At 52.1% G+C, this 287214-nt stretch overlaps 1 protein-coding gene and 1 pseudogene across 4 annotated transcripts; one reads left to right on the plus strand and one right to left on the minus strand.

The window, feature by feature from the left end:
- The first annotated feature begins 32317 nt into the window (after positions 1 to 32317).
- On the plus strand, positions 32318 to 32645 carry LOC311625188 (small ribosomal subunit protein eS27-like; annotated as a pseudogene). Its single transcript has one exon. The product of its transcript is annotated as a small ribosomal subunit protein eS27-like (transcript).
- Positions 32646 to 50682: 18037 nt separating this feature from the next.
- On the minus strand, positions 50683 to 226928 carry LRFN2 (leucine rich repeat and fibronectin type III domain containing 2). Of its 3 annotated transcripts, XM_084890271.1 has the most exons (4): positions 225799 to 226928; positions 132801 to 133007; positions 91543 to 92970; positions 50683 to 53959 (listed from the first exon to the last, which is right to left on the minus strand). In XM_084890271.1, exons 3-4 carry the CDS (start codon positions 92943 to 92945, stop codon positions 52972 to 52974), a joined length of 2391 nt encoding a protein of 796 aa, XP_084746397.1. In that variant the 5' UTR covers positions 92946 to 92970; positions 132801 to 133007; positions 225799 to 226928; the 3' UTR covers positions 50683 to 52971. The 3 variants fall into 3 exon arrangements, with proteins under 3 accessions (XP_084746397.1, XP_084746396.1, XP_084746398.1); XM_084890270.1 differs by lacking the exon at positions 132801 to 133007; XM_084890272.1 differs by lacking the exons at positions 132801 to 133007; positions 225799 to 226928 and adding an exon at positions 218125 to 218214.
- Positions 226929 to 287214: the final 60286 nt, after the last annotated feature.

A 287214-nucleotide genomic window follows, 5' to 3' on the forward strand; every position in this document is an offset into this window, starting at 1 on the left:
TGTCATGTGACAAGAAAGGGAGGGGACTGGCCAGCGCCTGCCTGCTCTGGTTTCTGGGTGTGAGGCAGGGGCTGGCCCAGATGACTCTGTGGGCTGGGAATTCCTCATGCAGCCTGGGGAAGAGCGGTGTTCTGGGAGGTAGTTTGACTTTTACCCTTTTCCCTCAGTTACTTCCTGTGTGGATATATCCCTAGGAAATGTCTTTTGTCGGTATGGTTGTTGACATCTGCCCTGGAACAGGCTTTGCTGGAGGGACAGGGAGGAGTAAGGGAGCCTTATGATTAGAAGGATGCTGCGAAAAGCAAGAGGCTTTCAAATATGATTTCCCTGCAAGAGAAAACCGGTCTGTCTGCCTAGCTGAGGGGCCTACCCCTGTTTACCCAAAAATAAGACAGTGTCTTATATTAATTTTTCTCCCAAAGTTGCGCTAGGTCTTATTTTCAGGGGATGTCTTATCTTTCCATGCGCTAGGTCTTATTTTCGGAGGATGTCTTATTTTCGGGGAAACACGGTATCTATTCTCAGGCTACATCAGCGACAGAGCAGGAGACATGCCCCCTCCCAGGTCACCCATTTCTAGATCTCCCTGTCCATCCTCTCTAGCCATAAGGTGACCTGAGGCACTTCCACGTGGCTAACTCCTTCTCTCCACAAGGGGGCAGTCTCTGAGCCTCCTCTTGTTTTTCTAATGCTTTTAAGCTAGCCACAGCCCCATGTGGGTCCATGGAGGAGGACTGCTCCCAGCTGCCACGGGGAGATGGAAGCAGTGGCCCTTCACTCATATACTTGCTCCTAGGGTTGTGCATTGGACTTCCTGAGTCCCCCCCTGGCCCCTACCCTCTTTCTTCTGCCTTATTTTCTGCAGTCACCCCGCACCTGGACATTAGAGGGCACCATGCCCTCTCCATCACCCCGACACCCCTCCCCTTCCTGTACCCCTTCCTCATACACCAGATTGCCTTGGCAGAAAGGAATCAACGAGGAAATCCCAGATAATCTAAGGTGCTTAAATCAAAAGGTGTACAGAAGCTTAACAATAGATAAAAATAGGTGCTGGGCACTGGGCCAGGTGCCAGAGATTAGAAGCTAAATAAGACCCATAACTGCCCAGTTCTGTCTTAAATGGGAAATGGACAAGAAAACAGGTCCTTGTGAGGCAGTAGGCTGAGCCCAGGGAAGTAGAGAAATGCAGCCTGCCAAGGGACCCCCAGAGGGGCCCTGATCTCCAGCTGTAACAGGGGCTCAGGGACGAGTCCGGGAGGAGCCAAGTCTTGATGAGTGAGCAAGAAATAGTCAGATGGAGGAGGAAGGCCATCCAAGGGAGCAGGAACAGCATGAACAGATGCTCAGAGGCATGAAGGTTTTCAGACTGGGAAGCAGGTTGATTAGAGCTGGGTCATACTTTCAGCAAGAGGCCCTGCTCCGCTCCTTGCTGATTGGAGGAAACTTCCACTGTTACCCTAAGAAGCCCAGGGGAATCTCAGACACTCCCCCTTTCCCCTCCAGACCATTGCTCTCCTCCTCCTCCTTTCCGGGGGCGAGGCTGCCCCTCAGTCCTCACTGGTGCTCAGGATGCTGACCTCCTGGTTCAGGTACCACTGCCGTTCCCATTTGCTGACGAGGACCCCAGGGCTCAGGGACCTGCTCAAGTTGCACAGCTAGTGAGTGAGGGTGTGGCTCTCCTGCAGGCCCCTGACCCCAGATCCCTAGTCGGTGCTGGCTGGGTGAGGGGCCTTGCCCAGTGCTGTCTCCACATGGCCTATTTGGCTGCCACTAGCCATTTTTAAGCAAAAAAAAATTGATGCATCTTCTTATGACAAAAATAGTGCATGCTCATTATTTTAGAATCAAACTATAAAAACTCACAATATTGACAGTAAAAGTCCCTCATAATCATACCTCTCTCTTCTCAAGATAAGTCCTGTTAGCAGGTTGGTATATATTCCTCTACACTTTCCCATGAATGTGCAAATATATACTATTATACATTTTACAGCACAGACTCAAGCTTTTTTGCTATTTGCTTTCTTAGCGGCCAATCTTGGATAATTTTTCATACCCATATCTATTGCTCTATAAAGTGGGGTCTCTTGTGATTCCCATTTATCTTTGAGGAAGCCGGGCTCAGGGAAGGTATGTCGCCTCAGGCACACAGCCCCCAGGGACAGGCTTGTCAGCCCCACAGGAACTGGGGTGTCCAGCGCAGCTGCCACAGCTACCCCGCCCACTCACCACTTTGCTCCCAGCAGCCTCGGCGCCATCATTAGCTGCTGGCGATTTTTAGGGATGGATTTTTGTGTCGTTTGCAATAGATCAGGAATATCACAGCAGGGCAGCCGATCAAGTCCTGTCAGTTGAAGATCAAGGCTCATCCCTCTCGTGAGTCACTGATGCCTTCCCTGGGGTTGGCAGCTTTGGGCAGCAGCTCCTGTCGGGTGGGGAGTGGGGAGCAGAGTGAGCAGCGCAGACCTCTGACCCACCAGCCTCCTGAAATCGCCAAACATGGGCCGAGGAGGCAGGTGCCCTGGGATTCGATCAGCAGCCTTCATTCGCCGCCTGCTGTGCACCATGTGGTCCCAGCCTCACCTGGGAGCCGGTTAGAAATGCAGACTCTCAGGCCCTGCCCCAGACAGGCCGACTCAAGGTCTGAGTCTAACAAGACCTCCAGGGCATTCCTGTGCAGAGCACCGTGTGAGAGCAAGGCCTTAGCGGTGCTCTGGGGTCCGGGACACCAGCCCACGGCTGCTTTTCCGTGGATGTGCTCAGTGTTAGAAACGGGAGAAGAGCCAGCAATTACAGGGAAGTCTCCATGTGCCAGGCATCACTGCGCGTGTTTTACTTGTGTGAACTCACTTAATGTTCCCAAGGACTCTCTGAGATGCGGTTTCATGACTGCGTTGAACATGTGGAGGAAGAAATGGAGGTGCAGAGAAGTTACCTGACTTGCCTTTGGTCACATGCTCACACACAGGTGAGCTGGGACTCCAAGCCAGGCCCCCAGGACCGCACGGTTCCTGCAGGGGTGTGAGCCCTGGCATGGAGCTGTTCTGGCAGGCACCTCCGGAGTGGAGCGGCATCTCTGAGCACCAATACATCTTGTGCCATTCCAACCCCCTTCTGTTTTCCCGAAGACCGATCGCCTTAGAGCAGCCGCCAGGGCTCAGCATTAGCCTCACTGTGGATTCACAGGGAGGCTGAGGCCACCAAGTAGCAGCAGCACATTATGTTTGCAAAACCCTTCACCATCCATTATCTCCCTTTCTTCTCCCAAGAACCTCGCGAGATGAGGCGGGTGTTCTTATCCCCCAGACGAATGGGCAAAGGAACCAGGGCCGCCCAGTGACTTAGCCAAGGTCACACGGAGCTTAGACTGTGAGCTGGGCCTCCGGCTGCCTGAGCACATTCCATTCATCTCCCCAAGACTGCCCCCCTTTCTAGAAGACCCCTCTCCGGCCTCCCCACCCTGGAGGCAGGCCACATCTCCTCTCCATGCCTCTGCAGCTCTGTGGGGAAACTGGGTCCCTGGTGTAGCCTCTGCCTGGCTCCCAGGCTGCCTCCTGCCTGAAGCAATTATAAATCACAGCATTTTCCTCTCTTCAGACCTGATGTTTAATTCATCGCTGCTCCGGCTGCCTTAACGCAGAACATTTATTCAGTGGAAGAGCTTTGTTTTGTCTCCCAAGCCTTTCCTGTTTAGAATACCATTTCCATTGCAGGGCGGCCTGCTCCCAGCCAGCTTCCAGGACTCTCCGCCCCGGCTGGTCCCCAAGAGTGGCCCAGCTGTGCCTCCGGTGGGACCCACCCCGGGTGTAAATCGGCTTCAGCTCCTGATAAGGAGTCCAGACTTTTCTGTCCTTGGTCCAAGCATCTGACATTTTCTCTCCTCCCTTCCTCCCAGGCCTCGTGCCTGGCTCCCAGGCACCTGGCCCCAACCCCCACAAGCTGGGTAACTTGGTCCTGACAGGTTTGGACCTGCCTCAGACCACACACCCCAGATGGGGTGCTCCTGTCTGGGACACAGGAAGTCCGAGGGTCCTGGGTGGGTGATGCAGCTGTCATGTAAGGACCTTCGAGTTCCTGCCTCATGCCATGGGCCACATCTCCAACTTCGCAGAGTCTGAACAATTCTAGAGCCTTAGTCTCTGAAGGTTTATGCAAGCCCACCCTCTGTGATAAACCCCTGGATAACAATTTCTCTCATCCTGGATATCAGCCCCTTTAAAGTCTAGAAAAGATGACAAAGATTGCTAAGGATCTGCAAATCGTCCACTCTACCTAACCCTCATTTGTAGCAGCAAAATCTTTAACTGAGCACTGGGCTAAAAACACAGCTTACATACTAGTGTCCTATACAATAAAGAAGTAATATGCAAATTTACTATCACTCCAACACACAAGATGGCCGTCCCCATGTGGACACAAGATGGCTGCCACAGGATGGCCAGCAGGGAGGGCAATTGGGAGGGACCAGGCCTGCAAGGGAGAAAAGTTAGGGGCAACCAGGCTGGCAGGGGGGGTGCAGTTAGGAGTGACCAGGCTGGCAGGGGAGCAGTTAGGCATTGATCATGCTGGCAGGAGAGTGTTTAAGAGGTGATCAGGCTGGCAGGCCAAAGTGGTTAGAGGCAAGCAGGCAGGCTAGCAGTTGGAAGCCAGCAGTCCTAGATTGTGAGAGGGATGTCTGACTGCCCATTTAGGCCCAATCCCACCAGGATCCAGATTGGATTGGAGAAGATGCAGGCTGGGTTGAGGGACACACACATACCCGCCCCTTCTGTGCACAAATTTTGTGCACCAGGCCTCTAGTAAAATAATATTTCCCAGGCTCCCTTGTAGCTACGTGTGTCCGTATAACTAGGTTCTGGCCAATGAGAGCTAAGTGAAGGTGTGGTATGGGACATCCAAAAAGCCTTTCTAAACAGTTTTCCTGATCTCTCTTCTCTTACTGCTAGTTGGAATGTGGATGCAAAGGCTGGAGCTCAGCAGGTGTTTTGTACCATGAGGGGCAGCGTCATGCTGAATAGAGGGGAACACAGGACAGAAGGACCCCAGGTCCCTGACACTGAAGATCCGCCCTGTTGTGTGCTGGGCTCATCGCTGAATTTCTTTTGCACTAGCAGCAAGCTTCCTTCTTGTGTTAGCTGCTCCTAGTTTGTGTCTTTCAGGCACAAGTAGGCAAATTGATGCCTAATTGACAAAGACACAGCCATTTACCTGTTCCTTACTCTGCCTGATGGGAACTGCCTGTCTGCCGAGCCCTCTGCCTGAATCAGTTTCTGATGCGACGTTTATGGATGTGACACTGATAGGAATGAAGGACAGGAGGGAAAATGGGGTCTGGGACACAGAAATGGGAGTGTATGGATATCATTCAATCTGCTCACTTACCAGGTGAAAAGGCTGAGCTGCAGAGAGAATTAAACATTAGTCCACAGTCACGACTCAACCCACTCTCCCCTGCCACTGAGAGAGCTTGGACAACATCAGAGAGAGCCTGGGGTGCTTTCCAGCCGTCCATGGCTGGTCCTGGCGGTAAGCCCTGTCTCCCCCCCTCTCCTTGCGAGGTGCATGTGTTTATATAGCACTGGGCTTCCTATTATCACACCAAGCAGAATAGGGGAGAATCAACCCTCTTTGGGGGGGAAGCTGCCTGTTGGAGGGAGCTGCTGCTATCTGCCTGGGGCTGGAGGCAGGCCACTCCCATCTGCCACACCCAGCTTCCTAGTATGTCCAGGGAGCGTGATGGACAGGGAAGCACCGGCTCTAAGACCTCGCTTGCTCTGGTTCGAATCCTGCCCCCACCACTTGCTGACTACATGACCTTGGGAGAATTGCTTGACCTCCCCATGCCTCAGTTTCCCCACCATAAAAGATGATGATTTATTCCAACCTGAGAGGGTTATGGTGACGATTGTAAGTAAGGGTTAGCTATTACTATTTGTCATGGATTTCGGGTTAAGATTCCCTGGCACAGAAACCAGGGCATGGTCAGCATAGTGTCAGTCTGCTCCTTTTTACAGGCCGCGTGGTCATTGGTTCCTTAGTGGCAGGAAGGCCTATCTTAGCGGGTTCTTTGTGTGCTGAGGACACTGCCCTGCGTGGTGCGGCAGGCACTCCAGAGGGAAGGTGTGGGACCGCTGGGCAGATGGCACCGCCGCCTCTTGTAGGTGGGCCTCCTCCTTGCTCCCCTCCCGGCTCCCGGGCGTCGTTCTGTGATCTCTGTCTCAGTCGGGGTGTTTGTCTCTCTCTGTTCCCTCCACCACCTTCCTTTCTATTTCATACATGTGCACTATCTGTCTTTCTTTCTTTCAAACACTTTCCCTCTCCTGCCTTCAAACTGGCCCTCCCCCCCTCCCCCAGTGTCCCACCCGCAGAGCACATGGCCTCCTGCTCTGAACGCCTGCGCACTCAGCCTAAGAGGAGGCCTTCCACGCTGGGTTGGGGACCCGCCACATCAGGGTTGGCTGGGACCCTTGCTGTCCCCCTCTACTCCAACCTCCTCATTCTTAGATAAGGAGGCCAAAGTCCGAAAACAGTGAAGACTGCCTCCCAGGCTGAGCCAGCTTGTCCCAGCGGGTTAGGACCCGCACTTCCTGACTCTCACCAGGCATTCCTTCCGCGGCGGCATTCCGGAGGCAGACTTGTGGAAGCTGGGAGCCCACGGACTGCACTGGAATGAATGAATGAATGAATGAATGAATGAATGACGTGTTGGGAGGGAGGGGTTGCTGGAACAGCACCCATTCTCTGTTTTTGAGCCCCTCCTGAACTGCCCATCAACATGAGGGCCCAGGGCAGTGAGGAGCAGGGCCATGGTCTCCGGAGGAGGCCTCGTTCCACTGCTCACCTTGGCACAGTCTTGTTGCCATCTCATCCCTCTCTCTAATCGCTCTGGTGCGTGTGAAGGCCATTGTCACTGTTCTTCAAGGAGTGAGAGGTCAGGGGTCATTCTCTGGGATTAAGCCTCCTCCTAGGGCCCTGGTGGCCTGGGCTCCTGACCCTCCTCAGAGCCATATGTTCCGGCCTCGGCTCGGCCACAGGAGTGAGCGGACTCCTGTTGGAACCTATGGCTTGTTGCCGGCTCTGCCTGTTTTCACTGCAAAGGTGGTGCTCACCCCAGCCTCCTCTCCTCTCCAAGAAAGGGGGGCTATCTTGACCCTACACCCCTCCCCCAAGCCCAGCCTAGGGCTCTCCTTGCCAGCTCAGCCCCACTCCCCTGTGTTTCTTGCCCCCCTCCCCTCGCTCCCTACACTCACCCTGCATTTCCCAAATGCTACCTGCGGCTACAGTTTCTCCTTAACTGTTCCTGTCTTAATTCCATCCTCTGCAATTGGAGGCTGAATAATGAGTTATTTCACAGGAAGATTGATCTGGGTATTAGGGCATCGTTTAGTTGCCATTACAACAGCCAATTTTGGTTATATGCTCAGCTGTGGAGGGAAATGGGCCAGGCTGCCAGAGCTTTCTGAAGCCTGGAGCCGTGGGTGGGAGGAGGGGTTGCTGGGCCAGAGACAGAGGTGTGGGAGGCAGAGGGAGGGTGAGCGGGCTGGCACTGGCTCCTATGTCTTTGTTCTTAGAATATAATGCTGGGAGAGAAATTATACGGACTGAAAAGAGATGCAACTGTTTTTCGAAAGGTGGGGAGGGCGTTTTGAGGCTGCAGATGCCAGTAGTGAGAAGGCCTTTGTTAAATAACTAGGCGAACAACCTCCAAATTAAAGAACATTTCAGACTTGTTAAGGCCCCTGAGTTGCCACACATTCCTACCTGCTATGTCACGTGCTGGACCCAGTTGGAGGACTTATGGCATCTTCTTTTTCAGATCTCCTAGTCTGATGGGGAGACACAGCCCTGCCCTCAGGGAGCTGCTAGTCTGATGGGGGAGACACAGCCCTGCCCTCAGGGAGCTCCTAGTCTGATGGGGGAGACACAGCTATGCCCCATGGAGCTGCTAGTCTGATGGGGGAGACACAGCCCTGCCTCAGGGAGCTCTTAGTCTGATGGGGAGACACAGCCCTGCCTCAGGGAGCTTCTAGTCTGACAGAGAAGGGAGTCACTTTCCCCACCCCCACCCCAGTCTCTTTAAGTCCCATCATTCTATTTATTTCCCTCAGATCACTTCTCACAATGAAACGTTTTCCTTTGCATTTGTTTTATTTCCACTCACTTGCCTGTCTCCTCCTCCACAAGGACCAATGCCCCATGAAGACAGGCACCTTGTCTGCCCTGCTCATGGCTTCCACCAGGCCCTAAAACAGTGCCCGCGCCTCCTGCTGCTCCATAAACACCGAATTGGAGCGACGTGGACGAGGGAAGCCTGGCTCTGCGGGCTGCCTGTGGGAGACAGCATGGCGCCCCCGGGCTCCCCGGCACCTGCACCCTGTGAGCGCCTCCTGAACGTGCTGGGCCTGCTCCAGGAGGAGCGGTGCATACACCCTCCAGGCTTGTAAGTGACTGCAGGGCATTCGCAGAGGTTGCTGGGGCCGAAGTCCCCTTTGGCGCTGAGCGCCCAGGTGCAGAGGGAGAAGGCCCAGCGAGGAATCAGGGGCCGGCGAAGCCACCTGCATCCCTGCAGCTCGCCTCCTCGCCTGTTTCAGGACCGCCTGTGCAGTGTGTGTGAGAGGCCCTCCCGCACGAGTCATGGGTGATGTTATTAGCAGCAGCACTGCTTGCTATGGTGGCGATTTCAAAACCTATCTGTGATGAAACAAGTCCACGGACACCGAGGGGACTCTAAGGAAAGGCTGCCCTGTCTAAGGCACAGCTTGGCCATCCCTGAGCAAAAGCAACCACTGAGGGGTCATCCACTGACTCTCCAAGACCTCAAAGGTCCCAGTGACCACGTGGGGCCAGACCGACCTGCTGGGGAGAGAACCAGGAAACCCCGCAGTGATTTGCCCAAAGCATTTGGGCACCAGCAACACCGAAGCTGAGTAGGCTTTAGCTCCATTAGCAAAGCTGTTCAAGTTCAAAACCACTGAACAACCACCACTTGCTTCCCATAGCCCACCCGCAGGCATGCAGAGCAAACCTAGAGGGCATGAGGATAACGTGGACGCTGAGGTTTATCAACACCTGTGTTTGCCCAGAGCTTTGAGGTCAGCCCTGGGCATTGAGACCACCCCCCACTCCCCAGCACCAATGAGCAGCAGGGATCCCCTCAGAACACCCTCACTGCAGAAACTTGAGGTCTGAAGCTAATTTTCAAGACCCTTTATTAGAGAGTATTTTCGAGCACACCCAGGACACAGGGAGACACAGAGGGACAGTGGGTGGGCATACTGTTGACATGGGTGGTCAGAGCTGGAGACCCTGGAGCAGGCAGAGCAGCCAGAGGGAGGGGCCCAGGGGGAACTGGGTTTGGGGATGAGGAAGGCCTGCCCTGTGGGAGCGAAGGCCTTGACTGTGAACCCAGGCGGAGGTTCACCAGCCTCAGACTGCAAAAAGCCCTCCTGGGGCAGGTCCAGCAGGCTGTGCAAACAGAGGGAGGCTCTGCAAACAGCACAGTGTGTTAGGCAGCTTCAGACTAAACAGCGGCTTGCTCTGTACACAGAGGACGTGCCGCCATCAGGGACCCTGGGAGCAGACGGCCGGCCACAGGATTCAGACCCAGATCAAAGCCACAAACAAAAGATCAGAGACAGCGCTCCTGTGAGAGAGAGCGGGTCTGTTCCATGTTTCAGTGACATCGTTGTCGTCGGCAGGGGTTAGCCCAGACCCCAGCCACTGACACCTCTGCCCTCACCGAAAAGGACCGGAGGGTGGGCCAGCCCCCAATTCCTCCCACAGTCCTCCTGGCTGGGACCTCTGTCTGTGGCGGCGGCCTGGACCACCCATTAGTAAGCAGGAGGCCAGCTCCTGGCAGAAGAGAGGCTGGTGGCGAGTGCATCACAGCACCGCTCGGGCCTCAGGTTTACAGTCCATCTGGACATCCATTATTTATGGCGGCTGAGTGGCGGTGAACAAGTGACTCAATTAAGATAACGTTCCTGCACAGAAGTGGTGAGAAGTCGTTAATGCTGAGAAGTTATTCCAAATCGCTCTTTCCCATGCACTGAGCTAGACAGACAGAGATCAAGAGGAACTCCCAGACAGAGAGACAGAGAGAAGAGAGATGGAGAGAGAAAGAGCGAGGCAGACACACATGGGCCAGGAGGGCAGGTTCCCCTACAGGCCACCTCTGCCTCCCCCACATCAGCCTCCGCACTGAGGTCCCTGCTCACTGTCTGTTAGAAGAGAAGCCCTCTGTGTCTCGGTGATTGAATCCCCACCATTCCCCACCCTCATTCCTGGTGCTGTCCCCCTGCACCGTCCAGTCCCCAGCACACGGAGCGCTCAGGCATGGCCCTGCAGGGCTGAGGGAGGGGCCTGCGAGGGAGAGATGCCCATTAATAAATCTTCCCTTTTCCAACTGATGGACAGAGTATGAGGTAACCTGCATCTGCAGCATGGACATTCCTGAGCACCTAACCAGGCACCTTATATGGACTGTGCTATGAATCACCCATTACACCTGCCAAATACTCGAAGCCCCGATTCCTAAGTAGCTAAGTGCCTAATCATGTGCCTTATATGAAACCATCAAGAGTACCCTAAGCCCCATTCCCTTCCCATTCCTCTCCTCAAAAGGTGTGTTCACTCCTGCACATGTGCTCTCTCCTCTGTCTCATCTTTCACCCATAGCTGGCTGTGCTGCCCAGTGTTGCCCAGTGCTGGAGTTCCTGCAGCTGCTGGTGGACACGGGGTGAGAAGTGTGGCCAGGTAGGGGCTCCTGGGAGAAAATGGCTGGGTGGGAAGATGAGGAGAGGTTGTGGGCCAAGTGGGAAGGAAAGTAGGTGGCAGAGAAGTGGCCAAGAGAGGTGGGGGGAAAGGGAAGGGGTGGAGAGAAGAAAGGAGGGAGGAAAATGGGGTGATGTGGGATAAATGCAGAGAGAGGGAGAGGGGAAGAGAAGAGAGAACAGGAAGATGGTCCAGGTGGAGTGGGGGTGGGGAGGAGGCAGAGAGAAGCTTCTTCATGGATGTGTTTCGGTGCTGGTAGAGCCTGCGGCAGTGACTATGGAAGTGGAGGTGCCGCTCATTGGCGGCTGCCCTGGCAGGCACAGGAGGCCCAGCAGGGGAGCGGGCACCTGTGATCTGGTAGAGCAGGGCGGCCAACAATGGGGAGGCGAGCAGAGCCTCTGGGAAAGCAGGCAAGAACACCAGGTGTCTTTCCACCCGCAGCTTGCCTTGTGCCTGGGAGCCACCCGGTCCTGCTGGGAAAGGGCTCGTGAGCGGAAGTGGCAGGGGGCCCTTCGCAGTTGTGTGCGCAGCTGACAGGGAACCTCAGGGAGGACTTGGCGTCCAAACCTGAAGGCAGGATGCGCAGGCTGGCCGTGCCACCTGCTCTCTGGGGATGCCTCTGAGCATGGCTGCAGCTGTGCCCCCCACAGAGCAGGTGGTAAAGGACAAGAACGCCCTCTGCAGCCCGAAGGTGGATGGCATTTGTGCTGGGACTTTTAGCGCCTGGGAGGGTCTGGGGTTGGGGGGTGGGGACCCCTTCTGCTTGTACAGATGGCCGGTCATTCATTCCACCCCGCGTCACAGGGGTGGTGGGTGGTGTCCTCTCCGCATGCCTCCACTCTCCCTCCCCCATGTCACAGCATGTGACCAGGCCACTCCGGGTGTGAGTTGTTCCTGGTTTCCATTTATCTTTGCAGCTTTCAGAAAAAGGGATCCAGGAGCAGCAGGCAGGTTCCCGGGCCTATCAGGCCTGAGGCATCCCTGAGCAGACAAGGAGCACTTGGGGACCGGTTGCCCAACAGATACAGATGTCAACATGCCGGAGGCTCTCATCCCTGAGATGATGCTCTCTGGATGGAGAGGCTCAGGCCATCAGTCAGCGGAGGCTGCCAGCGAAGCCCTCCAACAGCCCTGGGACTTCATACACTAAATAACAGACACCTTCCCCTCAAATCTGAGGATTCCTGAGCTGCCTCCTTTCTGTGGTAGCATTTCTCATCACCTCCTCCCTGCCACTAACAAGTTCTTCCGGCCAGGGCAGGTAAAGGATGAACAAGTCCCAGAGACAAAACCCAGCTCCACGGTCTACCAGCAGAGGGCAGCTCACCTACCTCCCTGGTCTCAGTTGACCTGTCTGGCGTGCGGGCCTGTTGCCAGCAGGGCGTGGGGTTCTTCATGGGGCTGTGTAAATTCGGTGCTTCCAGGCACATTGTTGCTACCTGCTGGGTAATGCCGTGGTAAGAACCCTGGCCCTGCTCCTGCTAACTGTGGCATTGGGCAAACGACTGGGTCTCTGAGACCCAGGTGCCTCTTGACTAAAATGGAGATGGTGACAGTTCTTACCTGTGGGGCTTTGAGAGGGTTAACCCCTGCGGAGCCTTAGGACAGCCCGGTGCACAGTGAGCCCCCAGGAGATGTTGGGTGTGGTGGGGAGCATTCCAGGGTCTACCCGCATGAGTTATGAGGTTCCTGGCTGCCTGTCCTGCCTCTCCCATCAGCTGGGAACTGGTCAGTCAGGGGCCCGGATTGCATCTGGCTTGGATCCTTAAGGGAGGGAACGTCCAGGAATCCACCTCTGAAGAGTCTGTGAGAGACCCTGCCCTGGGAAGATAATGTGTCCTTGCGCTGACATGAAGGGGCATGAGCTATGGAAATCAGCAAGACCCCAGGGTCTCTCGTCCATTGTGAGGACCGGGGCACGTGGCTCTTCCCTGCTCTAGTCCAAATGGTTCAGCCCAGCCCCAGCCCAGGGCCCTGGGCAGCCAGAGTGTGATTCGTGGGAATTCACAGGCCCCTTCACTGACTGCCTCTGGGACCATTGGCCACTTCTTCCCAGGGCCACCAGCATTGACCGGACAGAAGTTTGGAGATGGCACAAGGACAGGAAGCGAGCAGGTAAAGTGAGCGTTTATGGTAGCAAGAGGGGCAATAGGGATTGATCGGGCCAAAGGAACTGAGGAAAAAGCATTCAAATTCAAGAGTGTGAGCTATGTTGTCTACGTTCCTCAACTCGCCACCCCGGCATGGTGGAATTCAGGCTGAGGGTGGAGCGAGAATGGGTGGCGTGGGTCACTTCTCAGCCTTCCTGTCACTTCATGTCTCCAAGTCTACATTAGGGAAGAACTCGGGCTCCCCCTGATCCTCTCCGAGGGAGCCCAACAGCTGGCCCAGGGGTTGGTGCCCCTCCTGAAAATGCTGCTGTGGGTAGGCCTGCCACCTAGTGGCCACCTGCCCCAGCACAAGCCCAGGCCCATCTGCCCTTTCCTCATACAGAAAGAGTTGGGACTTGCCTGTCAGTGGATGGTAGTGGAGTCAGATAAAGAGAGAGAGGAAGGGGGAAAAGCAAAAACACCCAGAATGATCGAGCCACGCTAGGTGGGGAGCAAAACCCTGGGCATCCACATTAACTCCGCCTCTGCCTTGCCCTGGGGTGGGAGCTGGGCGGGGAGGTGTGGGGAGAGGTGGGAGGTGGGGCTGACCCAAGGAGGGCCCAAGAGGCACCTGCTCCATTTGGAAGTGCATTCAGCGGTGGCACCCATGGCTCTGACCTAGACAGACTAGGTTCAAATCCCAGCTGCTTCACTAGCTGCCTCTTCAGCCTCCCTGAGCCTCAGTTTCCCCGTCGGTAACATTGGAGTGATGATGACCCCACTTAGGTCTGAGTGGGGCGGTGCTGTAGGTCACTCCACAGGCAGCCATGTTCATCAAATAGACTCTCTGATTTCCACAGACAGCAAGACTGTCCCCACCAATTCCGGGCAGGGTCCTCTGTGCTGTGATGGCCACCCAGTGCTGGGTGAGAACACCGAGCTTTAATCATTGACCTCAGATGTGGGCTTTGGAGTCTTAGGAACAAAAAGTAACAACGTGTTTAAATGCTATGACGTTACTGGTTGTGGGCACTGGAGAGGTAGGCAGTCATCTGATTCATGGGCTTAATTAATATCAATAGCGCCAACAGCAGCTCACATTTACCAGGCATGTACATGCTGGTTCTGCTGAAGCCCTGAACCTTTAACCCTGAGGTTTAATCCAGTGCATGGGGTTGGCTGTTACCCTTCTTTCCAGAAGGGGGGGTATGCACACAGTGGGGGGCTGTGTGGGGAGCTCCCATGTCCAGTGCGGTGGGAGGGCTCTATGACAAGGGCATCTAGAACAGCGATCACCAACCAATGGTCCGTGAGGCCCAAAAGGCTGTCAACTGCTGGTTCTAGGCCAGTCAGCTTGTCAGGAACCAGGGCAGGACAATGCCATAGGCCAGGCGGCACTCCCGGTTACCTGGCCTCTCACAGTCCTTATCTGTCTTCTTCCGTTGGAGTGTGTGTGCTCAGATGTGGTCTGGTAGGCAAGTGGGCCCTTTCTGGGTCATCTAGCCTTTCCTTCCCCATGGATACAGGCCTCAGGAGGCAGGCAGGCCAGGACCAGGGCCTGAGCCTCACCTCTGAGCCACCTGTTGCGGCACCTCCTCTTTCCTGGTGACCTGCACCTGGGCTTCCTGGAGGCAGAGAGATGGTGAGGGTGAGTCCCGTTTGCCAGGATAACCTGGGCGAGTCCCCCAGGGAATGTTCTCCACACCTGGTGCATTTCTCCAGCCGCCTTCCTGAGGGGTTGCTCATAGGCATTGCGTCCTCTCCCGGGTGTGGGAGAATTGTCTGCAGCCTGGCCCCGCTGGGTCCCTGTCAGCGCTGCCTGGATGTGCTCCCCATTCCCTTCCACTCCGCCGGAGGGACCAGGCTTGGTCCTGAGCCAGGGAAGGGGTAGGTTGATTTTGAGAAGGTTATGCTGGGACTTTCTCTGTGGAGGAAGAGACATACTTTTCCTTCTTCCCTCCTAAATCCCTGTGCTTCCCTAGTAATCAAATTGATGTGAGGCCGATTAACAGGAGGAAATGACCATATTCATTCCATATGTACACACAGGGATTCCATCAGTATATGGGACCCCAGATACACTAGGTGGTTGACACTTTATGCCATTCTGGTCTCAGGGGAGGGAGATGGAGGGACTAGGACATCGAAGGAAAAACAGGCAGTTCCCAGGTAGATGAGAGAGCAAACAGGTGGGGAACATGTTTGCTGGGCCACCCAGAAACAATGGGGTGCAGAGGTGTGTCCAACACACAGACTTCACAGCTTCCTCTCCGTCTGCCACACTGAGATTGCATTATGCCTCGGTGACAGCTCTCTTCCTTTTATAGGTATTTCTATCTGAATTCTCATAGGCAGGCAAGAAGAGAGGGCCAAAGCTTCTTTCTGAGACTTTTGTTCTTAAAAATACCCAGTTTAAAATACTCAGTGTCCTGCAAGCCATATTCTAGGGTGGCAAACCCTGCCTCCCCTTGTCACCATCTCTCCTCCAGCAGCCACAGCAACTGTGCCATGGAGGACCAGGTGGCAGTCCCGCCGTGGCCACCCAGACAGCCTCTGACCCTGGCTCTCCAAATGCCTGTGGTTTGCTGTTCTTCCTCACATGACATCCTCATCACAGACACCAGGCTCAGCGTCCACCTTGGCCTCTGAATCAGACCCAAGTTCAGCTTTCCTCCATTCAGCCCGCACCCACCTGTCCCAGGTGCATCCCACGTGTCAATCGCCATTCCACTTAGAAAATACCTGAGGATGCCGAAACCGGTTTGGCTCAGTGGACAGAGCATCGGCCTGCGGACTGAAGGGTTCTGGGTTCCATTCCGGTCAAGGGCATGTACCTTAGTTGCGGGTGCATCCCCAGTAGGGGGTGTGCAGGAGGCAACTGATCGATGTTTCTCTCTCATTGATGTTTCTAACTCTCTATTCCTCTCCCTTCCTCTCTGTAAAAAATCAATGAATATATATATATATATATATATTTTAAAAGGAAAATACCTAAGGTTCCGAGGAAGGTAGAAAGGAAAGATGGGTTAATGTAAAAACATTCAAACCTGTAGAATTTTTGTGAGTTTATTTGAACCAAACTGACGATAATTGCCAGGAAGCAAATTTCAACAAGATTGGGATAATGCTCCAGAGAATGTGGGTGGTTTTTTTTTTTTTTTTTTTTCCCCTTCATCTATTTTTATACATTGCAATCAAAGGAGGGGGCATAGGTGGGTTACATGAAATCCATTGGTGATGGATTAGAGAGATAGGAGAAAGTAAAGCGGTGAAACCTCTTGGATTGGAAAAAAAGTAAAATGATAGACACATACTTAGGTGGGTGCAGGATAGCCAGCAGTCAACAATTAACATGACAGAATGAAGGAATTTGTGGAGTCTGTCCTGGCGCCCAGGCACATTAAGTTGTGCCCTGAGGGGTCCGGACAAAGGGAAATTACAAGTTACTCAGACATTCCAAGGGTGTGTTATCATAGATGCAAAAAGACTGAGAGGCTCAGTTAAGGTAAAGGTTGACCTTGTCTGAGAAGATACTGGCCTAGGAGGTAACTGCCCACCATAGCTGCGTTTAGTTAAAGTTTCATTTCAGACCATCCTTTGTGGTTCCTTTAGGTCTCTGAGTTTGCAAGACCAGCATGTATGTCAGGTTAGCATGTGGCCCCTTTCGTCCACGGAAGGAAGGAAGGAAGGAAGAAAGGAAGGAAGGAAGGAAGGAAGGAAGGAAGGAAGGAAGGAAGGAAGGAAGGAAGGGAGAGAAGGAGGGAGGGAGGAAGGGAGGAAGGGAGGGAGGGAAGGCGGAAGGGAAGGAGAGAGGGAGAGAAGGAGGGAGAAGAGAGATAAATTACTTAATTAATCAGTTAATTAATTAAGTAAGGAAGGAAGGAAAATGGGAACGTACAAAATCATCATGGGGGCTAGACAATGGAAGTCACTGCTAGACTTTGGCTGAAGGTCACACCTGCACACCTGACACCAGCTGCTGTCATTGCTAGGACCCCCAACGTTGCTGGAGCTGCTCTGCACCCAGGGAGCCGGGGACAACATGGGTACAACAGTTGCTGCAAATCCTCACGTTGGTTGACCGGAGCCCACTCAGTCCAATACCCTGCAGAGGAAATGGCCTCTGGCTCCAGGGCACTGCCCAGAGCACATGGTGATGCCTCTTGTGGGCAAAACTGACATTGCAGCCAGAATGCCAGCAGCATGGGACTCTGGGAAATGTCACTCTTACACTCTCTGGTTCCTAGGATACAGAAGGAACAGAGAGAGGGTGTGCACGGTGCCAAGTGCCTGCAGACACGGTCCAGCCACCTGCCCAACCCCCTGGAACTCCTTCGAACTTCAGCCGGGCTATGGTCCCATCCAAGCCTGTGGTCTCTGCCCCAAGCTCGCCTCTGCTGGGATATCCTCACAGTCCTCAGGGCAGGGGACTGCCACAGCCCCACCCCACCCCTCACCCACCTCCTTAAACCAAGGTCTTCCTATCCCCAGCCTGGTCCCTGGGCCCCCAGCTCCTTTGGCACCAAAATCCAGAGCCGCTGCCAGAGGAGGGCACTGCCTGGAGCCAGGAAGCTCCGAGAGCCGGGCCGCAGCCTGGCAACCTTTCCTGCCCTTCCCAACAGCATCCTAGAGGGCATCTATCTATCTCCCCCTGAGACTCTGAAGTTTCCAGCTGGCCTTTCCTCCTGTTAAAACAGCAGAATGCACATGGTTTCACATGAGCAGGTGCACAGGCAAGGGCCCCAGGGAGCTGGGCGCACCTTTGCCGGGTCAACTCACTCAAAAAGGGGTGGAAGGATGGGGCTGGGAGGGGGTGCGGCAGGAGCAGAAGGTAGACAGGCCAGAAACTGCCCCACCTGGCCACCCATCACCCCACCTGACAGCCCATCTCTACCTGACAACCACCCCCTACCTGATAACCCACCCCCCACCTGATAACCACCCCCCTACCTGACAACCCATCCCCTACCTGATAACCACCCCCCTACCTGACAACCCATCCCCTACCTGACAACCACCCCCTACCTGATAACCCACCCCCTTCCTGATAACCACCCCCTACCTGATAACCACCCCCTACCTGATAACCCACCCCCTACCTGATAACCCACCCCCTTCCTGACAACCCATTCCCTACCTGACAACCCATCCCCTACCTGATAACCACCCCCTACCTGATAACCCACCCCCTTCCTGATAACCACCCCCTACCTGATAACCACCCCCTACCTGATAACCCACCCCCTTCCTGATAACCACCCCCTACCTGATAACCACCCCCTACCTGATAACCACCCCCTACCTGATAACCCACCCCCTACCTGATAACCCACCCCCTTCCTGACAACCCACCCCCTACCTGACAACCCACCCCCTACCTGATAACCACCCCCTACCTGATAACCCACCCCCTTCCTGACAACCCACCCCCTACCTGATAACCACCCCCTACCTGATAACCCACCCCCTTCCTGACAACCCACCCCCCACCTGATAACCCACCCTCCCACCGAGGTGGTGGCTGAGGTCCTCCAGGCCCAGACCAGACTGAAGAAACCGCAGAGGGCCGGCGTTGGGGAGGGCAGATGAGGGCTGGGGAGGTTTGCAGGGAGACAGGGCAGGGAAGAGTAAAGAACTTGGACCACCTGGGAGGAAAAGTCGGAGCCGGGCAGGACCCGGGGCTTGGGCCCCTGCCCCCTCCTCCTGCTGTGGCTTCCTTGGCAATCCTTCAGCTAAACCCTCCAAGAGCAGTTGAAGCTACAGCCTGGCCAATGACCTTGCGGCTGCACATCCAGCTTAATCCTCCTCGTGTCACCGGGAAGGCCTGGCTGTCACTGGGGGATATTTATAGCCTGCCTGCCTGGCCTGCTACCTGGAGGCCACTGGAAACTAGGCCACAGGAGCCAGGGAGGGAGCTGGCCCTGCCCCCTGCCCTCGCCTCCCAGCCTGGGAAAGGCCCCGGGGAGTGGCACCCAAGGTAGGGACAGAGGGGAGAGAGCCCTTCACCCACCTAGAAAACTGCCCAGCCCCTGGCTGAGGGGGCTTTCCAGGAGGGGCTTTGGGTGCCCATAATAAGCTTGTCTCTGGCTGTGTCTCCTGCCCTCACATAATGCATGGTCCCTGGCACATATCCCAGCCGAGTGCCTCTTCCGAAGACTCTCTCCTTCTCAGTGATCAATTGCACAGCAGCTCCCAGGGCCTGGGGTCAAGTACAACGGCCATGGCCTTCACCCACCCCATCACCCCACCGCTTCCCGTGGATGTGTGGTCTGGTCCCCGAGGACTCAGACCCCCTGGGGGCCAGTGCGGGCTCCCCTGCTCTCTGCACTACCTTGAGAAACTTTAGTCTGTGCTCTCTGCGTGACCTTGAGAAATCTCTCTTTGTCCGTGCTCTCTGCGTGACCTTTAGTAATCTTCTGGAAAACTGTCTGTCTCAGTTTTCTCATCTGTATAATGACATTTACAATGAGAACCGCATGAATAAAAGGCTCGGAATGGTGCCTGGCACATAGCGCTCAATGTGCTAACCTGGAGAGAAAGGTTTATCGGCGAGGGGGAGAGGTCCAGAGCCAGGCTGCATGGGTTCAAACCCCGAGTCTGCCTCTCGCTGGCTGAGTGACCTGGTGCCCGTTATTGATGTTTCTGGGCCTCTGTCTCTTCCTCCCTAAAGTGGGAGTGACAGCACCTGCCCCACCAGGCCGTGGCGAGGATTAATGAGTTAGTGTGTAAAGCTCTAAGAATGGTGCCTGGCACACAGTAGGTTTTCAGTTAGTTTTAGCTCTGATGATGGTCATGATTATTTGGGCAAGATTTTCCTCCAGCCAGAAATCCCTCTCTGCTTCCTGCCTCCACACTTAGCTGGCACCAATGTTCTCCCACCCCCTCTCTCTTTCCTCTTCCCCCCCAGTTCACATGCCTCAGAATCACTTTCAGACTCCACCTCCTCCAGGCAGCCTTCCATGATTATTCTCTGTGCTTTCCACGGCCTCCCTTCTCTAATCCCTGAGGCCTGACCCCACAGTGTGACTCCTCTGAGTAAATGGAGAGTGTGAACCCTGAAACATGCTCCGCCTAGTGCACCTCTCCAGCCTCAGAGCACAGAGTCCTGCTCTGAGCTGGGCGGACAGCAGAGGAGCGGTCAGACCTGTCTTGGCTGAGCCTGGTCCTCCGCTCCAGGCAGGCTCCCTGTTCCTGGGATGAGGGAGGACGCCCTGGCGGCCAGCAGACAGACAGACACACACACACACACACACACACACACACACTCACTCACACTCACACCCACTCCCACTCACTCACTCTCACACTCACTACCACTCTCTCTCACTCTCACTCCCTCTCACTCCCACTCACTCTCATTCCCACTCCCTCACAGTCACACCCACTCCCACTCACTCCCACCCACAATCAAACCCACTCCCACTCCCACTCACTCCCACTCACTCACACTCACACCCACTCCCACTCACTCCCACTCACTTTCACTCCCACTCCCACTCACACTCACACTCACACTCACACTCCCATTTCCACTCACTCCCACACACACTCCCACTGCCACCCCCACTCCCACTCTCACTCCCTCCCACTCCCACTCCCACGCGCACTCCGCTTGTGCTCTGTAAGGTGAACTCTAGTTGTTTCCCCAGGAATAGTCCCACGTTCCCACTGATGACAACCAAAGTGCACTTTCCCCAAGCCCAGCATTTTCTGGATTTTTCCGCCCAACAGAGGAACAGGCCCTTATGCCTCCCACCCTGAGGGAGGTGGGGCACACCCAGGAAGCCAGTGGGGCTGGGCAGGCTGTTTTAGGGGTGCAACCAGAGCACCAAGTCCTCCCCCTGGAGCAAGGGCCCACCGTGAGGGTGGGGGCAGGGAGAGTGACTCGTTGCCGCCTTGACTGCAGGCAAAAAGCAGCACCCGAATCATGCTTTTCCCTCCTCTGAAAGCCCGAAGACAGCAGCACAACATCTGACCCGGGGCTGTTAACACTCTGTCCCCAGGCCATACTCGGCCCAGCCCATCCGAGGGCCCTGCTGACACCCCCCCTTCCCCCCCACCCCCCCACCCCCGCCCCGCTGCCTCCCCCAGCACACATTCCAGGCTGGGCTGGCCCAGCTTCCCAGGAGCTGTCACAAGCAGGGTCCTCCCCCCACTGCTCTGCCTCCCCCAGGGTCACCTCACTTTCTGGGGTGCACCCTGGACAGAGACAACATCACTCATGCCTCAGGGGACACCTTGATGGGTGTCCGTCTTTCTTTCTTTCTTTTTTCTTTCTTTTTTTTTTTTAATATATTTTATTGAGTTTTACAGAGAGGAAGAGAGAAGGATAGAGAGTTAGAAACGTCAATGGGAGAGAAACATCTATCAGCTTCCTCTTGCACACCCCTACTGGCAACCAAGGCACATGCCTTTGACTGGAATCGAACCTGGGACCATTCAGTCCACAGGCCAATGACTATCCAATGAGTCAAACCAGTTTTGGCAGGGGGCCCCCCTTTCTCCTATGAGCTGGGCAGGAAGGGGGACAGCGGAGCGGGGGTGGGGGTTGGGGAGGGCACTTTGCACTCATTGGCCTCTCTGGGTGTCAGAGGGCCACAGTCACCAGCCCTGGCTCAGCCCTTTCTCGCCCCCCAGTCGGCCTGCCCCCGTGGATGAGGAGGGCAGGAGGCCCCTCTGGCCGGCCCTCTGTCGCCCTACCTCTGCCCTCGCCCCGCATTCCTCTCCCCTGCTCCATCTAACAGGGCTGGGACAGAACCTCCACCCTAGCATTCTGACCCAGAACTGAGCATGAACCCCTCCCTGCTTTCTCTGTCAATCACCCCGAGGATAATACCTCCCCCAAAAGTGTCTGTCCGCTGGAGGGAGCCCAGGCCGGAGAGCGGGCGAGAGGAGCCTCCTAAGTGCAGCCTCCCGCAGTTAGACGGGTGCTTCCTCGCTGAGCAGCAGGGTAATGCGGTGGCACCGGCGGGTAGGCACACAGCACATCCCAGCAAACAGCCCTTCCTCACCCATGGGCTCGCTACCCTCTGCGCTGCAGGAAGGCCCTGAGGCTGCCCCCCCTCCCACAGGGGAGGGGAGCGGCCTCCCCTCTGAGCAAGGAGATGCCTGGCTTCTCTCAGCCCGGAGGGAGGGCCAGATGTCACTGGTGCCCCCAGACCTCCTCGCCAGCCTGCACCCCTTACCTTCCCCCCAGAGGCTGCAGAGTTGGCTGCCAGTGGCTTGTACCCACCTTCTCCAATGGGGTGTCCCGGGCTGACAGGACAGGAGCCGATCCCCAAGGAGCTGCCCTGCAGGCCCATCACACCCCTCCCCGGACTGGCCCGGGGCTAATGACAAAGACAGAGAACCAGCCGCTTGGTCTTAAGATGGAACAACGTGCTGGGTCATCCTTGCTCCAGAATCCCCTGGGATCAGGTGGTGAGACCTCACCTGACATGGCATCTTGGCCTAGATTCCTCCTCTCCTGCTCTCTCACCCCTCCCAGTTTCTCAGGAGTCCCGCACAACAAGTCTCACACGTGCGCACACACATGCACATGCAAACACACACACACACACACACACACACACACACACACACACGAGTCCTTCACTCCTAGGACACAAAAGGACTAGAGCAGGGGCTTCTGATCCCAAATCCGTGTGCTCCTGGGCCCTCCCTGGGGCATCCGGGGGTGTCTGTGGTGGTGAGAACCTGGCTTTCTTGGCCCCTTCGCTGTAAACCGGACCCCTGCACCACCCACCTCCCACTGCGGGCCCCTCCCCACCTCCCACCCCGGCTGTGGCAGCCCTCACAGTGACTCATGCCTGTCCACCACCCCTGATGGGCTCCAGATTGCTGTCCAGAGCCCTGACTTGTTACGCTCTGCAGATGGCAATTAACTGCATGATATGAAAATATCCGACCCTAATTATTTCAGGGAAGAGGCCAGGGAGCATTAATAAATGATGAGGGAGTCTGTCCTGAGTGCCTGGCTGGTCCCGCACCAGGCTGCTGCAGGCTGGGGAGCTCAGAGGCGTGGGCAGGAGGCACCAGGAGGTGCCAGGCAGGTGCCAGGATCTGCCAGGGGATGTCAAGCCACTGTCCTCACCGGCAGACAGCGGGAGCAGACCACGGCGGTCCCCGGATGCTCTGATGAACAGTTGATGGGGGAATGCGATCCGTGAATGGATTCCAGGAGAGCCCCAGCCACTCCATGCCATTTCCAAGTCTGCCTCCCCTTCCCCACCCCCCTCCGGGCAGCAGGCAGACTTCCCATGTCCCCAGATGATTACAGCTCCTCTCGGCCTCGCCCTGGGGTGGCCCACGTCGCGTTCACCCGCGGGGAGCAGCCAGATGCCAGGAAGACAGAGTTCTGAGCCGCTCAGAGCCTCCCCTTTGCTGGATCGGTGTTTTGTTTTTGCTTTTTCTCCCCAGTAACAGCACAACAAAGCCTGGGAGAGAAGGTGAGCATGTTATTTACGGATCCTTTTTTTGTGCCAGCACGAATGCGGGTGCTTATGTGCGCGTACACACAGGAAGGGACAGGGACTCGCGTCCTCTGAAAACCTAATGTGAGTGGTGCTAAGTATCGGAGGGGAGATGTTTGCTTCACGGAAGGATTTGCGGCAGGGCGTCTTCCTGCAGTGTGCAGCCACAGTGCCCTGCGCGTGGTTTGGTTTACGGAATGGGACTTACCTCAAAGTTTCAGATGCGGTAGAGGTGTCCGTGTGTTCATTAATATGCTGGGGACAGGAGCGGGTATTCCTGGTGGCAGTCCCCCCAGAGCGGGGTGACCACTGCCTAAGAAATCTGGCCTCAGGGAGACCCCTCGCCAGGACCACAAACACCAGCTCCCCCTCCGCCTCCAACTGGTAAAGAGGGGACTGTCACTTTACCCCAGGACCACCTTAGACCTGCTCTTGTCCTCCAAGTGCCCCATCTCTGAGGCTCCCCTTGTTTACTCCAGCCCTGCAATGGGCCAGCATCCCGCTTTGAGGGGAGTAGCTAGAAAAGAGGGAATTAGTCAGGTCAAGCAATTCCCTCACCAGACAGAGGAAAATATAGGCAGTGGCCCTGAGTTAAGTCGTTTGTGCTACTATCCCAGCCACCCCCACAGTGCATGGCAGGGCCAAAACCCAAGAATACCTGCCGAGGCCAGCCTTGCTGTCCAGGCTCCTCCCGCCTCTCTGCCTTCCCCCTTCCCTTCTCCAGAGCACAGATGTGTCCTCTGCACTTCAGCTGGCTTATGATACCCTCTCAGATGAGATTTGAACTCACTCCCTGGGTAACAATCACATCTTATATTAACACCTCAGCCTTCAGAGCCAACTGCTGTTCCAGGGTCTAGGTGGGGTCCCACCGGACAGCCCCTAACGGGGACTGAACACCAAGGGCTTGAAGACAGAATAAGGAGTAAGACTCTTGTTCCAGGCACCAATTTCAATGCCACTCCTACCCATGTGTGTGTGTGTGTATACACGTGTGTGTACATGTGTGTGTGTGTGTGTGTGTGTGTGTGTGTGTGTTTAGAGATGGTAGTAATAGTGATTCATGAAGTAGGAGCAGAATACCTAGCTCCCTGCAGGGTTAGGCCAAGACAGTAAATACACTGTCCTCACAGGTCGGTGTAGGTGGGGGCTGACACCGTGAGTGGCTTGGGCAGGATCAGTCCTCCTGGGCCTGGGAAATGGGGGTGCCCCTTCACCCACTCCTTCCCTCACCAAAGTGCTAGGGGGAAAGGACAGCCAACACCACGGAGTTTCCCAGCAGCACCCTCACCCAGAGCTGGTTTCCCTATTCAACTGGTGAGCACAGACCACCGGATGCAGAGCCTGCCTGTGCTCCCGGCCTAGGGGGCCATGGGTCTGGTTCACCCAGGCCCTGGGAGCGGGGCCACGAGAGCACCCCTCTTCCAGTCCGGGGTGAACACATGCCATCAGGGCTCAGGAGAGGGTCAGCTCGGGGTGCATACTGAGCAGGGAATTCCCGCAGCAGGTAAGGCAAGGAGCCTGGGCTGGAGGGCCTCTGAGGACTGACTGCTGGTCCCCGGATGTAACTGGACTGGAACTGCACGGGCCACTTATGTGGGAATTTTTCCCGTAAATATATAGTCATCCCTCTTATTCCTGGGCTTTGCATCTGCGGATTCAACCACATATTAAACCCAGAGTTTCCGTCTACAGGTGGGAGTCCGTGCATGCGAAGGGCAGATGGTGAGCATTGTTCTGGGCCTTTTTCTAGAGGGTGTTGGGCATCTATGATCGGTGTTCGGGGGGTCCTGGACCAATCCCCCACAATCCCGAGGGGCAATTGCAGTTAGGTTTTCTGGGGGTCAAATGTTCTCCGGATTTTTGACTGTGTGGGGAACAGGGGGAAGGGGGGAGAGAGGTGTGGCACCCATAACGCCCACATTGTTCAAGGGTTAACTCTATATTATTATTATTTTTATTTTTATTATGTAATTGATTACAATGTGCTCAGTGGTGCATATAATTAGTGTAACGGAGACTCTTAGCACTTCCACTTCTTTAGTTATACATGTTATGTATTTAATTACCGAGTGCTTTTCAGTTTATAAATACACAGCCTCTGAGCCAAATCTTTCTCCACTGCTGTTTTACAAATTAAGGAACTGAGGTCACCAAGTAAAGCAACCTCCCCTCACTCTTTGCTCACTCTGTTGACTGACCCCCACCTTCCCCAGAACTGCATCCCCCAAACTCCAGAGCTGGAGCCTGCCCCTCAGCCCATTCTCAGACAAAACAGCCAGTCTTGACGGATCCCGGTTGGACCCAAAGCAAATCTCTCCCCCTTTGAAGGCCTTGGTTGCCTTCTCTGATAAGTGAGGCATGCAGCCGGAACTCTGAGACCCCATGAATTCTCTGCGGTGACAGCCACTTGCAGTCCTCTGCCTATCCATCCTCCCCCAGCAGGGCGTGCCCCAGCACAAAGGGGCCAGGCAGATGCATGAAAAACACACCTGTCTCTGTCAGGTCCTCGGGGAGACTGTGAAGACCTCAAGGGCACGAGCCAAGTTCGTTCATTTCTCATGACCTGGACAGAGCGTCTTCTCCTCAGCAAGTCCCTGGATGTGAATTGTTCCGACTTCTACGTTTCCTTCCACAGCCAAAGGCTCTGCCGCCTACAGTTCTTGGCCCACATGTTAGACTCAGGACTTTAGGAATCCAGGCATTCCAGGCATATTCAATGCCAATTAGAATGGGTTCACAGAAGGCTTACTGGGCCCTGTCGCTTACCAGGACAGGGACCTCTGACACAGAGGTTTGTTAAGCTCTTTTTGCCTCAGCTTACTCATCTGAAAAGTGGGTGCCTACACATCCACAGGCTTAGTGGGGACTAATAGGCATAGCACTCATAAGGTGCTTGGCAGGGGGGAGAGGGGGGTAAAGGCACCCAGCTTCCTGTCTACAGTGCTAAGCATCTTCCTCTTCATGGATCAGCCAGGAAAGGTTATCACGGCTGCGATCTTTCAGCACGGGTGCCATGGAGGTGCCATCCAGCACCCCCTCCCCTCTCCTGCTCCCTGCCCTGAGCTCCACCTTATCCCCACCTTCAACATCCAGGGCCATCATGACTGACCCGGGACCAGGATAGCTTTTAGAAGGCCTGTGACTCAATGCCTCTTCCTTCTGCATTAAGTCAGATAATGTCCCTCTTTGACCTGGGGGCCTCAGCTCCTCATTTGAGGAGGCCAGGACCTGGGTGGGGTGCTAAGCAGGGCCTGCCCAGCTGTTCCTGGGGGGCCGAAGCCAGGCTCCTGGACTGGTCCCAGATGTGACAACCGCGGTCTCATGGAGAGCAGGTGCACTGACCTCAGATTAAAGAGGGAGAGATGGCAGGAGACTCTGAGGCCCGAACACAGCTCTCCTTCTCCACCCCCAGCCCAGACTCTCCTGCCCAGACTCCCTGGGGGACACAGAATGGAGAAAAGGGGAAAGAAGAGGCTGGGGACACACCAGGCCCTGAGTGTTAGAGTCCCGATTCCTCTGCTCTCAGCAGAACCAGAGGGCTCCTCCAGGGTCTCTGTCTAACTGGGTCTCTGTCTACTTCCGGTGCAGGCTGTGCTGGGCTCTGCTGGAGGGGGGAGACCCAGGGAAAATGATGTTCCACTCACCACCAGTTGGGTGGCACTGGGGACCCTGGCTCCCCTGCCCCCACTTCACTAGCTGGTACTTACTGTTCAGAGACAGCCAAGAGCCACATCGAGCAGCCTGTGCAGGGTGAGGGGCTGCCATGTGTACCTGGTGGTGTGGGGATCGGGACACAATAAGATGTGAAACCCTTCGCGTTAGAAACCCGAGGTCCTCTCTTCCCTCTGAGAGGAAGGAGACAAGCTCATTGTCCTGATCCCACTCATTATCCTCGGTAAACTGATATGCTTGAGCACAGACGCCGCCCAGGCTCTCCAAGACACTGGGAGAGCCACGGTGGGAAAGCACACAAAGCCGTCGCCAGACAAAGGAGTCCGAATATTCACAAATAATTAAATATACACCAGGTAGCTGACAAGCACTATTATGAGAAATAAAGGAAGGTGGAAGGCCGGGAGTGCTTCTTTAAAAATAAAATAAAGGGTGGATAGGCTGAGCCTCTCTCAGGGGGTAATGAAGTCTGAGGAGGAGGTAGAAAAAGTACGCTCTCTCAGTCTCTGAGACAGAAGAAAGAAATTGTTCCAGGAAGAAGAAATTGCCAAGAGCCATAGAGGGCCTGGGGGAAGGGGGAGAAAAAGAGAAGGTGAGAAAGAGAGAGAGAGAGAGAGAGAGAGAGAGAGAGAGAGAGAGAGAGAGAGAGAGAGAGAGAGAGACTGAGGAGGAGCCAGGGTGTAAAGGCACACAGTTTCCTGTCTACAGTGCTAAGAGCCTTCCTCTTCATGGATCAGTCAGGAAAGGTTATCAGGGCTGCGATCTCTCAACACGGGTGCCATGGAGGTGCCATGTCTGAGGAGGAGCCAGGATGCCTCTCAGCCAGAACATCAGGCATGGGGGATGAAGTCAGAGATTGGGGGGTGGGGGGGCGGGGAGGAAGGCAGGTCCCACTCCATGATGACCAGCGCTGTCAGGACTTTGGGGCATGTGAAGTGTGACACAGGAGAGGGAAATTATCTGACTTAATTTAATAGGATCAACTCGACTGCTGTTTTGAGAATGGACTGGGGGAGGGGAATGGGGACGAAGAAGGACGCAGAGAAGCCATCCGAAGGCTATGGAATAGTTCAGAAGCAAGGAAACCATGTGTTGGTTCAGAGCCATTCAGATGAAGGAAGCTAGAAATGGTTGGGTTCTGAATGTATGTTTAAGGTAGAGTGGACAAGAGTTGTTGACAGAGAGAGTTTGCATACAGAGAGAAGGTGAATGGTCCATTTGGAGTTGCTATGGAGACCTTCTAGCAATCACTCTGCTGACCCAGGAATCTGCAATCCGATTTCCCTGACATCATTATATTAGTGACTTAATGGATACTGCCTGGGTGAGAGGACTCACCACCTCACACACAGCTTTATCCAGTCCTTTAAAGCTTTTCCTGATGCTCACTCAAACCCCATGTCCCTTTATGCTTCGCTCATGGCTCCTGTGGTAGTACAAGCCAGGCCTCCACCAGCTCTACAGACAGCCCTCCAGCCTCCTGACCATGATGAGCCTGGCCCTCCCTCCATTCATATCCCATCAGTGCAGTTTCCAGCCCCTTTGCACACGAGGGAGCACCTACAGGTCTTCTACCAGGTAACTGGAGACTTATTGTCTTACCACAGATTTTGATAAATGATTCATATTCAGACCACAGATCTAAGTTTGCTTCTCAATGCCATTCTCTGTCTAGGTGAAGGGGATGAGGGGAATTGGAGAGCTAGCTTAGATCTTGCTTCCTTACTATTGAGAGATTCAAAGCAACTAGAAGAGTGTTTCCTTAGCACCCTCCACATCGTCCCACCAGTGTCCATGTCAACACTCTCTGCTTTCCTGCCCATCGTAGTCAATCTGTGCCCCTATCAAAAGCCAATCCCTCCACTTTCCCGCTGTATCTCATCCCTTCCCACATATTCAAGAACATTGAAAATTTGAGAAAACAATGGAGCAGAACTAATATTGTTAAGAGATTCAAGGACTCTTTATAAAAGAAAGAGAAAAACCTACATTTATGTAAAGGCCAACCATGTTCCTGGAAAAACTGACTGAGAATGATCAACTTGGAGATGTAGGCAATAAAATTATTAGACTTTAGAGACAGAGAAATAATACTCAAGACCTTTAGTTATAGCACCCATGATACATATGAGAGTATGGAAATTATATGGGCATTAGGGTATTCAAGAGCAATCTGAAAGCAAGAGTGGAGCATTATTTTCAAGTAATCTATAAAAAGGAAATAAATTGTGAACCAAGGACTTTCTATGCAGCAAAGCAATCACTCAATTGTCAAGCCTATGGAAAAGCAAATCACATATGCAGAGAGTGAGAGTGCCATACACATGATCCCTTCTTGGATAACCGGCTGGAGCATAGATTCTATCCAATTAAGAGGAGGTGTTAGTGGGGTGGGGGGGCGGGTGGGAACGGACATTTTGGCAAAAGAATGATGGTGAGCATGCAGTGTATTTAAGTGGAGATCTAAAATTGCAACAAGGAGCCAGGACAAGAGCAAAAAATAACTTGTAAATATCATATGTTCTGACAAAGTAGAAAGATTGCAACTTAAAATTGGAGCCAAAAAGGAAGACAAGAAGAGGAAAGAAGATTTAGGTCTTTATTGCATAGGAAACAGGTAGAAATCAAATGATACCATTTGATTTGGCAATCCAGATAGCAAAAAGAAAATAGGAATATTTTAAAAGATATCAGTAACTATGAGAGCAAGAATATGTACTAATGTAAACATCAAAAAAATATTTTAAAAGAGCAAGAAAGACAATTTATATAGAGAACACAGCAAAAATAACACAACACATAGACTAATTATAATATAACATGGTATGAGTTGACATCCAATATATTATTCATATTGATAAATATAAATGAGATTAACTTTTCTATCAAAAGAAATATATTTTCAAAACTTTAATCTCTTCCACATTTAGGAGAAAAGTTTAAAACAAAGTGATTCAAGAGCTAAAAATAAGAGTTTGGGAGAAGTTGTAGTTTAAAAAGTTATTTACTTACTTATTTGTTTACTTATTTTTAGAGAGAGAAAGAAAGTGAGAAAGAGAGAGAGATAAACATTGAGTTGTTGTTCCACTTATTTATGCACTCATTCATTGGTTCTTGTAAGTGCCCTGACTAGACATTAAACACATAACCTTAGCATATTGGGTTGATTCTCTAAATAACTGAGCTAACAGCCTGTAGTTGAAATGTTTTAAAAAGTTTTTATTGGTATTTATAGAGAGAGGACGTGAGAAGGAGAGAGAGAAACATTAATGTGAAAGCGAAACATCAATGTGAAAGCAAAACATCAATTGGCCACCGCATACTGAGGATCAAGCTCAAAACCTGGACAAGTGCCCTGACTAGGAATCAAACTGGCAACCTTCTGGTGCATAGGACAATGTCAAACCAGCTGGGTCACAGTAGCCATGGCTGTAGTTGGCAATTTTAATACCCTTTTCTCAATAATTGATACAGCAAATAGAAAATCAATAAAGATGTGAGATTTTAACACAATCAACCAATTTGAATTAATGAATATTTATAAAACAGTTCAACAACAGAAGAATATGTATTCTTCTCAAGTGCATCTTAAATATTTACCAATATATTTTGGGCCACAAATAAAGTCAACATACATTTAAAAGGATCCACATTATACAAAATATATTTCCTGGACACAAATTAAAAGAAAATCAGAAACAGAAAAGTCATTGAAGACCTTCATATATCTGGAAATTAAATAACATATTTCTAAGTAAGCTGCAAATCAAAGAAGAAATAAAAGAAAATATTTTGAACTGATCCACTAATATTAAAAGATAATAGGGAAATATTTTGAACAGGTTTATGCCAAATAAATGTGACAACTTAGATAAGATGGGCAAATTCACCGAAAGACACAAACTCTATGCAAGAAGAAATAAATCACAAGAATTGTCCTATGTTTATTTTTAAAATTTACTTTAAAATTAAAAAATAAATTCCTTCAAACAGGAAAATAAAAACAAAACAACTTTATGCCATGCCAGCACAGACAAGGGTTCAGTGAGCCTGAGGAGGGGTGGTGAAGGATTAAAGAAAAGACAAAGAGAATATAGCTAGGGCTCATTGGATCTCCTGTGCCTGGATGAGGCCACAGAGAAGGATCCAGCAGGCAACGAATTTATTGCCTTTATTTTATAGTCAGAGAAAATGCAGGTAGTGGTCAACATAGTTACAATGTTCCTGTGAGTTTCACTTGTTTTGGCAGCACTTGCTGCACCTCCCACAGCCCATTAGCTACCTAAGAAGGAACTAGGGGTTGGCCATAAGGTCAACCTTAATTATGCTAAGAGGGCTGTGCCCTCTAAACTGGGACTTGTTTGTGGCTCTGCCACAGGTCAATCTGAGGCTTAACTCTAAAGCTGCTCCCTACAAAACTTTACACCCAGGTACACTCAATCATACATTCCGGGAGGAGATAATACCAATTTAACATAAACTTTTCCAGAAAATTGAAAGAAAAGAATACTCCCCAAGATATTTTATGATGCCAGTATAACCTTGGTAACAAACTCAGGGAAGGAGAGTATAAGAAAAGAAAACTAAAGGCCAGTATCTGTCATGAACATAGATGCAAAAATACTTAATATAATTTTAGCAAGTGAAATTAAATACAACAAAATATTAAAATAATAATATTTCATGACCAGGTGGGATTTATTTCAAGGGTTCATGGTTGGTTTAACAATTAAAATAATTGATTAACATAATTCAATACAATAAGAAACCACAAATAAAAGCTATGTGATCATCTCTATGGATTCAGAAAAATCATCTAGAGAAACAACAACAACAACACAATATCCATTACTGAATAAATCTATCAGCAAAGTGGGAATGGAAAGAAACTTTCTCAACCTGATAAAGGTATGTTTGGAAAACCTACAAATATCATTACATTTAATAGGGAAAGACTAAATACTTTCTCCAAAAGAGAAGCAACAAGATAAGGAAGTTTGCACTTACTATTTCTATTCAATATTTATTGAAGATTCTAATCAGAGCAATAAGACAAGGTTGGAAGAAATAAAAAGTATCCAGATTACAAAAAAGAACTATCTTTGTTTTCAGATGACATAATTTTCTATGCAGAAATTTTTATGATATCCACAAAAATATTACTAGAACCAATAAGTGAATTTAGCAAGTTTGCATGATAAAATACAATAGACAAAAATAATTTTTTTCTATATTGGCAATGAACAATAGGTATTAAAATTACATAAATAGCCTTTCTGGCGATGATGACCTCCCCACGACAATATGCCTCTCGCTAAGGATTGCCTCCATCTCTCTCCGGAAGAGGAGAAGAGGAAACACAAGAAGAAGCGCCTGGTGCACAGCCCCAATTCCTACTTCATGGATGTCAAATGCCCAGGATGCTATAAAATCACCACTGTCTTTAGCCACGCACAAACGGTTTTGTGTGTTGGTTGCTCCACTGTTCTCTGTCAGCCAACAGGAGGAAAAGCAAGCTTACAGAAAGATGCTCCTTCAGAAGGAAGCAGCACTAAAAGCACCTCAAATCAAGATGAGTGGGAAACCATCCCAATAAACACAGTTTGGATAAAAAAATAAAAATTAAAAATAAATAAAATAAAATTACATAAATAGTATTTATAAGAGCATAAAATATAAAATATATAGGAATAGAGAAATTAAAATAGATATAAATAGAGAGATATGCCATGTTCATAATCTAGAAGGCTCAATATTGTTAAGATGTGGCTTCTCAAATTTACAGTTATATTCAATACACTCTGAACCAAAATGTCAGCAGGGCTTTTTGGAAAGCTGACCTTAAAATTCATATGGGAATCAAAGGACCAAAAATAGTCAAAACAACTTTGAAAAAGAAGAACAAAATGTGAAGATTAATGGTATTTGGCTTCAAGCCTGATTATAATGTTACAGTAATCAATACAGTGCTGAACTGACATAAACATTGGCAAATAAATCAATGGAACAGAATAGAGTCTAGAAGTAGGCCTACATATACATGGACAATTTTCAAAGGTGCAATAACAATTAAGTGGAGAAAGGATAATCTTTTCAACAAATAGTCCTGAAACTACCAGATATCCATATGCAAAGCAATAATAATTTTCCATCTATAACTTGCACCATATATAAAAATTGAGTTAAAATAGATTGCACAACTAAATGTAAAATCTTTAAGCATAAATTTCTAATGAAAGCATTTGCAACCTTGAGTCAGGCAAAAAATTTTTAGGTGTAATACCCAAATAATGCCCCATAAAAGAATAAATTGATAAATTAGACTTCATCAAAATTAAAATCTTCTGTTCTTCATACTCTTGAGGGAATAAAATGATAAGCTATGGGATAAAATATTTATAAATTACATTTCTGACAAAGGATTTATTTCCAGAATATATAAAAACTCTAAAAATTTGATAAAATAAACCTTATAAATTTGTAGAAAAAACAACAGATTTACCAGACACTTCATCAAAGAAGGTATATGGGTGGCAAATCTATATATATAAAAGCCAAGCGACTGGAACACCTGAACTATGACTTGCACTGCAGCCAGCCAACCAGCCCGATGGGGGTGGGCCGGCTGGTCAACCTCCAGCGGTCACTCCCCACTGCTGGCCCTGATCAGCCCCAATCAGCCTCAATCGGGGTGGGCCGGCCAGACCCCACTCATGCCTGAATTCATGCACCAGGCCTCTAAAATATATATATATATATGCCTAAACAACCATTACAACCTGATGGTGGGATGACTTGATGACCAGCAGGTAGCTATGATATGCATTGACCACCAGGGGGTAGGTGCTCAATGCAGGAGCTGCCTTCTAGTAGTCTGTGCACTCCCACAGTCAACCTCCTGCGGTCTCTCCCCTGAGCAGGCTGGCACCTGTTGGAACTGGGTGAGATGCCCTGATCAGCCCTGATTGCTGGCAAAACCGAGGGCCCCCACCTGTGCATGAATTTGTGCACCGTGCCTCTAGTGAGCACATAAAAAGATGCTAACTATCAAAAGTTATTATGGAAAACAAGTTAAAACCGGTTTGGCTCAGTGGTAGAGTGTCGGTCTGCAGACTGAAAGGTCCCGGGTTTGATTCCGGTCAGGGGCATGTATGTTGGTTGTGGGTACATGTGCAAGAGGGTGTGCAAGAGGCAGCTGGTCGATGTTTCTCTCTCATCGACGTTTCTAGCTATCTCTCTCCCTTCCTCTCTGTAAAAAAATCAATAAAATATATATTTTAAAAAATCACAATAAGATTTTAATTGCAGTTTACTGACTAAAATGTAAAATAATGATCATGTCAAATTTTGGTGAGAAAGTGGAGAAAATGAAATTTATATTCTGCTTTTGGGAATGTAAAAGCCCAGTCAGTCTGGAAAGTTCTTAAGATAGTCACATGCAATATGACTGAGTCATTCTACTCCTAGGTATTTATCAAAGGGAATGAAAGCCTATGCCCATGAAAGTGTTCGCTGATGTTCCTAGCAGCTTTATTTGTATTTGCCAGAAGCTGGAAATACCACAAATGCTCATACTCAGCTGATAGATTAATTGTTGTATATATATACAATGAAATTCTATTCTATCATACAAAGAAATTAACTCTAAAACATTGACGAATCCCAAAATAAATATGCTGATGAAGGAAGCCAGACAATGAGAATATATACTATATTATTTCATTTATATAAAATTCCGTGAAATGCAAATTAACCTGCAGTGATAGCAGGGCAATGGTTGTGTAAGGAGAATACAGGGTGAGAGAGAAAGATTATAAGAACACAAACTTGGGTTTACCTGCTATTCAATAACTTGATTGTGGTAATGGTGACAAATTCACTGGTGTTTATAAATGTCAGAATTCATCAAACTGTACACTTTAAATATGTGCAGTTTCTTATGTGTCAAGTATTTCTCACTAAAGCTAATAAGAAAAGATTTTCACATGAAAAAATATTTTTAAAGATGCCCTTTTAACTAGAATCTAAAAATAATCTTTTAATAAACAACCTTGGGTAATAATAAAATATAAACAAAAAATAGAGGATACTGAAAAAAAGGATAACCAAAAGACCCAGTAGCCCACATACTATATCTAAGGCAGTGATCTGAGGAAATTTCATGGCCCTAAACACCTGTATCTCTAAAAATAGAAGAATAAAAATAATGTAATCAAATGTTTATCCCAAAAACAACGATAACCAAAAGAGGAATTTCCTCAAAAGTAAAACAGCACAAGGAAAGAAATAATAAATCTAAGTATATAAATAGTTGAGAGAGAGAACAGGAAAGTAGTAAATCTAAACAATAAATTTAAATCTTTGGTTTTGGGAAATTAACAATATAGATAAGATACTAGCTAATCTAATTCAGATTAAAAACAAGAAAACATAAATGTATGTGATAATTTACTAGGAGGAAATAATTATTAGCATTTATGAAAATTTTTTTAAAAATATAGCTACTTTCCACACATATATGTAAATAAACTGGCTGGGAAGACTAGGAGACTGAAAAAAGTTCACTGATTATGCATTTTATATGTTTTTCAATTAGAATCATGTTACTATTTTACATATTTAAAGAATAAAACAGAATCAACATGAGGGAAATATACTTATCCATCTCTTCAGTATCTCCCAACATTTCTTATTAAGTATAAAAGAAAAAAAATACATACCTAATAAAACAGTAACATGCTAATTGACCATACCTTTGCAACACCTACCAGCCAATCAGGGGTGAGTATGCAAATGAAACCGACAAGGATGGCAGGTGTTCTGCACCACCCCAGCCACTCAGGGCCTCTGGGCAGCATGGGAAGGCAGAAAGGTGGCTCTGGGCTGGAGGGGAAAGGTGGCTCTGGCCAAAGCGAAGGCGGTGCCAGCAGCCAGGGGAAGGAAGGCCCATTCTTGCATGGATCTTCATGCATTGGACCTCTAGTAACATTATAATAGACAAATCTGGCTTAAAACATCTTAATTAAATAATCAACGTCAGGATGATCAATAATGAGACAAAGTAACATCATGGCCCCCTTACATATTTCACTGACAAGGATAAAAATCACTGAAGTGGTGTTTCTGCCAAAACTGCATTAACTGGATCTAATCCACAGGAAGCACCAGGCCAACCCAAATAATGGACATCCTTAACTATGCTGCAGTCTTTAAGGATGTCAGTGTTAGCCCAACCAATGTGGCTCCATGGTTGAGGTCAAACTATGAACCAGGAGGTCATGGTTAAATTTTCAGTCAGAACATATGCCTGTATTGTGGGCCAGATCCCATTATGGGGCATGCAGGAGGCAGTCAATCAATGATTCTCTCTCATCATTGATATGTTTATCTCTCTCTCTCCCTCTCCCTTCCTCTCTGATATCAATAAAAACATATATTTTTTAAAAAGATGATGCAAGATTGAATCCTAGGCTAGAAAACATTATTTGAACAATAGGGGGAATTAGAATATAAACTGTTGGTTAGATAATAATATTGTACAGACATTAATTTTCCTGATTGGTAACTCCATGCTTCTATAAAAAATTTTCCTTATTATGAAGGCATAAATAGGCACAAGTTATTGCAACTTTGTGGAGAGAGGCGGGGAGGGAGAGAAGGAGGGAGAGGAGGAGGGAGTGAGTGAGAATGAAAATGAGGACAATGTAGCAAATTGCTAACAACCATGACTAGATCTGAATAAACATATATAGGAATTCATGTACTCTTCTTGGAACTTTTCTACAAATTGGCTTCTAAGACAGAATAAAAATTTGTATTTATACCCTGTAAGTATCTCATTTCTTTATTCCACAGCACTTTTAAGTTCTAATATCAATATCAAACTTTTACACTAAGCAGGTAAATGATTAATCAAGGAAAACCAGGTGAGCCTCAGTAAGCAAGCTTTGTGACAATTTAACTTACCCTGGCACCATCTTCTATGCCCCAGTTGTCATGGACAATACAGCAAATCGGTGGCATTCCCAGCGGAAGCAAAACAGAGCTTGTTCTCAAACAACTGCGCTTTTGTTTTGACCTGTTTTGATCCTTGAAGAACTGTCTCAAAGGGCTTGCTTACTTCACTAGAAAATTCCCAGGATTGAGGCAGCTGCCTAGGGAGAGTTTGTCAGAAACGTTTAGAGGCCAATGTATTCTAGGGAAGGAAGAATAGTTGCGGAAAACAATAGACCAGCCCAAAAGTCTGGGAGGAAGGGCTGGAGTATGAGATGCTTTGGGGTAGGGGTGTCGAACTCAATCAGAGAAGGGGCCAAAATCTAAAATCCAGCCTAAATCGTGGGCCGAATGGTTTACTGAACAGTCATAAACTGACAATGTCATAAACTGACAGCGGAGTGCAGTGATGACAGCGCGGTGCGGGCCACATTGCAAGGCCTGGCGGGCTGGATTTGGCCCGCGGGCCTTGTGTTTGACACATGTGCTTTGGGGAATAAGGAGTTTGCCAAGTTGCCACGTGTTTCTGGGAATGTAAAAGGCCACGCACATACGCAGGCTGGGCACATGCCCAGAAAAGACCGGAGGATGTGCTTCCCTCTGGCTTACCATCAGGCTCTGCACAAGCAGGAAGTGAAGGCTAAGGCAGAGTTGTCAGCTGTCTGGACATGTCATGTCCCAACACACACACACATACACACAGTCCATCTGCAAAGATTGGGATATTTTTTCTTTTAGTTCTGGGAGTTCAAGGAAATTTCTGTTGAATTATTAGCTGACCATTAATGTAACAGAATAAACTTTGGTGACGACACACAACAAAGGATACAAACTTTACAAAACTAGTTCAGAAAAGTCACAAATAACATGAGAAATGCAAATCAAAACCACTATGAGGTGTCACTCCACACCCACTACCATGGCTTTAATTTTTTTAAAAAAGTGAAAATAACAAGTATTGATGATAATGTGGAGAAACTAGAACCCTCATACATTTCTGGTAAAAATGTACAATAAAATGGTCCGTCAACTGTGTGGGAAGTATTTTGGCATTTTCTTAAAAAGTTAAACATAGAGTTGCCATATGACCCAGCAATTCCACTCCTAAGTATTGAGAATTAAAAATATAGGTTCAAACAAACAAAAAGTGTCTACACATTTTATAGAGAATTATTCATAATAACCCCAAAATGGAAACAACTTAAATGTTTATCAACATGAATGAATAAACAAAATGTAGTCTATCTATACAGTGGACTACTATTTAGCCTTAAAAGAATAAAGTACCAATACATGTTACACCACAGGCAAACCTTGAAAATACTACGCTAAGTGAAAGAAGCCAGACACAAAAGGTCTTATACTGTTTGATTCCATTTACGTGACATGTCCAGAATAGACAAATTCATCAAAACAGAAAGCTGATTAGTGATTGCCAGAGGTGGACAGAAAAGAATGGGGAGTGACAGCTTAAGGTGTATGGGACTTCTTTGAGGGTGATAAAATGTTCTTGAATTAGTGACAATGGTTGTACAACATTGTGCATGTTCTAAAAATTTACTGACTAGTACACTTTACAATGGTTAAAATGAGAAATCTTATGTAACATGAATTCTATGTCTACTTTTCAAAATATAATACCGAATGCTAAAATATGAAGATGCATTTTGAACTTCTCCAGGACAAAGTCTTTCAAAATAAGTGGCCAATAAATATTAACACATGGGACTCCAACAACTATTATATGATAGCCTGTAAGACATCACTCGCTTCTCATTGGTCAGGGGCATTCTCATCTGCTCAGCAACCCTCTTCTATTGGCTGGTTTCTGGTGCCTGGGAAACTGGGGTCTCAGGCCCTGCAACAGGTACCTAATGGCAAACCCTCAAGGGTTCTGGGCTCCCAGAAGCTGGCTGTGCCTGTGCAAGCATTTTTCTCTAGTGAGAGGTCTTTGGTTGGTGGGAAAATGTCAGAAGTTGGCATCAGAAGAGTCTGAATTGCTCTGGGGCCCCCAATGCTTATGAGGCCTTAGGCAGAGTGCCTCCTGGATAGCGCTGTCCTTTAAGGTAAATGGAAGGAGGACTCAGGATTGTAGGTGTCCTGGGATTAAGTGAGAGCCTAGTGATCATGAAGCAGGGGCACTCCCAGCAGGCGGCACCTGGCCTCTGTCCCCCAAGGTCAGGCGTTGGCTGACCTCCCACACCCTCATCACCTTCCCCAAAGGATGCCCACCTTCCTAGGCCCCAGGGGTTTCCCAGAAGCCCTTGTGTTTCAAGAACTCGGCTCCTCCCCCCACAAAGGGGTTGGTCCAGGACCATTAAGAGGCTATGGAACATTCTGGAAGGCCAGGGCACCTCCCCTACCCCCAAGGGCTCTGATTGGACGAGGCCTGGCAGTGGGTGTGGCCAACAGCCAAAGAAGCAGTGGCAGTTAATTTCCAGCAGCAGCAGCAGCAGCAGCAGCAGTGGCGGCGGCGGGTGGGTCGCTCTAGGATGGCTCTGGATGATTAAGTTGGTAATCCAGTTTAGGAGACGCTCCCCAGTGAAATAAGAATTGCCGTAAGGACTCAGGAAATCCCCAGGCCCAGGATGTGGAAACCGGGGCGCTCTATCCCTCACCCCAGGTTGGTTGCACTTGGGGCCCAGGACCACTGCCCACCCCCTCGCAGTGTGCGGTCCTGTCCTGCGGGTGGGCGGTGGGCAGGGCTGCTGAGAGCTCCCCACCCAACCTGGTCCCTTGCCAGGGCCACACCCTCTCAGCTGCCTCCTCCACACTGCACCCAGGGCCACCCCGCTGGCTGGCACCAGCTGCCCAATGGCCATGGGAACTGGGGTGCCCTCTCCCTTCTCCCAGATGGCTCACTCAGGGCGAGGGGGTGGGGGCGGGGGAACCTACAGGAACCTCTGCTACCTAGGGTCCTACCTCGGTTCTCCCCACTCAGATGGGCCATAGACCCTGGTCCATTGCCTTGGTCCTCACCTTTGCATCTCTCCCTTTGCCTCCGTGTTTTCTCTTTCATGAAAGGAGGAGTCCATCCTTTCTCCCATCCCCAGTGGGAGGTCACCTGAGCACCTTGAGAGACTACAGTATAACCAGGACCAGCGCGCCCCCTGCAGGCCTCTCCGAGGACTGACTCGCCCTCTTGATATAGAGGTACTGTCTTCTGAGGCTTCTTTCTCTACCCCATTTCTCACCTTCCTTCCCGCTGTGGCTGGCAGAGGGTGGGTGGGTGGATGGAACACAGACCTGGGGTCGGGAGATCTCATTCTCAGGCCCAAGGTCTCCTGTCTAAGCTCTGGGTAATCGCGGGAGACACACGAGCCCTTTGGAACGTATCCTCTCACCTGAAAAGTGACAAAGTAATCATGCCCAATTCACAGTGCGAGGACGGGCGTGATTATGTGACTGTCTTAGGACACATTCCTTATTGTGGTTTTAACTTTGCTGGCTGCTGCCTTATGGTGTATCAATTTTCTCTTGCTTTCGCAGGTTTGAAGGCTGCGGGTGATCATCGGCCCAGCCCTAACAAAGAATACGGGGTCACTGTCTTTGTCCCCAACGCCATTGTCTGGGAACTAGGAAGCCAGCCTTTATAGCAGCAGCCATCCCGGAGGACATTTCCCTGTCTCTTTCCTTCCTAGGCTCTGCTAGGGCTGCAGCTATCTGGAAAAGGGTCTGCTGGCGGCCTCTGGGGCTTGGTTTGCATTTTTGTCACCCTCTTTTCCTCTCAAGACATCCAGTACTGTATACTCCCTGGCAGGGAGGAGATTTGAGCTCTAGGCAGAGGAGAAAAGCCTAGTCCTTACAGGTCATGGTTCCCCCAAAGTCAAGGTTCACATGACTCCTCAGTAGAAAGGAAGAGGCTGTGAGCTGTGGGTTTCCAGATCAGGCAAGAGGAGGGATCCTGTCCCTTCACCGCTGTAGCTTTAGTTTGTCCCAGCGCCCAGCTCTGACCCAAAGGCTTTCCCAGTTACCATCAACATGGAAACTTGGCTTTTCGTATGGGTGTATTCTCCCCCTTTTATGCACAATCTTGCTCCTCGGAGCTGACCTCCCATGAAGGAGGCGTGTAGGGTTCAGAAGGCCTGGCCAGTCACCCAGGCCTCAAAAAGCCCCTCAGCTCTGAGGTGGAGTGGCAACATTTAATAAAGGCTCCAGGTCACTCTTGCCTCCTGAAACTTGTGTCTGGTGTGCTGACTCAGAAGTAAAGGTTTGCGCCTCCCTTTAATTTTTTTCCCACTGAAACGAGGTGGTGTCTGTGCTGCATGGAAATGGGAATGGAGGGAGTGTGGCAGGAGGGCTGTATAAGGATGTCCCCTGGTCCTCCCACATACCCCTCTGAATAATGCTCATCCCTATCTGGGACCTAAAAACCATTTGGTTTACAAGACACCTGGCATTTACACCATATTAGGGCAAGAATAAATGTATCCACCCAATGGCAGGGTGCTAGGAAGGAGGTGGGAGTGATTTGTACTGAGGTCCTGGAACTTATGAGATACTATTTTCGTAACCTTGTTTTTCTAACCCTTGACTTCCGGTAAAGGGAGACTTAAGGAACAAATTATTGGTGGGTGGGGGTGGTTGTCCCTATCAGACTGAGAAAGTACTGGTATCCCATCATTGGCCTGTGCCATGCACCTGGGAAGTCTGGGCAACTTTTCTGCATCTCACAATTGGTAGTAAAATCCTAGCAGAACACATCCACTTACTGGGACCTCAGAGGTTTCCCAGTCCCCTGCCTCTCTGTCCCCCAGTGTGCCATGAAGACCAGAGTTGATTTGTCAAGGGAACAGGCATCCCTACCCCAGCTGGAGCCCCATTCTGTTTTTCTACCCCAATGATGACCACAGAATATTCTTGGAGTTGTCTTCTGTAGCAGCTCTGGATCTTTAGGAACAGGAATGGCAGAGTCTCTACAACCGTAGAGCCCAAATCATCTAATGCTGAGCTCATTGGAGCACAGGGCATGGATTCCTCGGGTGCTCTTTTCCTTGGAAGACAAAAGTATGGAATCATGAGTACTGGTACCACCTGGCAGGATTCTTAGGCGCAGAGGAGGAATTATTTGGAGACCTTTGATCTTTCTAATCCTGAGACTCTGAACCTAATACATAAAATCCTATAATTTTATAATAGTGTTATCATCGATCCACATTGTTAATCATTATGAATTGGTGATTTCTCAAATCTCATGGGTTACTTGTATAGCTATGCAGAGCTCTAAAATTTGCAAACACAATGATCTTTGGAAGTAGATACCTTGGTCATTTTGCAGATGATACCGAAACCAGAAAAAAACACTCAACTCCCTTTAAGGAGAGGGCATGCAGCTCGCTCGCCTCATTAGGCCTATCTTCTTCCTCTGCTCTCTCCAACCCCACGTTGTAGGAGACAAAAACGAAGTACACAGGGATCTTGGAATAATCCGATGCCCTGTTTGTCAGGACAAGGTTTGAGGGCCTTAGGAGAAGCCTTTTCTTACCATGAGGCACTGGGGCAGGCACTAAGAGGTCACTATTTGCTCAATACATTTCCCCATGTATCCCATTTTAAATTTTATATTTACTCTCAATTCTCACTGCTTACATTTCTTCCAGAAAATTAGCTGAAAGTATGTCCTTGCTGCTCCTTAGGTAACTTAGGAACAACTCCAGTTATTGATTACCCAGCTCTCCCCATATGTGTTATATGAAGTTCTGAAAATTATTTAACCTTGTTGTGCCTGTTTCCTTGGCGAGTGCTCTAACCTCTAGGTCATAAGATGGGTAAGGATTATGAGCACTAACAAAGTCTATGAGATGCTTACCAGACTCTTCATTAAATAGCACCAGTCCCCCTTCCCTGCTTAGATAATTCTTAGGGTTCTGTGAAGACCCTTCCTATTCATGGTGCTTCACAACCAGCAGGGGAGAGTCCTATTGTCCTCTCTTTAGCTGCTTCAAGGCCAATCCAGATTCTATAGAAGTTGCTGAAAGATTCCACCATTCTACGCAATAGCCTCTTCCCAAAGAGACTGGCTATAGCAGATTAGTCTACCCTGGAATAATCTGGAATGCCTGGAGCTCATCACCCTGAATTATTCTCCACTCATTTAGTGTCCAGCCATACCTGGGAGAGACAAATGGATTTGATGGGTGGGGCTATGCACTGAGCCTCAAATATTCATGGAGAAGCCAGCCTTCTTTCACTAGACCTTGAAATGCAGGTGTAGACACAGCCATGATTTCTCACTGCACTGCTCTTCCTACCTGGGGTCAGGAGTATTTACCTTCCCCCAGGAAGGAATAAGAGCCTGAAAGCATATGGGAACAATACTTGAATTCTGAAAAGAACCTCAACCCCTGGGTAGGCCCCACTTGCCTGGAGCTTCACTGGGAAGAGAAAGGGCCTACAGGTGGAGCCCTGTCCTGGCCTCTGTTCCTTTCCTCTCTCCTAGACTTGGGTGGTGGGTGGGCTGGACCCATACCCTGGACCTGCAGTTGTGTCCTATGTTTCTTTGATTCTGCCCTTACCTCTTCTGTATTGTTCTTGCCTTGACCCCACTCACTTTCCCACCCCTTTTCTATGGCTTAGCCCAAAGTAGATGATGGTGTCTGACCCTAGTCCCAACTGGCCTAGCTTCATGTCCATGGAGAATTCCTGGCAAAGCCACCCTTCTCAGCCTCATCCCTCAATTCTCTAGGGTCTGCTATTCTTTATCCACCTGACCCAGTCCTGACTTGCCTCCTGCCTCTGTGGATGTTTTCTTTCCAACTCTGACAGTCTTCTCAACCTCGCCTTCTTCCTTCTGTGGCCACCAGCCCTCACCATCATGGCTAAGAATTGGGTTGGGGAGTGAGGGAAATCCATTTCTGTGGTCAGAAGATTCTGTTTCATAAGAATTTGACAGGGTGTGGGGTGGAGGACCAAAAACCTTTTATCCTCAGTTTGGAAAATTTATAAATTGGGAAAACAGTGATGCATAAATTAGAGATTTTTAGGTACAGAATGGAAGGAGAGGTAAATCCACCTGAAAGGATGTACTTGGACCAGTGAGATGTGTACAGTCGCTCTAGCCCAGCTGCTGACCTTGCCTGTCTCAAGGGTTTCCTGCTAGGGTTCCTCCTCACCATTCTGCAGACAAGGCTGACACAGGGAAGGAGCCTCAGTTGACCACTCTGGAATTTGATATTCTTGCTTAAGCTCCCATCATCTTGTTTTCTACCCAGAACTAAAGATAAAGGGGCTCAGGTGAGAGTATCTTATTTTCATATGCCTGGCACAGGCCCCATTTTTCATAAACCTCAGGAAGAATGGAAAGCCCTATGGCTTAAGGGAACATCCCAAGGAAACCCCAGCTCTACTTCCCCAATAGGCGAAGGCTGAACCAACATAAAGCTGTTTGCAGGATTCCTCCGAAGGTGGAATTGCATAAAATTTCTTAAAAGTGTAAAGATCAAGGGAAACTTGGGCTCCACTTGATTGCTGGTGAGATTTTCCCGACCTCCTCCAAGATCCTGGGGTGACACACGTTTAAAAAGGCTCTATTTACCTTCAACATGGAAGCCAAGCTCTTCATGTGTGTGGGTGTACTGTCCCTGACAACATATCTTACCTCACAGCTCTCTCTGAATCAACTGGGAAGTATTAGCTCTACCCAGCCATTCACCTTCTGACCCCCAGCTAGGGTGAAACACTTCTCTGACATTTCTTCATTCCCTTTGGGATTGATGTGATGATTACGAGGTAAAGACCAGCCTGACTGGTGTGGCTCAGTGGCTGAGCATTGACCCATGAAGCAGAAGGTCACCGTTCAATTCCTAGATAGGGCACAGGCCTGGGTTGCAGGCTCGATCCCCAGTAGGGGGTGTGCAAGAGGCAGGCTATCAATGATTCTCTCTCATCATTGATGTTTCTATCTCTTTCCCCTTCTCCCTTCCTCTCTCTGAAATCAATAAAAAGAGGAAAACAAACAAAGACAGAAGTAAAGACCAAACTGGGACCCAATTTTAGTCACCTCAAGCAGGTGGATGGTGTTTGTGCCAGAGGGAACCTGGATGTTAGGAGAGGTGCATAGGTGTCATTCCAGATTCTTGGTTGCTAGATTTTGGCTGTTTGGCCAGGACCTGGAATAAGGGTGAAGGGTGAGCAGGGACTGGGGACCAGATGAGTAGAGAGCCCAAGGGTGAGGTCTGGACTGTTCTGGGTCCTTTCAGCTGCTGCTGGGACTGTGGGTCTCAGAACATAAAGGAGCATCAGGGGCTTGAGGCTGCCTTGTGCTTTTTGCTTCTTTCCTGCCTTCGCACTAGGGCTGATTTGCCAAGGGAACAGCAACCCCCACACCCTGTACCCTTCCTCCTGCCCCGAGGTTCCCCCAGCCAGGGACCTGGCTCTGCACCTAGAGTCCCACCACTATTTTGGCCACAGGAGTCTGTGGGAGCTGCCTTCTGTCTGGGCTCTGGTTACTTCGGAGGCAGGATTCTGGTTCGCAAGAGCCGACAGGAGTGTGGAGTCGTAGCCATCAGGCCCTTGTCTGACTGGAGCACGGGGAGCCACTCTAGCCTGGGGTAAATGCTGAAATCCATCACGCACGCTTGCTTGTAATAATATTAATCACAGTCCATGGATATTGAACAGGGGATTCTAATACCCATCAGGGGAGGCTGGATCGGATGACCTTTGAGAGCTGTCCCAGCCCTGAGCTGCTCTGAGCCTGAGCTACAGAATATTATCACTAATCCACTATAATTTATAATAATGTTTTCAGTGATGCATAGCATTCATAATAATGGCTGTTATCACTCTGCCTTTTTCAATTCCATGTGTGAGCTATGGAACCACATGGTACCACTCAGGCGTTACTTATAGAAGTCAATACTTACCGAAGTCAATACTTACCATCGATACTTCACTGGAAGGAAACTGAGGCCAAGAGACAGGCTATGAATCCAGGTCTTTGTTAGGAAAGGTGCCTTCCCCAGGAATGGCTGTGACTCAGGACCCTCATTCTCTGCAGCTGCCCCTTCTAGGCCTTCTTTGTGCTCTATCCTATCTCCCACACCTCCCCAGAGCTCCCAACTAGAGCCTCTTCTCACCTCTCATCTAGTGCAGGCCCCAGCTGGGATTTCAGTCCCTGGCTGGGCCTCAATTTGACCAAAAGCCAGACATTTCCTAATACCAGGTCCCTTTGGATCTTAAAATCTAGCAAATTCTGCCGGGACCGGTTTGGCTCAATGGATAGAGCGTCGGCTTGGGGACTGAAGGGTCCCGGGTTCGATTCCGGTCAAGGGCATGTACCTTGGTTGCGGGCATATCCCCAATAGGGGGTGTGCAAGAGGCAGCTGATTGATGACTCTCTCTCGTCGATGTTTCTGACTCTCTATCTCTCTCCCTTCCTCTCTGTACAAAATCAATAAAATATATTTAAAAAAAAATAAAAATAAATAAAAATAAAAAATCTAGCAAATTCTTCCAGCCAGAGGTGCCACCTTGGTCTTGTGGCCCTGGCCAACCCCCCAGCCACCTTCTCTTACATAGTAGGTCCCCCAAAGCTATATATCATCTTGAAATGAGTGAACACAGACCAATCCTTGTAAAACCAGAGATCTAGACACATTGCTGCCCTCCAGGGGAGCATGTGAAGCCCAGGGCATGCACAGTGTCCTTCATTTTATTTGGATTTCTCTCGAAATCAGGCACAGTGTGAGGGCATAGTTTGTCAGCAAATGCATGTTGACCACACACAACACTGACTTCTCTACTCTCTCACTTTCTCTGTGGGACTCAGTCTCCTCAAATTCAAGGTTCACATACCAAGATTAGGCTTTCTACATGAAACCCAGAAAACTACGTTTCTCATCACTCCGCAGCTCTGCAGGCAACTCCAGGCCAATCCAGTTATTAACTGCTGCTCACTTGCGGAGACCTGGGCAACTTAGCTTTGCCAGTGGCAATGGGGTAATGCCTGCCTCATTGTGTTGTTTTGATACTAAATTGAGGTGATCTATATAAAGTTCTTGGAACAGTGTGTGGAACATAAGAAACTCTCAATGAAAGTCAGCTATTATTATCAAATTCATGTTACAATTCAATATCCACTTGAAAAATGCCAATCCTCTGGCAACCTAAGGAAGGGAAAAGAACTTTCCTGCAATTAGTCTGTGTAGGAAGCCAAACAGCCCATCCTTCAGGGAGAGCAGAATTGTATCCTGAGAGATCCCCAAGAAAAGGGTGGAGAGAGTGTGATGGGGGACCCCAGGAAGGGAGCATTGAGGAGTATTTGGTATAACTGAGAACTTAATTCTCTTCTTCTTTGTCACATTCCTTCTCAAATGGTGAGCAAGATACCTGCAGGGACCAGGACATACCCAGGTCAGTAATGAAGGGGACAGAGGTGGGGCTCTGAGATTTTCTTCATGAGAGAGTGGGAACAGTATCGGGAAGGTCACAACAGGTAACAACCACAGCTGGGGGGACAGGGGACATCGTGGATGTGACATAGGGAGTCCAGGGAAAGAAAACTCACCCTTGCAAAGTATATAGATGCTAGAGATGGTGCTGGGTGTGCCAGGAGCATCAATAAGCACATGTTACAGAGGAGGTGGCAAAAGAAGGGGGCAGCCATCACCACCTCACCAGATGGGCAGCTGGACAGAGAGGCCAGGCTGTGGGAGGCTGGACAGTGGGCTGACTGGGTGTGGGCCAGATAGGTTTGTGGTTCCTGTGGAGATGGGTAAAATTCCAGCTTCACCCCCTCATCAGTAGGAGCCAAGCCGGTAACTGCAGGATGCACTGACATCTCAGAGAGGAACTAGAGACGAGGTCTTCCTGGCTCCAGCCCCAGAGAATCTCCTGCACAAGGTGGTGAAGGAGAATACTATCAGGAGCCATTAGGCTGGTGGCTACAGGGACCAGATACTCAGTTATCTCAATAAGGAAAATCAACCCAGAGCTTGCCATCCAGGCCCATTTCCCTGGAGCTGGTGAGCAGAAGAAAGGTGCCACACATTGTCTGAGATGGAGACCTGGCACAGCCACTGTGCCTGTGGGAGAGGCTAAAAGGCTAGGACCACAGGGCATGGGGCAGTCAGGAGGCAGGGCCAGCTCCGCTTTGCTCTATTGGGAAGCTCATCTGTTGCCTCTGCTAGAGGCTGCAGCAAAGGGAAACCAATGAGCCTTGTAAACACGGGCTGGCTGTGATCTGGGTAACCTTAAATGAGGTCATGGAGGCTCAGAAATTAAGATCTCTGGTTTAAAGACTCAAAAGCACAAACAGATATTTTAAAAGGAGAAGGAGGCACTGTTCCTTCTAGACGTCCGGAGAGCAGTCTGGACGGGTTGGATTCTATTGTAACTCTGAGGGAGGAAGCGCAGGCATTTACCTGGGAGAAGCCTTCTTGTCACCCAGATCTTCCTCGCTGCCCGTGCATGTCAGGGAATGGCCGGGAGCCCAGGGTGACATGAGAACTGTGCTCGGTCCTGACTGCTGCCTGTTCTGAATAGTGTGAATTTCCTCCCAGCAGCAGTTCGCAGAGACCCCAGCGGCTGCAAACACAGAGGAGTGCCACCAGCTCGCTAAGCCCCGAGACCTTCATGGCGACACGCTGAGAACAGAGAATGGAGGGCTCCGCAGTGCCGGGCTGCACTCGGTGCCAGCAAACATCAATGCCACAGGCTCCGGGAGAAAGTCACTATGCGTTTTGAAAGGTCTGAATCTAAGGCAGCGACCTTCCCCTTACCTGGCTGGAAATGATGGCCTCAAAAAGGCAGTGCGTGTGTTTAAGTTCTTTGGGAATGTCAACGCTATTATGATAGGAAAGTGAAAAAACATCTCTGAGGAAAGCCTGAAGGACATGTCATTATTAAGAACTTGGAGACGGGGGTGGGGGGTGGGGGAGTTACTTTTTATAAAGTTTAATGATTCAACAGGCTCGGAGTGTACGTGCTACCTGCTCCTGCAATAGACCAGAGGTCAGCAAAGAGGGGCTGGGTGGGCAAACGCCTTTCCGGATGGGGACAGGGTTTTGGAGTCAGAAGAGGTGGGAGATGGGCCTGGTCATGGCAGCAGGCTGGTGTGAAGCTTCCTAACTTTTTGATTTTTTGTTCATCCTCACCCAAAGATACTTTCTCCATTGATTTTTAGAGAGAGTGGAAGGTAGGGAGGGAGAGAGAAAGAGAGAGAGATTGGCTGCCTCCCACACACACCCCGAGCAGGGCCTAGAGATTGAACCTGCAACCCCGGATTATGTCCTTGCTCTGGATTCAAACCCATGACTCTTCAGTGCATGAGCGGATTCTCCACCCACTGAGCAACACCGGCCAGGGCTGAGGCTTTTTATCTTAAAGGGATGAAGTTGCAGGCTATCAGGACAGAGGGAACAGATGAGGCTAGAAGATTAGGAGAAGGGATGACCAACAGAGTAGTCTGGGTAAGGCTGTGTGAAACCTGCAGGGAGCGTCCTGGCCAAGGAGGGAACGTGCTACCAGCCAAGAAGGGCCAGAACAGCCAGTGAGGACACAAGGAGCCACTGAAGCCCTTCAGGAGTCAACACTGAGACTCTGACCAGACCTGGAGGTCAAACCAAGGGCTTCTAGGCCGAGCTATGCATTTGCATACGTCAGCCTGTGTGAACTGCCCTCTGCAACTGGTTGAAGGGAGGAAGAAAGGTTAGCAGAGGCAGCACTGATATTGTGGACAGACCTAAGGCTTTGTAGCCAGACTTACTGTGTGACTTTGGGCAAGTGACTTAACCCCTCTGAGCCTAAATCCTTTCATTTGTAAAATCGGCATAACAATTACGTAGAGAGGCTGCAGTGAGGATTCAGTAAGGAATGCATGTGAAACCCCAACACAGTCCCGGAAAACGCAGGTGCTCCCTAACTGCAGTTCCTTCCCAAAAGCTGGGCTTCCGCTTCCATCATTGTATGTCTAGAGCTGCGCTGTCCAATGGGGCCTCCAAAAGTGGCTAGTCTGAACTGAGACGTGGCATCCGTGTAAAACATACAAAACTCTGTGCTACAAAAGTTAAATGTCCTATTAATAATTTTGTAGTGATTACGTTTAAATTATAATATTTTGGATATATTCAGTTAGATAACATGTATAATGAAAATTAAATTCACCTGTTTCTTAAACTTGCTTTAATGTGTCCACAGAAAATGTCAGATGCCCCTGTGGCTCCCACGTCATGCCTATTGTTCATGCTGATGTAGACGTGAGATGAAAGCAGGCTGGGAAGCTGTGTTCCAGAAGCTCATTCCTGTCTACACTTGGGGTTTGTGCTTTGGGCTGGACTGTGTCCCCAATAAGAGGTCCTTAGTGCAAAAGTGCCCTCCAGGCTCAACCAAAATGGGTGGAAGGCTCGCGTGCGCCCCTAGTGGCTCAGTGTGGTGGCGGCCCGAGCCAGGAAAGAAGAGGCAGGTGATATGTGAGAATCTGTTACCAGGTGGGACAGGCGGGTAGCTAGGGATGGCTAGTCTGTTTTAACCCGGAGCTTCACTCCAGATCCCTCTACTGCTCTGTACTCCGGAGGACGGCCTCACTCTCTTTTTTACAGGTTTCCATCTTATACGTGAACTTGACAGGGAGCAGGTTCCCGCCAGGCAGTGACAAACAGGTGTGAGGGCAAATGCCACTGCAAAGCCCCCTTCGAAGACCACAGCATTGCCAGAGAAATGGACAGCAGACACTCACAGACACGAGAATGCTCTTTGTTCTGTCTCCCAAGAAGTGTGGTTGGTTGGTTGTTTTTAAAACTGTACATTTTACTGTACATTTTTTTTTTTTTTTTTTTTTAGCAAAGGAGAAGATTGGCATTTGTATTCTGACCACAGAATGCTTTCCAAAACTCCAAATCAGAAACATGACAGACACACGCAAGTACATATCATGTCACGACAGAGCTCCGAGCCACTGATGGGAACAGACATCGGGTTCCCCTCCCCGTGTCCACCACGTTCCCTCAAGTGTCTGAACCCAAAGGCAAAAAGAAAGGTGGTGTTTGGGGCCACTTCTTCAATGGCTACATTTTGAAAGGCTGAGTGAGAGAGGTGCAGAGGAGAGGGAGAGGAGGAAAACGGGGCAGGGGAGCGGGAGGCGGGAGACAGTTCAGGTCCCGTCTGTAGGTGCCTCGTGAGTGGGAAATTCCCCTGTGGTCCCAGGAAGAGACTGGCCTGGTCTGTGAACGACCTGACAGGGACGGGGAAGGCAGAGTCACAGGAAGAAGAGAGTGAAAACAAGAGGCAGAGGAAAGGTAAGATGGGAGGGTGGAAAGGAAGGGTGAAGGCATGGGGTTCGGAGGCTCCTGGGCTGGAGCCAGAAGGCAATCCTGCATAGACAGTCCCCACCCTCCTCTGTGCTCTGGGCTGGGGTGGGGCCACAGCTTAGCTCCAGGCCTGAGCCTATCAGGACTTTGCAGCCCCAGATAGATTCACCTGTGTGCTCTGTCTGCTGTGTGGTTGGCAAGTAGAAGGAGGGAGAGGGACAGAGAGGCTAGAATCGTGGCAGAGGCTTGGGAGGGGAAGAATGAGTTGGGGAGACAGTGAGAGGTAGTGCGTTGGCAATGCGGAGAGGCCTGCAACAGAGGCCCGGAGAGACAGATGCGGGCAAGTCCTTCAGAGGCTCCGAGGGCAGTCTCTGTGGGAGGGTGGGGTTGACCCCACCTGGAGGAGCCCACCTGCCCCTCCCATCACCATCGTGTCATTTCCACAGACGGATTCTGCTCAGAGCTGGCATCCATGGAAGGCCCTGTACCGCCCCCCAGAGCTAGCTGGGGGACAGACTCGAGACACAGAAATGCCCTGGACAGGATGCAGGCCTGGGAACAGATGCCCCGCCCCCAAGAGGAAGGTGGCCTTGGCCTCTGTGCTGACGTGGCCACTCGCTCACAGTGTGACCTTGGGCAAGTCCTTCTGTTCTGGGGGCGGGGAGAGAGGGTCATGGAGATGATGCAAGCACCGCTTCCAGCTTCCAAACTACGGCACTGAGAAGGCTCAGCTCTCCCTGTGAAGCCTCCAGGATCCCCATACCCAGCGGGATGGGGAGGGGCTGCTCTTCCAGGTTGTGTGCCCTGGGGCGCCGAACTGGAGCCCTCACATTTAAAGCTCAGGAGTTCATGCATCCTTGAAACTGGAAAAGAACAGGAGGCCTGGTGCAACCCAGTGTTTTGTGATTCAGAGGACTGAAGTCCAAAGAGAGTTTTCAGTTGGTTGACTGGGTGGTGGCTCTGGGCCCCTGACTCAGAGCATTGTACTATGACAACCCGCCATGCCACATGCTCATGGGGACTTCCTGTCCCAGCTCCCCCCTGAAGAGGCACAAATCCCAAAGGAACTCCAAGAGTTTATATCCCTCAGGCCCTGAGCCTCAGACCCCCAGCCCCTCTCCTGGACACGGGGAGTCCAGGGAGCCGCCTGGGGTTTAAGCTGATGTGATGGATGTGGACAGCCATGTTTGAGAACAAAGGAAGCTGCGTCAGTTATGGGGGTCACTCAACCCTCCAACTGGGGGACAGCTGTGAGTAATAAAGGGTCTCCCCCAAACACGTGTGGAACCAGCATCTGCCCCTTCTCTCCACATTGGCAGTGACGGCCATGCAGGGCCCTGGCACTGGCTTTCAGATGGAGAGCGAAGTCCCCGTTATCTGTGTGAGTGAAGAGGGGTGCTTGGGAAGTGGGAGAAAGTAAATTAAGCAATAAAAACAACACTGGAACCGGAAGCAATCAAAGCACTTGCTTAGACGCTGCATTTGTGATTGGAAAGGCTTCAGCCTTTCCAGACCCTCAGGGCTCATCTGACACTTGGTGGTCAAGTCCGTTCCCTGAGCACACCCTGCGGGGCAGGGGTGGGGCAGGCCTGGGAGGTGCTGGGGGAGTCCACTGCGGGACTCAGCTGTCCCTGGATGTAAACATCACCATGGAAACGCCACAAAGACTTGCCGGTAAAGATTCCCCTTCCACCTGCAGGAGGAGGAGGACACCGGAGCCTACACCGTGCTCTCCATCACCCACTCGGAGCTGCCAAACGTGCCCCGGGCCCCCACAAGGTCACTCTCCTCGAAGGGCAAGAGCATGCCATTGACAGAGAGGCTGCGCTTCGTCCAGATGTTCGAGACCCTCCGAGGGGGGCTGTAGCCACCCGGGGCGCCCCCTCCTGCTGCCACCGCTGCAGCTGCGAAGTCCCCCATGTCAAAGGAATGGCTGCGTTTGGCTTTGCATTCCAGGGGCAGGGGGAGCAGGCTCCTGGCCCGGGCCGCAGGGGGTCCCAGCAGCGGCTCTCGGTCCGAGTGGTGGCCCGTGGCCGGTGTCCCAGACCCTCTCCCGCCTGGAGTCCTGGAGTCCAGCAGCTCCTCCCTCCTCTGACTCTTGAGGTCCAGGGAGGCGAAGGCCCCCATGAGGCGGTCAAGGTTGGGCTTGGGGCGCGGGGCAGGGGGCGGGAGTCTCCAGGGGCCCCGCCCCAGCGCCCCGGCCTCCCCACTGCCCAGGGAGCTGGAGGAGGAGGAGTCACTGCCGCGGGCCAGGCTGGGGCTGAAGTCCAGCAGCTCATTGCGCACCACCACCTTGGGTGGCCCCGGGGCTGGGGCGAGGGCCCCGCTGGGCACTCCGCCCACAGAGGGCAGCTGCGCCCCGTTGGTCTGCGAGTGCACATTGCTGACCGCGGTGGCCCCCATCTTGCCGGGGGCGGCGTCGTGGTTGCAGACCTTGTAGCGCACCAGGAGGATGATGATGAAGACCAGCAGCGTGGCCACGATGATGCCGCCGATGACCAGGATCATGGTGCCGCCCAGGATCTGGCTGTGCATGGACTGGCACTGTGGGTAGTCGGCCTTGGTGAAGAACTGGGCGCAGCCCACGATGTTGGTGGCCGTGAGCGTCGTGGCAGTGTCGTCCCACATGGCCAGCACGCACAGGTCATAGCCCGTCCCGGATACCAGGTTGTTGACCACAAAGGCCTTGTTGGAAGCTGGGATCATCCTGGGGGGTGGGGGGACACAGAAGGGAGCGATGGAGGGACAGCATAGTGGTGGGGGTCAGAGACAGAAACAGAGGGGGATTGACACAGGACAGGCAGAGAAGTGGGGGTGAGAGAGACAGATGGACACAGGGACACAGTATGAGGCAGCTCAGGAGGGGGCAGGTGAAGAGTCAGGGAAAGAAGGGGTGGGGTGGAGAGGAGGGGTGGGCAGTGGAGGGGTAGGCAGCGGAGGGGAGCATAGGACATAGTGAAGGAGTCAGATGCGAGGAGAGGACCCAGGTAAGAACCGGGAGAGACAGGCAGAGTGAGGGAAAATCAAGAGCAGGCGTGCCAGAGGGACATGTCCACAGATACCAGCCGTCCACGTGGGAACCACCGGCAGAGGTGGGAGTGGAGGCAGGTGAGTGAAAGCAGAGGCAGGGAAGGAGTTTAGAGATGGAGGCACAGAGAAGAAAGCAGAGCGGGCGGAGATGAGGGCGGAAACACAGGGAGGGCAGAGGGAGACACAGAGGCAGAGGTTAAAGGCCTGAAAAGCAGCAGAAACTAAACAAAGGGACGCCCCTCCTGCCTCCTGCCCCAGCCCCGCTTAGCTTCTGCCGCGTCTGCTGCAAACATCCCCGAGGCTCCTGGGAAGGGGAGGGGGTGAGAGTCAGGTCGGCCTGGCCCTGGGCCAGCCCACCTGAAGGCTCGGTCCCCCCTTGCCTTCGTCAGCATTGACGAAGCCTCCTCTCGGGGATCCTGACAAGGCCCTGACCTCAGGCCTCGGCCATGCTCATCTCCAGATGGCCGTCATGCCTGGGCAGGACGGTGTGCCAGCAAAGTGGGGGCGGGGCAGTGTTGAAGAAGAGAGAGTGATCCTGCTTCCCGGAGGGAGGACTGTCCTCCGTCACAGCCATAGCCTGCGGGGCGCTGGGATCTGCAGAAAGAGGTGCTCTGGCCGGGGAGGCCTCCCAGGGCCCCTCCACCCAGGGGAGGGTCTGATGAGCAGCGGTGTCCCCACAGTGGGGCCCATCCACAGTAGCCTGGGCTGTTCCTATCTGGATGCCAACCCTGAGCTCTGAGCCCTCGTTCAGGTATCACACCTGTGCTGTTTCCAGAGGAAGCCTGCTCTATCCATATACCTTCCTGCGGATACACATTGTCCTCAGCCTGAGGGTGCCGGGGCCCCTCCACAGCCTTCACAGAGCCCCCTGCTCCTGGGGGCCCTCCACTCTCCTGCCTCTGCTCTTCAAGGGCTCCATCAGCAGCCGTCAGCTCCTCACTCCCAGAGCCAGGCAGCTTAATTGAGACCTCAAATATGAAATTCCGGGGCTGAGAACTTCCGCCAGGGAAGCCCGTGTGTGGGAGGGGAGCTGACAGGCAGGTATTGATGTCCTGTCAGCATAGCCAGGAGCTCTGCCTCCCTCACCTGCCCAGCCGCTCTGCTGGGGACGCCACATGGAGGGCCCTTCGTTCCCCCCTCACCCTGAGCCCATAGCTACAGAGCTAGGGGCGGAAGAGGCAGGATCCAGCCTGAGCCTGTGGACACTGCGGAATCCAATGCTCTCATGTCAGGGAAGCTGAACGCAAAGACTCAGAGAGGCTAAGTGTCTAGCCCGAGGTCACACAGCTGAACGGCTGGCGTGGGGCAGTTAGGACTTTAACCCCAGCTTGTCGTTCCATAGCCTGGGATTGCTTCACCCATAGGACAACCAGGAGCATCTTCCTCATCTCCCTGAGAAGCTGCCTGCCTGCGGCCTGCCAGCCACCTCCTTCCCGGATCAGCGCTCAGTGGCCCCTGGGCCTCACACTCCTCCCCCAGCAGGTCCCCGGCCTGCAGGCCATCTCTGGGCAGAGCCACAGGAGCCCTCTGTGGCCAGTGCTATAGGCTCACTTCCCTCCCCTCGGGGTCACGTTGCACGTTAGAGAGGCCGAGGCCACCACACCCAGAACAGTGGCAACTGCCCAGGGCAGCTGGGGGCCAGGCTGTCAGTGCCCTGTGCAGGCATAAGGGGACAGACCCAGGGACAGGAAGCAGACATAAGGGCACAGATCCAGGCACAGGAAGCAGACATAAGGGGACAGACCCAGGGACAGGAAGCAGACATAAGGGCACAGATCCAGGCACAGGAAGCAGACATAAGGGGAAGACCCAGGGACAGGAAGCAGACATAAGGGGACAGACCCAGGGGCAGGAAGCAGACATAAGGGGACAGATCCAGGCACAGGAAGCAGACATAAGGGGACAAACTCCAGGGGCAGAAAGCAGACATAAGGGGACAGACCCTGGGGCAGGAAGCAGACATAAGGGCACAGACCCAGGGGCAGGAAGCAGACATAAGGGCACAGACCCAGGGGCAGGAAGCAGACATAAGGGGACAAACTCCAGGGGCAGAAAGCAGACATAAGGGGACAGACCCTGAGGCAGGAAGCAGACATAAGGGGGCAGACCCAGGGGCAGGAAGCAGACATAAGGGGGCAGACCCAGGGACAGGAAGCAGACATAAGGGGACAGACCCTGAGGCAGGAAGCAGACATAAGGGGGCAGACCCAGGGACAGGAAGCAGACATAAGGGGACAAACTCCAGGGGCAGAAAGCAGACATAAGGGGACAGACCCTGGGGCAGGAAGCAGACATAAGGGCACAGACCCAGGGGCAGGAAGCAGACATAAGGGCACAGACCCAGGGGCAGGAAGCAGACATAAGGGGACAAACTCCAGGGGCAGAAAGCAGACATAAGGGGACAGACCCTGAGGCAGGAAGCAGACATAAGGGGGCAGACCCAGGGGCAGGAAGCAGACATAAGGGGGCAGACCCAGGGACAGGAAGCAGACATAAGGGGACAGACCCTGAGGCAGGAAGCAGACATAAGGGGGCAGACCCAGGGACAGGAAGCAGACATAAGGGGACAGACCCTGAGGCAGGAAGCAGATATAAGGGGGCAGACCCAGGGGCAGGAAGCAGACATAAGGGGACAGACCCAGGGACAGGAAGCAGACATAAGGGACAGACCCAGGGACTTGAAGAAGACATAAGGGCACAGACCCAGGGGCAGGAAGCAGACATAACTTGCAAAGCTGGCACCCAAGCCCAGGCAGCCTGGTCTTGTCCACTGAGTCACCGCACTCTGCCCCTCATGGGGCACCAGCAATGTGAGAGCAGGTCCATTGGGGATGGGGATGGGCCACTTGTTTATTGAACCTGTGTATGTGACACGGTTGCCACATTCTGTTGCATTTATTGTTCACAACAACCTCAGGATCCAGGAGGTGAACCACGGGCCCAGAAATCATCTCACTGTTTAAACCGTCTTCTCTTAGGAAGGAGGGCCTGATCCTAATCCTTATGCTAATACTAATGCTAATATTAATACTAATGCCAATGCCAATGCTAATACTAATACCAATTCTAATACCAATATTAATGCCAATACTAATACTAATAACAATAATACCATACTAATAACAACACCAACACCAATACCAATTCTAATACTAATACTAATACTGATACTGATACTGATATTGATACTGATACTGATACTGATGAAGAGGAGTAGTTAACACTGAGGCCTGACTCTGTGCCAGGCAATTTCCTGAGCTCTGTAAGATCATTAATACTCATTAAATCCTCCCTACAGTTGGGGACGTTGTTCCTGTTGCTATCCTCTCCCTTTTATGGATAAAGAAACTAGTGGCACTCCAGTACGTGGCAGAGCTGGGTCTGGGCAGGCAGCCTGCCCGCAGCACCTCTGCTCCTGACTGCTGTGCCACGCAGCCACTGCCTGATCTCTACCCTCCACAGGCCACTGCGAGGTCTCGGCCTGGCCTCTTTCCCCCTTGACTCCTACTCAGGGAAATCATGCCACAATGGAGCACAGCTGGGCTGTGCTACCAATGATGATGTGATAGGGCTGACCCTTGGCACCAGGGGTGAAGGGTCAGGCTTGGAAAAGCCCCACATAAGAATTAGCCTTTAGAAGAAAGCTGCTCCCGGTCCCTGTGTGTGTATGTGTGTGTATGTGTGTGTGTGTGTGTGTGTGTATGTGTGTGTGGCAACCAGGTGGCTCAATACAGCCTCTGGCAGTCAAGTTTGCCTTTACAAATAACAGCACTAACCAGTGATGACATGCACCATGTGCTAACCTTGTGCTCCGAAGTTTACATGCTTTTCTCTCCCGACAGCCCTGAGGAGGGAACTCGGCAGCTCTCACTCTCTGGGAGCCCTGGTGGAGCTGAGGGCAGCTCTGGATCCCCTGGGACTCAGAGCCCACACACCTAGAAGCAGACAGCTCCCTCCTGCAGGCAGCAGAAAGACCAACTGCACAGAAAGCCATGTGAAATGGGCACTCCGTGTACTCCAGGACAGACCCCAACTCATCTCCTGCCCATGTGGTCTTGTCCACCCCCTCACGGGCCCCCACTGGACCAACCACTGAATCCCAGGCCAGATCTGGATCTTGAATCGACCTCCATGCCCACCCCCCCACCACCCTCTCCCACCCCCCGCTCCAGAGGGACCCTAAGACTTTACTTACAAGACGACTCATTACCAAAGGGGGCGGGGTAGGAGGTGGGGGACCATGAGGGAATGTGCGATAACTCATGGTTGGCAGCACTAGGCTGTGACCCTCTCTGTGTCTGAGCACACCAGGGGAGGTCACCAAACCCTACACCAACCGGATGCTGGCCCCTGAGCTGTCACTTCCCGGTCCATAAACAGGCGGTGCAGAAATGGAGAGTGAGCACTGAGAAAGGGGCACCGCCATTCGGCACTGATGGTGACATCCAAGGGCACGACCCCTTTCCTGGTTTATTTCTATTATATTCTTACAGGAGCACTGGGCTGCCCGGGAAGGGGGGGGGGAGGCAGCTCCAGCCCTTCACCACGTGCAGCTGGAGCAGCGCCAACAGGGCAGCGTTTTTTAGCAGGGGCACCATTGGTACATCAGCTGAGGGGTTCTTGGTGTGGGCGGCTGTCCTGTGCACCGAGAGTGTCTCAGCATCCCGGCCCCGCCCCACAGGATGCCAGTGGCATCTCCAGCTGTGACAACCAGAGGTGTCTCCAGGCCCTGCCCGATGTCCTCTGGGGGAGAATCACCCTGTGGAGACACATTGGTCTGGGGAATGCAGACGCGGGACAGGGCAGCCAGGGGCAATCTTACAGCTTGGGAAGCAGACACAAAGGACCCTGACCCCACTCTTTTCCCTCCACCCAATCCTCTGCTCCTGTTCCCAGGGTTGAGCCCAGCAGGAAGCCAGAGCTCATGGCTGCATACTGGCCACCCTCTCAGGGCACCCAGCAGGGTGGGGGAGGGGAGTGGACGGAGAGGCACGCGATGATCTCTGGCACAACACCCCCACCCCCACCCCCCCGGCCCCCGTCACAGCCTCAAATTATGAGAGGCTCCTTCCTGTCACACAAACTGGTGACATTTCTGTTAGCAGAAACCAGGAATTTTTATTTTGGGTTAAGCGGCTGCAATGTGTTCAATTTAATTAAGCTCACATGCTCTAAAACAAAATTTAAAACGGCAACCCCAAGACTTGCCCAGGGAAAACAACATGAGTGTAAGAGGCTGCTTCTGTGTGTTTTTTACTTGTGTTCCCCCCCTCCCCCCAATTAATGTTCATTTGGCATTTCTTCATTCAGTGTAACACTAGCAAACACATTTACAGATGACATCTACAGCTGATGCCAGAGGTTTAAGAAGACATCACAACCTACTGGCTATTCTACTGCTTGCTCTCAAACCCAGCTTCCTTTCCCTGCCCCATTGGAACTACATTTCCCAGGCCCCCTTGCCTGTTCCCAAGCTCCTTTGCCCTCAGGCTTCTAAGAGTTGGCCAGTGGAAGCCCTGGAGGAAGGCTAGAGGGTAGGAAGAGGGGAGGCTCCCTGCTGGCTCCTGAAAATTCCTCTATGATCCCAGTTTCCGGGGTTCTCCTCCTTCCAAATGGAGTTGGAGCTCAGGCTCTGGTCACACCATCTCTTCCATGTCCCTCCATCCTTGGCAGGAGTGCTGGGTGCTGGTGGCTTTGGGCTGTAGTTATGTCCTCATACTGTCCCCCCTGGCCGACCCCTCAGCAATGCCATCCCCCATACAATCCAACCCCAACACTGAATTCCTCCTTAGACAGAGAGGGTTCTTTTATCCCGACTGTATCCTGGGTGACACAAGGAGATAACAGTTATAGAACAAGAATATTCTACCTATTGCCCTATCCAGGTTGCTCAGTGGTTAGAGCATTGGCCTCGGAGCCAAGGGTCTTGGGTTTGATTCTGGTCAAAGGCATGCACTTGCATTGTGGGTTCAATCCCCACCCTCTGTCGTGGCACGTGAGGGAGGTGGACAATCAATGTGTCTATCACATCAATTTTCCCTCTCTCCCTCCCTCTGCCCCCCTCCTCCCTCCCTTCCACTCTGTGTGAAAATCAGTGGAAACATATCCTTGGGTGTGGAATAAAAGAAAAAAACAAGACTCTGCTGCCTATAATTTATCCTCTTCTCCCCACACTCTGGGAAAAGACTATCCTCACTTCCTGTCGGCAGCAGCGCATCATCCTTTCCTGGGGCCTTAGGAAGCCCTCTCTGAGTCCCTCCTCACTCCCCAACCACCCCTGGAGCCTTTGCACGGGGCAGCCCCCTTTCCTGGAAACCTCTGTCTCTCCTCCACCTGGTGACCTGCCCCTCCTTTGAGGCCTGACCCCACCCAGCCCCGCTCCTGGGCTCTCCTCCCACAGCCTCTGCCTTTGGTGAAGCCCTGGTCCATGCTGTGTCTCTCAGGAGGCCCCGCTCTGCATCCTATTCATCCTTGTATCTCCTTTGCCAATCCTGATGTCTGACTTGGAGTCACCGCTGAGCAAATATTTGCCCTGTGGTTGCGCAGTGAATGAGGGTGCTTTGTTAAACCTGAAGGCCTATCCATACGCAAGTAAGAGGCTCTTATTTCAGTCCGATGGCTGGCTAATGGTGACTCTCAGGCACCGCTGTGTGGAAGTTTTCACAGCACAGGCCTCTCTGTGAAAATTTCCACATGGCGGTGCCTGAGAGTCACCATTAGCCAGCCATCCCCGAGGTTCTATATCCCCGAGGGTCCCTGCAGGGGCTATGGCAGCATTTACGGATGTGATGTGGGTGTGTGGGGTGTGTGAGTGTGGGCGTGTACATGAATGTGTGTGTGTGTCTGTGGCATAGTGTGCGGTGGTATGTCTGTCTAAGTATCATTTGAGAGCTGAGTGTGTGTGTGTGTGTGTGTGTGTGTGTGTGTTTGTGTGTGTGTGTGTGTGTGTGTGTGTGAGAGAGAGAGAGAGAGAGAAAGAGAGAGAGAGAGAGAGAGAGAGAGAGAATGGGTGTTGTGTTCACATATATATGGTCCAGAAGGTTCTGACCCCAGGCAATGCTAGTCCCTGCTCTGCCCCTCTCCTGCCCCATTCCCTCCCGTCCCCCTGGGCCCCTTGTGACCTCTTCCAGAGACACCTGCAGGCCAAACCTGCTCCTTCCTAATTGCTACCATTGAAGGCGGTTGGGGCTCCCGGAATGGGAGCAGGAGAGATTTAGGAGTGGCCACCCAAAGCCTGTGAGCTGACTCCCAGGTCCACTCTCCCCTCTCAGAGGCATTCCCAGACTCCCTTGCAGGTCGGTACCCACGTGCTGACTCCTGGCAGGTGGATGAGGTGGCAGCAGTGTGTGCGACCGCTGGCCAGGCCTTCAGAGAGGGGAGCGCCTGCCTCTCCCCCTCCTTCCCCTCCGCTGGCTGCACCCCGGTGTGTGGCCCTCCTGGCCACGCAGAGGACAAGGTCAGGGAGGTGGATGCCTGGCGCCTGAGTTTGCGGTGAGGAGGGCTTCCTGACTAAGGGGTCCTGCTGGGCTCCTGGGACCGGGACTCAGATCCGGTTGTGCTTCGGCCTTTATGCGCTCGCAGTAATTAGCTCTTCTGACTAACACGGCCCCTGCAGATAAGACAGGGAACCTGAGGAGTCTGATACGCATGGCGGGTGACAGATAGGAGCCGATGAGTGTGTATTTGTGGAAGAATTGATGTCTACACAAGAGAGGCTGGTCTTATTCCCTGGAGTAGTCAGCAAATGCCACCTCTGTCATCTCAGCCTCCACCCCCTTGGCTGCCCCAGCACAGCCACTCCTCAGCTGCCTTCTCTCCCCTTCCCTCCCCCATCAGGAACGCACCAGAGCTGCCCACGGCCCCAGCCCCAATTTGTAGAGGGCCTGTCCAGCTTCCCCACCCCACTTCCCCGGCTCTGCACCCTCATTACTGGCTCTTCAAGACTCTCAGACTTGCCAAGCTCTTCGGCCGGATGAGACCTCAGCGCACGTGAAAAGGCCTCGTTAGATCCCGGCTGCCAGCCTGCCCTTTTCCTGAGAGCCCAGTGGGGCCGGCTGCTTCCCCTTCGGGCTGCGGGAGGGGTGCAGGCACGGCTGGTCTGTCTTGCACACCATTTATTGAGCTCTGACTGTGTGCTGAGCGCTTGACAGAAGGCCTCTTTGCTCCTGCACCCTGACTCTGAGGTAGGAATAATTACCCCACTTTACAGGAGAAACTGAGGCCAAGGCAGGTGGCTCACCGGCTCCAGTTCATGCAGGAACGTGGCTGAGCTAGTGCTGAAAGCCAGGTCTGCCGGGCGCGGAGCTTGGTCTCCCCGAGACAGCACTGCCTTGAACTGAACGGAGAGGAATCGGGTTCTAGCAGGAAGCAGCTCTCAGTGCCAGGCTAACTGCTTGATGGCGACTACAAATATTTATCTTCTTGCGATGACAGCTAACATTTATCGAACTCTTACTATTTGTCAAGCAGCTTTGAGTAGTCTGCATGTATCCACTCACTTAATCCCCACGGCAAATCTACGGGGATGGCCTCGCCCTGCCGGCAAGCAGAGGAGCCGCCCTCCGCACGTGGACACACTGAGGCAGCGCCCAGCACCCTCCCACAGGCCAGGCCAGGCCTGCAGAGGGGCTCACGGGAGGGGTGCTGTGTGAAGGAGAGGGTGCCTCTGAGCCAAAGGAAATGCACCTCTGATCCTGGAGATCCAGGCCTCGGGCCTTGAGGCCGGCAGCACTGAGCCAGCTGGACAGGGGGCGCGGGTGGCACCGGTACTGGCTGGGGCAGGATGGCATCCTGGCTTCACCCCCCCCCCCACCCCCAGCAGGACATGCTCTCTGCCACGGTGGGTCCAGAAGTCTCTCCCAAAAGACACGTGGCGACAGTATTAGTGAGTCCCTGGCTCATATTAGACAGAAAGTCAGTCCTCAGGGTGCCTCGCCCCCAGGCTGCCCTGCTTACCTCTCAGAGTGAGGACTCCCTGGTGACAGGTGAGGAAGTGCCTGGGAGGCACTGCCTGTGCCCCTGCCTCAGGTGTGGCAGATTGAGGGGGCGGGTGGGGGGATGGCCAGCCCCTGTGTGGCTGAGACAGCAGTGTCGTCCTCCACAAGAGGATAACACCAGGGGTCAGAGCTGATAGCAGGGTTCCAGGCCAGAACACTCAGTTACCAGCCCTGTGGCCTCGGCGCCTCTGTAAAGGGGAAGGGATGACAGGCCTCCCTCACAGGGTTGCTGTGAGGATGAAATGAGTCGGTTCCTGGCCCACAGTGAGCGCTACCTGTGCCCGTGACGGTCAGTGTGGACCAGCATGCAGAGATGCGATCTGGCTGTGTGTCTGGGCTCAGGCTGCTGCCCCGGCCTCCCCCAGCCCAGGTGCTGCTCTGCCCGGCTCACCAGAATGTCCGCCGGCTCCTTCCATTCTCTGCCACCTCCATTCACAGAGCACAGGACGTTGGGCTGTGAGGCCCGCCAGTCCCTCCCTTACAGGCTCTTCTGGCTGTCAGCACACCCCACCTCCTATTATCCCCCCTCCCCCCGCTCCCAGGGCCTGCCAGGCAGACCCCTCCTGGCGCAGAATCCCGGCTCACATGGGCTGTGGTGACAGCTGCTGCTTCCTCCAACTCCCCAACCCCACCCCACGGGGACACCCGGAACAAGGTGTTTCTTGCTTTAACACGTGTTGGTGGTTCCCACATTGCGTGCAGCTCTCTCAACCCACTGTGAGCCTTCCATCCTCCCCCGTTACCGCTTGCATTCCTCCCCATAGCTCCTCGGCACAGCTCCCAGCCTGAGTCCCCTCTCATCACACACCAGCGTGTCTTTGGCCCTCCTTGCTGAGGAGGCCTGAGCACAGGGAACCCAGTCAGACCCCACGTTCCCCCAAACAGACATCACACTTCTGGGAGGCCCCCCGGGAAGCTGCATCCCATCCGATTTCCACCAAGCCAGCGGACTGTCAATGGACCCGCCCTGGGATGTCCCTGGGGTGGCTATCCAGCCATCTGCCACCACTCTGTTCCCTCGAGTGGCATTTCCACCATGGCAGCTGAGAGACTCAGGGGAGCTCCCCACCAAGGCAGCGCGCGCTCTCTCTCTCTCTCTCTCTCTCTCTCTCATCATCATCATCATCATCATCATCATCCATGTCTCTATGAACATAGAACTTTTTCTCTGTATTTAACTGTCTGTCTTTAGCTCCCTGTCCCCAAGAACTGGGCCGGCAGGACTCAGGGGAAGGGAGTAGGCTTTGCCATCAAACAGGAATCTCTATGAAGGCAAGTTCTGCCCATGTGACTTGGGTTCATTTTCCCTCTCTCTGAACCTCAGTTTGCTCACCTGTAAAATGGGGATAGCAGTGCCAACCTCCTGGGCTGAGTGTGTGAAATAAGTATAGTGGGGTGGACACGGTGGCCCCTTCTGCTCCCCTCCCAGGCCCATTTGGTGCCCCGACGACTAGGATGATGACAATGACAGTTGTCATGTCTCTCCTTGAGGAGCTGAGAAAAGCCTGCTCAATAACAACTCATCACTTACAGAAAAAATGCAGAAGGTGTCAGACCAATTACACTAATGTCGCTGGAAACTGAGGAGTATGCAGAATAAAGAGTCCCCACCAGCCGTGTCCAGAACACACAGAGCCCAGTCCTTACACCCAGTGAGGAACCTGACCAGACAGCTCTGCCCAGTCTGCAGGTTTATAATGTCGTGAGGGCGCCATCAGGGGCAAACTTACCTGCAGCACCAACCTCCTCCCAATGCTGTCCCAGGCTCGCCCAGCTGCACACACACTAGCACTGGAGCAACACAGAGATTGCGGGGCGCTGTACACGGATCACAAGCAAAGTCCAGAGGTGGTCCGTGTCCCATAATGCCGCGTTCCGATGCATGTTACCGCATTCGGAAAGCTGGGGGATGTTGTGTGAAGTGAAGTAAGACAGACACAAAAGGCACGCCCTGTCTGTCTCCACTTGTGTAAGGCACCAGGGTGGTCACATTCACAGAGACAGAAGGAGGAGGCAGGGAGGGGGAGGGAGATGGGAGCTTCAGTTTGGGAGGATGAGAAAGTCGCGGAGATGGATGGTGCATAACACTGTGAATGAACTTAATGCCACCGGAATACACACTTAAAAATGGTTGAAACAGTAAAATTCATGTTATGCACATTTTAGCAGAACTTTCAAAATGGCACAAAAATTCATCACCAAGCAAATTCTGCCAGGCGGGCAGGAAGAACAGAGGCTGCTGGAAATACATTTGTCGCTCAGTCGCCCTCGGCAGGGGCTTGTTGGTCCTGCTGCCCGTGGGCTTAGTTGGCCTGTGAGATTGGGGCTGCTAGGCAGCACTGGGGAGGGCCAGGGCGGGGGGAGGGAGGGTGGCCCCTGGTCATATGCCTGTCTTCTGGGCTGAAGAACAGGGCAGTTCTGGAGCAAAGTGTGGCACGAGTCAAATGCTCTGGCAAAGAGGTCAAGGAAAATAAAGCGTGGTGGTTCATAGCGTCCGCATGGTGCCAGAGGGGCCTGGGTTCAAATCCTGCCCTGCCAATGACCAGCTGTGTGGCCTGAGACAGATTGCTAAGCCCCCTCTGCCTCAGGTACTAGGGATTCTGGGATCCAAGTGGAGGACTGTTGTCCGGATTCTGAGGGAACATGTGTTAAACACTTGGCACAAAGCCTGGCCATCAGTGAGCGAACACTAGGTTTTGTTTCAGTGACAATGGCCCCTTACACAAGAAACCAACCAAGATGAGATGAATCCTTTGCTCATGGCATGGATGCGTTTTGGGGACCTGCCTTTCCCGCAGTCATAGCCCCCTCCTCTGTCCCATCAGAAGCTCCCTGAAGAAATGAATGGGATCAGCCAACGGGCTGAATTAGTGCTTTGGTGACAAAAGCTTACTGACTGTGGGAAGTAGGTAAGTCACCCTGCATCTCTGGGCCTCACTCAGCTTTCTCGCCTGCAAAATGGGCTAATAATATTGGTCACATGGCATCCTAATGGAATTAAATACCATATTTGTTCAGCAATGAGTTCAGTGCTTGCAATGTGTTTATGCAGAGAAAGCAGCCATGGTGACGTTGGATTTGGTGTCTGAAAGACCAGGTTCAAATCCGGGCCCACCACCCGCCACCTGAGCCATTCTGAACAAGGAGCTGGCCTCCTCGGAATCTCAGCTCTCTCATCTGTCAGATGGGAGTGATAACACTGAGGCCCAGGCCATGGGATGGCTGGGGAGACCTGCACAGAGGTGTCTCCTTGGACACATATAGGAGATAAAGCGCTCACAGATGGGAACTGTCATTTTTCATAACGGGGCATTCAGCACATGCATGAGCGAGTGACCAAGACACCAACAGGCACGTCCCTGAGGGCTGCTCCATGCTTCACGCCTGGAGGCCGGACCCACGGGAGTGGCCTGCTGACACCCAGTGCGCTGAGCTGCGGGGCACTTGCCCATCGCCTTCCTCATGGGCAGACAGAAGCCCTTCCCGCCGGTGGTGAGGAGGCCCCTGCTCAGCAATTCCCTGGGCTATGCTTCTGCAGCTTCTCCCTGACTCCAGGGCCTCTCCGAGCAGCTGGCCAGGAAGGGACTCATCGGGCTGGGGACAGGCATGACCTTGGTGAGAGGCCTCAGGTGGGCAGTGGGGAGGCTGCTCTGTCCCACCAAGTCAGGGCTCTGACCACATCCCGACCCTGGCACCAGAGGGAGGGAGGACGGTGGAGCAGAGCTGTGCCCACCCTCCAAATACCCTCAGGTCCAAGCAGAAGGGATAAGGCTCTGGGCCTGGCTCTGTCACAGACTTGATGTGTGGCTCTGGGCCAAACACTTTCCTTCTCCATGTTTCTGTGCCCAATTCCACCAAAGCATCACCCCAAGGGAGTGGGAGGGGATGACAGGAGCAAGGGGGTACAACAGCAGGGCAGGCGGGGCACAGCCAGCAAAGGGTTGAGGGAGTTGGGACAGCGTAGGATCTGACACCAGAGTGACCTGGGCTCTGGGCTTAACTGCCCACGCACAAGTTCCTGGTCTCACCTGCAAGACTCAATTTCCTGGGGATTCAGTCTCGTTTGTAAAAGCAGTTTGCAAACCCAATTTCCAGACACGTGTGAGGATTAGAAATGATGCCCGCCTAGCCCCGGCACATGACGCAGGCCCAATAAGTCATGGCTGTACGGCAGGCCATTGCAGAACGCCACTTCCTCTAACGTTCATGAGGTGCTGCGGGGACTTAACTCTTTATTTATATCCGTTTGCCTGCGGGGAAATCGGATTGTCATTAGGCATCATTTCATTCATTGCAGAACCCGTGGACAATGTGAAGCGAGGGCTTACTGTACGTGGTGAATGTTTACCTACTTTTTCACCTATCATCTGCCTATCTGCCTGTCTGTCTGTCTATTGGTCATCTGTCCATCATTATCGTCATCTTTTTTGTAGTGAGCTCTAACACCATCCAGCCCCCGTCTCCTGGCAGGATCTCTTGCAGTGGCAGGTGAGCTGCCTGGGGGCACGGGTTGGTTGCCTTGGGGTTCAGGGTCTCTGTGCAGAGCAGCAGGAGGAGCCTCACTATGGGGTTTTCCTGTTAGCCAGGAGCTGCCGGTGAGGCTGGCCTCGCCCAGAGGTGCCTGTCCTGGTTTTGACTGAGAATAACTAAAAATAGCATTTTCACTCTCTCCCCCTTTCCTAGCCCTGTCCAAGCCGAGGACAGCCAGCTCCCATGGGGACAATCAGCACAGAGTGGAGCCGCTGAATGCACTCAGTGTCCCTGCAGGATGGCCACGTGGGTCTGGGATCCCAGTGTGGACATAATCATGTGAGTCAGTCACATGTGAGTAAACCACATGTGAATCAATCATGGACACTCACATCTGTGCTTTTTGGAAGTCTCTCCAGCACTATGCTTGGGGGTGGACCTGAGGACTCAGGACTGGCCTCTCTCCCGCTCCTGGCCTGGCTGGGGAGAGGCCATGCCGGGACCACAGGGAGCAGGGTGAGGAGGACTGCTCCTGTCCCTCCCCACCCAGGCAGGTGAGGATGAAGCCCAGCAGGAGCCATTGGCCAGCGTGTGAGTTCTGTGGGTGTGTATGAGTAAGTGCCCATTGGCCAGTGTGAGTTAGTATAGTGTGTGTAAGTATGAGTGTGTCTATTTGCCATTGAGTGAGTATAGTTTGTGTGAGTATGAGTGTGTCTATTGGCCAGTGTGAGTGAGTATAGTGTGTGTGAGTATGAGTGTGCCTATTGGCCAGTGTGAGTGAGTATAGTGTGAGTATGAGTGTGCCTATTGGCCAGTGTGAGTGAGTATGGTGTGTGTGAGTATGAGTGTGCCTATTGGCCAGTGTGAGTGAGTATAGTGTAAGTATGAGTGTGCCTATTGGCCAGTGTGAGTATGGTGTGTGTGAGTATGAGTGTGCCTATTGGCCAGTGTGAGTGAGTATAGTGTGAGTATGAGTGTGCCTATTGGCCAGTGTGAGTGAGTATGGTGTGTGTGAGTATGAGTGTGCCTATTGGCCAGTGTGAGTGAGTATAGTGTGTGTGAGTATGAGTGTGCCTATTGGCCAGTGTGAGTGAGTATAGTGTATGAGTGTGCCTATTGGCCAGTGTGAGTGAGTATAGTGTGAGTATGAGTGTGCCTATTGGCCAGTGTGAGTGAGTATGGTGTGTGTGAGTATGAGTGTGCCTATTGGCCAGTGTGAGTGAGTATAGTGTGAGTATGAGTGTGCCTATTGGCCAGTGTGAGTGAGTATAGTGTGTGTGAGTATGAGTGTGCCTATTGGCCAGTGTGAGTGAGTATAGTGTGAGTATGAGTGTGCCTATTGGCCAGTGTGAGTGAGTATAGTGTGAGTATGAGTGTGCCTATTGGCCAGTGTGAGTATGGTGTGTGTGAGTATGAGTGTGCCTATTGGCCAGTGTGAGTGAGTATAGTGTGAGTATGAGTGTGCCTATTGGCCAGTGTGAGTGAGTATGGTGTGTGTGAGTATGAGTGTGCCTATTGGCCAGTGTGAGTGAGTACAGTGTGTGTGAGTATGGTGTGCCTATTGGCCAGTGTGAGTGAGTATAGTGTGTGTGAGTATGGTGTGCCTATTGGCCAGTGTGAGTGAGTAGAGTGTGTGTGAGTATGGTGTGCCTATTGGCCAGTGTGAGTGAGTAGAGTGTGAGTATGAGTGTGCCTATTGGCCAGTGTGAGTGAGTAGAGTGTGTGTGAGTATGAGTGTGCTTATTGGCCAGTGTGAGTGAGTAGAGTGTGTGTGAATATGGGTAGAAGCAATCCTGGTGTGTGAGCAAAGCCGAGGGGAGGGTGTTGGCTGGAGGCTGTGTGTGAGCTCTGCAATGAAGTGGGCATCTGAAGGAACCTGTGTTCTGAAGAAAATGTCCTCACAGGACATTGATGGGTCCCTTCCCCGCCCCTGCCCCATCTCCTAGACTCTGCCCCTCTCCATCTCTGCTGCAGCCACCCTGGCCCTGGCTGCTCCTCAGACACACCCCAGCCTTGGGCCCTGGCCTTGGCTGTTCCCTCTGCCTTGAATGCCCTCCCCACAGAGCTCTGCTTGGCTCACCTCCTTCAAGTCTGTGCCAAGTCTCCCCTCAGTGAGGCCCGCCCAGCTCACTCTGTAAAACTGCCATTTGCCCACCACTCCGAGCCTGGCCCCGAGCTGCTGTTTCTTCTTTGCAGGGCAAGTATGGCCTCCCCACACCTCTGTTAACCTCTGTAACTGACTCATTTACTAGGCCCAGTCCTCACAGGACAAGGTTCTCTAAGTTGTTTTGTTCTCGGATGCATCCCAAGCACCCGAGTGGCAGCACTTACTCATTTCGCAGCACATCTGCCTCTGGTCTCACATTTGTAACATGAAGATGAGAATAGAAGCCATCCACTACACGGATTATTGAGCAGATTCAGTGAATGGATACTGTGAGGGCCGAGAACAGCGCCTGGCACCTAGGTCAGTACTGTCAGCTGTTATTACCACCACCACCCCATCATAGCCTGGACCCGAGAGTTAAGTGAGTGACCCATAGGGAGGCTCCAGCACGGGGCAGTCAGACGGGTGGGAATGCCTCATAAACATTTCTCACCTCACGCCTGCCCCAGCCCTTAAGTTCCCAGGAAGGAAAAGCCCTGGCCTTCCCCAGTCCTGGAACCCATCTTTCTGAATGCCCTTGGGGTTAGGAAATTGGTAATCAGAACATTTATTACTTTTCAAAAAACCAGGAGGCCCAGTCAGTGTGGCTCAGTGGTTGAGCATCAACCTATGAACTAGGAGGTCACGGTTTGACTCCCTGTCAGGGCACATGCCCAGGTTGTGGGCTCCATCCCCAGTGTGGGGCATGCAGGAGGTGGCCCATCAGTGATTCTCCTTCATCATTAATGTCTCTATCTCTCTCTCCCTCTTCCTCCCTGAAATTAATAAATATATATATTTTTAAAAATCAGGGAGGAAGCAAGCCCCCAGCCTGGCCCACTCAGGGCTGCACAGCTTCCTGGTCCTCTAGGTCAGCGTTTTTCAACCGCTGTTCCTGGTGTGCCGTAGGTACAGACAAGACAAGAATTTTGTAATTTTTCACTATTTTGTTTACTTAATATTTCATAATAAAGTAATTATAAAATACTTTCTTTGTGTTTATTTGATTCCTATTCAAGAGAATTACTTTATATATAGTCAATATAGGCACAGAGTTAAATTTTTTAACATTTTCTAATGGTGGTGTGCCTCGTGATTTTTTTCATGAAACAAGTGTGCCTTTGCCCAAAAAAGGTTGAAAAACACTGCTCTAGGTAGTTAGCAGAACGTGACTGATAAGCCTATTCTTGGGGGAGGGGGGCGTGACGGCAGCTGGGAAGGTGGCAGCTGGAACTGCGCAGGGCCCAGCGCTGGCCTAGACTCCAGTACCTGATTCTCCCCCCAGCTCTGTGGCTCCCAACACCAACAGGCTGCAGGACCCAGCGCTGGCCCCGTCTGGGTCTCTGCTGGGTGAGGGGCCAGGATTAGTCCATTCGAAGCTTTCTCCAGGCTCATCCATTCATCCACGAAGTTTTTCATGGAGCCCCTAGCAGGTCTCAGCTGCCCTAGGAAGGGATACAGCCGTGACCACGGGGTGCAAGCCCCTGCCCTGCGAGCTGGTCTTGGTGGGGAGAGGGGGGATGGCAAATGAGAACCACAGCTAGTGAGTTATTAATGTGTGAAAAGGTGGAACAGGCTACAGACAAAAGGAAGAGCATCACAGGGTGAGAGACGGTGGATGTGCTAAGGCATAGGGAGGGCAGGCCCAGCTCTAAGTGGGTGGTCGGGGGTAAACTCATTAAAGGATGACATATTTATTTATCTTTATTTATTTATTTATTTATTTTAAAATCCTCACCCAAGGATGTTTTTTATTGACTTTAGAGAGAAGAAAGGGTAGAGGGAGGGAGGGGGAAAGAGAAGAAGGGAGAGAGGGAGAGAGAGAGAGAGAGAGAGAGAGAGAGAGAGAGAGAGAGAGAGAGAAAGGATAAAATATCGATGTGAGAAACATCAATTAGTTGCCTCCTTTATACACCCTGACCAGGGATCAAACCCGCAACCTAGTATGTGCCCTGCCTGGGAATCGAACCTGCAATCTTTTGGTACCAGATGACACTCCAACCAACAGAGCCACTGCCCAGGCCAAAAGGGTGACATGTGAGGTGTGGGCCTACATCTAGGAACCTATGAGTCTCAGTGATCCTTGTCCAGTTCCAGAGAGGGCACTGTTTGGGTCTGGGGAGGCCCCGGGCCTTCCTTCTGAGCTCCCTGCTGCAGCCTGCCCAGAGGTGACAGGCCGGAGACAGATGAGCCACGCTCCGGGGGCGGTGAGTGATGTGCTGCTGTCCGTATTACACTGCCATAGCTCACGGCTCCCGGCTCTGATGGGATAACGATGACCTCTCATTCTTCACTTCACTTAAGACTCAAGGTCAGCGGCCCGCTGCGATCTGTCAGCTGCTCCCTGCGCTGGACATCCATGAGCCGGGGAGCCGGTGGCTGTCAGAGACCCAGGTGCCACCCTCCAGCCCTGCTCACCTGCCTGCCCCTCAGCACTGGGCCTGGCGGTGACCCTGAGGGATGTCCTGAGGGACACACATCTCTGCTCTCTCCCCTGAACACACCCCATCCCTAGGATTGAACCCAGGACCCAGGTTTCATTTCAGTCCTGGGAGCAGGCAGCCATAGGGAGGCTAAGCAGCTAGGTTTCAAACGGCAGTTTGTGAATTAGAACGCCCAGAGCATGGCCATCAGTGTTCTCAGCGCCCAGAAGGGATTCAGCGCGGAGAAGGGATGAAAGACATGCATCTGCCCGCCCGCCCCCATGGATTCCTGCAGGCCCCTGGGCAGCCTAGTCTCCCCTTTCACTGAAGCTGTGGTTTTGCTCCTCAGACTTTGCTTGCACTGCCCGGAGGGTCTCCCACTGCCCACTCCAGCCCCTCCTCAAGCACCCACTGTTTCCTCTTGTCCCTCTTCCTTGTGGGTTGGTTCCTACTCCCCCTGTCCTTACGGGGGTTCTGAGTGGCAGTGGCTGAAGGTGTGGGCTCGCTAATAGATGAGGCAGCTGGGAGGGGCAGGCAGCATCTCTCTGCTCTCCATCCTAACGGGAGGAAGAGGAGAGGCCAGGAGCTCTCTCTGGAGCACAGTGAACCTGGGTTTGAGATCTGGTTCTGCCACTTCCAAGCTGGGAGGCCTCGTGTGTCTGACCCCCTTGCTGAACCCAGAGATTCCTACCCTGTGAAGAGGGCTTAAGAGTGGCAGCTGCCTCCCGAGGGTGTGTGAGTGGGGGTGCACTGGGAAAACGCACAGCAAGCGCTCAGATGCTAAGGTGCACAACCAGTGTGTGAAGGTGCTGACCCTGGAGCCAGCCCACCCGCCTGGGTTCTCATACCAGGCAGGACACCTAGGGCAGGCTACGTAACCAGTTTGTACCTCAGTTTTCTCATCCATAAAATCAAAATAATAACTGCGCCTTCTTGATCAGGATGCGGAAAAAATTAAATGAGTTTATAAGTGGCAACCACTTAGTGTAGCGCTAACTTCTCGGGGTTGGCTCTTATCAGCGTCCTCATTAGGGGAGGAGAAACCACCTGCATTCACTTGGCACTTTGACCTAATTTCCATCATTTGGTTTGTGATTTATAATCCATTTACTTTCAGCCACAGATAGGAGGTGACTTGTAACAATCAAATCTGTGTAAAATGAGATAAGTAAGTTTTTAAAATGTCACATGACAGACCACACACAAAGAATAAAGAAAGAAGGCTGAACTAAAAGCCCGGGCCCCAGGCCGGTGAGTGTGACACCCACGTGCTGCATTCGGCATAACTCCCACCTCCTCACTGAGCTGCTCCGTAGTCTTGTGACCTCATCTCGGAAGCAGTGGAGGAAGAGGATGTGATGGCCTCAGAGCGATGCTAAGGGGCCGCTTTGCTAGAGGTACACTGTCTGTGCAGGACCTGAGCCCTGGAATGGCAGAGCGGGCTGAGGCTGCCTTCAGCTGAAGGGCCCCCTCCTCGGAGGGAGAGCCTCAGTCCACTTTGCTTTGGCCAGGCCACATCCAGCACACTGCCCACTGATGGACCCACATTCGCAGATGGCAAACCTGGTACACATCGGAGGCACCGGGCCAGATGAGGCACCGTAGGACACACCCTCTCCTGCTCCAGAGAGAAACAGCCTGTACATGCAGTGCCTCTCACATCTCTCCTCTGACTGAGCTCCTCTACCTTCTGAATCTCCTCCTCCAGGAAGGCTTTCCTGGTCTTCTGGTCTAGGTTAGGCCCCAGGACCTGCTCGCTCTCTCTCTCTCTCTCTCTCTCTCTCTCTCTCTCTCTCTCTCTCACACACACACACACACACACACACACACACACACACACAACACACACACACACCTTATCACAGCTGTAGGTACTAAATCTTTCACTAGTCAAGTACAAGGTCCTTTAATGTCTGCCCCCTGGGAAATGGGAGTTGCAGGAGGCCATGTCTGTCCTATTCAGGGCCACCTTCCCTGAGTGGCCAAGACCTGACATTATAACCCTAAAATAAATACCTCCTGGATGACTGAAGGTGAAAGGCACAGAATGGAGGAAGGCTGGAAGTGAGGATGTTAAATCTGTAAAAAATATATAGCATTAGATGAGCCATGAGAATCATCTGCTAAAGTCACATGGTAACGCTATGGAAGGAGAACTTGACTTCTTCCTGGTGAGAGGGAAGGCAGAATCGCAGGGAACGGGAGGGATCTGGGCTCTGTGATAAGGAAACCTTCTCAGCTAGAGCACCCACCATGCTGTAGGCGCTGGAAGAACAGGAGGGGGGTGCCTTGTGTTGGAAGTTATCTCCACATTGGGCCAGTCGGCATCCCAGGGAAGGTAAGAGTGGGGGTGATGGCTAAGAGGCGTGTGGGTACATAAGATTCACAAAGAAAGGAGAGGGCTGACCTGGGTCACCTTGGACTGTCTCTTTCTCACTCTTGATCTTTTTTCAATCTAAGAGAGTAGCAAGAAGTGGGCCCATTTTAAAGATAGAAAAACAGAATCCAAGAGAGTTGTGGTGAGTAAAATAGCTGGACTGGTCCCAAGACCTTGGCTCCCTCTCCCTCTCCCTGAGCTCTCTCAAGCCCTTGGCCATGTCAACACAAGGGAATTTGGCTTTGAGACAGACTTATGACCCCTTCCTGAGCCCTTCCCTTACGTCCTCCATCACTTACTGTTGGTCAGTCCCAGAGGAAACCACTCAGCATCTCCCTGGTCCTCTACCCAGGAGAGATGCAAAGAAATGCCCCTCTAATGGCAGGATTCCAGGCCTCTGATCTGGGAAGGAAGTGCTTTTGGCTGGAGTCCTGGCCCTAGGCCCGCTCTAGGCAGAGTGGGTGTGGGTCTGAACCTGGGCATGGGTGCTTTCCCAGCATCAGGGAGGCAGCTGCCACCTACTCACATTTGCCACATGACACGCATCCTTCCACCCCCTGCCTAGCCACCCCAGGAATTTTAAATGCCTCCCCACTTTGTTCCTCTCAGACCTTGTATTGAGTGACAGTCAGAGCCGCCTTGAGAAGCAGCCCTTGGCACTGCCTCACACACAGCGGCATTTTGGGGGGCGGTGAGAATCTCTGGTGTTCAATGCTGGCTGCCGCCACCATCTCAGCTTCCAGATCCTGCCTCCATGCCAGGGCCTTGGCAGGTTTGCCACCTGCCTGCCCACACACACCCCGGGAGAGAGACTGCAGGTCACCAAGCCCTACCCGCCCCCAACCCCGACCACCAGCCACCCTCACACCCACAGCAAACGCACGGAGCGTCACGAGGGAAGAAAACGCCGCAGCACATGTTTAATGAGCTCGTTAAACAAGAGCACAAATAACTGCTTCCTATCAGAGCAAGAGGGCTTGGGGCGGAGGGTGGGTGCTGACTGAGGAGCTGGGGCAGTGAGGGGTGGCGGGTGCTGCTTGAGGGGGAGAGGGGGCTCCTTTCCCTCCTGGCTGGGGGCTGTGAGCTTGTCGAGCCGGACAGAAGCAGGTCCAAACATTCTGCCAGCAAAACCATCGCATGCTGCTTTGATCTTCACCTGAGTACTGCCTGCTCCCCACAGGCCCCCACCCTGACCTCCTTCCACTCTCATAATGGGCCTGAGGGGGAAAGATTAGAGGGGTCCTTTTCCCACTTCATGGATGTGGACGGTAAAGAGCAGAGGGGTCTCAAGACATAGCTAAGACCCCTGCAGCCCCCTTGTATCTGGTCTCCCTGCTTCCACTCCTATGCCCCTGCAGTCTACTCTTCATCCAGCAGCCAGAATCTTCCTCCTAAGCACATCCTGTCACTCTCCAGGGTTCAACCTCCTGTAGTCCCCATCTCCTTCAGGATAAAACCCAAGGCCTCCTCATGGCCTACGGGGCCCTACACGATCCAGCCCTGTCCAGTCCTCTACCCTCATGTACTGTTACTTTTCCTCCAGATGCACTGGATTTCTTGCTGCTTCTCCAACAAGAGCAGCCTGTCTCTACCCCAGGGCCTTTGCACATGCTTCTCCCCCTGCCTGGCTCTTTCTTTCATTCCATCCAGTGTCACTCCTCGGAGGGACCATCTCTGACCACAGATATAATACAGTAGACTCCCCCCGACTCCGTCTCTGTCTCCTTACACTAATTATTTTTTATACGTAGAGTACATTTTGAAATGAGAAACCCTCTCCCTAATAAGAATGTAAGCTCTTTGCCTAGCTTATTCTAACCCTAGGGTCTGGACCAGAGTCTATCCCAAAGCAAACTCTCAGTACAGATTTGTTGCCTGGGTAAAGAAAACCAGTTACCAGAGGTCAAAGTGTGCTCTGTGCCTAAGAGCATCCAGTTCCAAATCCAGAGATTTTCCTCCTCAGATGGCGCCTGCCCTCAGAACTCGACCTGCCTCCCCACGGCCACAGAGGGGAGCCCGGAGTCAGGTCGAGCGCTGGCTTCCAGCTGCAGGCACACCACCTCCAAGCTGTGGGGCCCCCTATGTCACGGCCCTCACCCCCACCCCCATGGCTCCGAGTCCTCAACTGTCGAGTGGCCATCTTGTACCTCACATGGTTGACTTGCCAACTTGAACACACAGGACATTTCTAAAGCAATAACTGAGGTGTAGGAAGGGCTCCATGAGTACAGCTATTTTGTTTGCCATCAAAGCCACCCACAGGCTGCCTTCTCCCACCTCTCTGAACAAGACTCCTTTCCATAGGCCAGAGGTTCCCAAAGTGTGGTTCCCAGGCAGACAGCATCTGCTCAGTGGTCAGAACAGCAGCTTCTCAGAGCCCACTCTGCACAGACCGAGCCAGAAACCCCGGCATCTGTGTGCTAACAAGTCCACCAGCTTGCAGGTCCTGCTCGGGCCTGAACACCATGCCCTGGAGGTAGCCTTTCCACCAGGTAGGCCAGGTGTGGGAGACAGCGGTGGGCCTGCCGCTTCACTCCCTGTAATAAAGTGGTACCAGGTGACATAAGTGGCCTGACGGTGTGAGAGGCACATGCCCTGCCCCCTAACTGCGGGCTTGGCCACGTCACTTACTCATGCTGATGGGAATCAGTGACGTGACGCCTGCAGAGGCCTGGCATTGGCTCACCCTCCCACGTTTCTGCTGTCGCCAAAAGAAGAACATACTTCGTGTAGCCAAGCTCCTCTGCCTGGGCTCGGACTGAGATGCACAGAGAAGATTCTAAACCGACCTGGAGCTCGGAACCCGGCCCAACCCAACCAAGTCCAGTGGAACCCCAACAACCTGCAGACCCACAAATAAGAAAATGAAGTATCAGTGGCTGTGAGCCTCCTGGATTTCGAGTTGCTTGTCATGTAGCATTCTTGTGGCAGGTCCCTGACCAGGCCTGCTCCTTTCGGCCTCTGCCTCTTTCTTTTGCCCAAAGCAGCCACATCTTCCTCTGCCTTCCGAACCCCATCTGCACGGGGACACAGCTGACACTCCACCCCACCTGTGCCAGGAAGCCCCAGAGCACACCCCTCCCGACCCAGGTCTGTGAATTAGCTTCACTCAGCTCATGAAAACGCTCATCCGAACGAAGTTCCCACGCAATTCATTTACATTTTAACCTTTTAGGTGGCTAATTACTCAGCTGAAAAGCCCCTTAACTTACTACCATCACTAGCTCATTAGCTAGTTAGAAGGTTAAGTGTTAAATAGTTCCCTGTGATGTTTAATTTCCGACCACTTATCTTCCTTTCGATGCATTGGAAGTTGCTGCCCACATCTGGATCCGTTCTCCCGCCCACGGCATCAGCCCCGCAGAGCAAGCCGGAGCCCATCCCCGCAGCCCACCCCGGCTCGAAATAGCTCTCCTTCGTAAATAGTTAATGAGCGCGTCCATCCGTATCGCGTGTCTCGGTGGCCCAGCTCTCACCCTGGGCTCACCCATCCCTCTGTGGTTTTGTGTGATTCTGCCTGCCTAGCGCCCACCCTGGAGACTCAGAAGATGATGGGCTTTAATTGACTTCATGTCCTGAACCCTTCTGCCACCCACCGGGTGCCCAGTCCCATCACAGGCTTAATTGGCAATAACTAACACATCCCTCTTGGCTGCTCAGTGTCTCCGGAGGTGAGAACAGAGCCCGCAGTGAGGCAGAGGAGCAGCCTGGACTGGCATCCTTCCCGGCTAGCCTCGGCGCCAGGCTAGCTACTGGGTTCTGGGACTGTGAGGCAGGTGCCAAGGAACGCTATGCCTGACACTTGCCACAGCTCCATGGTGGCTGCACACCCGCACCGCCCATCCTCCTCCCCTGCCTTCCATCAGAGCGCTGATTCTACTTGGAGAGACAACACACCTGAACACAGAACCCCGTCTCAGCCTCCAGTGCAGCTGGAGGAAGTGCAGGGAGAGGGAAGCAGACTCCGGGAGGCTCCTGAAGGGGCTGGCTCACCTAGGAGGCCCGGCCAGGTTCAGTCTGCGTTCCCCGGAGGCAGACCTTGAGATGAGGATTCCAGGACCAGTGATTTATTTGGGGAGGTGGACTCGGGACCCTCAGGTAGGGAAATGGGGAAGGAAATCCACACAGGCTGTTTGGCTAAGCAAGTTGCCATGGTGGGCAAATGGGGTTCAATTCCTCTGGGACCCTCTGGAGACAGCATAGAACATGACTCATGGTCCTCCTTTTTCTTCCCTGCAAGGGGAGGAAGCGGAAGTCTTCCTCTGTCACAGCCTGGGGCTGCTCCTGGGGACATCAAGTCCTCCTGTGGGCTGCACAACACAGAGAAGGTCCCCGAGTGGGAGCAGCGAACCCCAGGTTAGTGACGGTGCAGTTGACCTGCAGAAGGAGCCTTGGCCCTGAAGTCCACGGAGAAATCATAGCAGCCTTGAATTACCTCCCTCTGGGGCTATGTCACATGACAGAAACCTGCCCCCAGACATAGTTAAGGGTTTGTAGTGGATCTCTGCTGCTGGAAACACTTCCCACTTTATAAGCAGGACAGTTACCTTTATCCCCATCCTGCAGACAAGAAAGAAGCCTGAGGCTCGGAGTCCTGACTATAATGATAAGTCCCGACTCAAGTCCTGACTTGCTCTGCGGGGCTGATGCCGTGGGTGAGAGAATGGGGGGATAACAGCAGCTCCTGCCTGGGGCCCCTGATTCCATCCTCCCTGTACAGGTCTGCCTTGGAGATACTGCGGGTTCGGTTCCAGACCAATGCCATAAACCGAGTCACACGAATTTTTTGGTTTCCAGAGACATATAAAAGTTATGTTTGCATCATACTGTGGTCCACTGAGTGTACAATAGCATTATAAACAAAACATGTGCATACCTTAGTTAAACATACTTTATTGCCCCAAAATGCTAACCATCACCTGAGCCTTCAGTGAGTCGTGACGTTTTGGCTGGTAGAGGGTCTTGCCCCTATGTGGATGGCTGCTGACAGATCCCGGTGCTGGTTGATGAAGGCTGGGGTGGCTAGTGGTTTATTAAATGAGACAACAGTGAAGTCTTCCACCTTAATGACTCTCCCTCTCATGAGCAAGCTCTGTAGCATGCGATGCTGTGCGATGGCACTGTATCCATAGCGGGCTTTCACAATTGGAGTGAGTCCTCTCAAACCCTCCTGCTGCTTGACCACCTAAGCTATGTAATAGCCTAAACCCATTGTTGTCTTTTCAGATATTCTTCATAGCATCTCCACCAGAGTAGTTTCTATCTCAAGAATCTTTCTCTCTGCTCATCTGCAAGAAGCAACCCCTCATCTATTAAAATTTTATCATGAGATGCAGCAATTCAGCCACATCAGGCTCCACTTCTAACTCGAGTCCTCTTGCTGCTTCCTCCACATTTGCAGTTGTTCCTCCACTGAAGACTTGAACCCCTCCAATCATCCACGAGGGTTGGACTCAACATCTTGCCAAAGTCTGTTAATGTGAATAATTTCCACCTCTTCCCATGACTCACACATGTGCTCAATGGCATCTGGAATGGTAATTTCTTTCCAGAGGTTTTCAATTTACTTTGCTCAGATCCATCAGAGGAATCACTATCTGTGGCAGCTGTAGCTGTACGAAATGTATTTCTTAAATAAGAAGACTCGAAAATCAAAATTACTCCTTGATCCATAGGCTGCGGAATGGATGTTGTGTTAGCAGGCATGAAAACAACATTCATCTCATTGAACATCTCCATCGGAGCTCTTGGCTGCATTGCCAATGAGCAGTAATATTTTGAAAGAAATCTCTTTTTTTCTGAGTACTAGGTCTCAACAGTGGGCTTAAAATATTCAGGAAACCATGTTGTAAACAGATGTGCTGTCATCTGGGCTTTGTTGTGTCATCTACAGAGCATAGGCAGAGTAGACTTAGCATAATTCTAAGGGCTCTATGGGTTTCAGATGGTGAATGAGTACTGGCTTCAACTTAAAGTCAGCAGGTGCATTAGTCTCTAACAAGAGAGTCAGCCTGTCCTTTGAAGCTTTGAGGCCAAGCATTGACCTCTCCACTCTGACTAGGAAAGTCCCAGATGGGTCATCTACATTGGAAACCTGCGGTTTAGTGTAGCCACTTCATTAATCATCTTAGCCAGATCTTCTGGATGGCTTGCTGCAGCTTTCACATCATCACTTGCTGCTTCTCTTTGCCCTTTTATATTATGGATATGGCTCTTTCCTTAAACCCACCCCTGCCAGCTTTAGACTTTTCTTCTGCAACTGCCTCACCTACCTCCGCGTTCATAGAACTGAAGAGAGTTGGGGCCTTGCTCTCTGAAGTAGGCTTTGGCTTAAGGGAACGTTGTGGATGGTTTGTTTGATCTTCTCTCCAGACCACTAAACCGTTCTCTATATCAGCAGTAAGGCTGTTTCACTTGCTTACTGTTCACTGGAGCCACACATTTAGTTTCCTTCAGGAACTTTCTCTTTGCATTCACAACTTGGCTAATGGGTGCAGAGGCCTAGCTGTTGGCCTGTCTTGGCTTTTGACACATCTTCCCCACTAAGCTTACTTATTTCTAGCTTTTGATTTAAAGTGAGAGACATGTGACTTTTTTCATCCCCAAGTGGAAGCAGTGAGCCCCATGTTAACGACGATGCAGTTGTCAGGTTTTTAATTGGCCTAATTAATAATAATCAATATAACTGACTCTCGGGGATTAGCGAGGCCTGAGGAAAGGGAAGGAGGTGGGTGAACAGCTGGTCGGTGGAATAGGCAGAACACACACATTTATCGATCAAACTTGCCATCTTTTATGGGTGCGGTTTGTGGTGCCCCAAAACAATTGTGATAGTAACATCAAAGATCACTGATCACAGATCACAATAACACATAAAATAATAATAAAAATGCTGAAATGCTTGAGAATTACCAACACGCGACACAGAGATGGGACGTGAGCAGATGCTGGTGGAGAATAGGCTCCTCTGGACTTCCTCGAGGCAAGGTTGCCACAGACTTTCAACTTGTGAAAAGCACAGAATTGCAAAGCACCATGAAACCCAGCCGGCCGCATCCATCACCCAGGCTCAGCTGGGCATAGGGAAATGGCTCCAGCACTTACATGCACGGGATGCTTGGGTTTCCCACACCTTATCTCTTTGGCGATATACCCATTGGAAAGGGTTTCCTTTCAATGCTGCAGAAGGAGCCAAGTCTCAGGCATGAGAGGGGATTAGTGCCTAGTTCAGCTGGGACAAGAATCCAGACCGCCAGCTTCTCTCCTCACCAGAAGTCCAAAGACCAAACCCCAGCTGTGGGATTTGCAGGGTTCCACCCACCAGTGCTCCCATACCCCTGGTTTCACTGGTGTGTGGTACAGTGGCATGATGCTGAATGCTTGCCAGAATCCCTGGGGTGCTTTAAAATCCTGGGTGCTTCGGCAGGCGCCACCCCAGGCTGATCAGGGTCTCCTGGAGGGAGCACACAGCTCCCAGGGGACTGCGGTGGGAAACTGCAAAGCCATATGGGAAATGCCTGACTGGTGGGAAACTTCGGGCTTGGTCTCAGAGCCTGGCTTCAGCCCTTGCCACCCAGGTCCACTAGTGCTGTGCTGAAGCTGTCACGAGCTGGCTGCCTGGACCATCCTCAGAAAAGTATAGTTGCCAGAGAGTGTTGGCTGTCATTCTGATGGCCGCCACCACAAGCCCTGACCCCCAGACAATCCTCTCCCAGGCCCCTCTCTGCAAACCTTCCTTGGCATTTTTTTCTAGTTTGAAACAAACAAGGTCCCCACCCCACCTACAAACTATCCAAACATGTACAAAGTCAACAGGGGCCGGTACTCTGGTTCTCCCCTACTCAAAGGAAGCAGCCACATTTCAGAAGAGAGGAACCTGACGTGCACGAATCCCTTTGCTCTGCTCATCATTGCTATCTTGGGAGACGTCACCCGCAGAGCTTTCTGAGAATGATGAGGAAATGACAAGGGGAAAAATTAGTCACCTCTAGGCAGGCGCCCTGAGGCTTTGGAATCCGAGTGTGTCATCTTCCTGTGCGGAGCAAGCGGGCAGGAAGGGGAGGTATTGCTACGATTTGAGACACCCCCGAAAAACACCTCTCCTCTACACAAACCTGCTGTAGGTTTTGAGATTCCACCATTAGAGATGCACTGGTTTGGGTCTTACAGAGTTCCCAATTGAGCTACAACATTCCTGGAAGGGGTTACTCCCTATACCTTGATCTCTTAGAACTCTAGCAGATCCTTTCCCTGGCTGACAGCCCTCTGGAAGTAAGGCTTTGAAGAATGTGCCACACCAGGCAGCCTGGAGAACAGCGGCCAGAACAGGGAAGGGAGAGTGGGCGGTCTCCTAATCACAATTGGTACTTACATGTACTTACATGTATCCAGGACTGCATAGTTGAAAGATGTACCTTCAAATACCTAATCTCATTCAGTTTATACCCCAATGTATGAATAGGCAGAAAGGAATCCCTGCTCCCACTTTACAGATGAGAAGACGGAGACTGAGAGCAGTGAAGTGATTTGCACATGGAACAAGGACGAGTTTGCTGGGTGCAAACTTGAATTCTAGGGCTGCTAGCTGCCTCCCTTTTCTCCATATTTCTGGCAGTGTATTACGTCTACCTTAAAAAAACACACACACAAAACTACATTTCCCAACTTCCTTGCTGACAGGTGTGGCCGATTAGATGTAAGACGAAGTGATGGGTAGAGCTTCTGAGAATCCCATCTCCTGCGCCCTGTTGCCCTTTAGCTGTCCATAGCTGCTGATGTGCAGAAAGGAGATGTGATAGCTGGAGCTCAGCAGCCCTTTTGCACTGTGAGGCGACCTTAAGGCAGGAACTGAGCTGAGGATGGCAGAGCAGAGAGATAGGTGGGTCCCCTGTGGGTCTCATCCACCCCAATTTCCTCCTTTATACCTTTGCTTTCCTCTGCCTGTGAAGGCTCAATCCACCCTTTCAAGTAGAAGTTGGGATATCTAGGGAAGGAGCTGAGTCAAAGAATCTTCTTGAATAGGAGCAGGCCCTGGGCCTGGCTGGCCCCCTCCCTTTAAGAACACCTGTCCCTATCATTTTTCCTTGTATCCATAAGATCCCAGTTCATCAGTAAATTTCCCTCCACCCTATGGAAGATATGTACAGTCAGATCTCAGTTCTCAAACGTCTCCCACCTCAAACAATTCAGTGGCCAAGTTGTTCATGGAAAAATGTATTTTGTTGGTTGCCCAACAAAACTACAGCTCTTGACCTGACAACCCTTTCATGCTGATACCTGTATGATAAGTCACACATCTCTCAGGGAACAAAGGAGAGAATGCGTGAGTATGAGTCAGTTTACTGCTAAACTGCACTTTATTAACATCTCAGGAAATTGTGCTATGAATATTTTTGTTTTTCGCTTATGATGCTACTTATTATTATTAAACTAGAGGCTGGATGCACAAAATTCATGCGAGAGTAGGTCTTCCTTGCCCAGGCTGTTGGCACCTGCTCCCCTCTGCACCTGGGACCCGGGCTTCCCTCGAAGCCCCGCCTTTATCGGAAGGATATCTGGTCTAATTAACATATTACCCTTTTAGTATTATAGATACATACATACACCACGAGTCCTAAGGAGGTTATTGAAAGCAGCAGAGTGAAAAGGAAAGTATTAAGAACAATAGAAATAATTGCAAAGTATGAGAGAGTGTTTGCATGTCTGATCTGGTTACTGAGTACAGCATGGGCAATCAACAATTAGCACAATTTTAAAACGCAATGAAGCCATCAAAAGTGCTGATGGTGCTAACGGTGTGCAACTGCTCACAAAACAACAATCACAGGCAATTGAGAAAGGTTAAAACAGGAAATCATTTGGGGATCTGGAATGGATTATTCAATTTACTTTGTTTATAGTAAGGAAAAATGACTCCGTTTTCCAACAATTCACTTCTCGAACAGCCTTTTGGAATGAATTAACTCAAGAATCAAGGTTTCACCGTATGTATTTTCCAGGGGAGGGGCAGATGTCCACTGAAATGTTGATTGACAAGAGCCTGACCGGGTGGGAGCTGGCTCTGCCCTCTTATCCATTCCTCAGATGGGAGATGTAGCCACAGTAAAGCTCAGTGGGTAGCTCAGTCCCCCCAGGTGGGGGGCGTGCCTGGGACCCATGGAAAAACATGGCCTGGAAAGGGGCCTACAGCTAGAGCAGGGGACACGGAATGGCTGCTGTCTCCCGCACCCACTGGTTTCTCTTCCCATAATCCCTCACTCTTCCGACGTGGAGACGATGGCACATAATAGGCACCTGGCTCATCCCACCCTGTGCTGTGGAGATGAGCTTGCCGGCCCTGGCTTTCCTGGGGAGCGTTCCAGCATCACACCTGCTGGCAGACGTTCCTGATTACTCCAGGAGACAAATGTTTGTGAGTGTCACTTGGGCTGATAATGACATGCAGGCCACTTAACTTCCCAGGTCGCACCAGGGAGGCGGCTGAGCTGGATGGGCTGCTGATTTTCCTGGGTGGGTAGGGGGGACCTCTTCTTTCTGACTGCATTCTCGCCACCCTTCCTCTTTGCCTTATCGGCCCCTCCTCCCTCTGACACTGTCCCCACTAATGCTGGCCACTTCCTGCAAGAGCAAGTTCTGGGGCTGAGAGATGGGGCAGTCCCTCCTCCCTGCTCATATGGGAAACAGGCCCCACCTGAGGGTTGTCTGGGTCACGTGTCCCAGGCCTGCCTGCAGGGCTTGGCTGGGTGCACTCAGGGAAGGCAAAGGCCATGGAAAGTCAGCAAGAACCCTCAGAACATGAGAGAGCTAATTACCTGGTAAAAGCAGGGCCCTGTTTCAGAACCGGATTCAAACCGGAGTTTCCCATGACTTGGGGGCCGCTCCCCCTCCTGCAGTAGAACATAACCTGATGCCTTCAGATGCTGCTCGTAGCTTCCAGGCTTCTGTGGGGCCTTGGTGTGGGTCGTGGTGACCTGTCAATAACTAGTGTCCAGGTCTGGTGGGATAACCTGAGCCAATGCCAAAGTCGCAGTCTGTGACCGCAGGTCCTGGGACTCAAAACCTGGTGAGACAGGGCCCCCTAACCCTGAGAGGCAAGAGGCGTAGTGGCCCCAACCATAGGTCACCATACTATCTTGATCCTGGGATTATAAATCTCAAACAGAGTCATACTAGTAGACTATCAGGGCTGAATTCATTCAAGTGACATGTTAAAGTCAGGCTGCCCACCACCGGGAGCCCGGGACAGAGCCAGCCGGGTTCTTTCTGAACCCTCCTGGCATGGGCAGCTCCGGCTTGGTGGCAGCTCTGACTTTTTCTGCTGTTGGGCAGTGCTGATGGTCATTTCCATTCTGTTCAGTTAATCAAATAGTGACTTGATAGCTGTGGTGGGCCAGGACTTACTAGGAGCTGCGGGGTCCAGAGACGAGGAGCACATGGATAACACATGCTAGAGAAACAAAGCCAAGCACCCTACAGCCAGAGAGGCTATGGGAGATGTATGGACAGCTACTGCTGCTGACATGCTTTTGTATTGGGCCAATGGCTACGTGTGTGTGTGTGTGTGTGTGTGTGTGTGTGTGTGTGTGTTTTCCTTCTACTCATGTAAGTTCTTTGAATAGGTTAAAAGCGTGCTATGACATCTTTTCTAAGTCCTGTTGTCTCCAAGGTAACCTTGGCCCATCACACACAAGCTCCCAAACCCCATCCTCATCACCTGATCACTGAATACACTGCAGTTGGAAATATGACTCCTAAGGCTGTGTCTTCTGTGTTAAGCATATCACAGGCTGCTCAGATGAATCAGTGATCATAGCGGTAACTTCCCACCCATGATCTGAGCACTTTACTTAATTAACACAACTGAACACTATAGGCATCTCTGAGCGGCTCCCTTACTTTGTAGCCATATGCCTTTGAGATCAACTAAAACTCTGAACTGGCCACACAAAATTCCAGTGAAGCCAGATTTTCTCCACCTTGAACTGGGGCAGTTGAGTCCCGAACACGCTTTCTCTGTGCTGTCATCCATGACAACAGGAAATACACCGAGCAGCACAGGAATGGAGGCAGGCACTGAGGCACATGGCATGTTCACACCCATTTATTTATCAACCTGCCTCTCTGGCCAGGTGTAAGTCCACCACCCGTTTCCATTTCTCCATTTCATTCCAAAAACAGTGTGAGATTTTGTCAACCGCCCCGTGCAGTGCTGATGCGCTCTGTTTATGGCAGTGAGTCACAGCCCGTGGGAACTCCTAGGACCTTTTCCAAGTGCATTTACCACCCAGAGCGTCTGGCCCACCTCCCTGCAGGGACAGGCCTAGCGGAGAATCACAGAGCAAGGAGGGATGTCACTGAGCAGGCTGCCCTCTGAATGACGAGGAGGCAGACTAAGAGGTTGAGAACTCCTGGCCACAGTGTCCCCCGAAGACAGCTTGATAACTTGGCAGGATTTGCTCCCTGTGAACCCACTTCGGATCCTGGCGGTCGGCCTTCCTTTCCAGGGGTGCAGAGCATCTGCTGAGAAATTCTTCCTGGAACTCAGAATGGCCCCGTCCAGCCGTGCTTGATTGGGCTTTCTGGGTCTGTTCCATGGAAAGTAGAATATGTACCATTTCCCACCTCTGGCACTTCCCTTTCTGTCCCTGCTTCCCAGGACCATTCCCCGGCTTGGAAACCTCATCCAGTTTCCTTTAGGCCTGGATGCATTCTCCGGGGCCTGAGACCTGTCCACCATGTGATGCATCTCTGCTGGGCTCTGGTGCCCTCTCTGTAGTATCGGTCTTGTCCTCCCCAAGTTGCCTGGATTCAAAGTCCGTCTCTGCTGCTTACCCCATGTGTAACACCTAGAGCAAATTTCTCATATGAAATGGCCTGGCCTCCGGTGTCGAGATTCTGAGAAAACGAAAGGAGTTAGTACGCATAACACCCTAGAAGAGTGCCGGGTGCCAGTAAACTCTCCACGCAGATCCTCCAATAATAATGTCGCTTCGTTATCACTCTGATGGATGTGGGAGGAACTTGTGTGCATCCATTCGCCTAGGGGAAATTGGCTTGGTTATGTGTCCTATTGCTCAAAGACGCAGAACCTGTGGATGAGGTTAAGTGAGGACTGATGATATTGTAATTGTGCTTGCTGGGGAGGGTGCAGGCAGATTGGAAATGGCTCAGCTTTGCCGGCTGGCTCTCATCCAATCTCCCGCAACCTCCTTCCCAAACAGCAGACCTTCGTCATTTTTCTCTTCGTGCTCTGGCCATGGATTGAATGCCCTTATTGGCTGTCCTGAGCTCTCTGCACAGAGGGTGCCCCTCTTTAATATTTACTTCTGCATGCAATCCTTCCTTCCCTTCTTTTGTACACATTCTTGTCCAAGACTGAGCATACCACAGAGCCACTGTGCAGAGGCCGGTGTCTTTTCTTCCTCATGGGTTCAATTCCTTTCTAAAAATCCGCAGTTTCAGCCCTGGCTGGTGTGCCGCAGTGGTTGAGCATCAACCCATGAACCAAGAGGTCACAGGTTCTATTCCTAAATCCCCAGGCAGGCCACATGTCCCCAGTAGGGGGCATGTAGGAGGCAGCCCATCAATGATTCTCATCATTGATGTTTCTCTCTCATTCCCCCTTCCTCTCTGAAATATTAATAAAAATATATTTAAAAATTAAATAAAAATCAATACTTTCTTTCTTTGAGTCCCCTGTTTCTCTGGAGTCAGATTTATGGTGCGGGCAGTGCCACCAGAGCTAAAGCCAGAAGTCCTAGGCTCAAGTCAGTCCTGCCTCTTCCCGGCAGTGTGACCTCAGAGAGTTATCTAATTCCCTCGAACTCCACACTTTCAGTATTTCCAGGAGAATTAAGGGAGATATTGCCTGTGGAGCTACACATTATATGCATATAAGTGGCAGTAATGTTGGCTAGTGACTGCTATTGTTATTATCTGGCTACATATGCACCTTGACCTTCTGCTCTAAAATTTTGGAAATCTGTCTTCTTAAAAACTGAATTGTGTATCTCATCTTCCTCTTCCATTTCCTTCCCCAGGTTGGCAGATAGGTAATGGTCTTACCTTCACCGTTACCGTGATTACTATTACTACCAAGAATAGTACTGATTTGTATTCTGTGAGCACATACTATGAGTCCCCTGCTATTTGAAGAGCATTCCATGCTGTATCTCTTCTAATCCTCATGACGCCCTAAAAGGAACTCAGCATTTTTTTTTTAATTCCGAGGTTGCTGATGCTTTCATTTTATTTATATTTATAAACTGAGTATCTCCAGGATGACAATCACCAAATAAAAGCAGTTTGAAGTCCCACCCTGAGTGACTTCAGGAGTGTTATCCCAGCGCCTCCGGTGACCCTCCCGGAGTTTCTGAGACCCTCAGCTTGCTGCCACCTGGATGCAACATCACTGCCTGGTAGACTTCAGTCCCCCTCATCCTGGGCCTGTGCCAGCCCCAGCGCTGAGAGCTGCCACCTTTACACTTCTTATCAAAGTCAGACCATATCATAAATGCACATGGGAAGAAATAGTACATATTTCTCAAAGGTCAATCTCAGAAGTTATCAAAGAAATGCAAATGAAAGCAAGTTCCATTTTCCACCTATCAAATTGGCAAAGATGCAAGTAATTAGATATTCAATAACTGGCAAAGGAGTGGTCAAAGTGGCCACTGTCACCTTCCCCTGGCCAGAGGGTAAATAAATATGCAGATGCAACATATAAAGGTTATACTTTACTCACTAAGCCAGCAATTCCATTCCTAGAAAAATATGCTAAGGAAATCGCTGAAGCTGCACCAATAAATTGACATACAAAGATAGTCATTGCAGCATTACTTTTAATATTAAAAAATGGTAAATGACTTAAATGTCCAACAATAGAAGATTGGTTAAATAAATTATGGGTCAGCAAGTGAACAATACTTGAACACCATGGGAACTAAGCAGCTATAATGTTGAGTGGAGGAATTAAGAAACAAAAGCACACGCCTGGATGATCATAAATATAGTTTTGAATTGAAATAAAATGGAGAGGCCAAAGGCCTCGGGTCTATTTTGAGTGGTTACAGATAATTCTTATTTTCCTCTTGATCATTTCTCTTATTTTCCAAATTTTCTATGAAGACTATTACTTTCTTAATTAGAAAAATGCACATATGCATATTTAAGTTTAATTCTATATCTCTGTCTATATATCTTCCTACACATGCACAGATGCGTATGTTTGTTCCAATGCTTCCTCTCCATCCTGAGAAATGAAGCTGCTCTCCAGATAAAACAAGTTAAAGAAATTCCAGGAAAGCATGTGCCAGGTAAGGGAACTGCCGCTTCCCTCCCACACCTGCCCAGGCAGAGACTCATCAGCTCAGGAGGTCAGAACTGGAAGAAACCTCAACGCTAAATCAAGAGTACTTGATCTCTTGACCCCTGGTCCCCTGGGCTGTAGGTGAAGGCTACAGGATTTCTTCCCAGAATGCCCATTTTACATGCATAAAAAATAACGGGATTTCAAAGAAACCATGCATTCTTTGAGTGGTAAGATTCTAAGCCATGCCCCTCATCTATAGCACAAACGAGGCACAAACCGAAAAGAAAACTCCTGTGGGGTCAGACCTCCTGCCCCTTGGGTTGTATCCATCACGTTGTGAGCTCCTCCCTTCCTCTGAATGTCTCAGGCAATTCTGTGCAGCCTTTTGGTCCCTTTGTACCAGGCCTGGCAATGGTCCCTAGATTCTCACAGCAAATTCACAAGGTCAACATCATTGTCTCCATTTCCAGGTGAGGAGACTGACACCAGAGAGGTCAGTGCAGGTGGGCAGGATTACCTTGGGTGTCACGTGACCTTCTCTAGTCAATCAAAGCTCACCAGGACTTCAGTGGGACAAACTGAGAAAAAGACACTAATCCCTCTAGAGCTGTTTAGGGAAAGAGGCTGCCTGCGGGTGAAGCCAACCCAGAAGAAATGGAACGCAGGGAAGGGAAGAAACTGAGAATGCAGGTGGTTGTAGGGCTTTTGGTCTAGCTGAGCTGGAAGCCACATGGCCCAACACATTGGTTTGGGTTTTTTTAAAAGCCTGTTTGACTTGGGTTCCATTACCTGCAACCAAGTGTCCAGACTAAGTTATGTATGGATTACCCCCATTTTCCAGATGAGGACAGCCGAGGCAGCCCAGGAGAATAGCACAGCTAACAAGTGGCCAAACCGTGAATTCTACTTTTCCTGGCCTCAAAGCCTTAATCACGACTTCATCTGAGTTCAGGTGAGGCCAGACCTGCTCCTCCTTGGAGGAATCAGACAATTCAGCCAAGAGGCCCACTTATTGTTTTTGCATGTCCTCTAGCTGTGGCTAAAATGGAAAGTTCCGGGGCTCAGAGCCATATGACCAACTACTCCTGCTACGCCCCTAGGGGGCCTGGTCCACGTACACACCACCCCCTGGGGCTGCCCGCATGGGTTCCTCTCATCTTCAACTTGTAGGTGATGTTCCTTCATCTACAGTCCAGTGTTTCCCAAAGTGTGGTACGCGTACCCCCAGGGGTACAGGAAAAGTTTGGTGGGGATATGTATTGCACCGGAGTTTGGTGGGGATATGTACTGCACCATGCTTAGCTGCACCTAATTCTCATGACTACTAGGGGTACTCAGGGTTACAAAAATTATATTAGGGGTATACATATGTCAAAAGTTTGGGAAACACTGATACGCAAATGGCACGGTTTGCCCATGATTCCCACAGGCAACTTTGGGGAGGAGGGCTTCAGGTAGGAACAGCTCAAAGCCCTCCCCTGCCCCCCTCCTCCCCCAGCCAAACCCCTCCCTGCCTCGCGCAGCCCCGGCTGGCTCACCTGTAAATCAGTACCTCATCGTCGGAGCAGTTGTACTGCAGCTGATACATCTTCACCCGGGGCGCCGACTTGCTGACCGACCACTTGACCAGGGCCGAGGTGGTGGTCACGTCCGACACGAGCACCGCCCGTTCTGGGGGGCTTTTGGGAGGCTCCCCGCCCTCGCTGCCTGCCCCTCCTCCCCGGCTGGTCTTGCTGGAGCCAGTGATGTCCGAGAGGCGGGACTTGGGGGGCGCCGTGCGGCTGGTGCTGTTGCTGAGGTGTGGCAGCTGGACGATGGACACCTCCACCGTGGCCGTGGCCTCCCCGGCGGCGTTGGCGGCGATGCAGGTGAAGGCGCCGCTGTCCTGAGACGTGGTGATGAGGATGTCCAGGGTGCCGTTGTCATATACGGCGGTCCTCGAGGAGTTCCCTACCAGGCGGTCGTCCGGGGCCACCCAGTGGATGAGCGGGCTGGGGTCCCCGATGGCCTTGCACTTGAGCGTGGCCGCCTGGCCCTCCAGCACCAGCAGCCTGTGCGTGTGCTGGGTGATGAGGGGCGGCTCGCACACGAACTCCTCCTCGCGCACGTGCCAGAAGTAGCGGCCCTTGAGGCCCCCCGGGGAGCCGCAGGTCTCCAGGTCATCATCCCTCTCCAGCCTCCTCAGCCAGAGGAGCTCACAGTTGCAGTGCAGCGGGTTCCCCCCGAAACTGAAGGACAAGGGCGGGGCGAAGGGCGTGGCGGCCAGCGCGGAGGCCTGGGAGCGGGCGAAAATGGGGTCCGGGGGCAGCTTCTGCAGCCGGTTGGAGGTGAGGTCCAGGCGGGCCAGCTTCTGCAGGTCTGCGAAGGTGCCCTCGGCGATGTGGTCCAGCAGGTTGTGGTCCAGGCTGAGCTGGTGCAGGTTGACCATGCGGCGCACGGAGCCCCAGGGCAGGCCGTGGAGGTTGTTGTAAGAGAGGTCCAGGTCCTCCAGCGTGAGCAGGAAGTCCTCGAAGGCGTCATCGGCCACGCCGCCCAGCTGGTTGTTGTTCACGATGAGGTGCTGCAGGTTGACCAGGCCGCGCAGCGTGTCCTCCCCGAGGCTGGGCAGCCGGTTGCTGTCGAGGTGCAGAGAGCGCAGGCTCTCGAGGTCCAGGAAGGAGAAGGGCTGGATGTGGCTGATGGTGTTTCTGGACAGGGTCAGGTCCACCAGCCCCGTCATGTTGGCGAAGTCCTGGCGGCCAATGTGGATGATGAAGTTGCCGCCCAGGCGCAGCTCCACCGTCCGCCGGTCGATGTCCGGGGGCACGAAGAGCAGCCCCTTGGACGGGCACAGGGTCCCCAGCGACTCAGACAGGTTCTGGCAGACGCAGTACTTGGGGCAGGCGTCGACCACGGCAAACGCCATGCCAAACGCCAGCAGGCCGCCAAGCAGGGTCTCCATGGTCTGGTCCCTCAGGCTGCAGCGCCTGGAAAGGAAGGACACAGGTCAGGGTCAGGAGGTGACTTCCCAAGGCCCCCGTCCAGAGCTTCCTCCCTGGCACCACCGCGGCCTTGGGGAGCAGCCATGAATGGCATCTGCTCATCGCAAGGTGTAATCTCTCCTACCAGCCCCTCTAAGACAGTTCTACTTTTCCTTCTTTCCCTGGCTCTTACCATGTTCTAACAGACTCTGCATTACTTATTAACTGTGCCCATGGGATGCTTCCTCTTGCCCCACCAGGATGTCAGCTCCATGAGGGCAGGTCCTGGTGTCTTCTTTGAACATCGTTTTATCTGGCACAGGGCCTGGGACACAGTAGCTGCTCAATACGTATTTTTTGCATGGATGGGTGGATGGATGGATGGATGATCTCACACTAGTGGTTCATTAGTGGTTCATTGGATGTGAAAAGTGTGTTCTGGCTGCGCTTTGAAGCAGTTTCACCTTCTTAATTGGTTTAGACTCGGCATGAAATGAAACAGGACCAGCATCCCCTAAGAACAAGGACGTGGGCCAGGAGAGAGTTGGCTGGGAGAGACACCGTGGTTCGTGGGGAACTGGCTTTGGATTAAAGCGTCACCATGGAGAACCCAGAGTGCACATGCCTCTTTGGGAGTCAGGGAAGTAGAGAAGGTGGTGGGACACGAACTTCTGAGTATTCACAGGTGCTGGGTCCTCTGCCTGGGGTTCCAAACACGTCATCTCACTGGGGCTTCGGGCACAGCCTTCACAGGAAGGGCTTATCTGCATGTAGATGAGGGCTTGACCATGGCCTAATGCTCAGGTCTTTACTCAGAAGTCACCTCCGCCCCCAGGCCCCACCGGCCTGTGCATTCCCTCTCCCCTGCTTGTGTCTCCTCCTTGAAATTGACTGCTACCCATCCACTGTATATATTTACCTACTTGTCTTACTTATTGTTTCTCTTTTTGTCATTTTACTTTTTATTTATTTTTATGTATTTTTTTGTTTGTTTGTGGCATAATTTGTAAGTGGCAAATACTGGAAACAACCTAAATGTCTACAGACAGGAAAGTGCTGGAATAAATTATGCCGCACCAGTACAATGGAGTGTTATACTGCTGTAAAAAAGAACAAAGAGCACCGAAACTGGTTTGGCTCATTGGATAGAGCATCGGTAGCGAGCACATCCCCGGTAGGGGATGTGTAGGAAGCGGCTGGTCGATGTCTCTCTCATCGATGTTTCTGGCTCTCTATCTCTCTGCCTTCCTCTCTGTAAAATATCAATAAAATATATTTTTCAAAAGAAAAAGACAAAAGAATGAAGACCATCTCTGTAAACTGATGAGGGGTGATTCTGTCACATTCCCAAGTGGAAGAAAGCCAAGTTCACAGGGACACTTCCAGCATGACAGGGTAAGGGCTTCTTATCTTTCCATTAGAGTCCACATACAATATTATATTAGTTTCAGGTGTACAACACAGAGCTTAGGCATTTATATGCCTAAGAAGGGATCCCCCTGGTGAGGGTAGTACCCATCTGACACCATATATAGTTATTTCAATATCATTGACTCTGTTCCCTATGCTGTACCCGGCATCCTGTTGTGTGTCTTCTGTACCAGCAACAAAGCCCTAAGGGGTTGGGACTTATTTTTGTTCACCGTTATATTCTCAAAGTTTCAAACACCCCCTGACACATAGTAGGTATTTTCACATGAACGACTATCTGGAAAGGGAAGGAACAGGAATTTGGCTTGGGTCCTTGTGCCTCCAAATCTGACAGTTTTCTCACTACCCATGCTGGACTGTCTGTGGCTCTATTTATGGAGTGCCAAGAATCACATCAATTGAGTTGAACTTTTGGAAAAATCACACACTCTGATTATGTGGCATCACGTAGGCCAGCAGCTCTCAAACTGCCTTCTAGGAGTGCTAGTTAGAGGTCTGCAAGAGAGGCGTCTGGGGCCAGGGAGCTGGGGAAGTGCTGCCTACCCCCCCTCACTCTTGCGAAAGCTCTAGGCGCATCGTCAGTTCAGAAGGGCTGAGGAATGCTGCTGCAGGAGAGAAACTGGGTTAACGTTTAATTGACTCCCCTTTTCTGTTTTCGCTGAAGATGCTCACTTTCCTGAGCAGCAGCTATTAATATCTGGAGGAAGTGGCGCTCCATCGCTCCCACGTTGAGGCACACAGATACAGACGAAACAACCAGCTAATAAAACAAAGGTGTCTTGTAAATTTAGAAACCTATCCCAATCAGGCGCTATTTTATTGTAAAGGTTTGAATTCCATTACTGTGTCTCTTTAAGGGTAAATCTCCCACCTGAGAGCCTTCAGGGCCAGAGACTTGCCCTGTATTTCATCTGTGGAGAATGCTATTTCTGAGCAGCGCTGTCCACTGGAAATATCATACTAGCCATAAATGTAATTGTAAATTTCCTAGGGGCCATATTTTTTTTTTTTAAAGTTAAAGGAAACAGGTGCAATCAGTTTGGATAATATATTTTGTGTAAACCGCCATATCCAAAATATGATTTCAACATGCAGCCGACACAAACAATCGTTAATGAGGAAGTTAATCTTCTTTTATTTGTTCTACATTTTCAAAGTCAGCACGTATTTAACACTCAGAGCGCATTTCAAGGGCTCACTTGGCACACGCGGCCACTGGCTGCCCTGTGGGCTGCGCTGCGAGAGCTGGTGTCCAGAGCCGGTGTGTGTCGGCTACCTACAGCCTGAGGGCCAAGTCCAGTCTGTCGCCTGTTTTATAAGTAAAGTTTTCTTAGAACATGGCCATGTTCATTCAGTTATATGCTGTCTATGGCTTTTCTCATGCAGACATGAGAAGGTCCAGCAAAGACAATGTGGCCACAAAGCCTAAAACATTTGCTGTTTTGCCCTTTCCAGAAAAAGTCTGCTGACCTCTGTTCTAGGAGATTTTTTTTCTTTTTTCTTTTTATCTTCTTCATTATAGTCATGTCATTAAAAGCCTTTGCCAATGTGCTAATTCTACATAGTTCTTCTCTGGGCTCCCAGCAGTGGCCAGGCCATCCCTCCCCAGCCAGGGTCTGCTCTCACCAACCTCTTAACTGAGGATTCCAAGCCACCTGACCCAGGTCCCAGCCCACCTGACCCAGGTCTCAGCTCACGTGGCCCAGGTCCCAGCCCACCTGACCCACGTTCCAGCCCACCTGACCCTGATCCCAGCCCACCTGACCCACGTTCCAGCCCACCTGACCCAGGTCCTAGCCCACCTGACCCAGGTCCCAGCAGGAGCACCCGTTCCAGAGGCTTCTGAACACATGGAAGCTTCCCATCCATCCCCACCTCCATGCCCAGGTGTATCCTGGCCCCTGGGCCACAGTTAGCTAGGTGGGGCCTGATGAAACAGACAGGACTCTTCTTCATTTGCATGGACCCTTCTCCTATTTTTTAGCACAAGAACAAGTCTTTGTAAGAGCTGGTCCCGCCCACTAGCCCAGCTTATCTCTGACCACTCTACCCCCCATTGCTCATCCTGTCCCAGCTGCACTCCACCTCTGTCTTATAAATCCATACTGCTGGTCCTCCAGGACTTCCGACAAGCTCTGTGTTCATCTGGCTTCTCCCCACTTCCCCTCCTGCCCGGCCAAGCTGCTGTTCTATCTCAGGGTCTCAGACGAAACACCACCGATTCCAGAGAGCCTCTGCGACACCTACACCAAAGCAGTCCCCTTACCCTGCCGTGTACCCCAGCCCCGTACTTGTCCTACACATTGATAGTCACCCTTTGAATTATAATTTCTTAATTACTTTCCTGTATGCCTTCCTAATCTGTAAGCTCAAAAACTCGGCAGGGAACTGACCTGTCTTGTCCACCCATCACAGTATCCCCAGCACCCAGCTCCGCACCTGACTTACAGTAAGTACCCAGTACATATCAGCTGAACGAATGAAACACGGTGCTGAGCCAAGGGAGTTTCTGGCATTGGCACCACGGCGCTAGGTTCTGTCTCAGCACCGTCCAGAGTGCATGTGGCTAATCAGCTGAGAAAACCATCCTTGCAGAGTGGGCTGGTCTCGGCAGAAGCTTCCGAAGCGCGTCCGCTAAGCATCCATTGTATTATATTTTCCAGCATGACTCATGGTGGCAGTGCGTCAGGGAGCCGTGTTTCTCTGGCCCCTCAGCTGCTCAAGTGCAGGTGAGTGGTACCCTTCCCCCGCCCAGGACACAGGGCCAGACACACCCAAGGATGCCCTTTGTTAGTTAAGCTGGAGGTGGCTGTGTGTACACACATGTGTGTATGTGCACACTTATGTGCATGCGTGTTTGCATGTGCGTGCATGCATACATGTGTGAGCATGTACGTGTCTGCATGTGTGTGGGTGTGTGGGGAGGAGGGCAGTGTTCTGGGAGCCCAGGGCCCCAGGAGAAAGGTGCCTCTGTGCGCTCTTGTCAAGTCAGCGCTGCGGTGATTAGTGATCTCGGGTTATCGGTGCTTCCCGACCCTTTCCTGTCACTGTGCTCGTAGGAAATGCTGATAGGTGGCAGGCATAGCTGAATCCGGGCTGGGGCTGTTGGCAGACTGTACTGGGTAGCTCTGTCTGTCCCTCCAGATCTCCTCTCTGTCCTCCTGTGTCCTGGGAGGCTGCGCAGTGTGAGCTGCATCAGCACAATATGGCACACTGCCCGACTGCAGTGCCCGTCCCTCCTCGGGCCTGTCTCTCCTCGGGCCTGTCGCCTGCCCGCAGACAGCCTTGGCCGTGGCGGCAGTGGGAGGCGGACACGTTGGGATGCACACCCTGCACAGGGCCCATTGTTTTAAACAGTTTGTCCTCTTAAATCATGCTAAACAAATCGCATTTAAAAAAGTTTGTGATGGATTAGCAAATGTCTAATGAATTCCAATCTGTGACATAATAGAGCCGGGTAAATATGTTTTAAGTAATCAGCGTGGAAGATTACTGACGGGGAAGTGACTATTGAATCTCAATTAAAATGGTATTCTGAGAACTGTCACTTAAAATATTACTCTCACAGCCCAGCGAAAAGCAGCTTAAGCCCCACGTGCGGAGGGGAGGAGAGACTGAGTGGCGGCTCCTCACTGGTACCCATGGGCAGAGGCACTGTCTAACTAAGAGCCCCATCCAAGGGGCCGGAGGGCCACCGGATTGCTGGGGGGCAGAGCAGAGAGTGGTACAGGGGGGATCAGAGTCCAGGCCGTTAAGTGGCCGCTGGCAGCAAGTGTTAGAGTCCACCCAGGGAGCCTTTGCTTGTCTGTGGAGTGTCTGGGAGCTGGCCCAGGAGGAGCCTGTCTCTGCCCCCCGCCTCTCCATGCAGCCTCCCCAGCAACTCCGCAAAGGGAGTGCTGCCAGCGCCACAGGGGGGCCCCACTGGGTGCTCCCCTCCAAGGAGAAGGGGGACCCGCTGGGTGCTCCCCTCCATGGAGTAGGGGGACCCGCTGGGTGCTCCCCTCCAAGGAGAAGGGGGGCCCGCTGGGTGTTTGTAGGGCCTCTTGTCTCAACAGCCTTGTGCAGCAAGCAACCTGCCCTATGTACCCTGAGCCCCTGAGCATTTAGCTGCATCTCTACCACTGGGAAGTGAGGTCCAAAGCGGGCGGGGCCTGCCTACCTCGCCCAGCTCCCGAGAAGAAGCACCATTTGAACTCAGGCTTGCCTGGCTTTGGGCCGTCCCCGGAGGAGAGGAGGCCCTGGAAGCTTCCATGCGGCGGGCGACTCTGAGAAAAGCTGCTGCCTCCGCAGGGACTGCTTGGAAACCAGCGACGCCCAGCTGCTCCGCTAAACGCGGGCGCTTGTGTTTCCTTCTTGGGGACTGGTTTTCTCCGAAGCAGGGGCCTAATTGGCTCAGAAATATCCACCTGTCAGCCCTGATGGTGGCACGTCTCTCTCTCTCTCTCTCTCTCTCTCTCTCTCTCTCTCTCTCTCTCTCTCTCTCTCTCTCTCTCTCACACACACACACACACACTCACACGCACACATGCACGCACACACGCACACGAACTTACATATACTGGCAATATATAGAGTTGTGGAAACAGGCTGATGGGTTTGTAATCAGAGTCAACAGATGGAATTTCATATGTAAAACAAAAGAGAAAAAAAGGAAGACAAGGACAGAACGTGGCAAGCGAGGAGATTTCTGCAGAAAAGGACAGTTCCCATTCCTCCACTGGAGGATGAGGCCAGAGATGACCCCTTCCTCCCCCAGCCTGGGCCTGCCTCCCTGCCAGAGCCTCCCGAGCTGCTCCAGACAGAAGCAGCAACATTTAGCAGATGGCTGGCGAGATCTATGTGCTATCTCTCCACCCTGATTTCCATTTAAAAGATACCCTAGCAACCAGCCAGGAGCCACCCGCCCCTGGAGCCTGTAAATCAACTAGGATGCCTGTCTCTGCCTCAGGTACAAAGAAATGGCCCCTCCAGGGGGCTCCGGGCTGGGGAAGTGTGAATTAATAAGGGAGGGAGGGGCTCGAGCTGCCGGGAGAGGCAGGCCTGCACCTGCTTGGCAGGCTCGCCCTCCCAGAGCACTCCCTGCTCCCATACATCACACCTCCAGAGCCAGCGGGTGGGAAAGGAGCCTGGACCTCAGACTCCAGGGATGGGGCCGCCCTTCTGGTCCAGGAGTTGCCAGGTGATGGCCCAGCAGCCCCAGGTGCGGCTCCAGGAGGAGGCTCCAGCCCTGCCCTGCCATCTGCAGGCCTCCGCCTCCCAGAGCCCCAGGAAGTAAGCCTGAGGCTTCCTCTAAGGGTAAGAGAAAGCAGTAGCATCAGACAGCTGGTTTCCCATGCACACCCCCTCACACACACCTCCATGCTGCCCTGCACAGGGTCCCTGGAGCACCCGAGAAAGAGGAAGGGCCAGGCTGGGCTGGGGGGTGGGGGGTGGGGGGCGGTGTTGGAGAGGGAGGTAGGCCCCGACATCAAAGAGCTCCCAGTCCTGCAGGGAGGGCAGAGCTTTGACCTCAGGCAGCTATTTTGTTTTATTTTGGGGGTGGGGTGGGGAGGGCTAAACAACAGCAATTGATTTTCTCACAGCTCCAGAGGGTAGAAGTACAGGAGGCTCGAGGCATCAGCAGGGCTGGTGTCTTCTTTGGGGACTCTCTCCTTGGCCACCTTCTCACTGTGCCCTCACCTGTCCACCCCCCAACCCCAGGCATGTGCTCCTGCTGGCGCCTTGTGTGTCCACATTCCCTCTGCTTATAAGGAGGCTAGTCAGCATGCATTAGGGCCTACCTTAATGGCCTCATTTTAATGCAAAAGTATTACAAATGTCCCCCTTTCCCCCCTGACCCCTCCACCACCCCTGTCCCTCCCAGGCCCTCACCACACTATTGTCTGTGTCCATGGGCTATGCATATATGCATACAAGCTCTTTGGTTAATCCCCTCCCCTTCCCTCTGAGATTCATCAGTTTGGTGTTTTGGGTTTCCTAGGATACATTCCTAGAAGCAGGGTCACTGGGTCCCGTTTTTAATCACCTCTTTAAAGGTCTTGTCTCCAAACATAGCCACATTCTGGGGTACTGGGGTTAGGGCCTCTCAGCACATGGATTTGGAGGGGACACAATTCAGTATAACATGTTTCCCTCTGCCCGCTCCTCAGTCTCATGTTCTTCTTACATGCAAAATTCATTTCGCTCCATCCCAGAAGTCTTAATCCATTCCAGCATCAACTCTAAGGGAGAAGTCAGGGAGGAGGTGGGGATGGCTGGCCCCAGGCAGGCCTAAGCCTAGAGCAGGGCGAACATATTTGCTTGTAAGTCTGGAGAAGCATCCTCTGTGGCTTGATGCTCTGCCTTCTGAGCTCTGCCATCCCCGGGATCTGGTGGCCATCCTACAGTTGGCTTCCAGTTTAACAGCAGAAAAAATAGAGAGAGAGAGAGAGAGAGAGAGAGAGAGAGAGAGAGAGAGAGAGAGAGAAGCCAAGTTCCCTCAGGAGGTCCTAGCTCTGTGCTTACAGAATGACACCCACACAGGATGGACAAAAGCATCCCCTGTGCAGCCCCAAACAAAGCCACCTCCCCAGTCATCAGGGTTCTACACACTCCAGCTAAGCGATTTTCTCAGAGAGCAGAGGAAGCAGGAAAGAAAGGGGGAAACCATGTCTCCACATCAAAAGGGTAGAATGAAGCAGTTTAGGCTGCGTTTAAATGCCTGGTGAGAGACAAACAGTTGTTATCGTAAGTTATTAAGCTTAAGCTCAGAGCGGCTTCCTCTCTGTTCTCAGACAGCGTTATGCCTCCGTGTTAATGCAGCCATGATAGCTTTCATTGTGCTGCCGAGTACGTATGTGCTTCCTGTCTTCCACCCCATTCACCTGGGAGCCCCATCTTGGCAGGAACCCTATTCTATTCATCCCTGAATCCCCAGGAGAAGCCCATGCCTGGCACAGAGCAGGCACCTGGGACTTGATCGGTACCAAAACGAGTGAAGGAATGTGTGGATAAGTGCTCCAGCTCAGAGAGTCAGCCCCTTCTGCACCTGAGCCAGCCGTGCAGGCCACCTTCCCAGGAGCAGGATCGCCTAGTCTAGGGCAGGCCAGGCTGCCAGAGAGGCAAGGCCCAGAGGGCAGGACCAGTGAGGGGATGGAGGATAGGTACCTCCCCTCCTCCCCTCTTGGTGGGATGACTCTGGGGCACCCTGTACAGCCCCCTAGAGTTCCCAGGTGGCACTGAGCCCAGGGGCCCCTAACACACCCTGCATGGACTGGCTTCTTCTCACCTTCCTTCCCCTCCTCTCCTCTCCCCTCCCCTCCCCTCCTCTCCCCTCCTCTCCCCTCCTCTCCCCTCCTCTCCCCTCCTCTTCCTGTGAGTCCTGTCATCACCAGTCCCATAAGCCACTTACACTCAAGTTCTTATCCCAGGCCCACCTCTGGGAGACCCAGCCTTGGGCATACGTCTTCATTATGACTCTCATCACATACAGTCCCACCTGGGCCTGGGTCACCGTGAAGATACATAAAAGCAAAAAGTGATCTGAAAAGCGTGCACATTCTTGTTGATGACAAACAAAAACTAGCACTTGGTGGAGGGAGGAGAGCTCGTGCCCCACATTAGCGATGGGCAGTAGCCGCTGAGTGACATGTCTCCTACCAGTGCCCTCACTGCTGGCGGCAGAGCACAAGCCTCTGTAGGCTGAGATGTCTGAGAGCCCGTGGTGAGGGAGTGCGGAGTGAGGGAGCCCCTGTCAGCGGCCTGTGGATTGTGATGGAGGGCGGGTGTGGATGGAGAGGTGTGTTGGGGAAAGCAGGTGTCTGATGGCAGGCGCCTGTGTGGGTGAGGGGGTGTGGCCTGCATGGAGGTGAGTGAGTGCATGAATGGGCTATTTGTGTGAATGGAGGCTGTGGGGTGAGGGGAGTCCCCTGCATGGAGATGAGTGTGTGTGTGTGTGTGTGTGTGTGTGTGTGTGTGTGTGAATGGAGGCTGTGGGGTGAGGGGTGTCCCTGAGTGGAGGTGAGTGAGTACGGGAATGAGTGAGTGAGTAAGGGAGTGAGTGAGTGGGTAGGTGTGAATGGAGGCTGTGGGGTGAGGGGTATCCCTGAGTGGAGGTGAGTGAGTACGGGAATGAGTGAGTGAGTAAGGGAGTGAGTGAGTGGGTAGGTGTGAATGGAGGCTGTGGGGTGAGGGGTGTCCCTGAGTGGAGGTGAGTGAGTGAGTGAGTGAGTGAGTAAGTAAGGGAGTGAGAGAGTGAGTGGGTGTGTGTGTGAATGGAGGCTGTGGGGTGAAGGGCGTCCCTGAGTGGAGGTGAGTGAGTAAGGGAATGAGTGAGTGAGTGGGTGTGTGTGTGAATGGAGGCTGTGGGGTGAGAGAGTGTCCCTGAATAGAGGTGAGTGAGTGAGCGAGGGAGTGAGTGAGTGGATGTGTGTGAATGGAGGCTGTGGGGGAGGGAAGGCCTGGTTTATGAACTGGCCAGATGTGAATGAGGCTGCCTGGGAATCTTGGGTGTGTGGGGACAGGAGCAGCAAGCTTGTTCGTTCAGCTTTAATGGAAACAGTGCTGTTTGCTGCCCTGCTGTCCACTACAAATGCCTTCATCTCCTGGGTGCCTGTGATCTGTTGGCCTCCGACACAGACACCATGGGGCTGCCAGCTCTCAGCATCCCCTCGGGGCCTGGTTCCTCCCCTCCCCTCCGCCTGTCACCTCCACTGCAGCCTCATGGTGAGTGCGGGGGCTCTGGCTTCACACAGGGGGAGGTTTGCTTGAATTTAATTATGACTTTCACAGTTCTCTCTCTAACCCCGTCCCCATTCCATGCATCTTTGAGGTTCTCCCACCTGAAGCCTCCAGAAAGCACTCAGCTCTGGGAACCTGGGAGCCACGCCCTTCCCCCTCAGGGGAGGTGTGGAGAACCCACACAGAGGCATGCGCTTCCAGCACAGGGCCTGCCTGGTCCTCTCTTTGGTCCAGAGCTCCAGCAATGCAGATCCGGGGACCCAGCCCTCCATCCTCACTGCCCATCCTCCCTGCTCTGGACCACAGGCCCCCGGCCTCCCTACCTCCTCAGCACCCATCCTCCCAGCACCCTGGCCTCTCCCTGTGCCCACAGGCAGGGGCCAGCCCAGTGCTGCCCCCAGGGCTGCGCTCATGAAGGGAGCACTGGGCCGGGTAATTCGAAGCGGCAGATCATCCGAACTCATTTCCATTTGGCCAGGGAATGTTCCAGCTATGATTTACTCTCCTCATTATGTCTGGCTCTGGCTAAAATTAAAATTGGCTTTTCTTTATCAAGTCACCGAGGCTATAGGAAAGGCAAGGGCCAGGTAGCATTCAAGTTCACTCCACTGGAGGACATAATTAGGGGCCAACCTTCGAACAGGGTATCACATTCAGAAGCTGCTGGACCTGGGGATTCCATCTCCCCTTAGAGGGGGGCTCCCTGAGGCAGGCTGTGTCTCCCTCAGACTGGGGCAACAGGGCTGCTGTGTTCCCCTCAGACTGCAGCTTTCTGAGCTGGACCTGCCTAGTCTCTATATCCAGGCCACAGCCTTAGTCCTGCCTCCGAGCTCTGAGGCCGACATTAGCGGTGGTGTCTTCCTCTCCTCACCACACACCCTTGGGGGCCCAGGTGCGGGCCACGCCTCCCTGTCACAGTCCCTTCCGGTGTCTGCAGAGGGGTCTGGGCAGGGGCAGCTCCTCTGGGGGAGTGTCACCGAGGCCTGGGGTTGCCATCCCGCCCGAAATGTGTCCAGTATGATGTGAAGCTTCTGACCATTAAACAAAAGGAACCTAGAAAAGCAAGTTAGCTTCATTTGCTTGTTTCAGCTTCCTGTTTATGGATGGTGGGAGGAGCTGCTGCCGTGGAGGACACAGCCCAGGGAGGAGGGAGCACACAGCCTCAGGGAGGAGGGAGGACACAGCCCAGGTAGGAGAGAGGACCTCCTGCACAGGGAACCGGCCCTCTGGCTCCTTCACTGTGTTATTCTTTCCTGTCCTCTCAGTTCCGGGGAGGGGACACAGTCACCATCAGTCAGGGTCCTCCTGGGAGGAGCCAGGACGGAGCAGTAGGGGTCCCTGAAGGGAATTCAATGAGGGGGCCCCCCATACAGCCCTGGGGGCAGGTTAGGAAGCAGTCGGGTGGGGCTGCCCCTGGGCTGGATCAGGCGGAGCCTCTACCCCTCCACCCTGGGCCTAAAGGGGCAGAGAGAGGGCAGAGGGCCCACAGGAGCACTGCCTCAGTAGCTGGATGGATATAACCCACTGGCAAACTATGGCCGAGGGGTAGGCCTCTCCCTGTCATCCTGCTGGGGCCCTCCAAGCCAAAACCCAGAAGCTGGGGGGGGGGGGTGGAGCCCACCAGGAGCTTCCCAATCAGCCGCCTGGGGCGAGGGCAGGTGGGTGGAGGTGGAGCCTGTACTGCAGGAGCGAATGGGAAATAACCCACACAGAGCACCTGCTCACTCAGCCTTCCCAGCCAGTTGCTGGATAAGAAAGCCACTTGAAAGGAAAAAGAGAGAGAGAGAGAGAGAGAGAGAGAGAGAGAGAGAGAGAGAGAGAGAGAGAGAGAGAGAGAGAGAGAGAGAGAGAGAGAGAGAGAGAGAGGAGGAAGCAGGAGGAAGAGGAGACAGACTAACCCACTGGAAACCACAAACCCCACAGACTCGAGGGCAGTAAATATGAATTCAATTTGGTTTTGCATTTACACAGCCCGCCTGCTTAAGCGCTGCCGGCCGGATCAGATAAAAGTCGCTGTTGCCACCAGGACAGCACATTTAAATTTTTATTGCAAACACCAGGCTCCATTACCCAGAGATTTGCTCTCTGCATTCCTAATATTGTCTTTCTTCGTGTTGGAATGTGAGTCCGACTCCCCCCGCGCTAGCCTGACTCAGCAGGCACGGCCCGAGGGGGCTCCCTGACCTGCCTCTGCCCTGGCCCACCGGGGCCTCAGCAAGCCGCTTCTCTTTGTGCCTCAGTTTCCTCATGTGTGTGCGTGTGTGTGTGTGTGTGTGTGCTCGTGCATGTGTGCCTGTGTGTGTATAGGTGGGTGGTATGAGGGGCTTTCTCTCTTCAAGTCCATTCCCAGCCCCAGTTTGGTGAGATTTGGGGGGACAACAATGAAGACCCAGAACCCGTAGCACAGGTGCTATGGTTGTTCATTGGGCTCCCGGCACGTGGCTCACATGTGTCCACTCTGCTCACTCATTAGCAGCGACACGCATTCACTGAGCAGCGGCTGATTAAAGAGTTCCCTTCTGTCCTCTGGACACTGCAGCCTATTAGAGCCAGGACGGGGAGGGGGGGCGGGGCGGGGTGCCGGCAGGGGACAGGGTACACGCAACACTGCCCTGCCTCCCTCCTCAGGCTGGAGCCCCCAGAAACGGGGCCCTGTCTCCCCTCAGACAGGGGCTCCCTGAGGACAGGGCTGTGTCCCCTCAGACTGGGTCTCCCCCAGGACAGGGCCGTGTCCCTCTCAGACTGGGGCTCACTGAGGACAGGGCTGTGTCCCCTCAGACTGGGGCTCCCTGAGGACAGGGCTGTGTCCCCTCAGACTGGGGCTCCCTGAGGACAGGGCCGTGTCCCCTCACACTGGGGCTCCCTGAGGACAGGGCTGTGTCCCCTCACACTGGGGCTCACTGAGGACAGGGCTGTGTCCCTCAGACTGGGGCTCCCTGAGGACAGGGCTGTGTCCCCTCAGACTGGGGTTCCCTGGTAACAAGGGCATGTATTTACTCATCGTGGTAGTCGTTCCTCATGAACACCACATTTATATTTGCTCTCTACAGGGATACAAACCCCTCTGACCTTCTCATTGATCTTAGGTTAAGCATGGCCCCACCCTGTGCCTCAGTTTCCCCCATGAATGTGTTTGAAAGTTGCCGTGATGTTAACCACGGATGCAGGCGTGCGCCTCGCCCAAGGGGACTGCCTATTAGCCTTGCCCGGGCCACACCTGCCACTGCCTGGTAGTCCGCTCCCACCTCCCCTAACTGGGCCTGAGCTCAATCTTCACATACTTGTCCTTCACACACCTACATTTCACCGTGGACTTCTCAGAGAGCAGAAGACTTGACTTCGGCTTCAGTAATCCCTGCCCTCTGTCACTTCAAATGCATAGGTGAGCTGGCCATCCCTGTCACCGTCATTTCGGGAGATGCCTGCAGGGCGGGGACTATGTGGTGTGTGACAAGGATCCTTGCTCTACAGTCCAGGCAAGCGAGGCTTGGAGGAGGAGTTTGGGCTACTTGACCAGAGTGCCCCTGCTAGTGCGTGACCACTTTCCCCTCTGGCCCCGACAGCTCATAGATACCATCACCCGGACACCAGGGCTCACCTATGTTTTTCCAGGACAGTCAACCAACAGAATGTACAGAAGGCTCTCACCGAACAGAAACCACCACACCCACTATATGACTGAGCACTTCATTGGGAAGGGATGGGAGCTCACCGCTGAGTTTCGGGGTGGGGAGGCCTGCCTTGTGGAAGGCCGGAGTGCTCCCAGTGTTAGAACACAAGCGGGTGAGAGATTGGGCTGGGGCAGGGGTCCTCAAACTTTTTAAAGTGGGGGCCAGATCACGGTCCCTCAGAGAGCTGGAGGGCCGGACTATATGAACTACTAATTCCTACTGTAACACCTTGGCTGCGCTCACTGCCCAAAAAACCTGGCGGGCCAGATCAGACTCCTCTGCGGGCCGCATGTGGCCCGCGGGCCGTAGTTTGAAGACCCCTGGGCTGGGGGCTCCTGAGTGAAGTCCTTCACACCATCCGGTGGGGGAGGGAGTGTGAGCACCCTCTACTCACACCATCTGAGGCCTCAGGACTCGAGGGGCCTGGCTGATTTGGGGAAGGAGCTCACACCTTCCCATGTGAATGGGAGAAGCAGGATCAGTGCTCAGCTGAGGCAGTGAGCTTTGCTTCTCCTGCACCCTCCCCCTCGGGGTGAGGAGGGTTAGTACTCAGCCAGCAAGCATTCCCCTCGAGACCCCACCTCAACCAACATCTGCAAGAGTGAAAAAATTCTTCTGCTGGTCAGCAGATTAGGGTGAGCTTGAAGCTAACTGGTGTGGTTTCAATGGCCTCCAATGTACAAAGGTGGGTGATTAGGGGCAGTGAGACCTCTGAATCCTCTTGCCACCCTAACCTTTCAGGACCCTTATCTTGCCACAACACACAAAAGATCGAATTAATCAACAGCTAAGATAGTAATGGCTGATTGGAGTAAATGAGGTGTGTGTATTTTGTACCACCTTAACCAAGGAGTTGAATTCCTAATGAAACTGTGGGCACTATCCCCTGACTTGTGGGGGTGGTATGTGGAGAGACTGCAAGGCTGGGAGGATGTAATCACTTCTCCTAATTCACATCACATAAGTGCCGCCTGCAGTGGAACATAAAGCAGAGCAGGGGAAGATGAATGCCTCTGGCTTAAGTTCCCACGCTGAGGAGCCGAAGAAATTGGCTGGAGGATCCCTGGACCAGTGAAGGAGGACTGAGACTATTTTGCTAAAGGAAGGAAACAAGGCACCTTCTACCATAGTTGGGATAATGGGGAACTCAGGCTGGAGAGCTGGGTAGCCAATCACATCAACCAGCTCTTCCTTAACACCCAGCATTGTGCTCTTTCTCCAACAGGTGACAGCACACAGAGCCTCCTGATAGTCCTCTAATGTCCATTTTCCCCTTCTTCCCCAGCAGGAATCCCCAAGTGTTATTTGGTCACAAAGCCACACAGAAAAAGACTACATTTCCCAGACTCCCTTGTACCTAGGTGTGGTCATAGGACTATGTTCTAGCCAATGGGCTATAGGTAAATTCTTAATATGTGATACCCTAGAAATGTCCTTAAGGAAACAGTGTACCTTTATTTGGGAAGGGTTCCATCTTTCCTAATGACTCACCACCTACTTACCCAGAGCTCTGCACCCTCCTGATAATTCATGGAAACCTAAGATGCTCATTAGTGTTGCTGGCTCGTGGCCTATCGAAGTCACATGTCGGGAGAGGGAAGTGAAGGCAGGTGACATTTGTTGGTATTTTCAACTCAGGTAAAAACAAACAAATTGCACTGGAGTTAAATGTCAAAGGCTCCCAAGCGTATTGCGAGGGAGGGAGGAGGGAGCATCTCCTGTCGGGGACAGCCTTCTCTGTGTCCCTGAGTGGTGTGTGGGGGAGATGCAGCTGTGCTGAGATTCTGTAAGGAAGTCCACGTGCAGTGTTGGTCCATGTCCAGCTTCACCCCACTGTGGGCAGTGGGCAGTCCCCAATTGAGGACACTCATTCATCACTGATTTATTCATCCAGAGAACATTATTAGCACTCCCTACAGACAAAAACCCTGCAGGAGGCGCTGAGGGCAACCAGCGGCAGAACAAATATGGCTGCTCCTCACCTCCTGGGAAAGGCTCCCCTTTAGAGAGGACAGGAGGTGTGTACACATATAATGCAAGAAGAAAATGATCGTCATCATTTGGTGTAGAAGTTCTTTGGGGTCTCGGATTAAGGAAGGGAAAAGAGCAAGGGACACATTTCAGAGACTGTGTCATGAAGCCTGAAGGATGGACATGCACAGATGTGGGTTGAAGGTGCCCTTCATCTCAAAGATAGCAAGTATCGGGCATCTTTACCCATGTTACTGTGAGCTTCACTATCATTATTTCCCCCAAACTGGAGGGAAGTGCACCTAAAGGAGTAAGACATGTGACAGAATCTGGCACAGGAAGGGTTTCTGGGGTCTGTGGACTCACTGAAATTATGTGCTGAGTTTTGTGCTATTATGCATTTTTCTAGGAAGAATGCCACGTTTTTCAACAAATTCTTCAAGGTGGAGGTGATTTCTCCCAAAGTTGAACCCCTAGTCTAGAAGTTGGCAAGATGTGAAGTCTTGTTGGACCTGGGACTATTACTGGGGTGAGTGAATCCGCTCTATGGAGAGAGATTGGAGACTTTACATGTGGCTCTTTCTGCACAAACTCTGATTCCTCCGACATGCGTTTCTGCCTAATAAGGGGAGGCTAAACCAGCCCCGGCTCCAAGAGGGTGGGCAGGAGGCCGAAAACTGGGAGGGAGGGTGAAACAATTTCTTCCCTGGGGAAGCAGCATCCTCTGCTTATGTCTGGCTCTGTGGTGATTGAATCACCAGCCCTTTCACTTAATGAGCATCTCTCTGGCCTGGCCACATGCCTGTGTTGGGGAGAGCAGACATTTCATTACCAGGATTCAGTGGCGCTGTGCTGATCTTGATTTCCTAACAATTATGAGAAGGAGCCAGAGTGCTGAGTGGCATCCTTGTGTGAGCTTCACCATGTTCAAAACATCATACACTGTCTCCCTCTCCCTACTAGCATATGTAGCTCTATGTGACCAGGAGAAGCCAGAGGTCCCTTACAGGAGATCCCAAAGTACAAGAGGGGGGGCCTTGTTGGATGTGTCCCTGGGATGGACCACCCTGGCTACAGAGATGATGAGACAGGACACATCACCGTTCCTTGCTAGATTAGGAATGAGAATGAACTTCACAGGATGCTGGTGGACAATCTTCCAGGAACCATCTCTCCATCTTGCCACTTCCAGGGGTACCTCCTCCAATTAAATGAATACTATGGACACCCCAGGTCACTATTGGGATCACCATTGTCCTCCCTCTTGCACAAGGAGAAACAAAGGCATAGGATAAAGGCCAAGGTAGTTAGTAGAAGACTCTGAGGGGAACCTCCAAATAAATGTTTTCTGGAAGCAAAGGGTGAAGTATGGGCCAGGTTTGCTGTGTAAGGTGACAATGCACGTCAGAGTTGCTCTAGGTCTAGCTGCATTGTGTCAGCAGGTCTCAAAGCCAAAATGATGGCTTTGACTCTGAATCAACATCATACATCCAAGGACAACCACATCCTGGGTCAACCATGCCATTGGTTTGCTCCCATGATGCAATGGACACCTGAGGCTAACAATGACTCAGAATTATCAAAGCCACACTAGCCAATGGTGCCAACAGCCAGGAATATAATGTCACTGTCTGCAGCATTGGCCATTCCTGAGCTCACTAGATTATTACCCAATGCATACTGACATGGGAGAGAGAAGTGCATTTCTGTTTGTGGTGTGGGAGTGCAGCCCTCACTAAAATCTCCTTGTCAGAAGCTAGAAGAACTGAGGGACTACACCCCACCTGATTGTTCCATTGTCCCAGAAAAACAGGCCAGGCGAGTTACAGGTCTTTGAGAGGAGCCACACAGACCACAAAGAGGAGAGAAAAGACTCACTATGTTAGGGAGATGCCCTGAAGCTAATTGTGTGACCAACATGTAATAATTGTTCCCCTCAATACTTCCTTATCCCAGACACACAGAGAGAGGTGGGGAGAGGGAAAAGGGATAGAGGGAGAGAGGAGAGAGAGGAGAGAAAGAAAGAAAGAAAAGAAAGAAAGAAAGGAAGGAAGGAAGGAAGGAAGGAAGGAAGGAAGGAAGGAAGGAAGGAAGGAAGGAAGAAAGGAAGGAAGGAAGAAAGGAAGGAAGAAAGGAAGAAGACATGGAATTTTAGAAACAGTATTTCACATCAGCCCCCTTAAGGCAAGAGACTTGGTTGTAGCCTTGAACTACTTATGCAAAATTAGAGTGACCCCTTGCCAAGTATTGAAGATGACACAGTAGGCGATTTCTTCCCCAGGGGGAATGTGCTGTGGCCTGCCCACTGCAATCACCCCTGCAGGGAAGACTCCAGGTCACTCCAGCAGGCAACCAGCAGTGGTCCCTGTGTGCCCTGTAAAGCCTGCCACCCTGGAAACATCATTGGCTGTGTCAGTAGGTTGGAAGGAAGTGGCAAGAGGAGAAAAGGAGAATTGGGGAGTGAGGATGAGGAGAACTATTGATAGAAAGGGAAATAGATTGGCTGGCATCAACGAGCTTATTTGCATCCCACTGTGGAGGGATGGGTGAATGATCTTCCAACCCTTTCTAGCTTTAGGGACATTAGAGGGAAGCATCATCAAGATGACCATCACCCCACAACACCCACAACCCTCACCCTCAGCAATGCCACTCCCACCATAACACCCACAATAGTGGGAGACCCACCCTTCCCCACACCTGAACATACACAGAGCTCTCTTTGAGTTGGTTTTGATGTTCTGATGTTTCTTCCTTCTGGGTTCTAACACCCCTCTTTCCCCCAAAAAGTATTTCTCCAAAGGAAGTGTGGTCAGGATAGTTTTATAAACCTCTCATGGGGTCTCTGATTTGCTGCGGGCATGTTTTACAACCAGAAAGTCACTCATACTGACTATACAGCAAACTAATTCTGAGGTTTTCTCAGACAAGCTGACACTCAAAGGAAATGTCCCATAAATAGTCAGCCTGTCTATGGTTCATCAGGTTCAAGATACTGCCCAGCCTCTCCCACTTGGGGTTAACCCTCAATCCCCTGTGTGCTTTTGAGTTGGACTCTTTCTCGGCTCCACTTGTTCTGTGAGGAGACCCCAGGGTTCCTGAAGTAGGGTTCCCTGTGCAGCTGGGATGCCCCAGACCAAGGAGATAGATTGACAGATTCAATGAACAAGTAAAAAGCCAGAATTTCATTATTTTAAAGCTCCCTCAATGTCTAACATGCTCAATCATACTCACAATTAAGGAAATGCAAATGAAAACACTTCAATATTGTTTTTAGTTAAGAGGTTGGTAAAGACTAGTAATACCCAGGGTTGGTGGAGCTGTAGGTAAATGAGAAGAACCAAATATCAACGTTGGGTTTGGAGAGAGGGATGTTACAAGTTAGCCAGACTTGTTGGAAGACACTTTGGCAATATCTATAGCAATTTAAATAACACCCACTGTTCCACATTTAGGAAGATATTCTGCACCGATACTTATGCATATGCACAAAGATAAAGATAAAAGGAATTCACTGCGGCATTAGTTACAATAGCCATGGACTGTATATAGCTTTGATGTTCACATATACCATACCCCAATATGCCAAAACCTAGTGTATCATGGGAGCCTACATGTACACTTGAAAAGGACACACACACACACACACACACACACACACACACACAATCTATCTAGCATCTACCTTTGATTTATAAAGCAGAAAGTTTTTGAAAGGACACAGAAAATTTGTGGTTTCTCTGGAAACTATAACTGGGAATTGAGAGCATATAAAAGACTTTCATTTCATTATACATACTTTTGTACTATTTTCACTTTTCATTTAAATGTACTACCTTTATAATAAAAAGGCCATTATGAATATCTTAAATAAATGAATTCACCTAGATTATTCTACCTCATCCATATTCCCATTATCCCTGCCTTGGAGCCATTTCTTCCACTTGTCGGCAGCAGGAGCTCTCTGGTGCCCCTTTCTATGATTGCTTGATGTACGGTTGCTTTGTTTCTCCATGAGATGAGTTCACATCTCTACTGACCACACTGTAATCTCTTGGCCTCACCTGCTTCCGAGATCGTCAGCAACGTGCAGAACACTTTCATGCAGATAAACATGGCCTGGAACAAGACTCCCATCTCCCAGGGCATGGGGTCTGGCTTCTAGAGCAGCTCCAGAAAGGGGCCAATGGCACAACCTGGAAGTGCAGGGCAATTAACTCACATTGGGATCAAACTATGGCCAATGGAATACAGGAAAGAGGAGGAAGCCAAGCAGATAGTTTCATTTTTTCTTCCCTCCAGGACATGAGCTCTCCCTACAACCTGACAGGAGAAGTTTGCTTGACTGAATGGGTGCACTGAGAAATGATCAGCTCTACCTTCTTGTGGCTTTAGTGGAGCAAGGGCCATCACAATAACCATGCAGGGCTGCCCACCCTTCCCTGTCTTTCCCCACTTTGCCTCACTCTCACTGCCCTGGGACTTTACCTCCCAGTTATGCATCAGCACTCAGTGCCTGCCCAAGCCTCCCATTTCTAGAACTCCAGGCTAAGACAATCCCTCAGACATTCTACTTGTCCCTAGGCCTCTTTTGGTCTTGCACCGTTAGGTACCAGAAAAGACTCAACCTTGGACTGGAGCGCAGCTTTGTCTGAGAGAACTAAGGACCAGAAATAGAAAATTTCTGGTCCTTAGTTCTAAGGACCAGATAAAGAAACTTCTGGTAGGAAGAATTCTATGATGATCTCCAAGAGTCCTACCCCATGTTGAATCCCCTCACACTGAGTGTGAGGAAGTAGGACATGGGACTTGTGAATATGACGGGATATCACTCCTGTGATTATGTTACTTTATATGGCGGAAAGCATTGCAGATGTTAATAAGGAAGGTTTTGAGTTAATCAAAAGGGAGATTAATAAGAAAGGTTTTGAGTTCATCAAAATGACTGAATTAATCAGGCCTTTAAAAGGGACTTAGCCTTCCCTAAAATAAAAGAATAGGTTTTCCTCCTAGCCTTGGAAAAGAAAATGACCACGTATGGAGAGGGCCATCTGGCAGGGAATGGGTGGCTGCCTCTAGGAGTTAGGGGAGATCCTCAGGTGACAACCAACAAGGGAGCAGGGCCTCAGTCCTACAACCAGAAGGAGCTGAATTTGGCCAACATTCTGAGAGCTGAGGAGTGGATATTTCCATAGATGAGCCTCCAGATACAGATGCCTTGATTTCAGCCATATGAGACACCAAGCAAAGAATCAACAGAAGCAGTGAGGCAATACAGCTGTGTTGTTTTAAGCCACAACGTCTGTGGTAATTTATTATGCAGCAATATAAAACTAATACAGATGTCCAGAAGTTCGAATTCACTTCAGAGTCAAAGGAGGAGGCAGTTCACTGCACAGAAAGCCAGAGGAAAAAGACACTGTATTATGGAGAAGTGGGTCTAGGAAAGAGAGATAGAGAAACTAGACCCAGATATGCCAACAAGATTTGTTTCCTAAGTTGGAAATAGCCTGATTCTGTAGCCACTCCAGTTACTTGTAATTGCTGCTATCCCTGTATCTTGTGTTCTCATGTGTGGAATAAACTAACGATGATGATGATGAAGATGATGATGATAGTGATGATGTTGATGGTGATGATAATGATGAGGATGATGATGATGATGATGATGATACAACAGTAAGCCCTTGATCCTTTATAGTTAACAAAACTGGTATATTTATTGACATGTTTGATTCTCCAAGAACCCTGTAAAGAATCATTTTTTAAATCTCTACTTTACAAATAAATAAAATAAAAACAGATCATCAAAGCCTCTCCACAGTTACAGCTATTCAGTGTCCAGCACTAAGGCTCATGGCTCCCCCCCAAGAAAAGACAAAAAAAAGAAGGATGAGAGAGGAACAGCTGCTCCTTGGATCAAAGCCACAAAAACAAGCCTCAAATGCAGCCTTACTCATAGTAATTTTGGCACCTGGGGAAAATGGCATTCCAGGATTCCCCTCACCCCATAGACACTTTTCTCTAACCCATAACAGGTCAACCATACAGCTCTTCAGCTTTCTGTGAAAAATTAGGCTGGTCATCATCCCTCCTCTCCAGCCATTCCATACTCTCCCCTCTGCATCACCTCCTACCATTCTTTCCCTTTTCCCCCTCCTCCTCCTTTTCCTCTATTGAAACGGACATGTTCTAATTCCCAGTTTCTGCCCACTAAGAATACCATCACCATATGGAGGTATGAATGAGTAATGATGGCTGTACATTTCTGTCTCCAAGCCAAGAGAAAGTGTGCATTTTAAGAGGGTTTTCCCACAGCCGGAATCCAAAGAGGGATACTAATTATGTAGGTTTGAGGCCTTGAAATATAAGAAGCTGCCTACTCTGGAAGAAAGCCCAGCATCTCACAAGGAGGTTCTGAGTATGAGATTAGCCTTCCTCTCCCCAGAATGACTATCATATCAGTCACATAAGTAAATATTTGTTGGTATTCCTGTGGAGAAGGAGGTGGAGCTTGCCTTATTGTCAGTCTAGGTTTTACATCAGAAATGAGAAACTTCTTTAAAAAGCTCAAGGTGCCATGGTTTGCCTTGGATCTTGAGCCAAACATTTGTGGTGATATATCTGGTGTTCACTGATATCCATCCCTCCCCTCTGCCCCTTCCAAACAACACTTGTCAGCCCCTTGCTGGTTTGTGAGCTCTGTGACTCCATCTGGCCAATGGAGTGTGAGCAGACAACGTGTGTCATAGCCAGACGTGATTATCCAGTCTCTCTCTTGCCCTGACATGAGGACCCAGGAGTCTGCATGTTCCAGATGGTGAGGCTACAGGAAGACAGAGTATTATTAGCCTGGATCTTTGAGGATGATGTAGAGGACAGTTGCCCTGAATAGTGAGTCCCCCAGTGGATTTAGTGTGGGTGAGAAGTAAACCTTTGGTTATGTTGTGGTACTGAGATTGGGGGCTGCTTGTTACTAAATCAAAACTAGCTTATTGTAACTAGCACATCATTTAACTTTCCTGAGCCTGACTTCTCTTCAATAACATATGGAAAAACCTGCCAGCCTTCATGCTGGGGTTGGCTCTTAGGCTCATCTTCTCTTATCAGTTCCCATCTGTTGGAAAGCAGATGTGACAGCCACACAGCTCCAATCATGCAGATAAGCACAACAACCCAAGGGGAGTATGGAACCACAGATAGAAGGGACCTGGGTCTGAATGACTGTCAATCACAGCTGTCCCAACAGCCTGAACTAGCTAGCCTGCTATGTAAAAGTAAAATACACTCTCATCTTATTTAAACTAATATCTTTTGGGACTCTGTTACAGAAATTTCACCTTTATCCTAATTAATACACTGGATAAAAAGATGCTGCTATAGATGTCTTAGTTTATTTCACACATTTTCCCCAAGAACCTGAAGGGCCCACACCAATAAAAGCAATCTTTCTTGATTGTAAGTCTGGCTAATGATCTCTGCCTTCCCTAGGAAGGAAAACCAGGTTCCTGTCCTGGGCAAGCAGGCTGGGAGTCCTAAGGATCTAGCAATTTGTTGCTACCACCATTTAATACTCCTTATTTTCCCTAATAATCCAAGGAAATTGTCTTCCACCTTGGCCACCACATTCTCAACAAAGTGCACAAAGTCTATGATAGTCACAGGAGTAAAATCTTGTACCAGAGTAGCTGTCAGTGAAGGTAATGACAGGTTCCCCTGGTCTCTGTGCCCAGGGGGTGATGGAATAACATAAGGGGAGGCTGTATGTAATGTATAACTCCCTTGTGAATTACAGTTGGACTGCAAAACTGTCTTTATATGTAAACTAGAGGACAAATGCACAAATTTGTGCACCAGTCGGGTCCCTCAGCCTGGCCTGTGAGATTGGGTCAAAACCAGCTCTCTGACATCCCCCAAGGGGTCTCAGATTATGAGAGGGCACAGACCAGGATGAGGGACATCATTGGTGCATGATTGAGGTTGGGGAGGGAAGCAGGAGGTTGGCTAACCAGGGAGGAACTGTGGGAGGGCTCTAGGGGGTGTCCAGCCTGTCTCACTCAGTCCTGATTAGCCAGACCCTAGCAGCAAGCTAACCTACCCATCAGACCATCTGCCCTCTGTTGGTCAGTGCATGTCATAGTGACTGGTCAACCAGTTGACTATCTGCTTCCTGGTAGTCTGTGCACATCATAGCGGGTGGTTGAGTGGCCTTAGCATACCATTAGCATATTACACTTTGATTGCTTGAACGGACAACCGGGTGACCAGATACTTAGCATGTTAGGTTTTTAATATATAGGATAGAGATAATTTAGGTACAGATACAAAATGTGCCCTTTGCTGTGAACTTCTCTTCATGCACACTCACCCTTTCCTGCTTCCTAATGGTCTACATTTCATTGCTCCATCTTACCAGTCTCAGGGTCCAGAACAAAGGCAAACTCCTCCCCTCAAAAAACCTGCATGTTCTTTACAATTAGAAGAATTACTCCTTCTTCAAACTGCTAAGGCCTTTTACCTGAGCTTCCTTGGTGACTCATGGTGTTTTGGACCTTGTAGATGGGTTGGTGAAGATGCATAATGAAGGCTATAAAGTGGCTGGAGAGAGGACCTTCCAGTGAGCACATCAAGGTTTGTCTACAGTATTCTGCTAGAGGTCTCAGAAACATGACCTCACTTGATTCTTATGTCAACCCTATGAGTCAGGTGATTTAATGATGAGGAAACTGCAGCACAATGAGGGTAAAAAACTCATGGTCAGCTAATGACTGGTAGAGAAGAGATTCCAATTTTGGGAGCTTCAGTGGAGAGCTGACAGTTACAATCCCTGCATAATTCCGCTCTCATTCATGAGATGGACAAGTGGGTGCCTGAGAAGCTGGGTACATGGGAAAGTGTCCACACCAGAGAAGGTGACTGTAAATAGGAGCAGGTACCACTTCTAAAGCCTCTGTGTGGGCTCCCTTGCGTAGGTCTCTATCAATAGCAGGCTTGAGTTGTGAGTTACTCAGCTGAGGTGGTGAAACAATTCTGTCAATTAAATCAAATATCTGGTCAATGTAGTGAAAAATCAGGGGTCTGGCCACAGACGGAGAGCTCCTTCCAGGTGGCAGATTCCTCCCTAGGTCCCCAGGCATCAAATGATGAAAGAGATGCAACCCTAATTCCCAGACCCTAATCTGCATACTCTCTTCTGATTGGTTGGTGAGACTCACACCTAACGTAGCCCTAAGCACCTCCAGGGAGCAAAGGAAGGGCAAACTCCTTGGGCTCTAAAATGTGTGTGATAATGGAGAGCCAATTCAGTCCAGAACCAAATAGCCCATTCCCAAGCTGGGTGATGAGTTTTGTGCTGCCTGCTGTAGAAATGCAAATTGCCATAATAAATGCCGATTATCCCAATTACCTCTAATTGTCTGACTCATGTAGCAAGTGCATTACCATAGGAGAGGCCAATAACAGAGAGGGTGTATTTAGCATAATACCCTATCCAGGGAGTTGGGTGAGAAATGAAATAGGTAAACTGGCCCTGGAAGCCCCCTCTGTGGTCCCCGAGACTGCTCACCACAGAAAGACAAGGGGACGTCATGGTCTTCCAGCTGCTTGGGGACAACGCTGATGCAGTGGCATCTTTATGCAATGGTCATTAAATGCTATTTTAAAAATTGGCCGTGTGCTGGAGAGATAAGGGCAGAGGATATATGCTTGTTCTCCATGCCTTCTTCCTTCTGGCCAGCTGGGTCTATGGGACTGCTAGGGAAGAGGGGATGGGACTATTGGATAGTGTGACATTACTTTCCATCATTGTAATGTAACATTTGATTGGCTCATTTATTTAATCAACCAGCCAGGCATTCAGGAAGCATACACTATTTAGCAAGCATCTGGAAACACAGAATTTTAGAGCCAAAAAATGACGTTAGAAATTAGTGAAACTACACTACAACCATTGTACCAGGTGATTTTACTCCTTTCTGTAGCAAATAATTAGTTGAACTTTGACCACATGCCAGACACTGTTCTACACTCTGGGAATATATCAGTAAATAAACCAGATGGAAAAAAAAATCCCTGCCTTCAGAGTCTACATTCTAGTTTGGGGAGACAGAGAATACATGAGATAAAGCAATCAACAATGTAATAGAAGGTGGTAAGTGCTCAGCAGAAAAATAAAGCAGGATTGGGGGGTGAAGATTACTGATTGATTACTAGGCTCGGGTTGACACTTGGTGTGCCTGGTGACATGAAAGAATACACAAAACCTTCCACTGTGGTAGCAACCTTAGACTGCCCCTGTCTCTAAAACAAAACAAAAAACACATTACTTCAGTCAACACCTGGATAAACTAGAAAAAATTTGTTGTAAGGCAGAAAAAAACATGGTCATTAGCTATCTACAAGTGTGTTAGTTAAGATCTTGTTGTGGTTATGTAAGGCTTATTTTTTATTAGCTTAGGTAAGATCACAAGTCTTGCTGGGACCTCTTAATTCTGTTGCAGTATTGATTAAGGTTGAACAAATGTAAAACATGCAATTTGCACATACCCTTGTGAAATAAAACCTTTCTGTTTACTGATAGAGCAATAATTACTGTAAAGAACTAAGAGTATCTCAGCTAAAACAAGAAATAACTTCCTTTGCCAAGGAAGAGAGGAACAGGGCCCAAGCAATGAATCTGGGATGGTTGCCCTGTGTTGGGTTCTTACCCCTGTCTTGGTCCAAGGAGAGAAGCAAAGGAGGGCTTGGGCAGATGGAGGAGAGCCCCAGGAGGGCTGCTGGTAGGAGTGCATGGGTTACAAAGGAAGCTATGGGAATTCCTCCTTAATCTCATGCAGAGTTCCAGGTACCACTCCTGGGCTTTGGCTAAAGATGTATCCTCTAGAGCACATATGTCAAACACAAGGCCCGCGGGCCAAATCCAGCCCGCCAGGCCTTGCAATGTGGCCCGCACCGCGCTGTCATCACTGCACTCCGCTGTCAGTTTATGACATTGTCAGTTTATGACTGTTCAGTAAACCATTCGGCCCTCGATTTAGGCTGGATTTTAGATTTTGGCCCCTTCTCTGATTGAGTTCGACACCCCTACTCTAGAGACACGCGGTAACATGCCAGGACATTCACAGTTTCCCTGAGTATTTGGTCCACAGTCTCCCTCTTCCAAACCCTCTCTGTCTGGTCAAGTCCTGTCACCACCTTACTCTTCCCTCTTCTATCTTGTGCTTTTAACTGACATCTGTGCATCTCATTTAGTCCTTGTTAAGCAATTCCAACTCATCGGTGGGACCACAATAAACACCACCACAGTGATACCTCACAAGTGACACCACTTTACATGTATAAATTATTTTGTGTCCGTTATCACAACAGAATTCTACTTCTCTGTTTATGGATGAAGGTAAAAATGCTCAGAGGAGGTGCCCAAAGTAACAAAGAATGAAAGAAGCTAGGTCTTTCTGGCCACAATGCACAGGCCCACCATTACCTCATCACACCCCTTTGCCTAAGGGGCCCACTGTGCCCTTCTCCTGCAGTACAGAATTGTGGCTGGGCATGTGTCTTCCAGAAGGAAGACATGGTTTTCCAGCTTGTCTTGCAACTAGGTTTGGCCATGTGACTATGCCTGACCAATGAGGTGAAAGTGGAGAAAGGAATGGGCATCTTGGAAGTGTCCTTATAGGAAGGGCTGGGCTCTTCCTCTTTCCCTTCCTGCTGGCCAGAATGTATGTGTGATAGTGGCATTGCACTGGCCATCTTGGACCATGAGGTGAATTTGGGAAGGGAGGCCATGCCCAGCAGGGCAATAAGATGGAAGGAGCCCAGAATACCTAGCTTGTCTTATATGTAAGATGAAAATAAACTTCTGTTGTCCAATTTTTTTTATTTTTATTTTTTTGTCATTCAAAGTCTACTTTGTCTTAGTAATACAATAATATTTTACTACAAATAGAGCTGGCCTTAGGGTATGTGGCTTTCTATTTCTGCAACCATACTCCTAATGCAGAGGCCCTTCTTCTCTCCCTGGACTACTGTGATAGTTGTTCCCTAGTATCTTCTGCTTCTAGTCTCACTAACTCATACCGATTTCCACTCTAGGGACAGGGGGACCTATCAAGTTAATCCGACTAAACCCCTTCCCAGATCCAAACCTTCAATGGCTTCTCCTTTGCTTCAAGCTGGTGTTCCAACCTATTCCTATGGGTGCTAGTGCCCCACGACCATGCCCCGGCCTAGCTCTCCAGAGGAATCCCACCCTTCCCTGCCCAGTGTTCAAAGCCAGGCTACTCACTCCACTCCATGCTGCCTGAACACATCACACCATTTGTTGCCCAGGTGTGATGCTCATACCATCTCTTCCACCTGGAACAGTGACCACCCTTGTGATCTGGCCAACACCTAAGTGTTCTGCACTGTTAACTCAGGCTGTAGCCATGCAGGATGCCTTCTCTGATTACCCCTTATCCCCTTTCCAGACTCTGCTCAATGGCTACACTCATCTCACCATGTTATAATTATCTCCTGTGTGTCTGTCCCCTCCACCAGACTGTGAAACCTCCGGAACAAAGGACTGGCATCTATTTCATCATTCTCTTACCAGAACCTGGTAAAGGCCCTACCAAATCAGACATTCAAGTTTTTGATAAATAATTAATTATATTATAGCAGAAGCTGTTGGTGAGTCACCCATATCCCCTCATTGCTCACCATTCCCATTGTGAAGATTAATAAACAGAAATATCAATTAAAATGGAGTTTAGAAGCTACAAGAGAGAATTCTCATGCATGTGTCACTCAACAGACACTACTGACCCCATCAGGATAGAAGTATGCTGCATCTGGGACAGGAAGAAATACCATTTTACTATCTCAGCAAGAGGAAGAAAATATTCCTTCTTGCCCAGTAACAGCTCAGCCAATGGGAGACAGCCATATGTCAACCAATGAAAGGTCACTATACTTCCAACTTTCAGTGTCCTCCAATGGACTCCTTACAATAGCCCCTCTCAAGTTTATGAAGAGAGATCCTCTCCTCTGTTTCTCTTAACTTACTCAAGGTTTGCCCTTAGACTATATGTCCCAAATTGTAACTCTTTGTTGTTCCTGAATAAACCCAGTTTGCTGGCTATGTGTTTAAGGTCAACACCATGCACACTGATGGCTTCCTATTCCAAGAATCTATAACTCTGCCTAAAGGTTTTCTCATTGGGTTAGAGTGGATAGGCCAGAAATGCTAAGAAATTAGCTCCCCTATAAACAATCTTGAATGGGAGCTATAATAAATGGGATGGCCTTTGTAGGCCCATTAAAATCTCAAGTTTGGAGATTTTATGACCTTAAGGCAAGATGACCAGACCACCCCAGGGAGCAGGCAGCAAGGCCAAAATCAGAGCCTATAAATACACTAAGTAAAGGCCTTCCCAGTGTAATCAGGTGTCCTTCTGCAATCCACCCCTCTCTAGGGAGGGGTCCCATTGGGGGATCAGAACTCTGCATTGGGGAGTGCCAGCCTGAAGGAAGAGTCTCAAGCTTGTCTTTAAGGAGCCCCTAATGTCACAGGGGGGCAGGACACCATCTGAAAGACACCAATTGGCCACCGACCAACAGAACCCTTGTATCAGAAGGTGTCTCTACCATGAGGTGATGTAGACACAATGGAGAGGACCCCACTCAAGAACCTATGAGGACCACTCCCTCTAGAGAGGTCTTGGACTGGACATAACATGAGATTTACAGGAAGAATGTACCCAACACACTTCTGCTTTACTGCCCAGTCACATCACCCAGCCAAGCCACTTCTCTCTCCTGCTGAATTTCTCATTTGCAAAATAAAGACAACATGTGGTGTTCTTATCTCAATATTTGGAAATTTGAATGAAATGGTGATGATGATGATGATGATGATGATGATGATGATGATGATGAAGGTATTGTTGGTGGTGTGGTATGTGTAGGCCATTTCCATCTCTCATCTGCCCTCTTCTCATCTGATGCTCTTTCTTGGATATCACCGGTGAGCTGAGGGGAAGAGCTCCCTCCAGATCGTATTTGGGGGCAGGCACAGCTGCCTATGTCCCCAGAGGCCAGACTCAGCCTTAGACACTGCAGCAGACTCTGTGTCAGAACCAAGACCTGGATTAGGGATATGACATCTTCTCCTGTGATGACAACCCTCCTGAAGTCAGGCCACGTTCACATCTCAGCTGCTCAGACATGGAGACACAGTGTCTGGGGAGCCACAGTAAATGACTTTTGGCCAAGTCCTGAGCGATGCAACAGGAATTTTGCAGATGAGTTTTCTCCAGGTTGGGTGGTAAGAAGAGAAAGCAGAGACATCTCAGAGAGGTTGGGCAGTGATCAAGGACATCTCAGGGGCAAGAGGCAAGTGGCTGCTGACTCCTCTCCCCAGAAGCACTAGGGAAAAGGTGGTCCCTCTGAGCAGTGGTGAGGAGACAGCTCTGACCGCAGGAGGTTCCGATGGGAAGACCACCAGCCCAGCCTCCTTTCTGGTCCGATGGAGATGCAGCTCTGTCTTTAGAAGCCTCCTAGCAGAAGGAGGGAAACAGCCTCTGATTTCAGGAAGAGCCATCGTGTGAGAGACCTGAACCTCAGGATGCCCCGGTCTGAAAGGGGAGTCAGACCTGACTTGTGGTCTCAACTACCAGATGGAAGGACCTAGTCCCTGCCACAGGCAGCCCCCACTCTAATGAAGTTAGACTCAGCAGGAATCTCCAACTCTGAGGCAGGACTCTCAGCCCCTGACCTCAGAACCCCAAACCCTGGTCTTAGGGAGTCCCTAGTGAGAGGAGATGGAGAGCAAGTGCCTGTCACAGCACAGCGCACTGCAGCTCAGTGCAGAGAGGCATAGACTAGGTTCAGTAGGGAATGAGTCCCCTGGATCAGACCAGGGTGAGGGCTACCTTGCAAACACAGACTCGGCTCAGGACTTTCTTAGTGGGCCACAGGCCCTCTTGAACTAGAAAGGTGTTTCCTGTCTATTCCAAAAACTCTTCTGTCATTAATTCCAGAAATGTTTACTGAGCACTGGCTCTGAGCCAAGCAGTGGGGGTTCAGAAATGAAACTCTTTGAATTTGGCCTCTGCCTTCCAGAAATTCCCAGTCCAGTATTGTAAATGGAGAGGTTAGCAAGTCCTCACCCCCTTGCCCTTCCTTGCTCCCCCCTACCCCTGGAGGTCCCCCAATGCCCTCTCTGTGCTCCAGCCTCTCTGGCTATGGGGCTTGCCTCAGCCCTCTCTGTAACCTGTGTCCAGCTCTGAGTCCGCCCCCAAAGGAGGCACTCAAACCTGACTTGCTATATTTAAAACGGCGAGGCAGGTATCAGTGCGGTATTTTTACACCTTCCTGCATGCCTGAAACATTCATAATTTAAGAAAGGAAACATGGCGAGAAAAGCAGGCCATAAACCCCTTTTTCCCACAAAGGGATACAGCCAGGGCCCGGGGTGGGGGTGGGGGGAGGGATGCATATTTGGAGTTAGGGGTGGGGCTGAGCTCACATGTATGTTATGGTCAAGCTGTTCTGAGGGTGGTGAATTTGTACCTACTGAATTTGTACCTCCATTAATAAAGAAAACTAATTAAATACCCAAATGAAAAAATGGGTCATATGAGACCAATGAGGTGTGATATTAAACCAGAATTCAAAGAGGAAAAATTATACAGTGAACATAGTACTAATGGAGAAGTGGACAAAGTGCCTGTGGTGGGGTGGGGATGCAGCACAAGACAACCACTCCCTTCTCCTCCTTCTCCCCCCTTCCCCTCCCCCCCGGCTCCTAACTTCCTTCCTGGCCATTGAGGAGGGACAAGAGCTCAGCTGAGATGACCACTTGGGTGGCCCCAAATTACAGGGACATATGTAAGACCAAGAGGAGAGGATACAGAGACGCCGGGGAGCTTCCCAGTGAAGACAGAGGCAGAGATGGGAGTGACGCCGTCACAATCCAAGGAACGCCCGTAGCCACAGGAGCCGGAGAGGCAGAGGGTCCTCCCCTAGAGCAGGGGGTCTTGGTTTCAGCCTCCAGGCCTCCAAACCTCTGCTGTCCCAAGCCACCCAGTGTGAGGGAATGTGTTCCCCGAGCCCCAAGAAACGGACACAAGCATCGTCTTTGATGCCCTGCGGTTGACTCTCCAGGAGTCCACTGTGTCTTCAATCCGTCCTCTGCTCTGCTCTGCCCCCTGGGAGCTGGGCCCCAGTGTCTGCATGTCTCAGGCTCCCCTGCCCCCCTCCCAAGGGTTTTCTGGGGGTTGGTCACTGGGCAGCACCCACAGGGCACTGGAGGACTGGCTGGAGGAGAGGGCAGGCGTTTCTCCCTCTGCCCTGACATGGCACCTGCTTCCTGGTCTCTCCCTAGCTGCAGCTCCAGTGGTGCCTCTGCCCCGTCTCTGCTGTCCCAGGTATGGTACCGCAACTGCCTCCTGCCTTGTAGTGCACCTGGGAGGGCACAGCCCCCTCGGCTCCACCTCCCCTGCCCACACCTCTCTCTGCAAACAGCCCCTGCACTCATCTCTTTCGTAAACTCTGGGAGTTAGCTGTCCACTTGCAGCTGAGTCCCTGCCAGCCAGTGCCCACCTGCCTTACAGACTGGTCACCCCAGAGCCATCCCCTTCCTGGCCTGGAGCCCACCTGCAGGGAGCATGGGGGGGTGGGGTGGAGTGTGAAAGACAGAGACAGGATGGAGTGGGGGCTGCACCTGGATACCATCTGGAGTGTCAGAGCTGGAGATAGCATAGGAGCTGTCTGACCCAACCCATCACCTTGCAGATGAGCCTGAATGACCAGGAGTGGCAGGATCACACCGCCCAAGCCTGGTGGCAGCAGGCTGAGAAGGATATTGGCAAACCAGAGATTGTCCAGCCAGTCTGGGCCTGACAGGTGGGGTGTGGGAACTGATGGCTAAGAAGGAGAAAAGACAGAGGTGCCAGGGGACCCCACTTGTGCAACCCAGGTCTGCAGGGCAGGTATGAGGCTGGCCAGCAAAGATCTGAGGGCACCTGGCAGAGGCTTGGACTTCTCAGTGGCTCTAGAATTGGAACCAGGGCAGGAGGGTGTCAGGGGGCAAGTCTGGGGCTCCACCTCCAAACGACTTTCCCCCAAATCCAAACTGTTGGAAGGTGGGTCTGGCTCCTGGCAAAAGAGTGTGCAGGCTGGACTGTCATCTCTCAGGGATGCTGTCCAGGAGCTCTGCTAAGGAGGCATCACCTTGGCTGCTAACATCTCTCCCTAACACACCCGGGTGCCTGTGACAGGTGGTGTGATGTAGATTCCAGGCTCTGGAGGCAGCTGGCCGGGGTTTGAGTCCCTGCTCTGTTATTGAGGTGCCAGAGCAGCTCACTGAAGCCCCAATGGGATGGAAAGAACAGGGCCCCTCAAAGGCACCCCCCCAGCCAGCATATACTTGCTTGTAGCAAGGCCCTCAAGAGGGTGCCCACATACCCAGAAGCAGTGAGGCCCACTTATTCACACTTACTTAGTGAAACTATAATATGTCCCCAGGTATCCCACCTGCTGGTGGGCACGGACACAGGGAGCTGGCAAGCTCCAGGAAAGGATGCCCACCCCACGTGTGGGGTTTGAAGATGCATGCACACACAGGACAGAGAAAATCAGGGGTGGCTATACAGAAACACAGCTTCCCTCCCGCCTGCTCCTGTCCGCCCTCTGCCCTCCCTCCAGCTCCTTCAGCTCTCTGGTCTCTTTCCTCCCCAGGGCTGGATGGGTGTTTCGGGTCAGAGCAACTGGTTGACTCTGCCAGTTCAGGAACCTAGTAGGCAGGTCTGTGAAAAGCAAAAATCCAAGGATTTATTCTCGTGGCCTGAAAACAAACCCATGCTTGCCTGAACCTTTTACTTTTCTGCCCTCTGAGTCAGCATCTGAAGACCCAAAGCTGTTGGCCACAGCGGTGACTCAGCAGAAGTGGAGGCCCTCAGGGCACGGGAGCAGTGGGTCCCCTGTGATCATCTGTTGTCTAATGAGGGTCCTTCTAAATGACCTTTGGAAAGGCCTGGGAGTGCCCCCTGGTCCCCATACCGCTCCCAGCGCACCTGCCCTGAACCACAGCCTGTTCCTCAGCCCAGCAGCCCATGCGCTCGACTTCCCTCCTGCCGGCACTGGGGCTGTTACACATCATCTGAGATACTGCTCCCCGCTGGCCTATGGGAGGCCTGGATGTGTCACAGGGTAGCGTCTTCCCCTGGGCTCTCCCCTTCTGTGGCTGGCCCTGATCTGCAGGTACCCTGGCAGGCTGGCAGGCAAGAACCATGTCATTTCCCAAACCTCACTCTCATTGGCTCTCAACTTTCCAGGACTGTTATTCCTGCCTCCCCACCTTGGCTCTCTCTCACACCCTTCATTCACTCCTGGCTGCCTCCCCAGCAGATTCTTAAGCACCTGTTTCTCATGTTGCTATGGAAACGGATCTCATTGGGTGAGGTGCTCTCTGTGCCACCAGAGGACACACAACACTCCTAGTCAGTCCTTCCCCTTTGAGTCCCTCCCCCACTTCCATCTCATCTGCGAGTTCACACCTTCAGTCCCTGCCTCTCCCTTCTTTCTCCTCATCAAAGCTGATCTCCTGCCCCAGCCCAGCTCCAGGGCTCCTCTCTGCCAGGCGGTGCTCAGGGGTGATGGTTATGAAGTGACAATCAGCCCCTGGCTCCACCCCTGAGGGAGAAGAGCCTTGAAGCATCTCAGGTAACACAGAGCTACCTCCCATCGTAAGTGCCAAGTGTCAGGGGAACTCCTGGAAGGGAGAGGTGAGTCAAACTAGAAAGTGGCTCTGCCTCAAAGGCAAGAAGACCAGGGTGCAAATCCAGCCCAGCCATCTGTTAGCTGCGAGGGAAAATGGTGCATACTCCCCCCCCCCCCCCGCCGCCCCCCCGCCTCCGTTTCCTCCCCAGAGCCATGGGGAAGCGGTGATGGCCAGCCCTCGCATCATACATGCCATTTGTTTAATCCTCATGACAGCCCAGAAGGAAATGAGGAAACTGAGGCATGGAGGGGTTAAGTCACCTACCCAGGGATGGAACTGGAAGGGGGCTGCCTGGATCTGCCATGCCTTTGATCACTGTCACATATGGTCTCTCATACATGATCTTGGAGCTTACAGGGATGCAGACACCCAGCTACTCCTGGGCACATATACAAAGGTCTTGTTGGTCATTTAGACCTGGGGTCTTCGGGCAGGACCACAGGTGATGGGATGGGACAGGGGGAGCCAGGCCCTGCGGCTGAGCTGTGACTTTTCTTCCTGGGCTGCCACTCCAATGGCCACGGACGGGCTGGCTCACCGCACCGGGGGTTTGTTCTTGCCCAGCTTTGAAGCCGGAGTCTGAAATGGGATGTATGCAGGCAGCACGCTCCCTCCGAAGATGCTAGGGAAGAACCCCTTCCTTTTCCCACCCCATTTCTCCTGGCTCCTGTGGCTGCATCTCTCCAGACCCCGCCTCCGTCACACGCTGTCTTCTCAGCCTCTGTGCCACATGAGGTGAAGAAATGATGCTTTATTTCTCCCTTAGGGGGACACCCACCTTGGGATTAGGGCCAAGCTTAACACAGGATGATTTCATCTCAAAATCCTTATTCCAAATAAAGTCATATTCTGGGGTTCTGGGTGCACTATTCAACCCGTTACGCACTCTTTTGGTCCCAACTTCTGCTTCCAAAAAGAGAAGAGGAAGGTAAGGGCGCCTGTGTCCTCCCAGGTCTTGGAGGCAGGAGAGCAGGCCACCACAGCAGTCACCCTGAGGCGGGGCGGCAGTGGAGGCAGCCCAGCTACCTTCTCACTCCCCGGGGCTGGAGCCTGGAGCTTCAGGCATGAACGGCGCATGCACTGACACAGGGAGGAGGAGCAGCCAGAGGTCTGCATGACCCCCAGAGGGTGTGGCAGCCAGCGGCTGGGCTGGGCTGGGGACCCAGGCACCAGGCTGAGACTGAGACAGCCTTCTGACTACTGTCACTGTCCTGCGCAGAGAAGGCAGAAGGAGCAGAAGAACATGGCATGGAGAAGACCCAGATGGGAGCCCAGCAGGGGCCCTGGAGGGGAAGTGTGGGAAGGAACTGGGGTTCTGCTCAGCACCACAGACAAGCACAGCTGGCCGCCCACCAGCCGCAGGCTTGTGCCTGAAGCAGAGTCGAGTGCACGGGCGAGGGGTGGGGATCCCTCATGCCTGTGGGGCTGGCGGGGTGACGTGAGGACTGGGGAGCGTGCACTCGCAGTGCAGGGCATGCTCTGAGTGTTATCAGCACTGGTAACTTGAAAGTCCTCTTTGTTCCCTGGGGAGACTGGGTGGAGGTACAGGGGAAGGAACAGAGGGCTGAGCCGGGTTCCGGTCCCTTCCCCCAAGTGCACAGACCAGGCTCTCCTTAGTTAACTAACATATCGCTGACATTCAATACTGTAGTACCTTCGGGACATTTGTATCCCGTACGATGCAATCATGGCACCAAGTCTAGTGACCATCTGCCACGGGCGAGGCTGTCGTGATGCCATTGACTGTGCTCCCTGGCTATACACGACATCCGTGTAACATGCTTGTTTCACCACCAGCAGCTCCCCACCCCTCCCCGGCCCCGCTGACAGCCATCAGCCTGTTCTCTGTCTCAGGAGTCTGTTTCGGATTTGCTTTGTTTGTTCACATTTTGTTTTTTGTTTTTTTTCAGATTCCACATATAAGTGAAATCAAACGGCATTTGTCTTTCTCTGTCTAAATGATCTCACTTAGCTGCTCTTTCAAAAAGCAGTTTCACGCCTCCATTCGGTGGCCTCCTCGCTTCTGTGGGCTTTCTGCCATGCTGCACACTCCCCAAGGCCCACAGGACCCCCTGCAGTGTGCCACTCTGAGATGGGTCTATTGCTCCCTGGTTACAGAAGAGGAAACTGAGATTCAAAGAGGATTCACAATTTGTCCCAAAACACACAGCTAACGGAAGGTAGGGCTCAGGGGACCACCCAGGGGCTTAGAATCCCAGCCCAGCAGGTGCCCCAGGGCCCCATTATGAATCTCCTGGGCCCTCAGCATGTTTGCCTTGGTTGCTCCTTCCTCCATAAAAACATATTAAAACCGATATTTTATGATTGCACTGGTATAGGCATGAGTATACCCCAAGCTGGGTTAAAAATAAAATGTTTTCTTTAACCCTAAAAATTTAGAATGAGTCCAGTAAGCCAACCTGCCCCAGGCTGGCCAGGGGCTGTTCTGCCCAGGCCAGTGACCTGTCCCTCCATCACAGGGGCCCCCTTGCCCTGCCCACACCCTGGCCATGCCAGGTGCTGGGTCATCACATATGCAGGCCTTCCAGATTCACTTCAACCCCCTGAGATGGCACCTGCCTTCATCTGCCTGCACGTGTCTCCAGATCCATCTCTTCCAGGCAGCCTTCCATGATAACAGGCCTGCAAGGAAGCCCCACTAGGAATTTCCTTTGTATAGAGCCATCATGACATTCCCTTTGAACCAGCCTCTCAGTACCCTCCTGTGGGCACCACCTCCCACACCCAGCAAGGCCTGGCTCACAGCTGGGCACACAGGGAGTCCCAGGAGTGCTGAGTTAGCAGGGGCAGCCCGGAGCTAGATGCTCTGAAGTACATGTTTGGAAACCCTGCTCTGTCCCTGCGTTCTGCCTGGTAAACTTGTATACATCCTTCAACGCCTCAGCTCCAGAAGCCCTCCTGCCTCCAGAAGCCATCCTCTCCTTTCTAGACAGAACCTGCCTCTCCCTTGTCTGCTCCCCTAGTTCCAGGGCACAGAGATGGAAGGACAGATTACACCGCCCCATCCCCTACAAGCTGGCTCTCCTGGCAGCAGTCATTGGCGGCCCCATAGTGGTGTTCCATCCGCACTCGGTGGGAAGGGGAGTCAGGATCAGCACCTGTGTCTAGCCTGCCTGGGCCCCGAAAGGCAGGTCTGGTTCTCCAGGATCTCCACCTTCGGCTTGATGACCGGGGGTGGGTTATCCAGGTCAGAGCTTCCCAGCCCAGGCTGCGCAGTAGACTTAAGGGAAGCTTTTGCAAAATCCCAGAGCCTGGCTCCCCGCGGATCACTTACGTCAGCAGTTCTAGGGAGGGGAGCGCGCCAGTGCTTTGGGCTTTGGGTACTTTTTAGAAGGCTCTCCCAGGGATGCTAGTTCTCAGTGGGTGGAAAAGCACTCATCTCGCTGGTGGGTCTGCTCACCCAAGGTCCCCCCTTTTGTTCTCGTGATGCGTTGGGGCTCATTTTCTGAGCCAAGGGACCTCCGGGAAGCCGGGCTGGGAAGAGGCTCAGGGCTCTGAGGTCTGGCGGGAGTGGTGTGATTTGCTGCCTGCCTTCCACCAGGCTGTCCCCATGGCCTGGGTCCCATGAGAAAAACAAGCCCAGAGAGATGAGGTCTCTCTCAGGAGCTCACAAGGGGAGCAGATGGCCTGGTTACGCTGATAAGTCCGCTTCTTTCAACAAGTGGTTGGTGGTGGTCTGGGGATAGGGGCTCACACGAGGGGACACATGAACCTCTGGGGTGGTGTGGAGTGTGCTCTCCCCAATCCGTCCCCCTCCCCCGCTATTCCCCTTCCTGGGCCACAGAGGCTCTCATGCTGTCTCCGTCCATGAGGATTCCCTGGCCCTGTGTACACCGCCAGCTTTGGGCACCTCCTGTCGTTCCTCCCAGTAAACACCCCCCAGCGGGAGCCTCACACCCACCCTGCACCTTCCAGAGCATTTGCTCCAGGAGCCCCCCTCAGGCTCTTCAAGGGCCGAGGCGGCGTGTCACCCTCACCCCTCTTTGGGGACCTGGCACAACCTGCCAAGCCTGGGAAGCAGAGATGTTTAATTTATCAGACAATGCCACAAGATGCTGTTTGCATGCACGAGGATGTCACACGGAGGCAGCAAACCATGAATATCGTCAGCCTGTTTGCTGCTCCTCCGTGAGAATTAAAGAGGCAGTTCGGGTCACACGGGCAAAGTGGCAGCATCAGGATGGGAAGCCAGGGAGCTACGCTGGGGCATGGGGACAAAAGGTCTGCCCACGGCGATGCCAGGCTCCAGGCCCTCCTGCTGTCCTCCTCTTCCTCCCATTCCCTACACACCCTTCTTCCACCGACCCTAAGCCCTGAGTGGGAGCTGAGCCCATTCTGTACAACTATTTTATCTGGTCCTCAGAATAGCTCTAGGAGGTAAATGCTATACTTGGCCCATTTTCCAGACAAAAAAATATAACATTATCACCATGATCAAAGGCACTGTGGTTAATATTTGTGTGTATTTACTTTGAGCCAAGCTCTAAGTCTTCCACACATATCAATTCAGTTAGCCCTTGCAATAGCCCTATGAATAGGTACATTATTATTTTTATTTTATAAACAGGGAAACTAAGGAACAGAGAGATTGAGTAACTTGCTCATGGTCACACAGCTAGGAAGAAGTGAGGAAACAATCCATTCATTGGCTGAGTGAGAACAACTGGACATTCAGGGGCAAATAGTGTCAGCATAGCCCCATCCTCACAACCTGCATTCCTCATGGAGTGGACACATGAGCCTGTGGCGTCCCCTCGGCTGGACACCACGTGGGCCAGGGCTTGAGCGAGATGCTCTGTTCAGCATACTTCCTGCTTGATCATGCTCTTGGCCCTTTTTAATGCATGTGTGTGTGCGTGTGTGCGTGTGTGTGTGTGTGTGTGTGTGTGTGTGCGCGCGCGCATGCGCGCATCTGAGTGGGTATATGCATATGAGTGTGCGCACATGCAGATATGTGTAATGTGTGACAGAACAATCCTGAAATCCACTATATCCTGACACTTTTAATTTAGAACCACACATGGTGTTTGGCTATCCGGCTGATCACATCGTAGGTGTCACATCTACAAACAGAGCTAACCGGAACCGAATGCAGCACAGTGTCATTCCCTGGACTCCTTCAGACTGGAGATGCTGCAACATTATACTCCAAGGAGTCGATAAAGACAGTGAGTTGAAGGGCAGACTCTCAAATTTTGTTTGGCTCAAGAGCACGTTCCTGCATATACCAGCTGGTTCACCTTGGGCAGACTGCTTACCTTCTCCATGCTGCAGCTTTCTCATTGCAAAGGGAGATGGAACGGTTCCCCCTTCCCAGGATCAAAGGACTAGAAAGCGCTCAGAACAATGCCTGGCATGCAGCGCTCCATGAATTGCAGCTTTCATCATCACCATCATGGCAATTAATAGGACGTGTCTCCCAGTCTTTGCTGGAAGCACACTTAGGAAGATCCTTTGTGCTCAAGCTGACAAGTGAAAGCGCTCAAAAGGCTGTCAGATGTCTGTTCCTGCGCTGGCAGCAGCTATAGTGTCAAAGGTACTGGGCCTGCAAGACAGGACACATGGATTCTAGTCCCAGCTCTGACACTGGACGACACCCTCCTTCGCCACCTCTGTCTGTGAAATGGGGAGCGTACGATGTAATTGTCTAAGGTCCTCTCTAGCTCTCCCTTTCTAGAATTTCTAGGAGCCAATCTCCTGTCTCCTTCCTACTGTGAGTGCCGGGTGCTCCCACCCAGGATTCTGAGGGGTGCTTTGGGGGAAGTGAGGGGGGAGGGGGCGCGGAGGGGAACCTGAGTCTGTGCTGCTAAAACCATGTGGGGCACGACCATCGCTTTACGCTTTACGGCTGAGGAAGCTGAGACCCAGGGCAGAAACCCAATCAAGTAAGGACAGGACCTGCCTGCAGGGTGGGGCTGCTGGCTCTCTGTCCCCAGCACAGAGCCCAAGGGGCTCCAGGGCATTGAAGGCGCACTCCTGGGAGTAGCACTCCTGTGAAGGGCGGAGCCTGAATTCTAACTTCAGGCATCTGGCCCTACAGCCCTCTCCTTCCCATTAAGCGAGGCCCTGCCAGCCCCGAGTCTGTGCTGCTGTGAAATATGTTTAGGAAAATCATTTTGGCTTAAAACCTGTGATTTTTAAAAGCCTGCTTCTAGGAAAATTTCAAGGGCTCGAGGATTGATGTTTGGGTAGAGATGTGTATTGAATTCCCCTGTGCCAGGTCGGTATAAGAATCCCCAGAGAAAGGATAAAGGTAAGCAATGATTTGGTGCTTGCTGTATACTAGGCCCTGTGTTGAGAGCTTTGCATAGATTAGCTCATTAATATGAACAGCACCAAGTGAGAATCATCGATGTTTCTCAGGCGAGGGCTTGGAAGGAAGGCTCCCATGGAAGCCAGGAGGCCAGGATCCTGCTCACTGTTTGGGCGGCTCCCTAAGTCAGGGACAGCACCTGAGAGTTGGGTGCTCTTAGCTGGAAGCCTGACTCTGACCGGCTCCCTGTGACTTCCAATGAGTCCCTCACCCTCTCTGGGCCTCACATTCCACCCCTGAAATAAGGATACGACAGCTGCCTGCAGAGCTGTGACTGGGGACTTTGATGGTGCATAAAACCAAGCCTCAGACGGGGCCCGGTGGGACATGGACTTGCTAATGGTGGGGATTATTTGTGGTTTAAAGACTATCAGACTGCTGACTGGGCACTTCCTGCGAGACCTAATTACGCAGAAATTCATAGTAACCAAGACAGAGCCTGAAATTACAGCATCTATACATCTGGAGGGAAGGTTAAAAAATAAATTCTGGGGAGGACATCCACAGGGACACTTTCTAGGGACTCCCATGAATCAGCAGCCGCCAGGCTAATGTGATGAGTACCAGTTGCTGACGGCCCCCACTGGAGTCTGGGTCAGCTCTGGAAAGCAGGGCTTCCTAGGGCCTGACTTTGAAGTAAGGAAACCGATCACTGAAGGCAGCCTCTGGTTCCGACCCGAATTCCTGTAGGCAGGACATCCCTCGCCCAGAACAAACCCGGTTTGCTTTGGTTTCCTAGACGTGCCACAGCGGGCAGCACCTCGGAGAAACTGAGGCCCAGGGAATTTGAAAGTGCCTCCAGGACTAGCATAGCCTGGAAAGGCAGCCCTAAGGCGAGGGGACTGGACTGTCCAGACCCCCAGGAGTGTGCAGAGGCCCTGCAGGAGAGACTTGGTGGCAGCGGCCAGGACTGAGGGATCCCTGTGCACGGACACGGGAGGGGATGACTCGGGACTCGATCCCACAGCCCTGCCATCCAAAACCTCTGCTCCATGGCCAAAGGTGGAAGACAGAGAAACCTCACAGCACCAGGCGGGGCAGAGCCATGACTGCCGTAAACATTTTACCGACACTAACTCATTTACTCCCGCCAGCGACCCTGAGGAGCTGTATTACTGCTGTCCCATTCACAGTGGGGGAACTGAGGCAGGGAGGTGTGAGCTGGCTTGCCCAAGCAGCTGGAAGGGACCTTGGAGTTGCAGAGCCAGGCAGTGTGGCTCTGGAATCTGAATCTTTATTCCATGTGCCCCTGGAATGCTGGGCAGATGCCATGCAAATGAAGGGGTGCTTTAGGTGTGGGTGGAGTATGGGGCATTGAAAATCTGCTGTCCCCTGAAGTTGCCTCCTCCTGGGAGCCCCAAGTCTGAAGAGGGTTTCCTTGCTGGTCACCCTGCAGGGCCTGATGGGACCAGGCCAGGATGACAGCCCCAGGGAGGTCCTTGTTCTCCAAACAGGGCCGGAGGCAGAGGAGAGGTGGACTGGCATCAGCAGAAGAAGCCAGGGCCTGGAGGCCCAAGGCCCCCAAGGAGGAAGGAGCCTCTGCCATCTTCGGGGGGAATCACACCTTCTCCCCTGAGCTCCTGCCTCTGCCATCCACCCACCCGCCTGCCCAGCCTCCCATAGCAACCCCCTTCCCAAATCTCCGGTCACCTCCTGGAAAAGGGTGTAAAGGCAGCAAACAAAAATCTCCAAGCTTGTCCTTACTCTCTTTCAAAGATGTCACAGGTCTGTGGTTGCCATGGCTACCCCTGCCAGCCTCTCTGAAGTCAGCACTCAGCTCCCTCCAGTGGCCTTGACAGCTTCCCCTACTACCCCTCCTCCTGCCACCCCTACACTCCTGCCCCATCCATCTCAGAGCATCCCCCAATACCCACACTGGTCCCCAGGCCCAGCCTTCCATTCCTCCCACCCAGGCGGGCTTGGATGCCACAGGTGGAGGGGGCGACATCCGAGGCAAGGGGGGACCTTTAGAGGAACCCCATGCACAGGCAGGTAAGTGACAGTCATGAGCTCTGGGTGGCACAAGCCTGCCAGGGGTGCCTGGGCATGACTGATCTGCCTGGAGGGGCCATGCCCGCCCCACAGCAGCTCCCTGGCCCCGCTGCAGCCTCTGTCCCACCTGCTCTTCTGGCCTCTGAGGCTCTCTCTTCTCCCACCAAAGCCCAGAAAAAGGATTCTGAAAACTGGTTGGCCTGGCCCTGGGCAAGTCCTTTCAGTGTGCGGAGCCTCACTTTCCTCATCTGCAAAGTGGGTGAGTAGGGTTTATCTTAAGGCTTAGGGGGGGGGGGGAGACACCAGGAGTATGTGTGTGTACACCAGACATAGTAAAGCCAGAGCCACGCTCCTTCCTGCTCTCCACTCCTCATTGCTTCCCCCCTTCTCCTGCATCTTCCCCACCCCCACCTTCCCACTCATCCCCTCTCCTTCCTCCTGGGTGTTCCTGCTGCAGCAGTAGCAGAGACTGCAGCACCCTCACGCCTCTGCCCGGAGTTCACCCATTCATTCTTTCTGGGGTCCTGGGGCTCCTCAGGGAAGGCAGGGATGGAGCCGCTCAGCTTCCAGAAGGCCAGCCCAGACCTCTGCTGGGAAATCGATGAGAGCCCGAGCACAGTAACAGCAATGGACACCGTTTACTGAGCACGTGCCAGGTGCCGGCCTCTGTCTGAGGAGCTCTCCCACGTCAGCTCCTTAATTATCACATCACCCCTACACCTGCTTACTGTCCCCACTCCACCTCACCCCCAGAGGAACCATGGCCAGCGTGGCAGGAGTGAGGAGCAGCAATTCCAGGGCGTGGGACACAAGGCAGAGCGCGAGGACACCTGGCAGCTCAGACACCGGCAGTGTCGTCCTTCCCTTCCTCTCAGGTCTCCGCCTTGAGATGGGTCTGCCCCTAGGAGCATTGGAACCCCGACTGCGTCACTGATCCAAGTTCACCCACAAGCCGTTCCCACGCCCTCCTCCCAAGGGGGTCAGCCTGCGGTGCAGACAGGACGTCTCTGTCCACGCTCCCCGCTGGGAGTGCGGCCATCTCAGCACAGCAGCAGACTGAATTCTCAATCTCCTCCAGCAAAACCCTTACCAAGGGGTTAAGTGGGAAGCTTCCTGCTCTCCAGGCCAGCTCCGAGGCCTGGAGGCTGGGGACCAATGAGATAGTTTCCCTGACAGCAGCACTTGGTGGTGCAGTCTCCACCCCCCCCTCCGCGCCCCCCCCCCCCCCCCCCCAGCATCCAGGCTGCACCAAGTGCTGCTGTCAAGGAAACTATCTCATTCCTGGGGGCAGGCAGTGTCCCTAACAGGGGCCATGGCAACAGGTCGCGGGACAGGCCTGGCCTGGCTGAGAGCACATATCTAGAGGCCTCTGCCCAGCTGCTGCTCATCAGGTTTCCCTCCACTTTCTGTCTGCTGGCTGCTTTCTAATTCTCACCCGCTGGACTGCTGGCCCAAACTGGGGAGGGAGGCCCCTCCCCTGGCTGGATCCCGCCCACTAGCTGAGACCAGTTCTCTCCCAGCAGCCTCTCTGGACGCTATGTCAGTGCCACATACACCAACCAAGTGTGGCCCAGCGCCACATACACCAACCACGTGTGGCCCGACAGCAGCAGCTCCTGACCCAGGAGGGCGGGGCGGGGCTGCGATCCTGCTCTCCCAGCTGTCTGCACATTGCTGGGAGCAAGGAGGGCTCTGATGAGCCAGGGCTTCCTCCTAGAAGCAGCCCTTGGGTGTCAAGGGTTTAGGGCCCTCTGGGGTTCCCAGGCCCTCCGTGGGCTTCTCTGTGGTCTCTCCTTCAGGCACTGAGCACAGAAACTGTTCTCAGCTGCAGCTTACGGGTCGTGCAGGCCGGCCCAGAGCTCGTCCAACCTACAGTCATGGGCTTCGAGCCATGACAGACAGCAGCTGGCCCCTCCCCTGGAGAAACGTGATCCTCACAGATGCTCCAGCCTCACGCACTGGCAAGCATGCCCAGAGAGTGACTCCCTCCTCAGCCTGGTCACAGAGGCTGCCAGAGTTCAGGAGGTGAGAAAGTTCAGGGAAGACACAACGAGAGTCCAAATGTGGCCACTCGAAAGCCCCCAGGTGAGGACCAGAGGGTCACAGGAACCACAAACAGAAGAGGCAAAGCAGAGATGAAACCCTGACGTTGCTCCCTGCATTGCACTTGACCTTGCGTAGGAAAGGACATCGACCCACTTCATCTCGGGTTTACCCATCCCTCACAAAAGGGGCATTTCTCAGCCAGGTCATGTCCAGAAAAGCTTTCAACCAGCAGGCCAAGGAGGCCTGTGTGCACCCAGGCATAGGAGGACGGATCAGATGACATCTCAAGGTCACTGCCAAGTCGGAGGATTCTATGAATTCCCTACCATCTGCTGGGCACCACGGACAGGAAAAGCCCCCTCCCAGCTGCAGTTGGTCCTTCTGGCTTTGATTAAATGTGGAGATTAATTTTTTCTCAGTGACACAGTGGCCGGGCTAAGAGCCATAATCCCTTCAGTAGTTCCGTGTTTATGAGGGTGAGAGGGTGCTTTGTGGCGCGGTGGAAATGCGAAGCTGAGGAATCAGTTCATTAGGATTTTGCTCAATGCGCTGGCTGTCTGCAGCTAGGCCCCACTCCGCTGGACAGAGATAAGTCAGCAGACCATGCACTGGTGGCAAGACAGACTCCTCCACCATGGACAGCGACACTCAGAAATAATAGGAACAGGAGCAGTCACTGGCCCAGCACCCCACCAGCTCTTGGACCAGTGGCTGCTGTCAGAGCTGGGAGGGGACATGTGGCTATCATGGGCTGAGTGCTGGAGCGTCTTGGTTGAAATTGCCCCAGAAGGAGACTCTGAGACAAAGATCTCAAAGACAATGCCTTGAGGGCACACAGTTCATTTGGGAGGTGGTCCCTGGAAACACTGGGAGGGGCCCAGGAGATGTCTGACGGGGAAGAGGGGGCAGCCGATAAAAAGTGGGTTATCAAGGATGTTACAAAGGTGGCAACCGGAGCTCAGTCTCGCTGGGACCTCTGGGTGCCTGTGCAGGACCCACAGAGTTCTGGCTGCTGGGCTGCGGAGTGAGTGTGCTGGTGGGAGTGCCATCAGCACCTGTGGGGGGAGGAGATGCGGGGGGAGGGGTGGAAGCAGCGGGTGGGGGCAGCCTGAGGGCAGAGTTCTCAGCACTTCTGACCCCTGCACTTCCCTCGAAGAGCTCGCTCCAGCAGCCAAAGGAGGTCCTTACCTCACAGATGCAAGTGGGGGTGGCGGGAGCTGGTGGGACTATAATGGTGGAGTCTGGGGGCTAGAATCGGCTTCACAGAAGGCGAGTGAAATCCAGTGGGACCACAGCCCTTAGGGAACTTAGAAGAAACCTGGCACCCAGGGACTGATGAGTTTCACTTCCTGACCCTGCAGCAAAGCTGAATGCATCTCCTAAAAACGCAGGGGCCCGGAGCCCCAGAGCATGGGGCTCCTTGAGGAGTTTTGCAGACTCCTGTGGCAGACTCCCTCAGGCTCCCAGAGGGCCTCTGCCATGTCAGGGGGCACCTCCAGGGCATGGTGCCAGGGGTAGAAATGGGCAGTAGGCTGGAAGACTTGCCAGGCACTTCCTGGGTGGAGAGTGGCCCACCGAAGCACCTGAGATTAGGATGGGCGACCTTGTTTGAAGTTTTAATAAATCCCCCAGAAGAGGGAGCTCAGGGGGAGCCGGGAGTCTGCAAAGGGCGCTGCGTTTTTTGGGGGAGAAGTGAAATGTCAAGCCCAGGTGGAATCACTACAGAATCCCACACGCCTGCACACGTGTGGGCGGGAAAGTGCCAGATGAGAGTCAGTGTGGGCAAGTGTAAGATGCTGTATTTAAAGACAAATAGCTCCAGCGCTACAGGACTTCCTCCCGAGATGAGGCATGCCACGGGGTTTTGATTTAGTGAGAGTAGGGGGCTGACACTTGTGGCGTGGCTACAGGTGCCAGGTGTCCTGTCAGCATTGTGGGTTTGAACATTCTGCATGTAGCAGGAGGCAATGTGGTTCTGAAGGCAAAGCTAGGAGGGGCTTGGGCTGGGCTTCTGGTTCAGTCTGCGTTCTCTCTGGGCTGTTCCCTGAGCACATGGACCTACTGTGTGAGGTGGCCAAGCTGAGAAGACCCTGGGAACATGAGATGCCAGGGCTCCTGGTCCCCCTCCTCTCTCCTCTCCTGCTCAGTCTCTCTCTCTCTCTCTCTCTCTCTCTCTCTCTCTCTCTCTCTCTCTCTCTCTCTCTCTCTTCTCTCTCTCTCTCTCTCTCATATTTTATTGATTTTTTTCAAAAAGGGAGAGGGATAGAGACTTGGAAACATCGATGAGAGAGAATCATCGATCAGCTGTCTCTTGCACACTCGGGATGTGCCTGCAACCAAGGTACATGCCCTTGACCGGAATCAAACCTGGGACCCTTCAGTCCCACAGACCGACGCTCTATCCAATGAGCCAAACCAGTTAGGGCTCTTTTGCTGGTTCTTTCAACTAAAGAGTGACGTGCTTGAGGTCATTCTTGGCCCTTCCTTCTCTCTATCTCTGCCCTTTCCTTTGGGGAGATATCATCCCATGCCCATGAGTCCTGAGTCCATGTGCCCACCCCCGGCTGCAGCCTGCGCTCCCGACTCTCAGGATGTCTCCACTGTAAGTCTACCCGGTGACCTGGCCATAATTGGGCCATAAAGCAGCTCTTGCTCCCCCAGACCCTGCTGCTCCTGCAAGCTTCCTCTCTCAGAAAACAGCCACCTAAGGAGTCTCCATCCCGAGAAAGGCAGAGAGGGGAGGTGGGCAGGCAGCTGCGGGAGGCGCGTGACCTCTTACATTTGTTAAGATGGCGGTGAGGAGGATGGCTGGAAGCGGAGGGACCATGAAATAACGGAAAGAGTCAGTAGGTTTCCTGAGCAAATCCATGGGTCATGGAACTAGGAACTAGCTGGGAGGAGGGATCACGCTCACGTGTGGAAAGACATCATAGGTGCAAACCACAGGAAGCTCATAGGGCCACCACCCATGGCCACACTGGGAGCCCCAGCCCACCCTCCGCAGCCCCTCACCCTCCCTGGCTCCCTCTCCACCTCTGGCCCACGGCCCCTGCTCCTCAAACCCCACTTCTTCTTGCAGGCCCCTGGGCCATGAGGCAGTGAGAGGGGGAGTGGGCCTGGTGCGGGCTCCAATCCAGCCTGGAGTGGCCTGGAGAGACATGGCAGGCCCCCGCCCCATCTGGCGGGTGCCCAGCAGGGTATCGGGGAGAGGGAATGGTTCCTCTTGTTGTTGGGGAACCTTGTTGGAGCCAAACACACACACACACTCACACACACACACACACACACACAGAGCCGTAAAGTCACTGGACTGGAAAATGAGAAAGCAGCATAAAGAGGCTCTTGGGAGGGAAGGCGGTCTTCCCCGCTCTGTGAGCAGGAATAAACAGGGAGCGCCTGTCCCAGGGGAGGTGCAGGGAAGAGGTGCTTGGCCCCTGGAGCCCGGGTCTTCTCGCCTGCCCAGACTTTCCTTCTCTGGACCACCAGGCAGCAGCCCACTCTGCTGGAGCCTGCCGTCCCCTCCTATCCTTACCCACACCATGTCTCCCTCCCTCCGCCCACTCCTTCCTCACCCCGGCCCGCTCTCTGCCAAGCTGTCCTCTCCTGCATGGAAACAAGCCCCAGTCTCTTCCATGTCCCCTGCTCCTGTGAGAAGCCTTTCGGTGCCCCTCTCATCTCAGACCCAGCGGAGTCACAGTCACACAGTAACCTAACTCTCCACCCGCCCCAACGGGCCCCTGCCTGACACCCATCCCTTCAGCGAGCCATTCGCCCCGCCTCCTCTGTGCCATGGAGCATACTCTATGTTTCACTGTCTCCTCCTCCAGGAAGTCCCCCTCCCCCCATTACTACAATCTCAGGTGGAACTGAGGCTCCCTCCCTGTACACACGGAGAATTAGGGATAATTCCAGTGAATGCACAAGCCCCCTGGGCTGGTCTGAAGGTGAATCGCTCCTGGAGGGAAGAGGTCTCGCTTCCTCTGCTTCCTGAAGGCGGGTTCACATCTGTACCCCCAGGGCTTCGGGGTGGTGGGCAGGGGACAACCAGGCTTAGGAATCACCCTAGGAAACTGACTGACTGAAGCCATCACTCTTTCTCCAGATATGACCGAGCATATCCCCTCCCCCACACGGACTACAGGCACACGCCCCTCACCGCACACCCAGAGGCAGGCAGGCAGGCAGGCTCCCTCAGGTGTCCCCTGCCGCCCACGCCCACTCTATTGTATTATACTGAAAACCTCTGATGATGGCCAACCACAGTGGAGCCATCACACAACAAAACAACAGGCCACGTGCGCCTCTGCACCTCTGCCCTCAGCTCCAAAAGCTCCCACACTTCCGAGCTGGCAGAGGACTCAGAACCGCCTCTTCAGGTCAGGAGACTGCTGCTCAGAGAGGGCGGTGCTGTCTGAGGCAGCAGCTCTCAGAGCCAGGCTCACAGGGCTGTTCCCTAGAGGAGGAGGCTGGCATCCAAGACAGGGTGGGGGTGAACTGGGGTGGTGGGGTGGGGGGGGGTGAGGAGGGCACTGGAGACAGTGGGGGAGGGGAGATGGTGGGGGAGGGGAGGCAGAGGGGGAGGGGAGACAGTGGGGGGAGGGGAGGCAGTGGGAGAGGGGAAGCAGTGGGTAAGGGGAGATGGTGGGGGAGGGGAGGCAGAAGGGTAGGGGAGATGGTGGGGGAGGGGAGGCAGATGGTGAGGGGCATGGTGGGGGAGGGGAGGCAGAGGGGGAGGGGAGACAGTAGGGGAGGGGGGCAGTTAGGGAGGGGAGACAGTGGGGGAGGGGGGTAGTGGGGGAATGGGGCAGTGGGGGAGGGGAGATAGTACGGGAGGGAAGACAGTGGGGGAGGGGAGACAGTGGAGAAGAGGAGACTGTGGGGGAGGGGTGGAGTAAAGGAAGGAATGGAGTGGGGGAGGGAATGGAGATGGAGTGGGAGAGGGGAGGCAGTGGGGGAGGGGAGACAGTGGGAAAAGGGGCCAGAGGCGTGGACCCCCTCTGCTCCTCTGCCCTCCAGGTCCACATTTCCATAGTCTCCTGTGCTGCCCTGCCCCCTCATCTGCCAGGTCTCCCCAGCGAGCTGCGCGGCCCCCCCCCCCCCCCCCCGTCCTGTTGGCCAGGACCAGGCCCCTGAAGCAGATGTCCTGTCAGCCTTCTGTGGAGGCCGAGGAGGAAAAGGGAGCAATTAATTCACATTTGTCTCTCCAGATTGGAGTACAAGTGGGGAGATAGAAGAATTAACCTTTTCAAAAATGTAATTTCATAAAATCATTGCGCTTGGAACAGACTCTCTCATTATTACTATTATTTATGGCCCTGTCTACGCCTCAGGCCACCAACAGTGAGGGGAGGCGGGGGTGGGGCAGGGAGGCCGCCGCTGCCCTGAAAGAATAAAAATGTTTAAAAGCTGTCTGTGTTATCTCAACTATCCAAGGCCCCCGCCAGTGATGGGAACAGGACCCTTAAAGTTGTCTCAGGAAACAGCCCTGAGCAGGGAGTAAACAGAGCAGGGTTCACTCCGACAAGATAAGAGAAACAGGATAACAGAGTAAACCTTGCTTTGACAATTCAGTGAAATAGGGGCGAGATTACCGGACAGGACTGTTGACTTAGCGCAAGCCCTGTCATAAAATACATTATTAACGAACCCAGTCTCCCCTTTTAGAATTCCTTTGTTCCCCTCTTCCCCCTCTGTGTGTAGCCCCTCCCGACGTATAGTTTTTGCCTATATATACTTGTGAGCCTTTTTCCTCGGGGCTGGACTCCTCTGCTCCTGCGTGAGTTACGAGTTGAGCCCTAGCATGCTAGAATAAAAAGCCTCTTGCTGTTTGCATCAAGTGACGCCTCCTGCAGTTGATTGGGGTCGCCGTTTGTCCCTGGGACAGAGTGAGGGTCTCCCTCTGGGGGTCTTTCAGCCCCAGGCAGGGAGTAAGGCCAGACAGGCCACAGCCCTCCTCTCAGGGTTCCCTCGCGGACACCCCGGAGCTGCCGGGGCCCCCACATTGCCCTACTCGGTCTCCTTCCAGAGCTCCCCGTGGCAATGCTGGGGGCGCCTCAGCAGCCACCAGGACACCACCTCCCAGGCTCAGAGGAGGGCCCGCCTGCGAGGGTGGGACCCACTGCCCGCCTGTCCTGGATCCTGCCTGACCCCCAGCTCTCCTGGTTCCCACCCCACTCACCCTTGAGTGGAGCCTCGTGTCTTTGACTCCTTCAGAGTCTACGGCTCACTATAAAATGGTGGCTTGTGCCTGGCACAGAGGAGGGAGGGCAGGAGACCAGGTGGCTGAGGCGGAGGGGGAGGAGCAGTCAGGGCGGGATCCTGTGGGGCCCGCCCCTGGGCAGGACTTTGGCTTTTACTCTGAGTGAACTGGGAGCCACTGCAGGGTCTGGAGCAGAGGCGGGGCCCGGTCCGCCTTAGGTTTGCAAAGACTGCTATGTGTCCTCTGGGCCTCAAGTGGCTCCATTCCCCTCCTCCCCCCAACAGAATCTCCTCCCCAGGGCCCCCTGGACCCCTCTCGGCACTCACTTAACAGTGCTCACCCGGGGAGCGGCCTGGGAGTAGCCCGGAGGGGGGGGGGCAGGTAAGGAGAATGGTGGGCCCAGTCCTGGTGGAGGAGACAAGACTCCCTCCAGCTGCATTGAGAACCAAAACCAGTGCGCCTCTGGGGTCCCAGGCCCTGGCGCCACTCTGCCAGTGTTTTGCTGTGTGACTTTGGATAAGCAGATTACCCTCTCTGAGGCTGCTTTCCTCTCTGGAAAATCTGGACCTTAAGGTATGAGGTCCCTTCAGGTACTGATCAGATCAGCAGAGGAGGAGGGAGGGGGCTAAGGCAGGATTTCCCACCCAGCAGGGGCCCTTGCCTGAGTCTCAGGTGGGTAAAGCTGGGAAGTGAGGTTCCCTCCACCTTGTCTGCCCCAGACCCTTCCCTCCTTTCTGCTCAGCCGCCCCTGAAACCCGGAAACTCCCCAGGCTCCACGGTCCCCCGCAGTCCTCCCGGTCCCCTCGCTGGCGCTGCGAGGAAGCACATGGAGCCTGCCAGGCCAAATCATATCAGCGTGTGCAACAATTTAGCAAAAGATGGATCTGGCCTGTGTGTGTGGTTTTTAAATAGAGGTTCCTTGGAGCCAGTTGTTTCTCTTAGATTGAAAACAATTGATTATCTTTAGCTTCGCTTACTGAGGCTTATCGGCCTGGATGCAACGAGCCTGGAGCTTCCCCGGGCCCAGCTGCTCAGGTGCCCCCGGCCTACAACGGCCCAGTTCTCAGGGAGGGTGACTGCCACAGCCTCACGGAGCTGCTGCCACAGCCAGGGCCCCTGCAGGCTGCCGCCGGGGGCCTGGCCGAGGGCAGTGGGGACAGGATCTCTGGGCAGGAGGGGCTGGGTGGGCCTAGGGAAGACCTCTCTGCAGACCCAGACCCAGCTGCGGAGCCCGAAGAGTGCAGAGCAGGAGTGCCCTTGGTGATGGAGAAGCAGGAGGGGAGGGGCCACAGGGCACCCTCCTCATTCCCTGTCAAGCTGCCCTTGTCCCTGGTCCCTGGATCAAGACAAATGGGCAAACCGAGCTCCCTGCCTCGGGGGTGGGGGTGGGGGGGCGCTCTGGTCTGCTGATCGCGTGGAAGGTGGGCGATGACAACCGCACACATACTCTCCGGTGTCAGGCGGTAATCGTGCTTCAAGGAAACAAAGCGGGTTAATGGGGAGGAATGAAGCGAAGGCATGGAAGCGCTTTTAGACAAGGCGATCTGGGAGGGCTTCCCCTAGGAGGGGGCAAGTGAGCCAGCTGAGCCCTGCTGATATTGGGGGGCTGGGAAGAGGGGGGGAGGGCTTCAGGACAGAGGGGGCATCCTGGAGTCCTCTGTGCACTGGGGCCCCAAGGTCACAGATGGGAAATGTGTCCCTCTATAGCTCCCACCTGCCTGTCAGTGCACCTGGCCCTCTGCCTCAATTTCCCTTCCTGCTGGGCCCTCTGCTATATGTGGAGTCCTGACTTGAACTCTAATGTCCCTTTAAGCAATTAACAGCCCCTCCCCAAAGGCAAACACTATATCCCACGCCACGTGGGGTTCCCCTAAGCATGGGCAGATGGCTCAAAACCATGAAGGATGCTCAGCTGGCTGTGAGCACTGCCCTTGGCCTCCAGGCCTCCATTATTGGGCTCACCCTGCTGGACTGGAGGAGCCCCTCTGTACATAGTCCTGCCGGCACCGTCCTTACATCTCTGGAGTCTGGTATCCGTCCTGGTGCCTTGCAGCTGGCTCTGCCTCTAGGCCATGCTGATGTCCTGCGTGGACGGTCCACTCAGCTGGATGTGGGCCTCATGTCCAGGCACTGACTTCCACCCCCTGGGCCCATACTACCTCACCCACATCCAGCCGAGGCTCTGGCAGCCCAGTCATGGCCAAGTCCTGGTCGCAGTTACTCTGAAACCCCGATCTGGACCCCCAGGGGCAGACCCCACAGCTGGGTCAGTCCCTCAGCCCGAGGCATGTTTTCCCCGAGCCTGGCCTTCTTTCAGAACAGGGCAGCGCTGACCCGCAGCTCTGACAAAGGGTGGACAGAATGAAATGGGCTCCCTAGGGCCAGCTGGAGAAGGGCTTCCTGCTGATGCTCGTCAGGCCTGCGTTTACCACCCAGGGGACCCAGCAGAGACGGAAAGCAGGTTTGGAGCGTGATGAAGTCGGGATCCAGTCCTGTCTCTGTGCTCACCCCCAGGGTGGCCTAGGAGGAGGGGCATCCTGCTCCTCAGGGAGAACAGGGCCTGTGTGCGGCCGCATCAGGGGAAATGCGGAGGAGCCCCCGCAGAGGCCCCCGGCGTGGCGCAGGGAGTAGGGACTCAGTTTCCCCACCCCCGATTCCAGCAGCAGGTGAGCTCTCCCGGCTGCTGTTTGCTCAAGCTGCTTCCAAGTGCTTCCTGTAAACAAGACTCAAGACTCTTACAAACCGTCTTAAAACCTCTCCATCAGAAGACTTTGACATTCCAAGGATTACAGATCCGTCACTGACTCCAGCGCTCAGCTCTTCCTCTCTTCCTCCCTCTACCACTCTCCCTGCCGTCACTCTCACCATCTTCAGCATCCCTGCTGCGATCCCGGCAGCACCTGGCGTCCCAGGTCCCTGACCCCCAGGGCAGCTCCAAAGAGGTTTCCTGCCCATTTTCCCAGCCTTTCACCCACAGTCACACCCTAGACCCCACCTCACCAACACCTGCTGCACCTCTCAATTCTTGGCTTCCACGGTCCCCCAGATCTGAGTCCTGTGCCCTGTAGAACTCTCTGTTCCTATGCTAACAATTCTCTCACCTACTGAGATCCTCCCCAACCCTTCACCGTGTTCACTATTGACAGGCCTGTTCTCATTTCCCTTCATGACTCAGCCTGGATTTCATGGACCAGCTCTAAAACCACCCTTTTCCCGGAACTCCTGATGTCCTTGGCCCCTCTCCCCGCTTCATACCCATCTAGAAACAGCCAACCTGGTGAAACCCAGCCACCACTTACCTGACCCTATCCAGGGCCCTCTAGGGAATATCACACCGCCATGCTGGCTGGGTCAGAGTCACGACCCGGCACACCTTTGAACTCTGCCAGGTCATGTCTCTGTGCTTTGCTACCCAGTAAATCCACTTCCCAGCTCTCTGAGAAACACATTTCAAAAATGTCCCTCATTTCTCAAATTATCATTTTTCTCTGCTTGCCCCCTCACCAGATGACAGCTTTGAGGCATACTTCAAAGAGAAATGAATGGAATCAGAGACCTGTCTCTTCTTCCTACTCGTTAGCTCACCCACCTACCTGCATCTGTCCTCACATTTTCTGCCTTCCTTCCTGTTATACTGGGGGGGGAGGGGGAGCACCAAAAAAACCTTCAATTTCTAGGACCAAGCCCTGCACTTGTGCACAGGATCGTCCTCTTAAAGACCCTCTCCCACAATGATTCCCTCTGAGCCCTGGACCATGGTCTCTCCCTTTGAATCATTCCCATTAACAAACATGTTTAATAGTTCACATCTTCACAGAAAAAAGTTCCCCTCGGCCCCACATTGCCTGCCAGCCCCCCACCCCCACCCCCGTGCCACCTCATTTCCTTGTTCTGCCCCCAACAAAAGATCCACAAGCAGTCAGTACAGTCTCTACTGCTCCACACCCCCAGCCCCCAACACTCCTCCATGTGGACTTTCAACCCCCCACCTCTCCATGGAAAAGCTTTGATCAAAGTCAAGGTCACCAAGTAGTTCCCAACACCTAACGGCCTGTTCCCAATTCTCTTTTTTCCCCAATCTGATCTGTCCACGGCCACTGACACCATTGACCATGTCTCCTTCCTGCAATGCTCTTCCGGGTTTACCTCCTCGGCTCCTCGGCTCCTCTGCCGGTCTTAAACCTCTGTTGCCACATCGCCTGGCACTGTCCTCAGCCCTCTTCTGTCCCGTGTCTACACTCTCTTCCCAGATGATCATATCCAGTCGCATCCTTCTGTTTGATGAAAACTCTTGAAATTTTACCTCCAGACCAGACCTTTCCATTAAACTGTGCCAGCATTGCACACCCCTTTACCAATTTGCTATCTTCACTTGGTACCCACTGAAGCATCTTGAACCTAAACAGGACAATAAATTCCCTCTCCCTAGTCCAAATCTAACCCCCACCTTGGAGCCTCTCCCATCTCCAAAATGCCCCATGGTTCACCCATCCAGGTGCTCTTGGTTCCTCTTCTTTCCTCACTCCAAATGTCCCACCTGTCACATGTGGGCTCTACCTCCCAAATCCCCAAACCTGTCCCTTCTCACCGTCCCCACTGCTACTGCCTGGCTTAAACCACCACCCCCTCTCACTGGACCACACATTTATCTCCTTCATCTAACTCTGACCTCCCTCCAATCTGTCCTCCACAGAGCAGCCGGAGGGATCTAACTGAGCCAGAATCAGGTCAGGTCAGCCAACTGTTTAAAACCTTTCAGAGGATGCTGCTGGCCCACCGTCCTCACTGCAGCCTGAGCTCCTGCAAGACTCAGCCCCGACCTCGGCCAGCCCTGCCCTTGGCCAGGAAGTTCCAGACACCCTGGTTGCAACCCATTCCAGGCTTGGGATCTCTGCACTTATCCTTCCTTCTGCTCAGACCCTGACTTGGTCTTCCCAAGCCCACTCCTCATCATTCAGATCAATTTTACCTGTCACCTCCTCAGAGAGGCCTCCCCTCTCCACTCTGGTCAAAGGGCCCCATACCCAAGCCCATTGTCCTGCCACCACCATCACTAACCGATCTTGTCTTCTTCAGAGGTGCTGAGAAGCACATTACTGACAGTTTGTGTGTGATCATGAATTTCACCTGGGTGGTTCCTGACTCAAATTCCAGCACCTAATAATCACCTGGCATACAGTAGGTGCTTATTCGGTAGACGGTAGACCTGACTACTTGTCCTAGATCAGTGGTCAGCAAACTCAATAGTCAACAGAGACAAATATCAACAGTACAATGATTGAAATTTCTGTTGAGAGCCAACTTTTTAAAACTTAAACTTCTTCTAAGGCCACTTCTTCAAAATAGACTGCCCAGGTCATGGTATTTTGTGGAAGAGCCACACTCAGGGACCAAAGAGCTGCATGTGGCTCACAAGCTGCAGTTTGCTGACCACTGTCCTAGATCATCCGTTCCCTGTTGACTGGCTTCTCAAGACCAGTTAATCACACCCTGCTTCCCCATCTCTAATTGTAAGAGTTTTTATACTTGACATGCCTTCAGGGGCTGGTTTAAGGTTATAAGAGCTTTGCAAACCAAAAAGTACCAAGCAGATGATCAGCCCCTACCCAGCTCTGCAGAAAGAGACCTGCAACCAAGAGAAGGGGAGTGTACAGCGCCCCAAAGTAAGAACCTTCTGATGCCAGTCCCACCAGCCCATCTTGCTCAGAAATCTGTTTGCCTTTCATTTTCACCGTTGTCTCTGCCCTCGGCCCAGCCTTAGAGCCTCTTCGGCAGTTCCTCTAATGTCCCTAACCCTGATCTCACCAGCAGATCGGTCCCCTGTCCTCACCCACTGAGGACCCCTGCACCCTCTCTTCTAGCCTCTCCTTCAGGCCAGGTGAGCCCACGCTGCTGGCCTCCTCAGTCCCTGTTCTCCTTAAGAGTGGTCTTTCTTGCCAGTCTCCGTCTCTGTTCCCTGCACTTCCCCATCCCACCAGACACCTGGCCCCAGCCTGCCTCTCCACGTTGCTCACCAGGAGGAGTTATCTAAGCCTTCCATTTCCTCATTTTCTGAGAGCTCCTCACTTCCACATCAGCATCTAATAAACCCCCGTGCCGCAGAGAATGCACGTGACACTGTGTCCATGAGAAACACATGACTCACTACAGGATCAGGACGGGGAGAGCAAAGGAAGCTAAGTGGCTGGCAGTGCCTCAGTTTCCTCGTCTGCTTGGGGGAGGGGGGGTGTTGTAGTGCAGATGCCCTATTTTCCCATTTCAATACCCGCCCACCACTGCCCGCCTTCCTGTCTTCCCAGGATTGATGCATGGCCTTTGCAGAGAAGGCCTTGGGCTTCCCAGGAAGCAAGGATGATAAAATAAATTTAAAAAAAGAAGAAAAGAAGCAAGATTGGGACAACAGCAGTAGGCACACAGGGTATTCTCATAAGGCTGGAGAAATGTCACCGCCCAGACTCTGGCCACAACAGCCATTTGTCATCCTTACTCCTGGGGAGCAGCCCTGAGACCAACTGATCTTGAGAAAGGAGAGAGTCATTTGCCAGGGTGCCAGCTGGGGGCACGGAGGGCAGCGTGAAGACTCGGGGGAGTAAGAAGGGGGGATAAGATCCAGACTGTCAGAGGGAACACAGACATGACGGTGCTTCCACAGACCTGTGTCTGCACTCCAGGCCCCGTCACCGGCAGGGAGGCCAGGAGAGACCCGGTGGGAAATGGGCTGCACGTGTGAATGGGGGATGCGAGACAGCTGGAAGGCCTGTCACGGCCACGGCAGTAAGTAATGAGTGTCTTTGACCGAAGGTTCAGTCTTCTGCCCTTAGGTCCTTTCTAATAATTGAATCGAAGCTGCATCTGTGGCTGAATGGTCTGCAATTAAGACCCCAATGCAGACACGCAAGGGCCATGGGCAGAGAGGCCAGAGCCTTTGGGAGGGAGCCCTGACTTATCTATAAAGATATTTCTCTAATGTTTCTGTTCCCAGTCACCGGCAACGTCTCTGTCTACATGTAGGTCTTTTCCCATATCTATCTTTCTTTCTTTCTCTCTTTCTTTCTTTCTCTCTTTCTTTCATTCTTTCTTTTCTTTTCTTTCTTTTCTTTTCTTTTTTTAATATGTTGTTGCTTTCTTTATTTTAGAGAGAGGAAGGGAGAAGGAGAGAAGGACAGAAACATAAATGATGAGAATCATTGATCGGCTGCCTCCTGCATGCCCCCTACTGGGGATCAAGCCCACAAGCTGGGCAGGTACCCTGGCCAGGAATCCAATGGTGATCTTCTAGTTCATGGAATGATGCTCAGCCACTGAGCCACACCCACACCGGCCGGGCTCTTTTCTCTTATCTTGATAGAGCATCCGCTTGCAGACTGAAAGGTCCCAGGTTTGATTTCAGTCAAGGGAATCTATGTACCTTGGTTTCAGGCACATCCCCAGTAGGAGGTGTGCAGGAAGCAGCTGATTGATGTGTCTCTCTCATTGATGTTTCTAACTCTCTAATCCTCTCCCTTCCTCTCTGTAAAAAATCAATGAAATGCATTTTTAAAATAAAATAAACAAGCATATGCACTTTTTCCTAAATGCCGATTCATCCTACCTGATATTCCCAGGCATCACAATACCCAGAGTCACATGTTCACACGCTCTCATTTAGTGAGTATTGCCCCGCCCCTACCCCCTCTCCCCGCCCCCCCTCCCCCCCCCCAAGGACTGGCAGCCGCACACAGCACTGCAGTAGGTGCTTGGGGTTGTCAGTGAATGGCCCTTGCACACAGAATACTCATACCTGAAGGGTGCTCACAGACACTCTGGGCAAACATTTATTGAGTGTGGGCTTCACTCCAGGAACAAAAAACAAATAACCAAATCTGCCACACAATTTTTACAATTCTATATAATAAAAGGGTAATATGGTGGAGACATACAGGTGAGTGGGACCAATGGGGCTCCCATCCTCACAATAGATCTGCAATAGACCCAATTAGGGCACACTCACAAGCTTGCCTAATAACACACATGCACCAGGCACATATGTGCATACGTGCATGTGCACACACACACGGCTCTTGGTGATTTTAGATACAAATCCAAAATCACAGCATTTTCCTGATGCCCCCGGAAGAAGCTCACTCAGTGAAGAGTGAGGCCCTTCCAAGTTCAAAGTCAAATCTGTGAAGCGCCCTTCCCTCTCCCTGGCTGTGCATCCATTCCTCTCCTTTCAACACCGCATCAGCTTTGCGGCACTCGGTCATGTCCCTGGAATAATTAAAGTGCTGGGGGCGCCTGCAGCCCTGAGCTCCCCACATGCCGCTCAAGTCATCTCCGGGCCTCCTGCGGTCAGGACAGGAGCCAAGCTCGGCCAGCGCCGGGATTTTTGCTGAGACATTACATTACAACAGAGCCCGCTCCTTCCAGACTTTTTTTTTTTTTTTTTTTTTTTTTGCTTTTAAAGAATCAGAAATAACTTGACTGTAAAAATGTGCTTTGGGCAGAAAGCTGACTTCCAGGGTCAGAGCCCAGGAGAAAATTTCTGCTACACAGACACCGGGAAAATAGCAGGAGCTCAGCAATTTTTATTTTCCGAGATTAGAGAGGAAATACGATTGGGGTGGATTTAGGGCTTTGCGGGCTCCCTTTCAGGTTAGGGGAGTGGCTTCCTTTTGGTCCTCGATGAAGGAAGAGCAGCAGAGAGCATGCGCAGGAAGTCGATGTGCTGGGTCCTCTACGGACCCTCAAATGAAGGGGTGTCCCGCTGATACCCTAGTAGTCTGGGGTGGCGGGTGGTCTTGGAGCCACTGACCCAGGTTTAGGCCCCAGATCTGCCTCTACTGGCTATGGAAATAAGATATTTTTAAACCCCTCTGTTCCTTCATCTGAAAAATGGGAAAAGCAATAGCACATACCTCCTAGGGCTGCTGGGAGCAGTAAACAAGTCTAAATATTACAGATTAGACCTCTGCATATATTTCACACAGAGGCAGCCCTGCTAAGCCCTCAGAGGCTGGCTCCTGTCAACCCGCTGTCCTCATCCCTGGCCAGGCTTACCAGACAGATGTGTGGCATCTGCTCCGTACTTGGGGATAGGGGCCACCACTGTGCTTTTAACCCTCAAAATCTCTGATGATTTAATGCCTTTATTTTTATAATCATAGTAATATAAGGCACAACATAGCTCTCCTTAAGTAGATCTTTTCATTAAAAAAAAAACAACAAAAACAAATAACCAAATCTGCCACACAATTTTTACAATTCTATATATTAAAAGGGTAATATGCAAATTAACTCTAAGGGCAGAACAATCAGAATGATGGCTGGACCAGTCACTATGAGGCACACTGACCATCACTCGGTCACTTTCCCTGGCTGGCAGGCACCGATCACCCGATGGCTAATGGGGAACTGGGAGTGGGTGGGGGTGGCTGGCATTGGGGGGGCAGGGCCGGCTGGGGGCCTCAGGGGAAGATGGCCCTGATCGCAGGCCAGGCCTAGGGACTGTACCCGTGCACGAATTTTGTGTACTGGGCCTCTAGTGACAGAAATAAAATACTTAATTGGAAGTTAAAAGGAAGGAAATAGCAAAACAAAGTAGCTTTTGATGCTTCATTCACCTCAGGTTCACTCAGAGATGCGCTCCAAGAGGCTGCTGGCCTCTGAAGATCATGTCCCCCAGGTCCCTTTGTCCTCTCTTGTACAGTTGGGTTTGGCCAATGGGAGGTAATGCAGGTGAGAGGGAGGAGGAGAGGGAGGTTGGATCTTTCTGTTTGCAACCTCCCCCCCACCCCCAGGCCCCCTCGGCTCCCTGTATTTCCTGTCCTTGCACTTCAGGCCTGAGGCAGGTAGCTAATAGCTGCCCAGCATGGCCAGTCTTTGGGGGCCTCACATCCTGTTGATTCTGTCAACACTGCCCACACCTTTGTAATTGGCCCCTTCTTTTTTTTTTTTTTTAAATATATTTTTTATTGATATTTTACAGAGAGGAAGAGAGAGAGATAGCTAGAAACGTCGATGAGAGAGAAACATCGACCAGCTGCCTCTTGCACACCCCCTACTGGGGATGTGCCCGCAACCAAAGCACATGCCCTTGACCGGAATTGAACCCGGGACCTTTCAGTCCGCAGACCGATGCTCTACCACTGAGTAATTGGCCCCTTCTTTAACTATTCTGGAGAGGAGTGAAGGCAGTAAGGTACCAGGAAATGATCACGACTACACACAGAGGTTTTCATACAAGGCATCGCAGTGCTGCTTATATGACAAAAAAAAAAAAAGTGGAAGGATCCCGAGGTCCACCCATCAGGCACCGGGTGAATAGTTCAGACAGCACCCTGGGCTGCTGCTACTGTGAACAGGACACATGTGAGAACATTTATCAGTGCCGGGACCGCTCACTGCACACCCCTAAGAAAACCAGCAGGCCTCAAAACTGTGGATGCCCAACATTACCAGACCTAACACTGCAGGTTTAGGAAGAGCAATATGGACAAAAATTGATAACCTGACAAGACCAGAGAAGGCTTGCATGGCTGACTGGCAAACTCAGAGACCCAAAGCAATCACAAAAGAGGGTCTGAAATTTAAAAAATTTAAAAAATTTAACTAAAAGCTGTTTATGTCCTAGGCCAGTGTCTTTCCCAAAGAAAGTCAATCTTTACTTTAACCAAGCCTGTCTATTGTCTTTCTGCATCTAGGATAACATATCTTTGAATGTTAAAGCAATTTTCCCTTTTCCGGACCCCTCAGAGCACAGGCACCGCTCTGCAGAGACCACACGTCCCCTCAATGTCACTGAGTTAACTGCTGAATGTTAACTATCCCGCACCCACCGATGTAAAAGAAGTGTGTGTCTATCGTTTTCCTCTATCCCTGCCCCAGAGGTTTCCCCGCTCTGCTTTCTCCCGCCTCCCTAATCTATCACCAGTGGATTTCATGTAACCCACATAAGTCTCCTCTTTTGATTGTGGTGTATAAAACAAGGTGCAAAGCTGCCATTCTCTGGAGCATTATATCAATTCGTTGAGATTTTGCTTCCCAGCAATTGTCGACAGTTTGGCTCAAATAAACTCACAAAAAATTCCTCACAGGTTTGAATGTTTCTGACATTGACAGAAGGTTTGAGAAGGACACACACCAAATGCCCACTGCCTTCTTGACCGTGTGAATTGTGGGCCTTGGTTGTTTTTCCCTTGGTACATTTCCATATTTCCTGGCTGCTTTGATCAAAAATTACTCTTTTGATTAAAAAACAAGTTATTGATAATTAATTTTAACTATTAAAATTAATGCTTTTAAAGCTTAGTAGCATGGGAAAATAAACATCATAAAATTTTAAGTGATAAAAGCAAAATCAGTTTTGCTTTTATCACTGTGTGTGTGTGTGTGTACTTAACAGTCTACAAATTTTTGCTATTGTATTTTTTAATTAAACATATTATTTAAAATAGTGTAGTAATTATATTAATGATACTATATTAAATAAAATAATATATTAAATATAAAGTATCAATTAAAATATTTTAACTAAAATATTACATACAATATTTTATATAATATCGTGTTTACCCGAAAATAAGACATCCACCGAAAATAAGACCTAGCGCATGGAAAAATAAGACATCCCCTGAAAATAAGATCTAGCGCATCTTTGGGAGCAAAAATTAATATAAGACATTGTCTTATTTTCAGGGAAACAGGGTACTAGAGGCCCGGTGCACAAACTTTGTGCATGGGGAGTGGGGGTGGTGTGTCCATCAGCCCAGCCTGCACCCTCTCTAATCTGGGACCCCTCAAGGGATGTCCAAATGCCCATTTAGGCCTGATCCCACTACTAAATGGGCAGTCGGACAGGACATCCCTCTTACAATCCAGGACTGCTGGCTCCCAACTGCTCACCTGCCTGCCTTCCTGATTGCCCCTAACTACTTCTGCCTGCCAGCCTAATCATCCCATAACCACTCCCATGCCAGCCTGATTGATGCCTAACTGCTCCCCTGCCAGACTGTTTGCCCCTAACTGCCCTCCCCTGCAGGCCTGGTCACCCCTAACTGCCCTCCTGTGCAGGCCTGGTCCCTCCTAACTGCTCTCCCCTGCAGGCCTTGGTCCCCCCCACCCCAACTGCCCTTTCCTGCAGGCCCAGTTACTCCCAGCTTCCCTCCTCTGCAGGCCTGGCCACCCCTAACTTCCCTCCCCTGCAGGCTTGATTGCCCACAACTGCCCTCCCCTGCTGGCCATCTTGTGACAGCCATCTTGTGTCCACATGGCAGCAGTCATCTTTGACCACATGGGGGCAGCCATCTTGTGTGTTGGAGTGATGGTTAATTTGCATATTACTCTTTTATTAGATAGGATAGAGGCCTGGTGCACATGAGGGGGCCAGCTGGTTTGCATGAAGGGTGTCCTGGATCAGGGTGTGGGTTCCCTTGGGGAGTGGGGTGGCCTGGGTGAGGGGCCTGTGGTTGTTTGCAGGCCTGCCATGCCCCCTGGTGACCCAAGCAGAGGCTCTGGTATCTGGGATTTATTTATCTTCTATTATTGAAACTTTATAGCCTTGAGTTGAGGCCTGGGCCCCCTAGGGTGTGTGAAAAGCTTGTCTTCCTCCATTGCCAGAGAAACCCAAGCCTTCTGCTCTCTCCATGGCAGCAGGCATCTTGGTTGGGTTAATTTGCATACTCACTCCTGATTGGCTGTTGGGTGTGGCTTATTGGTATAGTGGAGGGGTGTTGGTTAATTTGCATATTACCCTTTTATTAGATAGACTAGAGGCCCAGTGCACAAATTTTGTGCACTGGAGGGATGTCTCCTCAGGAGATGTCTGACTGCTGGGTTAGGCCCAATCCCAGCAGTCAGACATCCCTCTCACAATTCAGGACTGCTGGCTCCTAACGACTTGCCTGCCTGCATGCCTGATCAATACCTAACTGCTCTCCTGCAGGCCCGATTGCCCCCAACTTCCCTCCCCTGCTGGCCATCTTGTGGCAGCCATCTTGTGAAAACATGGGGGCAGCCATCTTGTGATAACGTGAGGGTAAGATGCCACCTAGGCTTTTATTAGTATAGACAACTTATATAATAAAATATATAAAATAACATATAATTTTTATTATATTACAAGTAACATTTTCATTAAAAAATACTGGAAGGGCCCAGCTTAGCTTAGTGGTTAGAGCATTGACCTGCAGACTGAAGGGTCTTTGCTTCAATTCCAGTTAAGGGCACATGCCTGGGTTGTGGGCTTAATCTCCAGTAGGGGGCATGCAGGATGCAGCTGATCAAACTTCTCATTGATATTTCTATCTCTCTTCTTCTTTCTTCCTCTCAGAAATCAATAAAAATATATTAAAAAAAAAAAAAAGACTGGAAGGAAGAACAAAATGTTAACATAAGTTTTCTAAAAGAGTGGGATTATGGGTGATTCTTTATACATAACTGAAATTTCTAAATCTTTTACGGTAAGCATTGTTTTTAAATAATTGAATTAAACATTTAACTTTGAAGACTCTAGGCAAACGTATTTCAGGTTGTGGCCTCAGCCCTATCACTGTGCCTCTCTCTGCCCACAGTGCTCTGGCTTGGGGTTCCCTGGGCAGGGACCATAGAGACATGAGGCCAGGATGAGACCAGAAGCTTGCTGGAAGCAAGGAGCTGCATTCAGGGGTGGAGTCAGAGAAACCAGTGCCAAAGAGGTGCCCAGCAGGTTGTTTTGTTACGAGTTCCCTCACTGAGGTCTTCCTGACTCTACATGCCCAGCCAGCCCTGAGCCGAGCCCGGTGGACATCCAGAGAGGGCATGACCTCCTCGGGACACAGAACACAGCACCTGCAGCCCTACGGTGTTTAGTGACAATACTGTACAACTAGAACCCTCCCATGTTGGGAGCTGAAAGGGCTCAGAGCTCCCTTCATTAGTTTCCATAGCAACCCTATAGGTACACATCATCATCCCCATCTTCCTGATGAGGATGCGGGAGCCCAGAGGGTCTCAGGGGACCAGCCTATACTATGAGACATCACAGACCCAGGAGACAGCCAGGGAGGGCCCAGCCAGCACTGGAACCTGGGTAAACTTACCCCTGAGGACACCGGGAGGAGCTGAAGGGGTGGGAACTGAGAGGCAGAACGGAAGCCCTCTGGAAAGAAATGCTACCAGGACAGGCCAGAACATAAAGCTGCTGCTCAAGCCCTTGGAAAGTACGGGGCCATGTCCAAGGGTGGAGGCCACCAAGCCCGCCCCGCCCTCCCACCGAGGCTCACAGCCAGGCCCTGGCTCTGGGCTCCTGGCCTTCTTGGAGGGATGGCAAAAGGGGCTGGAAGGTGAGCCACCAAAGGCCACACTTACTCCTGCCTGGGGAGCGTTCTCTGAACAAGACTGCATGCCTGTTCTGTCCACTCTCGTTTCCCCAGAGCCCAGAACAGTGCCTGGAACAGGATAGGCTGTGGGCCTATCTTCACCCTCACCTGCCAGGCCCTAGACAGACCTGTGCCAGGCACCAAGACCCAGGCTGCCACCCCAGGAACAGAGTCCAGTGAGTAAGACAGGAATCGCCAAAAGGCACACTCACGGCAGTGATTACCAACCAAGGGAGGGTTCTGCAGGCAGGGCCAGCCTCTCAGAGAAAATAAGAGCGGAGCCAATACTGGGAGATGGGCAAGCTAAGAGAGAACGTTCTGGATGGAGAGAACAGCATGTTCAAGAGCTTGGAGGGAAGAAGGGAGGAGGGAGCAGGGTGTGCTCTGGGGATGAGAAGCCCAGAGGCCACAGCCATGTGGCTGGATCTGGAGCTGCAGCTCTAAGGGAAGAAGGAAGAGGGTGTGTGACAAGGCTGGGGGGTAGATGTGGCCTCTGGGCCATGTCACAGATTTGAGAAATGACCTCCAAAGCAGCAGAAAACCAAAACCCAATGTTTTAAGGGGGGGTTATAGTGGGGGTGTATGCGAAGTGCTTAGAGTTGTGCTGTGGGAAATGGCTTGAGAAGGACAAGATGGGGCCAACAGACCCGTTGGGGTGCTGGATGAGCAGTAGAGAAGCCCGAATGCAGTAGCTGATTGAGAGGTGACAGCGACCTGAGGCAGTGACAGACTCACTGCGCTGCAGGAGCGAAGGAACCGCCAACACTGACCCTCAGCTTCTCACCTGTGCCTCGGGCTGGGCGGTGGTGCACGGAGTTGGGGGGAGGGTTGGGGACACTTCTAAAACATCCAAGAGGAGCTGCTGACCAGGCAGCTGAACATACAGGTGTAGAGCGCAATGGACTGATTCCGACTGTACACACCCACCCTGTGCTGAACCTAGTGGACATCCAGAGAAGGCGTTACCTTCTTGGGAGAGAGGATGCATCGCCTGCAGCCCTACTGTGCTAAGGACAATACCAGCACAATAATACCACCTTGGCAGAAGGCAAGGCCCTGGCCTTGTGCGGCCCCACACTGATGAGTCTGCCAAGGTGCAGCCAACGACTCAGGAGGAAAACCTGGGGGCGAGGATAAAAGGTGCGCCAGGCAGGAGGAGAGGGAGCAGCAGAGTCACGGCTTCTGAGAAATGAGAGAGGAAGAAGACTTTAAAATGCTCATTGCATTTGGAGACGTGGAGGTCGAGTAAAAGGACTCAGGGTGGCCGGGAGTTCCAGGGGAGAGGCAGAAAAGACAGCTGGCTCTAAGATGTATTGCAGGGGTGGAGAAGGATGAGGCAGTGCTGGAGGAAATGTGAGATTCAGGGAAAGAGTAGTTCAGGACCAAATATGAATCTGCTCATGGCGGTGGCGAAGGCCTTCCCCAGAAAAGACAGGACACACACGACACAACAGACCTGCAAAGAACCATGGTCCAAAGCCGGCTATTGCCTCTGGCCCACGTGAGAGGGCCTTTGGCTTTAAAGGTTAAAATCTTGGCGTTTTAAATGGGCCCTGGGTTCAGCCACTTAGCAGTGACCTTGGGCAACTTGCTTAACTCCTCTGGACTGTCTTCATCTGTAAATTAGAATAATCGCAAGGCTATCATAAATATTAAATGAGACATAAAACATAACAAGGTCTTGTCACCGTGCCGGCACATATTAAGTGCCCCATAAAGTGTGTCTCCCAGCAATTCCCTGGTCACAATAAAGTACCGTTGTCTTCCGAGAGGCGTGGGCCCGTGAGGAGCTCAGGGTGGTTACCACCGTGCGTCAGTGGAAACAGGAACCAGGTAAGAAGCATCTTCCGGGCCTCCTTCCCACAGAAACCCTCTGGGCCCAGGACGGTGAACGTGGAAAGGGAGCGTGGACAGCCACCTTGCGGGGGTGAACCTGGGGCCCAGCCAGAAGGCATCTGCTTTCACCAAGACACGGAGGGCATGATGACAGCTTGGAGCTTCAACCCTTTACAGTTCCCAAAGCTCTTTTATAGTCAGGATTACATTTGATATTAGTATCTTCGCTTCACATGTGTGTGAGTTACAATGACCACAGGCACACAGCAATATCCGGGTGGCAGCACTGTGTCCGGAACCTGGGCCTCAAAACCCACCGAAGACTCAAACCCCACTGAAGATTAAAAACCCCGAACTACAGAAGACTACAAATCTTCCTCCACAAACCACCCTCCCCACAGCGTGCGAGATCCCCGAACTTACTGCCAAAGCCATTTCATACTTATCTGCTCCCAGGGCAGGTGGTGTGATGGTGGCCCGGATTGTGGGGGCAGAAATGCACCCGGTCCTTTGGAAAAGACGGTCCCGGGTCCCTCTGGTGGTCGCAGCCAAGTGGCCAGCAGGCTCCCACGGAGAGGAGGCAGCCCTGTCAGTCTCTCCTCCTCCTCAGGCCCGTGTCTGTGATGGTTTATAACCTATAGATGGGGTACCAGGGGCTCTGCAGGAGCAGGGGGCAGGGTTTGGTCCCAGTGGTCCCCAACATGAGAAAAGTCTCGCCATGAGTTTAATCACCACTTTCCACAAGGAATTTCGCCGTGCATGCTCGTTTGCTTTTTAATCATCTTCTAAATATGCATTTTCATGTTATCCCCTAATGGCACCCAGAGAATCGTTAGGATCTGTTGGGACCATAATCCACAGCTTCGGAGGCTCTAAGTATATAATTTCGCTCCAAGAGGCAGGTTTCTAAAAGTCCACAAATAACCGTTTGCATGACAAAGTCACAGTTCCAGAGTCAATTACAGCCCGGGCTGGAGAGAATTTATTTCTTTTTTTTGGAAAATTAAAATGCCAAGTCAGGAAGTTGTCACACAAAAGCCTCCCCCTGCCTGCTGGGAAGAGGCGAGAGATGCTGGCACCCAGGGCCCTGGCTGACAGGACTGTTCGGGCCTCCGGGTGGCGCTCAGTGGGGCTGTGGGGTCTCCCCTTGCACAGGGAGGTTCTGTCTTCCCCGCTTGGTCTTCACTTCACGCCTCCTGACAGGGATGGAGATCCCAGCCATGACTCTCCGGGATGGGCTTCCTCAGCATGGCCATCTCTGCCTGTCGGTCAGCTGAGTCCCAAGACACAGATATGTGAGGGGGGCCTGGGACCCATGCGACCCAGACAGTAAGGGTCACATTCAAATGACCACAGAGCCAAAGGACCCGGAGTCGTTTTCCATATCTCTATCCAGGATCCTGCAAGCTGGGCCTGAGCTCTGAAGGGCCCCCAGTGTGTGGGGGATGGGGACTATCTTTGAAGGGGCCAGAGGGAACCTTGCAGAGAACCTTATCTCAGCACCCCATCACACAGACACGAGCAGGCAGAGGCCTCACGCGTGGTCACACCAGCCAGCAGCAGCAGATGGGTGCAGATGCCTAGCGTCCTCTCTCTGAGGATGAGCTAAGTTCCCCAGAATCCGGCTGCCATCATGTGCCCCCAAAACTAAAACTACCTGGACTTCATCCTCTGCTCCTACAGAGAGGCGCCCAGGAACACGAACTGAAGGCAGGACACTGACCACAATGAACCTGCTCGCTCTCTGAAGCAGGAATGGAGCTTCCAGAAGAAGAAACATAAAAAGGACACCCCCAGAGGCAGTGTGCACTGGAGCACACCTGCGTCCCATGTACCCTAAAATCATGATGCGAGGATGCTAGCGGAGCCCAGCACTCGGCTCTGGGCTTACCTGGCACATCATTCAGCTGGCCAGGATTGTGAGTACAGTACGCCCAGCCCCTGGGAAGGTGCCTGCACGCTGGCAGGTCCCTGGGCATGTCCCTATATTCCCTGCAAATCCCACAGTTTGCCCCTGAATGCTGAGCCGTGCTGTCCCAGCCCCATGGGCAGGTGCCTCTTCCAAGGTGTCACTGTCCCCAGAGCCCGGGTCAGCCCGGCCTGCCTTTGAGAGGGAGCCGGGATGGGCGGAGAGAATTCCTTATTCAGGAGATCAGAGCTCCAGCCCCCACACTCCAATCTGGAGAATTTGGGGACTCCCTTCCCACTCTCTGAGCCTTAGCTCTCTCAGATGCCAGGTGGGTTAACTATCCCCAATCCAATTCACCCAGCGGGGATGGAAAGCTCAAAGGAAAAGACCACAGAGTTTTTCAGTTGTATACCTTAAAGAGGAACATTGGTTGAGATTATAAAGCACTAAGCATATTAAGAATCACTATTAATTTTGAAAGCATGACATTGGTAAGCCAGGTGACGATATCTAAGTGATAATGATCCTGGGCCAGTTCCCTGAATCTGTGTGAACCTGGATTTGGGGTCAGGAGCCAGGGTTCGAAGCTTGCGAGGCCTGCTCAGCAACTCTGCTAGAAAGAGCCTGAACTCACCGCCAGTGCATCCAAATGCTCCCCCAGCCAGACCAGCACTGCCGTGGTTTAATTCAAGATCTAAAGAGATTTCTCCCCGCCTTCTGCACCCAGACGGAACGCGGATGGGGGCTTGACTCCTACCACTTACTGTGGGCTTGTCCTGTCTCTGTCAGACACACGCTAAACCCCTGAATACACAGCATCTCACGTAACCTTCATGACTTGCTGAGAAGGCTCCATCTTCAGAATCTGAGGCCAGAGAAGATCAGCCATCCACCCTGGTGGGATGCGGGTCCAGAAGCCCTTGCTCTGGACCCCAATGCCCAACGGCCTCTCAAGTCTGGGCAGTTTCTTGAGACCCCTGGGACCTTAGTTTTCTCACCTGGAAATGGGGCAGAAGGATGCTTCCCACTTCCTGTCTTGAGGAAATGAGGACATGAGAGTGACTAGACCAGGGCCTGGCTCGACGCAAGTGCCAAGAAATGATGGTGACATCCGGTCTTGACCTGCCTTCTCTTTTGCCCATGCCTAAAGATCTACACACAAGGCTCAGGCCCAGGGTTTCAGCTTCCTCCTGATTGTGATTAAACCCTAAGCAACTCAGAACCAGAAATTCTGATTTCTGATGCCATGATGACAGGAGGATGAATAATGGCTGACAAACGCTGGGAATCTTTTGGTAGCCAGACACCTGCTGACTGTCATCACAGTCCTCAAGGTGGGAGCCTGTCTGCCCATTGGAAAGGTGAGGAGACCCGGGCATGGAGTGGGCCATTACCTGCACGTGGGGAGGGGTTTTAGGGGTGGGGGGAGCACAGGGAAGTCTGGTCAAGTTGGTGTCCAAACCAGGCCTCAGCCCTTCCCCGGCTCTCACGGGGGCTGGTTACCTGCCCTCTGAGCCCCCACTTCCTCCTGGACTTGGAACTGGTGACCCACACACAGGGCTGCCACCTAGTACCATTTGATGGTTTTAGCAGCTCTTGTTTTCCCGTCCAAGGACATGCCACGGGAAGGGGGAGAGCCAGGCTTTGGCCTCCTGCCCAGCCACCCTGCTCAGCCCCATTCAGGCCCCCTCTCTGCTCATCTTCCACCCACGGCCTCCCACTTCCCTGTGCCATCAACTGAGCTCTGTCCCGCCTCTGCCAGGATGTGTAGAGTTTCCAGAGGGGCCTGGTCTGCAGTGGGGGAGGGGATCCACCCAAGAGGGCCCCAATATTTGCCTTGTGCCAGAGAGGCCCTGCTCCCCACCCCCAGGCCTCCAGGTGTGTGCTTTGGAGCCCATTTAGATTCAAGCCCCTCCCTGTTCCATGAACTAGCGGGTCACCTGGAGCAAGTCGCTTTACTCCTCTGTGCCTCAGTTTCCTCTCTTGCAAAGGAGCTTGATAATGGCATCTACTGGGTTTGCATGAGGAGTAAAGGGACTAATACGTGTACGGTATTAAAGCCCTGCCAGGCATGAGGTTAATGCCTCATAAATGCTCCAAGATGCTGCTGGAACTAATGGTGACAGCTGCAAAAGCACGGTGTTCCAGACCCTAAAGCCTCCACTAGCCCATTCATCACCATCTCAGCCCTGGCCCGGGAGCCAGCACAGCGCAGCTCCCAGCCCCTGCTCTGCCAGTGACCGCAGATACACCACATCTCTGCAGACTTCGCTTCTCACATCCATGTGATAACAGAGATGGGCTCCTTCCATTCGGACCCGTGAAATAAATCCCTTCCCCCTAAGGACCATGGCAGCCAGAGCGGCACTCACTCACCCCCTCACTCCCACTCAGTCTAGAAGCCTTTGGAGTGCCTACCCCGGGCAAAGCAGCTCTCTCTCCCTAAGCGGCCAGCCAGCGATGACCCCCCCCTTCAAACTCCCTTCCTTTCCCTGGATCTGAGGGAGCCTCCCACTTGCTTTCTAAGAATAATCTTGCTCTCTTCATGCACGTGACTTCCCGCCCCTGTTCTCCCAGGGGCTTGCTCGCTGGAAGGAGCACGGGCTGTGTGTCCACACTCAGCAGCTCTGGTACGTGGGCCCATGTTCCCCATTTGTGGGTCATGAACTCAGTGTATTGGGCTATGTCTGGCATGAAAACATAATGAAAGTGCAGAGGGTGGAATAAAGAGGCACAGAAACCAGTGTGCTGCAGAGCAAGAGGTGTGTGTACACGTGTGTGCGCAAGTGAACACGGGGTTGTGATATGAATTGCATGCGATACTGCAAGACGTGGTGGAAGAAATTTGAAGCCCACATTCCCAGAGCACATAATTTGACTCCTCAGGGCCCAGTTACCTCTCCTACCATGAAGGAATTCTCGTGAAGATCAAGTGAGAATAGCATCAAGCCAGGCAAGGCTGGGCATCCCCAATGGATGCCTCCCTGGTGGCCTGGAGCCCCTGACTCTTTTCTGATTGTGACCCTCAGTCTGCAGGAAGCTGAGTCACCACCCCAACCCAAACCTTCTTCCCTCAGGTGGTCAACAAACCAGTCAGTGGTAAAGAACATGTATATCAATCCCATGAATGTTTACTGAGGACTGACATCGTGCCAGGTCTTGGGCTTGGGGCTGGTCACCATGATGAGTGAGGCAATCAGGCCATGTTCTAGAATGAGACACCAATAATAAGCCTACAAACTCCTGCCCAGAACAAGCTTGGTGAGGCGCTAGAGGAACTGAGAGCAGGGCAAAGGCAGGCAACGGTGCTCTTCTGATTGGGTGGCCCCTGTGAGGGTCTATGCATGCCCAGCTGATGGCAGGCAGGGTTCAGGACTAAGTATATGATAACAAGGCACTCAGCTACCGGGAGCACTGGGAAGATGAGATTGACACACAGAGATGGAGGAAAGCTATATAAACACCCAGGTCCACACTGGATAGGTGGGGCTAACTCAGATCAGAGAGTGTGAACCGAGCATGGCCAAGGTTCCCTTTTGCAGGAGGAAAGGGTCAACAGGAGGCCAGGTGGTGTGCCCACTGGTGGAGACAATGAGGGGATGCCTTGGGGAAAACACAAAGGTCAGATGGGATTCACTCTTGTGCCAATAATAACATTCATGGGACACCTATTGCATGCCAGCGACTGTGTGAAGACATTTTCATGTGTTAGCTCATTTTAATCATCCCAGCCCTTGAAGTAGATGTGACAATATTTCATTAGGCCTAGGACTCTTAGATGAGCAGATGGACTGTTAGTTCAGGTATCTCCAAGAAAGAAATCTCTCTGCTAATTAAAATTTGACATGGCAAGGAGGGTGGGAAGCATTGCAATTCCAGAGATGTTAACATACACATCTTAGGGGTGGTGACTGTGGCATTGTTGTCCCAGAAATCAGGCATTTGGGAGGCACTTACCCTAAGACACACAATTGGGAATTGGCACTGGGATTCGAACCCAGATCACATGATTCCTGAGCTGGGGTTCCATCCAGTACAGTCTGAGAGATGCAGGGCAGTGTTTCTAAGAGGAGGCATGGCGGGTATTTCAGGAAGCACCGGGACAAACCGGAGTGGGAGAAGCGCCGAGAGGGCGACTGAGAACCAGGTGTGGGGGTGATGACACAGCCAGTTCCAAGCTGAAGAGAGGGGGGATGAGGGACAAGGGAGGATGCACTGAGGTAATATGATGATCCTGCCAGCCAGAGGCAGGGTTTTCTATAAAGGAGAAATGCAAGGGCTGTAGCATTCAAAACATTGCAACTGTCACCGACAAGAAGGAAGGAGGGGTAGAGACACGGAGAAAGGGAGAGGAATGAGGAGGAAAGAAGGGCTGGGGAAGGGCAAGGACTGTGGCTATACCCAGAGATGGGCAAGGTGGGTGGGGTGTGAGGGGCATTTAAGAGTTATTCGGGAGGCACGTGACATCTGGGCTGGGTCTTGAAACATGAACAGGAGCTCACCACACAGAAGGGGGTCGAGGGAAGGCCCTTCCAACAGAGGGGACTATGGGTAAAGGTCTGGAGATCAGAAAGCCCAGGGCACCCTGAGGAGCTACCCTAGAAAGGGTTTGTGGAGAGGATGTGGGAGAGGTGGGTGTAGCCAGGCTGAAAGAGCCTGAGCATGGCCCAACAGGCATGTGGAACTTGAAGAGTCTGAAGCTGAGAAGTGACACAGTCCTCTTTCTGTTTCTGATGGGATTTGATAAGATGTGGGTATGGAAAGGCTCTGGGAAAATGCCAAATGGCATCCTCAGTGAGTGTCCCACACGGTACTCACACAGTCCTAGGAGCGCTACGTGAAAGAAAGGGTTCCATGATCCAAATAGCTTGGGCAAAATAATGATAATAATAAATAGTAATAGTAATAATAATATTAATAATGCATTCATGTGTGGCAAAAGTAGGTTTATAGTTGTTTGTATGGAAAATAATACAATAATTAGTAATAATACAAGAATTATTGTGTTTCACATACTCACAGCTGTAAGCCTACTTTTGCCCTACCCTGCACATAGGTGTGTATAGATAGATAGATAGATACATAGATAGATAGATAGATAGATGATAGACAGATGTGGTTTTTGGAAAACCACAATGCCCATTTGCATAGTAAAGTATCTGAGAAGGTCTGCAGTAAATAACAAATTTTCCATTGGGCCTATTCCTGCATTTTCAAACTCACTTAGTCACACAGCTCTTTTCTATTTCTCTCCCCACACCTTCATGGTACCTCTGAACACCTTGGAGAAGCAGCAGATTTGGGGGGAGAAATGCTTTCCCAAAGTGCAACTCTTTTTCCTTCTACAGTCTCACCCCCATGCAGTCCTGGGCTAGAGATGCCATTTTTAAAAAAATATATATTTTATTGATTTTGTACAGACAGGAAGGGAGAGAGATAGAGAGTTAGAAACATCGATGAGAGAGAGTCATTGATCAGCTGCCTCTTGCACACCTCCTACTGGGGATATGCCCTCAACCAAGGTACATGCCCTTGACCAGAATCGAACCCGGGACTCTTTAGTCCCCAAGCCGACACTCTATCCACAGAGCCAAACCAGTTTCGGCTAGAGATGTCATTTCTGGGACGCCTGGCTCAGCTTGCAGTAGGGGAATCCAGCGGTCAGGGTCGTTCTCCACGGGGACAGCAGAACCCAAAGCAGCAGATAATCCGAAGCCATTTATTTTTGGCACGCTTAAGTTGTTTATTTTTACTGCAGCCCCACCCTCCTAATTTGGCCGCACTCAGACACGGGCTGAAAGGAGCCTGCTTCTGGAACACTCTCTGGGTGAAGAGGGGAAAGGGGCCCAGAAGATGCCCATTGCGGCCGCATCGCCTTCCTCGCCTTGCATGGCAGAAAACCTGAGGACCGGAAACTGCGTGCTGACCTGATCCCGGCCAACAGCAGCCCCAGAACAAAATGAGTAGAATGCGTGATTCAGCGGGACTTGGTGCAAAAAGCGAGAGTCACGCTCACGGAAGTTCAAAGCCCCGAGCAGCAGATGTTGAGGACGCCCTGCCCATGCGCCCTTGACCTTCTCATGACGGCGCCCAACTCCCAGCTGCCAGCACCTGCAGCTTTTTCCCTGAGTGTTTCTCTGCACCAAAGGCACTTCCCCTGCCCACGTGCGAGGCCCAAGTACAAGGGTCTTACGGCGCCCATCCCAACAATGGCAGTCCTCGCCAGTGCCCGCTGGGTGGGCATAAACACTCAGCCCACTCACCCTGAGTGGTGCAATCCTGAGGCTGGTCTTGGCTCAGGCCAGGTTCCCCATGGGGGTTAAGCTGCAGGTGGTCCCGGGAGTAACTGACTGGAAACCCCTGCCTTGACTGGCCGCATTCACTCACTGCCCTTTCTCACCACCTCCCACCCACCTTTCTGAGCCAACCTCCCAAAGAAACTGCTCAGGGTCTGCTTCCGGAGGAACCCAAACTAAGAAAGCCAGTGTGGGTTCTGGCTGGGGTACCCGAGAACCACGGCTTAGCATCACCTGGGTCCGGTGTTCCTGGGCTAGAGAAAGCACCGCCTACCCCCGTCTGTCAGTTCTTCTGAGGGCCATGGAGGTCCCCGCAGATGCTGAATAAACCTTAGTTCCTATTGGTATCCGCACCAAGATCACGTATACCAATGCAGGTCTGAAAGGGTTGCCAAGGACCAAAACATCCCCAAAGTAATAGGAAGAAAGATGCCGGGTAAGGAAAAGGGTTCAGACTTCAGCCGTCTGGAGCGTGGCACATACCTCCAGGGAGGGTGAGGGGTCACCTGATTTAATGTGTAGGACCCACCCTTCCATGCCCCCTGTTTTCCTAATTAGGAAATCACCTGCCTAGGGGCTCCTCCCCCTGGCATCTGCCCTGGTGCTGCTGACACAGGTCTCCCTGGACTCTCCTGCCCACGTGTCTCTCACACGCCCTCCATGCTGGTCAGGGCTGTGCCCAGTCAGTCTCTAGGTTCTTGGCAGAGTATGGGGGGCTGGGAGGAGAAGGGAGACTTCTGAGCAGCTGGGGATGAGTGGGTCCCCACGCTGAGCCTGGGGACCTCACTCTGAGGGTCATCCTCTGAGAAAAGGCAGGGAAGGGCCCCTGGGCCAGGAGCAGCTCATTTCCACCTGTGCTGAGCTGATCGCTTCACTCCCTCCGCAGCTACCTATTCCTGTGCGGCTGCCGCGGCTGTGTGATGGAACAAGGCTGCGAACCGGCCAGGAAAACGTCCCAGCCAGCACGGTGCTTCCGTCTAGAATTAGACAGGGGCACTTGCTGGAAAGTTCAGCCCTGCTGTGACAGAGGGGCTTGGTCACCCAGGAGTTGCAATGAGAGCGCTGGCCCCACCCTTCTCTTCCCAGGTGGCCAAGTGCCCGAGATCCCAGGCTAAACCCATTCAGCTCAAGTGGCACGTGGTTCTTCCAGCCCTCGGTGGAAGGTGGTTAGCACGGAGCGAGAACCGCATTAGCCCGACAGCGTGGGGTAGGGGGATACAGGCTCGGTCCTGAGGTGGAGGACCCTGATCGTGCAAGACACACGGAAAGCTCAGGAGGGGGAGGCACGCCCCTCCTCCAATGCACACCCACCCCCTGACCCAACCGCAGATGAAGACGGAAGTCACGTGGTGGCCTTGGAGTTTCACACGGAGCCCTGCTCTCCCATCCAGACGAGGGCAGAGGAGGTTGTTAGGCTTCTTCCACTAGCACAGTCGGTGCAGCGTGTGGACTGTCCATTCCCCCGCCTGTCTCCGGCGCCTCCATCCCAATCAGAACCTGCTCCCCAATGCTCCCCAGCCGTGCCTGTGCCCTCACAGGAGGCAGCCTCATCGCCACACCGGTCTGCACAAAGCCCAGCGAGGAGGCTCCTGAGCAGCCTCCCCTCACACACCCACCCCCAGCACACGTGACAGCAAGCATGTGCGAGGCAGAGCTGGGGAGAGCGCTTCATGGGATTGGCAGCATCTTGGGGTTATCTCTGCTCCGTTAGTGCAGACAATTGGGCAATGACAACAGAAACCAAATCACTCAGTCGAGGTGCAGCTGCACTGAGAGGGGAGTGAGGGCTGATCAGGCCCTTTTCTCTGGCCCTTCCTCTCCCATGACCCCTGTCTGGGTAGAAGCAGGTGGTGAAGTACAAAGAGCTCTGCCTGGGCACCAGGCAACCTGTGGCTAGTCCCAGTTCCATCCTTAATTTGCTGTGTGACCTTGGGTGAATACCTAGCCCTCGCTGGGCTTCTGTCTTTTTGTTTGTCAAATGTTGGCAGGATTGGACTAGATGACAGCAGCAACAGCTGTGAACACGTTGAATGTGTGCTCTGCGGTTAGCCTTGTGCCAATTTATTGCCACAAAGCATCTGATTTGATCCCACACTGGTTTTGTTTTGTTCCCTGCTCCCTCTCCAGCGCCTGGCAATAGTGACCAATAAATCTTTGTTCCATGAACTCTCCCAACACCCTTATGCGGCAAGTGCTATTATAATCCTACCTTTCAGAGGTGAAAGCTGAGGCAACGCAAGCCAAGTCAATTGCCAAACGCACCCAAATTTAGATCTGGGTATGGCCTGGGCCTGGGCCTGGGCAGTCTGAGTCTAGACCTGCACTCTCACCTCCCACACTGCTGCCGTCCTAGGTCAGAGGTCAGCAAACTCATTAATCAACTGAGCCAAATATCAATAGTACAATGATTGAAATTTCTTTTGAGAGCCAAATTTTTTAAACTTAAACTTCTTCTAACTCCACTTCTTCAAAATGGTATTTTGTGGAAGAGCCACACTCAAGGGGCCAAAGAGTCGCATGTGGCTCGAGAGCCGCGGTTTGCCAACCACGGTCCTAGGTGATCTGCTGGGTGTAGATGTCCAGCAGGGGAGGGTCATGCTCCTGCTGCATACACTCCAGCGCCCCGTCAGGGGCAAGCGCTTAGTAAATGCTCAACAAAAGGCAGCTGGCACCACTTCCTATGAACTGTCATGGATGGCCCACGTGACCCTCTATGCCTGGACAGATAAGGTGATTTAGGGTGCACTCATCACCCGTTTACTCTATTCTTCCACCAGCACTTACGCTGAGTGCCTACTGTAGTCCGGCTCCGAGGACATGAGGATGAACAGGACACGGCCTTTGCCCTGGAAGGTTTACCAAGTGGGTCACATACAGTGTGGGGAGTGCCTCCCGAGGGAAGGGGTGCCTGAGTCCAGGGCAGGAGAAGGGATTAGTCGGGTGAAGAGGGGACAGGGGAGAGGGTATTCTGGGAAGAGGGATGGAACTGAGAGCCTGGGGCAGCAGGGGGTCCAGCAGCTCCAGGGTGGCTGCTCTGAGCAGCTCCAGGGGGCCTTGGAGAGATGCAGATGGAGACCTGAACACGGCTGGACCAGGGTCACTGGTGGGTGCTAATCAAGAGACTGCAACTCCTTCTGCAGGGCAAGGAGAGGGAGTGGGCTCAGCACCAGGGCCACACACGGAACTCAGTATAAACACATATTGCCAGGTTTGTTCCCTGCCGTGTTTTCCGTACTTAGAACCGTGTCTGGCACAGAGTAGTTGCTCAATAAGCAGGCATTGAGTGAATAAATGAAAGAATTATTCTAATTCTCATAAAAGCTCTTGAAAAATAGGAACCTGAGGTTCAGAGGGATGAAATGCCTTGTCCATACTCATAAGCAGGGGACCAGGGTGCAAACACTGTACAGGCCCACATCTGCCCACCCAGCCTCACCGTCCTGCTCTTGCTGTAAGACTGTGAAGTATAATACTTCCCATAAGAGCAAATACATTGCTCCACCCCTGGACTTTGGATCGTTCATGCGACTTGCTTTGACCAAGTGATGTGTGCCAGCACCAGGCCCAGGCTCAGGGGGCCTCTCAGGGGTCCTCTTGCCTCCTTGTGCATCTGCCACTGCTGTGACGAGAATATGCCTGGCCAGCCCACCGGTCCCCGCCCAGCCTCTCCCGCTAGGCCAGCTTAGCATTGCTGCTTTCCACCACAAGTTCGGAGTGTGGCTTGTTACTCAGCTATCGCTGACAGCTACAGCGGGGCTATTTTCCCTTCCTTTCAAGGTGGGAAAAGGGATGCAAAACAGGTACCCTAATGACACACAAGAGAAGCAGGTAAGTCTAGGGCATGTACAAAAGACTTCTCAGAGGAGGCATTTGAACTATAGTTAGATGATGAGTAAGATCTATCATTCATTCAACAAATACTAATTGAGCATATACTACCACCAAGCACTGTTCTGGGCCTTTGAATTTTTCTTTATTTTTTAAATCCTCACCCAAGGATATATCTTTATTGAGAGAGAGAGAGAGAGAGAGAGAGAGAGAGAGAGAGAGAGAGAGAAGAAAGAAACTTTAATTGGCTACTTCCCACACATGCCCCAACCAGGGATTGAACCTGAACCTAGGTATGTACCCTGACCTGGAATCAAACCTGAAACTCTTTGGTATATGGATGGCCAGGGCAGCCCTGGAATTTGTCAAAAGAGAAAGGACAGGGAAGGGCATTCCAGGCAGCGGGAACAGCACAGCAGGCACAGGCACGCCAGTCCTGGGGGCAGCCTGGTGTCTCTGGAGTGTAAAGGGTGTTGGGACCGAGTGGGGAGATGAGACGGCAAAGGCAGGCAGGCCCGGCCAGGAGCGTAGGCCTCACCATGAGGTGACGAGACTCCGCCAAGGCTTTCACGCAGTGCGGCATGAGACCTGGCCTTGGTGTTGAAACAGAACCTCCTGCAACCATGAGGGGACCAGTGAGCAGGGGGCAGGAGCCAGCCAGGAGCAGTGGCTGCCATTTGGACCAGAGCAGTGCAGGGGGTGGAGGAGGAAGAGGAAGACAGGGCTGCTTTCGATTGAGGACTCAAGGAGGAGGGTCAGGGCGGAGGAGTCAGGAGGATGGATGATCTGGTCTCCAGCTTGGGTGACTGGCTAGGAGGTGGTGGGAAATAGGAGGGTCAGTTCTGCAGAGAAGAGACAAGTGGGGGTTATATTCCATTGCAGGGGTCCCCCTTCCTTGCAGCCTTATGTCCCACCCCTTCCCTGGCCATCTGTCCACACAACCAGAGGCACCTCAGCCTTCCTGTCCTTTCCCTTCCTCCATCCCCACCAGGAAGGACCCTCTAATGGCCACAGCCATGCATGCCCTCAGAGAAGGACACCCAGATGGCTTTTTGCTGACCCAGAGGGCCTCGGGGGGGGGGGGAAGGCAGGGGGTGGCAGCAAGGGAATGAGGAGCAGGCAGCAGCCACACTGAGCCCTGCAGCCTCTGCCCACCAGCCTGGCCAGGACTCCATGGCAGCTGGACTGTGCATATGGGGGTGGGGGAGCTGCCAGCCCTGTGCCCCCACTCCCTCCCGCACCCTCTGAAGGCAGGGATGGGGGTCATTCTCTCCAGTTCTGGCCAAAGCAGACATGGAGTTAGAAAACCGACCTGGTCCCTGAAACAGAACAGGAGGGAGAAGTCATTAGAGAGGCAGTGAGGGGCAGAGGCAGGCAGGTGGGGACCGCCATGGAGGCTTCAGACGGGGAGCCCCTGCTGTGGAGAGAGGCAGAACTGAGTCAGCCAGCAGCATGGAGCCAGAGGGAAGGGGAGAGGAGGAGACAGTGAGAGTGAGGAGGGATGTGGAGGAGAGGGGAGAAGAGAGCTGGAGGGGAGGAGGATCCTGAGGAGAAGCGCCTGCGTTCTCCCCTCTGATCTGCCCGCAGCTGAGATCTAGGTGTGCCCCGAGGGAGTGGGGTGGAGTGGGAGATGCTTAGAAGGGCCTGGGTGGGGAGCATCACTCAGGCACCCTCCAGAGGGTGCCAGGGCCCCGACCAGGATCTCAGAGCAAGGCACCTGCGAGCCAGGGAGGCCGGGGTGGCCGGAGGGAGGGGCCTTCCTGGACAATTTGAAATGAAATGGACACAGCGTCCTAATACTAACAGCCTGTTATTAAAATCAAGTGCTATTTTGCAAAATGCATTTGCCAGGGAATCGCTAATTACAGGCAGGGCGCATTTCTGAGTGTTGGTGCCGATTAATCCTGAGCGGTTTAAACTGTCACATTTTATACATATAATTATCACTCAGGACTCACAAAACAGCAACAAGATGCTCTGGGCTCTGCCCTTGAGGGACTTTGAGGCTGGGGGCTGTGGCGGCAGCCGGGGCCGGGGAGCTGTCCGAACTTCAGTTGCACTGAATCATGAACACTATGCCAGCAGCTTCACCTTCCCTGTCTCCTCTCATCAAGCTCTCAGATCCCAGGATGTAACCTAATAAAGACACGGATGGTGATGGGTAAGGCCTCCCGGGTGGGGGCAGCTGGAACAAAGCTTACAGCAGGGCTGCTGGCCAAGCCCCACCGCTTCCCAAATGGGGCCCCAGGAGACTGAACTAGCTGTGGGGCTGAGACCAAGGGTATGCTCTGTTCTCCCCCAGCCTCGGCTTTTCATCTGTGAAATGGGCTGGCTGAGGAGTGTCTCAGGGGTGGAGGTGATACTATCAAGACCAGAAAGGGAGGGGATCTCTATGGGGCCTATGGTGCTGCTCAACCCATAGTTGCGCAGGAAAATCAAGCAGCATTGGAGCAGATGGGTCCTCACAGCCAAGCCAGACGTGGGTGGCACCACCACTGCATGGCATGCTGGGAGATCCTGTTGGGAGGGGCTGCAGGGAACTGGGCCAAGCCACACTGAAACAGGGAAAACCAAAATGGCAACTGATGGCTAACCGCAGTCTAAGGGGAGGGTCAGGCTGGGCCAAGAGGGTGCCCAGGAAAGTCATGGGGGCATCTGAGCAATGTCCATGCAACGGAGTCAGAAGGCGGAGAGTCCAGCCACAGGGGCTTGACCCACATCTCAAGGGGAGCTGGGGAGGGGAGCAGAGAGGAAGCACGGCCATTCAGGGCCGCATGGATTCCTAGGAACACTCCTGCCCCCTACTTCCCCTTCTCTCCAGCTGAGCTACAGGGACCCTCTACATTGCTGCAAGCTGGGGTGGAGCTGAAGCCAGAGAACTGCAGGGGACTGTGTGAAGGTGAAGGTGAACAAACTCACCCATGCATACAGTAGGCGCTCAATAAATGCCTCTGCATGCCCATTGACAACTCTGACCCCCCAGTTCTCCCCTTCAGACAGCCCCTTAATGGAATCACCCACTGGATTCACCAAGAGCTCATTTTCAAGTGCTTAGGCCCGCCTCTACCTGGGGGCTCAGCCCCCCTGTTCCACGTGGCAAAGGATAATCATCCTGACTCATTAAGCTGACCCTCCACCTTGTTTTTAGTGCTTTTACATGTACCAAGGGGCTATCAATAATAACCCTCATTCAGACATAACTAGACTTTATCAGAGACACTGTTCAGTCCATGACTACCTACTGTGTGCCAGCCTGGGACCAGGCATTGGCACGCATGGCCATGAGAGCTAATTCTATCCTCAGCCCTGTATCCTAAAGAGACATTAAGCCTGCTGGCGAGGTTAAGGTAAGAAGACACTCAGGCCTGTGGCCCTCCCGTGGCTGCACCACGCCCCCCGGCAGGAGCACAGCCCATGGCCTTGCATGAGCGCCAGCACTTTCTCTCTGAAGACAGCGTGGACAGGTGAGCTGCGGGCCCCAGGAACAGGGGCCAGGAAGGCCGGTCCAAGCTGTGCGTCACCTCCCACCCTTCCAGGAACATCACATACCATTTGCCTCATAATCATGAACAATAGGGGTACAGAACACCTGGGGCCAATGTCCTCGTTCACCTTAGCACACAGGAGGGAGATACTTTTAAGTATAAAACCACCTGCAAACCTCGATACCCTAGCCTGCCAAACACACATGCAGGTCTAAACACCAAGAAAAATTCCCTTGGAGCCAACTCAGCAATCCCCTGCCTCCAGCAGGCGTCCCATCACTGGACAGGCCAGGAGGATGCCTGCTCTGGCCCCATCACTTGGCCCTTGGTATCTAACGGATCAGCCACCAGCCTCTGCCCTCAGTCACGCCCTCCCTCCCCCATCACAGCCCGCATGCTTGGAGCCTCTCCTCTCGGCAATGGTGAAGTTGGTGAAAATTGGCCTCTGGTGTCCCCTCTTTGTTCCTTTCCCATCCTCCCTGGTGGCCTGGTGCACCGGGGCAGGGGACCAAGGCTTCCTGCCTGTTCTTGCCCCCACCCCAGCCTTTACTCTGCCACTTCTTACGTAACCAAAAGCCCTTTCTTGTCCTTGAAGGAGTTTGGGGAGTCAGAAAAAAGGTAGGGAGATATTCCCAGGACAAGGAGCCCTCCTGCAGTCAGCATGCCTCCTGCAGTCATGGCAGAGCTTGTAATTCAAGGGCATGGGAGGGCAGCACCCCTCCTTCTCCTGAACCCCGCATTACCAGGCCCTGCTCCAGGGAACAGAGTGAGGGCCAGGGCTACAGGAGCTCCAGTCCCTGTCCTGTCTTAAAATGGCATCACCCAAAAAGGGCTGCACCTGAGTTAGAGAACTGGGCTCTAGGCCTGGCATTGTGCCCGCTTTGCTGTGTGACCTTAGGTAAGTCACTTTCCCTCTCTGAACTCCAGTGCATCCATCATCTAAAATATATAGGAGGGAGCTGATGTAGATGGGCTTCAAGATTTCCTGCAGTCTGGCCACCTGGACTCCTGCCCTCATCTGGGGGTATGCTGGTGACTGGGGAGGGGGAGCTAACTGTAGGAAGGAGCAGTCCACAGGGGACTCCTGTGCCCACCCTGCCCGGAACTGAGCTCCCCTCTGCAGTCTCAGAAACCTCCAGAAGCACAGGGGTGGCCCTGCTGCAGGCTGGCTCCAGGAGGCAAATTACAGCTGCTCAGGGCGCCTATGACAAATGAGGACTAAATGGTTTGCTATCCGTATGCAAATGAAGCCACCAATTTACATTCATTTGCACCTGATGGGTGTCGGAAATGGATGGATTTGATTTGTGCCTGATCTGTAAGTGTCTAATTTATTAATCAATAAAACGTCATGTACAGGCAGGAGGATCCCCGGTCCCAGCCAGCCTCCATATATATGTAAATAATGTAATCTCTCAATCTACTTGTTATGTAAATGTTAATGTGGAACTGACAGAAATACGAGTCTGCAGAACTTTATGAGCAGAGGCAGCTGAGATCCGCATGCACGCAAGCATGTAAGCATGTTCCCCACACCACACTGGCCCTCTGCTCCTTCAGTGCCACATCTTCCTCTCCCTCTCCCCGCCAGTGGACCCATCGAAACCTTCTCCAGAAAGCCCGCTGCTCCTTCAGCCCACTGACACTGCCAGCTCCCCCCCAGGGGCCTGGCTGCTCCCTGCTTAGCATCTTGCTTTTCCCTGGAATGTTGCCCCCAAGACCACACTGGAGGTAGTTTCCCCCAGATGTGCCCCCTCTCCAGCGCTGTGAAATGTACCCCCTCCGAGAGCCAGCTGAAAGTCACCATCTTCAATAGCAGGGCTGGGGACAGGAGGCTCAAAGGTGCCAGTCCGCAGGGCGCCTGGTTTCCCGCCAATGTTCTGAGCAGCCCTCTCAGAACCACCTCTGCAGAAAGACCAGCAGCCACTGGGGTTGGCTCTCCACCAGGGCCTTGGCTGGTGGGGACCCCGGATGGCGAAGCCGGGTTCACAGGTCACACATCGGGAGAGGGTGCAGCCAGGTTCACATTTGGTGTCAGGTGCCAGGCCCCTCCTTAGGGAGGATCAGTCGGTGTCTAAGTTGGAGGACCCCAAAGGCTGAGGAGGACCTCCCCACCTCTCTTCCCCACTCATCACCCATCCTCACTGCCAGGAAAGACGTGGGGTTCCTCTCCATGGGGTCATCTCTGAGAGCCCACATACCAGTATGTCCAAAGCCCTCTTTGCTCAGATCCTGGGGCCTATGCATCTGTCTCCCATACTTTCTTCTGAAACCCCTCTTGGGGGGAGACAGAACAGGTGCCTCTGCCTGCCCTACTGCTGTACTCTGGGGAGCCAAGGTGGAACCCCAAAGCCAGGAGGCAGGGCTCACTCCAGGGGCTGAGGGCCCCGGGCTCAGGTGAACACTCCTTTCTTCCCTTTCTGGGGGGCAGGGTCCTCTGGGTTACTGGCCTCACGTCCCTGTGGATTCTCCAGAAAGCTTCCTGGACTGGTCATCCCGGCCTGTCACATCTCTTCTCACACCCCCACTACCCCTCATACTAGTTTAGCTGATTTTCCTTCTCTGCCTTTCCTTTGCTCCAGGCCTCCGAGGTGTCCTCAGGATGCTTGAGGTCACTGCCCTGTTTGTCTTTTTTAGAAAGAAGGAAAGAAAGAAAGAAAGAAAGAAAGAAAGAAAGAAAGAAAGAAAGAAAGAAAGAAAGAAAGAAAGAAAGAAAGAAAGAGAGAAAGAAAGAAAACCTAAACATGGTGAGGAAATCATTTGAGGTGCTCTGGAGGTGAGCAGGAAGAGCGGAACAGCTCTGCAGGCACTGGGAAGTGGTGGGCGGTCAGTCAGCACTTGGAAGGGCCCCGGGACCTTTGCACTGGGCTGAGTGAGTACTGGAAATCCCAATCATGATAGACACGGAAGTTCCCACACATCAGTAAGAGGTGTGCACTGGGAGCTCTGGGTCAGTCTCATGGCAGTGGAAAGGAGACTGACATTTACTGCCCACCTAAATTTGTGGACCAAGCTGCCTACCGTGCTATTTACATTGTTTACTGCTGTCGGTCAATGTCAGCTTAAGGGAAATGTAACTCATCTTAATATTTGCTTAAACCAAATGGAAGAAAGAAAAGAAATACATCCGCTGCCACGCCATCAAGTAGTGCATTTTCAACTCAGAATAAAGGGCCGGAGGATGGTCTATAAATTCAGAGCAGGCATAGTTTCCTGTCCCTGCTCCCTGTGGTTGCAGCGCTAGGAATGATTCATGAAAGGGGGTGGAGAGCTTGACTGCCTGGGTTCAAACCCCAGCTCTGTCACTCACTAGCTGAGTCACTCTCTCCGTGCCTCAGTTTCCCCAGATATAAAGTGGGAGTACTCATTGTACACCCCTCCAGGGTAGGTGTGACAATTCCATCAGATCACACGGGAGCATGCTCAGCCCAGCGCCTGGCACACAGTGAGGCTCAGTGAGTGACAGCTGCTATCATTCCTCACATCGAGGATTCTTACTGCCTTTTGAAAAATATATATTTTATTGATTTTTTTACAGAGAGGAAGGGAGAGGGAGAGAGAGTTAGAAACATTTATGAGAGAGAAGCATCTATCAGCTGTCTCCTGCACACCCCCCTACTGGGGATGTGCCCACAACCAAGGTACATGCCCTTGACCAGAATCGAACCCGGGACCCTTGAGCCAAACGGTTGGGGCTTACTGCCTTTTTTTTTTTTAACTTCCTAATTTCATCCTGCAGATACCCCAGTGGAAGCATGGAGTTTCATTTGTTTGCGAATCTTCCCCTTTTCTCTTGGTTAGACGTCCACTTGGCCCCTGTGGGTGAACGTGTCAGGGAACATGCGGGCGGTAGCACAGGAGACAGGGGAGGCCCGGGGGTGTCCATACTGAGGAACTGAAGTCCAGACAGACGCTCTCTGGGACCCCAGCTGCCTGCTCCGCCTCTACCCTGGACTCTGGGTAGAGACAGGCCTGTGCAGGGGCTCTCATCTCCCTCCACCGTCCTCTGTGGCTCAGACAGACGGGAGAAGTGTAACAGGAATGTATGGAAAGCTCACTTATTTGGGTTGGAACAATCCATTGCACAGGCACAGGATGGCAGAGCCCAGGCTGGGAGCAGTTCCAGAAATGTACCGGGCACGGGGTGAGGGGAGGGGCCCGTGAGGCTTGGAACAGGGCAAGGTAACTGAGCAGTGGGTCCTGAGGACAAAAGTGCCTTGGAGGCAGGCAGGGGGTAAGGAGCCAGGATGGAGGCTGTGATGGTGGTGGTCACCATGAGGATGCTTGGCCTCTGCAACCTGGGACCCTGGGGCCACGCCCTCCCCTCTTGGCTTTTGTCCTCTCCCTCAGACCCCCCTGCCCAGCTGCCTTGGAGGGTCAACTCTGCTTGCTCTGTCCTGGTCCTCCCCAGAACCCTCCCTCTGCTGCTGCTCTCCTTGCCGCCCGCCTGGGGCCTGACTTCTCGCCCTAAACCCAACCTGCCCAACCAGGGTCTCTCTGCTCCCTCCTCCTCCCTGTGGGTTCCTGGCCTTGGTACCCCTGACCTGGTTGCTTCAAACCACATCTTGTGGGGGTGGGAAGGGCATTTTTAAAAGCTTCTTTGTGAGAATATGAAAAGTTCACATACAATAAACTCAATGAATTTGCACAAAATAAACACACAGAGCAGGCACTGGGATCAAGAAACAGATAACAGGGCCCCAAGAAGCCCTGGGCCACCTTCCCGCCCTCCCCCAAACGTGGACTGCCATTCAGGCTCCTGTCTCCACAGAATGGCATCTGTGCCATGTACACACATGCAGCCCTGCCGTCCACAGTCCTATGTGTGGCTTTGGCCCCGTGCTCAGGAGATGGTGTTCCTGGGACCCCTCCATGGACTGCGGTGGTGTTTCAGACTGCTCATGCTGTCCTGAGTCCCTCTCCCTCCACGCCGCCGAGCACTGGGCAGGGGCCGCGGGGGTGATGGTGAGCACTGGGTGTGGCCAGGAACACCCGGACCCATCTTTCCGGGGCACAGGTGCCCATTTCTGCTGCAGGCACAGGTAGGAGGGAGCGGCCAGCCACAGAACACACACAGGCAGCTGTAGCCAATTCCGCAGGCAGTTTTCTGAGCGCCTGTCCCAGCACAGCCTCCCTCCAGGAGGAGAATTCCCGTGCCCTTGAAGCTGTTTGACTTTCCCCTGCTCTCCCTTCTCTCTGAGGAGCAAGGAGCGGTTCGGCTGTCTTATCTCTGCCTCCTTTTTAATTTTTTTTAATTTTATGAGACCACTTCCCAGGGGCTCTAGGCCCCGCTCATCCTACTTATATAATAGGATTTAATCCCCACCTTCACCTCCAGCCCCACTGCCATTGCCTCCATCCTGCTGGCCTGGCTCCTGTCTGCGCCATCGCCAATCAGATCCCTCCCGAGGAGCCCATAGGGCCTCCCTCCTCGCCCCAGCCTCCATGTCTCAGCAGGATCCCCAACACACACCTACAGAGGCCACTCTCTGCTCAGGCGCCCCAAGTCCCTGGTGCCTGAAGCCAGGTTGCCGTGTGGAATCTGTGGGGCAGGTGCCTGAGTCTCCACACAGACACGCACAGCCCCGGGCACATGTCCGTACTCCATACATGTTTCACGATCCTGTTGAATTCTGGCCCCACCTTACTTTCCCACCTAGCCCAAAGTTCTCCTAATGCAGTGGTTGGCAAACTCATTAGTCAGCAGAGCCAAATAGCAACAGTACAACGATTGAAATTTCTTTTGAGAGCCAAATTTTTAAAACTTAAACTTCTTCTAACACCAGTGCTTCAAAATAGACTCGCCCAGGCCGTGGTATTTTGTGGAAGAGCCACACTTAAGGGGCCAAAGAGCTGCATGTGGCTTGCGAGCCGCAGTTTGCCGACCATGGCTCTAGTGAACCCACACCCAGTGCACCCGCACGTGGCACACCAGAAGTCGCCCCAGTATTGCTGTGGCTCACGACACGCCAGGCATCTGGGAGGTGTCATCCCTTTGTCTGAAATTCTTCCCCCATGGGGACAGCTTGAGGCAGGCCACAGGCTCTCCTCCACAGGGTCATCAGGTTCCAGGGATGGCTGGGATGGACCTCCCGTTCATGGACACTCACCCAGCTCCCTCAGGATGAAGGCCACCTTGTATTCACTCCCATGGTCCCACAGTCCCACGGTCCCACAGTCCCACGGTTCCACAGTCCCACGGTCTGGGAGGGATGACGGGTCAATGCCAGGGTGAGGCCCACTCATCCTACTGTGACCCAGTCATAGTTCGTGCCCAGCTGCTGTGGACCGAAGCTGCCGCACCTCTCAAACATGCACATGGCCACAGGTGCATCAAGTTCCCCACCCCCACCAAAGGGCCGGTTTGGGCTTTTAAAGGGCCAGCGAGGTCTGCCAGGAAACCCGAGGACCAGGAAGGCTGGCCCTACTGTGTGCAAATGCTGGCCAGCCTGCAGCTCCGTGCTTGCGTTCTCACATCACGATCATGGATTTGGGGTCACGATCACCCGTGACAGCCATGCCCCCCACTGGGACTTGTTTACACTGCCCAACAGTTTGATTTCACAAGACAGTGTCCCGGCTTAGCCTCTTAGGCAAGAGCCCTCGGAGGTGTGGACCCTCAGTCTCTTTCCCAGAGGGGTCAGGCGCAGAGAGATAGGTCACCTGTCCAAAGGTGCACACTGCCTCAGGTGGCCCAGTGAGAGCTCAAATCCTAGTCATCTGATGAAAATCCATCCCACCACCACTGCCCCTGCCCACCATGCCCCCAGGAAGCCCCGTGCCTCCTCCAAGATGCCTCATCCACTATTCCCTCCAAGGCAGCTCCGGATTTCCCAGTGGGAATGAATTAATCCTTCCTCCCTGCACTTCATCTGAACTTTTATTATAGTAATTATAGCGGCCTGACTTTTATTATAATCGTTATTTACCCGTCTGCCTCTCCAGCCGGGCTGGAAGCACAGGAAGCCGGCGCCCTGTCAATTCCGTGCCGCGAGCCCGCGCGCAGGTGGGCACGGAGCACGCACCGGAGGAGTCACATCTCAGGCTCAACGGAGTCTATGGTTTAGTTCACCCGGCCTGCAGGTCAGGTGACCAGAGGGTACAGGCCGTCTCAGGGGGGAACTGACACAGAACCATGGGAGGTTTTCGCTGCGGAGTCTTCAGTTCCCCCAACAGGAGGGTGTTTCTCGGGGTTCCCTGGGGCTTGGTTCTCACAGGGGCCTCTATTTTGTTGTTCTCTCTGCACCCCCTTCCTCTCTCCTTTTCTCCATCTTCTTGTCCTTTCTTTCTCTTTCCCTTAACTGGACAAAATGCAGAACCAAAATGTATTTTCCATTACTCGTTGTACCAACTGAATTATTTTTTTCATCTGTTCGCTGCTCTAAAAAGTATATGAGTGGGATGTTTCCTACTTTTCTCCTTTCTTGCTCAACACACACACACACACACACACACACACACACGAACACATGCAATCAGATTTCCCTTTCCTTAAGGACAGAAGTAATCTTTTCTATCCATTGCTATCGATGAAACATGAAGCTTCACTCCCACCCTCACCTGCACTGAAGCCGGCACAACTTCCTGGACATGTCAGATCAGCCAGCCTGTGCCGATGTCCGGGAGCAGAGGACGGAGTCCCCGCTGTGTCCAAAACATGAAGGGACCTGATACACCGAGAGAGGAGACTCGGCAAACAAGCATGGCCCCGCAGAAAAACCAGGGCTGCATTACAAGAAGCATGTTGTGGAGAAAAGGGGGGACTGGGAGCTGAGGCATGGACCTCAGCGTGGTCTGGGCTGAGGAAGGACAGAGGAGAGAAGATGGGTATGTGCAAGAGCACCAAGGCATGATTATGCTGACGCTGCTGTGCTGATATAATGAATAGCCACATGCACTGAGCTCTCAGAATTCTCCAGGCCCTCTCTGAAGTTCCTTATATGGGCTAGTTCATTTAATGTTCATGGTATAGGTGTTCTCCAACTATTATCCCCATTCTCCAGATGAGAAAACTGAGGCACAGAGGGACTGCAGTAGCTGGCCCATGGGACCATGGTGAGTAAATGGTGGAGTAGAACCACCTGGACTATGGAACCTGGACTGCGGAGCCGGTGGTGTGAACCACTTTCTAAACACCCAAGGGAGTCAGGAGCCCAGAAGCCCAGTGTGAGCTTTGTCACCTCATCCCCAAGGACATGGTAAGTCACTGTAAGTCACTCTGAAGCCACCTGGGTGATGTCCCCGTGCCTCAGTTTCCCCTCCCTAGATACGTTTAACAAACACTGCAGGCTTTATTATTAAATGTAAGCTGTGTATCTCTGATGTCTCCAGGCTCTTCACTGCCAGGTCATGGCATCGGGGGTCTCTCAGGTGCCAATTAGGCAGCAGGAAGCGAAGTGGAGGCTGGAGGGGAAACTTGGTGAGCCGTTTGGCTGCCTGAATGCAGCCAGAGTTCTCAAGCTCGAAAGGTTCCCGGTGTCTCCAGATGGGCACAGTGTAAGAGGACACAGGGCATCTGTGAATTGTCTGAAGGGTTCTGACTGCATTTCAAAGTCAAGTCTGATTTCATCACATTGCCCACTCCTCCTTTTTCCTCAACTAAAACAGGCAACACCCATTAAAAACAGCATTTGATTTAACAATATCAAATGCATGCAGATGCAGCCAAATGCACGCACTCACATGTGTGGGTATCTGTATACAGACACTTATTTATCCCAAAGGTGAACTGGACATATCAACATGTTCACACACGGAGCAGGAAACCTGCGCTACAACATAGCCGTTGGTTAGTAAAAAAATTACACTGCATAATCCTTTCTTAAAAAAACACACAAAAAAAACACACGAAGCTTGTAATTACAATATTTTCATTTCAGCACTCATTTCGGGTTTTCATAAAGATGTTAGGAAATTTTACTAAGAAAGTGCGTGTGAAAAGCTCCGGACAGTGCTTGGCCCGGAACGCAAGCCATGTGTGCACTGGAATCATCCTGTCATTCTCCTCAGGACCCTGGACAGGGGCTATGGCCACTTGGTGGGGTCTGACAAGGAGGAGGAAGGGGTTCTCAGAAGACACCAATCCAGATGCCGCTTACCAAGCACCAGGCACCCTGCAGGCATCTTCTAGAAGCCCTGGGAGAGAAGGACAGTGGTCTGACTCCTCAGATGAGGTGACTTGGGCTCAGGGCAGCAAAGCACCTCGCCCAAGGCCCATGGAGAATGGCAGGGCCGGGGCCAGGACCAGGTCTGCCTGACTCCACTGCCCAGGCTGCTGATCGCCGCCCAGCCCACCTGCCTCAGGCAGCCTGGCTCAGCCCGGGTCCCCCAGTCTCCCCAGAAAGCAAGACAGGCTGAGGGAAGAGACCTTGGAGCCGCTGCCTTGCTGTGTGACCACGAACAAACCCCTTGAAGTCTCTGAGCCTCGGCCGCCTGCCTGCCCTCTGATGAGATTATGGAAGCACATCCACAACTTGGCTGCCTGATTGGCATCATTAACATCATCATGACTGTTATGATTGCTCACCCGGAGGAAGGTGGTTGCAGCTGTCCTGATGCCGGGCAGCCTGACAGCGGGCTGGGACCTGGACCCAGAGTTCCCGAGAGCAGGACGGGCAGGCCCTGGGCTGTCCCTGCCGCTGCCCTGGTGACCGGAGGTGGACAGCAACTGCCTGGGGTCAGAAGACATTCCCTCTGTGGCCCGTCACACATGGGCTTTCACAGGACTCTGTCAGCCACCAGACCTGTCCCCACTGCACCCCACCCTGTCCCTCCTCCCCTTGGCAGGTGGCAAGAGAGTGAGCGAGGTGCCCTCCTCTGTGTCCCTGCAGACCCCGCCGAGCGCTGAGCTTAGTGCTGAGCCACAGCCAGCACGTGCCGAGCAGGCAGGAGGGGGCAGGAAAGGCGGAGGGCCCACACTCTGCTGATTTTGCATCAAGATTCTTATTATTCCATCTCATCACAGTCCTCGCGGCTCCCGGTGACTGTAAGACCTAAGTCTGTCCAAGCTTCGACTGACGCGCATGGCGCAGGGGAAATGATTCGATTAGGGAGAGGGATGGCCAAGGAGAGGGAGGTGACCTGGTTTTGCAGCTGGCTCAGCGATATGGAAGCAGACCGGTCTGGCTCCCATTGGAATATTCGGAGGAAACTGTGGGCCAGGGTGGAGGAGTCAGGTGAGGAGACGGAGAGAAGGGGGCTTGAGATCAGGTGCCAGTGGCCTGTGCCAGTCATGGGGGACCTTCTCAAGCAGAGGAAGGAGACCTGGCGTTTCCCTGGGCTTCTGCAGGGTGATTCTGGGAGAGCTGCCCGTCACAGGGGAGACACAGCCAGGCTTCACCCAGTCTGAGGGGACACAGCCCTGTCCTCAGGGAGCCCCAGTCTGAGGGGGACACAGCCCTGTCCTCAGGGAGCCCCAGTCTGAGGGGACACGGCCCTGTCCTCAGTGAGCCCCAGTCTGAGGGGACACAGCCCTGTCCTCAGGGAGCCCCAGTCTGAGGGGACACAGCCTGTCCTCAGGGAGCCCCAGTCTGAGGGGGACACAGCCCTGTCCTCAGGGAGCCCCAGTCTGAGGGGGACACAGCCCTGTCCTCAGGGAGCCCCAGTCTGAGGGGGACATGGCCTGTCCTCAGGGAGCCCCAGAGGGGAGACACAGCTGGGCCTTAGGGATCCCCAATCTGAGGGGAACCCCAGTTTGAGGGGAAGAAATAACATCTCTCTTTGTGGAGCCCCTCTTCTGAGTGAGGAACACTGCCGCCCTTGGAGAGGCATCCAGGGGTTATACAACATTCATACCCACTGTCCCCCAAGGACTGTCTTCCCTTCCTCCTCCCACCCCTCCCAGGGCCAGGCTTCAGAGGCAGAGGCAGAAGGACAGCTATCAGCCACAGGTAGCTCAAGGTCAGGGTGTGTCCTCCTGTGTGTTCACACTGACCCAGTGATGACTAAGAGAGTACACTTTCTTCAGCTCACTGTGTCAGGAAAATGAGAGATGCCGAGTGGTGATGCCGAAGGGCCTAGGTCCACGAGCAGATGAAGGGAGAACCAAGGATGATGGGTGGAGCCTGACTTGGGCTGGACGGCAGGAGCAGGGGAGATTCTGGGACACACCAGACCTGACCCAGACAGCCCCATGCAGGCAGGGACCGTGGGCAGGAGCCCAGAGCCCTGCCAGGTGAGAACAGCACGAGACACCTGATCTGTGCAGGCTCAGGACTCGGGGTAGCGGGAGGGGGGCCAGGTGGTCATGCAAGCATAGTATCAGGTCCTGTCTTGTTTTGCTCATCAATAATGTCTGCATTAATTTTAAAAGAAATATTCTACTTAAAGGTTATCTCGATTACCTGTATATCCCCTTAAATTTTGTAGCCAAGGCAAACACCTCACCCTGTTCCTGCCCTATGCATGCCTCCTATCTCTAATGGCAAAGCGCTGACAGCCCAACACTCACCCCACCTTCTACGCCTCCCAGCCCCAAACCTGTCCAGTAAGACCCACTGCTTACCCCCAGCCTGTCTCCCTCCCTCAAATTCCTTCCTCTCCCCTTCCTTCCCTCCCCCCTCCCAGGGCCAGACCTCAGAGGCAGAGGCGGATGGACCGCTATCGGCCACAGATAGCTCAGGCCTGCCTAAACACAACTCTGAGTTTGGCTTCCCTTTTGGGGGTCACTGACTCCCATCCCATCAACCCCGGAGGTGCCATTTCCCCAGTTTTAATCATCTTGATGCTCCTTTCCAGGCAGCCAATGACAAGGTTCAGCATGTACCAATCCTAACTGTGGAAACTGAGGAGGAAAGACATGGAGTTTTCATCATGGGAAAAATTGCCACTCTTGGCAGCTCGGCGAGTGTCCTGCTTCAGTTCATTCATTTATTCAATAAATACTTTCTGAGCACTCACTATGGGCCAGGTGCACTCATTAAGGGTCAGGTGAACCCACTATGGGCCAGGTGCACCACTATGGGCCAGGTGCACCCACTATGGACCAGGTGCACCCACCATGAGCCAGGTGCACCACTATGGGCCAGGTGCATCCTAGGAGCTATGGATACAAAACTGAACAAAACAGAATCTCTGCCCTCAGGCACTTCCATTCAGGGTTCACTGGGGAAAGGACTATCGCACAGGCACAAATGTGAACACATAGACCACACCACCTCATCAGAACACCAGCACAGTGTCCATATGCGTTGCCTCAGTTTCCTCCTCAGGTGTCCTGGGAAAATACCACCTCACCCCTGATAGCCTTACTACAAATACATGCTCAGAACAATCCTGACACTTAATCAATGTTATGTAAGTGCTGGCAATTGTGAGCTGCTGGGGGACCTTGTGGGAGCCCACGCCCCTCCAGTTTCAGGAGTTCCATCTGCAAAATGGACCTCAGCTCCCTTCTGGATCCCAAGCTCTTGTAGAGATTGAGCCTCTTCCTGTTGGGCTCTGCCTACTCCCCCACCCCCACCCCCCACCCCTCAGTGGGCACAGAGGCCCAGCATCTCTCTCCTTCAGGTGCCCGGTCCAGGGCGGAGGAGACAGTGGAGAGCTTTAGGAATGTGTTTTGTTTGTGGCTCTGCTGTGACTGACAGTCAGGGAGGAGGATGTTGCCCTGAGGGGCTGCCAGCTGCCTCTGCCTGGGTAATGTTGAGCAGAAAACATAATGGTATTTTCTTCATTAAAGGGAAACGCAGAACACAGCTGTCCCGCTGCAGAGCATCAGGTTTCCTCCCCTCCTGGCTGGAGGCAGCTCACCAGGGGCTGGAGGGAGCCTGCTGTCATGGGGACACGCATAGGCCTCCCCTCTGTTCCCCCACCCCAAACCCACCCCTGCCCAGAGGCAGGCCTCTCCAGATGGAAGACAGCAGTCTGAAAATTAAAGTCCTTCCCCAGCTCCCTCTGGGGCTGGAAGGGATAGCTGCCTCTGAGGCTGCAGGAGGCCACTGGGATCAGCAGGAAAGAGATTCATCCTGGGAGAGGAGGACACTGTGCCCAGATGCCTGCTTCCCCCCTACTTCTGCAGCAGCACCATGCTGTGCACCCAGGGCTGACACAGACACAGGCTGTGCCCCAACTCGGCACCAGCTTCCCCGGCACCTGCACAACCGGCAAAGCCGGGCCCCTTTCCTGACCGGCTGGCTGCAGGTTCCGGACTCCCCATGGCGAGAGGCGGCTTCAGCCTGGGTGGTGCTGCCCAGCCTGAACTCTGCCAGGTAACGCCTGTGCACAGACTGGAACCCCAAATAACGCCCCCAGCCTGTGCCATGTGACACCTCCCTGACCATCAGTGTGGGTGTGGCAGACATACCTCTCCATCCATTCCTTCACCTCAACTCTGTTCTCTAAGGGACCTACCTGTGCCAGGCCCCGCCTCCCGCCAGGAGCAAGCACAGGCAAGAAGGCAGAGCATGTCCCTGGGGGGTGGCTGGGAGCTCTCTGAGGTTTTCTTTGTTCATCAGAGGCCCCGGTCCCCCCAAGGTGTCCAAAAGTGACAAGGCCTCTGGGAAAGGGTATTCCTGAGATCCAGGATGGAATGTGGTGGGGTGTGGGCAATGATAGAAGCAGACACCTCTGGGTGCCAATGGCATGGAGGAGCCCCCAGGAGCCTCCTCTGCCCACTCAGAGAGTCAAGGTGATGGAGAGAAAGCCCAGGGTGTGGGACAGGGCCCAGGGAGACACAGAGCTCACTGACAAGGTCCCCAACACGCCAACCATGGCATAGGTGACAGGTCTCAGCTGCAATGAGCGGGGATATTCTCACTTCCAGAGGATGCTGGGAAACAGCTCTGCTGAAACTCGGGCCTTGGCCAGGGCACCACAGCCTCCCATCTCCCAGCACCTCTCCCCTAGTGACACAGGACCACGGAGAGATTTTCTTTATGCCACTCATCACACTCACCCATCAGACACTGCAGCAGCACACAGGTGTCAGGCACCCAGAGCCCCCCTGTTCGTGGAACCCAGAGAGGCACACAAATACCTACAGAGAAGAAAACAGGCATCTAAGGATGCCCATGCAACACACACACACACACACACACATACACACACACATGTGCATGCACAAGGCAGTGCCATATTAGGCACATACCAAACCCATTATTGCCTTTCTGCCTGCCTCGCCACCTGCAGGACTCTGCCATGGAGAGACTTGCACTCATGTGGACATGAATCCAGAGACCTGGTCATTCAAACACACGCATGCATGTCCATACACACAGGTGCGTGCGCACACACACATCCATTTCCAGGCGAGCTGCTGCTTTGGCCTGGATGCTTGCTATAGGTGCACCCTCTTCAGCTGTACTGTAAGAGAGAGGATCCTCCGGGAAGGCTGTCCCCTGCTGGGCAGTGAGCTCCTAGGCTCCTAGGCGACCGCCTTTCCGTGAGATACCGCTGTGAATTTTCCAACTAGAAAACCTGAACCCAGAGAGGAGCGAGCAGCAGGGGTCACTGGGACGCAGCCAGGCAGTGCTGGCTGGGAGGAGGAATGGTGCAGGGCCGCAGGCAGATGGGTGGGCGGAGGCGCTGCAGGCACAGCATCCTTGGAGGGGCTGTCTGAGTGTTCTAGCAGCATCTGCAGAGCGCTGAGCCTCCGGCGCTGGACCAGCCTCGGCCAGCAGCCCAGGGCCAGCACTGTGTCCTCACTGTCCAACCAGGAGAATGCCCACCAGCCAGGCCACCAGGGGACCCTGCACAACTTGCCTCTGAGCTGGGCTGGGCGGGAGAAAGTGAGATGCTAAAAAGAAAATTTTAAAAATCAACGCAAAATTTACAAAAATAAAAAGACTTTCTCTAGCTTTGTATCCTCCAGGCCTACCCCAAGTCTGACCACACCTTGCTTCTTTCCACAGGTGAAGGCAGCCCTGATACCCAAGCCCTCTCTGCTCCAGCCAGAATGCCAGATGCCCAGGGGGCTGGGACCCCCACTGCCCTCTCTGCCTGGGAGGAGTCCCCTAGGTCCCTGTGGACACAACAGGGGCTATTACTCCCCAATCCACAAACCCAGGTGTCCATGTTTTTCCCAAGGCCATCTGCCACCGAAGTCCCCTGTGAACAGAGGCAGGGCTGCAAATGAGCAGGTGCAGGGCCCAGGCCCCATCCCGCCACTGAGATGGCGCACCTGCAAAATGGCAGCAAACCATCACCAAAGTCTGCAATTGCGTCTTGTGCCTCTGGAGCCCCTGCCAGCGCCCCCCCCGCCAAAAAAAAATCTGGAATTTACTCCATCAGTCCCGAATGGCAGGCCTTCAGCTACTGCCAGGCACACAGAAAAGACCACCCACTGTGCCCCGCCAGCCAGTGGACAGCTCCCCGGCTTATTCGGTCCCTGCCCATCAGCACAGAGTCCAGAAGGACATCTGTCCCTCTCATTCAGCTTCTCTGTCTATCCCAGTTCCATAAATCCTTTCTGGATGGAGCCACGGGCACCTGCAGAGGATAGACACACACACCTACGTGTATATGCCCCTCTCATTGCCGCCAGAGACGATTAGCTAGTTTTTTGGCAGCTGAGTCGTATTCTCAGCTCCCATTCAGCTTCTGGTCCATGCACACCCAGGTGTTTGCACATCTGTATCTCCCCACTCTCTCTGCTGGCTCCCATCCTCCAAACTCAGCTGTCCCTCTCCCCCCCTCCCTCCCCTCTCCTAGGGACATGAGCTGTGGGAAACAAGCCTGGGATTTTTCGCCGTGTTTATAAATCTCTTAAGCTCTACCCAGTATTTTTTTTCAGCTAGAAGCTAGCGGAATGTTGCTGTTTTTACAGCGAAAATCAAAGGATGGGGATTATAATTATGGGCCAGGTCCTGAGCGGGAAGCAGCTGCTGGCCTGGGGGTCTCTCCTGCTTGGGCGTCTATTGTGTCAGTGAAGAGCCTCATCCTAGAGGCATGCTCAACCTGGGTTTGGCCACTTCCCGTCTCTTCGTTTCTTGTTCTTGTAAAATGCTGGGATACCGCTGAGCGCCACCTGTTCTTGTCTTTGGTGTGGCAATGCCTGCAGCCAGGTTCTAAATGCTCAGCTTTTATGCCACAGAGGGACTTGGGCCTGGCATGCCCCCTCCTCCCAGTCCTAGTCACATCCTGGGGAAGCACCCTGCTGGGACCAGCTTCCTCCCAGGGACTGGCAGGGGCACCACCACCATCCCCACCCAGATGCTGGGCCATGCGGGGAATCTCAGTGGAGGAAGCCTGGAAGTGCCGATCCAATCCGGCCAGCTGGGAGAAAAAAGGGAAGGAGGGAATGAAAGAGAGGGAGAAGGAGAGGGAGGAAGGGAGGAGTGGGAGGAAGGGAAAGGGGGGAGAGAGAGAACAAGAGATGGAGAGAGAGGGAGGGAGAGGGCAAGAGATAGAGAGAAAGAGAGGGAGAGAGGAAGGGAGAGGTACAGGGTGAGATATATTGAGAGAGGAAGAAAGAGAAGGAGGAGGAGGAGGAGAAGGGGAGAAAGAGGAAGGGAGAGAGAGGGGTGGGGGATAATGGGAGGAGGAAGGGAGGGAGAGAGGGAGAGAACACTAGCTCTGGTCTGAGCTCAGAACCTCCTCCCTGCCAGCAGGGCCACCCGCCTGACCCACTGAAGTCTGCAGAGCTTCACCCGCCCCCGCTAATGCCAGACCTGAAAGTCCCACCTGAGGCGGACTTGTTTAGACTGTTCCGGGATTTTATTTAGCACTAAGTTTAAGCATCAACTCAAAGCTGCAATAAACCCCCAGGCCTGGCGCTCCTGCGGCTGAGCATTTCTGCAGGCTTTGCGTTAACAGCCATACCCAATCCTCGTTTCCCTGCAGGGCCACACACCCCTGCTCCCGGAGGTCTGCCAGCCTGGACCTCCCCCTCCCAGGCCCGCTTCAGAGCGGCTCAGCCGGGGATGTCATTTGCTCCGATGCCCTCCTGTGAGAGGTGAGAAGAAGAAAACTGTTCCCACTCACAGCAGAACGGGAGCAACAGCCACTTCACTTTCATGCTGCAGGCAAAGAGTCCTGGCCAAGTCCCTGCTCCTTGCTGGCCCCATGGGTGACCACATGTACGCTGCCCTCCCTCTCTCTCTCTGAATCTCAAACCTGCACCTTTATAATAAAGGGGACAGAGCCGATGGTGACAGGCCCTTTGCAGCTGTGATGAGGTGGGCTATGTTAACTGAGTAAGTACTGCAGCAGGGGCAGGGTAGAGCAGTGGTTAAAAGCACAGCATCCTCCGTTCAAATCCTGCTCCCCCATTTATGAGCAGGTAAGTCACTCCTCAGGTCTGAGCCAGAATGCCTGCATTGGAATCGAGGGAAATGTTCTGGGATCAAAGTAACTCATTCATATCAAGTGCCCTGCACAGAGCCTAGCACATACTCAATGCTTCCTAAATGGTTATTTTCTCCTTTTGGAAATTGACCAGCAAGCAAAAAGCCCTGTCCTCTCATTTTGTAGAGCCGTGGGGGGTTGGAAGCACAGATGCAGGTGGGGGTCACTGGGCGGGGCTGGGCCCTGGAGGGCTGTAGTCGGAAAGACCACTCACTCGCTTATCATGGAGCCGGACAGCTGCAGGCTCACTGGGCGGCAACACCAACGTGCAGTTGGCAAAGAAGAGCAAGAGCACAAGCCACCTTCCTTGAAGGCACAGTGATTGGAGAACTTGTATTTTAGTCTTCCCATCCCTTTGCTGGGGCAACCTACTTAGCAGCTCTGCCTTGGTTGGCGTGCAGGCGAGATGTGGGGACAGGAAGGGCAAGAAGAAAAAAAGACACACAGAGTGGCCCCAGGAGGAGGGAGAGGGTGGTCAGGAAAGTGGGGCGGGGGGGGGAGGCAGAGAGGGAGAGGACAATGAGGGAGGGAGGGGGGAAAGAGAAGGTAAGAGGTAGAACAAGATAAAGGAAAGAGGTGGACAAGGAAGAGCAGAGGGCATGGGGAGGAAGTGAAGCCAGGGCTCGGGTGTCTTGCACTAAAATGGTAACTTGGACACAATTCCAAAAGGCTGCAAGAGAGGCATTCGAAAATGTAGCTCCATGAGGGCTGGACGACATTTGCTATTTCCTTTTCCTTTCTTCCTCTTCATTCAGTGTTCTGTCCTCAGGTCTGAGCATCACACCCACCCAGGAAGGCATTCCGTGGCTACGCATCCATGAGAGTAGTTCAGTGCAGAGAGCAGCAGCGGGCGGTAGCCCAGTGCTCTGCGGGGCCTGACCTGCACCCCCGACCTGGTGGGGTGGCGGCTCTGAGAGCCCAGTGGCTGTGTTTGAGAATGGCAGCTTGTCGGGGAGGCTGTGCTGATACAGGAGAGGGAAAGGGAGGTCAGTGACAGCCCAGTGGGTAGGTGGTCATGTTTTGCCGGCAGGCTGGATGGCACAGAGAGACAGGGCCCTGACTGTATTGGCATACAGTGCCCATGTGTCTACTCTGTCTTAGAGGCCCTGCACGGTCCGAAGGGGGTGTGCCAACGCCTGTGCGTCACACTCTTCCTTCCTTGGGAAGAAGTGACGTGATTCACCTAAGTGACATCTTGGTGCCGATCCCAAGGGTCCCTGCAGTCTCTGTAAACCCCAATGCTAACCTCTGACTCCTTAGGGACAGGTGTGAGTAATCTGACCCAAGTCCATAACCATTGCCTGGACTTGGGGGCTGGGGAGAGCCTAGGGGGCGCCTGAGGATGTGCCCTCATTGGCTCGGCCAACGCTGGTGATACAGAGCAGGGGCACTCCCTGGCTGAGGGTCCAATTCAAACCCCAGCCCAGCAGCTGCCAAGCCACATGACTCGAGTCGCTCAGTGAGCAGAGCTGATGTGTGTGAGCATTTGCTCTGTCCCAGGCACTGTTCCAAGTTTGTTTTTTCACACGCATTTGCTATCAGAGGTGGTAGTTACCACTGCGATCCTGTCTCAGATGAGGAAACTGAGGCAAATAAGGGAAAAGAAACAGGCGTGGAATCAAAGAGTAAGTGGTAGAGTCAGGATTTGAACTCAGGCGACCAGCCTCCACAACCCTGGCTCTTAACCTTTACTAAACCTATTAACTTCTCCGAACCTCAGTTTCCCCATTTGCCCAGCAAAGCTTATAACCCTTCCTAGAGTTACTGAGAAGATGTGCATTTACTTGATAAAGTAGGCATCCAATCACCCGCAGCTGTTATATTATATTGACATAAGAGTGTATTTTTGTTGTAAAAAAATAAATTAAAAAATGGCAACACAGCAATGCTGACTAACATCAGTAAATGGCCCAAAACCATGGTGCCTCTCCTGCCCCCTAACACCTCTCCTGCCTCAAACACAGGTTAGCTTATTCCGTCTTCTTGGTCCTGTTCTGAACAGCCTTTGTTCTCCTCCAGGCCCACTCTCCAGCTTCTCCACCCTGAGCTACATGCCCAGTGCCAGGCCAATAGGGAAGACCAGCAGGAAATGGGTCATGGAGGGTGGGGAGGGCACACTAAGTTATTTATCCTCGCTCCCAGCTCTCTCCCTGTAGGTCTGGCTGTGACCTTCAAGCAAAGGTGACAGCTCCCGTTGCGCAGCTGGGGTTTCAGGAGCAACCCCTCCTCCACTCCTCAAGTTCAGGGTTGGTAACAACACCCTGGTGCTGGGAGTCCCATGGTATTGCATTTTCCCTGTGGCTTCCGATGCCATGTCTACACCTTGGCAAAGAGTTCCTTTTTAAAGAACCCGTTTGAGTGAGCCATCTGTTTCCTGATGGGATCCTGCCCTTCTCAATTAGTGAAGACAGAAAGCACAGGAATCTGACAGACTTTGGGTCACATCTTATTCTAATAATTACCAGTCATGTGACCTAGTAAGAACTTCCGTTTAGTACCTGTGTTATAGGTTATTTGATCCAATGCATAGTGCAGGACAGTAAATGATAGCCATCAGCATTATTAGCATCATGTTTATATCAGGAGCATGCAAGGCGTTCTTCCCAAAAGCCTTTGATTTTAGTTTGGGGAGCTACATGGTTCTGGAGAGTTGGCCCCCCAGTTCCCACTCCCCAGCTCCAATCAGTGCACTTAATTCCAGAGGCCATGGTGACAGGCTATGAGAGGAGCATACAACCCAAGTAGGTCCAATCCGTGCATCTCAGAACTCCTCCCAAGACTGTTTTCTCCTCTAGATGGCCGGATCCTTGGGCCTGCAGCCTGCACCTGCCACAGCCATCTCGCTACCATGAGGATGAAGCTAACTCGCAGAGGTTAAGGAAATGGAGCCAAACTGGTGAATCCATGCCTGCAATCCACACCAAGGTTACACAAGCCAATAACGCTCATATTTGGAAGTCAGATCAAGCCAGGTTTTTGTCACCTTATGATCAATTGCATGTAGTGGATTGAGACTTTGATACCAGAAGTGGGATGTTGAAGTATTTGACCCCACAATGGCAGGCAGGGTGGGGTGGATACACTGAGCCAAAGAGGTTTGTGGCAAACAAGGAAGATGTTGCCATCCAGGGCCACGGAGGACTGTGCCCTGCCCGGCCCTGAGGCACAGGCACTCAGAGATGTGTCTTTACAAGACAACTTCCTAGCAAGTGGCAGTGAAGTGACGTGAGAAAGAGGAGGCTTTTCCCAATTGGCAGTGATAGCACCTGGACATGCCACAGGGCTATGGCTCCCCAGCCGGCGAGTTGGCCACACTTGATACATAATAACAGGGAGGGTGGTTATCCCGCTGCCTCCGGTTCCCCAAGTCGCAGACTGACCATGTGCCCAGGGGCTATGGCAGGTAAGAGAAATCTAAGACATTGCAATACACTACTTCCTGTGGCCTTCAATAAAAAGTGAGGTCCTAGGCGGAAACCAGTTTGGCTCAGTGGATAGAGCGTCAGCCTGTGGACTGAAAGGTCCCGGGTTCGATTCCGGTCAAGGGCATGTACTTTGGTTGCGGGCACATCCCCAGGAGGGGGTGTGCAAGAGGCAGCTGGTCGATGATTCTCTCTCATCGATGTTTCTAACTCTCTATCCCTCTCTCTTCCTCTCTGTAAAAAATCAATAAAATATATTTAAAAAAAAAAAAGTGAAGAGGCATTGTGTATTATTAAAAAAAAAAAAAGGGAAGTCCTAAAAGACAACCTTCGGCTCCAGGTGGCCCGATGAGAGCAGAGGAAAAAGAAAACACGGCTTTGCTAGGAGTTGTGGCCCTGCCCCCCCCACGGCCTGTAATCCAAACTTCCTGACATCACTGTCCCCGGAGCCTGGCAGGCACGGGAAAGTGATGTGTTGTTCGTGAGCACAGGTAGGTGGCGGGAACCACAGTGACACATAGGATAGGGTCAGTTGAAAGTCTGAATCCTGACCCATATGCACACATCCCTTAAAATAAACTCCCCTCCTGGCAATGCGGACTATCCCTTCTGGTGCAAGGATGCAGCCAAGGTGGAGCCAGTGAGCGGAGAGCAGGCCCGAGGTGCCTCCGTGTCCCAAAGCAGAGCCCCAGGAGACACAGCGTGGAAGCAGGAGTGATAAAACGAAGGGCCGGGGAGTGAGCAGAGGAGGGAGGTCTGTTGCTAGGAGACAACCTCCGACTTCAGACTGACTCAGCAATATCTCTTGGCTGCTGTTATTGGCACATGGTATCGACTGGGAGGTAAACAGACTGAAAACCCAAGGTCTTCAGAGAGACCTATCCTGTCAAATCTGGCCTTTCATTGCTCCAACCCTCGGGCAAGGACCATGTTCCCAGCCTCATCCCGTGGGAGGCAACTGCTAAAGTGGCACTGAAGGGAAATCCTCCGTAACGGCCATCTGAGAGGGGCCAGCGAGCAGCAGGGACAGGGAGAGCCTCCTGCTCCAGACTGACTCACCCAGGAGGCCACGCACTTGCAGACCGATGCTACCGATCACCCATCAGTGCCCTCACACAGCTTCCAGTTTTACTACTTCCCATGGCTATGTTTTTGTTTACTTGACTTTTTAAATATTTTTCACTTCTGCATTTCTCATATTCTCTCTCCATCAGTGCATATTGGGTGTGTTGAGGCGTGGCTTACCATTTAACAAATCAGAGTCTGAAACATCTGTTTTAGCTAAAAAAGATGAAGAGGACTCACTGCACCAAGAGCTGCTGGACGGGGAGTGGAAGCAGTGACTGGGTGGACCTCACACGCCTTGCATGAGGTGAGTGCATTGTGTATAGGTGAAGTGTTCTTGAAGGTTTGCCTACAGGACAAGAGAATGTGTTGCAGCCAGAGGACTGCAGTGGACGTTAGCAGTTGCCCTCCGAGGATCCATCATTGGGCCCGTGGATCGAAGGGCTGTGGGTTGCATTCCCAGTCAAGGCAGGTACCTTGGTTGCAGGTTCCCCATCCCTGGTAAGAGAGGCAACCAATTGATGTATTTTTTCCCACATTGATGTTGCTCTCCCCATTCCCCACCCCCCTTCCCTCTCTTCTCTCTCTCTCTCTCTCTCTCTCTCTCTCTCTCTCTCTCTCTCTCCTCCCTCCCTTCCACTCTCTCTAGAAATCATATCGTTGGGTGAGGATTTAAAAGTAAAATAAAATAATTCCCAAAGTCCACATAGGACCTCCTGTGGGCCTGGGAAAGCTGATGCAATCTCCAGCTCCAGGGTGGCATGTGATGACACTAGGCAAGTTAGTGATGGTGTATGACTCAAGCCACAAAGACTGGTTCTGGAGGAACTCATGACCCACGTCAGTCCGTTCAGAGGGACTCTCGGGGACAAAGCACTGCATACAGGGAGTTACAGAGGCCGCCTGCAGGCCAGGTGCTGTTCTAGGCACGGGTGGGCATGAGCACCGCAGTGAACAACAGAGGCATGGTCCCTGCCCTCCAGAAAACCACTTCCTTCAGGGAAGCATGGAACGGGGATGTGGGGCCAGGAAGGAGGCAGCAGAGGAGGGTGGAGCCAGCACAGAGGCCAGCACACAAAGAGCCCTGGAGAAAGGGCGCGAGGCCTGCTCACCTGCTCCTGAAGTCCACGTCACTGCCCGGCTTCCCACAGGCCAACCACAGACACCCTCCATCGTCTTACTACTTCCAATCGGGTTTCTATTACTTTACTTAAAAGGTATGAGGTGTGTGTGTGTCCATTGATTCACTTCTTTGGATTCCATCATAGCACTTAACCCACTGGCAGGGGCACAGGCAACAACTGGCAGATATGCATCTAATGAATAAAGAAACGGGACCATGAAACATGTGGGCGGAAGTGGCTGCGGAGGACGGATGCCAGGACATGGTTCGACTGGGAGGTAAACAGACTGAAAATCCAAGGTCTTCAGAGAGACCTGCCCTGTCAAATCTGGCCTTTCATTGCTCAAACCCTCAGTCAAGGAAGGCCCCTGTGCCCAGCCTCATCCTCTAGGAGGCCATGATGCCAAGACCGGACACAGCAGTCGCCCCAGCAACGCAGGGCGACTGGAGACTGAACAGAGCATCTGCGTGAGGCCGGCAGAATGTTTTGTACAAAATCACTCTGACCAGCTCTCCATGCACGTGATGGAATTCATAAAAGGGCAAGACAAATCGGAGCGGCACATTCTAGTCCGTCAGGAGCAATCCTCCTGCTCAGCCAGCGAGGAAGCTGAAGCCAACGGAAAGGACAAGACCCATCCCCCATTGCACAGGTGCAACAATCATTGACACAGCAGGGGCCACACCAGTTCCCATCCCCTCCCACACTCGGGGCCATGTGGTTTGCTCCATCCTGAGAGCAGAGGTTCTCCTAGTTGCTCTTCACCATTAGACATGCAAATGATCTGGGGTTCCTCCCTACCCTCACCCAGCTCATGGAATCAGAAACGCTGATGGAGGCCCACACCCTCTTTCCTAAGCCTCCAGGAATGTATGCAGGAGCTTGAAAACCACACTTCCGGAACACTGGCTCTCACGTGGGAATGCACATACACATTACCTGGGCATCTCCCTCAAATGCCCATTCGAATGCAGCAATGTGTGGGGCAGGGTTCCAGAAGTTTCTTTCCCAATTGGTTCCCAGGTTTGAGAAACAAAGCTTACTACATTCAATGTTGTCTTACTCCTGGCCCCATTGTGGAAACGGGACCCTCTTACCGAGGTAGCTGAGCAGATACCATCACGTGGGCCTTGAAAAAGTAAAATCCTGGAGACATACCCACCATGCAACAGGAGATGTGTTTGCACCTAAAAGCATTAGGATATTCGAATATAAAGCATCGGTCGCTAGAGTCTCAAACCTGTTTCTCTTTTCTCGCTCACTTAAAATATTTTTTTATTATTATAAAACCAATATTGTTAAAAGAGTTTTCAGAAAGGAAAGGAAGAAAAACACTCGTACTCTAATCGCCCTCGCCAGGAAAGTAATTTTTTATATTTGCATAATCCTTCCAGTTTTTGGAAAAATAAAAATAAGCCCAGTTCCTATGAGGGACTGTGGGGTTGTGTTAACTAGAGTAATGTTGTCTTGCAGTGCTCTTCATCCTATCCTCGTTCATCTTAATCAGTGAAAACCCCACACGTAATCATTCCATTAACATACTCAGCTACTCAACACGTTAGTTAGTTGGAACTTTGCCATGGGCCTTGGATGCTGTTGTTCAGGGACCCAGGTTAGTCCTCGGCCTCCCGTGGCCTCAGACAGGCCTCTCCTCTAGCAGCAAACCCCTCAGGTTTGCAGAGAAGGACTCACCCTCAACCCCTCTCTCCCCACCCGCCCACCGAAGTGTCTGCACTCACTGACCCCTCCACTCCCACCACCGGAGCCAGGGCTTCCTCACTGGCCAGCTTTCCAGGAGGGAGGGAAATGGTCTGTGATGGACAGAAGCGAAAGGGCAGACAGCACAGCGGCCGGGGTCAGATCACCTCAGTTGGAGGCCTCGGTCCCATGGACTCACTCAAAGGCCTCCTGAGGGACTTTCTTCCAGGGGCCCCCTAAACACTGTCTCCGCTAGACTCCACCCAGGAGTAAGCTGGAACTGAGGACATATGGAGGGATGGGATAGATGGATGGGTGGGTGGATGAATGAGGCAGGGAAGAGTGTGAATGGATGGAGAGAGACATAGATGGACAAACTGATAGGGAGTGGAAAGGTCCCAAGGAAATAGGTAGTTAATTTAACTCTTCTCCTTACTGTTCTCCCACTCCCACCCCTGACCAAAAAACACATTAATCCAAGGTAAGATGAACCCAGCAACTGCTCAGCTCTTTAGAATGCCACTTGTACTTTGGTTGTCAAATCATAATCACAGCTTCATACAACCACTGACTGTTCACGCTAAAATGGTCCCCTTGTATAGATGAGCAAACTGAGGCCCTAGAACTTCAGAGGATTGGCTCAAAGTCTCAAACACCGCTTGTTCTCTCTATTGTTTGTTTTCCAACCTCTCTCTCCCCTCTTCCCTTCCCCATCTTCCCACTCCCCTTCTCTCTGAAAAACCACTCTTGTCCAGAGTCTCTCCTACCAATCATCCATCTTCCCTCTCTGCCCCCAGCCGGTTTCTTGTTTAAAAATCACCCCACAGCAAATCAACTTAGGAGCACAGCGGTTGCCACAGCAAAAGCAGGAGGTGAAGCCGACGTTCTGCGTCTAACAAAGCCATTCTCAATGATGTGGAATTAATTATAGCGGATAAAAGAGCCTTTCCTGCGCATGCTGGTGGGAAGTTCTTCCTGCCATATAACACAGCTCAGTCTTCTCTGGACAGCTGATTCAGTAATTGCCCCATTCTCCTTCCCTGAGAGCAGAGGCATTGTGTCTGCCAGCCTCAGAGAAACCAGTGCAAGCAGATGCGCTTGCACCCCCTCCCTGCCAGCTCGTCCCCACCCCGCCTGCTCCTCCACACCGGGTGGGGGCAAGGCCAGGCAGGAGATGAGCTCACCCACAGCGAAGGAGGGAGGACACTGCACCTCTCCCCTCCAATGTGAAACCCAGTGCCGCAGGGTGCAGAAAACCTTTCTCAGAATATTGATCACCAAGGGAGGGTGGCTGGGTCTCATCCGGGAGGGAGGAAAGAGCCAGATGCTCCCCACTCAGAGCCCCTGGCAGGCCAGGGCTCCAGGCGCAGGGCTCCTGCACTGTCAGAGAAAGCTCTATTCCAGCCTGCATCCTCGCACTCACCCATTGCCCAGCCTGCTTCTCTGGGCCTGGCCTTCAAGGGCTGCGGGAGCCTGCCTCTCAGGAAGCCTCTTGCATTCAACAGATGAGAGTCGGGGTTTCCCGTCCAGCCTTCTCTACCCTGACTCCAAATCCCCACCACAGAGCACCCACCCACCCGCACACCTCCCCTACGTGTAGCTAGTGTGGATGGCTTTGCTACGGGACTTCTTCCTTCATTCCCTGCAGCTACATCATCTCAGGCCGGGGCTCCCTGAGAACAAGACATCATGGAATCAGGAAAACATTAGCACCACACTGAGAATGTGCTGTGTTCCAGGCTCTGGCCGAGCATGTTCTGGGCACCGTGCCCCTCGCTGCCCCAGCCCTGATTTCCTAACCTAAGCCACCAGAGAAAGCCTGCCAGCTGATGGCTCTAAAGGTGCCCCAGTGGCTCTCACTCAGGGTCTAGAAGCCTGGAAGGAGCCACAGGCATCAGAGGGCTCCCCCACACCCCACCCCACCCCCCCAGGCTCCGTCCACTGCACTGGCCCCGCTGCATGGCCAGGGATACAGCCCACAGGGATCTGGACCTGTCTGCACTCGGGCCCTGCCTGGGCCCCCAGCTCTTCCCTCCTAGGGCAAGAGCCCTTCTGCCCAAAAGGATGGATGTGATTCAAAGCTGTGCTGAAGGTGCAGAGCAGTGAGGACAAGGGGATGGGGCCAGGTGCACTTCTGAAAGGGCCGGGGAGGAGAGTAGAGGGACAGCTGGCGTGTGATCCTTCTCCCAGGACACTTGCCCACCCTCTGCTTCAGCAGGACTTCCACACGCAGCCATTCAGGGGCCACACTCCTGGTCCCCAGGAGGGTAGCTTACTCCAGGTGAGCGAGCAGGTGGTGGGTACAGGGTCACACAGCTAGTGGTGCAGAGGGAATGCAAAGCTGGTCTCTCTCTCACATGTGATTGCGTGTGAGCACACACACACACACACACACACACACACACACACAATTGCACACACACTAGTGCTGCTCCAGGCCCTCTTCTGAATGCACGATTTCTTGGACTTCTTTCCCCTGAGTGACCCCAAACTTGGCCCACCCCCAGAATTCCCGGGGCCTTGGCTACCAATGCTGAACTCTCCTAAGATCCAGAGCCAGATCAAGACAGCCTTCCATCTTGCTCGGTCCATGCCATCTCAGACTGAGAGCTCCTTGAGAACAAGAGATGTAATAATAACCAGACTCCTAATCAACAGGCAACTGGGAGCCCTTCCGCGTGGGAGCTAACAGAGCCTACACCCATCACGCCAGCTCTGCCCCGTCATCTAGATCTGCGCTTATCACATGGCACTTCACGGCCCATTGGCGGTGATGATCAATGCAGCAGGTCACGGCCAGCATGCTTAACAGGAGAGGAAGAGCCGACAGCAAAGGTGGCATCACATAAAATAGGATAGGATAGGATAGGATAGGATAGGATAGGATAGGATAGGATAGGATAGGAGAATAGAATAGAATAGAATAGAATAGAGTAGAATAGAATAGGGCATTGTACTTAGGAAGAATATTGTTTCATAATATTTTTGTTTCCATCACACGTGTTGTGATTTCGTATGTGTCATTCTAGGTTGTGATGTAAAATCTATTCCTTACTGTGGGTTCCAGTCCTAACAGCTTAAAAGCCACTAATGTGAATGACCTAGAGGCCGAATCTACCACCACACGGACCTTCCTCCCTCTCTGATTCAGCAGCCCTGTGGAGAGTCTGTCAGCACTAAGGGCTTGTTTGTCTTTTTTAATTTGTCAGTTACAGTTGGCATTGAACATTATTTCCTATTAATTTCAGGTGTACAGCACAGCGGTTAGACAGTGATGCAATTTATGAAGTAATCCCCCCATAAGCCTTCACCCCCCCCACCACCACCCATAGTGATACGAAGTTACTGACTATATTCCCCGTGTTGTACTTCACGTCGCTGCTGAGGGATGTTTCTCTCAGGCTGCTGCCTAGTGCAGCACTGTCCTCCACCCCGAGTCATAGCAGAGCATATTCAGGAGGGAAGAGCAGTCACCAGGCCGTGAGCGGGGCCGGGAGCTCAGGCCCAGTAAGGGACAGCTAAGACAGGAGCCCCAAACCCCCTAAAGCTCTCTGCAGCCAGCAGGGGTCGGGGACAGCTCCTTGCCTGCAGGAGAGAAGGGAAAGGACAGGGCTGTGTGGCTGCAGGAGAGCTGGCTGGACCCAGGCCTTCCCTCTCAGCCCAGGGCCAGGGCTGGAAGGATCAGGGAGTTTCTGCAGTGACCTCCTGTTGTAGATGGGAACTGTACCCACCTCGCCGCCGTCAGAGAGGCCAGTGACTGGCTGGGAACTGACCGGGGCATAGAATCCATGTCTCCTGAAACGTCCAGATGAGCACTGCTCCTGGAGGGGCCGGATGCTAAGCCGTGGCAGGCCACACTGACAGTGCCCTCTCCTCTGTGAAGTCTAGCTGCTGGGGGCCCCACCTGCAGTCAAGGAGCCCCAACAGGAATCTCCGCAGCCTACAGCCTAGTCCAGGGTCAGGCTCATGGCAAACAAGAAGTTCAAGAAGTACTGGAAGAAAGAGAGCGAGAAAGGAAGGGAGGAAGGAGTTGAGGTTAGGCAGCCTGTGGTGTGCCCTCTGGAAGATGATAGCCCACTTAGGGCATGAGGGCAGTGACAGAGGGAAAGACCACCTAAAAATGAACATATGGTGAAAGACAGATGAGGGGTGCAGGGGCTGAGCTAGTGCAATCACAGAAGACTTCCTGGAAGATGAGGTGAGGGGCAGGGCAGGCTTGGGCAGGCAAAAGGAAGAGCCATGGTTATATGACTATAGTGCCTGGACTGGAGAGGTCCAGGACACCCGAGGGGTCACAGAGGAGGGACATCTGTCTAACACGCAGACCAGAAGGGGTCTGAGGGGCTCCCTGGGGTGGGATGAGCAGAAACTGGCCACGTGAATGTGGGGTGGGGGTGGCGAAGGGAAGAAGAGAGGCTTACGAAGAGACAAGATTCTGATCCCACATCCCCGGGAGGAAATGGGGTGCACCTGGACAACAGGCCTTCTTGCCAGGACCTAGCGGGTCCCTCCAGAGCAGAGCTTGGCCATGTCTCCCTCTGATACCCCTGAAGCTGGAGGGACCTTAGCCACCGAGAAGCAGCAGGAATGGGGCTTCCTGGTCCTGCCTACACATGTGTATTCATCGGCTGGAGAAAGCTCTAGAAGAAACCTGGTCTATTTCTGTCAGGTTTAGACTTTCCTAGAAGTTCACTGTGAAGCCTCTGTTGTGCACACAAAGGCCCCAGAACGCACATATGCAGCACATGCACACACACACACACACACACACACACACACATTCCATTGCCCATGGCTGCTCCCCTCAGGGGCTGTAGGTGTGCCTTTGGAGGGCCTGACCAACAAGCATGTCGGGTCATATACGTGTGTCCACATGGGTGGCGGAGTGTGTGCACACGGGTGCCTCCTGAAGTCCCAAGTCCAGGGTTTGACTGAGTGCTGACAGCCACCAGTTGGCTTCTAGCCCACGTGTCTTCCTGAGGGTTGACCCTAAGCTGACAGTTGGCTCGAGGGGCTCCATGTGTAGAGACTCCTCCCCACACCCTTACGTGGTACCCACAGGTGACCCAGGCATGAATGGCATCTCTTTCTGTCCTGCTTTGAAATCTGCCTCTGCCTCCAGTAATTGCTCCATGTCTGTGACACATACTCCCTCCCTCTCCAGACCAGACACACAAGGACAGCAGCGGACCAGCTGTGGGACAGTGAACTCCCTCCACCGCCTCCTCTGGGGCCCTCCGGGGTCCCTAGGTGTGCTGGTTCCTCATTGTCTCATCAAAGGGAGGAAGGAGCTGGGACCAGCAGCTCCCTGCCAGTCATCCATCGTGGGGTAAAGACCATTAAGGAGAGAGGTTTGTAAGGGTGCCCTCTGGGTCAACAGCACCTGTTGCTCTTTTTAAAACTCACATCATGTGGCTAAGCTGGGAGTAAGCTGAGGCAGAGGTAGATGTGGAAGCAACGAGTCCCGAGATGCTCTGCGTTCCCTTGGGCACCACGGCTGCTGTGAGCCCGGGGGCCCGTCACAAACAGCCTCGTTCCCAGGGCTGCCAGGAAACAAGATTAGAAAACAGGCTGGAGGCCGCAGGAAGGATGTGGAAGGAACATCAATCTCCCCCAGTATCTCCAGCCCTGTGCCCCTTCTTCAACAGCTTCCTGCCTCATGGACTTCCTCTCCCCGACACCCCACAGACTACCCTCTGTGAGCCCACAAAGCACTGGATGTGAGGTCCAGGTGACTCATTTCTTAAATGACCACCACAGTCTGGGAACCAGCTGGTGCTTTACAACATCATCTCATGATCTCATTTCGTTGGTAGAACAGACCTGTGCGGTAAGCACTCTTTGTATTCCCATTTTAGAGCTAACTCTATTGAGGCTCCCAAAATCATACAACCAGTTAGGTAGTTCCCTGGGATTCAAGTTCAGGTTCCTGGGCATCTGGGGCCCAGCCCTTTAGCCATTAACCATCTGTTGGTCAGCTCCTGGAGCGTTTGATGTCCACCAGGTTCATGACTGCGTCAACAGCAGCATTTATCCAACCAACAGTTATTGAACGTCTACCCCATGCCAGCTGCCGCTTGAAGGCCTGGGATGCAGGTAGACACAGTAGAGTTCCTGCCTTCACAGAGCTTCTAATCCAATGATCCCTCAAGGTGCCCAAGCCAAAACCCATGGTTCATCCTGATATCTCCTCACTCACAGCTCTCCCAATCTCATCAAGGGCTAGCTAGTCATCACCGAGTCCTGTTGACTTATCACTTAAGTATCTACAGTATCTTCCCACTGCTCTCCATCCACCCCAATCTGAGCACCATTACTCTCTCCTGGACTATCCCAGAAGCCTCCTCAGTGGTCTACATCCATCCACTCTTGTCATCCACCAAGCAGTTAAAGTGAGCTTTTCAAAATGGAAATCAGGTTTCTATTTCCTTAAATTACAGTCCTTTGATGCCTTTCCATGGCTCCTACCAAAATTCCTTAATCACTTCTGATGCCCTAACCATCTCCCCAGACCTCCCTACACCATGACCCCATCATCTCCACCATCACTGCAACCACACCCTCCATCCCCACCCCACCTCCAACCTCCTCTACCACCACCTGCACCATCACCGCAGCCCTCACCATCACCGAAGCACTAGTCTTCATAAAGCTTCCCTCCATGTGTGTGTCTGAGCTGGAAGCTGTGAGCAATGATGGAGGCAGACACCCACCATCAAAGCTCTGAAGCAATAATCATGGCCCCTGTCTGTTCCAATACAAGCCTTAAGACTGATGCGGAGTTTCTACCTTTCCCCAGCTCCAAGAAAGGTCTCCATCACAGTCAGAGGGTGCACTGCTTTTCCTGCAGGATGCACAGAAGCCAAGACCATCTGGAAGAGGCTATGGACCCTGAGGGAAATCAGTGTAGGACTCCCCAACATTTACATTCCAGAAAACCTCGGGATGATGACCTTGGAGAGCAGCCTACAGGGGAGTATGCAGTTTAAGGTGGACAGAGGCAGGCCCGTCCTCAGAGCCCTTGGGCCACTGTCTATAGCTGGCACACCTCCCAATTGTAAGGATGAGAAATCAGAAGAGGGTCAGAAAGGAGACCCTCTAGATCAAGGTCATACTGCAAGTCGCTAGGACAGCCAGGATGCAAGGTCAGCTCTGAGACTGTCCCTTGGCCCACATGGCTTCCTTGGATGGAGGAAGAAGAGGAGAAGCCACTTGAGGGGCTACCAGGGTCCTAGTCTTCAGGTCCCAATAAGGACAGAGCAGGACGCCATTACCATCCACAGCAGAGAGGAAAAGCAAGATGGCGACAGGGCCTGCTCCCAGCCAAGGAGACAAAATCGCGTGCGTGCGTGTGTGTGTGTGTGTGGGGGGGGGGGGGGGGGCACGGCTAAGAGGGGGATGCCTCTGGTTGACACTGCTTTACCTAAAGGGAAAAACAAAAATCCCCTCAAATCCAGGCTCGATGGGAACAACCTAGCCACTTCATTACTTTAAACTAGGGGTGTCGAACTCAATCAGAGGAGGGGCCAAAATCTAAAATCCAGCCTAAATCACAGGCCGAATGGTTTACTGAACAGTCATAAACTGACAATGTCATAAACTGACAGCGGAGTGCAGTAATGACAGCTCGGTGCGGGCCACATTGCAAGGCCTGGCGGGCTGGATTTGGCCCGCGGGCCTTGTGTTTGACACATGTGCTTTAAACAATTCTTGAGAGTTGTCTGGTTCCCAGATGGGGTTCCCCTCTGGGTCCCATCTCCCTTCTCCCTGTTCTGAGTCTCAGCTCCAGAGGAGACACAGGTCACCAGATGGGGGGCCAACAGACATGGGCTCAGTGAGGGCAGGAGTAATTGCATGTGGGGCTTCTACAGTGAGCTTCCTCCCCTACCACTCCTTCCTCCCCTACCACCCCTTCTTCTCTGTTGTGAGGCCCTGGCCTGCATTGGCCCATTTAACCCACAGCAGCCCACACTGAAGCCTGATGCGGGAGGAGTAGGCCTGGCCCAGCTGAGGGGGAGGTGCTGGTGAGGGGCACTGGCCAGCACCCCAGAAACTTTACCCCCAGGTGAACTCCTGAGGTTCTCTGGGGAAAACCTAACACCTGACCCAGTGTTTTTGGTGACCTTAGTCAGTCTGCTCAAGAGCAGAGATGCCTGGATTAACCACTATTTCACCTGATCAGTGCCCCCCAAAAAAGTAGAAACAAGAATTCGCTGTTCCCAGAGATCTGCCGATTCCCTCTCTTGTCTCCTCTGCCTTCAGTCCCAGTGTCGTCTTTCTCAGCTGACAACGTCTTTCTCTGCTGGCCGCCCCTTGCTCCGGAAGTACTGTGTACAGATGAACTCTGACTCCGACAGCGGCTTTGGCCTCTGGGAAAGCCCATAGGCCTCCCACAGTTCATTAGGCACAGGGGGTCCACGGAGTCCTCCCCGTGAACTGTGGAAACCCTGCTCCGTGGGCCTGGGGGACTGTGAGCGGTGGGCAGGCCCTGAGCCTCCAAAACAGCACACAGATGGCAGGAAATGGAGGCTGCGGCCTCTCTTTACGGAGGACACTCACATGCACCTCAGCCCTCACCCATGGCAGCGCCATGCCCCTGTGGGTGAGTGGCAACATGATATGGGGCAGCTGCTGGGCCCCTGTGAGATGAAAACACAGATGCTATGTGTGCTTTATTCCCCATCCTGTCCCCAATCCCGTCCCAGTGCTGCTAGGAAACAGGGAGTTCGTAAAACCCATCGTTTCCTCTGAACTGGGCGGGTGAGCCAGACCTGGGACCACGGTTGGTGTCAATGAACTCATTAACTGTCTCTGAGTTCTCACCGCCACCCCCCCCCCCCAACCTTTACAGACAAGGAAACTGAGGCCCAGGAAGGTCAAATAACTTGCCTACCATCACACAGCCAGTAAGTAGCAGAGATAGGCTGGAGACCCGCTTACACTGCCTCTAGGGGTTGGGGGTAGGGTGGACAGTGGGAAGGACATGGTCACTTTATTAAGAGCCTGGGGACCCACACCTGCTGCAGGGGCCAATGGAACAGTGAGAGGAAGCAGCCTGGTAGCTAAGGGGCAGGGGGTGAGGACGAGAGCCCCACTACACACCAGGTGCAGGGGAAGACTGAGAGAATACTCCAGCTGCTGAGAGAATACTCCAGGGAGAGGGGGAAGGGGGAGGCCCTACGGACGGCCTGGAATCCCGGGGAGAATTGTCATCAGTGGGTCTCAGGCTGGGTGGGTGTCACAAGTGAGGGGCAGGCCTGGAAGGGAGGCTGAGGTTGAGACAGCCAGGTCGGGGCCAGGGGACTGTGGAATGGTGGACTCTGGCTGCAGCTGAGTGTCTGGCTGAGAACCCAGAAAAGCCCTCCTGGTTCAGGACAAGACGGGGTTCGCCTCTGCCTCCATGGCACCGTGTGATTGTGGTTGAGGACCGGGTGGCAAGGAGAACCCCTGTGCTGGCCACATTTCAGTCCAGACACGCGCTGTGCGAGCCTGGCCCTGAACCGCTCTCACGGTTCTGATCTCCATGACTTCGAATTCACGTGCAGTAACCGGTCCTCCACACATCCATCCAGACCACATTCCCTAAAGGCACATCGGACTGTGTCCCTCTGGCTTAAGACCTTGCCGGCTCCCGGCCGACCTCCCCGCCAGGCCTAAGCTCCTCAGCCTGGCTTGCAGGCCGTCCCTGGCTGGGCTCTGCCTTCCTGTGCCACCACTCAGCTCCCCTGCCCTGGCCTCAGCCCCGGTGATCGCTCTTCAAGGATGCCCTCGGCAGGGCCTTCCCAGCTGTATGTGCTTGGAGTACACCCGCCTTTCCCCGTCTCCAGGGTCTCAAAGCTGGAATGGGGATCCCCAGAGAGCTTTAAAACCCCAGTGCGGGCCACACCCAGAACATTAAACCGGACTCTGCCGGGCCAGCAACCGGTGGTTTTTAAAGCTCCCCAGGTGATTGCCATGTGCAGCCAGGGCTGAGAACCACTGTTCCCTTTAACCAGCCTGGACCTACTCCCCTGAAGATCCAGCCCAGGTGTCTCATTCATCATCAGATATGTATTGAGGCGGGCACTATTCCAAGCACTGGTATACCATAATGACAGCTAATACTTATTGGCACTTGACCTGTGCCAGACACTGCTGTGTGTGCTTTACACATATTAACTCATTAAACCGGAGCAGCATCCCTGTGGAGTAGGTACTATGATGTCCCCATTTTACACTCTGGGAAACCGAGGCGCAGAGAGGTGAAGGGACTTCCCTAGGGTCACACAGCGGGTGAGCACTACAGTGGGACTTGCATGCCGACTCCAGCAACAGTCTGCGCTTGTGACCCCTGCCCAGCCCTGCCTCACAGGACTCACAGGAGAGAAGCAATGAACAAACGAGATGGGGGAGGAGGGGAAATGGAGAACAAAGAGCCCCCTGAGTGAGGACAGCAAGGGCCACCAAGGCAATGCTTCAGCTGACTCCGGAAGGATGAGGAGCTCCCACCAGGCACTGGGGTGGGGGTGGGGGATGGTGTTCCAGCTGGAGGCCCAGTGAATTCCAAGGTCCAGAGGTGAGAATTCTGGGATGTGCTCTAGGAACTGTGGCCACTCTAGTGAGGGTGGGGCGAGGGCACAGACAACAGAATGAAGCTGTTGGGGACAGCGCCGTGCAGGGACTTTATCCTGAGAGCAGTGGCATCTTCAGCAAGACATGCACAGTGTCTGTGGGAGGGTGAGCTAGAGAAGCTAGGGAGGCAGGGCCAGGAGGCTGCTGCAGCCTTGTTGCAAGAGGTGCCTGCAGTGAGCTGGAGAGAATTGCCTTCTCCGGGAAGCCCGCCGGTGCCTCACCTCCCATTGTCACCAGCATGGTGCATTGTAATTGCCTGTGTACTCCTTGGCCACCCCCACAGACTGGGAGCACCTTGAGGTCAGGGTCCAGGTCACTGGCCTCTGAACCCAGCAGCTAACCAATTCTAGGTGCTCAGCGAATGCCTGCTTCCTGCAGGTGAGCTGAACAGAGGCAGAGGCAGCATCTTGCAGAATTCTGAATTAAGGAGGAAACTAGAAGTCCTTCTGCCCACCTTCCCTCCATAGAGCTGCGGATCTCATAGACCTTGGCCAGAAGGAAGAGTGTTGCACACTCCCCCCTGAGCAGAGCCCTTCATCCTCCCCTTCTCCCTGCATCGTGGCTGAGTGCCCGCCACCTCAGTTGGGAGAGCCATAGGTAACCTGTGGCAGCCAAGCCCCAGCCCTCCCCCTTTTCCCCTAGCAAACCCCATTAGACAGGGCAATGGGGAGAGAAGTGGCTTAGCCCAGAGCCCCCTGAAATAGCAGAACCCGGGATTCCAGGCCTGAAATAGCCCAGGTATCTAGCTGGCAGTGTGGGCACCTGCCGCTGCTCCGGGTCTCTGACAGTGAGGACAGGGCCAGGTCTGGCCTTGGAGCTCCTTGGTGGTCCTTCTGCTGTCATCATCACCACCGGGTGAGCCCCAAAGCCATGTGCTGGCCCGCCTCCATCTCAATGACCGGAGGGCAGAACCAGCAGGGTGGGAAGCACAGGGGGTTCACACAAGCACCATGGACAGTTGGTGGCAGAAATGGCTGGGCACCCAGGTTTCTGGACAGCCAGGCCAGTTTCTCCACGGCGCTGCCTCCCTCACTGCATCTCTAGGACCGTCTCTCTTTGGCGGCCCAGAGTCCAAAGCCCCTGGACTGGAAGAGCCACTGTCTCAGGGAAAGGCACCAGCCAGGTCCTCCAGGGGCGGCACTGGCCCCTCCTCACTGGCAGAGGCCCATCGCCATTCACAGTTGGCGTCACGGTGGTGGTTGAGGTGTGGACCTGAATCCAGCTGTGTGGTCCCGGACAAATAAACTCTCTCTTCCTCAGTTTCCTCACTATGGAATCAAAATGGTAGTGGCAATTTTGTGCCACTAGCATCATCACGGACATTTACTGAGTTAGCATGGAAGTTTTTAGGACAGTTAATCGCAGACAATTAAGTGCTTTGTTCATACAAATATTAGTGAGAACTTCCTAGGTCAGCGTCAAGGGACTTGGGGCACTAAGTGAGCCTGGGCTATTCATCAAATTCACTCCATGCCTCAGTTTCCCCAGCTGTAAAATGAGGGAGTAATTCATCCCTATGAGTGTCTTAAAGATAACCAAGAAATGCAAAGAACTATGAAAAGAATTTGAAAGTTAAAAAGAAAAAGTACTGCCCTGGCCAGTGTGGCTCCGTTGGTTGGGTAGACTCTAGTGCACCAAAAGATTGCTGGTTCCATTCCCAGTAAGGGCACATGCCCCGGTTGAGGGCTCAATCCCCAATAGAGGGCATGCAGGAGGCAGCCAATCAAGGTTTTGCTCTCACCTGGGTGTTTCTCTTCTCCCTCTCTCTCTCAAAAAAAAAAGAAAAAAAAAAGAAAGAAAGAAAAGAAAAAAAAAGAAAACTCAATAAATTTTTAAAAAGAAAAGAAAAAGTACCTTACAAGTAGGATGCTGATGGGCAGGTAACCCCACAGCAGATAAAGAGCCCCATAAAACACCCCTGAACCAACAGCTGCCTGGGTTTTATGGGCCCCGGGGCCCAGGCCACCGTCCTGAACATCATTCAGAATTTATGGACTCTTGTCACCGTGCTTCCCAACTCTTTTATTCAGTCACCTTAGAAACAAGCGTGGTATCCACGGAGCCTTTGCTGCCCTTCCAGGGAAATGGCGCCACTCCTGCCTTCCACCCCGCCTGGTGGGAGGCGGGAACTCTGGCTGGCAGGTGCATCCACTCTGCCACCAGTTGCCTCCGCTCCCTCTCTCTGCAGGACAACTAGACAATGACAGCTAGATCAAAGGAAGCCTCAGAGCCCACGCGGAACCAGCCCTCTGTCCCTGGGACCCAGTCATCACTGGGACCTCAGGCATCGAGAAATTTGTACAGGACTGGGTGGGGCTGGGGGAGCCTTGCCCTAGTCATCAAGGAAGGAATGCAGAGAGCAGCATCAGCTTGGACCCTGATGAACTCTCATCCGTTTACAAGCTGTGTGACATTAGCTACACACCCTGGCCTTGCTGAGCGTGAGTTTTTGGACCTGTAAGGATTTGCCCTGCCTGCCCTGTAGGCCACTGGGATGAAGAGATGAGACCTGTTCTCAAGGATCAGGTTCAAGGGGAGCTGCAGCAGAGGGGCCAGGAGTGTGGGGAGCTGGCACCAGAAGGCCTGGGCTCAAGTCCCAGTTCCGTTTCTTCTTGGCTGGATGACCCACAGCCAGTTCCTTTACCCTCTGTGCCTCCGGTTCCTCCTTGGTAAACCTGGCTAGCAATTGTAACTCACAAAGTTTCATGAGAATGAACCAGGATGTCCTCTCTAAAGCTTGCGGGGCTCAGCAAATGTGAGGGACCGTCCCCGAGGGGGAGTCCAGAGTGGTGGTGAAGGGCATGGCAGTGGGAATCGGACACAGCTGGGCTCCAATCCCAGCTCAGCCTGCGGTTTCTGTGGGACCTCAGTAGAGTAACCAATGCATCTCAATGGCCTGGGACTTACCTAATTTTAAAACCCGGAGCTCTGCATTCCAGAAGTCCCCTCAGTCCCTAGACCCAGTGCAAACGCCATTGCTGTTCTGAGCTGTGCTCCGCATCTGCACAGAGGCAGGGCAGCGACTTCACAAAGGCAGCAGGGGAAGGCGTGAGAGGATGCCTGGGGATCACAGCACCAGTGACCCTAAAGGACACATTCCCCGCCAGGCCCTGCAGTGCTTGGTAGATAGCCCCTCATTTCATACTCACGACAACCCCAGGGTTAGGACTGGTGTTGGCTCAAAGGAGAAAACTGAGGCTCCGAAAGAAGTGACCTGCCCAAGTTCACACAGCTCATAAGTGGCCTGCTGTGCCCCTGGGAGCCAGGCTGGGCTTGGATATGGGCCGAAACCCAAAGGGCAAGGGGAACTGCACAAAGGCCGTCGCGTGGGGCCCCGTGGAGGTTAAGACAGCAGCCTCCTTCCAGGGGCACAGGGAAGATGGAGGACAGCTAGCCATTGAGTCACCCAGTCAGGGCTCCCACAACCCCTGCTCTGTGTCTGCCCTTCTGCCCTCACCTGGGGGCCAAACTGCAGTAATCGGGGTTCTAGTCAGCTCCCAGGAACACGGTCCCCCACTCTGGGGCATCTCCAGCTAATGCAAGGTCGCTTTTGTCTTTTCCTCACAGGCAGTGGAACCATCACAGAAATGAAGGGTGTGCAAGGACAAGAGTGCCCCCTGCAACACTGTGTCCCCACTCTTTCACCCTGACTCCCACTCAGCAAGCACAGGTGACAGCTCACATCTTGGTCAAGAGCATGTGCTCAAAACCAGGCTGCTTGGGTTTGAACCTAAGCTCTGCCCTCTAGAAAGCTGTGTGACCTTGAGCAAGCTACTTAACTTCTCTGGGCCTCCATCTGCTCGTCTGTAGAATGACCTGAGGACAGCGCCCACCCCTTGGATGACAGATGTGGATGCAACAAGCACATCAAGCTTACCTTAGAATGGTGCTGGGCCAGCCATCAGCATTCTGTACCCAGCAGCCATTACCCTAATGGTGTAATAGAACTCAATCCAAGCATGACCTGGTCACTCCATTAGCCTCTCTCGACTCCAGGGCCCCCACCTTTAAATGGAGACCACGCTACTTCCTCACTGTCAGGAGGTCCAAAGTAGATCAACACGACTGGGCGTCAAGCTTCCAACACTAACAAGCGCCAAACATACATAGAAGGAGTGGATATAATGCACACGCTAATAGCTATGAGGTAATATACACATAATACTACAGGGTAACACAATTCACTGTAACATAATACTCTGCATTAAAAGCTGAATTGAGGGAGGGACAAGACGGATGGAGAAAGAGGAGGAGAGGCCAAGAAAGGCCGAGCGAGACAGGGATGGCGAGGGAGGGCTGAGCTTCCAGAGCAGGGAATCAATGCCATACTGTAATTTAAAAAGCAATATACAGTAAATATCGGCCCGCGCCACAGAGCAGCTGCATCGTGGGGGACCCTCCCGAGATAACACACACCAAGAGGGGCCAGCCACCAGCCCCCCTCTGGCCTCCCCATAACTCATAACCCGAGTCTTCCTGCACAGATTTATCCTGGAGCCGCGGTACCCACAGTGCCTCCCAATTATGTGCCATGTTTACGTGGCCTGTGATTTATGAACAGGCTGAGCACAGAGGCCTAGAAATGCTTGTCCCCTGAGGAGGGGCGCTGGGCTGGGGTTTTGTGTCTGGGGTGGCTGGGAGGCCAGGTTCCTGCAGGATCCCATCCCCAGCTCCCCTCCTATGGACTGTGCCCCATACTGGCCTCCATGACCTCCTGGTCTCCCATCCCCTCCTCGAGGTCACACACCCACCCCTTTCATCACCCTCTGTCTCCCCTTAGACACTTACCCCTAAGTCATTCCTGCACCCACTTCCCCAGGGTTCCTGAAACCCCACCCACAAGCGCTCCCTCCACGTCTGCTTTCTCCCCACCCCAGGTCTGAGGTCGTCACCCCCTCTTCCGTGTCCTGGCCCAAGGCCCATGTTCTCGCCCTGGATGCTCTCCCAGCTCCTGCAACCAAAAGATCCAGAAGGCCCTTCTTCCCACCACCAGCACTAGCCGTGGGGATTGGGGGGCAGGCGGGTGGCCGGGGGGAGAGGAAGAGGGAGAATGCTGGAGTCATGGCCAGAGGCATGTCTTTCTAGCCTTCTCTCCACCAGGCTGGGTCAGATGCTCCTTCCTTGTAGGAGAGTCCCCATCCAGGTCCCTCAGCCCCCTTAGAGCCCCTAGCCCAGTCCCACCCACCCCACCCATCCTACCCAGGATACTCAGGATGGCGTCAAAAGGATCCAAACCAGCATGCCCTGTGGCCCTGCCACCAGCCCCCAGACCCCACGTACCCTGTGCATAGACACAGCCTGCTCCCCCAGGCTGGCCACGTACACCCAGCCTAGTCACGCAGACCCAGGGGCTGAGTTGCTCACCCATCTTACTCAACACAAATAACGCCCAGGCGAGCCCATCAGCCACCTTCACCCAAACCCTCCTCCCCAAAACCCCCCACCCCCCAGAATGGCACTGGGTGAGCGTAAGGAATAATGAAAAACTCAAGTGGACCAGGAGCCACTTAGTAACCTCTGTGCCTCAGTTTCCCCCCATGTACAACAGACATAACAATAGTGTCCGTCTGTCCTGCCTGCCTTGCAGGATGTGAGCGGGGCAGGTGAGAGCAGGGAGGGAGCACTAGGAACCCACCCCCCCAGGTGGCTGTTTGAAAGGGGTGTCAGTAAAGCCAGTCCACAGCGGCTCCTCTCCACGCTTAGGTAAATACCACGGCCCTGGCCATGGGGAATGATGACAGCTCACACTTATGTGGCGTTCGCTGGAGCCGGGCACCGCTCCAAGCACTTGACACACAGAAATTCATTTGCTTCTCCTAACAACCCGCACCGTGGGTCCGGTGATTACCCCCATTTTGCAGCTGAAAAAAAAAAAGAGGCACATAGCAACCTACCCCCGTTCACAAACCAGGACAACCGAGCACAGAGTCAGTCCTGGGGAGGGGGCCCCGTGCACCCCTGCTCCCTGCAGAAGCATGTGAGTCCTGGGTACAGTGCCATGTTTATCTACTCTGTCCTCCTCTTGGACATCAACGTCCAAAGGACGAGAAGTGGGCCCTCCCTCATCAGACGGAAACTTCTTCAACGTAGGACTGCCTCGCCCATGTATGCCATGGCTTCCCCTGCCAGACATCGCACGCCCAGACTCACACCCATCTGAGGCCTGGGAACCGTCTTTTCCCCAGGCACTGGCCCTCATTTGTCACTTGCTTAGAAGCTGTGACTTGGGACAAAGGCTCTAGGATTTAGGTCTATTCCAGGATATCATCCCCTTGGCTCCCCTTCTCCCCAGCTCGGCCCCTGTGACGCAAGTAACCAGGCCTGAGGGAGATTAAAGTGGTCCTTTAGGGCCAGCTGTTCCTAAACTGGGACCACAAGCCCCTAATCTCCCCCAAATCTCTTCATCCCTCAGTTTCTATTTGGGTGAGATGGACAGATGTCAGTTTACTAGGGGTGAGGGAGAGATTTGGAAAAGCTGCTTGAAAGTGCCTTTCTCAAGTGGACTTTATCACCACCACCACCAACACCAGCATGCCCAGCTTTACCAGTGGCTAATCATGTGTGACCTCCAGCTGAGTCCTGAGCACACACACGTGCACACATGTGCACCGGAAATGCAGGTGAGGGAGGGCACCAGAAACAAGCCAGCGTCGGAACTCTTACCACCCCTCCACCCCTCCACCACGTCCTGGAGTGCACAAGAGAATAAATCAAGTGATCGATGAGACGGAGGGCTGTGTGCTCACAGGGACTGGGCTGGAGAGATGATTCATCTTTGCAGCATTTGGCCTGCTGGCGGCACACAGTAGGCATTCAATAACTGTTTGTTGAATTACACTGATCGGCGAGGACTGCTGGCCAGCCAGTCATGAAAGGGATGGATGAAGGAGCATGGGCTGGATCACCAAATCCTCAACTATCAGGCACTCCCGACCTTAACGCTTGAAGGGGTGGAGGGGAGATTTAGAATGAGCTAAAGGAGGCCTCACGCCCATGGCAGGCAGTAACGTATAGAACTCGGAGCTTCGGGAGGCCGGGAAGGCTGAGACCATGAAATGGTGTGAGTTGAGGCACATCCATGATGAACACACCTGCTGGGAAAAAGGTGGTCTTCACCCTGTGGGAATAGAGGTGGTCCTCACCCCGTGGGGATACAGATATCTTCACCCCATGGGGATACAGATGTCCTTGACCCTGGGAGGACAGAGATGGCCCAGTGTTCTCCTGCCCTCTTCCTCGGTGAAACCAGGCAGAATTGGGGCTGGAACACCCATGGGGTCTAGGGTGGCACTTCTCCATTGCTGGAGGTTTGATGCAATTCAAAGCTCCTGAGAGCAGAGAGGCACGAAGGAATGGTCGCCACAGCCACACGCGTGCACACAGGTCCCGGCAGAGGACAGGAGTGGTCAACTCCATCTCACTTTGTGACTCGGACCCGTTTCCCATCTTTCACACAGCGACAAGAGAGGCCATGCCTGTCACCCAGGGCTGTTCGGCAGCAAGTGGCGAATGACTGTGCTATGACACCAGCTGCTGTGAGGAGACCCTCTGGATGGGTCAGAAGTCCAGGTTCTCCTGGCTCTGCTACCTATATGGCCTTTCTTAACCTGAGCTGGTTTCTCAGCCAGACAGGGAGGAGGCCAAAGCTGTGTCCACTGAGCTTGGAGCTACAGGACCACAGGAGAGCACGCACAGAAACGCTCCGTAAGGTGCTCAGTGCTCTGCAATGATATGGCAGCCTGCGCTTTTTTTCAGCATGAAGCCGAGGAAGTGTACAAGACTGCGTGCTAGTTATGTCTATGCATGTGAGAGCATAAGTATGGCTGTGAAGATGTGTGTATGCGAGTCTGAATCCATGAGTGCATGTACATGTGTATGCATGTATGTGTGTGTCAGATGCAGGTATTTATGCATGTGCATACGTGTGTTTGTGGGTGTAAGTATAGGGGTGTGCACATGTGGATACCTGTGTAAGTATGTATATGTGTGTGCATGCAAGTGAGAGTATGTTTATAAAGTGATGACATGTGATGTGCATATGTTTGTGCATGTTAGAGGGTATACCTGTGTACACATGCGTGATTGTGTAGAATTGTGCATATGTGCTCATGCATGTGTTGGGGTGTAGGAGAAAGGAAACACCCCCCTTCACACTGCAGCTCTGGGATCCTAGTCATTCAAAACTGAACCTAGCACAGGGGTTTGTTACAGGGTGTGAGGAAGGTTAAGGGCACTCAGAGCATCAAGCAGAGGGAGGGGCAGGCCAGCGAGCAGGATGAGGAGAGGGGACAAGTCACTTCCAGGGCCTGGATGGTTTAGCAGATTTATCTATACTCAGGCTGGTGCATGGACTTCTAAATCAAAGCACCAGACACAGCACAGGAAGGGACCTGAGAGAGCACTCAGACCCTGTGTACAGGTTAGGGCAGCAAGGGGGAGGGGCTGGCCCACGTCACCCTGCAACTTCCCAGCACAGCTGCAAGGAGAACTCATTCTGGGTTCCCCAGCACCCCAGCGAGTCCTCAGAGCCAGCCCCAGTGCCTGGTGTGTACAAGTCCCTCTAGCTTTTACCTCCACGACCCCAGTACCCACACTCCCTCCTCCTGCCTCTGGATGACCTGCCTAGGTATTATTATAGTGGCTTCTTTAAGGGGAACATTGAGTCAAGAGATGAACTTTGCCCACCCAGGAATCTTCAGTATCTGTGATGACAGGGCCTCATCTCACAGCCCATGTTGGCCATTTGCAGGGGTTCCCAGGAGCTCAGGAAGCCAGGCATGCTTCTACCCGCATTGCCATCTCCCTGGGCCCATCTCTCTCTCGGCACTCAGATCCAAGCCAGAACCTGAGCCTCACTCACTCCCCAAGCTCCTCCAAGTCCTGCAGGCTGAGTGACACTCATTTTGGGTGCCAGAGGGAGTCATGTAAGAGTAAGATCCAATTTACTCTGAAGTTGGCACTTGCACAGACACCCCACTTTAGCTGGGGACCACAGTACACCCTTCGCTGGCTTATTTAGCCAAAGCAGGGAACAGATCAGGAGGGTAGCTGGGAAGGATAGACCAGCTTTGCAGAAAAGGAACAGGAAGGAGTCCTGGGGAAGGGAGATGGGAAGACCAAGAGACTTAGCATCGCCCTGAAGTGTATTAGAGGCCTGGGCTATGGTGAGACGAGGGCTGCTCCTTGTGGCCTAGACTGAATGGGGTCGAGGAAGGGCCGTGTGGAAGGGAGGCGGCCCCAGAGGGAAATGCAGAGGGGAGAGCGGTTGAGAGAGATTCGTCCCTCTGCTTCTCGTGTTGTGTCTGGGCAGACTGACTGTGGCTTAGCTGCCGCCCCTGGGTGAGTTAATGTAGGACATGCCGATAATAAATGCACTGAACTCCGAGGAGCCCAGTTTGGGGACTCTGCAGTCTCTCATGTTTCAGGGCTGCCCAGCTGATGCAGGACTGCCGCCAGGAGACCCAGGCTCTCCTGCAGACAGCCCCAAGCAGACCGAGAAATTGCAAGAGCCCATTTTATTGCTTAATCCAGTTTGAAACACCTCCATCTTGCCTCCATAATGCCAGTCTACCCCTCAGGTTGGTCTGCAACCCAGTAGCCTTGGCCTTGGGGGATATTTGAGAGAGTGGGCCCAGATCCACCCAAGTCAAAGATGCCCCGTGTCCTGCTGCTTGTAAGCAAGGCCACACACAGCCTGGTATCTCCTCTGCAGGATCTCTTCCCCCGCCCCGCCCCCCCCCCCCACACACACACACACAAAACCTGTAGCTACAAGGCCAGAAAACCACCCAGGAAAGAACAAAGACTAGTAGATTTCAACAGGTGTGGACAGGGGCACTGCCCAAACCTGCTTAGTGCTCTTGGACTCAGTGGTTCAACAAGCCGATAACCCAGCACACAGCTGTCTCAGGCCTGGACTCTCACCCCTTTTCCTTTGGTCCTAGCCTGTTCTGGGGCCGTGCATCCCTCCTGCCCCTGCTGTGATAAAATGGAACTGCTCCTGAAGGTCTGGGGAGGGATGGGTTTTGCATCACTGGCCTCCTCCCGGCAATGCCAATGCTGCCAGGCCATGGACCACACTCGGGGTATGGACATGCCGGAGTGGACTTGTCCCCCTCACCATCTCCTGGATTCTCCCTGACTTGTGCGTCCACCTTCCTTTCTAATCCTAACCTGTTAAAGCACACATTCTCAACGGAGGCAACAGCGCCCCCCAGGGGCAAACATTTGTTCTTGGCAGGGGTGGAAAACATCTTACTCTTGTATATGAAGCACAGAAACACATACATACATACACAGAGCTACCGTATACATGTGGTGTTTAAACTTTATGGAGGCTGCCATTAGGGGGAAAAGTGTCTAAAAAGACTCTCGTTGGTGGGAGCAATAGTGAAAAAAAGGCCAAGAGCCCATGGCCTAAAGAAAATGCCCTCTGCCTGCACTCGTACCAAATTTTCAATGATGGGCAGAGTCTGATCACAAAAGAAATGCGATATGTCAGTGTGTCCTTTCTAGTGGTCTGCTACCACCCCTGTTCCATAAGGCACAGGCCTTGGGGGTCACAGGTACAGGGTGAGGCAAACGTAGGCTTACAGTTACACGCACAAAACACAGTTTAAACTTGTCTTATTATTTACTCATTATTGTATTCTTTTCCACACAAATGATTGTGAGCCTACCTTTGCCCACCCTGTATCGCCCTGGGTGCTGAGGTTTGCTCAATGAGTGAAGCCCATTCTCACAGGCTGCCTGCCCTCACATCAACCTTGGCACATGGGCACGAGCGTCTTGATCCATCGGGAAGAAAACTAGACCTCGGCTGAGTAAAGAGATTTGCCTCCCACCCAAGACACACATGTGGGTTGGCGGAGGCAGGTCCCCTCTCACAGTCCAGTCCAGGGCTTGCCCCACTGTCCCATCTTCTGTCCTGTCCCTGAGGATGCTGCTGTTTGATGGGTGCTTTCAAACAGGTGGGCATGAGTGGGCAGGGCAGGCAGCGGAGATGCCGGGCTCTGCCAGGCTCTGTGATGGAGGCTCTAAGTTGCCTCCTCAGCCTGGCCAGGAGGCCAGCAGGCGTAGAGGAGCCGGTCCCAGCTGCCCACTGGCGCTCACTGACGGGGAGAGGCAGGACGGAGGAGTGAAGGAGCTTTGAATTCAGATGACATAGAATGCACCTTGGCTTTCTCATTGGTAAAATGAAGTAATAGCAGTGGCAATTTCACAGGACTGGGAAATAATAATGGAAAGTGCTTAGATGTGTGCCTGGCACATAATAAGCAATCAAGAAACTGTTTGTTTGAAGGAGCTGGTCTCAATAGCCTAAGACATTTCTGGAATATCCATCCTATTTGTTCAGTACCCCACCCCTAAAACTTCTCAGTGACATCTGAGAATTTGGAAGAAAACAAAATCTGCCCTGGCGGGTGGCTCAGTTGGTGAGAGCCTCATCCCATGCACTGAAAAGGTTACGGGTTTGATCTCCAGTTGGGGTGCATTTAGGAGGCTGCTGATAAATGTTTCTTTCTTTCTCCCCCCTCCCTTCATCGCTCTCTAAAAATCCATAAAAACATATCCTTGGGTGAGGATTAAAGAAAAAAGAAAACAAAATCTGCATTCCATGGACTTCTATTTCTGAAACCCTCACCTCCTCCAAGAAGCCCTCCTGATTACTCTCACCCTGAGCAATCTAGACATGGCTACTCTCCCTGGTCCCTCTCTCCAACCTGACTGCCTACTTTCTGAAAATACCTTTTCTTCTGCCTTCCCATTGTGGTTAGACCTCCCTCTCCACCCCAGTTCCAGTCGGGTCATTAGCCAGACCCTGCTAAGTACATGTGTAGGTGTGAGCTCCTCTCCCTGACTGGCTGTGCTCCCCACCTCTACAGAGGGGACCCAGGTCCCACCACAGGCCCTGCACAGACCAGGCCTGGACCTGAGACCACCCTGTGAGGCCACTCTTGGTGCAGGAGGAGGCGGAGGCAGAGAGGAGGAGGCCGAGGCTGGATTCTGGGGGATATTTCACACTCCAGCTTCAGACGGAGAAGGGTGACAGATGACGCTTGTAAAGCACAGAGCCGGAGCACACCGAGCAAATGTGCAGGAGGCTGTAAAACCCTGGAGCAAACAAGAGAGAGGCGAGGAGGCAGGTGCCACGGCCCTGGAGGTGAAATTTGCTTCCGAAATATGAGTTCCTGAAGTTTTCCGGAGGGCTTCCTGGAGCCTTTACAGGACCAGCTTAAATGTGATGGCATCAAACCACCCCCCGCCCCCCCGGCAGCTCTGAAGATAGAGGAGCTGGGGCACTGTCCTCTGAGTCTCTGAGTGCCTCTCCCTCTCTCTCAGGCCCCCCCCCCCCAACCCAAAACTCCTCCACGTCTGAACAGGAGGGGGGGTGGTGCCAGGACAAACACAGAGCCACAGCACATCTCCAAGGCATGTGCTGCCATTTCCTTTCATATATGAAAACACCAAAGCTCCAGGGTCAACAAACAAAGATGTGGCAGAGCCAGAATTTGAACCCAGGCCCTCCGACTGAGACCCCATGCCATTATGTTACAACTCTATCCCTTCATATAAATGGGACCTTAAACCCACAGCCATGCCCAAAGGAAAACCGTGAAACTCCCACGTGATGGTTGCTTCTGTCCAGGGCCAATGGCCGATGGCACTTGGCTGTCTCGGGTTGTTTTTTTTGTTCTGACTCTGCTTTCAGGCTAGCAGCCTCCCCATCAGAATGGGGAAGCCAGGAACAGCTCATTGCTACGCAGGACAGGGCACTTTCTGAAGGAGAGCAGACCCTGCTGCACCCCACAGGCTGGAGACACTTGGCAAGCCTGGCGCTGGGTCCGAGCCCCGTCCCCGATTTCACCTCAGAGCTGCAGCCCCAACAAGGGACTGGGTGGCCAAGGGCGGCCTGGTTCTCCCAGTGGCCCCACCTACCTCGTCTGCATTTCTCTCCCATCCTCCCTCCTTCTCCCCTCAGTGCTGCGTTCTGGAAGCTGTCTGCCCACACGCCCACCTTCACATTTCTGGGTCTGAGGAAGGAACCGGAACCTCAGAGAAGCCAGGAGCCGAGCCCCAGTGCCCTCGGAAGGCACCTAGTCCAGCCGCACCTCCCTGAGAAGTGCTGCCAAGAGGCTGGAACGGAAATGCCAAGTTTGCTCTTTGTATTCCCCGGGGTGAGGGCAGGAAGATAAGTAATTACATTCCTGGGCAGGAATTAGACCAGAAACTCTAAATTGAGGGCTGGGCAGGGGCCTGAGAAGAAGCATGTGAGGAGGCTCAGGAGAGAGGAACTCAGCACTCGGGCCCGACTCAGAGGGAGAGACAGCATTTCAGCATCGGCAGATGGGCCGGAGCTGCCCGGTGGTCCCCAGCAGCTCGGCTTCAAGTGCAGGCCCTCCCTGAGCAACCCCGGCCCCCTTCAGCCTCACGAGGAGCTGGCTGTTCCCATAAGCTCCTTGCAGAGGGCAGCAACCTGCCGAGGGCACAAGCCCAAGAAGCAAGAGCGTTCTTAGCTTCCAGCATCTCCACAACCCCCACCTCAGCCTCCCCATCGCGAGTTCCAAACCAGCCCCCAGCCACCTAGACCCTCCACCAGGTCCCTGGGAACTTCACAGCCCTGATGAGACTGGCATCAACCTTCCTGGCAGCTCCCTAGCCTTGCTCCTCCCCTACTGTGGGGGGCCAAATTCTTGAAACCACCCCTCCCCCCAGCCCGCAAGGCCAATCAGCCCCATGCAGCCTCAGAGGCCCCCCCCCCCCATCTCACACACACACACACACACACTGGGGCAGGGAAGAGAGTCAGTTTCCACAGCCATGCCTGCAACTCCAGCTCAGAGTGCCAGCTCCCAGCAGCTCCCTCTCCCTGCTGGTCTGTGGGCATCACCCCTCCCCGCGCTTTGGTGTTGGCTGCTCGGTTGCTGCTGCCTTGGCTTGGGCCCCCTGCTCTTTCTCTCCCGGGCCCTGGTTCTCAGGGGCTCTGTCTCCCTGGAACTCACTGCCTATGTCCTTTGTGCTGAGTGACAGGGAGACTGGCAGGACGCCTCCCTGTCACTGCCTGGGGTCTGTGCGGAGCCAGGCACTGCTGGTTTCTGAGCTCGCCATGGGCTCCCTTCCCACTGCCCAGGCTGACCTCCAAACCAGGGTAGGGCTGGGTGGGAGTCGGACCTACCAATCAGGCTCTGCTGATGCCAGTTTCCATATTGCTTCATCATGCCATCCTGATGCCCCAAGCCGTGCACACACATTCCCCCTGACCTCCCGGCTGCTTCTGCCTGACACCAGGAGAGGGTCCCTGAGTCTGCCAGACCTGTCACCCCAAACTGCAAGGATGCCTTCTTTCCCTCCAGGAGCCCTGAATCTGCCCCCACCCTAGGCTGGGCTCTACCCCACCCACCCAGCCCACAGGGCGCAGGGAGCCCAGGCGTGGATTCAGCCCCCAACAATAGCTCTGGCCAGGCCTCGCGTGTGGAGAGATGCAACAGAGTGGTCTGGCGGCAAAGTTCTGCTGTTTCCATGTTTCTGTCTGTCTGGGCTCCGTCTCTCCCTCCTGCCCTCCGGCCCCACATGGACCGCTGCTCCCCCTGTTCCTCACCAGTTTCACCCCCACCATGGAAAACCAGAGATAAAGGGAAACCTCCCGCCATAAGGATGGGCGAAAGCGAGGAGGGTGTCCGCACCAGGGTCCCTGTGAGGGAGTCCAGCGAAAAAGAAACGGATGCAAAGTTCCCTGTCCCCCAAGTGCGTTCGGCCCCGCGCCCAGCTCCCACCGACACCGGATCACGGAGACCGCGGCTGCAGCGAGCACTCACCTGGGCGAGGCAGCGTCTACCCCCGGGAGGGAGGCGCCGAGGCCGGCTCCGCGGGGCGGCCGGGCTCCCCGGCTCCTCGGCCGCGCATCCTTCCCCGCCCGAGGCTGGAGCTCAGCCCGGGGCTCGGGGAACGCAGGCGGATGGTGGCCTCGGACGGACGTCCACGCCGGAGAGCCCTGAGCGGCTTATTCAGTTATATCCACGGCATGTCGCAAGCAGGGAGGAAAAAGCACAACTTGTCCTCTTCTCTTCCAGATTAAAAAAAAAAAAAAAGGCAAAAAGATATATAATCCCTCCCTAGGAAGTCGCTGTAGCCTGTCGGATTTTCCAGATCAAAGAGCCGCGGGCATTTGCAGGCACCTTGGGCATCTCGGAAGGTGGAAGGTGGGGTGTCTTCAAGTTCAGAGGAGCCAGCCAGCCAGCCGGGCTGCGTGTGTGTGTGTGAGTGTGTGTGTGTGTGTGTGTGTGTGTGTGAGAGAGAGAGAGAGAGAGAGAGAGAGAGAGAGAGAGAGAGAAAGGCACTCACAACCACACGCACACACAAACACACTTCCCCGCACTCCCCGCGTGCACACTGCCCCCCGCATGCGCGCGCACTCGCGCTCCTGATCACACACACACACACACACACACACACACACACACACACACGCACTCACACTCACACACACACTCACGCAGCGATCACACGCGCTGGTCCAGGAGGGAGCCGGCGGGCTGCGGAGGCAGCGGGGCCGGCGGTGGAGGAAGCCCGGCGGCCGTGCGCATGGTCCCCGCGGAGCTGTCGGGGCGGCCGCCCCCAGCGGCGGGCCGCGGAGCTGCAGGGCCGGGGAACCAGCCTCCGCGTCGCCCCGCGCACCCCCTTCAGCCCCAACCACCACTGCCTCCGAACCAGAGGGATCGCGGGCCGCAGCGGTGGCGTGCTGCGGAGACAGAGAGGCAGCGGGCTGGCCAGTAGAGGGGCGGGAGTGCCCGGGGCCGTGGCGCTGGGGTGAGGGGCCGCCGGCCGGGCTGGGGGCCCTGGGAGCCAGGAGTGAGGGCTCCGGGGCTCCGAGGCTCCGCGGCGAGGGCAGTCCCTGCGCAAGGGAGCCGGGCTGCCAGGCTGTGCCGCTGCAGCAGGCTCTGGTGCTGCCGCCTCACGTGTGGAGCGCGCGGTGCAGCCTTCAGCCCGCCGCCTGCCGGAGGAAAATGCACCCCTTGGCCTGGGCTGGGGATGGGGGCTGGGAGTCTGGACCCAGCTCTGATTCCCACACCCTAGGACATATCTAGGAAAACTGAGAGCCTGAAGAATGCACACACACACACACACACACACACACACACACACACTAAGACTTCACTGGATTATGTGAGGTGTGCAGTGGTGCCAAAACCTTGTGCACATCCTTACTACTCTTCCCTTGTTTGATCTCCCAAGAGCCCTCATTTGACGTTCCAGGGAACTGAGGTTCAGAACAGCAGAGATTTGTCCAAGGCGTGGGGCAGGTAGTTAGGTCCCTGCTCCAAGCTGAGTGTAGATTTCCCATCTGAAAGGGTGGGTCTGGCCAGGACCCCATCTTCCTTTGGTCCTTCTCTCTGCCACTGGGATCAGCAGGAACCAGCTCCTGGGGAAGACAGGACTGGAGTCTGCCTTCCTGAACTTCCCAGGAGGTAAGTATGCCTTTCCCAAGGAAGGAACTGCAATTTTGAGATTCCTCTGGTTCTCCAGCTGGTAAATCCAGGGCAGGGAGAATGTCATCTCTTCTCTCCTAGTGGCCGACACCGCCCATGCACCTGTCCCAGATACCCACAGGGAGGCACATGAGGCTGTCTCCGCAGCCCAGGATGAGCTGGAGAAATCTGTAATATGAGACCCTGCCTCCTGTCTGTGCACATGGTGGGTGGGGAAGGGGTGTGTGTGTGTGTGTGTGTGTGTGTGTGTATCTGCGTCAGTCCAGGCACCCAAACCCCTTGTGCTGGGCACCCTCCCCAAATGCACCAGCATACTGCAGGCCCCGAAAGACAGGCTCTTCCCTGCAGGGATTCTGGAAAGCCTGGGGGAGAAAGGACATAGCCAAGATGAAACCCAAGGTATGTTAGAGGGAGGGGCACAAGAAAAGAGAGGCAGAAACCAGGCCCACAGAGATCCAGGAAGGGAAAAGAAATGAAAAGGGGGGAAGGAGGGAAAAGGAGGTGAATAGTAGGAAAGTGGGTAGAGGCAGAAGGATGTGAGGGAAGAGGGAGGAGAAGGAATGCAGGAAAGGGGATCAGCATGGAGATGTTTTCTTTATTGCTTGCCAGAGGTGGGGGCTGCCAGGGAGGGTTGAGTGGAAGGAGGAGCTATAGTCCAGGCTCCAGGCTCTGGCTTTCCCAAAGGGTCAGGGCAGCAGGCTAGGTTATCTCCTTACCCTACAGTCACCCAAGAGAGGATCAGAATCTAGTGACAGGGATAGGACGAGGCTGGCAACAGGGCAGAGAGGACCTGCTCTCTGAAACCAGCAAAGCTCTGGGATGGTGTGGAGGAGGGGCCATTCCCCATCCAAGTGTCTGCCCAGCTCAGAGAAGGGAACGGATACTCCACGAAGAGCTAGGATCTGCATCCTTTCTTGCACTTAGGTTAATTCTGACAACTGGTTTCTTTTTCTAATTATGCTGGCCTCAGCCTGGACTGAACACTGTGTTAGGAGTCAGATGGCCTGGGTGTGCACCATGGCTTTGTACTAATGGCTATGTGACAAGTCCCTTTCCCTCAAAGGGGTTAGACTGTGTGCTCTCTAAGGGCATTTCCAGCTCTAGGAACCCCTGAATGCCCTTAGTAGAAGAACAGAGTGGAGACCCAGATGCACCTTGGAAGCCAAGAGAAAGCCATTCACCATGGGAAACCCCCCGAAGGGGATCCACACTTGGAAAGTGGAAAGGTGAGCAATGGCAGGTCTGTTGGGTCCCTGAGCAAGTCAGCAAGGCAGGCTAGGGGCACTGCTGTGGGAGCTACCTGGCTGCTTTTCTTGGTCACTAACCACAGAGGCCAGCCAGGGCTTCCCAAAGGGGTCAACTAATCTGGGGATCTGGGGGAGATGAAGGAAAGAGAGAGAGAGAGAGAGAGAGAGAGAGAGAGAGAGAGAGAGAGAGAGAGAGAGAGAGAATATGCCTATATTTATCTAGTATATATATCTAACAATGGGCAGCTGGAATCTTGTACTCCTGTCTTCACTCTTCTAAACAATGAGATGAACATCTGTGTACCTAAGCCTTTGCCCACATTCTCAGGCTAGAGTTTCTTCTAAGGTTTGAGGCGCAGGAAACTGGAGTCGGAGACCACCAAGACATATTAAAGGAAGGTTTATTCCCTAGTAACGAGCGGGACTCATTACGAAGGTAGAGAAAGCAGAATTAAAGGAGAGGGGAGAGGAGAAAGGATCCAACCAGGCTGACTCCATAGATGGAGAGAGAACAGCAGCACATGGAGGGGTGGGGGAGCCTTTTGAGGGGAGGAACAGGAAAGGGTTGGACCCAGGATGGAACAGGAAGGGGTGGGCCCCAGGGCACTGGGCACGAGCTAATTGGTGGTTCAATGTCTTGGGGATGTCTCTGTGGCAAATGCCAGTAATGTCATAACTCCACCCACCAGTTGAGGGGAGGACGTGGGAAAAGAATCTCACATCCCTGAAATAGAATCACTGGGCTAAAGGCTCTGAACCTTGAGAGGCTACTGCACACACTTCTTTGTTTCAGCTTCAGAGCCAAGGCCCTGAAGTTCAGGTCAGATTTATGACTTCCCAGACTAGGTGTGAAGTGCAGGACAAATAAATGTCTTCCCAGTCTCCTCTCTTGCTATCATGCTCTATCAGAGCCCTAGGCAGCTCCACAGGTGTGCAGGATACTTCATATACCCTCTCCTGGCTCTGTGCCCTGTGTTTCATGCTGCATGTCATGGCTGCAGCGCACCCGTGCCCATAGCTCCAATGCCCTGATGTGAAGAAGGTTTATGCTCCCCCTGCCTCCAATTATGATTCATCTTCCCCCACCTTCTTGGGCACTCGTGACCAGCTGGGCACATGACAGGCTCCCTATACCCACTACCAATGAGATGACAGGTTGATAAGAAGAGCTCTCAGAAGGGGCAGAAGGTGGGAAGGCATTTGGCCTGAGGAAGAAAAGGTCAAGGTGGCCTAGGCCTTCATAACCAATAGAGGGAATACCCCTGTGCAAAGGACTATGGGAGCCTCTTTCTTCTCTGTATCCACTGAGTGTGAAAAAGAGGGGGACTGGTGTAAAAATGGTGGTGGTGGTGGTGGTGGTGGTGGGAGAGATTCAGGTTAGATAACAGGACAGAGCCAGGTGCTTGAGGCTATGGAATCCCAGTGGGATTTGTGATACCAGGAATGCACTAGAAACTTCTCCCAAATCTTGCATGGCTCCTCAGGCCTGGAGAGTGACTTTGTGGCCAGGGAAATAACAGAGATCCTGCCACACAGTCTCATAAGGCCTGGGATCTCACTCCACTGAGTCTGCTGCATGCACTGGAAGCTGGGAGCCACTCTAAAAGTTTTAGCTCCCCATTGACCCCCCTTCCCCCAGGGCCGACAGCCAGCCTACATCCCAGTGTAACCTACGCTCCTGGAGCTTGGTGGATACATCGTCAGGAGCTGAGGCCCAGCCCTGGAATGCACATTCTGGAGATGCAGGTTGAGTGTCTTAATCCCGAAGTGCCCTCTACCCTCCTCCCTTCCCCAAATCAGGAGTAAGAGGCAAGCAAAATAGAATCTTATTAGTATGCATGTGCATTCCCAGATTCCTTAACAGAGTGACTAACACCACCTACAGTCATTAGCTCCAGTTTGTTTTCTAAATCCAGTTTACGTGTCATTATCAAGTCTTCTTGTTTACTTCCCCCGCCCCCCCCAGGCTCCATGGGCTCCCCTCACAACCCCACCCTCTTGCCCCAAAACCAAGTCTGGGGTTGGGTTCCTGATGCACCAAAGGGAATTCAATGAGCGGAAACTCTTCCCTGAGCCCACCACCTAGCGCGTCACTCAATGCTGTTGGGGAGAAGACAGGGAGGAGGAAGACAGTCTATTCCAGGAGGGAGGACATTAACCAACCCTGGCACAGTGCCCTACGCTTTATAAGAGCATCCCCAAACGCTGCCTGACTCGTTTGTCACCACCATCACAAGAAATGGATCATTATCCCCATTTTACAAAGACACTAAGTCTTATACAGGTAACACTGCGGCTCCAAGAGTTTGGAGCTCTTGATGGATGGCACCAGGTTTCAAACAAAGTCTGACTCCTCACCCGTGGCTCCTTCCTGGGTGTAAGGCAGCCTCTCCAGGAATAGCCTCAGAGCCACTGGGTGGCGAGTGATCTGGTACCACCTGAAGGGCAGTAGACCTTTGGTGAAGGCTGTGCAGCCCCAGAGAAGCACTGGAATTGTGGGCGGTGTGGTAGACAGAGCACCAGAGGGGAACATAGAGGTCTGGACCCTGTTTCTCTAGTGCAACCCAGGGCACCTCTTCCTCTTGTTGGACCTCAACTTCTCCATCTCTAAAATGGGAGAGTTGGGGCTAAATCGTTTTTACGATCCAATGAAGAATAACCAAGAAAAAAGCCATCCAGAGAGGGACTTGAGACAATAGATGCCATTGACCTCCCTGGCTCTTGCCTCCTGCCAAGAAACCCCCAAATTTTAAGGGTGGCATTGAACCAGAAACACTGCGGGCTGTGGCAAGTGCCCAGGAGAGTCTGAAAAGATCACAGCTCTTAGCTTTCCCCACCTCCCACACTTACCACAGCTCTCCTAAGGTTTCTCCAGACTGCCCACCTTCCCAGTCTCCTCTCTTGCCATCACACATATCAGAGCCCTAGGTAGCATTCGGGGCACTCGGTATGCCAGCCACTTCCCTCTGCCCTGGACAATGCTTATTTCATTTCATTCCCATCCAAACCCCGTGAGGCAGGTACTACTATTATCTTCATTTTGCAGCTGTGGAAACCAAGGCACAGAAGCTGAGCACCTTGCTGGGTGAGAGAATTGGCAGGCGGCAGAGCCACATCCCTAAGCTGGCACCCCGACTCCAGAGCCTGTGCTGGGTGTGAATGGTTGGGAGTAAATGGTTTAAGGAAAATCACTTTCTCCTTCTCCAATGTGGAGAGGGCAGGTTTGCTCCTCTCACACCAACGCTGAGTCCCTTCCTTCACCTCTCTCTGCCTTCTTTTGTGTATTGTTTGGAATGTATAGTTATAGTTTGCGGCTTGTCTTATAATCCGGTCAGCTGTAGGAGCACAGCTCTCATCATCTATGTTCCTGCCACCAGCATCCTTCACTCAGGAGATTTGCCACAGCAGGAGCTGACTGACTGCTACATTCTTTCCATTCCTTAAGCAAGCCATTGGCTTTTCTTTCAAAGGGACTTGGAGGGAGGAGCAGAGACCAACCTCTTCCTGGTCCCAAGGAAGACAATAATTCGACTTCTTCCTCTAAAACCGCCTTTGTAAGTTTCATGCAAAAAATACAGAGAAGGGCTAAGGGAAATATCAGCTGTGGCCCATCCCACACTCTGGTAGCGCTGGCCAGGTACACATTCAAATCATGCTAATACTCATAAAAGAGAATAAGGTAAAAATAAAATGTCTGGGCAATTTCTGCATTTCCAGAATAAAGAGATCAAGAGATCCAAGCAAGAAAACAAAACTATCAACAACAACCAATATCAAGGAGTTGTTGACATTTGCATGGCGCTTGATAGAAGCATTTGGTGGGTTTAAAGATGAGAGAATCTTGCTGTCCTGGTGCGGGTAACAGCACAGGGGAAGGCGAGGAGGCAGGACGCCATAGTGTGCCTTGGAGAGTTTCCTGGTGGGACCCAAGCAAGAGCAGAAAAGGCCTGGTGGTCAGGATCGTGGGCTCTGCAAACAGACTCCGGGTTTCCGTTCAAGTCCCCACCTGTAAGGGAAGTTCCTTTAGCTAGCTGCAGGGCCTCTTTGTGGCTCCCTATCTTCACCTGGAAAGTGGGAATGATCATAGTGACAATGTGTGGTGGTGGAGAAGTTAAGTGACATGACTTTAGAATATTGGTGACACATAGCAAATTGTCAAGAACTGGTAGTTGTTGTTATTCATGTTGTTATTGTTATCCAAGAGCACAGAGGGGAATAAAAGAGCAGGATAGGTTGACATTCCCTTGAACATGAAGGTAATGAATTTAAGTCTTTTTTATGCAGATAACTGGGCGGCACTGAAGTGTTTTGAACAGGTTAATGTAGGGGTTTGGTGGATGAACTGCTGGGAGAAGACCTGGATAAAAGAAAAGCATTTATGAAATAACCCAGGTAGGAGAAGACAGGAGTGAGATCAAGACTACAATGGTGACAATAGAAGGGGGGTGTGAGGAGTAGAATGGACTGGATCCAAGAGGTAACTAGATGGGGTCTGAGAAGGAAGGTTGTGGTTAGAACTCACTTCCTGCCATGGAGCCTCATCCACTGGAGGAATAGTTGGTGTCCTTGAGAGATAGATACTGGGAAGGTAGGAGAAAGTGGGAGGGCTGGGGGGGTGGGGTGGAGTGGTCGGTTCCAGACGGATATCTATAGGTTGAGAGCTTAGGGACATTTTGTCTAGGACATAATTCAGTAAATGGGTCTGGAAGAGAGTCAGAAATAGAATGGAGGTGGAAGATCATGGGATCAGAAGAGATCCCCAGGGGAGAAAAGTAGAGTTAGAAGGAGGTAGGGGGTGGGACCTACACTCATTTAGCCTTATGCATGCATGGTCCTGCATTAGCCATTTTCCCTATATCTCCTGTGCTTCTCCATGTAAAGCAGAATTTGGCTAGACCCATTTTATGGATAAGAAGACTGAGGCTCAACAAGATTAAGCAATTTGTCCAAGGCCAGACTGTTAGAGAGGCTGGAAATGAGACAGAAAAGCAGCCCATGGAGGGTAGAATAATAGGCTACTATTGTGGAAATTAACAAAGAGGAGAGAGCTTAGAGTTTTGTTTGCCAAAGTCCCCTTTGCCAGGTCACATGTAGCAAATGATATTTGTATGATACATGGAGGTAAATGGAGACACTCCCTCTTCATGGGCTGAGATTTGCCCTCCACAGTCCCCTGATTCCACCTGCCTGTTCCCATTACAGAAGTAATCAACATCTTAGCACAGCCATAAGCAGGGGTGATATTGAAAATATCTACAACTGGTATACCCATGAATAGGCCTTGTCACACCAAGCATCATTCTGTATTGTTATACAACAAGGCAGTCCACCTCAGGGTCCTAGCTCAGGCAGTGGGAGGGGACCAGTGGGGGGCTCAGGTAATGGTTTGGAAATATTTCTCTATTTTCATCTTCAATATGGCTGCATGGTGACCCATTTTGAGCAAACCCATGAGCCGTGGCACCCCAGGAGGTCCACTGGCTAAGGATTGTGTCAAATGGTGCATTTGACCTGAGGAGGAGTGGGTCTTGGAGGGTGGGGACTGGTGAAGCAGAGCTATCGGGGTTGGCGATTCAGAGGTCGCTGGTGGCCTTTAAGGGAGCAATTTCTGCAGGGCTGTGGTGTGGACACCAGCTTGCTAGAGGCTGGGGCTGAGTGGGAGGTGAGGAAGTAGAGGCGGTAAGCGCACAATACTTTTTTTGAGAAGTTTAGCTGTGAAAGGATAGTGGAAGGTGGGATGGGAGCTCAGGAGAAAGCAGGGTGGAGGAAAGACATTCTTGGGGGTGGAAGCACTTGGGTGAAAGCCAGCGTGAAGGAGCCAGTGCAGAGAAAGCAAGAAGAAATGTTCCATGGTGGGGGGTGCGTGAGCCCTAGAAAGAGAAGGTCCCTACTTCCACAGCAACCAGAGGAAATGAACAAAGGGGAAGGAGACAACAGATATTTTGAGGTGTAGGGGAGTGATCTGTGGTCTGCACCTTGTAAGCTGAGTGGTACAGAGAGAGAAAGTGCAATGTGAAGGGAGGGGAAGATTGGAGCAGCCCCTGGGGCATGAGACTGGCTGTTAGCCAGAGGATGAATATGGGTTTTTCAGACAGAAATGAGGCCCATTGCTCTTACTATGTTGTGGTGGATACTCAGGGAGGTCATGGGACTTGATCCTGCAATTTGTCAACTGGGAACCACAGAAAGAACCAGCACATTGCATGCTCTCGGATTGGGGTGGTCAGGAGGGCATGGGACAAACCAAGCAAACGGCGAGCTTTGATTCCTTCCGAAAGATGGGTCATGGGGAAATGAATAAGCAGGCATGCGAGGCTAGACAGGGGTTATGGGATGGCAGTCGGGGTGGGCTTACTCTGGTGCGGATCTGGGGGGTTGGTAGACAATGGGAAAAGGATGAGAATTTGCAACCAGAACAAAGGAGAATACAATTCCAGGTTTTGAGGCCAGATGTTGGTGCCAGATATTGCCTGTTAACAAGAGACCCACACCTGCATACCTGCTCTTTCATAGGCCCCTGTGCCACCTGAAAACCTCATTTCCGGAACCCTGGCCAGCTGGATTCTGCATAGGGTGTGCTTGTGGGAAGTTCTCACGTGAGGTTAGAAGGCACGAAGGTGGAAGCTATTTCTGCTTCTGGTAGCAGCAGCGGCAAGGGTGTGGACTCCTGGGTTTCTGCCCAGTTTTGCAGTGGTTGCACCATGTCAGGGAGCACAGGATCCTGGGATCGGGGTTATGACCCTTTCCCCCCTTTTACCCTTCCAGCTCTCTGAGCAGTCATGACTTCTTGAAGTTACTAACCTCCGAGTAATAGCACCTTCTCTTTTTTGCCTTTTAAAATCCAACCAATACCTTTGACACACATTGCCTGTATTCAAGTCCCTGTTAGAAATACCTAGAGTGGTTTCTACTTTTTTACCTAAGGGACTGGGCATGTGAATGACTGATGTGAGGAGGAGAGGAAGGCCGTGGGAGGGGAGTACTGAGGTCAAGACCAGTGAGGTAAATGGCTCATGTAAGCATCCATGGTTCAGGCTAGAGAGGAACTCTCCCACCTTCATTCAGGGACAGGCTTCCATTGGGATATTGGCCTATCCCACCCAACATTCCTTCCCAGCTTTCACTCAGCCAGATCTTTCTCCTTCCCTTCAACTCCCCAAGTTTACATCCTCCCTTGAGCCCCTGAGGTTCCAGTGACTAATCACACTTAGATATGTTTAGCATCCCCTCTTTCTGCTACTCCCTCCTGAGCTATGTCCCCTTCATAGTTCCCCCATCCCCAAAGTCCCCAGGATAGAGTTCATCCCCTGGTTTTGAAAGTCTTATTCATTCTTCAAAGAGTTTCTTAACCTGGAGCCCATGAGTGATTCTAATAGGGGCTATGACCCACCTGAAATTATAGAGCCAGTTTCACAGATATATGTATATATATGGGGTATTTGTGTTTTTATTTTGTGGTGTGTGTGTGTGTGTGTGTGTGTGTGTGTGTGTGTGTTTTAGAAAAGCTAACTTATTTATCAAGGGATCTTTGTTCTCTTCACCTTGAGAGTTGTTCAAGGGTGAGGCTAACAACAATCACTAATAGAGTCATAGGAACTTAATTTGCTCTAGGTCTCTACATTTTTGTGTGACCTTGAAAAAAAGTGTCTTGCCCCAACCGGTTTGGCTCAGGGGATAGAGCGTTGACCTGCGTCCTGAAGGGTCTTGTGGGCACATCCCCAGTAGGGAATGTGCAGGAAGCACCTGATTGATTTTTCTCTCTCATTGATGTTTCTAACTTTCTAACCCTCTCCCTTCCTTTCTGTAAAAAAATCAATTATATATATATATATATATATATATATATATATATATATATATATATATATATATATATATATATGGAAAAGTGTCTTGCTTTCCCTGGGTCTCAGATTCTTAATCTATAAAATGGAAACAATAATTTATAACTTTTAGAATCATTGGAAGGATTAGATTTGGTATAAAAGCCATCACATTGCCTGCCTTGGTTGACGTTTAATAAAGGGCAGCTACTGGTATTGAGCTAGTTTGGGTTCCTCCAGAAACAGACTTTCAGACAAGGGTTGAGTATGACTATTTTATCTGGGTGGTGACCTAGAAAATATTGGTAGAAGAGTGGAAATTGAAAAATAAAGGGGCCTAGCCAGAGTGGCTGAGTTGCTTGAACATCATCCTGTGAACCAGAAGATTGCCAGTTAGATTCCTTGTCAGAGCACACACCTGGGTTGAGGGTTCTATGTCCCATTGGGGCATGTACAGAAGGCAATCAATCCTTGTTCTTTCTAATATATATTCTCTTCTGCTCTCTCTCTCTCTCTCCTTCCTCTTTCTAAGCATATTCTTGGGCAAGAATGTGAGAATTAGAAGAAAAAAAAGGAAACAAAGAAAGGGAAAGAATCCAATGAAGGGCATGTTATAAGTGTGTGTTTCCAATTGCAGCTCCTCCCACTGGGGTTTCTGGGAGAAGGTATGAAGCACACCCTGAATTGTTGCCCCCAGGGGTGAGGAGGTGGAGTATTTATTCACCTACTTGCCATCGATCATTGGCTGAAGGCTTCCAGGGACATTAGCTCTCCAGCACAACTGGCTCCCTCGGCCAGGAAGCTCACTCAGGCATGAAGTCCCTGGTGTTCACAGTAGCAGCTGAGTGGTACAAAGGTGACTTCTCAAGAGAGAACAGCAGGGCAAGGACAGGGCAAGGACAGTGACTGCCATGTTGACTAATATGAAGCCTTCTCCCGTCCCCACCATCAGCAATGATAGAAGCTGCACTCCTATCCCTTTAGCTTGCCCCCTTGCCTTAGCTCTGCGCTGGACTAGCATCGCGGTATTGTGAGCATGGACTGGCAGCTTTCTGAAGGCAAGGGCTGTATCAACCCTACCTTTCTGGTGCCGGAATTTGACATGACGGCTGACACAACATGGAAAATATCTTGTCCGTGTTTATAATGAATGAGCTGCCCACAGCGATGCAGTTGGCAGGTTTCTAATGACCCCACGCTGTTGGAGGGGTGGCACGATTAGGGATTCTGCACACTTGGTGGCAGATTTATGTCCCCTCCGTGTCTTTGGCAGGTGCCTTTATCACAGCATGCATGGCTCCTGAATCATTTTCCAAGGGATTCATGTCTCAATATTATAATCTCCAAAGTGATGATATTAGAAATTCAATTTTAAAGAGGAACTGTTTAGGGTGTCAGCATGTTATGATAATCATCTGGGTGGACCCCCTCATTCTTCTTGAACTGCACTAGTAAGCTCCTTTCCACTTCAATACAGAGAATGAGGAGAATATGGACTATTTATGCATTCCCCCCTCCCCCGCCCATCCTCATCTCCCTTCCCTATATTGCCAGCACATGGGGAGCGTACTCTGCTCCCCAGAGCCCATGCCTGAATAAGCCTGATTGCTTTCCTGTACTTCTATATAAAACCTTAAATATTCATCACGCCATCAAATTAAATGGGATTCTTTGGCTGTCATTCTTTTCCACATGCTGAGTTATTTTCTTTGGTACCTGTCTTACCATCATTTGGAGCCTCCAGAGACTAGGCATTTATCTAACATTGCCCCTTATTAGCTTGGCTCCCAATCAGATGAGAGGGTGCTAATGAAAACAGAAGGTTGGGGCCTGTTTCAGAGGCCACGGGTTCAGGTGAGGGGTTGAGGGGCAGCAGGGAAAGTTCAGCCATTTCTTGTAGCTCAGAGAAGGTTTGCGGATGGAAGGACAGACAGAAGTAGACACACAGGGTGGGTCAAAGGGGAAATGGAAACCACCCAACAGGTGTAGGACAGCCTTCCCTTTCCCCTCCTCGCCAAGTTTAAGGGCAGAGTACAGGATTCCAATATTCCCGGGTTAGAAACAGGGAGCGAGGTGAGAGGACATTTTGAAGGCCCTTTTAGCCCCTCAAGACATTAAATTTCTTTGTGTGACAGTGATAGCAGCTTAACAGGAAAGGCCCTGGGGACCCAGCTGGAGAACTTGAAGGGGGAGGGGGGGATGTGAATATGCAAATCCAACTGAATATTATGTATAGTATTGTGTTACATTTCAATGCAATACATTGTATTTTAATCTACTTCCCCTGCCTGTGCGGTCCCTGAACAAGGGAATCCGTCAGTGAGCCATGTGCAGGAGCGTGAGTCCCCCAAATCCCCGCCGCCGCAGCCATTTATAATCAGCCTGAAGTTGGATAACGTGCTGCGGGAGGGAGCCCCTAGCTGCTGCTGCTGCTGCTGCTGCGGATCTGAGCGCTGCCTGGTGTCCGGGAGAGGCTGGGGCACTGCAGAGCGGCCCACCATTCTTTTTTTTATTATTAAATTATTATCTGAGTACATATAGCCCACCATTCTTTAATTCACATCAGTGCCAGATGCGGAGTAAGTCCAGCTGCGGGCCAGAGAGCTTCTTCAGGAGCATGCGGTGCTGGACAGCGCACTGCGCGCGCAGGAAAGTGAATGTGTCACCCAGACCAGGAAGATGACAGATGACGGGACAGTGGGAATGCCTGGCTGACATGTCCCCAGCAGGAGGACCAGGTCGCAGCGTGAGATTTGGGTGAAGCCCTTCTCCTCGCTGGGCCTCCACTTTTCTTATAAAGAGAGGATTTGTTCCACATGTTGTCAAAAGACCCCCAGCGCCCTGAATCAGTGCAACTGATGTTCACAGAACAGTGGTTCTTAGGCTGCTGGCCATCAGTATCGCCTGTGGAAGGAGGTAAAATGCATACTCTTGAGCCCAGTTGTGGTGTGCTAAGTCAGTAGGCCTGAGAGAATGTATTTTTATCATGCCATCCTCATTGTCTCTGGCACTAGTCAGAGGGATTTGAGAAATATTGCATGGGGACATCTGATTTTTGGACTTTCTGAACTCTCCATTATGACTTCTCTGCCTTTGCACCTCCCAACCTCATATCTGAGCAACACACACATACACACCAGCATCCCTGTGCACAAATTACTTATTTATCCCAAAAACTTGAAAAAAAATATGTTTTTATTTATTTTTAGAGAGAGAGGAAGGAGGAAGGGTAGAAAGATAGAAACATTCATGACAGAGAAATATCATGGATTGTCTGCCTCCTGCACTGTCTGCCCCTTGCTGGGAAGCAAGTCTGCAAACCGAGCCTGAACCTAGGAATGGGACCAGTAACCTCTTGGTTCATGAATCAACCCTCAATACTGAGCCACACCAGCTAGGCCTAAAGCTTTCTAAGCACTCATTATGTCCCAGGAAGACCCCAGGTCCTCACAGATGAACGCAGTTGTTCTCAGAAAGGTCCTAGTCTCCCAGGGAGGACAGACAGGTGGTAGCTAACGGTAACACAGGGTGATGAGGGCCCCAGGGAGGGTGTGCAGCTGAGTGTGGTGGAAGCACAGCTGTATAGGCTCAGGCCCAGTGCTCATACAATGGGGCAGATGGCTGCCCCTTTGGGCACAGAGCCTCCTGCATGGGTTCTTCACATGCAGCTTCCTCAATGTCCTAGAGGGCTCCCCATCTGTGCAGCACATAACACACCGCCAAGGAGTGGTCCCTGCTCTGCTCACTCATTGCTGAGCCTCAGGGGACACTGGCTTGCTGAGAGAGCTTCCTTCATCTGGTCTTCTTTGTATCCTCTTCTGTTCTTGAGCTTCCTCTTTGCTCAAGGTTCTTCCTCTCTCCCTCCTTATCCACATGTCTCCACGTTGTGGTCTCTCCCCCAACAAAGAGTCTCCTTTCCCCTGGCTCTATTTCTTCTCCCTCGCTGCCAGATGCCATCTGTGCTGAGGGTGGTTTGTAGTTGCTGCTGGTGAGGGAGGTGCTTGAAGAGATGGGGTTGGACTGTCTATCACAACACATTATGTGAGGGTGGGATGAGGTTTGACTCCAGCACAGTGACACTCGGGGGAGCTTGGTGCTGGGGCGGTAAAACTGGCAAAGTGGGCTTCATGTAGCAATCGGAGTTCCTAATGGTAGCTGCAACCAAGCGGGCTCAGTACTGCTCCCTCTTGCCCAGAGGTCTATACACAAGGCTCCTTGCCTCATTGGCAAATTCTGAGTCTTTTTATTCTCTACTCCTATCGTTTGTCTTGCATCCTGTCCTTTGCTACCCACGCTTAACTGCCATTACTGTTCTCTCTCTCTCTCTTTCTTTCTTTTTTTTTTCAAACCTGATGCTTTGGACGTTGTTCTCAATATTGTGCACTCTACAGCCATATCCATGTATGAATACCCAGTCCTTCCATTCCATCCCTCTCTGATGAAGACCCTCTTCTGGGTGCTTCCATGGAGGCCACCACTTTCTTAAGGCCCATACAAGTCCATGCATTGGGATTAGAAGTCACAAGAACCCTTTATCTGTACTCTGACAATGTTTTATTAAAGTGATTATCTCACTCCCTGCATGAACCTGACCCCTAAGTCATTCCAGGTTTTACCAATGATGCCCATATTATTTTTATGCCACATCCCTGCTTCCATAAAGAAAGTTTGAAAGATATTTATGTGCCTATTTTAGTTCTAAGCAAGGTTTATGACATGAACCTTATACATGTAGTATGAGGGATCCCTAATTTTCCCCAGATCATGACTCATGCTTGGATTGCTTTATGGGACTATCCTAGAACATGATTCCCAACTTTTGTGGTTTCTTCTCCCGGAGTCTTTCTTATTGTCCTATTAGAATAATCTGGTTTGATAGCTGATTCTCCAAAGCGGAAGTCTGATCTAAAACCAAGATATGCCAACCTCCCCTATGAACTCAGCATGACCACACACCCATATCCCATCACATTGGTGGCCCTCAAGGAGACAGGAACTGGTTCATATTTAGCTCCCTTCCTATGCTATAACATGACAATTTCATGGAGGAAGTAGACATGTTCCTATCAGTTCCCCTAGGCCCAGTCCACCTGGTTTCTTCTTTTGCCCACTTGCACATTACCTTTAATCAACATGACAGCTCTTCCCGATAAGTATTTGCATTCCTTCCCTGCAGGCATATGAGTGGAAGCTCACAAAGGCTGAATCATTTGCCCACAGTTAACTAGTGGGCTTGAGGTTATAGCAGGCTATCAGCCTTCTTCACCCAGGAAGAGTCTCGGAATTGGTGAGCTGTTAGCTTTAGAGGAAGGAAGAGCTGGTCATTCAAAGTAAAAACTTTCCCTTCTAGACCTCCCTAGATGGATGGTTCTTCTCACTCTCGCTCATGGTTTGGCCACAGGAAGTCATATACTTTTCAGGACATTATACATGCAAGGTGGTGTGCCAGGTCCCTACCATATCTCCTTAGCATGCACTGTTCTGTGCTGCCGAGTCTTTTATTGCAAGCACCTGCACCTCCCTGCCCAAGGGCCTGCTCCAGCAGCGAGAACATGCCTCCCACCCAGAGGCTGGAAATGCTAACTCTCCAAGAGAAGATCCAAATCAATAACAAATAAGAATTTGGTGGTGAATTACTTTGTCACCACTCATGAGGGACAACTCTGTCCCACACTGTCTCCCAAAAGATCCTCATGGAATTGAACCCCAGTTGTCATGCAATACAAATAATGTCTACTTCGAACTAGACTAGTCCACACTGGTGAACTGATTATTGACAGACCTTGTGCTGGCTCTTTTCCCTTCTCACTTCCCCATTCTGCTACTGGTACTTTCTGGACTCATCCCCCAAATAAACAAACTACTTGCACTTGAATCCTAGACTCCGTGGTCATGCTTTTGGGGAAGCCAGGCTAAGACAATCTCCTTGGAAGCTTGGAGGTCATCTGGATCAAACATCTCATGAATAATTTAACTCCCAGAGAGGGAGGTGACCTGTACAAGGTTACACCTTGTCAGAGCAGGCCTGGAGCCCCAGAAACCTCTTGCTCATTCCACCCTAGGATTCCCCTCCTGCATCCCCTGGCAGCCACATGCCACTGGAAATGCATCACCAGGAATTGGTGACACTGGTTAGGGAATGGGGGGGGGGGGGGGGAGGCGGGGGGGAAGGAGAGGGAAAGAGTGAATGAGTGCAGAAAAACCCACAATCCAAAAACCTCTTTATGATGCACCCATGTACTTTGCCTGTCCATAGTTTTACCCCACTCTGTCCATCTGCCAGCTGGGCAGCCCTGACCTGGATTGATTACATAGTTGTCCTGAAACTCTGGGATCAGAGAGGTTAAAACAGCTTTGCATCCCTGTCCTAGCCGGCTCTTTCCAAGCAGCTGCTGGCCTTGGTGCTGAATTTGCGCTAGCCAGAGCTGAACTAGACGAGGCTGTTGGAGGTTAGAGGCTCAACACTATCAGAGCTGGACATGCACCTTTCCCCTGCCTTGTGATACGAGTGGAGGAGGTGAGGCCCAGAGGATGAATGGGTGTGTTCCACCCTCATGATTATGCCTGCTATTTAGGAAAATCAAATATAACTTGGCTATGATTACCTGTGTCAATGGAAGGGAAGGCAAAGCTCATAGATTTCCAAATGTCATGCAATACAAATAATTTCTACTTCGAGTGTAGATTGAATTTGATTTTGTGGAGAGGAAAGTATTTGCAGGTGTACCTTTGTAGTTATGTTTAGACCTGCTGAATGAGACAAGAGAGAGAAAATGGTGGAGAAGGAAGGGAGAAAGGCCTAGGATTAAGGATGCCCTGTGGACAGTCTATATGGGGTAAACTACATCCACTCCACTAGTACAAACATATTTCCTTCACTAGTTTTCAAAACAGTTTCCTACACACACACCCACACACACACCACACACACTCACACATACACCACCACTACCACCACCACCACCACCACCACCACCACCACCACCACCTCTTTCCAGAATCTCCAGCATCCATATCTTTGCCAATCTATCACTGCAGGCATTCTGAAATCCCTCATCATTTATCTATCCAACCACCTTCCCTTATCCCTCTACTGCTGAGCCCTGGGGAGAAAATGTGCATACTGATCTGGGACCCAAGTTTGGATCCCATGCTTCCATCTAGCCCCTTATCCCTTTTTGGGACTTGGGCTTGGATAATGTTTTCTAACTCCCTGCATCGGCTATACTAATTCTCAACTTTTTTGAAGACCCTTAAACTTCCTCAGTTCTCTCAGTAGATTACTGGGCTTCCCTGTTAACAATGAAAAATCAGGCTATCAGACATGGATTTCCTCAACCTCATTATAAATCCATCTGCTCTCATAATTATCTATTCCTTCTCTCTTAAAGGAGGAAGTGTTTCTTTTTCTGCCCAAGGAAAGCCCTCCTATCCATGATGTAGAGCCTTCAACCTAACTCTGTGAAGAACTTGTCCCATCAACAATGCTCCTCTTCTTATCACCCTCTCCCTCCCACTGTGCTTACCTGTCAGCACATGGCAGGTTCAGGTTCCTGACTTCTTATAAACCCCCCTTCTAGCTAATCATCTTCTTCCTTTAAAAGCCACAACTACAAAGAGAGTAACCCCATTCACCCATCAACCCATTGCACTGTGGGTTCTTGAAAAATTATTCCATGGGAACCACCTTGTTTAGGACACAGATAATTTTGTAATTGTCACTTCCTGTGAATCCCTGCCCCACAATCCTCTTCTCACTTAATTTCACCTTACCTCACATTTTTAGTACATTAAGAATCATGATTCTTTGATATGTTTGACAACAATGGTTTTTCTCCTACCATTTTTCTCCTTGTTATCTGGTCCCCAAACATAATCACAACTTCTCAGTTTTTTGATAACTTCTTAAATTTTGTTTTTGTTCCACATTATCCTGCCCTTGACTCTCACCTCTTACTCTATGCATTTTCCCTAGGTGAACCCACCCATGCCCCTAAAAGTTAGTCCTGACTTAATTGCTCCAAATGCCTGGCCCAGCACAGCCTTTTCTTCTAATCAAACAAGAATATCTCAAGGCCTGATGACCACTCCCACTGAATGTCCCTAAGCACCTCGACCTCATCCCACTCTCCACAGAAATCATCACTCTTTCAGCCAAAGGTGTCTTCCTTTCTTGTTTTTTTTAAATTAATTACTTTATTGATTAAGGTAACACATATTTGTCCTCAACCCCCCCCCCCCATTCCAATTCCCACCTCCCCACTCATGCCCCCACCACCCCTATTGTCCTTGACCACTGTTTAGCCTCATATGTGTGCACATAAGTCCTTTGGTTGATCTCTCCCTTTTATCCCCACCCTCCCTTTGAGGTCCAACAGTCTGACCCATGGCTCTTTATCTCTGGGTCTGTTCTTGTTCATCCGTCTATGTTGTTTACCATTTCCCCTAGATGAGTGATCATGTCCTACTGGAAATATAAGAATCAAAAATGAGACAGAACAAGTGTCACCTTGACTCCATCCCTCACCTTCCTGTACTAGCATTTCATAGGCTTTGAATCTGTAGTTACCTAATGTCTAGTGTCATGGCTACACAATATACCTCATTTATTTGCTGGTTGAGCTTCTCCTTTCATTTTTAGAAGCTGGTGTGTGAGTGTGTGTGTGTGTGTGTGTGTGTGTGTGTGTGTCTGTCTGTCTGTCCTTGTTTTATTCTTAGTAAAATGCAATTCTAGGCAGGGAGAGGGCAAGTGGTCATCAGTCATTTACACTTTAGTGTGAACAGGTTTCCTGAAATGTAAGTGAGTTGAAGAGAAGGCCTGAGTGCCTTAGATAGTAGCTAAATGAAGAACATAGGGGCTCTTCCAGGCACAGAACCAGCTGGAGCACTTAAGCCAAACTCTGCCAACTTTTTAATTTTCTTACATCTTTGACATGCAGTGTTCACTAGTTTCCAATTACATGAAGCTTGTTATTGCTTTACATCTATCTCAGAGCTGACCCAGTCTCACAATGACTGTTGTACTTGGGGATATCTGAAAAGATTTCGGATAGTGTTATCTGGTCCCCAAACATAAGCACACTTCTCTCTCTCTTGCACTTTCTTTCTTGCTACTTAGTTAGAATATAATTAAATTTGAGTTGTGGCCAAAGCTGATTTGTGAGACAAGCATTTGGTTAGTGATATCGAGCCAACCAAGTGGAAAAAACTCTGCAAAACTTCAAAAAGGCTAATAATCATCTTGTGATTGAAATTCAGTCCCCCTCTTCTCATCCCCTCTCCTATTAACTTGGACAAGTGCTGTAATCCCTCCTGGGACACTCAGCTCATCGCAATTCACAGATGAGTATAAGTGTGTCTATGTGCCACAGCAGAGAAGGGAGGGTCATGCATGAGCCCCCAACATAGGTGAGGAGCTCTACTCTGGTTTAAGAACAGCCTCCAGGAGATTAGAAGAGGGCCAATGTTAGCTGGGTTAAGGGTTAGGGAATTGGGATAAAAACAATAGTGGAGGGAAGATGCTGAAACAGAAATAAAGGGGTGTTTGGGACATCAAATTCTGGAATCTTGGGACAGAACATAAGAAAACATTCAGACTAAGAGTCAGAGAGAAGGTCTTTGAGGGTCATTCATTCAGGAAACAACAGATTCTTAAGATTTCAAATGATTCCAAGTGGCTTCGATCCTAACACCCCTTCTCCATTTTACTGATTTGGAAACGGAGGCCCTACAAGGAAATGCCTTATTCAAGGCCACCCAGTGCTGTTCACTCAATTGGGCCCTGTGCTGTGAATGATGTTCCAGGGCTTCTGAGAAGCATTGAGGCTCAGTCCCCTTCTTCCTGGGAAGGGCTCCTGACTGACATGAACACATCTCTCCCAGCAGCCTGCAGCCTCAACGTGCTGTGGCCAGCAGCACACTGCTCTAGGTCAGCTGTGAGCCTGGCCCTTCCTTCCCCAGCTCTGCCAAGGATCCTTTTTGGGTGGTCACTGAGGGTGGCTGGGGATAGGTAGGAGTGTGTGTGTGTGTGTGTGTGTGTGTGTGTGTGCGCATGAATATGCCTCTCGTTACCTTTCAATACCACAGAGAAAGGATCTTCAGGATGACTGTTACTTTGAGTTCGCCATACCTCTTCTGCCCTTCCTGGCTGTGGCCAGCTCTTTATAACCCTACTCTGTGGGCATGCAAGGTAGTTCTCCACTTCCTGTGGGCTGTCTGTAGGCCCTGAAGGCAGGAATGATGCTAGTGCTTCCCTTGGATGTCCAATGTTCCCAGTTGAGCATATAGATTTTCTACATACATTTTTCAGCTGGCTGGCTGGCTGGATAGATGGATAAATAATGGACACTGAATGAGTAAATGGAAGCCCATAGTAATGAAATTATCTATCCAAGGTCTCACAATTCGGGGCAGACCTTCTGACTACCAGCTCAGAGTTCCACTTGACTTCCACAGCACTTGGAAAGCAGAGGCAGATAAAGGGGTGACCAGAGCGTGACTGGCTTCTTGGTTAAAGCCATCTCAATGCCTTTTCATGAAGACCCTTAGTACTTACAAACAAAACTAATCAAATAGGGAATTTAAAGATCTGAGGTTGGGTATACACGTCGCATTGCCTCTTTCAGCCTCAGTTCCCTTCTTTATTGAACAGGTTATATTTGACTGTATGGCATTGGAGGGAAACTGAGCCCTGATATTTTAAGACTCATTATTCTAGATGCCAATGGGTACCCAACCCCCATTAATTTATTTAATCACTAAATAAAAATGATAATAATAAAAATAATAAAAATGATTACTACATTTATAATAATAAAAATGATAATAATAATAAAAATGATTACTACATTTTCCAGCTGGATGGGACATGTTTGGATGTCAGGCTCTTCCTCTCTGTTGTTATTTGGGGAATTCGAAGCTAAATATAGCCCAGTGCCAAGCATCCCAAGCGCCATCATCTCAAATTAGGAAACATATTTGCACCTCCTATCAACAGTCCTGTGGCAGACACACTGCCAGCAGAGATGAGAGAATCCTGCATGGCTGCCTCTGGGGAGAAGCAGTCCAGATGGTCTGTGGGACACCCTGGTGGCAGGGTCATGGAGGGGCATGGGGATGTATGTGAGAATTAACCTTGGCTCTCAGGAGGACTAGCGCACCTACTACATACCAGGCCATGGGCTAAATAATTTATATATGTTACTTCTCTTATGGCATCTTTGAAAAATAATCTCTCAAGGCCACATAGCTTGTAAGTGACAGGGGAGAGATACGCATCGACGGCTGTCTCATCCCGCGCCGATGTATCATCCTCTACACTGTGCAGCCTCCCCACAGCACCTGCCTTCCCTCCCCCCTGAGCGCTGCGGGTGCCCGCTGGGTTTCTGGCCCAGTGAGAAGGACACAAGGTAAATGAGACTCAGCTCCTGCTTCCCAAGACCTCCCAGATGATGCCCAGCTGATAATATTAACTGGTAATATAAACACCTACTGGGGAACCCCAATAATGATAAAAAATAAATGCAGTGTGGGGGAATCATAGATGGAGAAGCATGAAAACTCCCAGAAGGGAAGCAAAGTTTGAGTTAAAACATTAAGGGTGACCGAAACCAGTCTGGCTTGGTGGATAGAGCCAGTTTGATTCTGGTCAAGGGCATGTACCTGCATACACCCCAGTAGGGGGTGTGCAGGAGGCAGCTGATTGATGTTTCTCTCTCATTGATGTTTCTATCTCTCTCCCTTGGCAAAGGGAGCCATATGGGCAGGGGCAGGGAGCTCTGTGAGAGAGCTGTGGGATTGGGGGACAGTGATGGTGCAGGCAGAGTCCTGTCCCCTCTGCATAGCCATCTCCACCCTCCACGTTGAGTGGCACTCAGAGTTCGCTGAGGGGGAAGAGCCACTTCAGGGTACCCCAAATTAAGAACTTCTTTTCTCCCCACCTCTCAAAACCAAAGAAGTGTGGAGTCCTAGACCCAAGAGACCTCCAATCCCAGGTCCAGGGGAAAACAAAACAGCACCAAACAAAAAATAGTGTAGGAACCTGAGTAACCCCAGAAAACCCTGCCCCATCCACTTGGCCTCCAAGCCGCTCTCTGCTACCTTCAGCTTCTAGCTGGACAGTGTCTCCAGGGAGGCTTTTCCCAATAGACGCTGATTGTGCCTTTGGCTCTGAGCACCTTCCCACTGGGAGGTGCCTGGGAGATGGGTGCCAATGCCTAAGGTGAGCATCTATTTCTTCCTCCTCTCCTTCTCCTCTTCCTCTTCCCTCTCCCCCACATCCTTCTCCTTCTTCCCCTGCTCCATCTTCCTCTGCCCTCCTCCCCACCAACCTGGTCAGTTCTTCTCATTCCTCCACCCCCTCATTTCTTCCTTCTTCTGCCTGCCCCTCTCCACCCTCCCCTGCCTTCCTTCCCCCTTCTCTCTCTAGCTGTAACTTCATGATGTTAGAAAATATAAACAAGCCACTTTTTATGCATTGTTTCTAAACCCAAGCCAATAAAATGCTCCTTTCATTGGAGGGGAAGGAAAAGCAATAACTCAGCCTCAGCAGGGGCACCCGCTCGCTGTCACCTTGGAACTCTGTAGGGGCCACTCCTCCTGCATGACAAGGCCTGCTCCCAGAGCAGCCGCTTGGAATTAGCCCTGAGGGCACAGAAGCAGCAGGGCTGTGACCTGACACTGTGTCGCCTGCAGGTCACACCGTCCTCCCCTCCCATTTGCATGTGCCAGACTCTCACCCCTCAGATAGGGCCCTAGGATAGTCTCCATTTCTGCCCAAAGAGGCTTCAAATAGGCTGTGCGCAGCTCAGCGGTGGCTTTCATGACAGGCCAGACCAGGCCCGCCCTCCGCCCATCCTGCATCAAGCCACTGTGAGCCTGGTGTTCCCGTCAGAGGGCAGGCAGTCCCCTTCAAGGACTCCTTCTGAAGGAGTAGACACAGTCCAGGCTGTCACAGAGCTTCCAGTCTGATGGGGGCAACACAACCCTGACCCTCAGGAGTTTCCATGTTAGATAGCTGGCACCAACTCACCCCAGAACTGGAAGCCAACTGGAGAGGTGAGGCGGCTGAAAGGACGAGAAAGCACAGGCCTTGGGAGCTGGGTAAGAATAGATCCCAGCTCCATCATCTATAACCTAGGCCTTCTTAGCAGCCTGCATCCCAGGGAGGACATGCGAGCTGAACTGTGGCTCCCTCAGCGGAAGGGGCTGGGCAGACTGGCCTGCGATTTTGGTCTCTGCCTTGTGGCCATTTCTTTCTGTTCCTCTTTCCTCCCCTGCCCACGTGTCAACATCTATCCCTCAGACTCAGCAACAATGCCATTTGCAGAGGGCCAGCTTCACGCCAGGCCCTGAGCTAGTTGCCTAACAGCATCTCAATTGCCATTGTTGGGTTCACATCCATTCTCCTTCTGTGTTGGCTGCCAAAGACAGATCCCCCTGCCCTACCATCCCATGCCTGGCTGCGAGTGGCTGCAGGTCCTGGGGGCCCGTTCCCTAGATATCAGGTCAGTGTGCCCTGTAACTGAATGCTGAGATTTGTAAACCTGCCCAGAGCAGCCAGCCAACCCCGTGGCCCTGAGCCTCTTTCTAGCTTACCACCCAACTCCCACAGCCAACACTCCCTTCAGTGAGTTTATTGCTCAAACCCTCTATTATTAGCTACCAATCCATTTCCCAGAGGGCAGTGCTGGCACAAAGAAAGCCTGGGATGCTGGCTCAAGGACACCCATGATGCAAAGGGCTGGGGGCCCATCCAACAGCAGGCAAAGTGGAGGCCCCTGCAAGCACAGTGTCTCAGAGGGCGTGCTCGCCTGTCCAGAGGGCCAGCCTGGGGGGCCAGGGTTGGGGGAAAGTGTGCCTGCAACCCTGGTCCAGGCTGCCTGCTGCAGTGGTCACAGCAGAAGCCAGAGAGGCTGGCCCAACACAGTCAACATGACTGTCTTGCTCCTGCCAGGGACTCTAAGGAGCGATGAGGCTGGCAGCCAAGCAGAGAGGCCAGTCTGTGAGGATGGCTGCGATGGGAGCCCCTTCTCTGAAGGACAGCCCAGAATGCAGAGCGACCAGGCCCCTGGGACTGTGCTGTGCAGACTCCTCAGCTGCAGGCTGGCAGAGTGGGCACAGTGCCCACCACTGTCCCTTCCCCAGTCTCCACGACAGTCTCAGCTGGAGACTTCCAGCTCCATAGGCAGTTTCCTGACTCCCTGGGTAAGACAACATCATCTGTGACACCTCTGCTTCCACGGGCCCCCTAGGCTGCGTGTCTGTCAGCCTTGGGAGGTGGGGGCAGGGCACAGTCACGTCACAGCCCCCTGAAGGGCCCTGGAGAGCAGCAGCCTGACCAACTACCTCAGTTTGCCTGGGATGGGGGCAGGGAAGGCAGGTTTCCAGGCTGTGGGACTTTCAGGCTAAAACTGGCCAAGTCCTGGGCCAGTGGTCGGCAAACTCATTAGTCAACAGAGCCAAATAGCAACAGTACAACAATTGAAATTTCTTTTGAGAGCCAATTTTTTTTAAACTTAAACTTCTTCTAACACCACTTCTTCAAAATAGACTTGCCCAGGCCGTGGTATTTTGTGGAAGAGCCACACTCAAGGGGCCAAAGAGCAGCATGTGGCTCACAAGCCACAGTTTGCCAACCATGGTCCTGGGCGAACCAGGACAAGGCAGATGATCACCCTAGAGAACTGCCTCATCCCATCTGTTGCCCGGTTTCTGGTTCCCATCTTCCTTCCGGCTCTTCATACATCTCACTGGACCAAAAGTTCCTGTTCAGCCTTTGTCCCAGCATAAACCACAAAGAAAATATATTAGAGAAATGAGTGAATAGATGACATCCATAGGCCTCAGTGTGCCAATGCTGGAAGCAAGCATGGCGTGCACGCAGAGCTGCCGGGAGAAGGCTGTGTAGGAAATGAGAGGGCATTGGCCATCTTCTAGGGATGTAGGTGCTCTGACCAAGGGGCTGGAGCCTGCGGCATTGGCTCACAGCTTTATCACAGTTCCCACTGCTCTTCCCTGACCTCCGAGTGAAGACTCAGCAGTGAAGGAAGCTGCCAGGGGATTGGGAGCTCTCACTCCTGTGCGTGTGGCGGTCAGTACCCGTGCATCCTTTTCCTCCACGCTCTGTCCCACAGCCTCCGGGCAGTCGCTTCTCTTCATTGTTCCGATGTTCTCTTGCCATCCCAGCCAAGAGCTGGGCTCTCCTCTTCCCAGAAGTCTGTCAAGAGGAAAAGTTTCCATGAGTCTTCAGATATCTATTCCACTTTCAGGTGAGACTCGTAGACATCTTTGTTGAAGGATATGCATCTTCTGATCTGGACCTTGCCTGTGGAGGGACAGCTGAATGAATGTGTCAAATCCTCACCCCCCAGGCATGACTGACACATGCTTATTGTGATTTTCATTACAATGTCCTTATAAAGGCTTTGCAATGTGATTTCAATAATAATGCATGCCTCCCTTCTTCCCATTATCGTGTGAGCATATGCACATATGCGTGATGTGCACGTGTGTGTGTGTGTGTGTGTGTGTGTGTGTGTGTGTGTATAAGATATCCATGGCACATTTTTTAAAGGGCTATTTACAAACCAGGTGGGGAGTAGAACAAAGTTCTCAGACTAATCTTTCAGGAGGATAGAAAAGTAGCTCTGAGGTCGATAGGTTGATACGTTCGGGGAGAGAAACAGAATAGCTGGCTAATGTTCGTAGGAATTAAAAATTAACAAATGAGGACTCAAGGCATTTCTTCCCCGAAGAGGAATCATTTGTTTGTCTTAAACAAATGAGTAGGTTGATTACGATTACCAGCACGTGGAAGTGGTGGCCAAGCCCGACTCGCAGCTGCGAGATGCGAACAGACTCGTGAAGACATAATCGCAGCTTCCTGCCCGCTAATGACTTTGATGAAGGCAGAACATCATGCCAAACACTGACGACATGAGCCGGGAGGCTAATGCTTCCATGAAAGTTCTTTAATTAATGCACGCCATCTCTGTTCTTTGGGGCAGCCTTTTGCTGCAAATCTGTTGCTTGAAAGCTAAGCATGTTGGTCTATATCATTATAAAGAAAAATGTTATTTCCCACAAGGGTTGTATATATTTTTTCCAACATTTTAAAAATGAAAATCTTAAACATACTGAAAAACAGAAAAGTAATTTTTTAAAGATATATTTTATTGTTTTTTTTACAGAGAGGAAGAGAGAGGGATAGAGAGCTAGAAATAACGATGAGAGAAAAATATGGATCAACTGCCTCCTGCACACTCCCTACTGGGGATGTGCCTGCAACCAAGGTACATGCCCTTGACCGGAATCAAACTTGGGACCCTTGAGTCTGCATGCTGATGCTCTATCCACTGAGCCAAGCCAGTCAGGGCGGAAAAGAAATTTTTAATGAACATCCATATACTTGTCAGTGATATTCTACAGTCAACCTTTTAGAATGTTTATCTTGTTATCAGTCTACTCATCTATTAGTCAATCTTAATTTTTGATGAGTTTCAAAGCATATTATCAACATCAGTGCAATGCACCTTTAACATGTGAGTGTACATGTTAACAGAAGTTTAAAATTTGTATAAACTTTTATTTTATATAAAATTTACATACAGTGAAGCATTAATCTTAAATATAGCATTGGATGAGTTTTGACGAATGCACATGTTTTTATAACTCAAACCCTTAGCACATGACCATCACTTCAGAAAGTCCCCTCACATCCCTTGCAGCCAGTCTCTCCATGCCCCCTGCCCACACACAGGTAAGCACTGCTGTGATTTTTCACGTGGAATAGTTTGCCGGTCCCAGGATTTTAGAGAAATGGACACTGAAGCATCGGCGTTCAGTACACTCTCTCTTGCATAGGCTTCCTTCACTTGACACGTTTCTGAGCTTCGTCGGTGCTGTGTGAATCAGTAAATGATTCCTTTTGATGGCTGAGTAGTAGTTCCCAAATGAGTACATCAATCTGAGTTCTCCACCTGCTGTTTTCCGTTTGGGGCAGTTACGATTCAAGCTGATATGAACATCAAATACACCACTTCTTGCGGACACATGCTCTCATTTTATTTGGGTAAGTATCCAGGGATAAAATGATTGAGTGGTAGGTGAGATACATGTTTAGTTTTCTTTACAAGACTGCCAGAACTTTCCAAAATGATTATACCAATTTGCACTCCCATCAGCACCATGAGAGTTCCAGCTTCCCACCTCCCCATCAGGGAGCTGTGCGTAGTTCTCTTGGCAGCCCTTCATATGGCTGCACTGGGGTATCTCACTGTAGTTTCAGTTTACATTTCCCTGATGACTAATGATGTGGAGCATCTTTTTTCATTTAATTATTGGCCATTCATTTATCTTCCCATGTGAAGTGCCTGTTCAAATCTTTTGCCCAAGTTTATTGGGTGATTTGTCTTTTTATTATTGAGTTGCAGGAGGGAAGGACATATTCTGGACATTAGTCCTTTGTCAGATATATATTCTGCAAGTATGTCCCTGAATCTGCATCCTGCCTATTTTTCCTCAGTATTGCCTCTTGGGGAGCAGAAGTTTCTAATGTTTACGAAGTCTGGGTTAACAATGTTTTCTATTATAGTTATTGTATTTTTAGATCCTCTCTAGAAATCCCTTGCTATCCCCAAGTCACAAAGATATTTTCCCAGTTTCTTCTAGGAGCTTTATCATTTATAATCCATACTAAATTAGTTTCTTTGTGCATGTGCAAGGCAAGGGCTCAGATTCATTTTTCTATCTTAATATCCAGTTCTTCCAGTTCTATTGGCAGAAAATACTTTCTTTCACTCTATCACATTGATTTGATGTCTTTGGTGAAAATCAAATTTTTGTAGATATCTGAGTCTATTTCCAGACTCTATTCTATCCCATTGACCTATTTGCTGACCCTACATCATTCCATACTGTTTGGATTGAGGTAAATTTATAGCAAGTATTGCAGACAGTTAGCATAAGCCCTCCAACTCTGTTCTTCCTTAAAAATTTCTTTGGATACTCTGAGTGCTTTGTATTTTCATAAAAAATGTAAATTTAGCATGCCAATTTCTTCTTTAAAAATCTGTTGAGATTATGATTGGGATTTCATTGAATATAAGGAATGATTCTAATTTGGGGAGACTTGACATTATACCTATTCATGAACATGGGATACAAGTCCAATAATTTAGATGTTCACTTTCTCTCAGTGTTTGTATTTTTCAGTCTTGCATTTATTATAATAATTTATTCGTAAGTATTTTATAGTTTGTTGCTATTGTAAGTAAAATTTTAAGAAACATTTTTGTTGCTGGTATGTAGAAATCCAATTGTTTTTAGCTTTTGACTTTATATCCTGTGATCTCAGTAAATTCACTTAGTAAATCTAGTAGGTTTTTTTGTAGTACAAGCCCTACACCTTAGCATTTTCTAAGTAAACAACCTACAAACACAAACCAATCTACAAATGCAGTTTCATGCTTGCTTTCCAATCTTTATGCTTTTCTTTTTTTAAAAAAAATATATTTTTATTGATTCCAGAGAGAGGAAGGGAGAGGGAGAGAGAGCTAGAAACATCAATGATAGAAGAGAATCATTGATTGGCTGCCTTCTGCATGTCCCCCACTGGGGATTGAGCCCACAACCCGGGCATGTGCCCTTGACTGGAATCAAACCCAGGACCCTTCAGTCTGCAGGCCAATGCTCTATCCACTGAACCAAACCTCCAGGGCTATGCTTTTCTTTCATTATTGCACTGGCCATCATGTCCGGTACATTGTTGAATTAATGAGAGTGGACATTCTTGCCTTGCTCTCCACCTTAGGAGAAAATATCTATGGATCCCTCACATTTTTGTGAGCATTTCTGTAATAAAAATGCTTGCAGGCAAAAGCACTCGCCTTTGGAGTGTCTTTGTTCTGGACTATATTTCAAGAATGTTTGTACAGCAAACAGCCTAAGAACACAGGGATAGTGTCCCCCTCTGAAGAAGAGGGATTATTTGTTTGCTTTCAAGGATAGTCTTTGCAGGACAAAAACTGGGTAGATTTGCTTGAAATCCCTTATAAAATGTTGGGGTTCACTAACCTTGGGGCTCCTCATCTGTGACACAAGTCTACTTCTTGTGAAGCATCCATTTAGGCTCAATAGGACTTGAGGGTCAATGATGAGAATATGAAGCTCATGCTACCATTTGTGCTGTGAGTAGTTAAGTTGTTTGTCTCTGACCAGAGTCTCCTGTCAGCATCTGCTATGGATTGAATGGTGTCTCCCAAAAATTCATGTTGGAGCATTAATCCCCAATGTGATTGTATTTAGAGATGAGGTCTATAATTAAGGTTAAACGAGATCAGAAGGATGGGGCCTGATCTAACAGGATTACTGTCCTATTCAGAAAGGACACCAGAGAGAGTCTCAATCTCTCTCTCTCTCTCTCTCTCTCTCTCTCTCTCTCTCTCTCTCTCTCTCTCTCTCTCATTTCTCCCTAACCCCACCCAATTCTTATAGGAAAGGCCATATGGGTACAATGTGCTATCTATAAACCAGTAAAAGAGCTCTCTCTGGAAACTGAATCTTACTGGAACCTTGACCTTGGGCTTTCCAACCTCCTGAACTGTGAGAAAATAAATTTCTGTTGTTTAAGCCACACAGTCTGTAGTACTATGTTATTATGGCAGCCCACGCCAATACAGCATTCATAAAACTGTGGTAGGCTAACTTCCTAGCTTGCAAGTAGGGTGAAATTCAGACTCTTCACATTTCTTGACAAGAAGGAAAGCCTTAAATCTTTAATGATTAAGCATGATTTTTGTTATAAGGTTTTTATAGACACTTTTAATCAAATTGAGAAGTCACCCACTATTTTTAATTTTCTAAGAGATTTTAATAAAATTGGATGTTGCATTTTGTCAAATATTTTGCTGTATATGCTGATACCATCATTTTTCTCCTTTATTTTATTAATTAGAGCCCCAATGAATGAAATTCATTTAAGAGTAAGCCTTCCTTCCCCCAGCTGCCAACACCAGCTTCCCTCTGGCACCCAGGCCCCGGGCTTCCCTTGCGGCCCTGGCTTCATCCAGAAGGGTGTCTGGAAGGAAGGATGTCTGACCTAATTATCATATTATACTTTTATTATTATAGATATAGTGAATTACATTAATTAATTTTTGATGTTAAACCAATCTTACATTACTGAATAAACCTTAGTCATAATGTCACATAAATATACACTGAATGGCCAGGTTAGTTGATATTATTGTTCAAATCTTGACTCTTGATTTTTTGCTTCTGGTTTCTTTGGATTGACCAGAAAATTGAAAACAAATACCAAAAAATTGAATTATTGTGAACCTTAACAAGTATGTAAAAATATGTAAAGCACTTGGTGTAGGCAATGCTTTCAAATGCCAGTTACCTTTCCCTTGTGTGGCCCATATCCCTTATGCCCGCCTCTCCCTGAGGTCTGATGATCTGATAGGTCCAGATGAACTTAATGAATGAAGAGACAGAGACTGGGAAAGGGGAACACTCTCCCTGGTCTCCGCTCCCTCACTAGTCATCAGATCCGACCCTGCTGGGCTGTCAGAAGCGCTCCTATCTTGTCCTGTCTGCCTTAGAAAGTACTTGGATAGAGTATCAGAGGATTGGTTAGGAGCCTGAGGCCAGAGTCTTCTCATTGTGGGTTCCAGGTGCCACAGTCCCTTCATTCCCACACCTGTTTCCATGACAGACATCATGAAGTGACCAAAGCACTTCATTCCTTTCCAAGTCTGTGGTCCCTGACAGTCATCATCCTCTTCTTCTTCCATTAATCCATTATTTAGCTCATTGTTAAAATGGATCCCCCACATTTTAGCTGGACTCCTGGCCACTTGGGCAATGCCTTCGTCACTTCCCAACCCCTTTTGCAGGGAGCTGTGGCCATGTAACTAAGGCCTGCCCAGTGAGACGTGAGAGAAGAGGTACCTGCAGCTTTCTTGCTATGATGTCACAGTGAAAGGGCAAGGCCTCTCCTTCCCCTTCATTGTTTGGAGTGCAAGTAGGATATTGGTGAGTTATCATCTTGGAGCATCGAGATGGAGGTTTGAATCCCTGACAACCTTGGGAGCAAGGGATACAGGTAATCCTACCTGCCTTGGATCATCTGCTATAATATTTTTTTAAGTGAGAATAAAATAAAACTTCAATCTTATTTAAGATACTCTATTTAGGGCCTCTTTGTTATAGCAGTCTAACATGGATTCTACTAATATTGAAGCCTTCCCAACTCAGAGGTCCCAGAAATGTCTGCCAATGGGTTGGTATTTCACTTGGAACCTATTTACCCTTTTAATTTAGACTTTAGATACCAGCTGAGGCCAGGAGCAGCATCTGCCTGCTCAGCCCCAAATGCTTGCACCTCGCTCAGTGCCTGGCTCTCTTATTAAGCAGGGGCTTAATAAGTACTTAATGAACAAATACACAAATGAATAAACCTTGTCTTTCCTAGAGGAAACATTAGCCATATCACCTGCCCTGGAATAAGAATAACTATCCATTGCATCACCTCATGCTCACTATGAGAAAGCACAAGAGGACATTTCTTAAAGTTTCATGACCAGGCCAACCAGCATTTCTCAGAAGCAAAATTCCCTGAGATTTAAGAAAATCTTGGGCCACATATTAAAGTTAAAATGTATTGTTCTTCAGCTGCCAGGAGACTGAGGCTAACCTTGGACCCCATCATTGCGATTGGATAGCACCCATGCAAGATGTCATGCTCTCCCGGCATCCCTCCTTCAGGGTCTAGCCACCCAGTCCCCCAGCTGCTTGGAGTTCCCTGCTAGCTGCTCACACATAAACCCTCTCCTGCATTTGCCTTTGGGTGGGGTTTCCAGATCAGACACTGGATACTTAGTTAAATTGGAATTTCAGATAAGCAAAAAATACTTTTATTTTAGTATAAGTATGTCCCAAGGAATGGTTAGGACATACTCATACAAAAAAAAAAAAAAAAAAAAAGAAAGAAAGAAAGAAAGAAAGAAAGAAAGAAAGAAAGAAAAGAATTCATTGGTAATCAGTATTTTGAACTTAACTGGAAATCTCATGTATTTGTTTGCTCAACCTGGCAACCCTACTCTTGGCTGAGAGATCTGCCTTCCAGGTCACAGGCTTCCCCCACAGCCCACAGCCGAAGACTGGTGCAGGTAGGGTTGGAGTGGCCTGGCCTTCCTGCCTGGTTTCATTTCCAGAGCTTGATGTAGAGAGCAACTGTTGGCCCAGCTTCTCATTCTGCCTAGTTCTGCTACTTTCCCTTCCCTTCCATGGGCATAGATCCCAAGAGTGACCCTAATATACTTATTTTTAATATTTTTTATATATTTTTTATTTCAGAGAGGAAAGGAAAGGGATATATATATATATATATATATATATATATATATATATATATATATCAATGATGAGAGACAATCAGCAATCCTCCCATATGCCCCATACTGGGGACCAAGCCCACAACCTGGGCATGTGCCCCAACCAGGAATCAAACCACCGTGACCTCCCAGTTCATAGGCAGAAGCCCAACCACTGACCCACGCCAGCTGGGCAATATGTTTTTTATTGACTTTAGAGCGAGAGGAAGGAAGTGAGAGAGAGGAAAACATTGATGTGAGAAAGAAATACACATTGGCTGCCTCCCATACGCTCCCTGACCAAGAATTGAACCAGCAACTAGATATGGGCCCTGACCAGGAATCGAACCAGCAACCTTTCAGTATACAGACAACTCTCCAACCAACTGAGCAACAGCAGCCAGGCCCTAATAAACTTCTTGATGTGAATGTCCTCAGACTCTGCTTCCCAGGAAGCTGGGCTTGAGAGGGCACCTTTCAGCCACAACCCTCTTCCCTAGTTGTACCTCCTTCACCCCATTGTCCCCTTATACACGTTTCCTTACCCATTTGGTCCTTCTCTATTGTGTGTGTTTTTGGAAGGGCCTCCAGATTCACTCATGGGACAAGGCGGCATTTATATGCATGCACATCCTTTTGAGGTTTGTTTGGAGTGAAAGTCTGTGGTCCCTGACAGTCATCATCCAAGTCTGTGGTCCCTGACACTCATCATCCTCTTCTTCTTTCATTAATCCATTATTTAGCTCATTGTTAGAAAAATGCCTAAAGGAAGGCCAGGTCTTTTCCTGACTCCACAAGTACAGCCTGAGATGGGAAGAAGGCACATGTCACCTCTAAATCATCTGCCCACAGAATGAAGGCAATGAGATCTGCCCTTATAGACCTCCGGCACCAAGGGCTGGGCCTCAGAGGGCTCTGCCTGTGTAAAGTGCTTTCCCACTCTGATTTGTGCGGTGACTCTGGCTGGGCCTGGGCCCCAAACTTGCTAACTTCTCACCACTGACAGCCTTCCTGCATGACAGAGACCGCCACCCTGCCAGCGATGCGCATCCCCTCGTTGGCATGCCGCCGCCTTCTGGGCATCTTGGCTGATTGACGTCTTTCTACGCTAACTACTGTTCTTACATGCTGGCATCCAGACGAGTCTTAAGAGATCAATGAAACAAGCAAGGAAGAGGTGCCTCGAACCCCCAGGAGAGCAGGGAAGCTACTGAGCCTCTGTTGAAACGGCAGAGCCAAGCACCCCTCTGGAAAGTGAGGGTGCTTAAGGACAGCAGGAATGAACTAAGGATGCCCCCAGGCGCTGACTGATGGGAGGGTGTGAGGAATAGGGACCAGGGGAGAGGCAGTGGTGGAGGCAGCAGTGCAGCAAGGCTAGCTCCAATGCTCTCCAATGCAGAACACAGGCAACACCGGTGTGGGGACCCCCCCAGACTGGGACCCAAGGTCCTCAACCTCAGCTGCAGAGACTCGCTCCAGGGACTGAGGCACCTTCCCAGCTGCAGAGGCAGCCATGTGCTTGGAAGTCCCTGGGCAAGTCCCTGTGCAGCCTTGGGGTTGAGTCCTGGCCCCCACAATGACTAGCTCTGCTGCCTGGGTGTACGGGCCAAGTCACCTCCCTTCTCAGCTCCACTTTCCTTGTTGGTGAGAGAGAAGAACACCTGCCTCTCAGGGTTGAGTTAGGTGCTCAGGGTTGAGTTGAACACCCACTTCAATTAGGGTTCAAGATGGTGAAGCCCAACCCCTGAATGTGGCCTTATTTAGAAATAAGGTCTTTGCTGATGTAATCAAGTTCAGATGAGGGCGTTGGGGTGGTCCTGATCCAATACGACTGGAACCATTGTAAAAGGGGGAAATTTGGACACAAAGAGCCAGACTCAAGGAGCACAGCATAGGCTGATTGGGGTGGTTGTGCCACAAGCCTGGGATCCAGTGAGCTGGGGAGAGGGTGGGACCACAGCCTTCTCTGGGGCCTTCAGTGGGAGCGTGGCCCTTCCCACATCTGAATTTTGGTCTTCCTGCCTCCAGAACAATGAATTTTTGTTGTTTTTATCCACACAGTTTATGACAATTGGCTGCGGCAGCCCTAGCAAACGAATGCACCATGCTAAAGAGATTTTATAGGATTTAAGAATAAAATATAGAAAGCTTCTGACATGTGTGCATGCAATAAGCTATGGCAATAATAGTTTATGTTTCTGTTTTCACTTCTTTATTTAATGAGGCTGCATGACATAGACAGATATTGTAGTCTCCCTTTGTCCCACTTCTCTTACCTATAGAAGCTCAAATGCGGACAGGGACTGGCACATAGTGAGTTCTCAATAAACAGGAGGTGGTGATAATGACCTAAACTGAGAGGAAGAACTAGCCGATTCTCCAATATTTCTAGATAGAAATCCAGCTACTATAACACTACTTTCATTTTATTTTTTAATCCTCACTAGAGGATATTGTTTCTATTAATTTCCAGAGAGAGAGTGGTAGAGAAGAAGGAGGGGGGAACACACAGAGAGAGCAAAGCATTGGCGTGAGAGGGACACATCCATTGGCAGCCTTCCACAGCCTGGAATTGAACCTGTGACCCTGCGGTCTGCAGGCCAACACGCTGAGCCAAATCGGCAAACCAGGCTACCACACTGCTTTAAAAATGGTCAAACCAGTGAAGGAAAACCTCTGTGGTTCCCTGCAGGTTGGCTGCAGAGTGAAACAAGAGAGAAGGAGCAGTGTTTGGGAGGACCAGGGAGACTAGTCTGTGCTCAGGGAAGCCTCATGCCCTGGGCACTGCGTCCTGGGGCTCAGCTCTGCACAGTCAATCACCACTGGGTATGGAGTCGGTCCCTTGATGGGCCCTTGGTCTGCAGAGCATGGCTGTTACCAGCTCACAGACCATCAGCCTGAGTGTGCCGTATGTGAGGGACCCAGGGTGCCCAGGGCACACAGATGGCCTCACAAAGCTGCCGCCTTGGGGGGGGAGGACCCTCCAGCTCCCATGTGAGCCCAGGAGGGCAAGGGTCTGGGGAGGCCCCATCCTACCATCTGTAATGAACAACCCAAGAGGACACTGGGGACGGTGAAGGTGATGGTGACAAGGTCTTGCTGTGATGGGAGGGCCAGCCCAGCCTACGCTAAGCTTGGGAGGCTGGGAGGACTAAGCTGCCCCTTTTTATTGATGCCTCTGCCTGTCCTCCCAGGGAAATCTGATTACCTGGGCGATGCTGGCAGACGTCAAAATGAAATGTTTGCCTCCAGGTCCCACTTGGGGGGTGGCTGGAGCCGGCTCCTGCCTGCCTGTCAGCAAACCACAATTAATCCCCCTCTCTTACAGTCGATATCCGATGTCACTTTTTCTGGTTTAAGTGGCTCAATGACCTTCCCTTATTTTGTTCCTAATACAGAAGGCTCCAGTGGGGCCAGGCGCGAGACAAGCCTTTAATTCAGAGAGCATTACATCAGAGGGACGGCGGGCGGCTCCTGGGGTCAGCCCCGCAGGGCTGTGCACCTGCTGCTCGGACGGGGTCCAGCATAGTCCTGTGGCTGCCATTGGGACTTTCTCTCTTGGGCCACGTGTCTTACCTTCTCCTGACAAGGGTGCCTTTGAGAAAGCCCAGCTCAGCTTCTCCCAAGGAGCACTCTGGACTCCAGGGTCATGGCTCCTGTGGGCACCTTGCCCTTTGCTGCACCTGAAAACGCACACTCATACATACACACTCTCCCCTCTCCCCTCCCCCCAGCTTTACCAGCTCTGTCTCAAAGCCAAAGCTCTCTTCCCTAATGGCTAAGCCATGGAAGTTCTCAGCCCTGATTCTGCCTTAGTACCACCCAGGGAGTTCTAAAGAATACAGATGCCTGGAGAGAAACTTACCAAGTACTTTGCAAAGGAGCTGCCTAAATGACCCATAAACATGTCCACTGCTCAACTCCACCAGCCTCCAGGGAAGGCAGAGTAACACACTGTGAGTCTGCTGTGCCCCCCACAGGCTGTGAACTGCGGAGTCCTGGCTGGGCGGGAGCTCCAGAACTCACACAGACTGCTGGTGGAGGAGGAAACTGCAGCAACACACCCCAAAACTGCTCAGCAGCCCCTAAATAGATAGACACATGCCCCTGACCCAGCACAGTCCCAGGTGGGTGGATACCCACCAGAAGGCTGCGTGTAGTCACGGAACAGGCATGCACAGAATGGCCACAGCAAGTAGGAATGTTCATAGGCAGCCAAACCAGGAACGATGATGTACTCATCAGTCAGAGAACGGAGAAAGAAGGGGTGGCATTTTCATAGGATGAGGTCCGAGGGCACATGAGAATGAGCACACACAATTGCAAGCAGCGAAGTGGACAGCCCTCACAGACATGATGCTCATGAGTGAAGACACACACACACACACACACACACACACACACACACACAGAAGGGCACACTTTTCACTCTAGCTGTATGACTCACAAATAGGCAGAACAAAGCTAGGATGACAGAGACGGGATATTGTTGGTCACTTTGGGGGTGACTGGGAGAGAGACCCTGGAGGTCTGGGGGGGCAGGCTACTCTCTGCCTCTTGCTTTGGGTCTTAGTGACATGAGTGTGTTGTGTGTGGACATTTGGCATGCGAGAGGGAAGAGGTGTACACTTAGCATGTGCGAATGGCATCGTTCAATGCACAGACTTAAAGGGATACCTCTGCCCTGGCCCATGTGCAGAGACTCAGGGTGTTTCCAAGTTCTACGGTGCAGCCAGGGTTGGGAATCTGGATTGGGAGGTGGCGTGAGGGTCAGAGGCAGCAAGCGTTGGGGCCAGTTCTCCCACCAATGTGCTTCTGTAAGCTACCGAGTGTCTCTGGGTCTACTTTTTCCCTTCAGGCCTCAGTTTCCCCCGGGGTAACGTGAAAGGGTTGGACCAAAGGGCCCGTGTTCCTCCTGGCTGTGACAGTCAGGTGCCAGAACAGACCATGGAGGACTGGTTGCAACAATGGAGACCCACCTGCTTTGGCCGTGTCCCCGCCCCGCCCCGTGTCTGGGAATAATCATGTGAAGGCAGAGGCATTTGGGCTGATGGAAGCAGGGCAGGTCCCCTGATCCCCAGAGGATCCTGTGCTACATGGAGGTCAGTGCAGTCACTGCTAAAGGTCACCGAGAGAAGGGAGCTTCCACGGATGTACAAGCCCCCCTCCCCAGCAGTCCCCTCCCGCCCTCCCACATGGGGAAAGGGAGCAGGAGGAGAGACGCCGGCTTCCCCTCTCTCCAAGGCTCTCTCTGGGCCTATGAACAAACCTGCACTTCTGGATGTGCTGTGCCACCCGAGGAGCATGCGTGCTTCACTCCCCACCCACATGCAGGTGGCAGGGACCGCATCCAGGTCCACAGCCCGGAGCCCCACAGGCTCCACTGAAATATTCCAGCTCAATTAAGCAGGCAGAGATGGAGCCGAGCAGAGCCAGGATGCAGATGTGGCAGAGCTAGTCCGCCTTCAGAAAATGTCACCCCCCCTAGCGGGGACTGGGGAAGGGGCCAAGCGCAAAAGTTTCCTGCCCCCTCGGAGTTCACCGAGAATTCTGTTCCAGCATTAGTCATCTGAATGCCTACAACGGCGACAGCTTGGCTCCCAGATGGGGAAGTGGAGGCACATGGATGTGGGGGACGACTGCCAATCAGGCGATGGGGCAGATGTCTGAAGAGGCGCACCTCCTCCTTCACCTTCTCCCAGGAAGTAGGAGCGGCCACCAGAGACCCTAACACTGTGCCCGGGCTTGCCTGGGGCTGGGAAGAGCTGGAGGAGTGTGTGTGTGTGTGTGTGTGTGTGTGTGTGTGTGTGTGTGTGGTGGAGGGGCAGGGCGGGGGGAGCATGGGGAGTGTCATTCCTTTTAGTGTGTGCAGTGCATGGTTTTCCAAAAGTCCTCATGCAGCCCACAAGCCAATTTGTTCAGTCTGTGAAAATTAAGGAAAACGACACTGCACCATTTCGGCTTCTGCAAATGGAAATGCTTTACTTGGAAAGACAAGGGCGCCTGGGTCTTGCCAAGGCCAGAGGAGAGCAGGACCGCCCAGTGGAGAGAAGAAAACCCCATCTGCCTTCACGTGCTGCCCACAGCCGCTTGGTACCCCTGGACCTGGAACGTGTAAGCGTTCAGAATGGGGGGACTCCAGGAAGACCTGAGAGAGATGAACATGAAACTCTTGGCATGCTGTCCCATAGTTGGTTCCTATTTGCTGAGCATTCTGTGCCCATGAGAGAAAAGGGGACCAAGCAGAACAAGGTACAGAGAGAGAGAGTGGCATATCAAGTGACAGGCTGAGAAAAGGACGGAGAGACAGGCACATGCATGCAGGCATGCCGAGGAAGAGGTGGAGGCAGAGACAGACAGGCACCAGGATGCCATGCACACGGGATAAGCTATAAATACACAGAGGAGCAGCGTGGGGGACCCATTAACACCACAGGCAATGAGGTGGCACTTGCTTTGGTCACCCCTGCTCCTCCAGCCCTGGGTCCCCTGGCTGCAACCTGCAGAGTCCACACTCCAGAGCCCAGTCCCAGCAGCTACATGACAACGACTGAGTCTCCGAATCCCTGTGTATTATGCACGTAAACCTATTTGGCCAATACAGAGGCTTCTCACTGTAAGAATTGATGTTCTTGCTGAAACCGGTTTGGCTCAGTGGATAGAGCGTTGGCCTGCGGACTGAAAGGCCCTGGGTTCAATTCCAGTCAAGGGCATGTACCTTGGTTGTGGGCATGTCCCCAGTAGGGGTTGTGCAAGAGGCAGCTGATTGATGACTCTATCTCACTGATGTTTCTAACTCTCTATCCCTCTCTCTTCCTCTCTGTAAAAAATCAATAAAATACATAGAAAAAAAAAAAAAGAAAAAAAAGGAACTGATGTTCTTGGCTCTAAGCCCACCCATGGATGGGAACCCAAACAGCAAGGCCGATGGCTTGGTTGGTCCCCCGAGGACAGGAGTGCAGGACAGATTCTCCCTGCATCTGAGATGAACAGTCCTGCTGGGTTTGGAAAAGGGGACACTGGTGGGAGCTAGAGGTCCCACAGGGGATGGACACACAAGCCAAGGGGAGAGAGGACATGAGAGTGCTCTGATTCATTGGAGATGGACATGGGGTGAGAGAGAAACGGTGGTACCAGAGCATAACTGTTTCTACTGGGTCCACAGCTCAGTCTGAGGGGTGTCTCTGGGGCCCTGAGGTAAGTTCCCTGGCTAACCAGTTCTCCCTGGTGTTGGATCTGACTTAAAACGCCTTGTATCTGTTGGGGTGTTTTCGGATGTCAGTAACAGAAGATCTAATTAAAACAATGTTTATTATTTAACATTGTTAAATAATAATGTTATACAAAAATCTAGAGGTAGGCCACTTCAGAGTCAAGTTCAAGGGGAGAGGACCTAGACCCATGTCTTGCTGGAAATCGTGTGAAAATAATAGAGACACAAATAAATGTATGTCATTTTAAAGGACTGAAGTTTAGGGTGATTTGTCACAAAGCATTATTGTAGCAATGTCTGACCGATACACCTTTAAAAAATAATGTCCTGCGGGGCGTCAGCCATTGTTCTAAGGTTAACTTAGTCTGGAGGAAATGGAACTCCAGAAAAGACTTTCAAGGTCTTTTGCGCCTGTGGTGGCTCCCCTCCTCTCATCTTCTTTTCCTCCCCAATCACCCACTGGACTGAAGTAGCTGGCCGAAGCCCCTCTGCCCTTCAGCTCCCGCCTCCTTCCTGTGTGGCCTTCCCTCGGCTGTCACCGCTGTTTTCAGACTCTGTATTGCTGGCAAAGCTGCACGATCCCCTGTGGGCCTCCTCATTTGTCACTCACGCAGCCTCCTCTGCAGGCATTCCTTGCTTAAAAATTCCTATTTACCTTTTCTTTGTACAACGTGGGTTCTGCAGCAGCTTTCTCAAGCCAGGGGCCAGCTCCTCGGGAAAGGCCCAGGCCAGCCACGTGGTGAGGCGATGAGACGTTATCTCCTGCCTTCTCTCAGGCGGCTGTGACACTTTTAATTCTTATTCATCAGGCTTCTCCACTCCAGCCTCTGTGCTCATGGAGTGGTCCAGCTTCTGGCTTCCATTCCTCATCCTAAACAGAGCTCTGTGATGCCTTAGATTCCAGGAACCCCTGAATTTAATCAATGCTCGTGTCTCAGATGCTTGCCACATGCCAGGTAATGTGCCAGGCACTGTGCCAGGTACTGTGTGAGGGCTGCACAGTGTCCCTGGTTAGTCCTAGTGGGTGTGCATGCGTGTTAGGAGGCACAGTTGAGGAGCAACATGTTACTCAGGGACTTTTATTCTGAACGTGTTTCTTGAGCACCGACTGTGGGTAGAGCAGTGTGCTGGGCAATGGCAAACGGCAGTGGCCAAAACAGATGGAGCCCCTGCCTTTGAGAGCTCCAGCTGAAAGATTTTAGAATTCTGTCCAGAGCACAACGAGATCCGTGAGGAGACCCACATTTCCCCGAGGGCCGGGGCTGTTTGTAGCAGATGCAGCCAGTGCTCTCCCAGCCACTGCTCCAGCTCATGCTCATGGGCCCCACTGCGAGCACTGGGCCTTGGCTCCAGCCTTCCTCTGGCCCGGGCACACAGCTCAGGCCTGATCGCCAGGGAGCTAACGGGCCCAGCAGCATCCAGTGACACCTGGGGCTGCACCTGACTGCCTTGGCTTCCTCACCCTCCAGAGGGACATCCATGAGACATGTTCCATGCAGTGGCCCAGAGGTTTCCAGGGGGATGGGGCCCATTGCTGCACATTGGCAGCTGCTCATCAGCATAGCAAAGAGTGGCTCCTGCCCTCCAGCCTCTTCCCCCCACCCTTGCAGCACTGCCCGGGCTCACCTCCCCCGATGAACTCCTCTGTCGAGGCTCTGCTTTGAGGGTAACCCAGTAAATAGTAACAATAGTGGTAGCTCTAGTGCATGGGGAGCTTGCAGTGCACCCATCCCTGGAGTTGCTTGACTTTCATGATGCGCTTAATTCTCACGATGCCTCTGTGAGCAGGTTTGTGACTGTCTCCTCTTGGAAAAGGGGAGACCAGGGCACAGGCTGTCAGTGCAGGGTGGCTCGGACCCAGGCTTCCACTTCTGGTGGTGGGCAGTCCTGGAACAAGGGGACTTCCTGCCCCTCAGCACTGCCCTCCCCCGACTCTCTTCTCCCTTTTCCTTCTCCCAAGCACTTGGCGCCTTTGATCATTGCCGGTTAAGTTTCTCTCTGGTTCTGTGTTCCCTGAGGGCACCGCTTCCCAGCTCCTGGAACAGGACCTGCCACGTGGCCACTCCGTCCATGCTCGTGGGACGAATGAAGAAAGGACTGGGCGGCAGGGTGTCACCCGAAGGACAGGCTCCTCTGTAGAAACAGGGTGCCTCAGTCACAATGGGAGGCTCCGAGCCTGTCTCAGCAGACTGTGTATGTGAGCACAAGTGTCTGTGCATGTGTGCACACATGTGTGTGCAAAGTCCTTTCTGTACTGTCTACATGTGCACATGCATATATATGCATATATACACATGCATGTGCACTTGTGTGTGTGTGGGGGGGGGTACGCATGTCCTGAGTGCCGGGAGCTGTCAGTCATTGGGCTGGCTGGGCTGTGAGCCATTTGAACCTCAGGGCGGACTAATCATGCCTGACAGATTGATTAGGGGAGAAAGTTGCTGTGTCTCTATTGCAACAGACAGGGCAGGCGTGTTTCCACTTAACCCTTCCCTTCACACAGAGGAGGGGGTACAGCAAGTTGGCAGGAGGGGGCTGGGCATGCGGGTGAGCAAGGTCTGTGAGAGACAGAGGGGACAGAAGCGGGCACAGTGGCGTGGAGCACCATGGCCAGCAAGAGATGCAGAGCAGGGGGAAGAGGCTGGAGGACAAAGAAGATGGATATCTCCCTGGCTAACAAAGCCAGGACTTGTGTCTGTGATGCCAGCCAAGGGCCCCCAGGGCCACTGACGTACTCCTTGGGACTAAGCACTGCCCTCTGTCTCCCTGAGGGAGGGGCACATGGGTGGTTAGACAGCCTGCAGTCCCACAGCCCATGTGGAGGCCCTAAAAACCCGGTGCTCAGTGCCTGGTGCTCAGTGTCCAGTGCTCAGTGTCCAGTGCTTGGTGTTTGGTACTAGGTGCTTGGTGCTTGGTGCTAGGTGCTAGGAGCCCAGTGCTCAGTGCTCAGACAGGGCAGAAAGGAAAGTGGTTGGTGCCTCAGAGCAGAGTCGGCCATCAGCAGGGGCAGCGCTGAGGGTAACTGCCTTCAGCTGGGGCAGAGAGCAGGTGGGCGAGGTGCATAAGGCAGTAGAGAACCTGGGAAAGGAAAACAGTCTGAGCTGGTCTAGGGTGGGCAGGAGCCCTCCCAGGCCCATGGCTCCCGCCACCCGTAGCCTCCTTTGCCAGATGGGTGCTGCGAGGGGCTCAGGCTGAGAGGGGGTGCCATGCAGGCATTGAGGGCCCACACGCATCGTGGCCTCTGTCCCGGAGCCTCGCAGGAGGCACTGCACAGGCCTGAACAACAGGCAGGGCAGACCCTGCAGAAGGAAGTGCTGACTCCACCGGGGCCGGACCGTCTCCCCTCCACCAGGCCCACGGGATGCAGAGGAGACAGCCGGTTCCCAGCCAGTCCGCTCTGCCTGGAGGGCAGGCCCAGGCTTCCAGAGACCCAAGCTCCGATGTCTGAGTCATCAGGCTCGTTCCATTGGGGAAATCCCGTAGCAGATCCGATGCGCCAAAAACACCTGTATATATAGCAGGGTGACCTCAAATATTTTATTTTAGATTGCTCAGGGAGGAAAAAGAAAGCTAGGCAGATCCAACAGAATTAGATCTGGCTAATTTATTTATATGTGTCTGCATCCTTCCAGGTTTATAATTAGAACAAGAGGCACTGCTCTCCTGGAAGTATGTGCCTGGGTTTGAATACACACAGGATCCCGATTCGGTAAACAAAACATCTGAGAACAGAATAACATGAGAATAACTCCAGCTGCTTTTAGAATCACAGTGAGGTTTTTTTCCTTTTTCTTCTACTACCCCCACCCCACGGAATCAGCTACATGACTGAAACTGAGGTGCAGGGTGTGGCGTGGTGGGGGAGGGGAGGGCCTGTTTCACACAAATGGAGTCATTCCTGCCGCTCTCCCTCACCCCCACCAAGAGGGAGAGGGAGGAGTTTGCTGATTTTTGTGATGCTGCTCTGGGTCTGGGTGGGCGGCCCTGGGACTGACACAAGAGGACCTCGGCGCCAGGGCAGCAGGCATGGTCAGTGGCCTCTGGAGCCTGTTCCCCTTTACGTGTCTCTGATGGGGTTCAGGCTTTGTGCCCATGTTTACCCTCTCCCAGAGGCCACTGGTGCCATGCAGTCCTCCCCCTCCCCCCACCTGCCCTGGATTAGTCTCCAGGGTGTTAGGACTTGTGAAAACTCTTCCCTTCGTGTGCAAATGTCCCAGGAGAGCTAGGGCCCCCTGGAAGCCAGCGAAAATGATGCCATTCCTCTTGCCAGAAAAGGCAGGTCTTATGGGTTGAATGGCGTCTCTCCCAAACTGTACGTGTTGAAATCCTAATCCCCAGCTGCTGTGAATGTGGCCTCAATCTGAAAATAGGGTCTCTGCCTATGACCAAGTTAAGGGAGGTCATAGGGGGGACCTCAGTCCAATGTGACTGGTGTCCTTATGACAGGGAGGGTTTTGGACACAAACACCGTAGACACAGAGGAAAGGCCAGGTGCAGGGACCCTCATAGGACCCCATGTAAAGAATGGAGGCTGCTGCCATGAGCCAAGGAAAGGCTGGGGCTACCAGAAGCTGCTGGAGCAGGGAAGGGTCCTCCCCTATAGCTCAGAGGGAGCATGGCTTTGCTGAAACCTTGGCTTTGGACGTCCAGCCTCCAGGACTGTGAGACAATAAAGGTCTAAGTCACGGGTTTGCGGTACTCTGTTGCAGCAGCCCTAGAAAACAAACACGGCACGTGACCCCTTTCTGGCCAATAACGTTGGAAGGGAAGTCGGCTGGTGAAAATGTTTCCCACCAATGCAGAGGCCCAGAGGAAACAATGATTTGTCTAAGGAGGATGTTGGGGCGCCTGAATGTGATGATGGGAACTGCTGCAGCCATCCCGTGAGCATGAGACTAGGTTGGTATCATCAACCTTCAGAGAGGGCAGGGGGGTGGAATAAACCCGGTGTTTCATGAGTCTTATCGAGGCTCTGAAATAAATGACCAGCTCTGCCACATAACCTGGGGACGCCTTTTTGTGCGAGACAGCAAGTTCGCTTGTGATGGAGATCATTTTGAGCAGGTCCTTCACACGGGAGTGCATCCTCCGTGACACAGCACATGTACGGATCAGTCCCCAGCCTCTCAGTCCAGGGCCAACTGCAGACGCGGATGACTATCGATGGCTCAGCGGAGAAGCAGCCAAACCCTAGTTTATCAATATTAGATCAGTGAGCCTGTGTCCCCAGAGAGAAATCGGAGGAAACCCGGTTGCTTTTGTCCTACTCAGTTTTAAGTTTTTAGATAGAGTCCAGCAATGGAGAGACTCGCAGCCTGCCTGGGCAGCGGGGGCTGAAAGCCCATCTCACGCAGGGATTGTCAGGCACTGGTCCTCGGAGGAACAATGAGGTCAAAATGATGTTTAGAGTGAAAGTAAGATGTGATTTGCTTTTTTCTCTCTTATTCTCTCATGAATGCCCAGGGCTTTTTCCAGCGGCTGTCTGGCATGTGATACCCGCAGATTGGATGCAGGAATGGATATGAGAATCCAGCTGTCTTCAACAAAGGCAGACATTAAGGATATTTAAAAAAAAATGTAAAAAAGGGCCATCTTCTTGCAAATTTATTCTGTAAAATACAGTCTATTTAAAAAATATATATTTTTATGGATTTCAGAGAGGAAGGGAGAGGGAGAGAGAAATAGAAACACCAATGATGAAAGAGAATCATTGATTGGCTGCCTCCCGCACGCCCCACACTGGGATGGAGCCTGAAACACAGGTGTGTGCTCTGGCTGGGAATCAAACCATGACCTCCTGGTTCATAGGTCGATACTCAACCACTGACCATGGCAACAATTTGCCAGTCGAGCAAAATGCAGTCATTTTATGAAAATGTAATGTATGTTCATTTGTAATGGGTTGGTTATCACTGTTACAAAGTATTGATTATTTTTAAATTTCTCAGTAAATAAAAATAGATGTAGCTCACATAAACAGAAGCTCTTTGGGGTCCTCAGTAATATTTAGCAGTGTAAAGGGGTCCTCTGCCCCAAATACCTTAGCATTGTGATCCAGTGACCCCATGGTGGCCCTGGCCAGGAGAGGGGGCCCTCACAGAGGGGGGCTGCACACGGGGTGATGGAAACTGGTGTGGCCTGTGCTAAAAGCAAACATTTGCAGGTGCCTGCTATGGGCCAGGCTCGATGGGCAGCCTTCAGCCCTGTCCCACTGTGTACTTCTCACACCAACCATTTCTCCTTCACAGCCTCCATATGAGATAGGCAGACACTCTGTCCCATTTTACAGAGGAGAAAGTCATTCCTCAGACAAGAGCACGCTCCACCCAAAGCCTCACAGCTAGCACATACGAGATCAGGATTTAAATCTGACTCCAGCTAATGTTTTGGAAGCTGGTCTCCGGGGCCTCCATGCTCTCAGAGAGCCAGGTGCTCAAGTCCAACGCGTCCTTCACTGCTTGAACTCCACTCCCTCGCTGGGCTCCAGGACGCTCCTCTGTAAAATGGGCATGGATTATTGGGAGAGTAAGGCTCTCAAGAGCATCACGATGGGGGCCCTTTGTGAACAGTGCGGTGGAGGTGGCTGTTATGATTGGTGTCCTTCACCGGTTGTCTCATTGGTGAAGCCACTTTTGAGATTATTGAACAAATAGAGAGCATAATCCTACTCCTCTGCTTAAACACATGTATGTATATGACCATGCATATACACTGGCAATGGGATTTGTGGCATGCACATTTTTATGTCAGTGCTCATAGATATGTTTCAATCTACATTTTTAAGCTTCTTTCTCTCTCTCTCTCTCTCTCTCTCTCTCTCTCTCTCTCTCTCTCTCTCTTACACACACACACACACACACACACACACACACACACACCTCAGCAGCTATTATGAAGAATGGCTGCACAGGGTTAAGAAAAGCGCCAATACTTGGGCAGCTAGAATAAGTATCAGTCCCAGGAGCCGCTCAGGGGGCCACACCCCTGTCTACACCATGAATAGTCAACAGCACTTGAGATGTGACAGGCGTTTTCAGGCCTCTTCTGAGTCTTTCTCTCTCAGCACAAAATTAAATAAGCATCATTTCCAGGCACTATTTTGTGAGGCAAGTAATAGAGTCTGAAACGATTATTAGATATTTACTGTAGCAAAAGCACTAAAATGAGATGTGCTTTTAAAACACTAAATGGTAAGCTAGGGAGGAAGGGGAGCTGTGGAGACAGAGCAGCTGTGATGGACTGGCTGGGCACGCAGTGTTTCAGGCATGGCCCCTGGGGCTGCACCTACACCTACATTTGCAGTGGAGGGGAGAGTCTGGTCTGGGTCGGGAGACCAGTATGCTAGTCTTCCACCCTTTCCCACCCCCACATACACACTCTCCCACCCCCACATACACACTCTTGGCCAATATGTGTCCAATGGCAGCCATTTTGCTCTCTGAGTCTTTCCTATATCGTGTCCTGAGGGTTGACCAGGTGGCCCTATAGTTTGGGGTCCTTGCAGATTGAGTTTCTTGTAGTCACACCACAGTGGGGCTGGGTGTCCACAGGAGCAGACAAGCAAGAGGCTTGATGGGAGGAAGATTGAGCTCCGGGGCCAGAGCCTTTAACTAGGTCTGCTCATGCCTCTTATGAGCATCCTCATTCTCAGAAAGTCTCCTGAAGTATGTGTATAGGACCAGATGCCGAAATGAAGGTAGAGACAGATGGGGAGGGACCTACAGAGGGAGCAGACGAAGGCATCTCTGTCCCTTCATCCCTCCATGATGCTCTTGTCCCGCAGCCCCTTGTGCCTGCCCACCTTTGGCCCTGAAACCCCTGCATTCCCCACAACCATCTCCCCACAATTGCCCAGCTCCTCCACCCTCTTACACAATCTTGCTCCATTCCTCTTCTCCAGCTGCTGGCCTGGGATCTTGGGCCTCGGGGCTGTATTCTGCCTCAGCCCCAGAAGCTCCTCAGTCCTAGGGGGTTTGCAAACACCAGCTCTCTGTTCCTGCCAGCTCCCTGCCTCCAGGCCCCCGATGTCACTCACCAGCATGGGCCTTCAGGCCAGTGGCTTATCTTATCTGAGCTTCAGTTTCTTATGTGTAGCTCAGGGCTGACAAGCAGACGTCACAGGGTGTATTGGTGATTTGAACATGAAGACACTTTGTAAGTTGACATGGCCTTTACAGGCTGTAATTTAGCTCCACAGTGCTCGATTACATTTAATTTCATTATCCCCCTCAAAGCCCTTTTCGAAATGACGAGGTGTGCACACACAGGCTCGTCTGGGGGAAAGCCTATTTATCTTCTGGGGGCCTCTGCTTTTACACACACACACACACACACACACACACACACACACACCAGGCTCAAAATGTGGCACTTGGGGGAAGGTGGGTGAGGGAAAAAGTGGTGCAAGGAGAGAGAAAAAGGGAAGGATGGGGTTTCTCCTGAGTCTGTCCCTGTCTGTTTACCTGAATGTCTTTTATGGGGTTGAAAGACACCCTTTATTGGCTGGGTTGTAGGGCAAGTGACTCCTGGGAAGTGCTCCTCCTTCTTCCCTCCTCTTGGTCCTCACTCTACTCCTCCATGCCCCCTTTCTGGAATCATGCGGCCTGATGAAAATTGAAAAAAAAAGAAGAAAAAAAAAAAAAAGAAACAAGAACAGGTGCCTGGGTCTAAGCATGTGACTCTCAAGGCTTCCAGCCTCCTGTCCAAGCCCACTGGGGGAAGAGGCCTCTGTGAATCACAAAGATGGAGGAGAAGGTCCCCTCTGTGCAACAATGTTTATTTTCCCACTGCCTGCGTCACAGGCTAGTTGGTAATATAGCCTTTGATCCATATTCTCCACAGCTGCAGTTCCATCACAGGCCTTTCACAGCTCCTGAAGTTCATGCCTGTCAGCAGGCGGCATGGTCAGGAGAAGGGTCCGCACTGTGAGGCCACCTTGCGACTATGCTATGGGGATGGGGATGCTCTGGGAACCCTGGACCATGAGCTGATTTAAGTCAGACCTCAACTCCTTGATATAATACACTATGGAGTAAGTGAAGCTGGTGGTAATTGTCTACTGGGACCTATAGGTTTTAAAGAAAAGAATTAAATATTTTGTTTTGTTCTCTGCAATATTCAGCTTTTGGCAGAAGAAAGACATCAAGAAAATCAGAGGACACTGGCAAAACCTACACCAGGAGGTGGACCAGAAAATGGATAAGGAAAAAGGAAGAGAACGACGGTTAAAGGCAAGAATGAAAAGGAAAGAAGAAAAGAGGACATCAAGCCTGGGTTGTCCTTTCTCTCTCCTTTCTCCTAAGCTCAGGCAGGAAGGGAAAGTCTCATTGACAGACACCCACGTGTAGTAAACGTGTCTCCTACAAATGACCTTGGAAAACTGAGTTAGGGTTCCAGCAGGCAGGTCAGCTCCCAGACGGCCCTTAAAAACAAGTCTCCTCTCTTTGGGAAGGTTATTGTGTCAAATGAGCAGAAAGGGGGAGGGGACAGCCATATGAACAGAACACACCTTGGTGATCAGGACCTGAGTCACTCAGCTCGCCCCCACCCCATCTTAGTGGCTCACCCTCTCTGACCCAGTGGGAGCAAGCCCTGTGTTTACACGGGCAAAAGAATGAGCATTTCCACACCTGAGTGTGAGATGCAGAGATGCAGTGAAACAAGATGGGCTACTCTCACCATGGTAGGGTCATTCTCTGTTGTGGGCCGACCTGTGCATTGTAGGATGCTTAGCATCATCTCTTGCCCCCACTCACGAGATCCCAGTAGAACCCCAAAGCCTGACAACCAAAAGGTCTCCAGGCCTTGCCAAAACCATCTCCTCTGCTCCAGGGGCCACCAGCTTCCTGGAATGAGTTTTCAGAAATGGTTGCCCTCCCTTCCCGGGTGTGAGGAGGACCCATCTCACAAGCAGGCCTCAGCATGTACCCCACCCACCCTGTCCCAGAGTCTGAACATGCTTTTCCAGGGGCACCAGGAGAGACTGCATAACCATCAATGCTGGTGGCTTTTCTTCTCCTGCCTCTTCTCCTGGGTCTGCTCCCCAGGCAGCTCGCTCAGTCTGGTGAAGAATAGAGATGGAAAGCCCTGGCCCCGCCAGTGAGAGGCAGAACCAGGAGGAGGGCTCTGAAAGCCTGGCCCCAGGACCCGTGCCCTTGGGGACATGGTGTTTCTACCTGTGCCCTGTGCAAGTAGAAGCCCGGGCACCTGGGGCTGCATCTCCAGATGCGTGCGCCCTGCAGCTCCCAGCCCTGCCTCCCCACCTCTGCAAGGGAAGGGGCTGAGCTGGAGGATGTCCAAGGCTTCCACCCAACTCTGATGAGCCACGTTCTGAGCTTCTCTGAGTCTAAGATTATAATTAGAAAAGGCCTCGCGTGTGGCGCATCAAGGATGTGCAGAGCGTGCAATGAATTCCCCGCGGTTACCTCTTAATTACCTGAATGGATATAGGCGAGCATTGCTAATTCTAAAGGAAGAGATAAATCCAAACTTAATCTTGCAGGCCATAGAAGACAACCAATTCTGTCTCTCTTCTCTCATCTCTCTCTCTCTCTCTCTCTCTCTCTCTCTCTCTCTCTCTCTCTCTCTCTCTCCCCTTTCCTCTTTTCCTCTCTCCCTCCCTCCCTCTCTCCTCTTTCTCCCCTTCTATATATTAGAAAAGAACCTCCAGAAACCATGGAGAAGCTACATGTGGGAGGAGCAATACATTGATAATTGAGAGTTTATCAAACATTTATTTTGATTAGTTTTTAGCAATGGACACAAACCTCACACGACTCCAATGTCTGGTTAATGTTTAAGAGTTTCCCTACCCCACAGCCCCCACCCAAACCTCAGCAAACACCTCTGCCCCCACCTCTCTCTCTCTCTCTCTTTCTCTCTCTCTCTCCCCCCTTCCTCCCTCCCACATATCACAAGAAATTGATATGGAGCCCAGGCCGGTCAGGAACATGATCTGCCTGTGCATAGCAGAGGGGCTTTCTTAGTGCCTCTCGCTGTGATTCATCTTCAGAAGGGATCGATCCTGGGCATCCATCTCTGCGTCTGCAGAAAAACTCTCAAGCAGCTGCTTACCCACTTGGCCTGAACCTCTGGCTCTCACTGGGCAGCAATGGCTCTGTGGTTCTCTTGCTTCTGCCCCTCAACAAGCTGTCAGGCCCACGAGGGAAGGCGCCAGCCAAAAGTAGGCAGCCCCGGAGAAGTCAGAGGGGATGGGGTGCTGGCGGGAACCCTTTCTCCTGCTTGCTGCTCAGCTTGCCTTTCAGGCTGACCTTGTGGGGAGGAGGCAGGCTCAGATTTCCTATGCCCCATGCCTCTCGCAGAGCTGAGCTATGTGCTCTGGGTCAAGGGAAGCACGTGGGCCCGCTGAGCGAGGTGACTTGGAGCAGATCCAGGGTCCAGGCAAAGACAGAAGTGAGGTGTCAGCGGGGCTTGCCGCCTCCTACCCTCCCCGGAGCTTCTCCTGCCTGGGGATAGGGTTGGACGTCAGAGTATCCTCTGCATAGGGTGGCAGGAACATGTCAAAGACAGCAGGCCATGCTGTCACCAGACCCTCTGCAGACACCCCTCCCACCCCCACCAGGTGGCAAGGCAGTGACTTCCCTAGCCTGCCAGGCTCACTGGGCACAGCCATTGGGGCAGGGCTGAGTGCTGTGGAGGCCCTGCAGCTGAGGTCAGGGGTGTGTTGTAGGGTTCAGTGTGGGATTTCTGACAGCGATGATGGTGGCCTTCGGAGGCTGTCCACTCTGGGAGGGGGAGGGCTTGGCCTGTGGGCATGGGTTTCTCAGTAGTATGTCATACTGACGTCTGGGCCAGATTGATTGTATTCCGGGCCATGTCTCTTGTGGGGAAATGCATCACTGAACACATCGAAGATCAAAATAGAAGTGGGCTGGGGGTCAGGAGGCAAGTCCCGAGAGGTCTGGAATGTGAGCTGATGAGTGAATAAGGAACAGCACGCAGCAGCCCAGGGGGAGGGCCCCTTCATGTCTGGCTTTTGTGATTAAGTTGTTGATAACAGAGAACTTGGAACAGTGGGCACGGCAGGCTTGGTGTGTAGCCAGGTGGTTATGAACATGGCCGCTGGCACCAGATGGCCCGGGTTTGAGTCCTGGCTCTAGAGCCAAAGAACTGTGCAACACTGGGAAGCCTGCTTTCCCTCTCTGTGCCTCAGTTTCTTCCACTGTAAAATGGGACTAATAATAGCACCTACCTCCTAAGATTGCTATAAGGATTTAATGAGATAACAGAATAGTGCCAGTATAGAATGAATAGTACATACGTGTGACATTATTTTTATACCTAGTACTGGACTCAGAGGACTTGAATTTGATTCTCACCTGATTCTATGTCCAGCCCTTGAGCCAGGCACTTAATTTCTTCAGGCTCTGATTTCTGATATAAACTTGTTCTCACCTCACAGGGAGGTTGCAGGGATTCCATGTAGTAATGCACACGGACATGTTTACTAAAACTGTAACTGATTGTCCAAATATGAGGTTTCTCAGGGATCACCAGGTGCAGGACAGCATCTAAAAGATGAGGAAGGAGGAGACAAGAGCTGCAGGGACCATGTCTACAGTGTCAGGCCTACTTCCTGAGCCAATCCAGGAAGGCTTCCTGCAAGAGGAGGGTTGCATGAGCCTGTCTCACAGTACTTCTGAGAAAGGCGACTCACACTAGAAAAACGGTTCACCCAGGGATTCTGCAAACCGTGACACCAGCTGCAATGGGAAGCAGCACTGCCAGGCCAGGGTGCAGTCCTCTTAGGTCTGCAAGAGAAACAATACTGTCTTGGTTTTCCCATGAGGAAACAGAAGCACAGAGAAGTTAAGTAAGATGCCTAGCATCACACAGCCCATCGAAACCCAGGCTGCATGGCTCCATGGCACATGCCGCTAACACTACAGTATACCACACAGGTGATATTACACCTTCCCGATTCTGGCTCCTCTGCAGGGCCCCATCTCTCCTACCTTGAGGAGACTCGGGGTAGGGTTGGACCTCAAAGCATCATCTGAAAAGGGAGGCTAGAACATGCAAAGACATCAGACCCCCCTTCCACCCCCACCACCAGCTCCCATCTGTCATTTCAGATCAGCTCTCCACGGCTACTTGAGCGGCAGATGTTGACTTCCTGAGGTACACCCAGCTGCTCATGGCTACCCGGCAGACACGGCCTCCTTCTTTCTAACAGACACACCAGGGGGAGACCTCTTTGGCCCGACAGGGCTGTGATCATCCCGTTTCCTCGCGCATGTGATTGGTCCGGGACCAGGCCTGTAACCGAGGTGACAAGGAAGCCTGCGGGGAGGGGGCACTGGGAAACCCTGTCCCCCAGGAGGAATGCCCTCCAGCCTGGCCACCTGGGGCCGGGCAGCCATCCCACACCCACAGGCGGCTGCTGCCATGAAAGACAGGAGAGGCCTGGGCTTTGATGACATCACTGAGCTGCTGCCCCAAACCAGAATGACCTATGGAATGACCAGAGGGTCATAGGATCGAAACCCCTACAACTGAAACCACTTTGGCTCAGATAATGGGTTACTGGATTTCTAAGAGATTCACCAAAACCAATTCTCACTGCCCGGCCTCCTCCTAGATGCTGGTATGCAGCAGGGGATTCGATCAGCACCAACAAGCACGTTCCCACGCTTAGCTAGGGAGGGCCCCTCGGTAAGTACCTGAGGAATGAGAGCCTTCTTCGGGCCACATCTCAACGACAGGCACACAATCAGCTCTGACTCACTGCACAGTTCAAATAAAAATATGTCACTACTGAACTCAAAATTCAATCATGTGACTGCCCAGGGAGACAAAATTCCAATAACATTGCATAGAAAGCTCCCTGGACACCGGCTGAAGCTCTCTTTTCTTCGGTTTCAAGTGGAGATCCTAACAGATGGGACTTTAAGGGCCTCCTCTGCAGGCCCCGGAGGTGCTGGGGCTGCGGGAGGCTAGGACCTTTACCTGGGGGGGGGGGGGGGGGGAGAGGAGCTGCCTTGAAGAGAAGCAGAGCAGCTGCAGAGAAGGAGCCAGCTCCCTGGGGAGGGGTGCCCCCTATATCCTGGCAAGAGGAGCAGAGGGGCTGTGGTGTAGGGGTTTCCGGAGTGACAGTCAGGTTTCCATCATGGTGCGCATCAGCTGTGTGGCCCTTCTCTGTGCTCCACCACCCTCAGGAGGGAAGGAGGCCAGGGACACGCAGGGGTGTGGTGAGGATGAAAGTCACAGGTCCTGATGCTCTGGGGCCGCTTAGGCACGTGCTAAGGAGCAGGCGATGTCCCACAGAGCTCCACAGATCCCCCTGCACAGCTCGGAGGAAGGGGGCTGTGTTCACTGTGTCCAGGCTCCGCACAGCTGAGTCCCACCGGGGAACCGCTCCAGGCTTTGGTGGAGGAGGCTCTGGAGTGGGGAAGGTTGAGCTCTGGGGGGTGGGATCCTAGGATCCAGATGCAAATTCCTCATAGCAGCACAGGGTAGTGATAAGGCCATTCTTGGCAGCCAGAGACACCAGGATTTTTACTCCAGTTCTGCCTTTGACCAGCTGTATGGCCTTGGAAAGCCTGCCTCAGTTTCCCCATTGGGGAGATGGTGCTCAGAGCCCCTCTGTCCCAGGAGTGTGTGGGACTTGCTGGAATCCCGCCCTTGGTGATCAGTGCCAGGGCTCCTTTCACCAACTGTCACCGGCATCCCAGGCCTGGGTGACTGGAAGGAAGTGCCCAGCATGGGCGGGAAGGGAGGGAATGCTCTGAGCTGAGGAGTGAGCAAAGTGGCTCATTTTCAAGTCCAATTCCCCACTTTAATTGAGTTTTGCTGAAAAGTCCTGTGCAAGCACTTTTCCTGCCATTTTGCCAGATTTGATTCTCGCTGATAACACAAATGTGAGCAGCACTGAAGACAGATTACGGCTGTTGGCACTGGGATGAGAGGGTGCGCTGAGCCATGGGCTGGGACCAGCACAAGGATCCCATTCTGACCAGGGCCCTTTCGGTGTGCCTCTTCCCAAACCCCCTTCTGGGGGCACACAGCTCAACTGGCCACCCTCAGTGGCCGGGTTAATGCAACCCTTGACCTCAGGGTCTCCTGGCTGAGGAGAGGAGGTGATGCTGCACGCCCAATTGCTCTGCTTCATTTTAAGCTTCAGCGGGCCCTCTGGGTGCCACCACACGCTCCGAACCAGGGTCTGTTTCCCAGGTGACACGATCTTCGATGAGGGAGGGGCTTGAGAAGGGGGAGTTGAGCAGTGGTGCCATCGGGGCACCGATGGGCTGCAGGCCTTCGCCGCTCTGTGATGGAACAAGGCTCTCAGATGGAAAGCCTGTGTAGGCTCAGTCCCGACGAGGCTCCAGCCCATCTTTCTTGCCAGACAAGAAGTCACAGGGAAAGATTTCTCCCCATCACTTATCCGATGCTGCGGGCACCCTGCACCCTGGGACAGGGCCAGACACTCCGGCTGCTGGAGCTGTCAGCACCGGGTTAGCAACATCAAGCAAACCACGGTCCAACAGGAGTGGAAAGCTCCAGCGTGGCACAGACAGGCTTGGAAGTCTTTCACAGGAGCTCCAGTCATTTTCTCTAAATGGAAGACTTTTATCCATTTACTTGCGACTTGAAGACAAACCAAATGAAGAAATAAGGCTCCAATGGGATTCTAACTGACTCCAAGAGAATTCTGGATAAACACACATCTTTGGCTCTTTTTATTAATACACCAGGGGCCCAGTGCACGAATTCATGCACCTTGAAAGAAACTGTGGGCTGCAAGGCTGCAGTGGGCACAGGGGCAGGTCTGGGCCCATTCTCTGCACCCCTGCCTAGCCCCTCCCACCATGGCCCCCAAGTCCCCTGTCTGCTGGCAGCCGCACTCCTGCCACTGCCACTCCCATGCACTGACAGCTCCGGCCTCCTTGCACTCACTGACAGTGCAGAGCAGCACAATTGGGGATGGTTCCAACAGTAGGTGTGAGTGGCAGCCGCTGCCCAAATTGCCCCTTAGGAGCAGGGGGAGGTGGAGAAGCCCTCAGGGTTGGAAGCCATCGCTCATACCTGCTGATGGCGCCTAGTGATTGGGACCAGCTCTGGGCACCAGCAGCGGGTGTGAGCAGCAGCTCCAGCTGCAGGTGAGAACAGGGCAGGCAGTGGCAGTTAGTGCAAGCAGCAGGTGCAAGAGCCTGGTGGAACTGAGGCACATGGGAGGAAAGACTTTTCAGTAACCACCAGAGGCTCATCCTGATGACAGCAACTGGCATTCCACCTTGGTCAGGCACTCCTGCTCACCTGCTCCACCATCCCCATATGGCCATGTTTACCATGTTCTACACACACCCTCCTGGTGGTCAGCACATGTCATAGTGACCAGTTGTTTGGTTGTTCAGTTGTTCTGCCATTCGGTCTATTTGCATATTAGCCTTTTATTATATGGGACTAGAGGCCTGTTTCATGAAGATTTGTGCAATAGGCCTTCCTTCCCCTAACTGCTGGCACCGGTTTTCCTCTGATACCTGGGACCCAGGCCTCCACTCTGGCCCCAGTGGAGAAGCCAAGCCTCAAGGCTAGGCTTCTACACTCTGGCTGCAGCAAGGCTAGGCTTCTCTGCTCTGATTGAAGCCTCTTTAGTCTTCAGTTGTCTTCAGTCTTCAGTCTTTAGTCTTTGCTTGGGAGTCTTCAGTGTTTACTCTGGAGTCTTCAGTGTTTACTCTGTGCCTGCATATGCAAATTAACCCACCATTTTTGTTGGGTTAATTTGCATACTCACTATTGACTGGCTGGTTGGTGTCACAGAGGTATGGTCAATTTGCACATTTCTTTTTTATTAGTGTAGATTATTATACCAAACTAGAGGCCCAATGCACAAGTTCAATCCCTTGGGGTGGCCTGCCGGGATTGGGTCCCAGAAAACACCCCTATCCTCACAGCCCCAGCTCATGTCCAAGCCTTGCAGCCCTACAGCCCTGCCTTGGCACTCTGCCTTGCCTGGCACTGACCCCTCACCAGCTCCACCATCCCACCTAGAAATCAATCAGTGCCAGGCCCCAGGCCCAACTCTCTCAGCGCCTGGGAGCTGGGCAGTGTCCCTGCTCCCTGCTTCTGCTGCTTGTTACCATCTGCAAGGTGATTGGCCACCTGCTTGCACCTGCCTTGGCCTGGCTCCACCTGCTCACCTGTTCCACCATCTCGCCATGGTCCCACTCTCTTCAGGGCCCATAGGGGCCAGCGGTGCCTCCACTGCTGCCCGCGGCCAGCACTGCATTGCCAACACCACCATATTCCGTGCTGCCCCTGGTGGTCAGCGCATGTCATAGCAAGTGGTCAAACTTCTGATCTCCAGGTTGAACTCTGGGTCAGATGACTGCCAGAGAGGATAATTTGCATATTAGGCTTTTATTATTTTGGATCTTTTAAAGCAAAACGTTTTGTATGTAAAATGGGTAATTAATCATACAATGAACATCATGTACCAGGCAAACATTTACAGAGTTAAACATTATGTTTCAGCTGAAACCATATGAGTTCCACCTGGTTCAGACCTCGACCCCTGTGCCCATGCTACCACACTTCCAAACCCGGTGTTTGTCCTGCATGGGTGTGTGGGCTTGTGCAATACATGCATCCATAAATGACACCTCTCTTGTGTGGTTTTCAGATTCATAACAATGCTATCTCAATTACATGCTTCCACAAGTTGCATTTCTTTTATAATGTTTGAGGCTTACCCACACTGATCCATATAGCTCTGGCTCAATCACTTCTTCTGTTGTATAGATGTACGTTCTGTTTTCTCCAACTATTGTTCTTGCAAACAAAGCTATGATGAGCATCTGGGCTCATGTCCCCTGTGCACACACACAGGAGATCCCAGGGACATATATGCAGATGGGGAGTCATTGAATAGGCTTCACTCTGCAAGGGATTAGGGGAGGGGTGCAAATGAATGGGTGCCACAGACACTTGCTGATTGAGAACCTCCAATGTCTACATGGCAGGGGCACTTTGCCAGGGGCAGTGGCATTCACACTTAACGTGTCTGAAAGTTTTACCTCAAGGAAAGTGACATAAAAGTATGGTATTTGTGTGGGTGTGGGTGTATGAGTCTATGTGTGTGCATATGTGTGTGTATGTGTGTGTGTGTGTGTAAATGTGTGTGTATAACATCCACAGGAGCATTATGCTTGTCTGCCTTTTTGAGCAATGCATCCTAGCACCTCTAACAGTGCCTGGCCCAAATGCTCATTCAATAAATATTTATGGCTTCTCATACACCGTGCATGCCTATGAACACGTGCCCCCATGTGTGTGTGCCATGCACAGGTGTGCATCCCATCAGGGAAAGCATGACAGCTGGGATGCTGTACGTGAGGCAGGGACGTGGCCTGCGCCCCAGCCCCTCAGTGGGAATGGAATAGCAGAGCATCACGAAATGAAGAAAACTCAGAGGAGCTGAAACATGAAAGGAAGAGTAAGCACCATCTGCAAATCTGGGCAGGGATCTGAGAGGATGAGTCTTGCTAATTAGTCCACAGGACGAAGCCAAAGGAAAGCTCTGAGGACGGCATTTGGTCATCTTCCCCGCAACTGCAAAACACATCCTCAGCAAGTTTGAAGAACCAGCACAAGTGGAGCCAAAGAATAAGGAACTACTGATTCAACAGATAAGATAGGAAAACCAATGCTGACCATTGATACACAGCCATCAAGCCTAGGGGAGCTCAGCTAACTAGAGGGTCTAGGTGCCAGGACTTCTGTGGCTTTAGACTCCAGTCATTGCTCTTGTCCTCCCAGGCCAAGGCAGTTGGGACAACCTAAGTAGAGACAATAATCTCAGTGGTTCCAGCTCTGTGTCCCCATGGCAGGAATATGGCCTGAAGGATGGGACAAGGTTCATGAGCAGGAAGGATATTGTACTGGAGACCAGGGTGCATTGGGGGCTCAGGAACTTGGATGATAGACAGGCCGACCATCAGCAACAGGGGTCTGGCTTCCAGCACCACAGGGGTAAGGCACTGCCAGTTGGCAGGAATAAAAAGTAGGATTCTGGTCTCTCGGCCAGTTCCTGGCAAGCCAAGGCAAGGGCTAGTGGGCCGAATTACATAGCTCTGGAGCCAGAGGTCAGGAGTCAAATCCCTGGGCAAGCTGCTTGCTCTCTCAGTATCTTGATTTGGCCATCTGTAAAATGGGAATGACACCAGTAGGTAACATTGATGTAGCACCCACTCCAGACCAGGTGTTGCCCTAAGAACTATTGATAGGTCATGGTGACAGGTTCCCTTGCTCAACGGGAGAGGAGAGCAAAGCTCAGAAAGGACCTGGTGTGAGGCCTCCAAATGCACAATGTGCAGAACGCCTCAGGGCGCCGGTGCTCATATTCTGGCCACCGTTACAGGGTTGGGGTGCCAGGTGCAGTACTCAGATGGGCCTTAGCACAGGAATGGGTGAGGGCATCTCCTGCCTGGTGCTGGAAAAGGGCAGCTGCCAGGTCCCAGAACCAGAGCAGAGCCTGCATTTGAGACAGGAGCTCATCATTTGTCTCCTTAGCACCCTTTCCCCGAGGGCCTCTGGGAGCCAGCCATTGCCTTGAGCGCTTGATGTGTGTCTTCTGTGCTCTTCCAGGCAGCCTACCACAGAGCTGCAATTCACCCACTCTAGGAATGATCCATGTCCAGATGGCTCAGTGACAGAACCAATTCCAACCCCAGCCACGCCTTCCTCTCAAGCTTCCTGTCTCTCCTGGTCCAAGTGTCCGGCTTCCACCTTATTGGCCCAGGATCATTAATATCTTGAACCTCATGTTGTATCTGCCCCATGTATGTGTGCCATGTCATGCATAGGTGTGCCTCCCATCAGGGCAGGGCATGCCCAGCCCACTCCCCAACCCCTCAGGCTGGGACTCTCACTGGCAGCCGTCTCACAGCCCCCATGCACTTGCTTCCCACTGTCCTCAGCTTAGAGAAACCAGAATTGAGGTACTATAAACACCTTTAAAAATGAATTAACTTCCTCCCTGCTATTTCACATGGTCAAACTGAGGTGACCACCCAGAGAAGGGGTTCATGCTGGTGGAAACACACAGCCACAGGACATGTGAGAAAATACACATGGGAACATGCATGAGCAATCAGACACCACACACACACACACACACACACACACACACACACACACACAAGAGGGTGGTTCATGCACATTCTTGGCCTCTACACACTGACGCAGACGACCCTTCCCTCAATACTCTAAAATGAAACCACAGAGGCTCATGGGATTTAGAAGACTTAGGGGATTCTGAGGGACAGCTCTTCCCATGTCCCTGAGGCCCAGAGGCCGGGCAGGGCTTGCTGTCATCCCCATGTGCTGAGATGAAGAACTCGGACCAGGGTCAGGACCGTGGCCATGTGTCTGGTGTAGGAGGGCCTGCCACCCCCTGCCCCATGCTGGCCATGGGGTGGGAATTGAATGAGGAAAAGAGCCTAAAACACAGTTGTCAAAACTCCCAGTGGCACCCCAGAGCTTTGGTTAATCTCCGACCCTGGTGACAAGATCTATTTATTTCCAGCAGCATAAATAATCATTGATTTTCTAAAGAAAACATTCCTTGTGCACTCTGGCCCAGAAACAAGTGCTGAGGTCTGGAAAAGAAAACACGGAGTCTCTGCCCCTGACCTGCTATCTGTGGGCCAGCGGTCCCTTTCCAGAGACTCTTGAGGACCAGGGAATCAGGGCCATGCAGGGTCCCCCGCTCCAGGAGTCCCCGCAAGCCCCATCACCCTCCCCGAGAAATTACCTACAGACTCAAACCTCCAGGAGGAAGATGCTAGCTGAGTGTGTTGCACAGTTTCTCCATCGTTGCCCCGGGGTAATGCCTTTGATAGAGCACTTCATGCTGAAGGCTTTACTCTCTGCCAGGGGGGCCTCAACCATGGCACTGGCTGAGTGATTACTCCTCTCCTCCGACAGCGTATTTGTGCCCCCATCGGAGCGCTGTTGCCCAGCTGAAGCATTCATTCTCTAGATCAGTGAATGAAAGCCCCCCTGCCAGCTAAGGGGGAGTCCCCAAGGGGCCCATTTTTCCATAGAGGAGTTGGGGTGTGGGA

The sequence above is a fragment of the Pipistrellus hanaki genome (genome assembly GCF_964339955.1).
Source record: "Pipistrellus hanaki genome assembly, chromosome: 7".
NCBI lineage: Eukaryota > Metazoa > Chordata > Mammalia > Chiroptera > Vespertilionidae > Pipistrellus > Pipistrellus hanaki.

Coding starts and splice junctions, on each gene's coding strand:
- LRFN2 (XM_084890270.1), bottom strand. CDS start 92,945: ATGGAGACCCTGCTTGGCGGCCTGCTGGCGTTTGGCATGGCGTTTGCC. Junction 53,960..91,542: donor GATGAGGTACTGATTTACAG/GTGAGCCAGCCG, acceptor CCCACCCCCCAG/GATGATCCCAGCTTCCAACA.